This window comes from Cryptomeria japonica, chromosome 7, assembly GCF_030272615.1.
Source record: "Cryptomeria japonica chromosome 7, Sugi_1.0, whole genome shotgun sequence".
NCBI classification, from domain to species: domain Eukaryota; kingdom Viridiplantae; phylum Streptophyta; class Pinopsida; order Cupressales; family Cupressaceae; genus Cryptomeria; species Cryptomeria japonica.
The window spans coordinates 280692516-280980873 of record NC_081411.1 but is presented as its reverse complement, the minus strand read 5'-3'; the positions used below and the strand labels follow the sequence as shown (position 1 = coordinate 280980873).

Here is a 288358-nt window from a genome sequence, read left to right as displayed (position 1 = left end):
GGCCAAAAGAGATCAATAGGAACACTGGGGCTTCTTTTGGATGGACGAAATAAGCTATGGTTCATGGTTATGATTTCCCCATTGTGAGGAAATTTAAGACACTTGTGTATTTGAGAAGCAATAGCCTTCATGGAAGATAGCCAAGGATAGCCCAACTTCACACATAATTGCTCAGAAGAAGGTATGATAACAAAGTCAACATCCATGGATTTAGCATGAACCTCAACAGGAAGAGTGATAGAATCAATGGTAGGACAAGAGGAGCCATCAAGTAACTTCACAACCACATTAGAAGTATCATATATTGGTTTAAACTATCATAAAAAGAAAAGACACTCTTCAATTATGACATTAACCATGCAAGAGGGATCAATCAAGGTACCACGACAAGGGATATCCTTAACCTTTGCAACTATGTATAAAAGGCCATCGAGTGCTCTAATGGTCTCGCTAGGGTCAAATATAATACAAGGATCCTTAGGCGTATCTTGTGTTTCTACCATATTAACCAAGTTTGGAGCCATAGAGGTGAATTCCTTAAAAGTGAGAGAATTAGGCACAATCTCAATAACATTAGAGGTATGAGATGGCAAGGGATCAGTGAAAATCTTAAGATTTTGATTAGGAGGAGCAACTAATTTATTCCCTTCATTCACACCTACCACAGATATAGCATTATTATCAATAAAGTCTTGAACCTTATTTTTCAATGCAAAACATTTCTCAGTATCATGACCAGGTTGACGATGAAATTGGCAAAAGGAATTGTTATCAAAATAAGGAGAGGCAAGTTTGGAAGGATCAATTTGTTTTATAGGAGGAAGTTTGATAACATTTTTGTGCAACAACTAAGACATAATACTATGTAAAGATTCATTCAAAGGAGTAAATTGCCTTTCTCTTTGGAAAAATTTAGAAATAGAAGGCACACCTATTGTAGCATTCACATGGTTGTTGTTGATTGGATCATTGAATTTGATGAATCTTTTTGTTGGTTTGAACTTTGCAAACGGTTGTTTAACACTCTCCCCCTAATCACTCGGAGCCATAGGAGTGGATTGCTCCATTTGACTCATAGCCAGTTGATAATTGTGGAGTGTTGCGCACAACTGCGGAAAGGAAGTAAACTTAGACAAAAGAAACTTTTCCCTGATATCTTTTTGCAAATTAGATTTTTTTTTTTTTAAATATCATTATCAGGCACATGAAAAGAAATTGGATGGTTGAGATTGTGTAATCTCAACAAGGGTCAGGATTGATTGGTTTATGATCCATGTGAGGGCTTTCAACCCAATCCCAGGATGACAAATGTCAACATGAGATGGCTTGAGAGGAGAGGGAAGAAGCATTAAATGCTTGAGATGACTTGAAGGTTACCTTAGGAGGTAAGGTTAGGCTTGAGTTAGATGAATAAAGCCTTTATCGAATGAATAATGCCTTTATTCAATGGACAAACTCTTGTGCAAGAGTTAGTGGGGATAACCATGGTCAAAACAATGAATGCTTGAAGAAACACATGAGTTAGATGGGGGGGTTAAGTTAGAGGGAAAGTCTCTAACCATGTGGGTGAGTTGATTTTAACCATTAATGTTCATGTAAGAGCCATAAATGGTTATGTAAGAATCATTAATGGTTTGGAGGACTTTGGGGGTTAACTTGTTGAAGACATAAAAGCCTTAAATGCATTTCAAAGACTTTGGGGTTTGAGAAGTGACTCCAAGTTGCTTAGGAATGTGACAATAATTAGGGAGGGTGATTAGGCTAATTAGGAATGGTTTAGAAGAATATAGAACGGGTTAGAAGAGTCTAGAATGGGTTAGAAGAGTCTAGTGGGTTTAATGAGTGAGAGAAAATAGTATTTTAAGTAAAATAAAATTCATTATTTCAACCAAATAGGCGCAAATTGCATTTGTAGGAGAATGCAAGTGGGGGTAGTTTAGGGTTTTAAATAAATATTTGTTTATTTATTTAAATGAGGAGAGTGGGGTTAAATTAAATAAATGTGCTTTATTCATTTAATTGATTTAGAGTGTGGCTTAATGAATTAATTTAAATAAATTGAATAATTATTTGATTAATAGAGAAGAGGTTCAATATGAATTAATTAAATATTGATTCAATTAACTATTAACTTATGGTTACATAATCAAATAAATACTTAATATTCATTTAATTAAGTGGTCAGATTTATGTGACTACATTTGCCCCTCTTTGAGACGGTGCGGCTTATCGCATCGTTTCAAAGAAAGAAAGATAATTGTGAATAAATATGCACCATAAATGTTAATTTAATGGGTGGTGTGCCCCCTCGAGAGATGGGCTGAAAAATTTCAAAAAATCGGGCGATCTCTTAAAAAAAAGAAAGAAGTTGGGGATAGGTAGAATAGAAGAAATTAGTAATAACGATGAAATAATGGGAGAAAACGGAGTTGAGACAGAGAAATTAGAGGCATCTGAAGTTCATGAGGACCACGACGGTGAGCAGGGTGAATTAGGGTTAGGGCTGGGGGGGTATATATGGAGGGGAAGGGGTAAAAACAGTCTCATTTGCACCTATCTCCTTGATAGTTTGGAGCTCTGATAGTGACATTTGGCGAAGGAGTGAGCAAAAGTCATCATGGTCGTGTTGATAGCAGATCACCGGTTAAAGCGGATCCATCAATTCCAACAACCAGAGGACTACGGACCAGCGGTACGCAAATCTTGAATTTTGTGTTTTATGCATTTCTGTCATGTTTTTTCAAGTGTCAAAGTCCAAGGAAGACAATAGTGCTAAAACTATGTTTTAGTGCTTTTGTCGCTTAAAGTAGCGCTACTGTGTTGCAGTGGGGCTATTGCATAGTAGTTGTAGCACTATTGTCAGTTTAGCGTAATTGAGTCATAGTAATAGTGCTTTTGTAATTTTAGCGCTGTCGGGTAAATGTTATAGCGCGTTTGTCATGTAATAGCGCTATGGTGTAGTTTTTTTAGCGCATTTGTTGTTTTTTAGCGCTGTTGTGCATAAGTTGTAGCGCTATTGTCAACATAGTAGCATGATTGTAGTAAAAATGCCCTAGTGTTAGAGAAAATATCTCCTGACGCCTATGTTGGAATGATTGATTGGTTGTTTTGATGAATCAGAGCAGCCTCGTTGAGAGTAGGTCATTTGATAAATGTCTATTGTAGTTTAGGTTTGCCATGATCAATTACCTGTTGAGACCCGAAGATACTTGAGCAAAAAGTATTTCTTGATAGTCTAGGTTGAAACTTAAGAAAGTCTGTAGCAAAACAACTGATATGAGTGTTGATATGTGTAGGAGGATCTTCCAATTTTACAAATGCAGGAGAGGGATCCCACCACACAACAGTTGCGAGAGCAGTTGACGAAGGCAGAGATAGATTACGTCTGTGCAACTAGCTTGTATGACATGATGTACCTACCTGTGATTCAGACGAATCACGGTCTACTGATGGATTTGGTGGAGTGATGGCACAATGAGACATGCACGTTTCACTTGGCGATGGGAGAGATGACAGTGACGTTGGAGGACATATGGAGGATTCTGTACATCCTAATGAGGGGGGAGCGTGTTACATATGATCGGTACCCAGGGACAGTAGTTATGTGGAGGATATTCATCGATGATGTGTACATTAAGGATGGCTCTATAGCATGGGAGGATATAGTAGCACTGTATGAGCCTCTACCATCAGTGTTATCAGGGATCGTTGGGGGTTTGCTTTGCCTCGATCGACGTTCACATAGATTAGTTGTTGGTTGGGGCCAGGTGATAGAGTAGATGATGACTGAGGGGACCTGCTATGCATGGGGGCCATGTGTGTTGGCACACCTATACAGGGATTTACATGTGGTCGTGTACCGAGAGGCTAGATCACTAGGGGTAGGGATCACATTGCTACATATCTGGGCTTGGGAGCACCTGCCAGTCACACGACCGGTCAGCTTGAGGTTTAGGGTGATAGATCAGCCTTATGTGCTTATGTATGGAGGTTTGATGAGCTAACCCCATTTGGGGAAGTTGGAGTTTTGGCGACGGGCTTTGGATGATTTAGATATGGTCATATGTAGGCCATACCTTGAGTGCGAGCCTTGGGATGATAATGTAGAGGGGCTACCATATGTATTTGTGACACATTTTTTGATTGGGCATACAACCTACTATGTGGAGAGACAGTTGCCAGGGAGAGTGATGAGGCAGTTTGGATGGAGGCAAGGTTTGCCGAGGGGTTTGGGGGAGTATGCACAGGTAGTGCAGGAGAGATTTCAGTGGGACCAGTGTTACCTTATGATCAAGCCTTGGTAGAGTTCCAGATGTTATAGGAGAGACCATCGAAGATGAGGCCTAAGATTGTGGATGCAGGGGTGATAGAGGAGTACATGTAGTATCGTATCGTGCATCTAATTCCACAGATTTTAGATCTCGTCAAGCCCATACTATCTTTTGAGGATGATAGGAGACGGTGATGAAGGGGGAGAGGAGGCATGGATGGAGGAGGAGGAGATGGAGGAGGAGAAGATGGGGGAGAGGGAGGTGGTGGAGGAGGTTTTGGTGGAGCAGGAGGAGGGGGAGGGGGTGGGGGTGGATTTGGAGGTTGAGGTGGTGGATGAGGACGATTATAGAGGAGAGGCAGAGGTGGGCAACCTTTACGACTATCATAGGGTTCACTTATACAGGGAGTAGCTAGAGCAGAAGGTGGGGATGTCGATGGGGGAAAGGAGCCTATGGAGATGGGAAAGGGAGCCATAGGTGGAGGAGGGGATCTTATGGAGATGGGAGGGGGAGCCATAGGTGGAGGAGAGGGAGATCTGCAGGAGTTTATGATTATATGGTTGCAGACTCGGTTAGAGGACAAGGAGGTAGAGATTGCAGCGAGCGATGTCTAGCTTTTTGCATGGGAGGCTGAGTTGAGGGTAGTGGTGTGAGAGAGAGATGATCTGGTGGACAGATCGAGGGAGATGCAAGATAGAGTTCGAGTGTTGGAGGGAGCACAGGAATAGGGTCCGACTAAGGTGGTGTTGAGGGAGATGTGGCGGGCAGGTGGAGAGATTGACTATTGGTGAGGATTATATGAGCAGGCTGTGCCAGTTAGTCAGCGAGCACTGAGCTATTCCCAAATGTAGCGGGCGAAATCAAAGTGGTCTCAAAGGGTTCAGAGTAGTGGTGGTGCTATGGGTCCTCCTCGATAAGATGGTGAGGGTGGTGGGGGAGCAAGGGGTGGTGGTGGAGCAACATTTGGCCAAAGTTCTATTTGAGAGTTTCTATGCACTTGTTACTTTGTTATTTAGAATGTGACTTGGATGGCTCTCGGTAGTCGGTATATTTTGACATCATTGTACTCTGATACATTTTTTTTTTGATGCGATATACGAGGAGATCTCATGTTTTTATATGATATGCATATATATGATGACATGTATGTTTTTATGCAGGATGATGATTATGATTTATGCTTAGGTCCATGTTATGAATGATTTACATTCTAGATGTACATGTTGATGATATGATTTTTATATGCATGTTATGGATGATTTTCTAACATGTGGCTACATGTAGAGGATGGATGATGATTTTGAATGCTATTAATGTGATGCAATGACGATGTATGCTAAATGATGAGATGAGATAATGAATAATGATATTGTGATATGCAATACTGTACATGTTGAATATGATATTATGATGATGATATGAGTTAATGATGCATGTTTTTAAGATGTGTATTTTTTAGATGAATCTAAGTGAATCAAATGTTTATGCAAATGTTTATGTATGCAACTAGATGAATGCACTTAAATGAATGGTTGAATGTACTTTAAATGGATGAATAAATATTTATACAAATGTTATGTATGTATGCACTTAAATGTTGAACAAATGTTTATACAAATGTTATGTATGTATGCACATAAATGGATGAACAAATGTTTGTACAAATGTTATGTATGTATGCACTTAAATGATGAACAAATATTTATACAAATGTTATGTATGTATGCACTTAAATGGATGAACAAATGTTTATACAAATGTTATGTATGTTTCTTAGATGAATGCACTGAATGAATAAATGCACTTTAATGATGAAATGAATGCCACTAAATGATAATTGTAACTTAATGCAATTAAAGGATAATGAATGCATCTTTAATGAATCTAGATGAGACTAAATGGGTTAAAAATGCACCTATTAAATGAACTAAATGAAACTTCAATGATAATGAAATGAATGCATATTTAATGATTAAAGGAGTGCACTAAATAAGAATGAATTCCTAATAAAATGTAAGTAAATGATGATAAATGAATTAAATAACTAAATGATTGTGTATGATTGAGATGAATGCAACTTAATAATTGAAATGCAACTAGATGATAGCAAATGTACCTTAATGACAAAGTGCATGTACATTAATGACTAATAGGTAACTAAATGAAGATAGATGAATGAAATGATTTGAAAGGTATTTAAATGAAGCTAAATGCACTCAATGCAACTAAATGAAATGATAAAATGCAAGTAAATGAGAACAAATGTACTTGATGTGTTAAATGTACTAATGTGATGAACACATTAATGCACTTAAATGAATATCTAAATGAATCTAAATGGAAGTAAATGATAATGAACTGAATGCATGTAATGCAACTAAATGATCATGCCATGCCTTCATAATATATGAATGTGAGTTGGTGAGAATGTGTAGATGTAAAATGAGAATGTGAGAAGATGTATTAGAGAACTCCGTCATGATCTGTACCCAAGACAAACTTATATTAGGTGCTTTCTCATAGAAGCCTGAATTACTTGCATGCAAATAATAGATATGAACATGAATCAGCAAATGGATGGGTGAGATGCAATGGAATGCATTATAAAAAGATGAGATGAAATGACAATCCATAGAGTATTCATAGTGCTTTATTTTACTCATCGAGCATGGTAGTATCATTCTTGGCCGAGGTAGTAGGAACCAAGTTTGAGCATTTCACCTGTAAGCAAGCATCCTAGATAACGAAAAGTTACCCTCCATTTTGGTTCATGCGTAAATGGTCGAGGTATACACTGTAGTCAGTAAGCCATAGTGATCCATGACTGTATTTTTGCATATGATCACGTAGCTTAGTGAACTTCCCATGCAGACACCATTAGTACATGCCCCAAAACTTCATTGGATCAATCTGCAAATAATAAACAAAGAAAAAGATATCAGGAGCCATGCCAGCTACTCTAATCACTTGTGGATATCCTGGAGTAACATAGGAACCTGATATAAATAAATAAATAAATAAATAAATAAATAAATAAATAAAAAACCGACCAAGTACTTATTAACTAAACCGAATTTTCTTGTCAAAGAAAATGTTATTATGTCTTGTCTGTCAGGAAGGATGCATCCTTGTGAAGACAATTGTGTGTGGATGTTTTGATTGGTTGGTTGATTTGATAAGTGGTCATTGTTTGAGTAGCTCAAAAAATGTTTGTTTGGTGTTTGTTGTGATGCGTATGTACAAAGAATATTATATGCGTTGCAATGTTTTTGATTGATTTTTGATGTTTTTGACATGTTTTTTGGATTTGTGAGTGTTTATGAATATTTTTGGTATATTTTGAGTGTTTACGAATGTTTTTGGTATTATTTCTAGCCAATTGTGAATGAGGAACTTAATGAATCACAAGTAATGTAGAATCCACTTCCATCAGTAGGTAAACAGTATTTCTCCCAGTTAGATGTCGCTTATGAAAGCGGGATGCAGGACAGATGAATGACTAACCCTGATTATAGATCAATAATAAGCCATGGTTTGAATGATGGATGAATGGATGCAATGGATGCGATTGCAACAAGTCTGAAAGACAATGAAGCCATAGCCTTTATGAATGGCGCCTGTTTGCTAGGTTTTTACCACCGTACTTACCCAAGGTGCCATCGAAGTGGTTTTCACCATTTGGATGCATGATTTTTCTTTACTATTTTCTTGATTTTTTTGTATTTTCTTCAAGACATTTTTCTGAATGTTTTTGGTATTTTCTGATATATTTGGAGGAGTCGGATGCTCTGCACAACTTATGTATGAAATCGTTTGAGGTGCATGTTGTTCATCGAATTTGCTAGTGGTTCTCCTTTCGAAGTTGCCAACTGATATGCCCCAGACCCAAATACAACAGTGATAACATATGGACCCAACAAGTTGGATTCAAACTTGCCCTTATGTTCTCTATTTGGTTGGTTGCGAGGATTCTCTTTGAGGACAAGATCTCCTACCTTAAATGTATGAGGTTTAACCTGATGATTGTAGCTTCTGTTAATGCGCTGCTGATAGGATTTTAGGTGGTTGTATGCAGCTTGGCGCCTTTCATCAAGCAGTTCCAAATCCTGAAGATGTGAGACTCGATATGCTTGATCATCTATCAAATTGTGCAAAGAGACCTAGAGAGATGGCATTTCAACCTCAATAGGCAAGATGGCTTATGCTCCATAAACCAGTGAGTAGAGAGTTGCGCTTGTAGGGGTTCAAATGCTAGTTTGATACACCCATAGTGTTGGATTTAATTGAATGTGCCAATCATGACCAACATCATTGACTGTCTTTTTGAGGATCCTCAATATATTCTTGTTTGATACTTCGGATTGACCATTGCCTTGTGGGTAATAGGGGGTGAAAAAATGGTGTTGGATGTGAAACTTCTCACAAAGCTCACGGACATCCTGATTTTTGAAAGGAAGGTCATTATCTGTGATGATGGACATGGGTACACCATATTGGTAGATGATGTAATTAAGGATGAATGAGGCGATCTTCTTACTGGTGACTTGGGTAAGTGGAGCGACTTCGATCCACTTTGTGAAGTATTCGGTGATGGTAATGATAAATTTATGGCTGTTGGATGAAGATGGATGGATTTTACCCACAAGGTCAAGTTCCCATTGAAAAAATGGCCATGGTGTTTGATTGGTTGCAATTCCTATGCTGGTGCATGTATCAAGTCTTCGTGAACTTGGCACTTCTTGCATTTTCTGATAAACTAGGAGTCTTTTTCCATGGAGGGCCAATAGTATCTGATGCACATGTTTTTCTTTGCTAGCGAAGGACCGCTTGAGTGAGCTCCACAAATGCCTTCATGTACCTCTTCCAAGGCCTTTGTTATTTCATCTTGTTCCAAACATCGAAGAAGAGTACCATCAAGACTTCGCCTGTATAGGGTTTCAGCAATGATGGTGTATCGAGCGGTTTGGCAGATGAAGGTTTTTCGTTGGTTATTGGATTGGTTGGGGGGAAGTGTGTGGTCACGGAGGTAAGTGAAGAAATCATCGTACCATGGGGATTTGGAACCGACAAGGTGACATATCATTTCAATTTCGGGGATATCATACGTTGGGATACAAAGCTATTCTACCAAAAAATTGTAGCATGTCGAATTTTACGGAAGATCCAGGAGAGATGCAATTGTAGCCATTGAGTCAACACCTCAATTATGATCTCTGGGTACTTGCTCAAATGTGCTAGTCGTAAATGATTCTTTGTAACTATCCACCATCCTTTTATATGACACAAGCTTATCATCCTTGGTTTGGTATTCATTGGTGACTTGTCAGATGACTAGCTGGGAATCTCCATATACCTGTAACTCTTTTAGATGTCATTGTATAACCAATCCGAGTCCTATGATCAAGGCCTCATATTCTGCTATATTATTGGTGTATGGGAAAGTGAGCCTGTATGACTTTGGGATGCTATCACCTTGAGGTGTGATGAAAAGAATACCTACCCCCGAGCCATGTCTAGTATATTAGCCATCAAAATATAGCTTCCAAGGTTGTGTAGCTGTGATCATGAAGATCCCTTCATTTGGAAAATTGGAAACAAGAGGATGGTCACTTGCGAGTGGTGCATCAGCCAACTGATCTACAATAGCATGTCCCTTGATAGCCTTGCAGTCCACATACTCTATATCAAATTCACTCAAGATCATAATCCATTTGGCCAAGCAGCCTGTTAATGCTGCCTTGTTGAGTAGGTACTTGAGTGTATCTATTTTAGCAATGAGTTGTACCTTGTGCGTGAACATGTAGTGCCTCAATTTGGTGGTTGCCAATATAACTGCTAGGAAAGCTCACTCAATAGGTGTGTAATTGAGTTCATAGCCTACCAATATGTAAGAGATATAGTATACAACACATTCTTTTCCTTTTGTATTGTGTTGTGCCAGCAATACTTCTAATGTCGTATTTGTAGCTGAAATATATAGCAATAGAGGTCTACTTGAATTTGGTGGGATCAACAAGGGTGTATGCATTAAGTACTCTTTAAGAATTTGGAATTCTTGCTGGCACTTTGTATCCCATTGAAAGTGGATATTCTTGTGTAACAGATGCGTGAAGGGATGACATTTATCAGCCAATTGCGCAATGAGTCTCCGAATTGATTGTAGCCACCCTTATAGTGTCCTTAACTGATTGATGTTCTTTGGAGGTGGCATGTTCATGATTGCTTTGACTTTCGATGGATCTACTTCAATGCCTTTGCTTGAGACAATGTATCCTAAGAGTTTCCCGGAGGTTACTCCAAAGACACATTTCTTTGGATTGAGACAGACATGATATTGCTCTAATCTGTCGAAGATTTTACCTAGTATTGCCAGATGACCCTCTCTTGTTAATGATTTAGCTAGTAATCATCGACATAATCTTCCATTATAGTATGCATCATGTCGTGAAAGATGGTAGTCATAGCTCTTTGATATGTTGCCCCTGTATTCTTTAGACCAAATGACATCACATTCCAATAGTAGGTTTCACATGGGCATGCAAAAGCAGTTTTATGTTGATCCTCTAGAGCAATCTTAATTTGGTTATACCCTAAAAAGCCATCCATAAGAGAAAGCATTGCATAACTTGTTGTTAAATCAACAATCATGTCGATGTTTGGTAAGGTGAAGTCATCTTTAGGCCATGCCTTGTTCAAATCTCTAAAGTCTGTACAGATACAGATGCCCCCATTAGGTTTACCAACAGGTACAATGTTGGAGATCCAATATGCATAATTGATTGGTCTGATGAAACCAACATCCAAGAGCTTTTTGAGTTCTGCTTTGATAAGAACAACAATCTGTGGGTGCATCTTTCTGAGCTTTTGTTTGACCGGTTTAGCTCCTTCTGCCACAGTTAAGTGATGCATGACCAAATTAGGATATAAGCCATGCATGTCTGCATAAGACCATGCGTAGTTGATTTGACACTTCTAGAAGAATTCCACAAATTTTGGTTGTTCCTTTGGAGTTAATAGAGATGCCAAATGTATTTGGTGAGGAGTCTAAGGGGTCCCCACATTGAATTCTTTTGTTTCTTCGATTAGGATTGTCGATCTCTCTTGATTTGTACTAGAGGGGAGAATGTCAAACCTTTCATCCACAAGCGCCTCGGAGAGGTTTTCACCTTTGGATACACTCTTTATTTTTACTCTTTTGGGATCAACGAGTGCCACAGTGTGGTTTTCACTGGAAGATCCATGTTTTATTGTTATGTTTTTGTAGCTGAAAGGTTTGGCATCTACCCCAAAGTATGTTGCGTTGTTAAGTTCTATGGAAAAACCAACTTTATGATCCCCGCTTGGTATGTTATCCCATATTTCTAAAAAGTCAATGAGCGCCTCGTCATTTTGGAAATGGTCAAGACATAGGGGATTTGGCTAGTTCCAATCGATGAGTTTGGGGTGGATGATAGGCTTTACCTCATCTATTAAGTTAAGTTCAAAGGAGGTGTCAGTGAGGGTTAAGATAGATGAGTGAAGTTCATCGATGGTACTCTCCTTGTCAGATTCTAGTGTAGGATGTGATGTAGGGCCTATGGGAGTTGCTTCTTGCTCACAAACCCAAAAGGTTTTAATTCATGCCTCTCCATAGACTGGGATATCTTAACAAGGTGGGGGAGGCGATGTGTCTTCCTCGTCTGAAGTATTTAGATTCACTGAATCCCATTCCCACTCATGCGAGTCAGTCTTTGAATCACTATCTAACATCCAATTACTGTACCAGTCTGGGATGTCTTTTGAATTGAATAATGCATTTGGCTCATGCACTTTTGGAGGTGGGATTGCTAGGGTCGTAGGTATAATTGGGGTTACGGATGTTACCGATGGGGTTATCCATTCTATTGATGCTACTGGTGGTACTGATACTGTGGATGGGGTTATTGATGTTGCTGATGCTGCTGTTGGTGCTACTGATGCTGCTGTTGGTGCTACTAATGCTACTGATGGGATTATCAATTTTATTGGTGCAGTTGGTGTTACTGATGCTACTGATGGGATTATCAGTTTTGTTGGTGTTACTAATGTTGCTGATGGGGTTATTGATGTTGTTGATGTTGTTGTTGGTGTTACTGATGCAGCTGATGGGATTATCAGTTTTGTTGGTGTAGTTGGTGCCGCAGATATAATCAAGGATGGCCTCCTTTGAGTAACTGGCTGGTACACAGGTTTGCTGGGTTTTCCTTTGAATCTAAGCTTAGGAAGAGATTCCTTTTGAAAACCTACTGCAATGTTATCTTTGGGTTTCAACTCAGGTTGTAAGGGCTCGTGTCATCCTTGTTTGCAATGTCCCAAAGCACTCTGGCCATCATAGCCCATTATTTGCATGATAGTGAGGTCTTTGCATTATTTATCAGTGGGAAGCTTAACCTTTGGGCTCTCTGTGTTGATAGGGTCTTTGTAGATCCATTCTGCCATATCTTCATCCATGGTTTCCTCTTCCTAACTTTTACCAGGGATGAACTGTGCCAAAGTGCATGCTTGCTTGGTCAGTGGTGTTTGAAGCAACTTTTGAGGTTTGCCATGAGTTCTAAGGGATGTGAGTAATTTCCCAACACAAAAGAGTTGGCTAAGATTATATTCCCTGGGACCTTCCTCAGCCATTTTCATTTTCAGCTTCTCCTGCTTTGGTATAGGGGTGATTGAGTTGGAAAGAGAGGTTGGATTAACATATGATGTGGAAGGGGTAGCTTCTCTGTTGTTAGGTACGGTGATCTCTAGCTGATGGTTAATATTATTACAATACAGAAATGGATTTGTGTCACCAAGGATTGTGATTTATACATCGTTATGGGGAAACTTGATACATTGATGATAGGTGGATGGAACGAATTGCATGACATGTATCCAAGGTCTTCCTAACAAGAGATTATATGGCAAAGGAAGGTCTAGAACTTGGCAAATGATGTGCTTCACCACTGGCCCAACTCTGATAGGTAATACAACAGCTCCTCTAGAAGAACGCTCTACATCGTCATAGGCTTTAATGGTTATCTTTTTGCTGGGATCCACTAATTCTATGACATAACCTAGTGCTGTGACCAACTGCAAGGTGCATATATTCAAGTTGACTCCATTGTCAATCAAGACTCTCTTGATTCTATGTTGGTTTATAAATCCTTCAATATGGAGGGATGCGTTATTTGGTTGTTGGAAGGAAGCGTTGTCACTTTCAGAAAAAAGTGAGACATGGTGATGACCTTAGACTACCAACCATGGCTTGGAATTGATCTCTGTTGAGGTTGGTGGGTATTGACGCTTCTTGGAGAGCTTGATCCAATAATGTTTTATGTGAAGGGGATAAGTGCAGAAGCTCTCATATGGATATGAGTGCGGGTGTTTGATCCAATTTCTCCACAAGGTTATATTGCTTGGGGAGCGGTGTCGTTCCTTGTGGTGCTACTTGAATGGTAATTTTGCTATGACGCGTAACAAAGTTGCATGCAGGGTTTGGACCTTTGATGGCGAGAGTTGAAACTTGTTCATCAATGTCATATAGGTGACTCACAGTATAATCATATGCAGCTTGTGTATAGTTTGTAGTATCTGTGTTTCGCTCTGAGGTGGAAGGACCCCTTTGATCATGTGATGGAAGTGGATCCTTGAAAATTAGATGATCATCATTGGAGGTTTTAGGGTCATGTCCTTCTATTTAAATTTTGCTTCTATCAATAAGATCTTGAACAAGATCTTTTAGTCGATGGCAATTGCTCATTTTATGCGCTTTTCCCTGGTGAAATTCACAATGTTCATTATCGCACCACCATGGAGGTTTGACCTGAGGTTCATAGTTAGATGTTTTCGGTAAGGTCACAAGGTTGGAGGTGCAATATTGTTTCGATGGGTTCCCCTAAGGGTGTGTATGTGCGTTTTGGTTTGTAGTTTTGTTGCCTTTGTTTTGGTTCCTCTTATGGCGCATTGCAACCTTGATTTTGTGGATGAGTGAGGGTGTTGTTTTTAGGAGGGGGATTTTGTCCTGCAAATCTGACCATAGGTTATGCAATTTTTATTGTTCATGCATCCACAATCCCATCATTTACAATGTTCTTCTTCTTGTTCCAAAAATTTGGTTTATCACTATTATAATGTGGACGGGGGCCATCTTTGGGTTCATTGTAGATTTTGATAAGTCCCTTTTTTATAAGGGCTCTTTCACAATTTAGTCCTTGAGTGTCATCTCTTCAAAAGATTTTGTGTCCTTCATGTCTAAATGGAATTCTATCTCATCATTCAAGTTGGAAATGAATATTTCCACTAGTTATTGCTCAGGTAAATGAAGAGAACGTCTGATAGACAGTTGCCTCCACCATTGCAGAAAAGCTGAGAACAACTCCCCTGGTTTTTGTTTGGTGTTGCATAAATCTGCCATGGTGACATCATGTTCTATATTATGTGCATAATGAGTGATGAACTTTTGGACTAGTTCCTCAAATGTTCTAATGCCACTGGGTAATCGGGAAAACCATTGCACGGTTGTGCCTCCCAAACTCTGAGGAAAGAGGCACATCAGATAAGTGTCCTCATAGGCCACCTCTAAACAAGCTGAGTGAAATTCTCGTACATGATCTCTATGGATCCTTTTCTCCTGTACTTTTCAAACTTGGGTGTTTCGAATCCTTGCAGAAAAGGTGGCATATGCATGTTCCTATCAAAAGGATAGGGACAAATATCATTAAGTGAAAACTGAGTAGTCTTGACACCACTATTGAGTTGTTGAGCGAGATTTTCTACTTGTTGTCTCAACATGTCTATTTCTATAGGAGGAGGAGGTAGAGGATTCCCTTGATGATTAAGGTCATAGCGGAAATAATCTCTACCTCTTCCACCATCATTACGGCTATGTTTCTCAGATGTTTGCCATATTTGTGCGGTATCAAAATTAGAGGGTAGTTTAGCACCCTCTTGAGCAAGTCCCTGAAAACGAGCATTTGCATTATTTCTAAGGATTTGGTCAAAGAGTCTATTGAACTTGGGATTATGTTGTGCTATTTCTATATCTTCAGAAGTTGGAGTGCTAGGATCTTCATCATTAGTGCCTCCTCCAATGGCCTCTTGAAAATCGTTGAGGTTTCCTTCCTCTTTGTCTTTGATCTCTGGTTGTCGGTTTCTCATTGATCTTGTTTGAGCCACGTTGTTGAAAGTTTGAGGTTTTGGTAAAAGTGTTTATGAGGCGGTGATGAAATTTTTGATGGAAGACAAGTTTTTGTGAAATGTTTGTTGGAAGATGGATCTCTAACACTGAAGGTTGGATGTCTTATGGAGATTCGAGATTATGAAAATGACTAATTATGCAAATGCAACAAGCTAAATATGAGAAAGCCTAATTAATTTATGTTAATTTTAACCAAAGTGACAAAGAAAAGTGCTCCTAAAATGCTCTCTCAAATTTGGTATAAGTTTGATGCATACAAGATTTCTGGATCTGGATTAAGAAGGAATGGGCTCTATTTATAGGAAAAATAGAGAAATGGATGGTTGAGATTGAGTAATCTCAACAAGGGTCAGGATTGATGGGTTTATGATCTATGAGAGGGCTTTCAACCCAATCCCAGGATGACAAATGAGGACATGAGATGGCTTGAGAGGAGAGGGAAGAAGCATTAAATTTTTGAGATGACTTGAAGATTACCTTAGGAGGTAAGGTTAGGCTTGAGTTAGATGAATAAAGCCTTTATCCAATGAATAATGCCTTTATTCAATGGACAAACTCTTGTACAAGAGTTAGTGGGGTTAACCATGGTCAAAAAAATGAATGCTTGAAGAGACACATGAGTTAGATGGGGGGTTAAGTTAGAGGGAAAGTCTCTAACTATGTGGGTGAGTTGATTTTAACCATTAATGGTCATGTAAGAGCCATAAATGGTTATGTAAGAACCACTAATGGTTTGGAGGACTTTAGGGGTTAACTTGTTGAAGACATAAAAGCCTTAAATGCATTTCAAAGACTTTGAGGCTTTGAGAAGTGACTCCAAGTTGCTTAGGAATGTGACAATAATCAGGGATGGTGATTAGGCAAATTAAGAATGGGTTAGTAGAGTCTAGAATGGGTTAGAAGAGTCTAGTGGGTGAGAGAAAATAAGATTTTAATTAAAATAAAATTCATTATTTCAACCAAATAGGTGCAACTTGCATTTGTAGGAGAATGCAAGTGGGGTGTAGTTTAGGGTTTTAAATAAATATTTATTTATTTATTTAAATGAGGAAAGGGGGGGTTGAATTAAATAAATGTGCTTTATTCATTTAATTGATTTAGAGTGTGGCTTAATGAATTAATTTAAATAAATTGAAAAATTTGTTTAATTAATAGGAGAAGAGGTTCAATATGAATTAATTAAATATTGATTTAATTAACTATTGACTCATGGTTACATAATCAAATAAATACTTAATATTCATTTAATTAAGTGGACAGATTTATGTGACTACAAGCGCATGATTAGGATGAGAAGAATTGACATGATCCTCATTAAAGAAGTCACCCAAATTAGGCTCCATCTCCTCGGTAATTAAACCTTGGGAAGCCTTAATTCTAATGCTTCATTTAGCGGGGATAGGATAGGTAGGATTAATAGTGGTAAAACTCATGCACTAGAGGGAAAATTTGAATTTTGAATTGTAGAACAAGACTTACAAAATTGAGTAATGCAAAATTCAAGAAAATAATGATTACACAATTTTAACTTTGTTGGGTGAAGAGAATGATACAATTTCCAAAAATGAAAGGAAATTAGAATTTTAAAATTAGGGCCAAGGAATACCACTTAATTTTAAAATTAGAATTTTTAAAATCAGGGCCAACAATAATTAACCTATTAATTTTAAAAATTTTCTTGAAAGTTGAAATGTTGAATTTTGAAGGTATTTCCGATTCCAGAGGGATCAAAAATCGATAAAATCATCCAATCTTTTGGATTTAAGCTAGTAAATACAGTCATAACAGTCTCTTGAAATTTCGGGAAAAAATTCGAGGACCATGGTGGGAATGCACATGGTCCGATCAACTTTTTTTGAAATCTTCAGGGATGGATATTACGATGATTTTAAAGCTAACCCCCCAAAATTGGCGAATTTAACAATCTCTAGACGGGCGAAATCAAGGCACAACTGTGAAAATAGGACCCTATTAGGGTTTTGAAGAAAAAGAGGAATTGAATTGCAATTTTGAAAAGGGTCAAACCTAATGGATAGGGGCACCTTGAAAAATATTTATAAATCTGAATGTAACTAAAATTGATTTGAAATTCACACAAAATCCAATTAATTTTAAAAATTAGGGTTTGATGACCTAACCACTTCATTTTGAAATTTTAATTTTGGGAAAAAGGGGGGAAATTGAAAATTTGAATTCCAGAACTGAAGACAAATTTGAGAACAATCAGAAATATGAAAATTAAATGGAAATCCACAAGTTCAAGATGATTTATGAAAATTAGGGTTTTAACAAGTAACCTCTTAATTTTGTAAATTTTAATTGCAAATTGAACAAGACAAGGAGGAAATTCAATTTGACATTCAAAACAATTTTCAGATCTAAGATAACCACAAGCAATTTTTTACAAATCACAAGCTCAATTATAAATTTAAAGACTAGGGTTTTGAATGATTTAACCACTAAGATTGCAGAAATTTGGAACTTGTAAATGAAAAATATGCAATTTTGTTCAAAGGGAAGCATGCAAGATGTCGGGTTCACCAAAATGTAATGGTTGGAAAATGGTGAATGATGGATCAAGAGGAAAACTACCCTTTCCCTCAAAGAGAGATGAGATTTTCACTATTGATTACTGATGCTCTGTGAAATGGACAAGTGTTAGATTAAAGCCTGTGGTCGTATAACACACAAAAACACAAGAAACCATTAGTGTTAATCAACCAAAAACTAATCTAAGCAAGCATATCAAAAGAGACACTAAAAACATGATAAAGGATTTAACTATGGAAGTAAATACAACAAGGCATCTCCAAATGCCTTTTAACATGCTCTTAGCTCCTCCTTTGTTCCTCTCCTCTCCAAGTTCCCAATTAGTGTAGCTCTCAGAAGCTTTTTGCACTCTGGATGCTTATGGAGGTTCAAGATTGACAATGCTTATAACTTATGCTATGCAAGTGTGAATAAAAGCTGAAATAAGAGATCTATCTAATTAACTAATTGATTTTAAACCAAAAGAGTGAATATGATGCTAAATGCTTTCTAGAAATGCTTATAGATTAAATGCATACAAGTTTTCAGGATCTGGACTATGAAGAAATGGGCTCTATTTATAGGAAAAATGGAGCAATGGATGGCTGAGATTGACTAATCTCAACAAGGGTCAGGATTGAATGATATTCAATCCATGTGAGGACTTTCAACCCAATCCCAAGATGACAAGTGTCAATATGAGATAGGTTGAGAGGAGAGGGAATAAGCATTAAATGCTTGACATGACCTGAAGGTTAACTTGGGAGTTAAGGTCAAGGTTGAGTTGAGTGAATAAATTCTTTATTCAAAGAATAAAGTTTTTATCCAATGGATAAAGTCTTGTGCAAAGGTAAAAGGGATAACCATGGTCAAAGCAATAAATGCTTGAAGAGACACAAGAGTCACATGAGGGTTGAGTTAGGGGTTAACCATAAATGGTCATGTAAGAGCCATAAGTGGTTTAGAAGAATTTTAGAGTTCTAATTGTTGAGCACACAAAGCATTACATGCTTTTCAAAGACTTTGAAGTCTTTGAGAAGTGACTCCAAGTTGTTTAGGAATGTGACAATAATTAGGGGATGGATAGTCATTCCATTTCATCTGTTTATATTGAATGTGACAATAATTAGGGGATGGGATTAGGTCCTATGGTGAAACATATCATCTGTCAAGTTCTGGACCTTCCTCTACCATACAATTTATTATTAGGAAGACCTTGGATACATGCCATGCAAGCCATTCCATCCACTTACCATCAATGTATCAAGTTCCTGCATATTTGTGTAGAAATTACAATCCTAGGAGATGCAAATCCCTTTGCATATTGTCATAATATAAGTCATCAACTAGAGATTACCGTTCCCAACAACAGAGAAGCGATATCCTCCACATCATATGTAAGTCCAACCTCTCTTTCCAGTTCAAACACCACTATACCCAAGCAAGAGAAGCTCAAGATGAAAATAACATAGGAAGGTCCTGGGGAATACAATTTGAGCCAACTCTTTTGTGTGGGACAAATGCCTACTTCTCCTAGAACTCACGGTAAACCTCAACGGTTATTTCAACAACCACTGATCAAGCCAATATGTACTTTGACGCCTTTCATCCTTGGAAAGAGTCAAGAAGAAGAAACCAAAGATGAGGACTTAGCAGAATGGATCTATAAAGATCCCATTACCACCGATATTCCGCAAGCTAAGCTTCCTATAGATCAGTATGGCAAAGGCCTTCTCATTATGCAAAGAAAGGGTTATGATGGTCAGAGTGCTCTAGGACCTTGCAAGAAAGGACAACATGAACTACTGTAGCCAGAATAAAACCCCAAAGATAACACCGGCCTAGGCTTTCAAAAGGCAATTCTCCCTAAGCTCAGATTCAAAGGGAAACCCAGTAAACCACTATATCAACCTATTACAAATAGGTCACCATTGGTTATAAAAGCAACGTCAAACACCATATCAACTACCCCATTGAGGATAAAAATCCGACCAAAAAAATCTACAACACCCATCATCCCACCAATCAAACCAGTAACCCCATCAGCAGCAGCAATAACATCCATAGCACCATTAGCAGCGATAACTATATCAGAATTCCCAACAAAATCGACAACACTGGCAATTCCAGTAGAAGCAACAGAGTCAACACTACCAATACTCCCCGTATCAGATTCGTTGATCCCCATAATCCTTCTTGCAGCACCGATCATTTCATCTACAAAGGTACATCAACCGATCACACCTGCAGTATTTAACTCAAAGGATATCCCAGTATGGTACAGTAACTGGCTACTGGAAAGTGACTCAAAAATTGACTCACATGAGTGGGAATTCAATTCTGTACAACTTAATACTTCAGATGAGGAAGATACATCACCACCACCACCCCGCAAAGACATCCCTATTTACGGAGAAGAATCGATAAAGACCTCTTGGGTTCCTGAGCTAGAAACTTCTTCCACAGACCCTACGCTAGATCCTACACTTGATTCTGACAGGGAGAGTACCATCAACGACCTTCACCATAACGTCTTAACCCTCACTGATACATCTAATGAACATAACCTAATCGATGAAGTAATGCCCATTATCCATCCTGAACTCATCGAATGGAACCAACCTAATCCCCCATGCCTTGACCACTTCCAAAATGATGAGGCGATCATTGACTTTTTGGAACTATGGGATAACATACCAAGCAGGGATCACAAAATTGGATTCGCCATAGAACTTAACAATGCAACATACTTCGGGGCGGATGCCAAACCTTTCAGCTGCAAAAATATAACAATAAAACATGGATCTTCCAGTGAAAACCACACAGTGGCACTGTTTGATCCCACAAAAGTAAAAAGAAAGAGCATATCCAATGGTGAAAACCTCTCTGAGGTGCATGAGGATGAAAGGTTTGACATCCTCCCTTCTAGTGCACAGTAGGAATGATCGACAATTCTCATTGAGGAAACAAAAGAATACAATGTGGGGACTCTTGAAACTCCTCACCATATACATCTGGCATCTCTTTTAACTCTAGAGGAACAACATAAGTTTATAGAGTTCTTCCAGAAGTGCTAGATCAACTTCGCATGGTCATATGCAGACATGCCTAGTCTTGATCCTGATTTAGTCATGCATCATCTCGCCATAGCGGAAGGAGCTAAGACTGTCAAGCAGAAGCTTCATAAGATGCATCCCCAAATTATAGTACTCGTCAAAGAAAAACTTAAGAAACTCCTGGATGTTGGTTTCATTTGACCAATTGATTATGCAGATTGGATATCCAATATTGTGACTATCGGCAAACCAAATGGGGGCATCCGTATCTGTACTGACTTCAGAGATCTAAACAAAGCATGTCCTAAAGATGACTTCCCCCTACCAAACATGGACATAATATTGGACCTAACAGCAGGACATGCCATGCTTTCACTCATGTATGGCTTTTCAGGGTACAATCAGATAAAGATCGCACCAAAGGATCAACATAAGACGACCTTCACATGTCCAAGGGGAACATACTGTTGGAATGTAATGCCTTTTGGTCTAAAGAATGCAGGAGCGACCTATCAAAGAGCAATGACCACCATCTTCCATGACATTATGCATACTATAATGGAAGATTATGTTGATGACTTACTGGCAAAATCACTAACAAGAGAAGGTCATCTAGACATATTAGAGAAAATCTTTAACAGACTAGAACAATATCATGTTTGACTCAACCCAAAGAAATGTGTCTTTGGAGTCACCTCAGGGAAGCTTCTAAGATACATTGTCTCAATTAAAGGCATTGAGGTTGATCATGCCAAAGTCACAACAATCATGGACATGCCACCACCAAAAAATATCAGTTAGCTCAGGACATTACAAGGGCGGCTACAATCCATTTGAAGATTCATTGCACAACTGGCAGATAAGTGTCACCCATTTACGCACCTGTTACACAAAAACATTTGCTTTCAATGGGATACCAGATGCCAGCAAGCATTCCAGATGCTTAAAGACTATCTCATGAATACACCATATCTGATCCCACTAGATCCAAGTAGATCTCTATTGCTCTATATTTCAGCAACAAGTACAACATTGGGTGTATTACTGGCACAACATAATGCAGAAGGGAAAGAGTGTGATGTTTACTACATCTCTCGCACATTGGTTGGCTATGAACTCAATTACACACCTATTAAATGAGCTTACCTAGTAGTAATCTTGGCAGCCACTAAACTGAGGCACTATTTGTTGACACATAAAGTACAACTCATCGCAAAGATTGATCCACTCAAGTACTTACTTAGCAAAGCAACATTGATAGGCCACTTGGCCAAATGGGTGATGATTCTAAGTGAATTTGACATCGAGTATGTGGACTGTAAGGCTATCAAAGGACAAGTTATTGCAGATCAGTTGGCTGATGCACCACTCATAGGTGATCATCCTCTCATTTCCAATTTTCTAGATGAAGAGATATTCATGATCACAGCAGCACAACCATGGAAATTATACTTTGATGGTTCATACACTAGACATGGCTCGGGGGCAGGCATTCTATTTATCACACCTCAAGGTGACATCATCCCGAAGTCTTACAGGCTCACATTTCCATGCACAAACAACATAGCTGAATATGAGGCCTTGATCACAGGACTCAGACTAGCCATATAATGGAATTTACAAGAACTACAAGTATATGGCAACTCCCAACTAGTCATTCGCCAAGCAACAGATGAATATCAGACCAAGGATGACAAACTCATGTCGTACAAACAAATGGTGGACAAATTAAAAACATCATTCACTACTATCACCTTTGAGAAGATACCTAGAGATCAGAATCGAGTTGCTAACGCTATGGTTACCATTGCATCTCTCCTAGATCTTCCACAGAATTCAACACGCTACGAGTTCTTGGTAGAACAACTTTGGATTCCCGCTTATGCTATCCTCGAATCTGAGATGATATGTTGCCTTATCGGTTCCGAATCCCCATGGTACGGTGAGTTCTACACCTACCTATGGGATCACACACTTCCTCTTAACCAATCGAATAACTGATGTAAAACTTTCATTCGACAAACTGCTCAATATACCATTATTCCTAAAACCCTATATCGACATAGTCTTGATGGTACTCTCCTTCGATGTCTAGAACAAGATGAGATAACAAAGTCCTTGATCCATTATATCATGTTGCTTGTATTAACTTGCTATATCACAATCTATGAAAGGAATGCTCAGGTCATCTTGAATCATTATGTCAAGTTGCTTGCATTTTCTTACAACATTTTCAAAGCTCAATGATGAAAATAAAGCACTATGATCAGACACTGGCAGAGTTCCGCACACTACAAGCGAGACCATGGCATATGAGGTTGGGGATGGTGGATGTTGGGGTGTCAGAGGTGTATACACAGTATATTGAAGCACATCCAATTTCGTGGATATCAAATCCAACAGAGCCAATTCTAGATTTTGAGGAGGAGAGGGGACGAAGACGGAGGAGGAGAGGAGGTCATAGAGTAGTAGGTGGATGGGGGAGAGGGGATGGTGGTGATGGAGATGGTGGTGGTGGGGATGGAGGAGGAGGAGGGGGTGGTGGGTTTGGAGGAGGTGGCAGATTCAGAGGTGGGGGTGGGGGTGAGGGTGGTGGTCGATTACAGCGGAGAGGGAGAGGTGGGCAACCATTGCGGCTATCTCAGGGACCTTTGATGCAGGGCATGAGATTAGGTGGCAGGGATGCAGGTGAGGGACAAGTACCTATGGAGACAGGGGAGGGAGTCACGGGAGAGGGAGCCACTGGGGAGGCACCTATGGATATGGGGGAGGGAGCTACAGGTGTAGATCTGTAGGAGCATATGATAGGATATTTGCAGACTCGTGTAGAGGATTTGCAGGCAGAGGTGGCAGCTAGAGATGTTCAGCTATTTGCGCGAGAGTTAGAGCTGATGGTAGTGCTACAGGAGAGAGATCAGGCCATGGACAGGGTGATCCAGTTGCAGGAGAGAGTGAGGGTTTTGGAGGGAGTATAGGGACAGGGGCCATCTATGGAGGCATTGGTGAGGGAGGTACGAAGAGTAGGTGGAGAGGTCGATTACTGGCGGGGCCTATATGAGCAGGAGGTGCCATCTAGTCAGCGGGCACTGAGTTATTCACAGATGCGTCGGGAGAGATCAGAGCAGTCGCAGAGGATACAGAGCAGTGGTGGTGTGATGGGTCCTCCCTAGAGAGATAGATCAGGTGGTGTAGGGGCTAGTGGGGGAGCAGGTGGAGATGGTGGTGCAACATCTGGTCAGAGTGGCATTTGAGAGAGCATTTTGTATGCATGTATTTTATCATTTGGACTGTACCTTGGATGGCTCTTGGTAGCCAATTTTTTGGACTGCATTGTACTCTGATACATGTATATTTTTGGCAATATGATATGATATATGAGGAGATCCCATATTTTGTGATGATATGCATTTTGATGATATGTATGGATGTTTATGCATGATGATGATTTTATGATTTTATGCTTAGATGGATACTTTGGATTTGCTATATGTATGTGTTTTTACGAGATGATTCCTATATGCATGTTTTTATGATGATTTATTCTTACATGATGTCTAAATGCATATTGTATGACGTGATGCTAACATGTATATGCAGGTTTATATATGTGTGCATGATGTGTTGGTGATTTAATGCCTTATGTAGGTAATGCCATGATGATTATGATGGTACTTTGGATTTTGATAAGACAATGGTGATAATGATATGCAATGATGTTTATGATATAATGCATTTAAATGAATGATTTATATATGTAAATGTATCTAGATGTTTGTTAGATGAATGTAACAAATGTAAAGTACAAATGTTTTAAATGATGATTTCTAAATGAACGTATATGGATAATATATGAACCTATGTGGAAACAAATGGTTTTGTTTATGAGTCTAAATGGTGAAAAATATGATGATGTGATAATGATAATGCAACTCATGGGTAACTGCACCTTAATGCAATTAAAAAGTAGAATGAATGCATTTTTGTAATGAATCCTAAATGAAATGAAATGAATGAGTATAAGTATATACTAAATGAATATAATGAATGCACTTAACTAATGGATAGATAAATAAATGTATGCAATGATAAATGATGATTGGTAACTGGCACTAAATGAATGCATAATAATGGATAATATAATCAAGGACCTTTGTATCATATGAATGAATCTAAATGTCATGATTATGTGATGATGAAATGATATAATAAGACTAATGTCAACAAATGATAATGAACTATATGTAATTTTATGCAACTAAATGATAAGAAATGCACTCAATGCAAATACAACAAAATGTAATGATGATGATATGATCATGATAGATGAATGCAAGGTTGTTTAGACTTTGCATGATGCACCAATGATGTATCAGAGTAATCCATCATGATTGTATCCAAGATCAACTCAATTCTTTACAGAACTGCTCATATTAACTTCATTCACACTTGCACACAAAACCATGCATATGAATAGTGAATGAGTAAATGGATGGGCGATATGGAACATAATGCAATATAAACAGATGAAATGGAATGACGATCCATAGTGCTTTATTTTCATCATTGAGCTTTTAAAATGTTGTAAGAAAATGCAAGCAACTTGACATAATGATTTAAGATGACCCGAGTATTCTTTTCATGGATTTTGATATAGCAAGTTAATACAAGCAACTTGATATAATGGATCAAGTTGACCTGAGCATTGCTTGCGGAACATACAAGGATTATCTCCTTTCATGCATGACTTGGAACGTCCTCCTTGATCTTTTGTCGATCATATCCTGAGACAAGTTCATACCTTAATCGGAGATAAACCATTATTGAGTTTGGATGAGGCAGTAGGAACCAAGGATGGAGCATTGTACCTGCAAGCAACATCATATATAAAGAATAAAGAATATGGATCCTCGATACTGGTTCATGTTTATATGGTCGAGGTATACATTGCAGTCATCAAGCTGTAGTGATCTATGACTGTATTTTGCATAAGATCACGTAGCTTAGTGAACTTCCCACGTAGACACCATTAGGATATGCCCTAGAACTTCATCGGAATAATTCGCAGAAGATACACAAACAATGTTGTAGGAACCTGATATATATATAAATGAATGAATAACTGACAAATCAACCAAGTACTTGATAGCTTTAAACAAAACTTTCTTGTCAAAGAAAATGTCATTTTGTCTTTGTTTTTTTTTTGGTAAGGAAGGATGCATCCTTGTTTAGACAGTTTGCGTGTTTGATGTTGATTGTTTGGTTGATTGGATAAGTGGTCATCGTTTGATTATTTCACAATGTTTATTTGGTCTCTGCTTTGAAAAATGTATGTACAGGGCGTTGCCATGTTTTTGATTGATTTTTGATGTTTTTTGATGTTTTTGGATTTTGTGAGATGGTTTTTCAATGTTTTTGGAGTTTTTGATGATTGTTTTGACTGTTTTTGGTATTTTGTGAGAGAGTTTTTAATGTTTTTGGATTTTGTGAGATAGTTTTCAATATTTTTGGAGTTTCTAATGATTGTTTTCAATGTAGAACTTAGTGAATCACAAAACAATGTAGTATCCACTTCCATCAACTAGATTAAGGGCATTGCCCCCAGTTTAGACATGACTATGAAAGAGCGGGATGCTAGATGCATGAAGTACTATCCTTGATTGTAGATCAATAACGAGCCATGACTTTAGATAGATGGATGAGTGGATGAAATTAATGTGATCTCAACAAGTCCACCCAAGTGGCACTTGTTTGCTAGGTTTTTACCATCACACTTACCCAAGGTGCCACCAGAGTGGTTGTTCACTGTTTGGATGCATGATTTTTCTTTACTATTTTGATGTTTTTGTATTTTCTTTAGGGCATTTATCTGAATGCTTTTGGTGTTTTGCCGGTATGTATGGGAGCCCGATGCTCTATGTTGCTTATGTATACAACTATTTGAGGTGCATGTTGTTGATCGGATCTGCTAGCGGTTCTCCTTCTGAAGTAGCCAATTGATATGCCCTAGACCCAAATACAGCAGTAATAACATATGGACCCAGCCAATTTGATTCAAACTTTCCCTGATGTTCTCGGTTTGGTTGGTTATGGATATTCTCTCAGAGAACAAGATCACCTACCTCGAATGTACGAGGTCTAACTCGATGATTATAGCTTCTGCTCATACATTGCTGATAGGCCTTGAGGTGATCGTATGCAGCTTGTTGTTTCTCATCAAGTAGCTCTAAGTCTTGGAGATGGGATACTCTGTATGCTTCATCATCTATGATATTATGCAAGGAAACTCGTAGAGATGGTATCTAGACCTCAATAAAAAGGATAGCTTCTGCACCATAGACCAGTGAGTAGGGAGTTGCGCCTGCAGGGGTTTGAATGCTAGTTTGATATGCCCATAGTGTTGGATTCAATTGAACGTGCCAATCATGACTGACATCATTGACTGTCTTTTTGAGGATTCTTAATATGTTCTTGTCCGATGCTTCGGCCTAACCATTTCTTTGTGGGTAATAGGGAGTGAAAAAGCGGTGTTGGATGTGAAATTTCTCACAGAGCTCACGAACATCCTAATTTTTGAAAGGAAGACCGTTATCTATGATGATGGACATGAGTACACCATACCGACAGATGATGTAATTAAGGATGAATGAGGCGATCTTCTTTCGAGTGACTTGGGTAAGTGGAACAACTTTGATCCTCTTTGTGAAGTATTCGGTGGTGGTAATAATGAATTTATGGCCGTTAGATGAAGATGGATGGATTTTACCCACAAGGTCAAGGCCCCATTGACAAAAAGGCCATGGTGTTGTGATCGATTGCAATTCCTGTGCTGGTGCATGTATCAAGTCTCCATGAACTTGGCATTTCTTGCATTTTCTGACAAAATAATAGGAGTCTTTTTCCATAGATGGCCAATAGTATCCAGTGCGCATGAGTTTCTTGGCTAGTGACGGACCGCTTGCATGAGTTCCACAAATTCCTTCATGTACCTCTTCCAAGGCCTTTGTTATCTCATCCTGTTCCAGACATCGAAGGAGAGTACTATCAAGATTGCGTCGATATAGGGTTTCAACAATAATGGTATACTGAGCGGTTTGGGGAATGAAAGTTTTACGTCGGTTATTCGATTGGTTAAGAGGAAGTGTGTGATCGCGTAGGTAGGTGTAGAACTCACCATACCATGGGGATTCAGAATCGATAAGGCAACATATCATCTGAGATTCAGGGATATCATAAGTGGGAATCCAAAGCTATTCTACCAAGAACTCGTAGCGTGTTGAATTCTGTGGAAGACCTAGGAGAGATGCAATGGTAGCCATAGCATCAACAACTCGATTCTGATCTCTGGGTATCTTCTCAAAGGTGATAGTAGTGAATCATGTTTTAAATTTGTCCACCATTTGTTTGTACGACATGAGTTTGTCATCCTTGGTCTGATATTCATCTGTTGGTTGGTGAATGACTAGTAGGGAGTCGCCATATACTTGTAGTTCTTGTAACTTCCATTGTGTGGCTAGTCTGAGTCCTGTGATCAAGGCCTCATATTCAACTATGTTGTTTGTGCATGGAAATGTGAGCCTGTAAGACTTCGGGATGCTGTCACCTTGAGGTGTGATAAACAAAATGCCTGCCCCTGAGCCATGTCTAGTGTATGAACCATCAAAGTATAATTTCCATGGTTGTGCTGCTGTGATCATGAATATCTCTTCATCTGGAAAATTGGAAATGAGAGAATGATCGCCTATGAGTGGTGCATCGGCCAACTGATCTGCAATAACTTGTCCTTTGATAGCCTTACGGTCCACATACTTGATGTCAAATTCACTTAGAATCATCACCCATTTGGCCAAGTGGCCTGTCAAGGCTGCTTTGCTAAGTAAGTACTTGAGTGGATCAATCTTTGTGATGAGCTGTACTTTATGTGTCAATAGATAGTGCCTCAGTTTAGTGGTTGCCAAGATTACTGCTATGCAAGCTCGTTCAATAGGTGTGTAATTGAGTTCATAGCCAACCAATGTGCGAGAGATGTAGTAAACATCACACTCTTTCCCTTCTGCATTATGTTGTGCCAGTAATACACCCAATGCTGTACTTAATGCTGAAATATAGAGCAATAGAGGTCTACTTGGATCTGGTGGGATCAGATATGGTGTATTCATGAGATAGTCTTTAAGCATCTGGAATGGTTGCTGGCATTTGGTATCCCATTGAAAGCGGATGTTTTTGTGTAACAGGTGTGTAAATGGGTGACACTTATCTGCCAGTTGTGCAATGAATCTTCCGATGGATTGTAGCCGCCTTTGTAATGTCCTGAGTTGACTGATATTTTTGGGTGGTGGCATGTCCATGATTGCTGTGACTTTGGCAGGATCAACCTCAATGCCTTTACTTGAGACAATGTATCCTAGAAGCTTCCCTGAGGTGACTCCAAAGACACATTTCTTTGGGTTGAGTTAAACATGATATTGTTGTAGTCTGTCAAAGCTTTTCTCTAGTATGCATCATGTCATGGAAGATGGTGGTCATTGCTCGTTGATAGGTTGCTCCTACATTCTTTAGACCAAAAGGCATTACATTCCAGCAATATGTTCCCCATGGACATGTGAAGGCCATCTTATGTTGATCCTCTGGTGCGATCTTTATCTAATTGTACCTTGAAAAGCCATCCATGAGTGAAAGCATGACATGTCCTGCTGTTAGGTCCACTATTATGTTGATGTTTGGTAGGGGGAAGTCATCTTTAGGAAATGCTTTGTTTAGATCTCTGAAGTTAGTATAGATACGAATGCACCCATTTGGTTTGTCGACAGGCACAATATTGGACATCCAATCTGCATAATCAATTGGTCGAATGAAACCAACATCTAGGAGTTTCTTAAGTTCTGATTTGATGAGTACGACAATTTGGGGATGCATCTTACGAAGCTTCTACTTGACAGGCTTAGCTCCTTCCGCTATGGCGAGATGATGCATGACTAAATCAGGATCAAGACCAGGCATGTCTGCATATGACCATGCAAAGTTGATCTGGCGCTTCTAGAAGAACTCTACAAACTTAGGTTGTTCCTTTGGAGTTAAAAGAGATGCTAAATGTATATGGTGAGGAGTTTCAAGAGTCCCCACATTGTATTCTTTTGTTTCCTCAATGAGAATTGTCGACTGTTCCTGCTGTGCACTAGAAGGGAGGATGTCAAACCTTTCATCCTCAAGTGCCTCAGAGAGGTTTTCACCATTGGATACGCTCTTTCTTTTTACTATTGTGGGATCAAATAGTGCCACAGTGTGGTTTTCATTGGAAGATTCATGTTTTATTGTTATATTTTTGCAGCTGAAAGGTTTGGCATCCACCCCGAAGTATGCTGCGCTGTTAAGTTCTATGGTGAATCCAGCTTTGTGATCCCCACTTGGTATGTTATCCCATAGTTCCAAAAAGTCAATGATCGCCTCATCATTTTGGAAGTGGTTAAGGCATGGGGGATTAGGTTGGTTCCATTCGATGAGTTTAGGATGGATAATGGGCATTACTTCATCGATTAGGTTAAGTTCATTAGATGTATCAGTGAGGGTTAAGACGTTATGGTGAAGGTCGTTGATGTTACTCTCCCTGTCAGAATCAGGCATAGGATGTGATGTAGGGTCTATGGAAGAATATTCCAGCTCAGGAACCCAAGAGGTCTTTATCGGTGCTTCTCCGTAAATAGGGATGTCTTTGCGGGGTGAAGGTGGTGATGTGTCTTCCTCATTTGAAGTATTAAGCTGTATGGAATCGAATTTCCACTCATGTGAGTCAGTTTCTGAGTCACTTTTCAGTAGACGGTTACTGTACCATACTCGAATATCCTTTGAGTTAAATACTGCAGGTGCGATTGGTTGATGTACCTTTGTAGATGAAATGATCGATGTTGCAGGAAGGATTATGGGGATCAACAAATCTAATACGAGGAGTATTGGTAGTGTTGACTCTGCTGCTTCTGCTAGAATTGCCTGTGTTGTCGCACCTGCTAGGAATTCTGATATAGTTGCCGCTGCTAATGGTGCTATGGATGTTATTTCTGCTGCTGATGGGGTTACTGGTTTGATTGGTGAGATGATGGGTGTTGTAGATGGTTTTGCTGGGATTTTTAGCCTCAATGGAATAGTTGCTATGGTGTTTGACGCTGCTTTTATAACCAATGGTGACGTCTTTGTAATAGGCTGATATAGTGGTTTGCTGGGTTTCCCTTTGAATCCGAGCTTAGGGAGAATCACCTTTTGAAAGCCTAGGTGAGTGTTATCTTTGGGCTTTAATTCTGGCTGCAGCGGTTCATGTTGTCCTTGCTCGCAAGGTCCTAGAGCACTCTGACCATCATAACCCATTCTTTGCATAATGAGAAAGCCTTTTCCATATTGATCTGTGGGAAGCTTAGCTTGCGAAATATTGGTGGTAATGGGATCTTTATAGATCCATTCTACTAAGTCCTCATCTCTGGTTTCTTCTTCTTGACTCTTTCCAAGGATGAAAGGCATCAAAGTACATGCTGGCTTGATCAGTGGTTGTTGAAGTAACCGTGAGTTCTAGGAGAAGTAGGCATTTGTCCCACACAAAAGAGTTGGCTCAAATTGTATTCCCCACGACCTTCCTCTACTATTTTCATCTTGAGCTTCTCTTGCTTGGGTATAGTGGTGTTTGAATTGGAAAGAGTGGCTAGACTTACGTATGATGTGGAGGAGATGGCTTCTCTATTGTTGGGAACGATAATCTCGGGTTGATGACTTATATTATGACAATATGCAAAGGGATTTGCATCTCCCAAGATTGTGATTTCTACACCATTATGCGGGAACTTGATACATTGATGGTAAGTGGATGGAACGACTTGCATGGCGTGTATCCAAGGTCTTCCTAATAATAAATTGTATGGCAGAGGAAGGTCCAGAACTTGATAGATGATGTGTTTCACCAGAGGACCTACTCAAATTGGTAGCACCATAGCTCCTTTGGATGAACGCTTTGCATCATCATAGGCTTTGATTGTTATCTTCTTGCGGGGATCCACTGATTCAATTGCATATCCCAAAGCTGTGACTAATTGTAGTGTACAAATATTTAGGCCTGCTCCATTATTTATCAAGACTCGCTTGATCTTGTGTTGGTTAATAAACCCTTCAATATGGAGTGAGGCATTATGAGGTTGTTGGAAGGATAAGTTGTCACTTTCAGAAAAAGTGAGACAAGGTGATGACCTTAGATTTCCAACCATGGCTTGGAACTGACCTGTATTTAGGTTTGTAGGGACTGACGCTTCTTAGAGAGCTTGATCCATGATTGTTTTATGGGATGGAGATAGGCGTAATAGCTCTAAGATAGATATCAATGTGGGCATTTTGTCCAACTGTTCCACAAGGTTATATTGCTTTGGGATAGATGGGGTGCCTTGTGGAGCTGCTTTTATGGTAATCTTGCTGTGATGTGTAACAACATTGCAAGTGGAGCTAGGATTTTTAATGGTAATAGTTGCAATTTGTTCATCGGCATCGTATAGGTGATTCACAGTGTAATTATACGCGGCTTGTTTATAATCGATAGTATCTGTGTTTCTCCCTGAAGTGGAAGGACCCCTTTGATCATGTGATGGAAGTGGATTTTTCAACATGAGATGATCATTGTTTGTTGTCTTTGGGTCATGTCCTTCGATTTTGATTTCACCTCGGTCAATAAGATCCCGAATAAGATCTTTCAATCCGTGACAATTGCTTGTCTTATGTCCTTTCCCTTGATGGAAATCACAATGTTCAGTATCCCTCCACCATGAAGGTTTGACTTGAGGTTCATAATTTGATGTTTTGGGTAAGGTAACCAAATTTTGAGAAACCAACTGATGTAACATTGTTTCGATGGGTTCCCCTAAGGGAGTGTATATTCGTTTTGGTTTAAAATTTTGTTGACATTGTCTAGGTTCATCTTGAGATGTGTTGTGGCCTTGATTTGGAGGAGAAACTATGTTATTCTTGGGTGGGGGGTTCTGTCCTGTAAATCGAACCACAGGTTGTGCACTTTTGATAGTTCTTGCATCCACAACCCCGTCGTTGACGACGTTTTTGTTTTTGTTCCAGAAGTTAGGCTTGTCACTATTGAAGCGTGGGCAAGGGCCATCCTTTGGCTCATTATATATCTTGATAAACCCTTTTTTGATGAGATCCCTCTCACATTTTAATCCTTTAGTGATCATGTCATTGAAAGAGTCTGTGTCTTTGACGTCTAGGTGAAATTACATTTCGTCATTTAAGTTGGAAATAAATATTTTCACTAGTTCTTGTTCACGTAACTGAAGAGAACGTCTGCTAGACATTTGGCGCCATCGTTGCAGAAAGACTGAAAATAGCTCACTTGGTTTTTGTTTAGTGTTACATAGATCAACCATTGTGATATCACGTTCAATATTGTATGAGTAACGTGCCAGGAACTTCTGGACTAGCTCTTCGAAGGTCCTAATGCCACCTGGTAATCGAGAAAACCATGATGTGGTTGTTCCTTCCAAGCTTTGGGGAAAAATTCGCATTAGGTATGTGTCCTCATATGTCACTTCGAGGCAAGCTGAATGGAATTCTCTAACATGATCACGAGGATCTCCTTTTCCTCTATACTTTTCAAACTTGGGTGTTTCAAACCCTCGTGGAAAAGGTGGCATATGAAGATTCCTATCAAAGGGATAGGGACAAATGTCATTAAGTGAAAATTGATTGGTTTTTACACCACTATGAAGTTGTTGGGCGAGATTCTTAACTTGTTGTCGCAACATTTCTATGTCATTTGGAGGAGGAGGAGGTGGGGGATTACCTTGATGAAGGTTGTATCTGATGCATTCTCTACCTCTTTCATCCTCATTACGACTTTGGCATTCTGATGCTTGTCTTAGTTGCACAACATCAAAGTCAGAGGGTAGTTTAGCCCCTTCTTGAGCAAGTCTTAAAAAGTGAGCGTCAGCATTGCCCCTGAGTATTTCATCAAAAAGTCTATTAAAGAGAGGGTTGTGTTGTGCCCTTTCTATTGCCACCAGAGTAGGAGTGCCTAGATTTTCATCATTTATATTTCCTCCAAGGGCTTCTTGGAACTCATTGATATTTTCTTCCTCTTCCTCTACAATTTCTTCTTGTCTAGATCTCAATCTGGTATGAGCCATTTTGTTTATAAGTTTTTGTTGAAGTTTGATGAAAATGATGATGAGTTGTTGATGGAATGAAAGATTGATGTTTGGTGAAGTGCTTTGCATGCAGATCCCTAGCACTAAAGGTAGATGCTACCAAAGTTATTTCTTGAATTGCTTGTTTTGATTGACAAAGTTTGATGTGATAAGGTTTAGAGAGATCTGAGATGTTTTATAGACTCAACTACCTAGTAATGAGATGATGCACTCATATACTAGTTTTAACCTGCATAGAAATGCCTCTTAGGATGAGTTTATCCTAGATGTAGAGACACTCTAAAAAGTGATGTGTTTGTGTTTGATTCAAGCAATATTGAAAATAGAACTTAGGACAAAAACCTCTTGATGCTTTGAGAGCTGGAATAGATTGATGATATTTGAATATGATAATGGATGAAAAGTGAACTTCAATAAAAGCTTTGTGTTACATAAGGAACAAACTCTTCTTCTTCCCTCTCGGGGGTTGGTGGTTCTTCTCGAGCTACGTTATATGTGATGCAAATGTCGGGAAAGAAATCAAGATTGATTTTGTCTCCTTTGTTCTTGTGATAACTCAAAGCTCGATATTGCATAAAAGCTCTACGGTTCAATGACTCTTGATCAAATTCATTTGATTTCCCTTGAAGATAAAGATGCATGTGATGTAAGAAGGCTCTATGAGAGACAAGATTTGTCTATTAAGATAGAAGAATTTCCTCCTTTTGATTAAAGCCTTTGAGCTCAATGGTCTTTTCTTCAAGTTGATGTGTTGATGAAGATTCTTCTTTCTCAAGATGTGAAGAATGGTCATATAGTTTGATGCTTTTGTTGTTGCTCTTTGTTTTTGATCTTTTGTTTTTGACAATGTTTGTGTTGGATGAATACTTTGTTTTGATTTTTTGGATTTTATGATGTTTCTTTGAGAAGAAAACAAATCAAGCACACAAATACAAGAATGTTGCCTCAAAAGGCACAAGTAAGTGTTGGTCTAGATTAACCCAATCTTTTGAACTTTTTATGACCCTTTCCTTCAAATGTGTTTTAGGTGTTTTTCCAAAGCCTGAAGTCGGCTCAATTTGCACTGGTCTTGACTAAAAAATGAAAACACTTCAAACACCTTTTATCCCTAAGGTCAAATGGCCAGTTGCAAAAATTTCAGCCCACATCTTGATATTTCTTCGACTTTGGTACTATATACCTTATGAATCCCGTCGTGGCAGGTAAAGATGTGATATACTAAGTCTTGCATGAGCATAACAAATAGATGATCCCTATGATGGGGGAGTCACCACTTTTATCGAGCTACAAGTAACCTTTCAAAAAGCTATGTTTCTACTCAAGGAAATATGTATGGTGAGTTTCTTGGGAGCAAAACCATCTATGCTCTTGCATTGAACTTCTCACAAATATCCTCAATCAATAGAATGAGTGGGCTACTATTTAAAAGTGTTTAGTAATTTTTGATATTTTTGGACATAAGTTCATTCTGCAGTGATTCACTTAAGAGCCTTGTAACTTGTGGTGGGGCCCATTTGTCCTTTCAGCAAGTTACACTGTAGGAACAACTATACCCAAGGCTACAACTTTCTCTCTCACCTGATTTCTATAAAGGCTCGAAGGATTTACTGTGCGAGATCGTTCCCAAGAGTGATGTGTCTCTTGGCAGACCTCTCTTAAAAAGATAAAACTTGAGTGTTACTAACACTTTTCTCTTGCACCTAGGACCACAAAAGCCAAGGGAGAGGATAGTGTGTGTTAGAAGAAGGACCACTCGACCAACTCTTTTGCACAAGTGTGCCAAACATAAAATACACTTGTTCTTTTTAACTTTTCATTGCAATGATGTTCTATCTAATTGGAGATGTTGCTCCAACAACCATGATGTTATTTTTAACTTCAAAGGCAATATGTTTGAGTAACTAGGAATTGAAAAATCCTGGTCAACTGAAATTGAAACACGTATGCATGAAGTAAATCCTTTTGAGAACAACTTTGACAAATTTGGGATTCTTTTTAACTTGCACAAAAATGAAGTGTCAATTGTGAATTTTAGTTTGATGCAAGAAATAAAATTTGTCTTGTCTTGTTTTAAGCACCAAAATAGAGTGTATCCCTAACTTGCAATGAAAGCAAATTTGTTTTGTGATTTTTAGAGCACCAAATGAAAATTTGAATCCTAACTTGCAAGTAAACAAAATTTGTTTTTTGTTGATTTTAAAAGCACCAAAAGAAGTGTTTTTGATTTTTAGTAACAAAAAGGGGTTAGTTTAAGACTTGCACACGAAACAAACAGTTAGAAAAATTTGAAAACATGGTGGGCTTCCACGAGCCTAAAAAATAATATTATTGGTTACAAGGCCTTTCTTTTACAACGTTCTGTTACAATAACGCTACTCTGTGTAAAAATAGAAGCGCTACTTAACACAAACGCGCTAAAGTATATACAAAGGCGCTAAACAACAATATGTAAACAACAATACAAGAGCGCTAAAAGTATGAACAAAAGTGCTAGTTAATAAGAAAAAATGCTATATTATGGGAAATAGTGCCAAATTTGAGACAATAGCGCTTAAGTGCGGGCAAAAACGCCAAAACGTGACCTGTGTGTCAAGCTAAACAATCAAAAAATTAGTTTTGTAAAAATTAAAAATGTTGTTGTTTGTTCGATTCACGTCGGGTTCACCAAATGATGCTCTGCGAAATGGACAAGTGTTAGATTAAAGCCTGTGGTCGTATAACACACAAAAACACAAGAAACTGTTAGTGTTAATCAACCAAAAACTAATCTAAGCAGACATATCAAAAGAGACACTAAAAATATGATAAAGGATTTAACTATGGAAGTAAATACAACAAGGCATCTCCAAATGCCTTTTAACATGCTCTTAGATCCTTCTTATTTGTTCCTCTCCTCTCCAAGTTCCAAATTAGTGTAGCTCTCAACAGCTTTTTGCACTATGGATGCTTATGGAGGTTCAAGATTGACAATGCTTATAACTTATGCTATGCAAGTGTGAATAAAAGTTGAAATAAGAGATTTATCTAATTAACTAATTGATTTTAAACCAAAAGAGTGAATATGATGCTAAATGCTCTCTAGAAATGCCTATAGATTAAATGCATACAAGTTTTTAGGATATGGATTATGAAGAAATGGGCTCTATTTATAGGAAAAATGGAGCAATGGATGGTTGAGATTGAGTAATCTCAACAACGATCAGGATTGAATGATATTCAATCCATGTGAGGACTTTCAACCCAATCCCAGGATGACAAGTGTCAATATGAGATGGGTTGAGAGGAGAGGGAATAAACATTAAATGCTTGACATGACCTGAAGGTTAACTTGGGAGTTAAGGTCAAGGTTGGGTTGAGTGAATAAATTCTTTATTCAAAGAATAAAATTTTTATCCAATGGATAAAGTCTTGTGCAAAGGTAAAAGAGATAACCATGGTCAAAGCAATAAATGCTTGAAGAGACACATGAGTCACATGAGGGTTGAGTTAGGGGTTAACCATAAATGGCCATGTAAGAGCCATAAGTGGTTTAGAAGACTTTTAGAGGTTAGATTGTTGAACACACAAAACATTAAATGCTTTTCAAAGACTTTGAAGTCTTTGAGAAGTGACTCCAAGTTGCTTAGGCATGTGACAATAATTAGGGGATGGATTAGGCTAATTAGAAAGAGGTTAGAAGAATCTAGAAGGGGGTTAGGATTGCGAGTGGATTTGGTGGGTGAGGGAAAATAGGATTTTAATTAAAATAAAATAAATTTATTTCAACTTGTGGTTGCAACTTGCATTTGTAGGAAAATGCAAGTGGGGGGGGGGGGAATAATGATTTAAATAAATGTTTTATTTAATTTATTTAAAAGAGGAAAGATGATTAAATTGAATAAATATAATTTATTCATTTAATTGTAAATTTGGTTTAATGAATTAATTAAAATAAATTGAATAGTTTATTTAATTAATAGGAGAATGTTTGAAGATGAATTAATTAAATATTAATTTAATTAACTGATGGTTAGTGGATTTTTAATCAAATAAATAGGAAATATTCATTTAATTAAAATGGACAGATTTATGTGACTACAATTACCATTCAAGCACTTTTCACCATTACAATAGGAAGGAGGAGAAGATAATTCACTGGATCCAATCTCTCCTCACAAAGATGGTAGATTGAATTCTGAATGAATTGAGGATGGTAAGTTGATCCCCTCTTCTTTGTTTGATTTAGAAAAGAAATTGATTGAATTATGTAGTGCAAAAGTGACAAAGAATCGATTATAACTTGAGATCGGAATATGGGATGAAGCTGTGCACCTGGATCTGGCAATAAAATGTTGAGACGAAGTCGCCCTGCGAATTTGAGGAAAAGTTGTCTGGACCATGGTGGGAATGTACACAGTCCTCCAAAAAATCCATAAAACGAAAAGGGTTTTTCTGCCTCTGCAAATGAAGCTTGAATCTGAAATTACAACTATGCATCTGCAACCTACACGCAGAAAAGAGAGGAAAATGGGTTGGGATTGGGGGTTTGCCTTTAGGTCAAACCCCAGTTTTGGAATTAACCAAGTAATGAAAGAAAGTACTTGCAAGTAGATATAAATGAAAGACTGAATTGTAAATCGCCTCAAGGGAGGTTGTAATAGCAATGTTGATAGAAATGCTTGCTAATAGAAATGCTTGTGTGGAATTGAATGTTGAAATCAATCTCCTCTTCAATGGTTGAATCCTTGACTTTACTGCAACACCTAGCCTTGAAGGGAGACTTGAGAATTCTTAATGCTGGAAAAGAATGCTTGAATGCTTGATCACTTGTGAAACTTGTATTTCTCCAAATTCGACCTCTCCCACTTATCGAATTTCCACTCATCCAAATGAGAAAGCGAATGCCCCCTTAAATACATGTTTGAAGGATTTGAATTTCATCACGGGCCGACATCGGGAGAGTTTTCTCGCTCACTGCACAACCCACAATGCATGCTCTAGGAAGGTCCTGCTCCAAAATAGGGCAGGGACATGGGTGCCATGCCCTATTCCTACCCCTTTCTCTAGGGAAGAATGCAGTCAGGGTGATGCAGAGGCCAAGGAAGAAGCTTCTTTCGCAAGCTGAGAAATCTCTGGTCTTCGATTAGGCTAGAGGATTCGAACTCATGTGCGTGAGGACTCTAATGTAGTCGAAAATTGCTAGGGTCACAATTTTATGACACTAGAGGTTGAAACTAGAGCCCAAAGACTTAGAAGAGAAGTCCATGAAGCTCTAAGGTCTCAAGACATGGATACTCACACTTTTGATGAAGAATAATTTTACAATACCATGACTTTTGAAAATCGTAGTAGTGTGCAAGATTCAGATGATGAGTCCCAAACCTCAGTAGAACTTCAAGATTATTTGTCCAACTCAAAATTCAACAAGTTGCTTGAGACAATTTTATGTAAGAATCCACAACGTTATTTCTTAATGCTTTCTCAAGATGGTGTCAAGTTACCTCTCGAATTTTATGTGTCTCAACTTGGAAGATAGCCAAGATGGTGTAGGTGTTAGTAGAGGTAGACATAGAGATATCCTCATGTTTGAGTCACCTTCATCCATTTTTCAAAAACCAAATATTCTACATACCCGACAAACCCGTGAGCAATCTCATACCAATGACTTTCATGGTTGAAGAACTACCAATACACATACTAATGACCAACACCAATATCAACTTCAAGATACCAATCAAGGTTATAATTGTGGTTGTGCTTTATCTAGACAACCTTGTGTGGCATTTGATGAGCACCACCAAGATTATACTCAAGGCCAATGTCAAGATACCAACCAAGGCCATAATCGTGGTCATGGTTATATTAGACAACCCTGTGTTTCATTTGATGACCACAATCAAGGTGATTTCAATACCAACCATACTCATGGTCATGATGCTCATGTTGTGAAAATGGTGTCTCAACCTTGCATTTACATGCGGTTAATATTTATAGAAAGTTTTTGTTTGAGCACGAAATGGTGCAAAATTCTCCCCAAAGTTTTGGATTGGCTAGATAAGCATGTCGGTAAATTTTCATCGCAAGATCACAACTAGTTTTGAAGATTAAAGTTTTCATTTTTGAAGGGTGTGATGACATATTTAAATTTAATTTTGAGCACTTTAGACCCTCTGAAATGCCCTAAAAAGTGGGTGTAATTGTGTAGTGGGTTATGAGGTGATAGAACACTTCGCTATCTTTTCGACGCATCAAACAGTTCATCAATTAGACACCTGATTCACAAGTTATGGCCTCTGAAAGTTTGGACTCATGTAATAGGAAATATAAAATTGTATCAGACACATAAATGAGTTATAAAAGGGAGGAACACATGGTGATGTGTATTTTGACATGTCATAGGGCATCTAGAATGGAGACAAGGTCGACTCTACTTTATTGGGTGGTTTTAGCCCATGGTTAAATGTAATACCATTTGACGGTTTCTTGTATTGTATCTCCTATATATGAGGTGCGGGAGATAGAGGTTGTGTGTGAGAGTCTTATGGCTATTGAGTTACCTCTGAGTCTCTAATTATTGGTAATCCTATGAAGAGCTTGTTCTGCAAGTATATTGTAATCTGTTATTGATTGTTGAATAATATATCGAGATGCTTTTGGAGTGTGGGGTTTTTCTCCCAAAAGAGTTTTCCCTACGTAAAATCACTATGTTGTTGTGTTGTGGTATGCATAATATTAATTGTTGTAATGATATGTAAAAAATTTGCATTACCCTCCTCTCAAGGTCAGTGTAGGAAGTTGTTCCGCTACTTAACTTTCTTACAAGTGGTATCAAAGCCTAATCACCTTGGTTTCAATTGTAGGTTGTTGGGTTTTTTGAACCAATCCAGATTTGAGTGGGAGCTTGTGCAAAAGACACTTTTTGATCTTGTCATAGTAATTTTTAGATGACAAGTTTGTCAGGGAGAATAGAGATGGAGAAATTTAATGGAAGTAATTTTGAGATGTGGAAGCTGAAGATGGAAGATTTGCTAATAGATCGAGATATGTGGGATGTTGTTGATGCGAATGTCTCAAGACCTGCAAATCCTACCGCGGCTACTCAGTATGATGTTATGGACCAAAAAGATAAGGGTCTAATTAGATTGTGCTTGGCAGACTTTTTTCTGATCAATGTCCATGAAAGGAACTCTGCACAAAAGCTATGGACTAAGCTTGGTGAAATGTTCAAGCGAAATCCTTATTGAATCAGATTTTCTTGAGGAAGAAATTGTATTCCTTGAGAATGGAAGAGGATGGATGAGTTACAGACCACCTGGAAGAATTTAATATGTTGGTGGCTCAATTGACATCTGTTGGTGTTAAGATGGATGAGGAGGATAAATGCTAGATCTTACTTGGTTCTTTGCCTGATTTGTGGGATTGTCTTGTTATGGCTATAGGTAGTACTTTTGTTGTTTTGAAGTCTGAAGATGTGGTGGGTGCCTTTCTTAGTGAAGAGATGTGGAGGAAGGTATCCATCAGTTCGAAGGGAGCCCTAATTATCTGTGGAAGACCTAAAGAAAAAGGTAAGAAGATTGAGAAGCATAATAAATCCATGTCCAGAGGGAGATCAAAATCTCTTGGAAAGTCCAAAGTCACATGTTGGAATTGCGGTAACTAGGATACATCCATAAGGACTGCAAAGAAGAAAAGAAGAAGAAAAAGAAGAAGTACAATTCTGATTCTGAGTTCAAGAAGGAAGATGGTGATGCATTCCTTGGAGCTTTGGCTACTCATGCAGGTAATGATACATGGTTAATTGACTCAGGTGCATATTTTCATATGACTTCCAATAAAGATTTGTTTTTTGAATATGAGGAATTTAATGGAGGTAAGGTGCACTTGGGGTGATGATTCATATTTAGATATTGTTGGTTGGGGTAAAGTTAGGATTAGGTTTCTTGATAGTAGAATAAAAATGATTGTCGATGTGTTGCATATCCTTGGATTAAAACAAAATTTATTATCTATGAGCAAACTGATATACGTGGGTGTGCAGGTAGCCTTTTTTGAAGAAGGATGTAAAATGATTTAAGGGTTCTATGGTGATTGCCAGAGGCGTCAGATTCGACACTTTGTTTAAGCTAGTATCATACACTGTTGAGTGTAATAGCACTTCTGTAAAAAGTAAATATGTGGATACTTCATCAGAAAATTTGAGGGTTTCACCTTCAGTGGATGGACATGGCTTTAGGTACCTAAGGGCGCTATTTCTTCTGAAGCAAAGTTAAATCCGGAGAAGACTATGTTATGGCACCAAAGACTTGGCAACATTGGAGGAAAAAGGTCTAAGAACCTTAAAAAATAAAAACCTTATTGAAGGTTTGAATTATTGTAATATTGAATTTAATTTTTGTGAGAATTGCATTTATGGAAAACAAAACCGCGTTCAGTTTTACTCGAGTTCTCATAAATCTTATGGTTTTTTGGATTTTATTCATTCTGATGTGTTTGGTCCTGTAGATGTTCCTTCCATTGGAAAATGTGCATATTATGTTTCATTTATTGATGATTAGTAGAAGGACATGGGTACACTTTCTAAAGAGCAAATCTAAAGTTTTCATTCGTTTTGAAGAATTTAAAGCAATGGTTGAATTGTAGAATAGAAAAAAAATTAAATATTTGAGGACTGATAATGGCAGTGAATTTTTATCTAATGATTTTGATAGATTTTGTAGATTGTGGCATTAACAGATAGAAAAACTCCGTATTCTCCACAGTAGAATGGAGTTCCAGAAATAATGAACAAGACACTGATGGAGAAGGTTAGGAGTATGCTGAGTGGTGCTAGTCTAGAACAAAAGTTTTGGGTTGAAGCTATTGCCACTGTTTGCTACCTAATTAATATGTCTCCTACATCAACTCTTGTTGACAAAATGCCTACGAAAGCATGGTCAGGTCAGAAGCCTTTATTGCTCTACATCTTAGAGTTTTTGGTTGCGAGGCATATGCACATGTACCAAAGGAGAAGCAAACAAAGTTGGAGAATAAGGTTGTGAGAAGTATCTTTTGAACCAAGGGAAAACTAATGTGAAGACCTATGGTTAGTTTCAATCCAAATAAGCATAAAAAATTCAAATAAACATAAAAGAAACCATTATAACTTCACATGTATTCTCTTTCTCCTCGGATTGAGCCTTTGATGAAGTGGAATTGCACCCCAACTCCACTTGATTGGATTGACTTTTGATTTAGGGTGTGGATTGCTCTCCATTACACAACACCAAGATGGATTAAGGTATTGATGGAATGATAGATGATAATGGCCAAGTATGGAGGGATTTGACTATAATATAAATGCTAAGGGAGGATTTCTTATAAGCACAAAAGAGTAGCACAAGATTGCACAAATATGAGATATGAAAATGAGGGGAGGAGATTCCAATTTATAGATTTGAGAGGGCCAAAATGGAGGGTCAAGATTGATTTGAAATGGAGGGCTAGGATTGAAGGAAAGTGATGGGAAGGATTAAGAGGACAAGGTGTGGAGACCAAGAGATTTTCCATAAAGGCCTTTGTTGTCTCCACATTCCTCAAGGTGCAAGTGGAAAAGATCCCTAGGCACATTGGATGAATAAAAATGAATTAAATTTCCTTGGGAAGGGACAAGGGAATTAAAAATTCCCAAATAAAAGATTGCATAGAATTATTAAATGTGAAAAGGAATTAAAAATTTCTTGGGAAGAGAGGGCATGGGGTTGTGCAAAAGATTTGAATCTTTTGACATGATCAAAGTAGGTCAATTTGAGGTTTTGGAGGATGGAGGGGATAAACCATTTATGGCAAATGGTTGACTTGTTCCAAATCTTTAGGATTATGTTTGTGCAAATGATTAAGAGAGGTGATTAGATGGGCTAATGAAAGATTAGAATGGAAGTGGGAAAGTTAGGAGGATGTGACATGAGGAGAGAGAATGAGTGGAGAAATATAAAATTGGGGAATATTGTTAATTATGGTTCTAGAAGAATTAATTAGGCTAAGTGAGGATTAGAAGAAGTCATTAGAATTAATTAACAAAGAAGAGTTTTTGAAGAATTAATAATTTGGATGACTTTAGGAGAATGAAAAAATAATTAATTATTGGAATATAGTGACAAAATTAATTAAATTTGATTTAAATTTTTTTTGAGAGGAATAAGGATAAACATAATTAAATAAATTAATTATGTAGAAAGGTTAAATTAATTAAATATTTGATTTAATTAATTTTACTTGTCTACATTTTGCCCCTCTTTTACATAGTAGCAAAATTGGCGATGGATAAAAGATAGAAAAGATGCCCCAGCGTGGGAACGTGGGTAGTACATGCCCCCTCGAGAATTTAATCAAAAAACATCAAATTTAATGACAAATTCTCAAAAAGAAGAAAATGATGTCAAGGAGGAGAGAAACGGGAGGAAAAAATGTGGAAAAGGGAAAGAATTCGGAAGAAAAGGGGAAGTGATGGAGAAGAGGCAAGAAAAAGGGCGAAGGGAGTCCCTATATAAGCCACATGGGGCCTAAGGAGGGGTCATTATCACATACACAATTCATGAAGTGTAGAGAGAACAAAGCAAGTAGGAGCTATGGTTTGCATTCCACACCACGAGCATCGTGTCAAGAGTCTGAAGATACCAGCGACCGGTCGAGTATGGCCCACCGATAGGTACCCTATCCCTAACCTTGTGTTTTAGTAGGTTAGCATTTATTAGGGTAATAAATAGGGGGAAAACCTAGTAGGACATAGACACCAATCATCGTTTCAATGTTTGCATAGGGGATCAACACTTGCATAGGCAAATTTCCCTAACAAACAACTTTGGGGAGGTCAAATTGCCCTTATGGGATCCCAAAAACCCTACCGCACAACTCAACTAGATAGGGGTACCCACAAGAGTCTGGGGCATCCTATTAGGGTATGTTCTAGAAGGACACTACTGTAACACAACCTAGTCCTCTAGGCACTGGTGTCCCTGGTTGCTAGTTTTCTGCATTGTAGTCCTCTAGACACACATCTGCTTGACCAATTAGCGAACCCAAACTAGGGTACACGATCACCTAGACATTATGGATGTGTTGGAGTTGAATAAACATATTAGTGACACCCGAGGAACATGCAAATGCCAAAAAAGACACTGGGACATAGTAGAGAAACTAGTCCCCCAGACACTAGGCACCTAGGACATGTACAAGTAGAGGATGCGGAGAGAATCACTCACCTCCAAATCACCATAAACTCATACCCTAAGCCAAAAATTAATGATAACCACTTGACTTACACCACTTGAATTCTTTACAACACCTCACAAGACACTTCCAAAGTACCTCAAACAAGCCTAGATTGACTCAAATCCACTTGGATTCACTCAAATTTTTATGTGATTGCATGAAAACGATGAGAGGCGACTAAAACACCCTCAAAAATATCTCAAGACACTACTAGGTTCATTTTAATCTCTAGACGAAGTGCTCCTAAACACCTTGCCAACTTACAACATTGAGCACAAGGAATACAAACATAACCAATTGTGTTTGATACCAACACTGACACATGTAACTACTCTATTAATTTGCAATATCATAAGATTACATCAATCTCCATAAAGAGTGTCCAATATAAAAATGTCAATAATACAATACCTTGACATTAATATATATAGTTTACAATTGGTTGAAAATAAGTGTATGAAAGCATGAGAAAGAGGAATAGTGTGTATTTGAAGCCAAGAAACTCTGATCACCAATGGTGGTTTGCAACACCACCCATCCATGTGGAATGCTTAGCTCCACCCCACCATGCTCATGGAGATAGACACATGACCCAAACACTCAAACAATGAAGACACACGGGGATCAATAGGCTTAAACACATGCCAAACACAAAGTAGACACATCATACATGATCATAGAGAAACATCAATATAGAAAGGTACCCAACAACAATGTCATCACCAAAAGAGAGAGAATATCATCGAGGAGCAACACTAAATGTGAAGAAGGCACTAGATCAAGGAGAAACACTAATTGCAAAGAAGCACAAATTTGCCAAGATGCAATAACCAAAATGAGAAAGAAAGCAACCTATCTCAGGTACTACTCAACTACTAGGACTTAGATGCTAGATTTCCAAGTATAGGGAGTATCATCATGTTTGATTGAAGGGATGACACCACATAGATTTGGGCATCCTCTCATACAAACGAGAATGTGCGGTCATGCAAGTCCCAACGCTAAATGAGCGAGCATGTCTCTTCAAGAAAGTCCCAATGCTCCATGAGTGGGCATGCCTTCCTAAGAAATCCTTAGCCTCACACTAATGCTCAAGGAATTCTTGGGGAACCAATTATTGTATTAATACTTTACCCCAAGTTTTATTATGTTATCACTTGATTACGAGACTCCCTAAATATTGATTGCCAATGTACCACTACCTAGACCCACTCTAGTACCTAATGCTAAGGCTCATCCTATTCTTCAAGAATGAGGAAATAAATCAAAATCAACAATGAAATATCACAAGAGATTCTAATCCAAAACAAAAAGGCACAATTGCCCTTTGCAACTTCACTATTCACATTTTATGTACAAGTGATCCAAAAATCATAACATCATGTAAATGGATCCTATTTGACCCAAATTTGAAATATCATATATGTTTTTCATTATTCCACATTAGAATATCACATTTAAAACATCAAATTCCACTTTTACAACATATTATAAAAATCCCAATAACTAGGGAATAGTGCAAGTTCACCATTAAAAGACTTTTAAGAACACTCAAAATTCAAAATGCAAATCTTAAAAATCCAAGGATACCCTTTTGGATCCCATGCACCCATAAACACATTTCCCCAATCCAAATCACATTTGGGTCATTAAATAAAAAATTAGACAACACAACATTTCTTGAGACAAGGTTTTCAAATTTTGTTCAAATCTAATTGTTGAATCAAGAAAAATGTTTGGTTTCAACTAAAGAAATGTACTAGATCATCATATAAATCAAATGCAACCATTTTAAAACAATATGAATTAAAATCAATGGGGAATTAAAGCTCCTACTTGAAAATCTCATAAAAACTTCAAATTTGAACCTTTTTGCACACATCAATTTGATGAACGATTCCTTTGAGCTGCAAGTAAAATCCCCCAAGACAAATCCAATGAGTTCCTACCCACAAAACTCTTCCTTCTATATCTTACCAAATCAACAAATTAAAAATCCATTGTAAGAGGGTTTTGGAGCAAGAAATTGGGAAAATATTCTAGGTGTTTAAAATGACTTTATTTTCACAATATAAAACCCATTTACTATTCACTTTCAATGATTTATTAAATCATAATATTAATTTGCCAAAATAACCCCATTATGCTAATTATGCAATTGCAAACATGATGAATACATATAAGACACTCTTCTAATTCATTTAACTATTAACTATTAAATTGCAACTAAATTAAAATTAAAACTCATTTTCATAGCCAAAATTGACGATAAATTGTAAATAAGCAAATATGCACAAACAATCTTTACTAGTTGATCACAAGGTGCAATAGGGCTATTTCAGACATTACAACTATGGCAGCTAGGACGTAAACTCTTAAACACAAAAAATTCGTCCTCTATGAGGTACAATGGGTAAGGCTAGCTAACGTAATGGCCTATGCGCTATCTCCTATTAATCACCATCATGGAAGGGTGCATTTAAACCTATGGAGCCAGGTGATGTTGATGCCTCACTCAATAGATGCCACAAGTACATGTACATATACATCATAGTTGAAGCACATATTCCCCAATCAGGGCCAACATCATAAATATAGTCAATACATAATAACATTATCATATCATCATGAGCATAATAAATCATTGAACCTAACATGTATAATCAACTGCAACAATCGACATATAATATTGTAAATGAAATAAAACATCATAAAATATAACTTGTTATATTTCAATAACTAATTAACATTACATTTCAATGTTAGAATTAATATCTCAAAATACAATAATTCAAAATAACAATATTAATCTATCTCAACAAGTCTTCTAATGTCGGAATCACCATCAATCCACATTTAGCCAATATACCAACATTATAGATTTAATGTCAAAATCAGGCAAAATAGCACATTAGATTAAATTAACATTTAAATCCATATTAGACATCTCAACATCTTTGACAAAAATCAAATGAACATCACATGGATCAACATACACGAGAGTACAATAAGCTACCTCAAGGAATCAGACGTGTCTATTCTGGCTCCAAAACAACAGTACGGATTGACTAACACATGTGTTAGTCGCGCGTTTTACAACGTCGATTTTGCAATTAATAGCTGCGATTGACTAACCTGTCGCTAACACGCTGTACAAAAGATCTGTTTTGGAGCCAGAATAGCTTCAGCCCAAAGAATCAGACACAAAAGAATACATGCATGATCTTAATGAACACATAAAAAATGATCGACATACAACAGTCCAACAAATTATGAGTCATAAAGACACCCAAAACACGCTAAAATAGAGCATAGAATATGTACTTGAGAGCAAAGCACACATGAACAACTCAACATCTCCATAAACATGGTCGCATCAAAACAAAATATCCACATCTCCAAACGACAAATGGGAGAGGCATTACATGTAACAATGAACTAAAAATAGAAAAGACTAAGAGATAATTACTCTTATAACAGTAAAAAAAAAATTGTCACTTACCGTTACGTTTTCATAGAGTCCCTTATACAACAATGCATATAGTTGCAACTTGTCTATGATCTGAATCTCGAGCTCATAACTGAACAAAATGTGGAAAAAAAATTGGCTTTCGATTGTATTTATATTAATCCATATTTGATGAATTATGTGGCATTTTAAAATGGGATGATTAAAATTTGGCAGATTTAGGGAGGACTTTTGCATGGTAGAGTAAAAATTTGGTGATTTCCCTGTGCTAATAAAATGATAGGTTTCAATTTCCAAAGCGATTATGGCCCTACAATTATCGTTCACTAATAATTTGATTGGTGAAATCGGTCCTACATGATTGTGTCATTGGCAAAATGAGTCCTCTGTATGAAACATTTAATGTTTTTGCTGAAATGGGTCCTCAAAATAATGAACCGTTTCTCAGGTATTGGTGAATACGTGGATGTATTAATTCATTGGAACGCATAACTGCTATTGGCAAAAAAATATTGATTACCTAAGACTGATAAAAAAAATTGATAGTGAATTCACATTCATTCGGCCAATAATTTGTAGGGCCCACCCACGGTGTTGTAGTATTTGCCAACTTCGAAATCTCAATTCAAACTATTTGCCACTAAAAAAATGTTGATAATGAATTAATTAGCCAATAGGCTATATAGCATGAGTTTTCACTCCAAAACCTGTCGTACGTCGCAAAACTAGACTTTGCATCGTTAAACTTCCCAAAAATATAGGCCGGTAAATTTTTCAACATACAAGTTGGAAATTGAATGCATTTTCAGATCAAAAAAGTGATTTACTAATTACTAATCAATGTGAAATCTTTCAAAAAAATCTTGCCGCTGTAAAACATATCAATTCCAACAAAACTTATAGCTGTAAAACAATATCAATGACCATAAATGCATTAGTGAATAACTTCCTCTTTTCGCTTACTGTTTCATTTAATTTAGTGAACAAGTTGTGGTCGTAAATGGAGAAATAAATGCATATCAGGTAAAAAATTTGATTTGCAATATCTTATTGAATTAAAATTTGATCTTGTTTGATCTCTTCTGAGATACTGTATTACATAGCCGCCTCAGAATGTGTTGTCCTGCAGACTCTATAAATACATCAGTTTGTATATACAATGTATTTCAAGACAAATATTCATCCACCGCTTGCAGCACACTGGTTTGATAGATTAAAGACCACACAAATATCAACAGTGAAAAATATCAATAGTGAGTACTCTTCGAACAATATATGAAATTAAACTAACAAGAAATTGACTTTCAGAATTGCTTTGTATTCAAATATTTTAATTTCATTGGTAAACAATAAAATAATAACTGTTTTATACTTTGCCTTCACTCAGCCGTTCATGTCTCCCCTCCCCGTTGTAATAATTTTAGGAGACATTGTGTTAAATCCATATTTGGTACTTATGATGCAACAACCTCCTACAATTTTGGGTTTTCCTCTACGATTATAAAAAACCGTTCAACATGCCAATGCACCTACCCACCAAAATAGTAAAAAATAAACAAGTGGTTCAAAATTCTTATTTTGAGGTAGCCCAATTATTTAGGCTCATGCAGCTGATCATCTCAAAGCCAAATCATACGCTCCCCATTTTAATTCTACTATACCTCTGTTCCATTTGGAATCTATTCTTTTCACTTATGTATAGTGACAATTCAAATCCAAATAAACTATTACTGCACAAAACATTAATACAACAACTTAACTCTAAGCCACCCCAATCTTTTATTTTTTAATCTTTTATTTTAAATCTGCAAACTAATTTCACTTCTTCTTGTGTACTCATACACATGCCCTGCAATCTTTTCTTTGTTCTTGTGCTAACTTTTATGTGTTGGTTTAGCTTCTAATCGTGTCTTTTTTCTGACTTATGGACAAAGCTATTTGCCCCTAAATCCTTTTCTTTCTCTTTCATTAGTTGCACCCATAATCTCTATTTCTTCTTGGTGTCTTACTCACCACTCTGCTATTGGTGCGGTACTTTCCCTATATGCTTGCCTTTCAATTTTTAAATATCTTCTTTCATATATGCTTGGTGTCTTACCACTCTGCTATTGGTGCGGTACTTTCCTTGCGTGTCCCTTAGATTTTTCATTGTTTCTAAATTCTTCTTGCCTAGTGCCCTTCCATATTCACTCACGTTGCCTCAATAATTACAATATGCAAATAGAGCTCTTTTGTCTTATGTGGTTATGTGTCTTTTCTGATGCTCGTTTTGGAATTTGATTTCCTGCTCACTGAGCACATTATTTTAAGGAATTTTTCAATTCCTAAATAGTGAACAAAACCTAATGGGTTAGATGAGAGTTTAAAGTGGAGAATTTTTTGTAGCAACAATTTATTAGCAATGACATAATGACCTGGAGCTTGTGAATAACTGAAAGTATAAAATGAATATTTGAAATGTTTGAAAAACATACCTTTGACCTCAATGTAGTCCATGTCTCTCTTTTGTCAATACAAAATGTCAACTCACAAGCCCATAATTCACAACTTTTAAAAGTGCAAGAAATATTTAGCCCGTTGAAACCAAGAAAATTTTAGAATTGAGATGTGGTGGTTAATGAACATTGTTTGTTCCCGTTCTCATTGTAGAAAATTGAATGATTATAATTTTTTATGTTGTATGATGATGTTTAAAGTTTATTAAATATGGTATTATATATGAAAAACGTATGAGTCTTTTCATCTTGAAACCATAAAACACTATTTTCTCTATTCTATCAGTTTCCATTTACTTTCCGGTTTACTGCTAATACAGTTGACATTCTCATACAATCATCGATGGTATTTTCAAGCATGATATAGTTAAAGAAACATAAGTGTTTTGGGTGAGATGGATGAGTAGGGAGTTATAGCAACTGTCCATTCACGTGGCTAAAGAAGGTGTTGGCCATGCAGGCCGCGAAACTGCGAAGGTGCATAACACACAATGTTAGTCGCATTTGATGTATCACGTGGCTACAGAAGGTGTTGGCCACGCAGGCCACGAAACTGCGAAGGCACATAACATGCAATGTTAGTCACATTCGTCGTATCGCGTGGCTAAAGGTGGTGTTGGCACACAGGCCGCGAAACAACGAAGACATGTAACATCGTGTGTTAGTCGAAATCACCGATTTGCGTGGCTAAAGAAGGTGTTGGCCACGTAGGTCATGAAACTGCGAAGGCACATAATACATAATGTTAGTCACATTCATTGTATCGCGTGGCTAAAGAAGGTGTTGGCCACATAGGCCGCGAAACTGCAAAGGTGCATAACACACAATGTTAGTCGCATTCGGATGTGTCTATTCTGGCTCCAACCAAATTCTAAATTCTCTTACAACTAGAAGTACTATAAGGTTCAAATAGAATTTCGAAGGTTAGCTTTTGAAGAATTTGGATATTTTAACAATGATTTTTTTCTCTAATCTTACAGATAAGATATTCGAAATTTGTACGCAAATAATGTTTCATTAGTAATTGAAAATTGTAACTTGTGTGATATAAATAAATACTCCATTTTCTGTTACTTAGTGTTTTGGTGGATCTCCCTTGAATAACTAGTGGTGAATAAAAGAGCCTCCTCTTAGCTTATTTGTAATTTTACAACTTTGATATAATAAGTCTCTCACCTCAACTCTGGGTGTCATCTTATCAATGCATGTTGAGAGGCCCTTTATCACCTTTCTATTAACATTTGTGAAGCTACCAAAGAACGAAAACTTGGGGTTGACGTAATACCCCCCTACATAAATGCATTGGTGGAGTTAATTGTTCCACATTTGATCAATGAGTTATTAAATGAAATAAAATCTACCTCCATCCTTTTTATAATAGTTTTGGATGGCACCTTTAACCTAATGCATGACCTCATAAATATATCCCATTTAGTTTTACTTCCCACCCACCAAACACAAAAACTCTCACTAAAGGCTCCAACACTTATAGAGTGCAAACAAATTAAAGTTCAAACTTACAAATTTGACAATTAAAATACATATTTTAAAAAACTAAAAATTAAATTGAAGTTTGATGTTATCTTAATGATCTTTGTAGCTCTCTTTGCAAAGGCATCATAAAAAAATATTTTTGTGGGTCCCATCTTTATTCTTCTTCTTTGAATATGTTGAATTTAGTCAAAGATTAATTGACGAACATCTACAAGTATATCAATGGACGAAAAATATTTAATGACAATAGAAAACTAGTTGCATATATTTTAACTCTCAATTGCACAATTTTTTTCCCTTGATGTGATTTCTCATTAAGCTAAGAGCTCTAAGGTGATAATAAATATATTTTGTGATGCTCTTTGTATCTTCTATAACTAGTTTCACCTAATCAATTATTTTTGTCCTTTGAAATAATGTCAAAATAAGGGCTATACAAAAGGGTCCAAAAGAGTTGCAAACATCTCTTGACGTATTCTTCTAACTACCATGTCATTGCATTGTTAGTAACAACTTACACCACGTTAACAAAACATCTAAGAGTGATTAAATTTTTTGAAATGTCTCTCCCGCTCCTCCTGCTTCCCAGCAACGACTCTCCCGCTTCGATCGTGATCAATGCTTCTGCTATTGGTGCTGGGTTTGGTGTGTGGGCTACTTCGTCTGTCTCTGCCCACATGCCCTCGTCGGTAGACTTTCCCCCCTCCCTGGCATGTGCTCTGTGTCGATTGATGTTGTCTATCTCGTTGATGCTTTGGCTAGCTTGAACCTTCCCCCTCCTCCCATGGGCTCTGGCATGGGGGGTCTTCCCTTTACTAAGGGCACTGCTACTTCTTCGGCTGCTGCTTTTGCTGGCAAAAGTGTGGATGCTCCTAGATCTCCTCCTCTTCCTGGTGGAAGAAGTTACGCTCGTGTGGCTAGGGGCTTCTACTATTAAGGGGGTTTGTCCCCTTCCTTGTGCCCAATCTTCCCTTGTGGTGGTTTGTGGCCATGATGTTGTGGACAATATTGACTTCTATCTGAGTAATGCTTTGGTGTGTAGATTTTCTAGGCTCTGACCCTCTCTTCCAGACCTCCATCGTTGGGTGAGTAACTCTTGGAAACCCCTGATTGCCCATAGCATTCAACTCTTTCCTTGTGGGAAGGGTTTTTTTATTGTATCCTTTACTTCTACCTTGGATAGAAACTTGGTTTTGGACAAAGTGTGGGCTTGAGGAGATCACTCTCTTTCTGTCAAGCCTTGGACAACCTCTTTTAATCCCATTACTAAATCATTGTCTCTGCGTCCAATATGGGTCTGCCTTCCTAATCTCCCTCTCCATTTTTGGGAACTCTCCTGCTATGACGCCATTAGCAACTCCATTGGTCGTTTCTTGAAGGTGGATGAAGTCACGTCTTCTATGGGGCACTCTACCTTTTCTCACTTGTTAGTTGACATCGACATCTCGCCTCTCCCCAAGGATGTTGTTCTTATAGTTGGGGATAGGCCTTGGTCTCAGCCGTTGGATTATGAGGGCATGCCCTTCCGTTGTCGAAAATGTTTCTCAACGGGGCATCTTGCTTCAGACTGTTCTCTTTCTCGCCATAAGGGTGCTGCTACTTGGTGGAAAGATGCCACCACTGAACATTTGATTGTCAATGCGTTGGATACCACTTGTTCCTCTCATGAGGATGATGTTTCCTCTTGTGATGAAGAGCCTCTCACTGCTGATGAACCTTCTACTGATCCTCTCACTGCTATTCAACAACCTTGTTCTACTACTGTTGAGCCTATTTCTAGTGCTGCTATGCTTCGACAACCTACCCTGCAACAATCTACCATTGTTTCTCAGCTTCCTGCTGCGGTTCTACAACAACACTTTACAACTACTTCTAATCACAACTCTGTTGAATCACTTCCACCTAATCTCTCTCTTGGTCCTAATGATTGTATCACTTGGACTGTGGTTCGTTGAAGGTGGAAGGAGAGGTCTTCCCCCTTGTCCTAACCTCTCCCTCTCAAGGTTTGGGTGTCTCTTCCCCTCCTTGAGTTGGATCTAGTTTTTTTTTGATTTGTTTATTGTAAAGGGGTTCGCTCCCTTGGTTTGTTTTATCTTTTTTATAGTCTCTGACTATGTTAAGGGTCGACACCCTAGCTAACGCTGCTTTTTTAATCAAAAACAACTTACACCATGTTTTATATGCCTACCTCAAAGACAATTTTCTCCAAAATAAAGCTCAAATTTTTTATATTATTTATTTTGCTAGAAACATCAAGTAATTTTAAGAATGTTAACTAGTCATTTGAAATCATTAAAAATTTGACAAGGGCACAATCCCTTCCATTTGAAAAAATTGCGCATCCAAACTTTCAATATCACCTTTTTTTCAGCCTCCATAATCATCTTTGCATCTACAATAACATTCTAGAGCAACCTCTCACTTAAGTATTTTGGAAAGAGTGTCTTGTATTCTTTCCTTGCAACTACCAATGTTCTCATCAAATATTCTTAGTAATGGGAAGGTAATTGCCACATTGAAGTGAAGATTATTGTAATGCTAAAAGGTTAATACACTTATCTATTCCCTATGCACCTCCTTGTTCCACCTTCTACCTTCCAATAAAGGTTATGTTATAGGTATGTTTCTGGGCATGAAACCCTTGCTATTGGGTTCTACTCAAGTCATAGATGAAGTGGATGTACCACCTATATGTAGGCTAGGATTGAAGCCCACAATAATTGTGATTCCTGCATTGGTTTGTGTTGTTGAACCAAGTTTAATGATTCTTGTAATTGGTTGTGTCTTTGCCCTCTCTATTTTTGTTTGAAACAATAATGTAAGGAGTGCTTGCATCTCACATTTTGTCTCTTTAGGGCATTAGCACACATCAAGACATCATATTTAAGGTTGTCTAAAAATTTTGATGTCTAAAAATTTATGTTGAACTTTTTTGTGCATTGGAGATTCTATTACAATATATTTTCAAGTGAGTGCACAAGTTTACTTCTTGTGAGATTTTGCCAAGATCAAGGGCACAATGAAAAGTATTAAAATAGAGACAAAAGAATGACAAGAACAAATTGTATCCTCATCAATATGAAAATGATCAATTGGATTCACCAATACAATGAATATAGGCCTTCTTAAATAGGCAAGGCCATATGGATGTACGGGCACACAATCATGACATGTGGCTCAATGAGAAACAAGGGTAGGTAAGAAATACTAGGGGTAGGTAGGAGAAATAATATAATATTCCACAAGAGGTGGATGACCCACCGAATGTGGAGTGTAACAACAAAACAAGACCACAAAAGGTGGAATTTCTCCTACAAGCTCTATCCCTATGTGCACACTTCCCTAAGTGTCTCAAATCAAACTACGAAGAGATGCATTATCCTAAGTTAACTTAAGTAAAGTGTAATAATATCCATAATGAATATTTATTTACACCAACACCCCCCCTTAAGTGCAACTTAGGGGAATGAAGACTTAAGTCAACAATGCAAGATGGGTCTCGGCTACTAGGCCATGGTAGGTACCCATGTACAATATGCAAATGCAAGAAAAACTATGCAATGCAATCTCTCACAAACGGAGAAAGGGAGAAAACCCAGTGGGAAAAAACTCCCCCCCAAAAGAGAGATGAATGTACAAAAGACTCTCAAAGAAGATGGACAAAACCTCAAAGAGGAAAAAGTCCCCCCCATAAGAGAGGAAGGAGAAGTCAGCTGACCCCCCCTAATGACACATCCTGCACCCCCAAAAGAGCTCATAACTGCTGGAACTTACTCTCAATGAAAGGTTTGGTGAATATGTCAGCAACTTACTCTGCTATAGGACAATATTGCAAATCAATGACCTGCTCCTGAATGAGCTCTCAGATATAGTGCATATGAATCTCGATGTGTTTGGTCCGCTGGTGCTGGACCAGGTTCTTCGAGATTGCAATAGCACTCTGATTGTCACAATGTAGAACTGTCAGCCGTGGAGTGGTGAATCCAAACTCTGTGAGAATATGCTGGAGCCAAATGGTCTCAGTCATTGCGTTAACAACGCCTCGATACTCAGCCTTAGTTGAAGAGAGAGCAATAGCATGTTGCTTCTTGCTTTGCCAACAAATGGGGCCGGAACCAAGGTGAAAACTGTAACCAGAAGTAGACATACGATCATCAAGATTGCCAGCCCAATCGGAGTCTGTGTAACCAACTAGGCGAAGTCCTGTGCCTGCTGCATAGTGAATCCCATAGTGATGTATACCCTGGATGTAATGGAGGATGCGTTTGGCAGCTTTCCAATGAAGCTCATGTGGTTCTTGCATGAAGCGAGAAACCATGCCAACTGCAAATGAAATATCAGGGCGTGTATGGGTCAAGTAGATGAGACTACCCACAAGCTGACGATACAAAGTGGCATCAACTGGTGGAGAAGAACACTGAGCCTCAAGATTGACTCCTTAAAGAAAGGGAGTCAGGGCAGGCTTACAATCAGCCATATGAAAGCGTGCAAGTAGATCAAGAGCATACTTGGACTGCGATAGTGTAATCCTAGAAGGTGATTGTGAAATCTCTATCTCGAGAAAGTAGTGCAAAAGACCCAAGTCAGTCATAGAAAATCAGTCATGCAAAGCAGATTTGACCCTGCTAATGATGGATGCGGTACTCCCTGTAATGATCAACTCATCAACATAGAGCTTAAGTATCAAGTGAGAGTTATCCTGTCGCAAAATGTAGACATTTGGATCAGAATGACACCTGGTGAACTCTGTTGAGAGAAGAAAGGAATCCATCTTGGCATACCAAGCCCTGGGGGCCTGCTTAAGGCCATAGGGAGATTTCCTTAGTCTGCAAACCAAAGAAGTATCCTGGATGAAACCCTGTGGCTGCTCCATATAAATCTCCTCATCAAGATCACCATGAAGAAACACACGCTTCACATCCATCTGATGTACAGCCCAACCATGAGCTGCAGCAATAGCAAGTGTCAAGCGAATGGAGTTCATCTTGGCTACGGGCGCAAAGGTCTCAGTATAGTCAACACCTGCAACCTGAGAGAAACCTTTCGCAACAAGCCGAGCCTTATACTTATCCACACTTCCATCCGCTGCAAACTTGGTCCGATAGATCCACTTACATCGAACCATCTTTCTCCCCTTAGGGAGATGGACTAAATCCCATGTGTTGTTCCTCATCAAGGAACTATACTCTTCCTCCATAGCTTGGTCCCACTCAGGAACCCCTGATGCTTCCTGAAATGTCTGTGGATCAGAATCGGTAGCAATGAATGCATGTGGTAGATCCTAATGTTGTGATCGAGTTCTCCATGTATCTGAAGGATCCCCAACAAGAGAACTCGCAGACTCAAGTGTCTGTCGAGCCCAACGAGGTCTAGGTGGAGGTGGAGAACGAGGCTCCTCAACTGCAAGTGGACCTTGTGGAGGTGTAACCTTGCGAGTCAGAGTTGAAGGAGTCTCATCATCTGAATCACTAGCATCACTATCCACAATGGAGGAAGGTGGAGGAGGTAGAGAAGCTAAGCTAGGAGAGATTTCCTCAAAGTGAACACTCCTCTCAATGAACACCTCATGTATCTCAGGATCCATCAATCTATATGCCTTAACACCTTCAGGATATCCAACAAATATGTAAGGCTGACTCTGATGTTCCAATGCCTTGCGTTTCTATGGAGGTATGCGAGCCCATGCTAGACACCCAAAGACTTTGAAATGTCTCACAATCGGTTTCCTACCAGCCCAAGCTTCAAAAGGAGTAATACCTTTTAAAGCTTTGTGAGGAACCCGATTCTGGATGTGTGTGGCACAACTGATAGCCTCGGCCCAAAAGGCGGGATCAAGAGAACGTGCATGAATTATACAACTAGCCATTTCTTTGAGAGTTCTATTCTTGCATTCTGCAACTCCGTTCTGCTGTGGATTGTATGCAACAGAATGCTGAAGATCAATCCCCTCAAATGTACAAAAATCCTCGTCTTTTGTTCACATATTCCCTTCCATTATCTGTACGAAGAATCTTCACCACTTTCCTGGATTGCTTCTCCACACGAATCTTGAAGTCCTGAAATATGTCAAATACTTCACTCTTATGAATAAGAAAGTAGACCCAAGTGAAGCGGGAGTAGTCAACAATAAAGGTGAGGACATAGTGGGCCTTACTAAATAAAGGTGCTAGAAATGGACCTGCTACATTGTTGTGAACAAGTTGAAGAACTTCCAAAGCTCTCCAAGCTTTCCCTTTATCAAACTTCTCCTCGGGATGCTTGCCCATGGAACAACTTGAACATACACCCTCTGAAAAACTGATTCGAGGTAGACCTGTGACCATGTCTTTAGTGCTGAGCTGCTGAAGATAGCGGTAGTTGAGGTGACCAAACCGCTCATGCCATAGCTTACTTTCAGAATTTGAATGAGTAAGCAAGGCCCTAGAAGGTGAACTTGGCACAAAGTGGGAGAATGAATAAAGCCTTGAGTTGTCATTGACTTGTCCCACTGCTACCAAGGCATCATCATCAAGTTCCTTTACCACAACTGAATCTGGTGTAAACTCAACCTTTTTCCCATTCCCATAGTGAGTGATTTGGTAGATAGAGAGAAGGTTGGTAGACAAGTTAGGAACATAGAGAACATTCTCAAATGTTCCATCATCCATGTCAACTAAACCTTTCCCTTCAACCTCTACTTGTGTATCATCACCTATGTAAATGTGAGGTACCTTAGATGGCTCCAATGAAGAAAACTGCTCCTTTGTAGAACCCATGTGATATGAGGCACCTGAGTCAAGTATCCACTGTTGTGAAGAACTTGTTGTAGCCACAAATGCTTGCCCTTTTCCCTTAGACTGTGAGGAAGAGGAAGGAGATGAATCCTTCTTTGTGTAGCCGGATGGCAAGTTGATGTTGTTTTTCTTAAGAAGATTAGTTAACTCATCAACTTGCTTTGTGTGGCATCGATGCTCATCATGACCATACTTCTTGCAATATGCACAAGTTGGCTTATCCTTCTTAGGTGGTGTCCCCTTCTTGGAAGAGGATGAAAAATCGCCTTGTGATGGAGAGGATGATTGTCCTTTTTCCTGTTGTGGCTGTGACTTAGATTGCTTCTTCTTCTTGTTGGAATCTTTACCTTGACTTCCTTGATTCCCTTGATTAGCCACCAAAGCCTTGGACTTTGAAGACTTGAGAAACGCCATGTTCAACAACTCAGATTGTTCCAATATCAACATTTCTGTGAAAGCATCAAATGAAGGCATAACATAGGAACTCCACACTGTCAAACGATGAGTTTGGAAGCTAGACACAAATGCTACATATTCTGGTGCAAGCTTGTCCAACAAGTTGAATATCAACTGAGCATCCTTTTTGTCAATTCCACAATCCTTAAGCTTTGCTCTTAGCTCATTTTTTTTGGTGACATAATCTTGGATTGTATCAAAACTCTTGGGATCCAAGTTGGTGAGCTCATTGTCAATCTTATAACCTTTGATTTTATCAACTTGACCATACAATTTCTGAAACATATCCCAAACATCTTTGATTGTAGTACACTTTTCAATATGAAAGATGAGGTCATCTGATACATACTTGCGCAAAGTTCCAAGAGCCATGCAATTCTTAGTGAGCCATTCTAACTGAGCATTAGGATCAACCTTAGGATCAGGTGGTGCTGCTATTGTTCCATCTATGTAATGCGTGAGACCTTTTTCCATTAATTTGCTCCATACTTTAATTTTCCATGATGCATAATTATGTGGAGTTAAAGGTGGAAATTTATGAGGACTCATTGCAACAAAAATGAAAGAGCACAAGGAAAGAGAGACACAATCACACAAGACAGCCCCCCAAATTCACTCAATCAAAGAACCCCCTCAAAAGTGATGATTTGACACTTTATACTTAGTGCGTATACAATGGGCCACTTGCAAAAAATGGCAAAGTGGGCTTCTGATTTCAATTTTACAACTGCCTCAATAAGGCCAAAAGAGACTCAAACTAATAATGCAAGAGATCTAAACTAAGGTCCAAACAATTTACAAGTACCAAATAGGCCAAATAAGACCAATATCTGAAAGTACAATTTCTACTTAAAATCTCTGAAATCTGATCATAGATTATGAAAGTAGATGAAAAAACATGCACTTCAAAAAAATAAAACACCTGAAAAGGAGGTCGTATGAGCTCAAACGAGGCCTTTGAAGTTGCAGAATTGAGGATTGGACAGTAACAGCTGAGAGAATCCAAAAATTTTGAAACACTTGTGCACCAAAACCAAAAAATAACCACACCACTGCGAAGAGCACAAAAAATTAGCCCAAATAAAAAAAAATTGCACCCAAATAGGAGCAAAATTGAGCAAGTTATGGGCCTCGAAAGTTGACCCAAAAATCCAAACTGCTCAACGGAGAGTGGTCTAAAAATTTCCAAAGAAAACGCTGACTGGGCGTTGACTGGGTAGAAGGTACGGATCCCAAAAAATAATTTTCAAATTTTTTTTTTCAAACTGGAAAATAATTTTTAGAATTTTTTTTTTTTTTTTGAAAAAAATCTGAAAATTCCGTACCGTACCGCTCGAATCGGGCAAAAAATTTCCTCCACACCCAAAAATCGATTTTCGCCAAAATAGGTCGAATTTATACTCGATTTTTATGGAAATGGCCTCCCGGATGCAATGGTGAGGTCAAAAACGCTCCAAGATGCCTCCAAAAAGTGCAGTTCCTCAGATCCGAAAATAGAAGCCTTTCGCGATGTCTCCAAAAACCAATCAATGAAGCCCCAATGGCTCTGATACCATGTGAGATTTTGCCAAGATCAAGGGCACAATGAAAAGTATTAAAATAGAAACAAAAGAATGACAAGAACAAACTGTATTCTCATCAATATGAAAATGATCAACTGGATTCACCAATACAATGAATATAGGCCTTCTTATATAGGCAAGGCCATATGGATGTACGAGCACACAATCATGACATGTGGCTCAATGAGAAACAAGGGTAGGTAAGAAATACTAGGGGTAGGTAGGAGAAATAATATAATATTCCACAAGAGGTGGATGACCCATCGAATGTGGAGTGTAACAACAAAACAAGACCACAAAAGGTGGAATTTCTTCTACAAGCTCTATCCCTATGTGCACACTTCCCTAAGTGTCTCAAATCCAAACTATGAAGAGATGCATTATCCTAAGTTAACTTAAGTAAAGTGTAATAATATCCATAATGAATATTTATTTACACCAACACTTCTAATAGGGTAACTTATACTTGTTGCTAAGTCCAAACTTGATGCAAAGTCGAATGCCTTTGCATACTCACTTGTAACATTGATACAAATAGAATAACTTGAACACAACTTAAAAAAAATAAAATGTAAATGCATATGAAATATGATAGGCAATTGAATGGTAATAGCATTAATTAATTAAAAAAAAATATATGTTTGAAAAGTAAAACATAAACCCTTGGCCTTTGCACTCAATTCTAACCTTCTTCAAAATGAAGGTATGATGCACGATGTTCTTGTTATCAGACTGTTCAACAAGAAAGTTGTCAAGCATGATAACCCCATTGATAGGTGGAATGAATGTGTTAAGTGTTGGAGGAATCTCTTTCAAACTGTGGGTAGGAAGAAGGCTAAGGATGGTAGGAATAAAGAAATAGAGGCCCATTTGATCCTACTGCTCCAGATGCTCTATGTCAGGCCAAGGATACTCTGAGAAGGATCTAGAATGTCAGAAGTCAAGGGGCCAAAACCAAAGCCAGATTGAACTGGTTGGTTGATGGTGATAGAGGCTCTAAATACTTTTTTCAATACCTCAAATGTAAGGAGGCTAGAGCTACCATTGACAGTATTCGGGTGGATGGGGAGATTGTCATTGATCAATCAGATATTTTGAATGCTTTATCTCATTTCTTCAAAGAATTGTTCACTTCTGAGTATAATAACTAGGAGAAACTCAGAGCTAGAGAGAAAATCCGTAACATGATCCCCAAAAAGATTTCTAGGGAAGACTCTATGGCTCTTAACAAAGAAATCATGGTGGTAGAAATTAAGGAGGCTATTTAGGCACTCAACAATAATAAAGCGCTTGGTCCAGATGGTCTTACTATGGAATTCTACAAGCAATGTATAGAATGGATTGGGGAAGACTTGGGATAGGTGCATGAAGAAGCTATTAGAAAAAGGCTCCTTAGGGGATGATATTAACAAAGGCCTCATAAAATTAATTCCCAAAGATGATGATCAATCCTTGATAAAAAATTGGAGACCCATCATGTTGTTAAATGTCTCTTATAAAATTTTGGCTAAAGTTCTAGCCAGGAGGATGGAAAATATACTTCCTAAAGTTATCAATCCCACTCAAACTGGGTTTGTGAAAGGTAGATACATTCTTGAAAATCTACTCACTTGCTGGGAAGCCATGGAATGGGGGAAGGCATCTAATCAATCGGTGTCTATGCTTTTGCTGGACTTTGGAAAGGCATACGATAGAATCGAATGGAGCTTTGTGCATATGATGCTTGAAGGCGAGGGCTTCCAGAGACACTTTTGTCAGATGGTCAAGACCCTAATGAGTGATGCTAAGGTCTATGTAGATGTAAATGACAATAAATTTGAGCCTTTTGAGTTGTCTAGATCAATCAGACAAGGTTGTCCACTAGCACCTGCCATCTTTGTTGTTGCAGCAGATGCCCTATTTTACTTCTTAAGAGATCAGAGCATATATCCAAAAGTTAATGGGGTTAGACTCCCTAATGGTGATGAATTATCTAATATCCAATTTGTGGATGACACAACCATTTTAGCTGAAATAAAAGAATATAACATTGAAACACTTATGCTTAAGCTACATGTATTCTATGATGCCTTTGGGAGTAAAGTCTCCCTACCTAAATCTATTATGCTGAGTTGGGAGGAGAACCCGCCCGAGTGGTTTAGCAAATACACTATTCAATGGGGGGCCCCAATTCTCAGGTGAGATACCTTGGTATCCCTTTTGTTGTTAGACCAAATCTAAAGGAGATGTGGGATTGGGTGAAAGCTAAAGTGGATGTGAAGCTAAGGAAATGGAACAAGAGGTATTTATCCTTGGCAGGAAGAGCTTAGGTCTGTCAAAAAATTATGTCATCCTACACTATCTATTACTCTTCTACCTGGCTCTTTAACAATTATCAAATCAGCCACATTCAAAAACAATTTAGACTTTCTTTGGTCAGATGGTAAGGGGAGAAAGAAGAGACACACGATGAATTGGACTTAGTGTTGTTTGAGTAAATCTAAGGGAGGGCTTGACCTAAAAGATATTAAGTGGCAGTGTATTTCTTTGGCAACTAAGTGGATCTTCGGGGCATTACAAGGAAATGAGCCATGGAAAATCCTAGTTAGACATAATGTTTCCCAGTCTACTCTGAGGAGAAGCCCTAAGTGGGTAGGATTATCTATCTGTGACATCATTGTTGGACAATTTGAGGTCAGACTGACATGATTTGTTGTATTTAAGTCAATTTGAAGGGCCTGGGATGTGGTGAGATCTTACATCTTAGGTAATGGGATTGTGTGGGAAGACAAGGAAATTTGTGGGGAGAGGTCAGTATGGTGGAGTCTGAAACACACAGATAAACCCTTGGCCTTGATGCAAGGTTGTTCTGCTAAATCTTGGGCGTGTAAAGGATTGGAGAACTTCTCTGATATTATTAAAGATGAGCATTTACTCAGCTGGAATGATATTGTCCAATCCTATGTGGTACCCTTGACATAGTGGAAGACTTACACTATCCTCTGTAATGCTTGTTCCCTTCTTGACCCACCTAAACCATGTGTTGCCTCCTCTAGATATGTGGGGTTTTCTTGGCCTGATGGATCCTTGCTTCCTAATCTCAAAGCCAAATCTATATATAAGCTCTTGGCTGATAATGAGTTTGTTTTTTATCATGTTAACTCTTGTTGGTCCTTGAGCCGTACCCCTTCCCAATGGTAGAAGACTTTTGATTCCTTATGGTCTAGAGAGGTGGAGCCTAAGAAGAGATGCTTTATTTGGAGACTTATACTTCACAGGCTTCCAATCAAACTTCCCAATGGTGATCCCTCTATTTGCTCCTCTTGTCGGGTGCCTGGAACTATTAGACACATATTTTTTTATTGTTTATTTGCTAAGGAGGTCTGGAATTCTTTTGGGCTCCTCAGTGGGGGGAACATTTGTGTCTTTGATATCATTTTTGGATATATACCGAGCCTTAGAAAGATGCTAACCTTTTTCGGTCTACATTTTGTATTGAAACACTATGGTTTATTTGGAAGTTTAGGAATGATAATATTTTCAGTGGTAGAAGTAGATTGCTCACTAAGTCTCTGAGGAGATTCATTATTCATGAAGTTGGCATGCGAGTTACTATAGCAATGAAACTAGCCAGATGAAAGTTTGAGGCGCTGCCGCAAGATGGTTGGGTTAGGGTGTTTACCAGTGAGATATCCCATGGATTCACCTGGAGTAGTCGAACACAGGAGAGATCTCCCTTTGAGGATGAACTGGAAAACTTTGTTAGGGAGCTCAATCGCCAGGAAGGATAGCCTAGCAACAGAACCAACCAATTCCTTTGGCAATTCTTGTTCACCACCCTTATGTAGACCCTATTTTGTTGGGTAAGGAGTTGTGGTGGTGTGAAGGCCCCTGGGTTGGACGACTTGGATCGACATCTTGGGTGACTCCACACTCCCTGATGGGGATATATGCTATGACACAACGACATGAATTTTGAGCAATATTTCTTTTTGATTATATGGCCTTTTGATATAGTCTGCAACAACTTTGTAATATTTAGCTTGGCATCAATAGCCGACATATGTTATTTGGTAATCTCTGATTTTTTTAATTTATTCGACTAGTTGAGACCCAATCGAACACAAGATGGATAATGGCTGATTATTGTACTTTGTCTACTTTATAATTAATAGAAAATGGAAAACATAAACATAAACCCTTTGTTTTAAGAAAAGACAAATTATGTAAATCAATAATAAAACTTACATATATTAAATTTTATCCATTTAATTTTTTTTTTTGGTCGATAATAATGATTGATTTTATAAAGAGATGGGTTTTTGAATTGGCTCGAACCAAGTGGGGCTACATCGAGGGAGCCTCCTCCCCCATATAAAAACACACTAAGGTGTCTGACCACAAAGTAAGTCAATGGTTACATTACTAACGTAACTCTACCCTTCTCATGAGAGAAAAGAGTCATACTGAACCCTTCTACCTTAGCTCTCTTTTCCTTCTTCCTTTTAACCTCTGCACTTCGAAAACAGAGTTCAACCCCATTATTCTCCATTGGGCTACAACTCTCCTTCTTCAAAGAAGAAAGAGCCCTCAATTTCTAAGGGCAATCATTGCCTACCATATCAACACAACCAATAGTATAACCATTATTCGTCACCATAGCCCCATAACCTCCTGAATTCACTTTAATAATCACCAAGCACTTCGATGGGCCAAAGCTCTCCAAGTTTTCCATCTCTTCTTCACTAGTTCCAATCTCTTGACTCAAGACAGGAGAGGTTCTATGCTTTTCATCCACTTTCTCCATCGTATAATTAAGAGGGGTTACTTCCACCAAAAAGCTAATTTATCCTCTCCACTCCTATAGCAGTATGACCTATTTTGAAGCATCACCTACATCTAAACGAAACTCCTTCAAAGTCCAAGAGCTGCACCCAACTTTCCTTTGAAGTTTTTAGAAATTTCTGGTGGAAGACCTTTGGAAACATCCATTTCCACTATGATCCGAGCATAAGTAGTATGCAATAAATTTAAAGAGGCTTCATCAATCAACAAAAATCTATCCAACGAGTTCCCAACAACTTCAAAACAAGAGTCAAACCAAAACCACATTGGGAGGTTTGGAAACCTAAACCACAAAGGAATTCGATCAAAAGATTCAAAAATAGGGTTAAAAGTCAGATGCCATGGTTTCAGTGAATTGTCTTCCCAACACCATTGACCGTCGCAAAGGATCTTACTTTTGTCCTCATTTTAAAAAACAACCAAAAAACCTCGAGCATTAGGGTAAATTTGAACACAACCTTTCAAAATACGTTCCCAATGAGCCGAGATCCATTTGTGGAGGTCACTTAAACTCAACCAAAGCCCTCTAAACTGCCCAATAAGCCCCAAGCCAAAGAAAACCCTTTCATTATGATCCTCTTTTCTCCACCTCCTTAGATAGACACACAATGACAAGTTTGGCTAAAGAAGGCTCAATATTCGTTGGATCATTACCCTTCAACTAGAACCTCACCAAAAGACCAGACCTTATCCCCTGCTTAGAACCCTTCCTATTTGTTTATTCAAGTAGCATCGATCAGATAAAACTGTATACCTATCTATTTACATCAAATGAAGAAAGACGGTAATGCAAATATATAATTCATATGAATGATTTATATATCGAACCTCTTCATTATCGAATTGAAATCGATACATGTTCATCCTCCATACCCGCAGCAAAGAAAGATCTTCAATATTATTACTATTCTTGTTACAATATTGAAGACAACAATATTATTGTCATAGTCATAATACCAAAATCTTAAATACACCATCTTGCATATAACTTGTTCATTAAATTGGAAATTGCAATAACATTTACATGGTATCAGAGCCAAGTTATCGAACCTGAGGCTATTCAATTTTGTGGAAAATTTAAGAACTAGTTTATATCAAGCATCCTATTTCTCTAATGGCCAATGCTATGAGATTCGAAGATAGACTTGGTGTGGGTGATGATTTCTCCGCATGGAAGTTCAGAATCAAGATGATTCTAAGGGAGAGCAAAGTCAAAACTTTTATCAAGACTGAATCTACGAAACCAGAGACCGAACCTGACAAAGCATCATGGATAGAAGGAAATGAAAAAGCAATCAAGATTATTGTTGATGGGGTGAGAAATAACATAATGCCCATTATAAAGAAACATGAAACGACTTTTGAAATGTTCAAAGCACTTGTGAACACATTTGAGATATCAAATGCAAGTCGAACTCTGGCCTTGAAGCGAGAAATCAATCATATAACCATGAACAAAGGAGAGACAGTAAACGCCTACTTCATGAGGATCTCAACTCTAAGAGATGAACTAGCAACCCTAGGATATGAGATCTAGAGCAAAGAGTTAACACTCATTGCTCTAGATGGGTTACCTAGTGCATGGGAAACATTTGTCCAGGGCATCAGTGCAAGGGACAAATATCCTGAGTTTGAAAGACTAAGAGATGACTATCTCCAAGAGGAATCTAGACTGAATAAGAAAGGAATGAAACATAAGAATATAGATGAAGACCTAGAAGTCCTAAACACTAACTCCACCAAGCAAAACAAGAAAAGGCAGTTTAGGAAGAGAAAAAGGTCGTCAAGGCAAGAACACTTCAAATAAGGACTTATCTCACATCCAATGTTACATATGTGATTAGTTCGGACACTATGTTGTAAAGTGCCTGGAAAGAACCAAGCAACATGCTACATTTGCCAAAGCAGGAAAGACTAAAAGGGAAGATGACTCCGAAAAATATGTACTCTACTCAACACTCACAAGCCAAGCTTCTAACAAGATCAACTCATGGGTGATTGACAATGGTTCATCCAGGCACATAACAGGGTTTAGAGAAGTACTTGACTCCATGACAGAGGAGAGTGATGAGGAAGTAACCATCAGAGATGACTCCACACATCTAGTCAGAGGAATGGGAACCTGCACCATCAAATTGAAGATAGGCATATCCTTGCGGCTCGAAGGAGTACTATATGTCCCCGGCATCAAAAGGAATCTAGTCTCTATATCGGCACTGGAAGATAACAGATGCAGAGTGACATTCATGGACAACAGAGTATTGGCTTGGCCAAAAAACTCTTCCATTAAGAAGGCAAAGACCATTGGACAGAGACAGGGCTATTTGTATGAGCTGTGCACAGAACCCAACTTAGCCCTAATCCATGAAGCCACTAATGCAAATGAAGTTTGGCATAGAAGATTAGGCCATCTGAATTTTAGGGCTTTATCTTCAATGAGAAACCTTGTCATAGGTCTACCCAAGTTAAAACAAGATCATTCAGGGGCATGCAAAGGATGTGCCCTAGGTAAAAATGCCAAGGGTACATTCCAAAATAGTACTAGGAAAACTAGTAAAGTTCTAGAGTTAGTTCATTCTGATGTATGCAGACCTATGTCCATACCCTCTCTAGGGGGATTCTTGTATTATGTAATATTTGTTGATGACTACTCTAGGAAGACTTGGATCTACTTTTGAAATGTAAAGAATCAGAAGAGATCCTCTCTAGGTTTAAAGAATTTAAATCACTAACTGAAAACTACTCAGGAAACAAAGTTAAAACCCTAAGAACTGACAATGGGAGAGAATACACATCAGATTCGTTTAAAGAATTTTGTAGAGATAATGGGATTAAGAGGGAGCTTACTATACCTTATAACCCCCAACAAACTGGGTAGCTGAAAGGAAAAATAGGACTATAGTCGAAGCTGCCAAGGCCATGATTCTAGATCAAAACCTTAACACAAATCTCTGGGCAGAAGCATCCAGCACCGCTGTATATATACAGAACAAATGCCCACACTCCCATCTTGAAGATAAAACTCCCGAGAAAGTATTCACTAAAATTAAGCCAGATATCAACCACCTTAGGATATTTGGGTGTCTTGTCTATATCCATGTACCTAAAGAAAAAAGATTAAAACTAGAGCCTTCTGGAAAAAGAGGAATGCTTGTAGGATATAGTGAAACCTCCAAAGCCTACATAATCTATATACCTGGTCAAATAAATATTGAACTAAGTAGGGATGTAATCTTTGAGGAGGACTTAGCCTTCAAAAGAGCTTAGAGCTCCATAGAACCTGAAATCTATGTCCCTACTTCTAACTTAGATGAAGATCTTGCTCTTGAGTTTCAGAGGGAGAATCTAGATGAAACTGAAAATGAAAATGAACACTCACCTAGAAATCTCAAGAAAAGACCACTATGGGCCACCAAAACAGTAGAAGAAGCTCAGAGGTTTGCTGCTCCTTCAGAAACCTTTAGAGAAAGCAAAAAGCCTAATAAATTTACTAGCTATGTTGCTCTTATGAATGATCTATCTAAAAATGAACCTGACAATGTAACTGATGCCCTTAAACATCAAGAATGGAAGGATGCTATGTCTGAAGAGTATCAATCCATAATAAAAAATGATGTATGGGAGATTGTTCCTAGGCCAACTAAGAAATCTGTTGTTTCTTCTAAATGGCTTTTTAAGATCAAACATGCAGCAGATGGCAGTATTGAAAAACATAAGGCAAGATTTGTAGCGAGAGGGTTCTCTCAAAAGGGAATAGATTATGAAGAAACATTTGCTCCCGTAGCCAGATATACCTTAGTAAGGACTGTGCTAGCCATTGCAACATCAAAGGGATGGAAGGTACATCAAATGGATGTAAAGACAACTTTTCTTAATGGAGAGATCTCTGAAGAAATATACCTAGAGCAACCTGAAGGGTTTGAGATTCATCATGCAGAGTTTCATGTGTGTAGACTCAAGAAAGCTCTATATGGGCTTAAATAGGCTCCCAGGGCCTGGTATGAAAGAATTGACACATATCTATCAAAACTAGGCTTCTCTAAAAATGATGCAGATCCTAATCTCTATTACAAACAGAACAAAGGTGATATGCTAATATTGATTTTATATGTTGATGACTTATTAATTACAGGAGAAGATCACCTTATAGATCAATGCAAGAAAGATCTATCCAAAGAATTTGATATGAAGGACTTGGGATTCCTTCATTATTTCCTAGGGTTGGACGTATGGCAGAATTCTGATAACATTGTTCTAAACCAAGGCAAGTATACCTTGGACATCCTGAGGAGATTTGGAATGCTAAACTGCAGACCCATGACCGCTCCAATGGAAACCAATCTTCATAAACTTAAAGAAGCAGCAACAGAATCACCTTCTACTGACCCCACTTTATATAGGTAGATGATTGGGTCTCTTATGTACCTGGTAAATACAAGGCCATATATCTGCTATGCAGTGAATGCTTTGAGTCAGTTTATGTGTGAGCCAAAGGAGATACACCTAGTTGCAGTAAAACACACTATGAGATATTTACAAGGCACCTTAAATCTTGGTCTCAAGTATGAGAAAGTTGATCTTAATCTACATGGATTCATAGATTCAGATTGGGCTGGAAGTGTGACTGACAAGAAAAGCACCTCTGGGTGCTGCTTCAGTTTGGGATCAACCATGATATCTTGGATCAGCAGAAAGCAATCTTCTGTAGCGCAAAGCTCCACAAAGGCCGAATACATTGCGGCCTCCATGGCTGCCCGAGAAGCAGTGTGGCTTAGAAAGTTACTTGTGGGATTGTTTGGTGATCCTATGAAACCTACTATTATCCATTGCGACAATCAAAGCTGCATAAAACTTTCAATGAATCTAGTGTTCCATGATAGATCCAAGCATATTGAGATTCATTACCATTACGTGCAAGATATGGTAGACAAAAATGTGATCCAATTGGAGTATGTGAATACAGGAGACCAGACTGCAAATATTCTGACCAAACCCAATTCCAGAGTGAAGGTTGATCACTTCAGAAAAGGTTTGGGTATGATAGAAAGGTAATCTGTTTGGCAAACTATACTTGCATATCAATAAGATGTTTAATGTGTAAACTTCCTTGTCATGTTAGGACTTCTATGGGTGTAACCCCCTGTCATGGATGTGCCATGATTGTGTTGTGATATTACATTTGAAATAGAATGCTAGTGCACTTATCACAACTTGGATATGTTGAAAATTTAATTATTTTCATATGATTAACCTTAAGTATTGCTTGTGTAGGCAATACTAATATCACGTGCTTAGGTGATATCATGTCATTACAATATAACTAACCCCTTGTATCACGTGTTTAGATGATACTTCATATTTGAATGGTATAATCCTATGTAGAGTAAGATTATGAAACCTCATAAGGAATCCTAACCATCATAAGAAATGAGATGATAGATATGGTAACTTTATCTTCCCTAGCTAAGAGGGAGTGTTGATTCAAGTAGCATCGATCAGATAAAACCGTATACCTATCTATTTACATCAAATGAAGAAAGACGGTAATCCAGATATATAATTCATATGAATGATTTATATATCGAACCTCTTCATTCTCGAATTGAAATCGATACGTTCATCCTCCATACTTGCAGTAAAGAAAGATCTTCAATATTATTACTATTCTTGTTACAATATTGAAGACAACAATATCATTGTCATAGTCATAACACCAAAATCTTAAATACACCATCTTGCATATAACTTGTTCATTAAATTGGAAATTGCAATAACATTTACACTATTGAGCACTCTTCACTCGCCCTAAACCCACTCGAGGGCCAAAACCCCTGCCCTTTCTGCCCTGTATCTCTACCCCTGACCGCATCATTGAGGATGCCACAGTCCTTTCATCCTCGCTTGGGAGCAACACCATGCTCCCACCTATTGCCTCGCTGCACCATAGATGCCTACAAACCGCACCCACCACAAGGAAGACGATTAGTAGAATACCCCCAACCATGTTGAGCCCTAGCCATCTAAGTATCTCGCCATGACGAAGCACACCCAACACACAAAAACCACCTACAAAAAAACATCGCCCTTGCAGAGCCCTAGCTCTAGAAACATCCCGCAACGGTCCCATTGTAGAAAAAATTTCAATCCATTTAAAATTGTAAACCCTATGATTAGGAAAATGAAAAAAATCTCGATAGTTTTGTTTTTTACACATCATAATAAAAAGTTTACATAAATTGCATTTAATCAATTTAAAATTTAAATAGTACATTTTAAAATATTTTATATGCTTTGAAAAGTGAATATATATAAAACCTAGATATCCAAAATTACTCCAATTTGCTCAAGAATGCTTAAATATTATTGTAATTTTTTCCCTTTAAAATATGTAGGGCTTATAAATCCAAAAAATTGTGTAATTCAACATTCTTTTCTGTTTTTTAATTTTTTTTTTTTTTACATTTCTTTATTTTATAATGCAGGGCAAGTTTTGCACTCAGACTTGCTGAGTGTTCATGCAAGTTCAAGAGCAAAACTTGACTGCACTACTTGACGAGCAAACTCTGCAAAAACTTGCACATATTTTGTGACTTGGTGGGCACTCTGAGTAGTTAAATTATGAACAATGCATTCTACGTACATAACAAAACAACCAATTGCGAAAAGCTCAACAAGTAGATAAATTGTGCAATGAACAATATATTCTACCTACATAACAAATCGACCATAATATTCTACACATTTAAGAGAATGTTATAAAATAAATATAGGAAAAACATTCATTGGGGCATATCTTGCAAGTTAAATTTCAGGTATAAAGTACAGTTGCAAGGTAGAAAATAGTAATAAAATGCAGAGTATTAAAACAATGATATGAAAATTAGATAGCATGTACAAGCTTCATAATCAGCTCACAATTCCAAATGGTTTATTTTGTACATTTTTTCAATGTTGTGGATACAAGTGCTCCTCAATCTTCTTGAATTGTTACACTTTTCAGGCATATTAGAATACTTATTAATGCTTCCTAAGCATAGTGGATTACCTATAAGCTTACTTTACAATCATATCAGAGCTTATTCAAAGAATGAAGAGCATATAATGATAGATACGTATTAACAAGGTGGATAAACATGTCTAACATTATCATCCCTGCAGTTTTTAGGCTGCCTAAGATCAATATTCCTCCTGTATGCCATAACTCTCCCCAAAATACTTATCTACCAATCCATTTGCCATGTTCCGGATCTCTTCATTCTCATGAAACTGGAATAATTCCATTGCAGCAATTCCATCCTCGTTTTCCACGAGCTTTGGACCTTGACCGTTTGGCAATGACCGCATAACCTACAAAAAGGGTTTCAAGCAAGTCAAGTTTAGCCACTCTATCCTTGAACTATAGTTGTACAATGTTTTTGATAGTTCTTGAAGTGTGGGAGATGCATAGGAAGCAATGAGGCTACAAAACTAAGGAAAGCACTAGATCCAATTTTTTATTCGGCAGCTGTATGGGATAAATGCCAACATGAGCATATAATTAAAACTTAAAAATAATAGAAGAAGAACTGTAGCCCTCGCATGTATTCAAATTCTGATCTGGAAACCAAAACTAAAATATCTATTTGATACGTTGGAATTAAATAGTTTCTACAACAACTTATAGATGCAATGAAAATATACATTGAATCAACTAAATCTGGAAGTCAAAAGAAAACAATCTCTCCATGTCACAATGCTTGTACAAGCACAACTGTTGACTCACGTGCAAGGTCTGAAATACTTACTTTGTCAATTGGTAAAAATTCATAGGCTGACAAGGCATACTACTGAATAGTGAATACTTTTTTTAAAATGTACAAAATTCTAGAAACAGGTCAAGGCTTTATAGTTGCGAGAATCCTCTGCAGCATTGAAGCTGACAAATATACTCTGCTAAGCATTGCTAATCTTGGTTTATCAAAAGTATGATAGAAAAGCAAAATAATGAAGGGGTAGCCTGGTGAAGTACATGTTCTGTAATCTCTAGGTAGCATAATAGTAAATTTCCATACACACAAGGCGTAGTTACCTGGATACCTGTGGGTATGGATAACAGTACATAGATGAGAATAGCATTAAAATTAGGATACATAAATAAATGAAAAGTCAACTTCATGAAAAGAGAAAAGAAGAAACAGATGCCTAACGAGGCCATTAGGAACCTTCAATAGATCAAAAAAGAGAATAGAGGTAACACTAAACTATCAAAATGATACAAACAGTAGATGCTAAAAGCCAAAGAGTTAAGTCCATGATACATGATTATAAGCCAGTAACATAGAAAACATAGTTTAAGCGGTAGCAACTGACCCATATGTACAGGAATTTATCAAATTAGAAAAGGAGCTCACTCTCAAACATTGGCACTGATAAAGCCAATAATGAGTGGTCTTACCAACTTTAGTTTGTTGGTCATTGAAGCTACAAATGGCTAGTTGAGCTGAAGAGCACACTGATATACTAAGAGTAGAGGGGGTTTTTGTCAGGACGTGAATCAGTATATGCCAATTTCAACTTGATTAAACGTCAATTATCATTAATAACTTCTCCCAGCATAAACCACACATCATCAAAGTGGCATTTATTAATTTTTTCTCAATGATAAAGCGACTTATCACAGCACACACATCCACACAAATGAACACGAAATTTACGTGGAAACCCAAACAGGAAAAACTATAGCGAGAATAGCTTCTTGGATTATTGCCCAAATCCAACCTCACAAAATAATAGATCATTTACAACATGAAGTAGGCACCAACCTACAAGAGACACCAATCCCCTAATCCAAGATCTGAGCATTATTGTGATGTTTTCACAGATCGTGTCATGTCCCCTCTTTAGCTCTGTCTAGCAGAGACATGTGAGTTAGCCTATTATGGAGTCTTGTAGGCTGGCAATGGTGGATAGAGACTCAGTCAGGATATTCAGTGTTTGGATTTGGTGTTTCTGGCACAAGTAGACCAGTTTGGAGCAATTCCTACATTTTAGGAGGCTGTTCCTACTTTTTGGAGGTTATGACAGCATCCAGGGTTGGGGTTCCATGAGACCATTCCTTGGTTTTAGTTTCAGGAGATTTGGGTGTGTTTCCTAGTTTCTAGGAGCATCCCTAGATTTTAGGGATGAGACTGCCAGTTGATCCATGATTTCCGACATCAGTCATAGACAGGTGACAAGTTCAGGTTCAGGCTTTTGGTGTGTTTCGAGCTTTCTATAGCTATTTGGGTTATATTTTTAATATATTTAAATATTTCCTAAGTTAGCGTTTAATATTTTAAATAAGGCTATGTCTATAGCCATTTCGGAGTAATAAGGGGTTTTTGGCTTCATCTGGATTCGTATGCCCATGTGTTATAGCTTGTTGGAAAGGTCTTGAACTTTTCTAAATGATTTTCACTTGCCAGGGTCCTTTTGGTGCTTGGAGTTATTTTACATTGAAAAAGTGGTGTTTTTTCTATACTTGGACACCCAATATTGGGAAATATGACTTTATATTAAAGCGCACTTTTCATATATCTTTAGGGTTCAATTTGGAAGGAAAGAGATATAAGGAGAAGGAAGTCTAATTTCTCATTATCTTTTACATATTGAAAACTTGTTTGGTGCGATATTGCTCTGGTAGAGCAATTCTTCAATCTGGGACGGAAACCCCATGATTGGTACTGGCTGGGACATAGCCCTCAGCTATTGATTGGTAGTGGATTCTTTTGGCATAAGCATTATTGGTCAAAGGGTATGCGCTATTCCTTGTGGAGATTCAGATTGTTTGGTGAGGGTTTCAGCAGGGTGGTTGAATTTTCTAGCTGGGGCGTGATTGTTTCAGCTTGATGCCCCATTACAACAGGTACACTTTACGCTAGAAGTGGTGAAGACTTTCATTCAGCCATAGCTGGTGTTCTTGGTTTGTGTTCATCATCTACCCTTCAGTTGGCACCATTATTGGATGTAAGCACATCCCCAGTGCGTAGGGAATAATCTAGATATTATAAATCAGAAATCTACCTAGTACGATTTGTATCAATTCTGATTTAATTTGCTGTTCTTACTTGTTTCAGCTTCCTTCCTTATTTGCTGTTCTTTATTCATTACTTGCTTATATATTAAAAAAAATACAAAAAGAAACCAAACATTCTGCATCTTCTTTCTATTCTGTAAGACCATCAACAAAATCACAGGAAAATATAGTTTATTATTTTAAAAATTACAGCAGATCAGCAAGGGGATCCATCAAGGATATTTCAATGGCATCAGAGCTATTTGCCTGCTAGCCTGTGGGGTTAAGTTTTCTTTTTTCTATGCATCCGGGAAGAAGTGACATATACAGATATTATACCTGCAGAAGAGCTCACTACGAGCGTGAGAGTGGAAGAGAACAAGAACCTATTATGGCAAATGAACAGGTGGGCACCGGAGTCAATTAGGCTGAGGAAGACAGACAAGAGAGAGAGCTGATGAGGACCCTCATCACTACCCAGCCCAGGATTGTTCAGACCTTAAACTTGTTTGGAACCTGATCTCTGACTCCGAACATCCGACGCTGCATCTGGTCGAAGTCCAGGAAATGCATGTTTGTATCAACGATCTCCTTCCATCTGGATGAAATTTTAAACTCTGGATAAAATCCAGTCTCTAGCGTCTTCAGCAGTTCTTTCCTTTCCTTGTATCCTGACTTTGACATCGCACCTGTACAAAGCTCGAAGTTAGACTTAGGAAAATATCCGTAATAAAATTCCTGACTTTCTAAAGATTTAGTTAATTTAGAGGATGGAGTCAGGAAAATAATCCATACACTTGGTAAATTTTAGCAATTAAGTTCAAAGTGTGACAACACTAAGGCATGGAAACCTTCCATAAAATTCATTTAATACCTCCTTACGCTTAGAAAATATGCAAGCTAAAGTGCAAAGGAGTATACCGGATTGATGATGACTAAGGAAAAGGTGTGGAAGATTGTGTTTTCACACAATGAATGTTTCAAGACACCTTCCGCAGTCAACAGTGGAGGTCAAAATTCTGAAGACAACCTGAAAATCAGACTTTTAAAACATGTTGCAATCTTCAAAATGTGCATAAAATCAATAAAAATCAGTTTTATTGATGAAAACAATCATTTTCTGGAATGTAAGTATGGCTGGTAAAATTTAGTTTTCTGAGGACAAGTCTGAAAATTGGATACTTCAGACTTACCAGCACCTTGCAAAGTGGTTTAAATCCCTGAAAATGATGAAAAATGGCTAAGGAAAAAGCCCCAAGCAAATTCGCCAAAATTGGTTAAGTGGTTGGAAATGAAAATTTCTAAGGACAACTGCCTAACAATGGAGTTTCAGACCTGCAACAGCGATAAAATGGTCTAAAAAAATGCACAGAAAACTTTATAAAACACCTCCAAATGCTAAATGTTTAAGTTGGAATTGGCTGGGCAATAAAAACTTAAGTCTGAAAATTAATGGCAGCCATTAATGGAGGTCAGAATCTGAAGCAAACCTCAGATCTAAAGCGAATCAGCAAGCTGGAAATGATGGCAGCCAACAAGCATGCATGAAAATCACCAAAATATGGCACCAAAACACCTCCCAAGCAAAACTGAAATTTTCCCAAGTCTAGTGCCAAAATGGAATTTTGAAAATTGATGTCAATGGTAGCTTAGATCTGCAGTAATGAAGGTCTGAACAACAAGCATAAATGGTGGAGGAAAAATCGCCCAGTCTTCAAACATGAAATTGCCAACTTTCACCAAAAAATGCTAAATTTGCAAAAAATCGCCAAACTTAGCAAAATCGAAAATCTGAAACTGGTTTTTAATGGCAGCCAAGAGGAATAGATCAACAAGCTGGAAAAAATGGAGGAAAATAAATCCTCAATCCCACACTTCACAAAAACGCCTTGCTAAAAAATTCGCCCAACTTGGAGAAAAATCACTTTCATGGAGACACCTGCCAGAAATAATAATAAAATAATGCTGAAGTTCCTCTCATATACTTGCTTTCATCTTTCACTTTCACCACACAAGCAATGTGGGATAAAACACTTGTATAAATACTTGCTTGGTGAAACCCAAACTTGCTTCTAGAAGGTTCAAACATTTAATAATTTTGCAAGTTATTAAATTTTGCTTTTAAATTTTAAATAATCATTAACAATTATTTTAAAGCAATTAAATGGGGCTTTATTTATTAAAATATTGCAATTTAAATCCAAAATAAAGCCTCCAAGGGAAAATCACTATCAGTTGGGATTGAAAAATCACTTAAGTGCCAAAATTTACCCCATAAGGGAAATTCGACCCATGCTTGGACAAAAATCCATGCTCAATTTCATCAAAATGCACACAAAAAACCTCCTAGGGGAAATTTGATGTGAGTTTGGACAAAAATCCAGACAAAAATGCACTCAATTTGCAAAAAAATCATCCCCCAGGGGAAATTCGATGTGTCTGGACAAAAATCCACACTCAAAACTCACTTAACTTGGAAAAATACCTCCTTGGTGGAAATTCGACCTCAGTCTGGATGAAAATCCGGACTCAAAACTCTTCATAATGTTCCCAGTGGAAAATCGATCCCTGTCTGGATGGAAATCCGGACAAAAATCCTTACAAATGCTCTCAAGGGAAATTCGATCCCTGTCTAGATAAAAATCCGAACAAAAATCCTCACTTAGTTGTCACAAAAATCCTGGTGGAAAATCGACCCAGGCATGGAATTATCCTTGCATTCCAGTCCGCACTCCAGTTCGCAATCCTGGTGGAAAATCGATAGCAGTCTGGATAAATCTTGACACTTAGCCAAATTTCAACACTTCCAGGGGAAATTCGACTTGGGTATGGATAAACAGTGGGGGAAATTAGCGGCCAGTATGGATTTCCGGAGAAACCCATGTGTAGTATGGATTTTGAGTGAGGGAATGGGTTGGGTAGTCTGGAATGTGAGGGGAAAAACACCTCCAACATGAATTTTGACCCTTTAACCCTTGGAATATGAATTTCCCTTAGGATTTTATCATTTTAACCATTCAAAATCACTCATCTACTTTAAATTTGACTGGACTTATACTAATTTTCCAAAAATATGAGCAAAACGCTAGGAAAATATTGGAATAAAGTGCGAAACCAACTTAAATAATACCTTAGGAGCGAGAAAACAACTCCAAAAGGTCTGTGAATATCTTGGCACTTTAAAATCACTGATGCGCCTGTTTAAAAACACATTGACGCTCAAATGGTCAAACACTTAGCAAAACTTAGGATCATTAAAAATATCATCTTTTGCAACTTGATCCTAACACTTCAAAAACCCTAGACGACACTAGGCATGATCAAAACTCCGAGACTCGGGCACGGGAAACGCAAAATTACCCACTAAGCAGCCAAAACCCTAACCTAACAACGCAGGAAGCTGGCAAAGAGGGGGTCCTCGTTAGCAATGGGGCGATGTGTGAAAAGGTCACAACAGACCGTAAGGACACAAAGCTCTATTATAGGGAGTTGGCACATCTGAGACAGACTAGGCATGCAGAAGCTTATGTCAATGAGTTCCAGCGTATTGCAGTTATGGTGCCTGACATGCCCCAGAGGCGAAGTGTTATGTTATTCATTGAGGGACTGCAGGACAGGCTTAAGGGAATGGTACGCGCCTTCAATCCAGCCACCCTTAAGGACGCCATAGATGTGAAATTGAGGTTTTATACCACTCCTACTTCTTATCAGGCAGATAAGAAACCTTTCAGCTACTCACGACCTCCATAGAAGGCCAACACCTCACAGTTTAGAGATGGACAGTCAGCTAGACCTCCTAGGATGGACCAGGAGACACGAAATGAATTGAGGAGGAAGAAACTATGTTTTTCCTGCAAAGAGCCTTGGGAACCCAAACATCGTTGCATGGGTAAGGGCAAGGTTCACTTGATTGAGGTAACATCCGAGTTTGGGGATGAGGAGATACGAAACACTGATATTGAGGACAGCCCAGAGGAGACTATGCAGGAACAACCACAGTTGGAGATAGACATTCCTGAACCCTTGGCGGCAGCGAAAGTGACTATGGCTACCCTTTCCAGTTATCCCAGATTTCATGCCTTTCGATTGAAAGGTACATTACAGGGGCAGCGAGTCATGAGCTTGGTAGATACAGGGGCCACTCACAACTTCATTGATCAGAAGTTGGTTGAGTGGCGTGGGTTACAGTCTGAGGTATTTGATGGTTTTGGAGTGAAGGTTGCGGATGGTGCAGTTTTGGGCTATACTAGGAGGATTCCACAACTTAGCATTCAGATGGGGGATTATACCTTGACAGATGACTTTTATATTCTACTTTTGGAGGACTATGATGTGGTTTTGGGCATGTAGTCGTTACAAGGTATTGGGAGGTATATTATTGATCACCACCGCATGCAGTTAGAGTTCCTGTCTGGCGGGAAGAAGATAATTTTGAGGGCAGCTTCAGATGGTGGACCTAAAGAGGCGTCCTCTCGTAGGATGGAGACTATTATTAGACATGATGATGTGATTTGGGCTACATGTTGTTTGGTGAAGTCCAAAACACCTACACCTCAGGATGGCAGGGCATTTCATGTTGATATTCAGTCAATGATGGACTGGCATGGCAGAGTCTTTGGTGACATACCTCCTGGTGTACCTCTAGATAGAGGGTTTGAGCATGGGATAGAGATGGAGGATGGAGCTAAGCCAGTGATTACCACTCTGTATCGTCATCCTAGAGCATACAAGGATGAGATTGAGAAGACTATTCATGAGTTGTTGGACATGGGCTTCATTCGCCCTAGCTCTAGCCCCTTTGCTTCTTCTGTGGTGCTTGTTAAGAAGAAGGATGGGACTCTGCGGATGTGTATTGATTACTGGGCATTGAACAAGAAGACAATCAAGAACACATATCCTATTCCACGCATTGATGAGTTGTTGGATGAGCTTCATGGATCTATCTAGTTCTCTAAGATTGATCTTCGTTCAGGCTATCATCAGATTCGTGTACGAGCAAAGGATGTACACAAGACTGCTTTCCGTTGTCACTATGGGCACTATGAGTTTCTGGTGATGCCTTTTGGCCTTACCAATGCACCAGCCACTTTCCAGTCCTGTATGAACCATATCTTCAACAAGCAGTTGAGGAAGTCGGTTCTAGTGTTCTTTGATGATATCCTGATTTACAGTCGTACATGGGGAGGAGGTACTTAGCATCATGGAGAGTCAGTTTCTATTTGCTAAGTTGTCCAAATGTGAGTTTGGACTTAGAGAGGTCTTATATCTGGGTCATGTGATCAGTGCTAATGGGGTATTATCATGAGACTTAGATCTCTTATCATGAGACTTCCTTGTAAAGCGAGGAAGATTTAGATCTCTTATCATGAGACTTCCTTGTAAAACAAGGAACATTAAAATTTCCTTATCATGTGTGACTGTATTAAACAAACTTCCTCACAAAACAAGGAAAATTTTAAACCTCGGGCGATCAACCTTCCTCGCAAAACAAGGAAATTTAAAAATTACGTTATATGACCAACCAATGATGAGGTCAATAATCAGCATCATCGTGACCTCAAAGGATGCAACTTAGAGGGAGAACTTCACAAGAACTCAAAGGAGAGGGCAACATCAAGACAATGATCGCATCACCAAGAAGGAATTTCAAAGGAATGAAGAAGCATCACATGATTGATATGTCTTATGTTCATGTTCCAGTTGTAGTTCATAAACGTAATTCCCCTTGGATTACCAACAATCACATCTATACACTTAGTCTATCCACATATCAAGTCAAGACCTAACTATAGGAAACTTGGAGTCACCTCATTTGATTACAAGTTTTAGCATTTGAGGAGATTTTGTTCAAGAGAGGATAAGATACTCAATATTTTATTCTGCGTTGTAAGGTGTCATAAAAAGCACATCAACAAGCACCAACTCAGCATGTGAGACACCAATCCCATAGAAATACAACAGATATGAATTGCAGACCGCCAAGGCTGAATACTCAGCTTCCTTGTAATTTAGAATCCTCTCACACAATACATATGATCTACAAATGGAACCACACAAAATTTTTGGGATGCTATTCACACAACATCACCCACACACTCGCACATCAAATACCTTCCGGATATACACATTAAAGAAACAGATTAGGAATGCACCTAGATGAACTATATATATGAATAAGACATAATAATTACATTCACATGTCAGCCTAGAATAAGATTGATGCATATGCAAGTCGGCCACAAGAATAAACCCTACACCAAACATGTAATAGGCTCGGTCCAAAAGCCCACATGTTAATAAGGGACATGCTATGTGTTACACAACACACGTTCCATTGCCCCTAATGTACATTAACACGCCACTTTCAGCAGGCACACGTTACAGTCTTCTAGCACATCAAACTAGAACATCAACCTAGTCGGCCAACAAGCAAAGTGAACACTCTATCACTTCAAACTTTCTATCTATTGAAGCTTAGCACTAAAACTTTGGAATATGATACATCATGTGTATGCTTAGCTTCCAAACCGCAAGGCATAACCCTCAACTGTGGCAGGATGCAGAACCCAACACTTTGATAGCGCAATTGAATGCACATTTTGTTCTTGAGAAACAAACCTTAGATATATACCGCAAATGCTTCCAAACAACATCACACAAGATATGCAATCAGAAACAACCCAAACTGGAGCATATTAATAACATTAAGAGAGCTATCTAGCATAGCTTGCCGTTCCAGAACTCAAATGCTTACACAAAGTCATGTCAAAAGCAATTACATTTAATTGTCACTGATCTGCTAACACCTTAGACATCATACCTTTGTTCACACCTTTGACATCAATGACAACATATGTTCAACAATCTCATCCTTTGTCATTGATGTCAAACAACAAAAAGCTGCTAGCAAATCAACACAAACCAAATTATTTAGAGACTGCTCCTATGATGTATACCTGATCTGCAAGAAGCGTCTGAGCATTTGAATGCATTACTCTTCTTGAAAGATGTAGCATTTTGGGCCACTTTCTCCTAGTTGCATGCTCCCTCTTTCATCTTGGGTCACATTCTTCATCAGCTCACCCACTATTTCTTTCTCCTTAAACTATAAAACTGAAACAATCTACAAGACCACCAAATCTGCTTGTGATAGGAAGTGAATACTCCCCCTCAACCTGTACTTTCTCTTGAGTCATGAGGGAGCAACCACTCTGTTTGCTCCCAAATGGAATAGTTTTCACTTATAGAAAATAAACTAAACACAAAAACATAATAAAATAATAGCAAATAAATATTTAACACAACATATGGCAGAATGATGTTTCTTTATTACCAGGTGTAATTTTGTATATCATCAACATGAACTGTTCCCAATACAACAACAATATAAATAGTACCAAACGGTTGGTTAAGACTGCCAACTGTTGGCAACCAACTCAACTCTCGAGAACTAATTACACTGCCCTTATTAGCAAAACATAACAAAGTAGTATTTATTTATGAGCAACATATTTGCCATCTACATCAGCCCCCTCAAAAAAGAAGTCTTCCAAATGACGAAAACCAAATGGGAGCTAATCTAACATATGTGAACATTGAGAGGGATGAGGGGATGTCCTTGGCAAAAAAGAGGACTAAGGGTTGTCTGGCTGTTGCTGTAGGCACTGGAGATGCTTATTCGCTGCCAACTCTCGCTCCCGCACGACTTTGATCATGAGGGGTGTCTAGTTGCTGCTGTAGGCACTGGAGATGCTTATTCGCCGCCAACTCTAACTCCTGCATGGCTTTGACCATGTATGCAGCCTCCATGAGCTGTTTTCACACCTTCTCCAACTCCTGATCCTTTTCCTTCAACTGCTCATCCCTACTTGCCACCTCTGCCTCCAAGTGGGCGACCTCTTTCAGAGCTACCCTCAGCTTCTCTTTCTCGTCCAACTCCTAGACATGTTTGGCCACGGTGCTCTCCAAGGATGTGAATCGGGAATGTTCTTGAGCCAATTGCTCCCGAGCCTTTTGGATGTGATCTGCCAGGGTCTTTCGTGCGGCCTCTACCTCTTGAATGACCTGGTCCCACTGAGCAGTCATAGTCTCTATGCATGCCACTACCAACTTCCTGTATTGCAGAACCAAGTGTTTGAAGGCAATCTCCATACTTCAGAGTGATCGAAGGAGACCAAGCTGGTCTTCTACTACCAACTTTGTGGAAGTCCATGCATCTACCATTTCTTGTGTCTTCATCTTCAACCACCCCTTCGCCGTAAAACATTTGAAAAATTCTACCTTGTACTTGTCTTCCGTAAATGCTAGCAGAATGTTGCACAGGTGATTTGAGGATCTTGGCCAATATCAATGCCCTTGGGAATGTGTTCCACTCTGTTAAAAAAATTCGCCACCCCTTCCAACTAGGTGACGCAATGCTGCATAGTGCCAAGGGGATCCCCAGGGTTGGGTTTACTCAATTGGAGCACAACCTCTTCTGCTTTGCCAGACGAGGATTCCTCTGCTCCAGTCACCACTGGGGTGGGTTCGCCAACTGCTAGTGACTCCTATCGTACTTATCATCCCATGTTTTCGCTAGCTACCCCCTTAGGCAACTTCATTCCGCCAAATATCAGTTGTGGTGGTGACTCGTCAGGTGGATTCTCCAAGGGAATTCCCAACGTCTGCAACCACGAGTTGATGGTTTGCTCCTATCCTATTGTCTATAGGGGTGGGGTGTGCAAGTGGCCTATTGACATTATCACCCTAATGGTTGGTGGTGCAATTTTGGCTAGTGGAGGTAAAGCCTCTACATCCGCTATTACTCACGTGATTCCTGCCTTTGTCAAAGTCTCCTGAGTTACCATTGGTGTAAAGGTTCCTCTGTTTCTGCAAATGGCATCTAAATTGTTTAAGTGTCATGACTTGCAGTTGTTTTTATCGATGGTGTCAGGGCTACCAATTGGGTGCCCACAACTTCCCCTACCACCTCTGCGGATGGTGTGGGAACTGTCACCTACGTGCCTACAACTTCCCCTACCACCTCAACCTTGTCCTCTGCAACAACGGTTGCCACCTTGAAGATGTCCTCCGTACTCTCCCCTTCAGATGACAATGCCTCTAGCGTGTCTTCTTCACTCGCTTCACTCTCGACACTTTGGAGTGTTGTACATCCTACTGCCGCTTCTTCCTAAGAGGTTGGTCCCTGCCAGTGTCTTGAGATGCATCTAGTAGAAGATTAGCGGGTTGGAGGGTTCCACTCTAGGAAGCGGTTGAAGATGGCCTCTCTTTTCTTTCGGAACCTTTGGGCGTACTACTCCAGGAAAAGACTGATTGCATGATGAGACATGAAGAATCCCTTGTGCTAAAGACTTAGGAACTCCCAGATTTTGTTGGAGAGGAAAGACGCCCAATTGTACACAGTGCCATTCCTCAACCCATTCATCAAATACAACATCCACATGGCGATATCAGAATCCCCACTGGCACCTATGATTTAGCTTTTGATGACGTCCATAATGCATTTCCACTCAACATTTGCGAAGAAGATTTTCTTCACCCCTCGACTACTGTCATACTTCCATATACTGTCCAGTTCTTCCTGCGATAAAGTTACTTCGGTGTATTAGATCAAGGAATTTCTTCTTCTGTTCCATCAGTAGTTCCTGCTTTGCTATGCTGCTTCCCTTTGAGATATTCTGAAGACCCTAGCAAATTCCATGGCAGAAAAGGATATGGTGATGATGCAACCTTGAAATCTTATTGTAGACTTGTGTGAATGCTTATCATACCCTACCACCATAACTTTCAATATGGGCTCAAATATCGGATGTTGAACACCGACATTTGGATGATCTTGTCTACTCTGGCCCTTTTGAGACTCATCTTTACTAGGTTGTTGTCATGGGTTTCCTGCCACCACATGCGGCAGTCGTTACCACTCAACCCTTCCCATGTCAGGGTATGCATTGTGACTTGATCATCCTTCTACACATGCGACCAAGTCTCCCTATCTTTGCTACAACTTGCTGTCCCCATGGCTCCCAACTGCGAAGATTGTCCCTTGTTCTTGTCTCGAGGGTTTCCAAAGCTAACCTTTAGCAAATTGTAGTTAAATTTTATGTGGCAGAGTGTGTTTTTGTTTGGCCGCATTTCCATACAACTCCTCGATTGCCACGTGTGTGCTATTATGTCCCATGGAGAAACCATTTTTCCAACTGTTTTCCTGTTCTCCGTTGTACGGCCAGCCTTGATTTGCTTGGTACATATTTTATAGTAGGGCTCCTTCCCTGGCACCCCCCTACAACTTTGCTATAACCCTCTATACGAAATTCCCTTCTATTAAGTTTTGACTACGCTAGTTTTGTACGAGTACAAATTTCTTTGTTTCTCTTTTGGTACGCGTTCTTGTCATATGGATTTCTCTTGATGAATGCACCTGTATGGATTGTCTGGTATGGATTCCTTCTGGTGCAACAGTTTTCACATAAGGTTTTTGGCTGGTTGCGTACCGATTCCAACCCGTACGAGCTTTGCAAAAATCCATACGTGTTGCTTACACACGATGTACAGGTAATGCTCTTCACAGTATGGATTCAACACGTCTTGCTCGTACGGATTCTACTTGTATGGGTACGGATTGTTTTCGCCATATGAACTCTCTTTCCTTGGTGCGAATTGGTCTCCGTAAGATTCGCTTATTTACGGTTTCTTTCGGCAACAAGTATCTCTGTACGACTACCTTGTCTCTTTCCAACACCGTTGTACAACACACAAGCCAAAACCTCTGTTGCTTGGTGTTCGTACTATTTTGAGGTATTCACACATCACCCCATTGCAAATGGGGACCCCACTTTTTGCTTTCTCGGTTGTGTTAGTCTCTTTGCTATTAGTCTTTGCATTGAAGGGATAGAGTTTCCCAAGTATCTAGAGGGTCGTCATGTCAGGTTGGTCTCCTGAGTGGAGTGAAGTAAAATATCAAGTGTTGCAAAAATGATTCGTAGATGGACTTAAGATTGAACAAACCAAGTAGAGTCAGGTGAAAGAGCTAAGTGAAGAGTCATTCATGAAGTTACGTACCTTGTCCTAACTTGAGAGCAAAATTTCCATCAAGACCATGTACCTTGTTCCCTCATTGGAGCAAATTTGCCTAAATGCCTTGACCCCGTACCTTGCTTAGGTCCTAGAGCAAATTTTTTTGATGTCCTTGCTAAGGTCCTAGAGAGAAAATTTTACCAAGGGCATGTACCTTCCAAAGGTCACAGAGCGAATTTCCTCCATAGGTGTTCTTAAGGGTTGAATTGATGACGCTTTCATGTGGAGAGATTGGAAAACTTAAGGCTCAAATCGATGAGGTAGAGGAAAGAGGAAGAAACTCAAAGCCATGTCCTTGCTAAGGGTCTAGAGCGGATTTCTCCAAGTGAAGATCAAGAGCAAATTTTGTCCAAATCAAGTCATGTACCTTGGAGAGGTTCCAGAGCGAATTTTTGCATTTAGCTCCCGTACCTTGCCAAGGGTTAAAAGCGAATTTCACCTTCAAGGTCCAAGAGCGATTTTTATCTTCAAGGTCATGTCCTTCCAAAGGACATAGAGCAAAATTCTTTGGAAAGGTCCTAAGGCGAATGTTGAATTGATGTCCTTGGAAAGGACATAGAGCGAACTCTTTGACCTTGAGCTTGTCCTTCCAAAGGACATAGAGCAAACTTTTCATCTTGACCTTGTCCTTCCAAAGGACATAGAGCGAACTTTTCACATTGACCTTGTCCTTCCAAAGGACATAGAGCAAACTTTTCACCTTGACCTTGTTCTTCCAAAGGACATGGAGCAAATTTCTTACTTGGACCTTGTCCTTGGAGAGGACATGGAGCGGAATTTTGAAATCATGTACCTTGCCCCCTATTTTGAGCGAATTCCTCAAATTCAAGCATTTAGGTCGGCCTTATGGGAAGAAACACCTCTTTTACCCTAAAGCGCCTATAAAGGAAGGGTCAAAACATTCATTTTAGCCATCAATTCAAACATTTTCTTCTCTCCAAGTGTGAATTTGAGAGCAGAATTAGCGAATTTTCTCCATACATGAGCGAATTTCATTAAAACATAAGTGAATTGCTCCAGCACAAAGGCGAAATTGGACATTGAAGGTGCAGACCTGATGATCAAGGAAGATAAATTCGAGCATTAAAGATACAGATCTGATGTTTTAGGAAGGCAAATTCATTATATAGCAAGAGGAACCGAATGTACGCAGCTGGGAGACATATCAACTAGTGGACTTCATCATTAGACAACCCAGATTTACCCTAGGACATTAAGTTTACCTTCTAGACAGTGAATTCAGTTATCAAAAGGAGCAATCTCCCCTATAGAAACACATATCAAACCTGCAGCATATAGAATAAGAGATTAAGTCAAAATGGGAGTGTGTAAAGGTTATATATCATGTGAGATTGATGCCTGTTTGTTTGCTTTGCAAGAGGCAAGGAAAGAAATCAAAAGGATCAGGTTGGATGAAGATTGGAGTAAGGATTTTGAGGAGAAAATTTCAACACCAAGGACAAGATACAAGGAGGACCTCTTCAAGAAGCTTCATCAACATCAAGAACACCTCAAGTGCATGAAGAAGACTCAAAGTGCTACTAGGTTGAAAAACTTCAAATATTCAACAGCTGCAAGCAGTAGAGTAGGATATACAAGCAAGGATAGAAGGAATGACTTGACCATGACAAATACTTCCTATCACCACTATGCAAGTTCAAGAAGAGAATTCATCAAACACAAGGTTATTTAGAAAGGAAGACAAGACCCCATCACATCCTCGTGACATGAGGAGATAAAAGGAATGCAAGGAAGAATGCACTCAACTACCTCAAGGCACTAGAGCATGAAGAAAAGATAACCCACATGATGGAAGGATGTTTTGCAATCTTGAATTCCCTTCAAGAATCCAAGAATCAATTTCAGTACATTGAAGAGCTACATTCAACCAAGTGCATCGTCCACTCGAAGTACACCATGAGCAAGAGAAAGTCAACCAAAGTCATCACAAGACCTACATCGAACATGACTGAAGAAGCAGGTAGTTTCAGAAGAGTTAACCAAAGTCTGCTTCTCATCATCATCATCACTGCTGAAACAGGATAATGTTGAGTATCAAGAGATATCTCTCAACATCCCTTCATGGTGATGAATCAAATCAAGTCTACAAAGTGCAAGATTGAGGTGGCATCCCAGTCGCTACTCCACCAATTAGAGAGGACCACATCAATGCGTCTAAGTTCAATGAACCAAGCTCACCCATGGATGCACAAACTCCGATGTGCCTACCCTTGATATCTTTTGGTCCACATTCTCTGAATGTAATTTTCTCATTGGCTAAAGAGAGTTTGTTATAACAAACCCTAATTAAGGTTTCATTGTAAAATCTTGGCCATTGATGGAGAATCAATACGGGTTGTTCATTGTAAATGAGATCTCTATATAAAGCTCAAACTCTTCATTTGTAAAGGTTAATAGTTGATAGTTAGCTAATAGCGAATAGTTAGTAAAATAGTGAATAGAATAGCAATTAGAATAGAAATTAGATTAGGAGTAGGCAAAGATTGTTGCCAAACCTTGTTGTAAAGAACAATTGATTTCATTGAAGTTATGGAGAATTTGATTCATTATTTCAACAACTTGCATGGTCTTTGCTTCTCGATTTAATTTCATGTTTATTAGATTGAGTGGAGGAATATGTTGAATTTATTTGTGTGGAATCCGCTTAGGCCATGCCACTAGACTCTTGTTGATTGTAAGGGCACCTTGTGTGGTCAACTGGAATGATATGAGCTTAATTTCGAATTGTTCTACACTCATTGCTTATGCATTAAATTGAATGGTGATCAATGTTTGATGGTATTGATTCGAACATCTTTGAAACATCCTTAGAAGATTGCACTGAGCTTGTGTCAAATTGTTCAGTTTGATGGTGAGACCTCACTCGATAGGATTCCATCTAATCATTCATCCATCGTCTCACATTCTAGGCTTTAGAGTAGACTTTCTCAACCCTTTACCTTTTGCCATTTTTTCAATGTCAAGCTAGTTTAGGACAAAGAGTATCACCATCTAGAAAGATCAAATGATCGAGATCCAACAAATCAAGCATTCAGGCATTCAAATGTAAGTCCCCTTGTGATTCCAGCATAATCACATCAAACTAATGAGCTTATCCACACGTAGTGACCCTACATTCATGAACCTTGGAGTCTTCTCAAGTGATCCTTAAGTTAATCTTCAGCATTTGAGAGATTTTGTTCAAGAGAGGATAAGATACTTTAGGTATTTTATTCTGTGTTCGCAGGTGCGTAAAAAACACATCAACACGTACCACATACGGATTTAACAATTGTGTGACGCTCCAATGTCTGTACAGAACTGGGAATCCCTTCAACTTCTTCACTTTGTACAACTTCCTCAATACAACTTTTAAAAGTTTGACTTTTTAACTTAGGCTTATTCCCGTGCCTCCTTGTTTTCTAGTATGCTTCCCTTTAAATCCTCTCACCTTCACAATTCGGCAACCATTCCTCTTTTTTGTAACCTTGTCACCTTTATACTGCTTTTGGGCTTTTTTTGGGGGGGGGGGCTCTCCATCTTCCTTGTCAACCTTCCTTTTAGTTCCTCTAGGTTCAACATTTTGTCGAACCTTGATTTTTGATGCATACTGTCACCAACAGGTCCTTGTAACATTCATTTTCACAACAGGTTCCCACATACTCTAGGTCAAATAATTTGTAATGTCCCCTTTTCTAGGCGACATGAGATGAGCAGGGGTTGACCTACCATTCGAGTTCCCGTAGGTCAACGACATGGTTAGGAGACTCATTCTGAGGGTCATGGAGCTTTGCAGGGGCTCTATGAGCCGTTTTGGACCTTTAGACGACAATTCCTACTTTTTAGGTGGATCTCCTATTTTTTAGGGAGAAGTGGCAGTTGACTGAATGACCACCTAGGGGACCAAGGAGCAAAGCAGGATCCTTTTGAGCAGTTACAGATGTTTGGAGAGAGGTTCCTATTTTTTAGGGCGAGTCCCTACTTTTAAGGAGGAACTATCAGTTGGCCTGCAGGACTCAGATGACATCAGTGATCATAGTGCTTCAGACAGATTTCAAATTTGAGTCGCGGATTTCATTTTATGAATAAATTAGGAAATATTAAAATATTTCCTAAGATGGATTAAATAAATAATAATAAAGTGAAATAATACAATCACTTTATATTAATAAAGTGGCCCCTTGGCACATTTTCCTAGAAGTTATAACTTAAATATATGGCCACTTTTAATGAGAAATTAGACCCTCAATGGGTCAAACCAGTTAGGGGGAGTTTTTTTTTAATAAAAATAAACATTTTAACATGTTTAATAATGCCAAAAGTCCAACCCTAACCCCAAATTCGAATTAGGGTTTGAGGAATGTTAAAAGAGCATTTGAAAGCTCATTTTTGCATTGTGTGATTGAGAATTTTTGAAAAGAAAACTATTTTGCAGGTCTGCAACATATTTTGCAGGTGTGTGGATTGGAATTGGGGACGTAGACCTCCATTTTTGAGAGAAAGGATGAAAACCCTTTCATATTTTGTCAATTTGGAATGTTGGGAATGCTTATATCTATCCAACAAGGGGCTTAATCAGAAGAATGTTGACACTTACAGCAGCAATTGGTCATGCGAATCAGATCTAAGCAATTAGAGGGCAGATTTTGGTGAATTATTGCAGTTTGTGACCAGCCATACCTCTCCCAACCTAGCCATACACTTCTAGCTTGCCCGGGGATTCGCAAAAAATAAATTGGAGGGGTTTACATCTGGTTTTTTGTGCAAATTTCATTGTCAGCATTAGGAATAAAGAATAGAATCATTCTTTCAAGTTTATGATATCATTGGAGAGAGATATGAGCAAATCAATGGGAAAAATTGACCAAATTCAGTGAAGTCTCTTGGGGGTCTGAAGGAAACAACAACAATTCTATCTATTTGTGCAAGATTTGTTTTTGATAATTATTATTTAGGAGAATAAAACCTCAAGGAGCAATTAGAACACCTTGGAAGCTCCTTTAGCAGCAACTAGATTCATTTTAGTCAATTAAAAAAGCCCTCCAGGCAAGGCGTTAGACTCCTGGTAGGCCAATTTTGGCATATCATTGTTGAATTCCATTATTTATTGGCATTTGTTAATTGCTGTTATAAAATCAGTCAATCTGAAATTTATTTCCAGTCATTAGTTTATGTTTTATCATTGTTATTCAATTTCATTGTCAAGTTTCCAAGGCATATGTATTGCAAAAACACAAAAAATGCATTAAACCACAAAAACAAACATATGAAACCAAATTCTCCTACCGCTGGCCAAAGAAATCAAAATCAGAAAATTAAATCAGATTGCTACATTCAGTAGTCGGCATATTGGCAGGATATGTTGAGAAAGGTAAATGAGGCTCCACAAGGGTACACAGGGCCAGGTTATGAGAAGGTGCGTAGCACCTTACTAGCAAAGGAGGTGAAAAGCATAGACAATGCATTGGCTCCCATTAGAAATTCGTAGAAACAAACAGGGGTGTCCATCATTTCTGATGGATGGAAGGATACCAAAAATCGGCCATTAATTAATGTAATTGTAGTGTGCCCTAAAGGGGCAATGTTTTTGAAAGTTGTGGATTGTGAGGGACAGGTGAAGGATGCACAATTTATTGCTAACATCCTTATACAATGCATTCAGGATGTGGGACCTCAAAACGTTGTCCAAGTAATAACAGACAATGCAAAGAATTGTAGAGCTGCAGTTATGTTGATTGAGACATGGTTTGAACATTTATATTGGCCATTTAAAACCTCCACCACCTTGAAATTTTTCAACGATCATGACATATTTCCATAAAGGAAACCTAGGGTTTGGTTTGATCCACTTATCATTTTTGGATGATGATGATGATTCTGCCATGATTACTAAACTACAAAAAAAAATTAATAAAATTATTAAATATAAATAATTATTAAGTATACATTGACATTTCTTTAACTTTATAAAAGACAAATTATAGATTTTTTTTGATAGGTAAATAGCTGCAGGGGGGCAGCACCCATTTATATTAATATAATAAAGGTTTTACATAGTCATATTGTCTGCAAACTACTGACTATACTGAGCTCTGCCCCCATCACTTGACAACTAACCAGCCCAATGAAATACAAAATGGGCCACAAACATATATGATTTAACCGGTAGCATCAATAAAATCTGCCAATAACTACCCAGCTACATCGACAACTACACACCCCTACCTCTGCAAAAAACTGAAAAATCAGACTCATTACTAAAGCCATAACACGACCAAGATACAAAGGGCCTGTCCTGCTAAACACAAAATGTTTAAACACCTAAACAAATTCAGTCCACACCTACATCAGCATCCACTGGTTCAAGGGCTTCTGGGTTGCCGACCTCATCCTCCTCAGAGTCCTCTAGCTCCTTCATTTTCTAGGTCGTAACAGCTCTTAGCACCATCGGGCACTCCATACTACAGTCAATATGCGCCTCAAAATCCGCCACTTCATCTAGAAGGGGGTAGTCCTTTGGGTTCCACTCCTCTCCGCGACCGAGACCCCACTCATTCTCAGGGGTTACTTCCCCATTCTCCAAAATTGCTATGTCATGCCGCCCACTCAAACCCTCCGCTACAACATACTGTTTCTTCTAGGCTTTGTCAAAGCGAGGTAGAATTCCAGTGACATGCAACATAAAAGAAATGTTGCGGCCTTTTACCACCCACTCTGCAACCAAAATCTACTGCTCAAGGGTTTGAACCACCACAAACTTCTTCACCTTAGCACTAGCGCCAACAAACATGTAGTAGTTTTGAGGAAGGGGGGTGCGCAAGTTGTCATCGACATTGTCCAAAACAACATCAATTTCCCCCAAGAAGTAGTGCTTGAAAACCATTTGGGTAATCTTCTTAACTCTAGGCTTAGTGACCCCCATATAGATCAACATGGCTGCAAACATAGCCAGGATGTCTGAATTAACTCGATAGCAGTGGTAGGCTCTGAGGAATTCCCCACCCAACACCCTTTTAACTGCATGCCGGATGAGAGGGTGCTTAGAATCCATCACCGCTATCAAACTCTTCTTTGTAATCTCCCCCAGCAATGCCATCTGGCGTTTTGTTGCCTCCAACATAACTGTCGTGTCCGTCCCTGCATGCACACAATCTCACTGCCTCTCTACTTCAAGCTTCCACTCAAAGACCAAATGTATTGTGAAAATGAAGTATTAAATAGCCTTTAAATAAACTCATTCCTTAAAGAATCATGATTGCCGATATTAAGCAGTCGTCCAATCTCCCTCAAGAATTAATTGTTTCCCTTGTGCCGCACGATTTTCATGCTTTTCAAGACTTAGAAAAGATTGCAATGAGAAATAACCTTGTATGTCTAGACCTATATAATCAAAACAAATCTCACCTCGCGAAGGTTTATTTGATAACAATTGCAATTGTCCAATTGGCATATCACAACTACGGGGGGGAGGGGGAAATAATATCATAAAGAATCATGATTAAATCTTGAGTGGCCTAATGATATGATTGTCAGTACAATAGAGTTATGCATTTCTTAACAGCGCTGCTGTTTTTGCCAGCCTATCCGCCAACTCATTGCCTTCTCTGTATATGTGGCTTATTTGATAATCCTCTAGACTATCCAACATGATTTTGATTGGGCGAAGCATTTGGTTGAGGGCGCAACGTGGGGTCTCATTCTTTCTAATCACATTTAATGAGTAGTATCCCTCCAAATGGATTCTCCGGGCCCCACATTCAATTCCAACCTGGAGCCCACGCAATGCAGCACAAAATTCCGCCACATTGTTTGGAGCATGTCCAATATGCTCTGCCACTTCTGCCAAAGAATCACCGTACTCATCTCTAATAACACAACCAATACAACTGGAGCCAGGATTTCCTAACGATGCTCCGTCAAAATTAACCTTAACCCATCTAGGCTCAAGAGCACACCACTGGACCAAGGATCTAGGATTCACCAAATGTTTATTGCAATCACTACCGAACAGGGTTGGAATTGAGAGGCTTGCAAAGGTCAGTTTAATTTTGTTATCCCAACTAGTATATGTATTCTCCTTTAGAGTTTTCGATTTGGTTGCTTCGTCGACAAGATCAATAAATTGGGCTTCCATTTTATGACAGAGCCTTTTAGCATCCATATTTTTGTCATGAAAAATTCTCCGATTACGTTCCTTCCATAACTCCTAGATTAGCAATGAAGGATATGACATAAATCCCCAAAAACTGCCCTCGAAGGATTCTGTGGCCATATTTTGAACCAATCATCAATCCCAAAAGGGAAAGGGCAGGTAAAATTCAGTTTGCTCATAAAATGCCACCAACACTTACTACCTATTGTGACGCATTCACACATCGCCCCATTGCAAATAGGGACCCCTACTTTCTGCTTTCTAGGGTTTTCTTTTTAGGTCTTTTAGGTTCTTGTCTATTGACCTTTTGCATTTGAAGGGTCGCCAGGGGGCTCATTAGGGTAGCAGGCTCTGCTTGAGTCAGGTGGAACTCCTCAAGAGGTCAGGTCAATTCAGTGATTAGGGGTAATTTAGATCATTCCTCGGGTGTTTTTTGTGTACTATTTGGTCGCACTTCAAGTTGCTAAATCAAACCTTGGTTGAATGTGATGCAAGTATTGTCATTGATGTCAAATTAATTGAAAGCGGGAAGCATCTAAAATGACATCACAGAAAGAATGAAAGTATCTAAAATATATCCTAGAGTCGGGTGTTGGTTTGGAAGTTTCCTGGCAAATCAGCACGATGAAGCAGAAGATTACAATGAGCATGGTTCGTATCTATATCATTATCTGAAGGCAAAAATAGAAATCAAATGAAAACTATTAATGAAAAGACTTTATAAATAATCCGATATATTTATTACCCGATATATAATATGGAAAGACTATATAATTATCGTCAGATATATTAATATAGCGGCAAGTTTATTAAAGCGAAAAAATGTTTTCATGGCGGATGTATTAACAAAGTATTTTTTACGGCACCTCATGAGCGTTCATATATTGAACAATATTATCGGTGGCACACTTTAAATTAATTAAAGCAAAGATAGATATGGAGTGGCAAAATTAAAAGTGAAAAATAAATCTCGACAGCAAAAATTATTAAACTTTGTGTTTTGCGGAACTTACTTAATACCGGCTGGAAGAAAATAATATCGTAAATAAATTACATACCTTATTTTTACAATACATATTATCGAGCTTCATTAAGTTCGGTTGGTTGTTTATTATGAAAAGTATTGTCTAAGGTATAGTGGCATAAGAGTTTATTAATATAAACAAAAGCGTTTGGCAAACAAATACTCCCGTAAAAAGTTTATTAATAGAATTTAACAAAAAGAAGTTATTGAAATATTGAAGGATATGACTTTTCAAACTAAAAGTCATGTTGGTTTGCAACCGGTGGAACTAGCACATATATATATGAATTTTTAAAAATGCTTTGAGAAGGATGTTGATATGCTGGATATATATACTTTGTATAAAACTGTGGATTTTTGAAAGTATACCGCACGCAGGTGAAGTAAGAGGTGTGCAAAGAGAAACATGAACAATCAGTCCTAAAAGAGCATATGTTTAGAATATAATAGCAGATATATAAACTTAGCACATGCAGATTTGAAATGAAGAGTAAGGCAGATTTATGATCAGCTTACAGCAGATTTAAAAAAGAAATTGTGACATATTTGTATGAAGATGTGTATGCAGATTTAAAGAGTGTTACCATTGTCCATCGTCCATTGTTACAGCAACATGCTCAAGATGGAAAATTAGATTTGTGAAGAGTGAGTTGGTGCTCACAATTTCAGCAGAGAGAGTTGGTGCTTCCAGTGGGTTGGTGCTCACAAAACAGAGTTCGGGGGTTGGTGCTTCCAGTGTGGTGCTCACAAAATTGTAAAAGAACATAAATATATAGAATTCATTTTCAGTGGTTTTCTCTTGCATTGGGTTTCCACTTAAATCTTTGTGTTATTGTGTTCATATGCAAAATTATTTTTAGTAATTGATTCTATCATATAAAATATTGAAATGGAAAGTTTCATTATATTGATTCACCCCCCCTCTCAGTATAACTGTGTGCTCTTCAGAATGCATAATGTCCTCCTAGGTCCCATCCCTTACATCAAGGGCAGAGCGAATTCGCCTTGAGAAGTCTGGAATGTCATCCTGATCCTCAACTGTTATGAAATTTGGCTAAGTCTGAAATGTCATCCTGATCTTGAAATTTGACTAAGTTTGGAAAATTGAAGAATCCTCCAAAAACTAGATTTTGCATTATAACTCCTGGAGGTCCGAAACCACTCTCAAACATCCTGACAGTATATATGGAATACAACTTAAAGTATTCTTATACTTAAATGTAATATTCCATATATGAATCCTGATGGAGAGGCTAAAATGTCAAATTTCGCTCCTAACCCTTCCAAAGGGTCCAGAGCGAAATTTCACAAAGGACCTAAATTCTTCACCTAAATCATTGAATGGTTGAGCAAATTTGCAAGGATATGGAAGGAAATGGATCTAGGATCAAGTCTAAGACAAAGTCAAGTTAGTTTGAAGGTGAATTGCACCTAGAATAGGAATTTCGCTCTTGACCCTTTCAAAGGGTCCAGAGTGAATTCCTCTGTAAGACACTCTACATTTCCCAAAGCCATGAACTAGCTCATTCCCAGGCATGAGTGAAGGCAAAACACTTATTTGGAGTGAAGAAATGTGAAAATGAAGTCAGGATTTGAGCCCAAGGAGGAATTTCGCTCTCGACCCTTCTAAAGGGTCCAGAGCGAAATTCTTGAAGAACACCTATTTTTCCTTGGAGAAGGTCAAATCCTTAGTTTTTAGGGCGTGGATAGGAGTGGAGTGATGTGTCCTTGACTTTTGAAGTGGATTGGAGTTAGAAAAAATGAAGAAATGAGCTCAAAACAAGAATTTCGCTCCTGACCCTTCCAAAGGGTCCAGAGCGAAATTCCCAAAATCTTCTTCGCAAATGTTGAGTGGAAATGCATTATGGATGTCATCAAAAGATAAATCATAGGTGCCAGTGGGGATTCTGATATCGCCATGTGGATGTTGTATTTGATGAATGGGTTGAGGAATGGCACTATGTACAATTGGGTGTCTTTCCTCTCCAACAAAATCTGGGAGTTCCTGAGTCTTTAGCACAAGGGATTCTTCATGTCTCATCATGCAATCAGTCTTTTCCTGGAGTAGTACGCCCAAAGGTTCCGAAAGAAAAGAGAGGCCATCTTCAACCGCTTCCTAGAGTGAAACCCTCCAACTCGCCAATCTTCTACTGCATGCATCTCAAGACACTGGCAGGGACCAACCTCTTAGGAAGAAGCGGCAATAGGATGTACAACACTCCAAAGTGTCGAGAGTGAAGCGAGTGAAGAAGACACGCTAGAGGCATTGTCATCTGAAGGGGAGAGTACGGAGGACATCTTCAAGGTGGCAACCGTTGTTGTAGAGGACGAGGTTGCGGTGGTAGGGGAAGTTGTAGGCATGTAGGTGACAGTTCCCACACCATCCGCAGAGGTGGTAGGGGAAGTTGTGGGCACCCAATTGGTAGCCCTGACACCATCGACAAAAACAACTGCGAGGCATGACACTTAAACAATTTAGATGCCATTTGCAGAAACAGAGGAACCTTTACACCAATGGTAACTCAGGAGACTTTGACAAAGGCAGGAATTGCGTGAGTAATAGCGGATGTAGAGGCTTTACCTCCACTAGCCAAAATTGCACCACCAACCATCAGGGTGATAATGTCAATAGGCCACTTGCACACCCCACCCCTATAGACGATAGGACAGGAGCAAACCATCGACTCGTGGTTGCAGACGTTGGGAATTCCCTTGGAGAATCCACCTGACGAGTCACCACCACAACTGATATTTGGCGGAATGAAGTTGCCTGAGGGGGTAGCTAGCGAAAACATGGGATGATAAGTACGATAGGAGTCACTAGCAGTTGGCGAACCCACCCTAGTGGTGACTGGAGCAGAGGAATCCTCGTCTGGCAAAGCAGAAGAGGTTGTGCTCCAATTGAGTAAACCCAACCCTGGGGATCCCCTTGGCACTATGCAGCATTGCGTCACCTAGTTGGAAGGGGTGGCAAATTTTTTTAACAGAGTGGAACACATTCCCAAGGGCATTGATATTGGCCAAGATCCTCAAATCACCTGTGCAACATTCTCCTAGCATTTACGAAAGACAAGTACGAGGTAGAATTTTTCAAATGTTTTACGGCGAAGGGGTGGTTGAAGATGAAGACACAGGAAATGGTAGATGCATGGACTTCCACAAAGTTGGTAGTAGAAGACCAGCTTGGTCTCCTTCGATCACTCTGACGTATGGAGATTGCCTTCAAAGACTTGGTTCTGCAATACAGGAAGTTGGTAGTGGCATGCATAGAGACTATGACTGCTCAAAGGGACCAAGTCATTCAAGAGGTAGAGGCCGCACGAAAGACCCTGGCAGATCACATCCAAAAGGCTCGGGAGCAGTTGGCTCAAGAACATTCCCGATTCACATGCTTGGAGAGCACCGTGGCCAAACATGTCTAGGAGTTGGACGAGAAAGAGAAGCTGAGGGTAGCTCTGAAAGAGGTCGCCCACTTGGAGGCAGAGGTGGCAAGTAGGGATGAGCAGTTGAAGGAAAAGGATCAGGAGTTGGAGAAGGTGTGAAAACAGCTCATGGAGGCTGCTCATGGAGGCTGCATACATGGTCAAAGCCATGCAGGAGTTGGAGTTGGCGGCGAATAAGCATCTCCAGTGCCTACAGCAGCAACTAGACACCCGTCATGATCAAAGTCGTGCGGAAGCGAGAGTTGGCAGCGAATAAGCATCTCCAGTGCCTACAGCAACAGCCAGACAACCCTTAGTCCTCTTTTTTGCCAAGGACATCCCCTCATCCCTCTCAATGTTCACATATGTTAGATTAGCTCCCATTTGGTTTTCGTCATTTGGAAGACTTCTTTTTTGAGGGGGTTGATGTAGATGGCAAATATGTTGCTCATAAATAAATACTACTTTGTTATGTTTTGCTAATAAGGGCAGTGTAATTAGTTCTCGAGAGTTGAGTTGGTTGCCAACAGTTGGCAGTCTTAACCAACCGTTTGGTACTATTTATATTGTTGTTGTATTGGGAACAGTTCATGTTGATGATATACAAAATTACACCTGGTAATAAAGAAACATCATTCTGCCATATGTTGTGTTAAATATTTATTTGCTATTATTTTATTATGTTTTTGTGTTTAGTTTATTTTCTATAAGTGAAAACTATTCCATTTGGGAGCAAACAGAGTGGTTGCTCCCTCATGACTCGAGAAAGTACAGGTTGAGGGGGAGTATTCACTTCCTATCACAAGCAGATTTGGTGGTCTTGTAGATTGTTTCAGTTTTATAGTTTAAGGAGAAAGAAATAGTGGGTGAGCTGATGAAGAATGTGACCCAAGATGAAAGAGGGAGCATGCAACTAGGAGAAAGTGGCCCAAAATGCTACATCTTTCAAGAAGAGTAATGCATTCAAATGCTCAGACGCTTCTTGCAGATCAGGTATACATCATAGGAGCAGTCTCTAAATAATTTGGTTTGTGTTGATTTGCTAGCAGCATTTTGTTGTTTGACATCAATGACAAAGGATGAGATTGTTGAACATATGTTGTCATTGATGTCAAAGGTGTGAACAAAGGTATGATGTCTAAGGTGTTAGCAGATCAGTGACAATTAAATGTAATTGCTTTTGACATGACTTTGTCTAAGCATTTGAGTTCTGGAATGGCAAGCTATGCTAGATAGCTCTCTTAATGTTATTAATATGCTCCAGTTTGGGTTGTTTCTGATTGCATATCTTGTGTGATGTTGTCTGGAAGCATTTGTGGTATATACCTAAGGTTTGTTTCTCAAGAACAAAATGTGCATTCAATTGCGCTATCAAAGTGTTGGGTTCTGCATCCTGCCACAGTTGAGGGTTATGCCTTGCAGTTTGGAAGCTAAGCATACACATGATGTATCATATTCCAAAGTTGTAGTGCTAAGCTTCAATAGATAGAAAGTTTGAAGTGACAGAGTGTTCACTTTGCTTGTTGGCCGACTAGGTTGATGTTCTAGTTTGATGTGCTAGAAGACTGTAACGTGTGCCTGCTGAAAGTGGCATGTTAATGTACATTAGGGGCAATGGAACGTGTGTTGTGTAACACATAGCATGTCCCTTATTAACATGTGGGCTTTTGGACCGAGCCTATTACATGTTTGGTGTAGGGTTTATTCTTGTGGCCGACTTGCATATGCATCAATCTTATTCTAGGCTGACATGTGAATGTAATTATGATATCTTATTCATATATAAAGTTCATCTAGGTGCATTCCTAATCTGTTTCTTTAATGTGTATATCCGGAAGGTATTTGATGTGCGAGTGTGTGGGTGATGTTGTGTGAATAGCATCCCAAAAATTTTGTGTGGTTCCATTTGTAGATCATATGTATTGTGTGAGAGGATTCTAAATTACAAGGAAGCTGAGTATTCAGCCTTGGCGGTCTGCAATTCATATCTGTTGTATTTCTATGGGATTGGTGTCTCACATGCTGAGTTGGTGCTTGTTGATGTGCTTTTTATGACACCTTACAACGCAGAATAAAATACTGAGTATCTTATCCTCTCTTGAACAAAATCTTCTCAAATGCTAAAACTTGTAATCAAATGAGGTGACTCCAAGTTTCCTATAGTTAGGTCTTGACTTGATATGTGGATAGACTAAGTGTATAGATGTGATTGTTGGTAATCCAAGGGGAATTACGTTTATGAACTACAACTGGAACATGAACATAAGACATATCAATCATGTGATGCTTCTTCATTCCTTTGAAATTCCTTCTTGGTGATGCGATCATTGTCTTGATGTTGCCCTCTCCTTTGAGTTCTTGTGAAGTTCTCCCTCTAAGTTGCATCCTTTGAGGTCATGATGATGCTGATTATTGACCTCATCATTGGTATGTGTGGACATGTATTTGCCTTAGAGTATAGTTTCAGATTTTGGCAAAGATTTAATTCATTAAGTTTTAAAAGATACAAGATCTGATATAAATTATTTCCAAGGGATATTACACAACAACACAAAATCGTAAGTAAGCATTCAACAATGCTTTCAGCAACAAGTAGGCACAAAATCACTGAAAATGGTCCAAGTGCAAGATGCACTTATTTATTAGTTTTAAAACACTTTTTACATAAAATTTATTCAAGATAAATAATAAGCATGCTGTGTTATCGGAAAAAATGTATAGTTTAGTAATGTTAATTATTGATAGTTAGTTAGCCGACGGGTAGGTAGTTGGAGTCACGACGGTTGTGTCGCACCCCTTCGGCTGTCATATATTGTACCACCTCCGGGTGTTGGGGGACATGTAATGTTGACGACAGATTATAATATGAACATCTTTTGACATTAATGGCAAGCTTATTCTGGTACTTCTTTTGTATTTGCATTGTGCATTGCTGTTCGATTTCTGTATTCTTCCTGTTTACCCAGTGAGGTAAACATTTGGCGCCGTTGCCGAAATTATTTCGAGAGGGACGGGAATATACTACATGGCACAGGGATAATGGGACAACGATTGCCCGAGGGGACGAGCAGTAACCCTGACGAAGATCACCAAGAACTGTTCGAAGGAGAACGAGCACTCACAAAAGATTTCTCTTGCATCCTTCAGGCGGCCATCGAAACACACGTACGGAGGGAAGCCACCATTGAGGCTGTTCCAGAGGATGCTGTGTGGAGCACGCTTGGTGTAAGCCCGGCGGTGAATCGGTTGATGAGCAATTTGCCTAACCTTTTGGCTCAAGCATTTTTGGCTCTTCAAAACCGCAGAGAAGACACCTACCGTGAGAACCGACGACAGCACATCTTACGAGAATTTCATGAGCGCCAGGATGACGGACGTAGAGAGGACCGACGAAGGACAAATAATCCTTAAATTGTGAAGGGAGAGAAATAAAGAACACTGTTGGAAGCGAAGAATTATGTTGATTGTATACAAAAGAATGAATTAATAAAGACTGTTGTGTTTTGGTTTATGTGTTGTGAAACATGAAATTGTACCACAATTAATGCCCAATTTATTGAATAAATACAGAAATAAGAAATTAGAAACCGACGAGTGGGAGGCTGCGCAGAAGGCTTTGATTCTGGAACAACGTGTAGAACGTAGACGGAGGCTGAGGCAACTTGCCGAAGGACGACCTGCCGAAGGGTTGCCCGAAGGGAACCAAGGAGGTGTCACGGAAGGTGCAGAAGCCGAGGGGAATTTCTACGCGCCGCCGGACTACTGTAGAGCAAGAAGCCTCGAAGAGTTTCTGGAGGAAACTAGGTTACGGAGAGAACTAGTTGAAGAGACTCGAGATCAGTTCAAAAACTTATCTCTCATGCCACAAAGGGAGGATCACCGAAGGGAGCCGGGCATAGGTGACGGCGAAGGGGGAGCTAACCGCACGGTAGTCGCTCTCACGCCACAATGGGAGGATCACCGAAGGGAGCCGGGCACCGGCGAAGGGGAAGCTAACCGCACGGTAGTCGCTCTCACGCCACAAAGGGAGGATCACCGAAGGGAGCCGGGCACGGGTGACGGCGAAGGGGAAGCTAACCGCACGGTAGGTACAAGGCAGAACACCGTACCTTTGGTCACCACCACAAGAGACATCAGCGGCATCGGAGGGAGTAGCGCTGGAGGGCAGACACGGCCACAACCACCTCCAAGTGGACGACTTCCATCAATGGCGACCAAACAGAAGTTGCCCAAATTCAACGGGGATAGCAAAGATGATCCCGCATGGCATTGCCGTACCTGCGAAACCATCTGGACAGCCAACGGGGTGACTGACCAAGATGAATGGATGAAGCAGTTCCCCGCCACACTGAGAGGAGTGGCTATTGACTGGTATTCAGACTTGGATAAAACCGGGGTAACTACGTGGGATGAACTAAAGAAAGCATTCGAGAAGGAATTTCGGCTTCTCCGAGATGATAATGAGATAGTCTCGGAAATCTATGGAACAAAGCAAGGAAAGAAGGAGACCGTACGGGCATATGGCCGCCGGCTAAAGGAATTAGTCGGAAAGATGGAAAGCCAACCGGCTGATGGCTTAAAGAAGCGGTGGTTTGTCGAGGGTCTGAACCCTAAGCTCCGACGAAAGATGAAAATTGTGCCTCCGACTTCCTACGATGATGCATACAACCGGGCCATGGATTTGGAAAGTGAAAATAAGACGGCCAAAAAGAAGAAGAATAGATCTTCGTCATCCTCTGAAGATGATACGTCGGAAGAAGAGAGTAGCAGTGATGAGAAGCCGAAGAAGAAAGTCACGGCTCTTCAGAAGGATATGGAACGGATGTTAAAAGAGTTTAAGACAATGAAGGGGACCACAGGCAAGGATGATGAACTGTGGTGCACGGATTGTAAGGAGAGCGGCCACACAAAGGGTGCCTGTCCCAAGAAGGCACTCTGTGACATCTGCCAGATCATGGGACATTCTACGAAGGATTGCCCATACAATCTGAAGGCACGTAACCAACAAGTGCTCTTTGCACATGAGCAGCCCTCCACATCGGATTCAAACAATAATGCATCTTCCGGAGGCTACCGGGGAAACCGACGAGGCGGACGGGGGAATAATAATAATACCACCAGAAACAGGGTCCAATACGATGCGAAGGGACGCCCGATGATTCAATGTAGGGCTTGCAATCAATGGGGTCATTACGCACGAGAGTGTAATAACAATGACACCGCTCAAAAGCTATGTTGGTGGTGTGGCCCCGGTGACCATGAAGATGCCGAATGTCCGAAGTCTGGCGTAGGGGCCAATCTGATTGATATCGAAGGCAACACACAGGGTAAAGAAGCCATCCTTGCTCTTACCCGAGGGCAGGCAAAGGAAGCCCGATACCCCCATCCCTGCACGGAGAAGCAAAGAATGACGGAGGCAAGGGAGGAAATAGAAAGGGCCATGAAAGCCCAACGGGGAGAGACACACGAGTCATCGGGACCCTACTGCACAGACGCGGAGAGGAACACTGTACGACAGATGCTCCAAATGGAGGTACCTGTGAAATTGGAAGACCTCCTACACACCATACCGCAATTGGGGACAATGTTGTTGGGCACAAAGGTTGATAAACCCAAACCGGGAGACATGGATGCTCCCATACTAGGAAACTCGGCAACAAATCCAGTTGTACTTACCGTCAACAATGGCCGACACCCAGCCGTGGTGGAGATGGGCATCCTGGGCACCATCCTGATAGATACTATAGTAGACGGCGGTTCCGGAGTAAATGTCCTTCCGGAGGACACATGGAAAAAGCTAGGAAAGCCCACTCTGTGGCCACCTACGTTTAATCTGCTAGGTGCAGACCAGCACGGGATTAAGCCCCTCGGCATGTTGATGGCACAGCAAGTCACCGTGGGTGCACAACCTTTCGTGCTTGACTTCGTGGTCATCCCATTGAAACAGAAGGGGTATGACGCCATACTTGGAAGAGGATGGTTGGTGGCAGCGAAAGCAAACCACAACTGGAAACGAAATACACTCTCGATGGAGAGCGGAGGCAAGAAATTCACTATTGATCTCCGGACGCAGTTGGTGAGCGAGGAACTTGCCTCTTCCTCGGGATCTGAATCCGAGAGGGAAAATGACCCACGAGATGAAGGGAGAGAGGGGATGGACCCAGATGCCGAAGGCATATTAAAAATCGGAGGTTGCTGTTCAGAGGATGACACAAATTCACTAAATGGATTGTTCCATTGGCAGCAGGAGGACTATGAGATGTTCTCACCCTCCTGCAACGTATTAAGCGTCGAAGGAGAGGAGCCAGATCAATATCCTCCAGAATACGGGGAGTATAAGGAAGGAGAAGCCACAATGGACACCGTACCCGCACATCAATTTAGAAACAAGGAGGCCATGAAGTATGAAGAACCGACGCTGAAACCTTTGAATCTAGGTACGGAGACGGATAAGAAAATCATCCTGGTAGGAGATGATTGGAACCCAGTACTGAAAACAGCCGCATTTAAGATTTTCACCGAGTACAAAGATGTATTCGCATGGACTTATAAGGATTTGAAGGGAGTCCCACCGGAGTTATGTGTTCATCGTATTCTGTTGGTACCAGGCGCAGTACCAGTACGACAGCGACCGTACAGGATGAATAAAAACTATGCTGCAAAAGTACAAAAAGAGATTGAACGAATGCTGGAGGCCAAGATTATTTTTAGGGTGCAGAATAGCGAATGGGTATCCCCCATCGTAATATCTCTCAAAAAGGATGGTAACGAGATCCGGATTTGTGTTGACTTCCGGCGACTCAATGCAGTTACCATCAAAGATCCATTTCCCATACCGTTCACAGACTCCATTCTTGAAGAGGTGGCCGGCCATGAAATCTATTCATTTATGGATGGATTTTCCGGCTATAATCAGATATCAATAGCGGAGGAAGATACGCTGAAGACGACATTTGTGGTGGAGGACGGAGTATATGCTTACAACCGGATGCCCTTCGATCTCTGCAATGCTCCGGCAACGTTCCAACGAATAATTCTCCACATTTTTGATAAGATGTCCGTGGGTAACTTCAAGGCGTTCCTAGATGATTGGTCCATCTACAGCGGGGAGGAGACGCATCTGAAGGCACTGGGAGAATGTATGGACAGGTGCCGGAGGGCACGACTCGCACTGAACCCTAAGAAATGCAGATTCATGGTACCTCAGGGTAGACTACTCGGGCACATAGTGTGTAAAGCGGGACTTAAAACAGACCCGGATAAAGTTCTGGTGATTGTGGAGATGGAACCCCCACAGGATGTCTCAGGGGTAAAATCTTTTTTGGGACACATCGGATATTACCGAAGGTTTATAAAAAATTTCTCCCAGATATCTTACCCCCTGGATAACCTCACAAGAAAAGGGGAACCGTACGTATGGGGAACGACGCAGTCGGAATCCTTCGAAGAATTAAAATCACGACTGTTGGCGGCACCAATATTGGCCTACCCAAACTGGGACAGAGAATTTCATGTGCACGTCGACGCCTCCAACTATGCAATAGGTGCAACATTAGCACAAGTTGGGGATCATGGGTTGGATCACCCGGTCTACTTCGCCAGTAGACTACTCTCGAAAGCTGAGAAGAATTATAGTACAACTGAACGGGAAGCGCTCGGCATGGTTTACGCAGTACAGAAGTTCCGGCATTATTTGTTGGCGACACCCTTCACCTTCTATGTAGACCACCAAGCTTTGATGTACTTGGTGAATAAACCTATTATTCAAGGACGGGTGAGTCGGTGGCTGTTATTACTGCAAGAATTCACATTCAACATTATAGTACGGCCAGGGAAGAGCCATGTGATCGTTGACCAACTGTCACGAATCAAGTCGGGAGAACGAGCGGAGGGGGTGAATGATGATTTCCCGGATGCGCACTTATTCCGGATTGCGGTTTTACCATCCTGGTACACTCATATTGGCGAGTACCTATCGACGTCCCAGTTCCCTCGGGACATGCCACCAGGGGAACGACGCAAATTGGTCCTAAGGAGCCGAACGTTCCAACTGATCAATGGACTCCTTTACAAAATGGGGACAAATCAAGTACTCCGCTGATGCGTGATGGAGGAAGAGATACCAGGGATTTTGAAGGAAGCACACGAAGGACGCGCAAGAGGTCATATGGGGCCGGACACGACGGCCAGGAAAGTACTGTTAGCCGGACTATGGTGGCCGACGCTACACAGCGACACCAGAGAATGGGTCGGAAGCTGTGATACATGCCAGAGGGCCGAAAAACCACTAAAACGAGACTTCATGCCATTAAACCCTTCAGCGGCACAAGAGTTATTCGAACGTTGGGGGCTTGATTTTGTGGGGCCTTTAAAAGTCAGCAGACCGCGGCGATGTACATACATCGTGGTAGCTACGGAATACTTGACAAAATGGGTCGAAGCACGGGCCCTACCTAATAACACCGCTGTGAGTACAGCCAGATTTATTTATGAACAAATTATCACGAGATATGGAATTCCGCTCCAGGTAACCAGTGACAGAGGAGGCCATTTTGTGAACCATGTGGTGAGACTCCTCACGACGGAGTTCAAAATTTTTCACTCCTTGTCCAGTCCGTATTATCCGAGGGCCAATGGTCAGGCGGAGGCAACCAACAAGATTCTGGTTTCAGTCATCTATAAGTCGTGCGGGGTAGAAAAGGAAGATTGGGAGGAGCGACTACCGTCGGTGTTATGGGCATACCGCACCACCTACAAAGTAACGACGGGCCAGACACCATTTCAATTAATGTACGGACAGGAAGCGGTAGTACCGATAGAGTTCATGGTGCCAAGTCTCCGAATTGCTATTGAGAATAAACTTGGCGATATGGAGAGCCTGAGGGAGCGCCTGTATGCCCTAAACAAACTCGATGAATGAAGGCTGATGGCACAATGGGTGACAGACGTGGCCTAGCAACGAAGGAAACATTGGCACGACCAACACATTCGGCGGGCGAGGTTCACCCGGGGGCAGTTAGTCTTGAAATATAATGGACGAAACGAAATTAAACCAGGGAAATTCAAAGTCCGATGGTTAGGGCCCTTTAGGATACGTGAGGTCAACACGAACGGGGCGATAAAGTTATGGACACTGGATGGGAAGGAGATATCAGACGCGGTCAACGGGTCGAAACTGAAAATCTATCACGAACGGAGGGAACCGGGAACCCCCAGTCAGTCAGCCGCTCCAAAAAATTAGAAAATTTGGGAAAAAAATATATATATATACGAAAATTTGAAAAATATATATATATATATATATACGAAAATTTGAAAAAAAAAAAAAAAAAGTATATATAAAAGAAAATTCAAAAAAAAAAAAAAAAAAAAAGAAGAGGGAAAAAGGGCCACCGTACGGTGGACACGCGGTGGAACCACCGACGGTGGAAGCCACCGTGCGGTGGAAGTCACCGAAGGCCCGCGTGAATATAAAGGCCGCCCAACGTAGGAAATAAAACACACGCCACCACGCGGTAAGGAATGTCGCCGAAGGGGAAGGGGAACGTCCAAAACGCCGAAGGAGACACTACCGCAGGGAAAGCAGAATGGTGGAGCAGTGGTTGCTAAGACGGCTCCCGTGTTTTCTGCCATGCTCGGTACCTCTTTGATGTTATCAAATCATGAAGAGCTTGTAATGCTGCCTGCTTCTGGCCAACATTCATCAACTCTTCGGCCCTCTTGAGAGCATTCTCTGGCTTTGCAAAAGTCGCCATGTTGATAAACCCGGGTAAAATTCAGAAAACCCTAAATCTGCAGACGATGTAAAACCGCAGAAGGAGATTAGTTGCACCCTAAATCTTTGCACCCTAAGCGTAAGGCAGAGCAGGAGCTCCCTCTTATCCGTCATGCCCATTTGAAGTTCGGCGCAGCCGAGGTTATGGTCTGTGATGAGACAGAAGAAACCGGTGCAGAGGTGAAGTCGCCGCTTAATCTGAAAGGAACGTCTGCAATATTGCACTTGGAAACACCACACGACGCAGGGAAGGAACACCACCGAAGGCCGAAAAAAATAAAATAAAATAAAATAAAACGAGTCTTCGTTGCATCGTGTGGACCAGGCATTTCACCGTGCGGTCAAAGCAAGCTCACCACACTGCGTACACAACCCAAGGACAGCCGAAGTGGTGGATACCGGCTGAACAAATTTGTGGGCGTGAGCAATTGTAGTGGCTGCATGGTTGTATACCATTGGCCGGGAGTGTATTGGTTCGAAGCTTGAGTCGTGAAGGAGTTCAAGTCTTGCCACCGCACGGTCCCAGCTGCCAGGAGGTCGTTAAGCCAGTACCGAAGGGGTTTTTCGCATCAGCGAAACCAAGAAGTAAGTATCAGGAAGAAGCTAATGGAGTCAGCAGGTACAAGAAATTGGAAAAAACAGTTACAGGATAGCAGCCATAGGAATAAGGATACGCGAGTTCTTCCTTCGGGTGTTCGCATAGCCGGTAACACAATGAACGCCAGGCAGAAGAGAAAGGCACCACATCAGCATGCCGCACGAGGGAAGAATGCATTGACGCCACAACATATCACCTTTGAGGGATTGAATGGGTCCGAATGCAGGAAGTGGTGGCAGGATACACCAGATGATGATTTGGTGAAGAAGAGCCTTCGGAAAGCAGGAGTGGAGTGGGCCGTCCGAATGCCTGTGTTTGCTATCCATGAGTATGAGGGAGCATTACGATTCATGGTTGATACCTTTGATAGCCATTCACGGACGAGTACTTTTGAGTACCTGGGGAAAGATATCACGGTATCCTTCAAACCTGCAGATTTTACGAGAGTGTTTGGCATTCCAGGAGTACATGGCAAGAAAGTGGAATTGAAAGCTAAGAAGATGACGCGGGAGGAAAAAGAATATTGGATTAAACGAGTATCCCGAGACTTGACCACAGCAGAATTAGAGAGCATTGTTGATGCCACGAAGAGCCGTGGGATGCGTAGGTCTTTTGTTGCAGAGGGCCATTGGCGGTGCATAATGGACGTCATCAAGAGCAGGTTGACGGGGTCTGGTAGGGCATCGGACATCGCTCTCCCGTAGATCATATTGATGAATGGACTTCTGAATGGCGTTGTGTATGATTGGGCTACATTGTTATCAGAGCGGATGTGCGAGTTCTTGATGATGGAGCATCGCACGTTTTACATGCCCCACTATGCCATCGGATTGTTTCTGGAGGCCACGCGAGAAGTAGTACCGGAGGCAGAATTGGAGATACAGCCGCAGAGACCATTGGCTGTAGGTGAGCCTCCTATCATGCATTGGCGACACCTTGACATTGGCCATTCTTCCGCGAAACGGAAAAGGATAGTAGAGACCCCCTTGGCAGAACCTGATAGTGGAAGAGAGACTTCCAGCAGCGAAGAAGCTTCGGAGGAAGAGGATTCGGCGGAGGACAGTAGCAGTAGGGCGACAGAAGAGGAGAGGATGGAGCCCGCGGGGGAGCGAGTCTTGTTTGCGCCACCCTCACTACCACTTGGCACACTTGTGAGGTCATCCGCGGGAGTGGGAGGCACGTCGATTCCATCTTTTGGGGAGGGCCGCACGCCCGTTGCGCTTGGGCCCATGCAGCAGGTGGCATCACCTTCCATCGTACCACCTCCGCAGGCTAGTGTGCCACCCGCGGGACTGCCTCCGGCCATAGAGGCACGTGCAGAAGGCATGGTGGAGTCGTGTGGATCACCGCAGCAGGTAGTGGCAGAGGAGGAGCACAGGGAGGGGGTCGACGCAGAGCCTCAGGTGCAGTTGGACGTTGTGGGATCCGAGGCAGTAGTGACTGTGTCGGCCTCTTTGTTGGAGGAGCCTCTGGAGAGACACACTGTAGAAGTGGAGAGAGGCCCGGAGGTGTTCAGTACGGATCCATCGGTGGAGGCTATGGGGAGTTGGCTGACCCGACGATTTCAGATGACGGTGATGCCACCAGTAGGAGCTGCTGTATTTTCACCCCGGCAAGAGCCTCTGACGGAGGTGGTAGACTTGGAGGACTCATCGGGCGAGACACCAGTAGGGCATGAGATAGGAGAAGTCATCCCTGCTATCCAGGAGCAGGTGAGGGTAGAGGAGACACCTTTGTGCCAGCAGGATACAGCAGTTCTGGTTCCACTCGAGCCTCCTGCACCTATATCGGGGTCCCAGCCTTCGGGGCAGGATGGGGAGGACATTGAGGCTTACTTAGCAGACATGGTGACGAGGGGTCGGCGAGTGGTGGCAACGGCTCAGACGCGAGCTTTGCAGCAGGTTGTGGAGGAATTAGAGCAGGTCCTCCAGTTTATGCGGGTCGGCTGTTCGACAGCTTTTGTTACATGCTTTGAGTCACAAGGGTGGCCAGCTTTTCAAACAGATGCAATGCTCGAGGCTTGGAGAGTGCCTCAGCCTGTCGTGACTACTCTCCACGACAGATTGAGCAGGTTTACAGGGATGCCTACTATGCACTGCGGCAGACGCAGCATGAGTCCGCGGTCCGCGAGGCTGCTCGTGTAGAGATAGAGAGAGATCTCGCCAGACAGCAGGCTTCGTGGGCAGCCGAGAGGACGCAGTTGTTAGCACAGCTTGAGACAGCCCGTGCAGAGAAGGTTGCGGTTGACATCCGCCTGTCGGAGGAGCAGAGGGCGCGGAGCCTTGTGCAGCAGAAGTTGGAGGCTGTTACTGCAGAGCGAGGTTTGTTACAGACGCAGTTGGTCGGTATGACAGAGTCCGCGGATATCAAGGAGAAGGAGTTGCTGGAAGCTGCGCATATGGTGAAGACGGCTTTAGAGAAGGTATTGGTGGCGGAGCGGGATGTGGCAGCACGCACTCAGTAGGTTTATGACCTCCGTGCCCGCCTGGCGGCCCAGACACCAGCATCCCAGCCTTCGACTTCAGGGATGCTTCCTCAGCCCCCTCCTTGACTTTGTTTTGGGTGTATATATGCATTGTCTCCATTTTGTTGTTAGTCGTCGGAGACAACTTCTTTTTTTGGGGGGGATGATGTTATCGGAAAAAATGTATAGTTTAGTAATGTTAATTATTGATAGTTAGTTAGCCGACGGGTAGGTAGTTGGAGTCGCGACGGTTGTGTCGCACCCCTTCGGCTGTCATATATTGTACCACCTCCGGGTGTTGGGGGACATGTAATGTTGACGACAGATTATAATATGAACATCTTTTGACATTAATGGCAAGCTTATTCTGGTACTTCTTTTGTATTTGCATTGTGCATTGCTGTTCGATTTCTGTATTCTTCCTGTTTACCCAGTGAGGTAAACATTCAACAATGCTTTCAGCAACAAGTAGGCACAAAATCACTGAAAATGGTCCAAGTGCAAGATGCACTTATTTATTAGTTTTAAAAAACTTTTTACATAAAATTTATTCAAGATAAATAATAAGCATGCTGAAGTTCCTACACGACCTTTCAGGTTTTCACACTTTTGGGTAAAACTCATTATGACATGTACAAGGACATGTTTTGCCCACTTCTTGAAATTTTGGGTCAAAATTATCCAAATGCAAACTTCAAGAACTCTTGTCCAATTTTCACTTAATGCTCTTTCTTACACAAACCATAGTTGAAATACTTGGACTCGGCAATGACTCAGCTTGCGCAAAATTTTAAAAAACTCAGGACTCGCCAAAAAACTCGGAAATAACTCGGGAAATTTATTGAACATTTGAAAATATACTAGTTTACCGGGTTCGCCTCTGGGCCCCCCTGGTACGGGTCCGGTTTCGACTAGGTCCGTGGTACGGGTCCAGTTCGACCTGGGTTCGAAAAACCTAGAGTGGGTTCGACCCTGGTCAAACCCAGTCGAACCCGGGGTCGAACCTAGTCGAACCCGGGCAGCTGGGCGGCCCGTAAAGTCAAAAAACAATGCAAATTTAATTTTTTTTTCAATTCCACCTTGTAAAAAGTGAAAGTTATAACCTAAAAAAGTAGAAAATTAGACGTCTTAAAAAAGCAGAAAATTGATGCATGCCGGGACCCCGCAAGGGGCTCTGCCCCTTGACCCCACAAGGGGCGCTGCCCCTTGACCCCGTTGGGGGCGTTGCCCCAAACCCCCATTAGAGAATCCATTTAATGATCAAACTTTAAATTGTTGAAAGTTGAAACAATGATACTTGAATATTTTATCATTTTGATATTAAACTTGATGTATATGATGTTGTTAAACTTGATGTATATGATGTTGTTATGGTATGATCATGATGCTATGATTACAAGTTTATGTTGGTTTTGTTGTTTATATGATGCTATGTGACATGCTAATCTTAATTCATGCTTATAGGTTGCATATATATATAATTTACATGTTTTTGTACTAACGAACCCAAACAAACCCAAACCCCTTTTCAAAATTTTGCCATACCGGCGTACTAGGTTCTTCGAACCCGAACCGGTGCCCTAACCCGAACCGGTAACTTAGAAAATATATAATTTCTTAAAATATTGTTAAAAAATACACAAATAAACTGATTTTATAGAGCATATATATTTATTTAAATTTTAAGACGACCAAATCATGGATACCTCAACTAAATACTAGTTATTCTTTAAATATAGCTTGTTTTAGTCTCTGATTTTGTGGCCTGCTAAAGGATTTGAATGGGACTATACTAAGGGCTCTCGCATTGGTGAGAGTATATGTGCTCTCCAAAGAGAACTGTGGTTACAATTTACATGTATTTCTGATTTAGGTTGTTTTTTTCATTTGCAGTCTTATTTTACAAGCATAAGTTAATAACCTAATGCAATAAAAGTATATTCTCAATTTCATATAGATTGAAATCATTATATTAAACATGTTTCCAACTGTGTTGAATAATTTCTTTTAATATATACCTCACGCAGACTGTAAGTGCGAACGCAGTTAAATCAGGGATACCTCATGGGCTCATACCAGTGAGCTTGAAAGAAAAGAAGAAATTGATGCCAGCTTCAAACCCTTGCGATTTTACTGAGTTCAGTTTGTGTCCAAAAAGGTACCATCGCACATTGGAAATGAAGGCAAGAAACAAAATAAGAACTTTAAGTTTCGACTTCTGGCAATATTTTTGCCAAGTCAAGGCATTCTTTTGTGATTGTTACCCTAAAAATTGTGGCGATTTAAACTGAAAAATTGTCTGTGAATTTTATCACGAGTGACTCATGCCCTGTAAAGTCCTCTTTCTAGGAGACAGGCAGATGACAAGTGGTTGACCTCTTAGTCGAGTTTCCGCAGGTCAACAGTTTGGATAGAGGACTCAATTGGAGGATAATGGGGCATTGCAGGGGCTTTGTGAGCAGTTTGTGATAGTTTCATAGATTTGAGGGGTCCCTATTTTTTAGGGGTTGACTGGGAATTGACCAGGACGCATCAGAGGACCTCCAGGATCATTCTGGGAGCTTTGGTGGTAGTTCCTACTTTTTAGGGGGAACTATCAGTTGGCCTGCAGGACTCAAGCATCTTCCATGATCAGGTGGCTTCAGTCAGATTTCAGTTTTGAGTCCAGATGAGCATTTATGAATTATTTGGCAAATATTTAATGTAATATCCCTTGCTGTAATATAGCTGGATATATCTAAATTTGACTTCAAGGAATATTGTCAAACAGTTGTCCTTCACCTTAAAAGCTGCTGTTATTAAAATCTGATTGCTTTCTTGATGTTTTTGGCCAAGGTATTATATCAAACAATTCACATACAAACATTAGACTTGCTGTTCTGCGTTTCAGACTGATAACCTTGCATGTTATTGACACTGGGAATACTTTGCATAACTCTGCATGTTATTGATGCTGATGTAGGTTTTCGTTTTGCTTGTTTGAACCAATAAATGAAATGCAATGAACTGAGAATAAATTTACTAATGAAGATAATATAGAATGCATACAATCACCATATTCAGCTAGTTGACATTTTGTCAAACATAGCATGCACCCTCAGATTTGAAACAAAACTTATGACAGCATATGTAGAGCTCACAATTGTTTTCTTTATTTATTGCAATCCTTATTACAACCATCAAGCTCTAAGCTTGCAAAATACAAGCATACTCCTATACTTGGAAATTATAAATACCAACTAAGGCAGCCATACCAACAACTCAATTTGACAATGCAAACTATGACTAAAATGACAGCAAGAACCTGGTAGGAAGTTCGCTTAATGCTGGAGTTTGAAGAAACGAGCCATATCCAATGTAAAGAAACCTCTCCAAGCCAAATCATGGCTCACTAACTGCCGCCCCTGTTCTGGTATGTATCAGATCAGAATAAATAATTTGCTGCCTTTAAGTTCCCTTTCTTGCTTCAAAAACTATTGATGCCACCTTAGGAGTGGAGCGCTCCAATTAGGGGGTGAAATCGATGCCAATGTGGGTTTATATGAGCAAAATCGAGGGTTTCCCTCAGCCATGGCAAGTCTGAAAATGACTGAAACAAAATCTCACAAATAAGACGATGCAATCAGCTCCTTGTGATAAATCGATGAAGTCCTCTAACATTCAGAAATGTCTCCATTTGACTCCTCCAAATTCAAACCTTAGCAAGTTGGCCTTTAGCCACGAATTAAGCATAAATGAGATGACTGAAGTATCACCTCCACAAATGCAACCCTTCAAGAGATCTTTCACTCCCTCGGTTATGCTATCAATGGGAGTTTCCGTTCCCAATGACAAATAGATCAGCTGCAGAAACATTCAGCTCCACAAGCTTAGTCACACAAAAGAGATGTCAAGTAATTGATGCCAAACCATGAGACTCATCCCCTATTTGTTCTTTTTCACACATGAATCGGCCCCCCTTCTAGAAGATTCCCTTTTTAATAATATAATATTTAATTGCTCCCTTTAAATAATATTTAATTGCACTTCAGAAAATATTAAAATATCTTTATAATATAAAGTGCAATTAGCAACATACGTGACATCATACGTGAAAACACATTATCTCACCCAAAATCATATAAAATAGTATGTAAAGCCACAAACGACCCTCTCATCAATTCTTTGGCCTATGAGGGTCAAATAATATGCCAAACTCCACGAATGTCTGCACACTAATGAGAAGGGGACATTACATTTAATATTTCCTAAGTTGGAATTAAATAAATAATAATAAAGTGAATTATTATAATCACTTTATACCTTATAATAAAACATAATAAAGTGGGCCCTTGGCACACTTCCCTAGGTGCCAAAGTGTTAAGTTATTTTTATAATAAATGGCCCCTTTGTTAATGAATAATAAAGGCATTGGAATTTGAGAGGCATAAAAAAAGTACGACAACTTTTGGGTATTCTTTTCATCATTTTTATTGAATCTTTTGGAGGTTTGGAGCTCTACAAATCAGAATAGCAGCAGATCTACATTGGGGAACGAAATCTCCTCAATACCAGGTGAGCTTGGACGAAACACTTAACATTGCAATTTCATCTTCATATGAATATACACAATGAACTAATCATGCTCACAATGAAGTAAACCAATGGGAACACACATATTAGGGGTCAAACCACCAAGAAATAAGAGATACCACACCGTACACAGCTGGAGTAATCCTCACTGAGAAGAAATTAGAAAACTCAAGGAGGAACGCATTTGCATGTCTCATGTCACTATATCAGAAGCAATTTTCAAGTGTTACAACTTCCTTGCAAGGACCATTGGAACTTACAAAAGGCGTTTTTGATATGGATAACAAAACTACGGAAACAAACTTTTTTGAAGCTAGTGAAAGTGATGATTAATCAGTTTTTTTAAGGTTGATTTGTTTGTTATATGCATGTTGTGTGGATATTTTAAAATCCAATTTTTAGGTTAAAATATGTATTATTTATGATTTTTAAAGTTTTTTGTACAGATGTATCTAATACCTTCTCTCACCCCACCCACCACAATTTAAAAAAAAAAAAAAACTGTATCAGGGTACCAAAACGCCCAAACTGGTAACATAGGTTATCTAATACATTGGGAAATATCATGTATGAATTATGAGCTTTCATTTGTTTACCCAAAGCTAATTTATATTTTGCCCAGATATTTTTCCGATTGTCTCTCTTAGTATCACAGTAGCAAAGATGAGGGTGTCATCTGCAAATTGAAAGCTGGACAATCCCTTTCCTTGCTCAGTTTCCTGCACTCTTTTTCCTCCTTGTTTGGGCTCCTTCAATCAACCAGGTGTAGATTTCTCCCATATAATGATAGCAAGGCCACCTCAATGTATGGTGTTTTTGGGTTCCAAATAATCCCCTACAACTCCATTTGTCAACAATTTGAAGCTCAGGGTGGGGTAATACAGTTCACGATCCACTGCCATTTTGATTCTCAAAACCAAGAGATTTTAGCACCACCCTGGTCAAATTTTAGATGCACCTTTCAAACCCCTTTGAAATGTAAAAATCTTATCAAATGATAATAAAATGAAATCACCTACTTAAATTTTACACTAGAAAGGTTCATCCAGCCTAAGAACTGTGAAATACTGCAATAAGGAGCCACTGCACCTTAAAAATCAGAAGCAATTTTATCATGCCAGATAATAGTGATATTTCCATGTTGCTATATATGCATAAACACAGAACAATCAATTAATGTATGCAACGCAGGCACTAGCTGGCCATATTTCAAATGATAGCCACATCAATGTATATCTGTGTACTTCTCATAATAACACTTCATCTGTCCAGTTCCTATATGTTAGCAAGGAAATAGGAATTACCAGTTCCAAAAACTGGAGCCCCAGTTTTGCTGCCTCTATATCAGGCGACTTTATCAGATTAATGAAACCTGGAAGGCATCTTCTGTTGACAAGCACATTCAAGTGTTCCAAAATAGCCATTGATTCACCTGTTTCTTCCACTGTAGCAACACAAAGATTACCCAAGACATATGCCACTTCTTTTCGTATATCAAATGTTGCAGTCATCAACAAATGCAGTAGTGATGAAACTGCACCGCTAGAAAAAATTAACTGTTTGTGAGCCAATGTCCCAGCTGCAATGTTGGAAAGGGCCCAAGCTGCCTCCTGCAACCAGACACATGATTTGGTTAGTAAGAAGCAGGAACTATAACAGAGAAGAAGCCACAAATACTTCAGACTCAAAGAATTCAGAATGATGAAATATATTTTTTTTTAAATTGTTAAAGATTTTCCTGAATTTACCTTTTTCAAAGTACGGTGCTGACTTTCCAAACATTTGATAATTGCCCCTATCACAGACCCTTAAAATAGATATCCAGTCAACCCCAAAATGAAGAATATCAGAACATAAAACAAGAATGACCCATTCATTCATACAAAAAGAATAACAAAACAATAAAGCTTAAATTATTTACAAATTGCCAGAGTTTCTTTCTAGAAAATCATAAAGTCAGAAATAAATATAGTTGGAATAAGAGACCCACCAGGAATATCTTTCCCCGCAGCAAGAACTGCATCTGTTTTCTGATTATCTCCAGCAACAAGGTTCCCTATGCTCCGTAGCACCTGCAAAAGTTTGAAGCAAATTGTGCAGCCCAGTGAATTCCATCATTAGTATTTTATCTCCAGAATTTATCAAATAAACATCTGTTGGGAATTAGTGTTCACATAGGTGGCAATATCGCATCATAGGATGCATAAATAATTAAGCATAAAATGTTTAAGGGGGTGTTGATACATGTGTTGTAAATAAGTGTCATATTAATATTAAGTTGTTGAGAAACAACTTAATATTATTATTAGACACATGGTTTGTTTAATAAGTTATTTTATTAGTGGTACACATGTTGAGTTGTTAAAACAACTCAACATAATAAGGAAACTAGTTTAGGAGGTTTTCTATAAAATAGGATTAGTAAATCCTATATATGCAATATGTATTGAATGAAAATAGGAGAAGAAATATATTATTATTAGTGTGAATTTTTTTTTGCCTCTGCCCATATTTTCTAATATGGTATCAGAGCGTTGTCATTCTGTGTGCCTGTGATAGGATAAATGCATTTGGAGATATGGTGCATGAGTGGATAGGATGAATATGTTTGGAGTTAGAGAAAGAGTCAGTGCAGATCTCCTGTTCACAATAGTAGTGCGATATATGTACAGATTTGAGAGACTCCTTACAGTAGGCAGAAATACATTTGCACAAAGATTGATCTCTTTGCAATAATATTGGTGGCGAATTCTGCTAAAGGAAACACGTAGAAACCAGCAAATCTGAGATCCAATCGCTATCACCCACTTCCATTCGTTGTAGCTTGCAATCTCGTTCTACAAATAGGTCCTTGATTGGTGGGCGCTCTCAATACTCATAGGCATGATAGAGGAATTGGCCCAAGTCAGATCTTATATTGTCATTTCTGCCATCCAATGTGATCGATCTACTATTTGAGGATAATTTCTTGTGATCGCAGTAGATCTGTGAAGGTTGACAAGTGTGGAGGCACGAGCAAAGGTCGATCTACATTGAGTATGGTTGTTTGAAATAGAAAGGACAGCAGCCAGGGTGCCATAAATCATAGGCGACCTGTGTGTATCATCATAAACTCTAATACGACCAATCAGATTGTGAACAACATTACATGCAGAAGGTCCACCTGTGTATCCACGCAAAGAGGTTCATGATTCTAGATCTATTTTATCTAGTTTTTTATTTATTTTGCATTAGATAACATTGAAGAGTGTCTAATCATAGTTTTATCATAGTAGTTCATTTTTGTCTAATGTTTCAAAATGTCGTATTGGTTTGTGTTATAGTCGACATAAAAAATAGTGTGTTGTCAAAATCAAGGTATAATATTTTGTTTAGAATAGGGTTCATTTCTTGAGTCTTTAATTGTTGTATCAAAAATTATAAAGATATTATTTTAATTGTAATTGGATGCATTCTCGATTGTACGCGGCATCCATTTTGTGGGGGGATTCTTAAATTGAGCTTCAAGATCAAATATTTTCAATATGGAGAAAAATAGTATACTAATCGAAAAGTTTCAAGGTTCAGAGTTCCACACATGGCAAATCAAGTTACAATTGATCCTTATAAAAAAGGATCTGTGGGATGTGGTAAGTGAAGTAACAACAATGGCGACTGATGCTGATGAAATCGCAAAGTGGACTACAAAGGATAGAAGGGCAATAACTCTGATTGTTCTTGGACTTTTAGATGCGTACCTCCACCATATTGACTTATCAAAGACCTTGAAGGAAGTGTGGGATAATTTGAATGCCTTGTTTGGATCAAAAGCATCAAGTGCAAAGATGGGTCTAAAGCAGAAATTGTTCGGGCTGAAAATGATGGAAGGGGACAACATTGTTCAATATATCAGTACGTTTCGCTCCCTATTGAATCAACTAGCTGGGATAAAGGATAAAGTAGAAGATGATGATTCAAAAGCTATTTTGTTAAATAGCATGCCTCCTAGTTATGGAAACATTGTTTTCACATTAAACAAAGTAGATGCTACCTTAGAGGAAATAATATCTACATTGATTGATGGAGTCAAGAAAACTAACTCGAGTATAGAGGAAACTGCAATGTATGGTAAAAATAAGTCGAACCATTCCTCCAAATTTAGTTCTTCTACATCAAAGGGAAATCATTCCTTCAAGAATAGAATTTTGTGCTATTATTGCAAGGAGGAGAGACACATTGTTATGAATATAAGCCCTAGAAGATATATTGTTATTATCATATTTCCATTTATTTTGGAATAAAGATGTGTTCCTCAATGCCTATTCTGTAAACTTCACATGTGATTCAAAATCATTCATATAAAGGAACCAAAACAAAGGATATTGCAAAATGGTAGACACCAAACGATGCATCTCACTAGCAGCGAAAAATACATTGAGGGAAAAATGTGCACTATCTTGGGTAGAAAGAGTAAACAAATACCTTCAATGAGGGGATATTCTGGAGGACAATAAAGGTATCATCTACGAGAAGCCCATTATCCTGTAATGTCCCTTTTTTGTTTTTTTGAAATATACAAATATTTGTGTATTCAGATTAATGCAATACTGAAATAACATGGAATATTTATAACAACAAACAAGCCCAAATCCACATGACTGAAAATAGAACTCTTCATAAAATCTTTCTGGAATGCACGCTATCTGAAACCGACCAATACAAATACAAAGTACAGCAGGAACTACTTTATATATATATATATATATACTGAAATCCAAATCCAAAATATTATTTATATTAAATGCCGGATTGAACTGGCAAACTGTAATAAATACCATTATGACAAATCAGAGATGGTACAGCTGTAAACTGGAAGACTGAATGTGGAGCAATCTGGAATATTACTGAAATGCCTGCTGAGAGGTAAAATCACAGCTCTTAGAACAAGGACAACATACTGTAGAAGATACAGCAATCCTATTGGATATATATGGCCCTGCTGAGAGTGTACAGCTACCAAAGAAACTGCATAGCCAGATCTTGGAGTTGTATGATGCCCTCAGTCCTTCAAAAGTGACTAGATTTTCTGTATAACAGCTAGGAAGAATAATAAACTGGAAGTCTTCACTCTTTGATTTTTTACTACAATCCTTCCCAACCTGCCCAACTTGAGAGGGACTGGCTTCCTTGAGCCATTCTGTCCACTTGAGGGGAACTAGCTTCCTTGAGCCAATTAACCCAATCTTGGGAGAGACCGACTTCCTTGAGCCATCTCTGTCCAACTTGGGAGGGACTAGCTTCCTTTGAGTCATTCGCCCCCCATTGGCTTCCTTGAGCCCTTATACTTAGAGAGGATTGGCCTTCCTTGTGTCATCCTACTCATCTAGGGTGCTGGCTTCCTTGAGCCATGCCGCCCCATATTGGCTTCCTTGAACCCTTATACTTAAGAGAGGATTGACCTTCTTTGTGTCATCCTACTCATCTAGGTAGGGTGCTGCTTCTGATTTATCTTTTTACCCTGCAGGATGGCAGGATCATGCTCTGATACCACTGTAATGTCCCCTTTTTGGATAACTAGCGATATTGGGACAATTACTTCAATTTCTTAAATTCTCTCTTTCTGATTTTACAATTAAACCATGTATTAGATGACACACTCACAGAGTACTCGGCGAGTTTCAAAAACTTGCCGAGTTTTTGAGCTCTGCGAGTTTTTCTGACTTTAACTCGCAGCAAGTAATCGCCGAGTTTTTGCGAGTTTCTTTTAAAAATTCGGGTAGACTAAAAAAAGGGCCCAAACATGTGAAAAAATTTGGTCTCTCCGTCAGGATTCATATATGGAATATAACATTTAAGTATAAGTTACTTATACTTTAAGTTATATTCCATATATACTGTCAGGATGTTTGAGAGTGGTTTCGGACCTCCAGGAGTTATAATGCAAAATCTAGTTTTTGGAGGATTCTTCAATTTTCCAGACTTAGTCAAATTTTAGGATCCTTCAGCGATGCCCCTTGACCCCAACTTGGGGGCGCTGCCCCCAAACCCCCGTCGAAAAATATAGGGGGAAACTGCGCTGATGGAAGTAGGGAAAATTTAACCTCCGAGTCTGATTAGGCTCCATATAACAACATAATTAGCATTGAAGAAATCCTGGTATTATACATTTTTGAGTTGAAAGTTTGAAACTATGAGTATGAATGATGAAATTTCAAATATGATGAAAGTTTGAAACTAGTTTTAGCTAGAGCTGGGAAGAGGAAGTTGTATTTACTTTTGGTTTTACAAAAACTATTTACTAATTTGCTTCCAGCCATCAGCATTTCTCATGAGGATGCGATTTTGTAGACACTTTGCATTTAAATATATCTAGAATCAGCTTGCTTCTTTTGTGTTATCATTTATTGACTCATTGGATGCATCTTCTCATTAAATTTTTCAAAAAATGCACTTTTTATTAAAATTAAGCGTGTTTTTACGTTGCCGAGTTTTTCTGAGTTTTTCCCGAGTTTTCGCCGAGTTTTTTTCTCAGGGGCTTGGTGAGTCGAGCCGAGTCGCGAGTAGTTCAACTATGGGGTAGTATGAAGGTGAATATGTACAAAATTATAATGAACAATGGCACTTGCTGTCTCTGATATATGAAATCAGATGTATGCTAAAGTGAATTGAAATATGCTGGCACTTAGTGCAATAATTGCTTGCAGATTAGATATGAATTAATATGCAAGAATCTCAGTAATTAATAAAGATGAAGTTCTGCAATACTTGAATAGTGTTGTGTCTGATTTGATACTTAGAATATATGCAAGTATAGGTCTGTTGTTAATTATGATTGCAGATGATGAAGGATCTTGCTCTTCCTGGTTTGCTGATGTTGATTGTGTAATGTTCTTCCTTGAGAATGCTGCAATGCCTGATCTACTATATATATATATATATATATATTCATGTACAAATTAAGATGATTGTATCTGACGATTTGTTGTCGCTCCTGATATAGACTTGTATTCTTGCAAGGATATGTGAGGATGTTGTTTCTGATATGCCTATGAAAACATGCAGCTTTGGTGACTTCTCTTTGTTCTTTATACAACCGATATTGTGCCTTCTGCAATTTCTCTTAAAGAGCAATCCAATCTGGATTAAACAATAAGATACAAACTCCACTATGATGATCTTTGAATTAATGTTTCAAAGTCCTTTTATACCTTCATCCTTCTTAGAGATACCTATCTTCAAATAGACACACCCGTTCATCAGACATGCCTCTTTTTCTTAATCACATCCCGTTGGAGAGTAATCATTCGCCATAACAAATCGCAGTAAATAATATATATTGCACCTTTCCATTATATGCTGATCATTGCCAATAGTCGTTGTTTAACTAATCTTAATGATTGGCTATCAGTGTTTATGAGTAATCACTCCCTTACTAACAATCTATGATTATTAACTTTGTTGGGTCATCAACCTTATTATCGCAGTTAACAGGTCCACTGCACATTGCACCATATTGGATTTCTTCGTATATGACTACTTGTCCTTATGTTGACTTACCATTGCTGGCTGTTATTCTATGACGAGGATTACATGATTGTAGATCAAGTTCTCTCATATGACAGTGATGATATTTAACTTGATGATTGATCTACCGCTGATTGTATATTGATAGTATGTCTTTCATTAGACCTGAGATGCAATGATAGTTGTCTTCAAAGTAATCGGATGCATGTGATTGAAGGTGAATCATCTACATATCTTGCTAGAATTATCTTTATGGAATCATCAATCATCTTCTGTCTTCCGTAGTCATCGATATGGTTCCGTCGATGTTGATTCTAGGCTGGGCGAGATATAATGATCACTTAATGATCGATCTTCTCTAATCTCCTAATTGTGATGTCGGAGTCAAATGACACACGATGTTTCTGAATATCGAGGCTAGTTACACCTTGTCTTTGCATCGAATGATTTACTATTCCATATTTTCAAAAGGCTCGATAAACTCCCATTTACTTCAGTCAACTTGAATTCTGATAGATATCGCTAAATTAATATCCTTATAATCATCATCGACGACTAATCATTAGAGTAGTTATCTTCTCTCCTTATAAACTAGACTATTTTTTCAAGTCATTATTCTTTATCATTAATCGATGCTTCATAGACCTCATCAACATCATTACTTCGTCCCTCATAGGATGGATCTTCCATATGTCTTCATACACCGTGTGAATGATCATCGCATGAGTACTTACTATTCTTTCTTTGTCATTATCGTTCCTTCCTTTTATCAACTCTGCTGATATGGTCAACAAGGTATATAATATCCTTTATTTGATTATCAATTTTGTCTCTTTTAGAGACTTCACAAAATTGTGGTGCTGGTTGCCATGGTATAAAGAGTGGGGACATTACACATGCTCCTTGAGTTTTGATTAAACTTTCATTTTATATTTTGTATTTATATTATATTATATATTTTATTTTTTGATTTTTTATTATTTTCAAAATTTATTATATTTAAATCTCATGAAAAAAAGGGGGCATTGCAAAGAAAGATGCTAGCTTTGAAAAATAAAGTATTGTTCAAACTTCAAAGCAATCCTTGGGTTTCTTCCACACCCATAATATCCTAACAAAGTTGGGTTTTAATTATCCAAGTTGTAGTCATGCAGGAGACCTGAGACCCAGGCCACTTGAGTGGTAGAGATTCAATTTGTATAAAACAAATATTTTATTTATTTCATTTTTCTCTCTTTGTACGATTTCATGTTTTCCTTATTACTTTCTTCTGCAATTATATTTGCATTGGAGGCAGCTTCCATTTACAGGTGAGACACCTGTGTGTGATAAGTGGGCAACAGTTAGAGTTGTATATCCAGAGAATGGTTAGCTTTAGCAACAGCTGTAAATCTGAATCATGTAGTAAATAAAAGTCAGTTTGATACTATTGCACCTATGTTTCATGTCTCATATTCTTCCTGTTATTTCATTTCAGTTTTATGTGAATTTACAAGTTTTTCTGGAAGTCTCTGTTATGTTTAACATTGTAGATGCACGTGGAACCTATTTCAAATTACTGAGCAGAGAACAGAAGTCATATAGGTACTACTGTGCCATTCTGTGGCAACCACCCAATTTGTTGAGCTTCTTTGTTACAATAATATACAGCATTCATGATAACTGTATATTCAGAGAATAATTAGGTTTAGCAATACCTGTGAATCCAAATCATATAGTAAATAAAAGTCAGTTTGATACTATTGCACCTCCGTTTCATGTTTCAGATTCTGCCTGATATTTCATTTCAGTTTTAGGTGAATTTACCTCTGTTCAATACTCCCACTCATGGCTCAAATATTATGGAATGGAGTCTACAAATGATCAGATCAGTCCATATATACCAACAATTCTTCAGCTTGTCTTTGTGAGAATAACCACAATCTAATGCAAGAAAAACTATAGCACATATTTCCAAGGAATAAGATGGATTGATTTCAAGTACAAAAAGTTAAAATATAGAAATATATGTAGACATGCAAGGAACCAACACCATAAAAACAGGGCATTAAAATACAGCAAAAAATTAAAGGCAAGGTCCTGACAATGGACTTCATGTCAATTTGTATTGCTTAAGAAAGAACAACGCAAAAAGAAAACAAATTCTTACAGAGAAACACAAATCACAGTAGTGCGAATGTATAAGTTAATGATGTTTCTTACTGGAGTGAGCAATGAAAGTCGATCTGAAGAAGCAAGCTTTCCAATAAGTGGTGGCAGTAGCCCAGCTTCTATCAACAATCCTGAATGCACCTCTGACAGAGCTGTAATGTAAACTACTACCCAAGCCACTTCTGTAGCCAATTCTTCATCTCTGCATTAAAAAGAAACACACAAATCTCAAATCACAATCCTCAAAACCAATATTAAAATGGAATACGAAGGTTTTATCCCCTCCTACAAACAACATTAGAAAGGAACAGTTCAATAAAAGACCACCAGAAAACAGAAAAGAAATTGAAAGGACGGCATGTACAAATTTGAAAACTTGATCCATTAAACAGATTTGAGAAACATGACTAGGGGGCATTAGCAACATTATCCATCAGGACTTGTCTCAAGACTTCACATTGTCCAGGAGATCATAATTTTATGGTTTTGAAGCCAGTATGTTATCCTGGGTTGGAGGACTCCATGGGGTAGATCAGGTGTATCACAAGGGAGTCAGAAGACAAGAGTTCAGACAATGTAATCAACTGAAATTCGATGGGCAGTTGAAAGCACTGGTTTGCAACAGAAGCCGTTTTTGTTTTAGCCCCCTGTGATTCAAAACCACCAAGTATCAATAGATATCATTCTTTCTTTTGACTGTAAGGTTTTGTAACCACAGTGATGGTTACATAATCACTCTGTGATGACTTGCAGTAGTTTCCTTATGTTTAGACAAGACAGGAAGCTTAACAATTCTTGACATTTCAGTTCACATTCCCAACATTTGGAATCCCTTTAGCCACCATTAAAGACATGGGGGAGCTGTAAGAATGCACGAAACACCTTGTCGAAAGGCTGGCTATCTTTGGTACCTCATATTATGTTCATCATGAAAGAAAATTGACTGTAGAAATGAGGTTGTGAAGTTGCATACATAGTTATAGGTGTTTAGGCTCAATTTCTTACATAATGAGATATGTTACCAAATTGGCAAAAAAGCCCTATCTACCCAATTCTAAATTGTTTCAGAATCGGATTCAATTTATTCTAAGTTTCCTTTTCTCACAATCCTCTCAAGAATTCAAGCTATCCTACTGGGAGAAACATTGTTCAGCATTCATGAATCACCATTAGCATTCACAATCAAGCATTTACCCTTAACACAATCGAGAACTTATTGAGAGGAGGCTTCATGGTCTCTTTATTTGGCGGGGCTTCTCTCTCGTTTCTTGGAGAAGGGGCTTCCTTCTCGGGGCAGTTTTCCCTCACATGAGATTTTATCCTTCCTAGTTTCTTAAGGGACACATTTTGTACATGGATACCTAGCATGACTACACGTTATCAGGACCCATTCTATCCATTTTGTTTAATAACATTATTGCATATTATGCACCTAGGATAGGGTAAGCTTACTTAAGTAGGAATCTACTTAAGTTGTACTTGCATCACGTGACATGTACTTTCCTAGTTTGGTGGAGATATTGTGCACACATGTGACTACATCTCCTTCATCCCACATTGGTTGTACATTCACATCTCTTGGTGGTGTACCTTATATATTCCCACTTGCAACTCACATGTATGAGCAATCCAATCAAAACTAGAATTATTTTATATTTGCATCCTTTGACAGGATACAATTATTCTATCATTTTGGGTCTCTTTTTTCTTTCATTGAAGCTCTTTGGTCTTGGGTGGCTATCTCCATAGCCAAGTCTTACAAATACTATGAAATTTCTTCACACCTTAATTTTGTGAATCTTTACCTACCAAAACTTTGTTTTCTGGGCCTCACATTGTATCTTCAAACACAAGCTAGGATTGCTAACTATTACTTAGCCCTTTCAACATTGTTATAAACTTATCTTTACAAAGTTCTTATCTACATACGCGATATTTATAGCTTCATCTCTTGTTTCTGTGCAGGCCTACATTCTTTTATCTGAATGAACCTACATAGAATAATTTTAAAAAGAAAGGCATAAAACACTTAAACTAGCTTCCTAATAGCAATCGTCCATTTTCTCGACAGTTTGATATATGTCTTCAGCCTCTTGTGTTGCATGCTCTTTAAATACTTCCTTCCATGAAAGCATGAAGCATCCTCCTGTGTGTTTGTTGCATTGAATGACATTTAAATTATTCATCTTTTATGCTCATGTAATGTCCCCACTTTGAAATATAATTTAATCACAAATAATAATAATAAAATTAAAATACAAAAGAATAAAAATAAAAATTAAATTAAAATATAAAAGAATATAATTAAGTATAATTAAAATTTGATTAAAGTTAATGAATGGTCAAAAGGCATGAAATAATAAGTTGTGACTCCCCCAAATATGAGGTATAAAAGGGAGAGGTGAACTCAATTGAAGGGGAGATAATTTGGGAATCAGAAGTGAAGATCTGATTGTGAAAGGTTGTGTCCCTTTCAAAGGGCAGAAATAATGAAGAGTTGCACTCTTTCAAAGGGTGCTAATGGTGAAAGGGTATGTCTCTTGCCAAAGGGCATACATGATGAAGAGGTGTGACCTCTCCCTCACATTGAGAGATATAAAGTAAAGGAATTAAAAGCATCCAATGACATCACCATGGATCGGATCAGATCAGAACTGTTATTAAGTTACAGGCAGTAACATCCTTGTTCTTGGTGGTATGCATGGGGATGTGCTTAATATCTATGCTTAATATATGAAGCCTGATAATGTTCTTATGCAGAATTTAATAGTAATATTAATATAGACTGCAATATGTATGACAGTCCTACTAAATTTTATATACATTCATAATAATGGAAAGACAAATATATTCACAATCTAAGTACTTAATCAATTTGAATTCTATTCCCCAAGGGAGACGGGTGCTGTTAGGGAGAGGCAGAGTAAATCCACTCCAAGATAAACGGCCCCCAAGGATGAAAAACTGATGCTCCTAACGTCTGGGCTGAGTTAGGGAGGTGGTGTCATAGCGCCCTAGACAAGCCAACGCCCTCTTCTGGGATTAAGAATGAGAAAGGATTAGGAATTAGGACTGGACTAAGGACAATATTAAGTTGAATTATAGACAACTTTAATTATCTACTCCAAATTAATGTAATATACTAGGTAGTAATGTATGTTTCTCTTTGAAAATTGACAGCCTATAAATAGGGGACATTACAGCTCATGGTATCCAGTGTCCTGATGATGTATGTTTTATGCACATGCAAGCATCAAAATAAAATACCAAAGTACTTTACCCTCTCTTGAACAAAGTCACCTCAGATGCTAAGGGTAAGATCAACTAAAATGATTCCAAGGTTTCTAAAGTTAGGTCTTGACGAGTGGGTAACTCAATGGTCGATGTGAATTGCTGATTTCACTTGGGGACTTACACAATTGTTCGAATCGACTTTGCTTATCATGAATATGGAATGGGTGTGTTGACAACTTAGGATTTAACAATGAAGTTCTAGACTTAATTCTAACAAGACTTTCTAAAAAAAAATGGCAAAAGGGAATAGGGTTCAGGAATTCTATTCTAAAACCTAGAATGCAAGAAGTGATGACCAAACTCAGTGGAATCAAACTAGGCTGGGTCTCACCATCAAGTCGAATAGATCTTGACACAAGCTTAGTGCAATCATCTAAGGTATATCTCAAAGATATTCAAATTACTATCATCAAACATTGATACCATCCAAGTTGATGCATAACAATGGACACATAATAATCGAAGTTAGGCTTGCATAAATTTCCAGTTGACCACGCACGACGCACTTACAATCAGCAAGATGCTAGTGGTATGGATTAATGGAATCCACACAAATACATTCAACAAATTCTTCATTCAATCTAACAAACATGAAAGCAGATTCTAATCTAACTTGGAGGAATTGAGAACCTTGAATGCAAGACAACACTTCAACAAAAATCACCATCAAGTCGAACAATGATTTATATTCAAATATGCAGCATCTACCAACAATTCTCAAAAGTCTCTCTTACAAATGAGAGGCAATGGGGTATATATAGTTTCATACAAAATGGATGGCCAAGATTAAATCAAAATCAAGGGCCAAGATCATGCCAACAAAGCCCTAGAGTTGCCCTAATTAGGGTTTACATAAAAAATGGAGCCACCAACATATCGCCCAACAGAAAGACACCTAGTCATCAAATAGGGAATCTTCTAGAAGAATTCGCCTTGCATCTCTTTCTCTCATAGCATAATCCAAGAATCTAGCCAATGCAGAATCTAACTCCTCCATGGAAATGCTAGGTAAAGTATCCTGTTGTAAATCAATCACATCCAATGCATCCGAGCAAGAATCCAAGGTGTTCTCCCAATCTGGCATAAGCTTCTACAAATTGTGAACATGAATCAACAAAGACACTAAGTCATCCATCTGACTCTTCTTCAAAGAGTCCAACTGATTGAAGTATATGAACTTCATCTTGTCTCTCAATTCTACTAAGTGTAAACCACTGGCTTCACTGAAATCAACTCCCAATAATTCCTCAATTGAGGCAAGGATCTTCGACCGAATATCATGAATTGATCCTTCCATCTCTGCACAATCCTTTTGTGCGTGCTCATAAGTTGATTTCTTCATGGCTAATGAACAATACCAGCCATGGAAATCGTTTCTCTCTCCATCGTTCACAATATTCTCCTTGATCAATGTGGACATAGAAATTTTCTTCAAAGCTCTGAGGCATGGAATAGTCTTCTCTTGAATAGGTCGGAATTCCTCCCAAACTCCCTCCAAATACTATATCCTAAATATGAGCCCTGTTGTCCTATCAAAAGCCTAGACAAAGTGAGTAAGAAAATCATTCGTCTGTCTCTTCGTATCTTCAATCCATTTCTCCACTTCCGAGAGTGTATCTCTCGCTGCCTCATAATGTGTATGTAGTCCATGATCAACTACAATAGGGGAAATATGGGTGGGATTCTCATGCCTTATCCCTGCAATGTACTCTCTAAGTTTGATATTTTCTTCTTCATACTTCTATTTCTTTTCTATCTCCCTATCGAATCTCGCACCGATTGCCTTGAGAGTATCACCAACTTCTTGGAATTCTTGCTCTTTTGTAGTACGACCAAGGGCAACTGAAGTAATATGGAAATCCATGGGAGTAGCAACATCCTTCGTCACATCTCCAATAGGAACAGCCACCTGCGCAATCCACATTCCTGCCTCATCTCTAGCTATATGTGACAAAATCTCAACCTTCTTAGGTTCTTTCTCCTTGTTGCTTGTAGCTAAGTAGTCATCAATGTCATCAAATCGTTGCACCTCTACCATCTTACTTTTCTCCATACTCTTCATCAGCCAATCAAGAATAGTGGCCATCTCCATACCATCATCGAGACACATCTCTCGATCAAGCTCTTTCAATGCCGAGATAACATCGTCATCATCATCAGGATTATCCTTGGTCAAATCATATACATTCTTTCCCAAACTAACCTCCAAAAGGACAGTAGGGGATCCCGATAGATCATCATCTTCATTAGGTGGAGCAGATGTAGCGGTGGCATGTAAATCTTGAACATTCTTTGGTAATATCACTGTGTTGGAACATTGTTCAACCTCATTGTTTTGTTTCAACACTTCAACTTCCTTGATTGATGAGACACTGAGGGAAGGTGAAGGAATGATAATCTTTTGCTTCTTCTTAACCTCCTCAATCTTCTTCCCTCTAGCCTTGACTTCTCCTAGTGTGTTTTTCCTTCATTTGGGAGCCCAACTCACCTCATCCGCATGAATCCTTATGTCACTAATAGTTCTTTGATCATCCTCGGAAGCAGATTCTTCCTATTTCATCTTTTCATAAGTGAAGATAACACCCATGTCAACTAACTTGTTCATCTAGCTAACTACCCATCCTCGGGAGAAACTCACGACCTCTCTCATCAATACATTCAAATCTATCACTTCTTGTTCTGACCAATTAGGCAATAGAATAGCCTTATTCATTACATTCTCATATTGTGGATGCGTATGATCCTTGTCATCTAATATCTGGTCAGGAATGAGGAAAAGTCCACACTTTCTCATGAAATTCACGAACATTCTAGACCACATTCTTCTTTTCACTGCTTGTTTGTCCATCAGGTTGGCCCAATTATTTTCTATGTCTATCTTGTGAATGAACTTATCTCCCCTGATCCTTCCAACTTTCTTATTCGGATCAAATCTTTCTCTTCTCTTGTATGTTGCAAATCAATAGAATGCAAGTTCTTCAATTGTTGTGCTAGCTGCTGCGATGGATTGGCAAACCTCCAATGTCTTCCCTCGTGAAATAGGAAATGTCATCCACATTCTATGTTTGTCCTTCTGGATAGAATCAAACTCCAGAAGTTGTCTCGCCACCTCAAGTAATATCATTCTGTTTGTAGGATACCTAGGAAGCCTGTAAGGTTTGGATTGAAATCCATGAATCCTTATGTATGTGAAAGTGGGAAACTCTATGTACCACGATCCATATTTCTCTATCAGCTCTGTTGCTTCCTTGGACAACCTCTTGTGGATTCCACCTTGCAACATTCGCGTTATGTACATAGTGAATGCATCATTCACTCTCTTATAATCTTCAATTTGATACATGTTCAGTGGTAGATAGCATTCATAACTTCTAAACTGCCCTTGTCCATTCCCGACTTCACCTTTGCATATCAATCCTTTGTAGGTAACAAATTGTGCAAGCAGGTACACCAAGTAGGAAGTCATGGCGAATGACCTGGACCTCTCCATATTCCTCAACTGAAAATCCAGATTGTCACTTATGATTTTTGACCAATTGATCAATGTTCCTTTCAGACAATCCTGGATGAAATAGAACATCCATCCATCATATATTGCACCCTACGGCATCCCCATCACTCGATTAAGTAGGAATACTAAATCACTATATTCATCTTTGAAGTCTGTGCACATGAGTGTCTTGGGAGCTTTGGAATGATGAGACCTAGGTTCGATCATCCACTCCTTGTTCACTATGTGTTGACATGTTTTTTATGACTACGTCGAACACAAAATAAAGTTACCAATGGTCACTTCACTCTCTCTTGTTTAAAATCAGGCCGTATGCTAAGATTGCAAAGAAAGATCAAACGGCTAATCTCAAGGTTTCTTTAGTGCGTGGACGTGACTCAGTCAGTTGATGGGTTTGCTGTTAACCCAAGGGGCCTTACGCATTCACTTGAAGAGGATAACAAATTTATGCAGGTTCAAGGACTTCTATGCAAATGATTTGCAATGAAAGCTCTATTTTTGTTTTTGGATTTTTAGATTTGAAAATATGCAAAAAAGTAAATGAGGGGGAGGGTTTAGAGAACTAGGCTAAGACTAATCTAATCCTACGAACACAGAGACGGGATTACTTATGCAAAATCCAACCACACTTCGCTTCGCCAACAATGCACAACTACACAAAGGCGGTGCAATCTTCAGAGGGTGTGTTAAGGATTTCAAATCACCAATAGAAACCATCAAATCGAACAATCTCCACTAATAATCGAAGTTAAACATACACATAAAACAGAGGCTCAGGCTAACTTTGCACAATATGCAACAATCAGCTGCACACCAAAAGTATGAGCACAGGCTTCACAACAAATAATCCTATCAAATCTAGTTCATCTAACAACATAAAAGCACATCTAATTTATGAAGAAAGTGAGACCATGTGAGCTCCAAAACAACACAAGAACACACCATCAATAGAACAATGTATTAAGTGTTTGCTTCAAAAACTCTTAGCAATAATCTCAGACCATAATCTCTCCTACCTTACAAATGAGGGGGGTCACCCCTTTATATAGGCTTCTGGCCTTGACCACATGTAAACCCTAATTAGGGTTTATCCCTAAAAGATTCTCCACACAAGATGCAGCAAGGTGGGAATCAGCTATTAATGCCCACTAAAGCCCATATACAATTAATTCAAAAAAACCCAAAAATGGCATCCAATTTGTGCATTAAATGCGCCCCATTACATCTAATTTGCCCAAAATACAACAAACATTCCCATGCAAGAAATAAATGCCCATCATTCCCCATGCGATGGCTACATGCATAGGGAATCTGACATAAAACCATTAATAAGACGGTTGCATGCAAGAAGATTCCTCATGCATTCAACATGCATTGACCAAGCCGTCACTAAGTCAAAAATATTCCAGTAGTAAATGCGCCACCACTATTAAGCCAAAAGATTCCCGTCCAAGAATGGACAACCATTATCCCATTCTAGAATTGCATATGCAATGAATTTACTGATGATGGCTTCCAACTCTCCGATGTAGATACTTGGCACATTTTCAAAATCAAACTCCATCAAAGTAATTTCCTCCTTGCTCTTGGAAAAGAAGCTTTCCCATTCCATCATGATTTCCTGTGTCCTCTTCATTGTATTGGAAAATGAAGAAACATTTGCAAAATGTTCCTTAGTGAATGAACCTACGAAGAAGAACTCGTGCAACTGAGATTTCAGGGAGTTCACTGTTACTCCATTCTCATTGAGCTTCTTTGCAAATAGTGCTTCAATTGCATTGATGACCTCTTCCTGCACCCTTCTGATTGAGTCTTTCAAGGTTAAAGACTCCATGCTAAATTTGTCAAAAGTATTCTTTCCTGAGCAAACAGCACAGAACCATTGGGGAAAGTCATAAACCTCGTTCTCGTGAATTACTTTCCCACCAATTAGTGTTTGCCTGGGAATCTTTGTTAGAGCCCTGAGCCGCGGAATGGTTAAGTCTTGATATATGTGAACATCCTCCCACAATCCTTCCGCTACCTCCAATTTGTTCAAAAGGCTACGAACCTTGAATGAAGTTGAGCCAAATCCTCGATGAATTTTCTTGTTTCAATGTAAACCAAAGAAACGGGACTCGGACTCGGCAAGGCCGACTCGAACTTGGCGTCAGACTCAGCTCCAGACTTGGCTGGACTCGAGAAAGTGAAAAACTCAAGAAATTTAGAGATTTTTAAAGATTTAAAACTTGTTTCAGGCACCCTTTATTGAATACACCTTAAAGACACAATAACATCATCAAACTCGGCTCATTTGATTACATACACAAGTATACATCAATCACATAAGCATAAACGCAAATTGTAGCTGAAGGAAATAACATAGATATATAAATATTGTCAAATGTATACAATATTACAAAACTCATGGAATAAAAAATCCATGTCATCATATGATGATCATCAAATGTTTCATACAAATACCAAAGGTAAATACAACTACAAGCCTATGGCTCAGAGGAGCCTGCACTCTCCGGCCCCGACCCCTTGCGAAGGCGTCTAAGGTAGGTCTTGGATGATTCGACAGCCATAGCTGCTCCTCGTGACACCATGCCATGCTCACCAACAACAGGAACATCAGTGTCACTATCTGCCTCTAAATCTCCAGTCTGTGCTCGTGCTCTCCACTCCTCCTCTGCCATGGCTACAGTCTCAGGCTCTTAGCCTCTATATCTACCTGGTCGATCCAATCAGTGTCAGACTCGGTGCTTAAATTTTCCCTACTTCTATCGACGTAGTTTCCCCCCATATTTTTCGACGGGGGTTTGGGGGCAGCGCCCCCAAGGTGGGGTGAAGGGGCATCGCAAAGACGATACCATTCATTTAAAAAAAACTTTTTAAAATGTATTTTTTTTGTCATTTTACTAACCCAGCCAGTAGTCGAGTTTGAGGCTTGGGACTTGCCGAGTTTGGCGAGTTTGAGCGAAACTCGCCAACTCGGCGAGTCTGGTGAGTTTGCTCGCCAGACTCGGACGAGTCCGAGTCCGAGCACCAGAGACTCGGCGAGCATGACTCGGACTCGGACTCGCCGAGTCCGAGCGAGTCCCATTTCTCTGGTGTAAACATCCTTTGTCCACTCCCTGGGATTTTGTGACATTGCTCTAATTACCTCCGCATCATCAACAACTTTCTTAGGAAGGGAAGAAGGAGGAATGAATGAAGGACTTGCTTCCCTGAGGGGCCTTTTAAAACTTCTAATGTACTCGCATAAAGCTCTATTTTCTTCCCTCAACCTTTTACATTTTGCCTTCGTTTTCAGCATCTTTTCCTTCATGGCTAAGGAAGATCCTTCGAAGTCTCCAATTACTTGTCCCGTGGAAGTGGGACCAAGATCAACCTGTTTGATAACATAATCTTTTTGCCTAATTTCATTCCTGCCCTTATCCACTGTAGGCTCAGCAATGTGCAAGATTCGGGATCCGAATTCATTCCTCATGACTTTTGAAAATTTTCGGGGAGCCTTCCTTTCTACGGGTTGATTCATCCTCTTCAACAACTCTTCTAATTCCCGAGCTGGATCAATTTCTTTTTCTAGTTCCCTCCTCAGTCTCTCTATCAGCCAATCAGGAGCAGGAATGGAGTGACTATGGATTTTTCGTGTACTCTTGCTCCTGTGATTCTTCCTTCATTTCGCCTAGGATGGCTTCCACAAAACTATCCTAATGAGCCGCTTCTTGGTGTAGAGGACTTTCTTGTCATTGACCTCTTGGTTGATTGGGTCTATTTGAAGCACTAATGCTGAGTATATCTGGTGCTGGAGTATTACCTGGAGGTGGATCCGCTGGATTTTCCTATGGGAACATCTCTACCTCATGTACACTGGAAGAACTTGTCGGTGATTGCACCTTTTCTATGCTTGCTCTCTTTTGCGGAGGTTCTTTTTGTTGCACCTCTTGTTGAACTTCCTGACGGATTTCATGCTAGGATTCATGATGAACGTCTTGTTGGATATCTTTCTTCCTTTCCGTCCTTGGTCTCTTCGGAGCACTTTTCCCTTTATCAATTTGAACTTCTCTTTCTACCTGGGCCTGTGAAGATATGTCAAATGAACATTTCCTTCCGTCAACTTCCTTATCTGCCAATCAACCTAGTGCTTAGTGAATTTTAGCACCGATCTAGCCAAGACATTCAAATCATCAATTTCGGGCTCTGACCAGTGTGGCAACTGAATGGGCTGACTTTCTCAAATTCAGGTTGCGTTAGGTCCAAATCCTCTTTCACCTGATCCGACACTTGGTAAATTTCACTTATCCTGATGGTGTCAAAGGGCAGTCTGGAATAGATTTTCCTCCGGACTTCAAGGTCATCCTCCACACTTGCCCAATAATCTTCTAAGTGAAATTTGTGTATGAATTTCATACTAGCAACCTTTCTAATTTGGCGGTGAGGATCAAACTGAGCTCTGGATGTATAAAATGGTAGGCGATAGAATGTTAACTCCTCCGCTGCACTCTCAGCTGCTTCCAAACCTAAGCACATTTCCATGAAATCACCTAGGACAACTGGGAATTCAATAGACCGCTTCTTCTTCTATAATTGATCATAGGCTGTTAACTGCCTCATGAGTTCCAGCAGTATGAATTTGTCGGATGGATACCTTGGCAACTTATATGACTGGAATGAGAATCCCTGCGTCCTGATGTAGGTGAATTTTGGAAACTGTAAGAACGTGGCTCCATACTTCTGAACCAAGGCCCTTGCTTGTGGCGACACCCTTATGTGCAACTGTTTCTGCATTAGCAGCGTCAAGTACATAGTGAAGGTGTCGTTCGCCAGCCTATAAGAACTAACATTGTGAAGATGCAGCTGAGGATAACGCTCATGCACTTTCAGCTATGCTGGTCCGCAACCCATGATTCCACTTGCTGGCAGACCATCAAATCCTCGCCTTCGTGCAAGCATATAGATTATGTAAGAGCTCATGAAGAAGGATTGAGACTTTCTTTCTTTCAAGTTCCTCAGTTGTTCGTGCAAGTAATGACTAATCAATTTGGCCCAATCAACTAGCCCATTTGCATTCAAGATCTCGCCAATGTAGAAAAACATCCATGTTTCAAAATTCACAGTATGTGAACATCCCATTACCCTGCTCAACATCTTTATCAGGTCCACATATTCTTGTTTAAACTCAAAGATAGTGAGAATCTTTGGCATTTTGGAAATATGCGGCCTAGGCTTTAGCAACCACTGTTTGTTGATCATGTCAGCACACCTGGCAGGACCTACGTCATACACTGCTTGAGCTCTGCTGATAGTCCTATACATCATGGAATGGTGTGAAGGAATTCAGAAAGCTTCGCCAATTGCTTTCGGAGTCAATGTTGCCAACAACCTGCCATCTGACGTTGAAATTGTCTTCCGCTCCGGATTATAATACTTTGCACACTCCAAAATCAGATCCATTGAATAGCAGGAGGAAAACCAGTTGCCGCAACAATTCTGCTCTTGACGAATTTGACAGCTGTTGGTGATGGATTATGCCATGCTGTTCCGAACATTATGATCTTGAAGGGGGCCAGGTTGAATGTGCCCAAATTTGTATCGCTGATTTCCTTCCATCTAGAATTCATCTGGGAAATAGGAAGGAAGCCTTTCATCTCTGCTTTGATCAATGCTTGCCTGGTGATGGTAGTTGTCTTGCTTGATTCCACCATCCTAAAAAAGCAACTTGAGAATGATGAAAAACTGACTAAGTATGACCTTTCTTCACTTCTCCAATTCTTCTTTCTTAAATCCTGCACATGAGAAATGAAATGCTTCTCCACACTTATACAGAATTCTTCATATCGTACTGCTAAGTTGGGAGGCATTAATTTAGCAACTGAATTTAATATGCGTCGTACTTTCCCAATCACTACGCCATGCAAATGGAACTTCTCTTGTAATTGAGTTTGAATTTGGAAGTTTCACTTAATGCACTGTCATTCGTCATACTTAGAATATTCCTTCTACCAACTCATTAACTTGCCATTCTTTCAAATTTTGGAGGGAAATTGGAATATTCTTCAAGATTCGCCCGATTCATCGTCTTAGCTTGACTTTTCTTGCTCCGGGAGGAATTTTCCATGCTTCTCCAACATCTCCTATTTTTTAGATATCCTCCTAAAATTTAGGAGTCGGGTCCATTAGAGAGAGAAATCTCTCATGATTCTAAATCTATAAAAAGTTTCAAATTCTGATAAGATTTGATGTCTAAAAATGGAAATTTCAAAAAATTTCATGAGGGGATTTTTCCTTTTCATTCCTCCTTGACCCTTGGATTTTCATGCCTTAGACAAATTTTCGATTTTTCAAGCTTAAGCATGGAATTTAGTATGTCTTGGAATTTCATCATTTCCTTGATTCTCGACTTAGCCATTTCAACATTCCTCTCTTAGCCAAGCCACAATTCTCCTTTTGTGAAGGAATTGTTTCATTTTGCAATTTCCCTGACCCCTTACTTTTGGCGCCTTCCTACCCCTTAGGGCGCTATTTCTCAAGGAAGGAGGAATTCATGATTTCTTTAGGAAGGAGGAATTCATGATTTCTTCAATTCTCCTTGCACACTTCATTTTGACGCCTTACCTGAGTGATGGGCGGAATTTTCCTTAGGTCAAGGAATTCATCATTTTTTCGATCCTTCCATGCATACTACATTTTGGCATCCGCCCTTGTCTTAGGGCGGAAATTCTTCATGGAGGAAGAATTCATGATTTTGTTTGTCCTTCCTTTATCCTTCCAATTTGGCACCCTCCTGAGTGTTGGGCGAAATTTTCCTATGGCCAGGAATTCACACCTTTTCCACGCTTTCCATGTTGACCTAATCCTAGCGGCCTTTGACCTTCTTGGGCGAATCTTTGCCTTAGTCTTGGAATTCACACTTTTTTTCCATTCTTCCCTGACTACTCCATTTTGGCGCCTTCCATCATTCCGAGGCAGCATTTTGCACTTGGTGGGGAATTTCAACATCTCCATGGATTCCTTGCACCCCCCAATTTGGCGCCCTCCACAGTGCTAGGGTGCAATTTTGACTAAGGGAAGGAAATCATTATTTTTTCCTACTTCCATGACACTTGAGTTTTAGTGCCCTTCATCGCCCTAGGGTGGCATTTTGCATGTGTCATGGAATATTATGGTTTTTTGAATCCTCCATGACTCCTCCAGTTTAGCACCCTGTTTGGCAGTTGAGTGTGAATTCCTCCGGGTGAGAGAATTTCACTCTTGCTTCTTCCGGACTTGGGTGAATTTCTTGAGCTTTCCTTTTCAGGAATGGATTTCAAACACTTAGCCATTTTTTTTGAGTGATTCTATCTGCTTTCTGACTTTCCAGAATTAGAAGTAGTCGTGGATGCTTGATCTTCATCACCTTGCCTGAATGGTCCTGCCAAAAATAAACTTCCAAAGATAGAAACTTTTCAGAACGTCTGTGCTAAAACAGGACACATAATGACTTACTATAAATAGAAACTTACTAAAAATAGTAAGTTTGATTTTTGGCAAAATGATGACATTCTGGGACTTAGTAAAATCCCTAAAAAATAGGAACTTTCTAATAATAGAAAGTTGCTCCATTTTGGCTCAATTTTATTGGGAGGTTCCTTGAAGGGTCCTGATTCCAGTTATATGTTCAATTTTTCCAAAACCCTAACAAAAACCCCTAAAATCTAGGACTAAAGGCAGAAACCCTAAAACTGACAAAACAGGCCCTAGACTTCATCAAATTCACTCAAACGAAAAGAAGACTTAATCAATTTAACCCCTGAACACTCACAAAGCTAAGAGACTGATGAGATTGCCACCAAAAAACCACGAAAAACAAAACCAAACGACCAAATGATCGAGAGGGCCTAAAAAGTAGGGGGTCCCCATCTGGAATGGGGTGATGTGTGATTAGGTTACAACACTACGTTCTTGCATGCATCCATCTTATTCTTATATCTTTCTTCATATTCATCCTTGATCCTATCTTTCATGTCTGCTTCACATGGAATTCCAAACACCTCAGCAATTGCATCCTCAGCAAGGTAGGCAATGATGGCACCCTTAGAAGTCTTGATCATTCGGGAGCGAGCATCATAACATTGTGCACACTCCAAGATTAGCTTGTTGCACTATATGGACTGCGGAAATCCAACGGCCTGATAAATGCCACTCTTCATAATGTTTGCATAAGTTGGGGAAGGGATCTGGCTTCCAATTCTGAACATCCGCTGCCGCATCTGGTCCATGTTCAGGAAATGCATGTTTGTGTTTGTAATCTCCTTCCATCTAGATGACATCTTGGATTCTGGATAGAATTCAGTATCAACAATCCTCTGTTGTTCCTTCCGGATGCTAATTCCCGACTTCAACATTGCATCTATATGAAGCTAGAAGTAAGCAACTTCGAAAAATATTCCTGATAACAAGTTCTGATTTCCTAATGATTTAGACAATTTTAGGAATGGAAATCAAAAAATTTATCAACATTCTCAATGAATAGAAAGTAAATATGATAAGATTAGGGTATAAAACCCTCAGGAAATTCACTAAAATCATCAATTTTCAGACTTAGCAAAGTCTGAAGACACTTTCTTATATTTAGAAATTTCATCCAAATTAGAGTGCAAAGGAGTATATCGGATCGGGAATTGAACTAGGAAAGGTGTGAAAAGTAGTGTTTTCACACAGAAGTTGTCTAAGGACACCTTCCCAAGTCAACAATGGCTGCCAACAAGTTTGAAGACACCCAGCACCTCTAGGAATGATAGCAAACTCAGAAAATCGCCAAGAAATGGTGCAAAAATGCACTCCAAGTGAAATCACCTAAATAGGTAAGTGGCTGGAAAATGGAAATGAATGTTTTCTGAGGACAGCCCCTTGACACTGAAGTTTCAGACCTGCAACAGCATTAAGGTCTGAAAATGCTCTAAAACGCCTCTAAAAACACCTCCAAACAAAATCGCCTAGGTTGGAACAAGCTGGTTGGTGAAAAATAATTCTGAAAATGTGTTACCAGCCAACAATGGAGGTCACACAAGCTGCAATAATGGCGTCAAACTCAGATTTGGAAGTTATCACAGAAAGGAATGACAATGGCCACCACCAAGAATGAAGGAAATTCACCCAAAATGGTGTCAAATAATTTCCAAAATAAAATCGCCCCCTTTCAAGTATGGCGCCACCTCCCAAAACATACAAGTCTGAAAAAAATCTGCAAATAACTTCCTCCAATGCCAGCCAAACAAATCGCCCAAGGCTGGAAATGAAGAAAAATAAGGAATGAAAACAATCTTCAGCCTCAAATGTGTCAATTTGACACTTCACCAAATTCAACAGCTGGAGAAAAATCGCCTAAATCAGCAACACACTTGGCAAATATAATAATATTATAATGCTGGCCTCCCTCTTTTAAACTTGCTTTTGCCTTGAGTTTTCATCACACAAGCAATGTGGGATAAAACCTTGATACTTATACTTGCTTGGGCAAAATCTGAAAATCATTTAGTATTTATTGCAAATCATTTATTAATTGTTTTTATTTTTTAAATAGTCGTCATCATGTGTAAAAACAACTAAATTTGGGTCAATTTATTTAAAAGACTTTAAAATTTAGATCAAAATTGACCTCTAGGGGAAAATCGCCCCATGTTGGGGTAAAATCCCAATGAAAAATTTATTAAAGATCATTAAAATGCCACTTAGGGGAAATTCGACCCCTATTAGGATAAAAATCCTAACAAAATTTCATCAAACCTTACACAAAAGCCTCTAGGGGAAAATCGATCTCTATCAGGAGTGAAAATTCCAATTCAAACTTGCCACTTAGCACAAAAAATCACCTTGGGGGAAAATTGATCCCTGTCTGGATTGTTATCTGGACCTAAAATCATCAAAATCATGACTTGTGGAAATTTGCTTAAGGCCTGGAATCACAATCCGCACAAAAATCCTTAAAATCTTGTCATAAAAGTCTTGGTGGAAAATCGATAGGCATCAGGAATCATCATTTTAGTCCTCATTAAAGTCATCCGCAATCCTGGCAGAAAATCGATAGACATCAAGAATCATCATTTTAGCCCTCATTAAAGTCATCCGCATATCTAGTGGAAAATCGTGGGTTGTCAAGAGGTATTCCCACACTTAGTCAAATTTTCATCATCCCAATGGAAAATCACCCCATGTCTGGATAATAAGCGGGGGAAAAATTAGGTCTGTCAGGAATCCAGTGGAAATTCACCACCAGTCATGATTTTGAGTGGGGAAAATCAAGCGTCGTCGGAAATGTGGGGGGAAAAGCACCTCCCATCAATAATTTTGACATTCTAACCCTTAGAATATGGATTTTCATTAGGAATTTAACAATTCAACCACTCTCAATCATCTGGACACTTAGAATTTTCAATAAAGCACATTGGGACTTAGGCAGATTTACCAAAATTTGAGTGAAAAAAAAGGAAACCTATGGGGATAAAGTGCAAAATCAACTTGAATAACTTCCTAGGTGCAAGAAAACAACTCCTAAAGGTCCTAAAACACCTTAGCACTTAAAATTACCGACGAGGACGTTAAAAAACACATTAACACTCAAAAAGTTTACTCTTAGACAAAATTAGGATCATTTAAAATCTCAACTTTTATGCACTTGATCCTATAACTTCAAAACCCTAAACGACAAATAGGCATGATAAAAAAATCCAAGACTCGGGCACGGGAACTCAAAATTGCCCACTATGCTACCAAAACCCTAAACTAACCAAAGTGAAAGCAAGAGAGGGGGGATCCCCATTTGCAATGGGGAAATGTGTGAAAAGGTCACAACATGTCCATTGGTGAGCAACGATGCGAGAATATTAGGCAGTAGTTTGCTAGCAAAATATTGCAACAATATTCCCAAAACCTGCAATCTAACTACCAGCCACAACTAACCCAAAATCTTAAGCAAAAAATGACTAGCCTGCTAACTAAAACAATCACCCACCAAACTGTAACCTGAAGAAAATGGTTATGAGAAATGAATCATGAAAAATTTTCTATATGTAAAATACTGGTTGATGAAGGCCTTTTGAAGAATTAGAAGAGTATAGGGCAATACTCTCAAACTGTATATTGATTGTTCACTAGTAGATGACAATGACCAAGAACATAGAGTACAATATATAGAACGATTAGTAAGATGAACCGTTTATGTGGATGTATAAAGTGATATCACAACAATTGCTAAAAACTAGTAGTAAAGCAGTCATAAATAAAGAATAAAATAATGAATCCGACCAGCTATATAATAAAACATGCAATGTAATTATCAAAGTGTTGCTTTCAAAGGGTAGAACATTACAAATGTAACAAATCATTTTTAGCTTGGTAAAAATGCACTAAGAGTAAACAAGCTGTTTTATTTTACCCCTTTTGCATGTGTCGAATGATAGCTTCAGGTATGCCACTCATCTTTATCAACTCTGTAGCAGCCTTTGGTTTTGGTCCCTAAAGAACAAGGCATATGCTTGACTATGAGAAAATCAGCATTTACATAACTCACAAAAATAACAAATTTACAAACAAAAAAATGTCTTAAATATGTGGACTACAGCTTGTGAGTTTTATAAAATCACATTGATGTTTGATACATAAAGGCCAATGGCCTAACCTTAAATAAATATTAGAAATGAAAAATGAATGGGCATTCTTGAGAAGCAAGAAAATTTAATAAATTTGATAATTCAAAAAAATCATATTACACTCCACAATTCACACTCCTAGACTAGAATATCTACAGGGATTTCATCATAAACAAACTGTCGCATACATTTGGATGAATTATTATTAATAGAAAAGGACCCCATTTACAAAGATAGGCAGAGAGTTACTCATGCCTATGCCCCGTCCAATGCCATCAAAATATTGCCCTCAACTACGGATTCTGGAGGTTTGGGCACATAGCAGATTCCTTATTCCAGCTCTGCTGGAATTACCTTTGTACATAGAAGAACTTCTCCACATATTTCTATTGGTCTGAACATACTCCAAGTAACATCCCAAGGAAGTATTTGATAGTGTTTGATACAGATGCTATTTTTGATGTTAAGGGTGACTAAATAAGGGTTTCCTTATTTCATTCTTTCCTTTGACTACTTATACATCTATACTTTATCATAAATTCTCAGATATTCTCTCATAGCATTCATCTATATTACCTATGATGTTTAACATTTAAGTGAAGGGACATGTTGCTTTTAGAATCAATTTTATCATTTATGTGATTGCAACTTGTCTATGTCAAGGACCCCAATAAAATGTAGAGAATATTACTATTTTGATTTGTAACCCAATAAAAAGGATTCTACTTTTGGGCAAAAGCCTTTTTAACATGAAAAGAATAAAATAGTAAAGAAACAACCAGTCTAGACTCTAGAGCAAACCTTCCTCATATTACCTTGGCAAGAAGAACAAGCATGTCTGAGTTGGCTCCCACGTTAGTGAAACAAACATAGAAGACAGTATTTTTTTTATAAATTCATCTTAAAGCTCAGAGAAACTGCTCCATAAAGACAGGAATCATCTAAAGTGAAAATCACTATTAGAGTTGTAACTCTTGGCACTAGAAAAGCCCACAATTTACGAGTTAAACATGAGTACTGCAGCAAGCATGAGGATCAATCAGCAATTTGAAATGGGTGATTCATGGTTTGATGTTATGAGAGATTCCAGTGTGAAAAGTGAGTCCTTTAACAGTACATGTGGAATCACAAAAAGTGCCGGTGACAAGTCCTGCTGTTTGATTTACAAAAGCAGGCACAGCTTTAAAATAGTTGAAGAATCATGAATGATTTTAGGTTTACAGTCATGCCACAGTTATGAAAAATTAAAACAATCCATAGCCATTTCTGGATGTCACATTTAGTGAAAGCTATACTTCGTAGTTTTATCTTGATTGAGAAATCTTCCATAGTTCTTCCAGTTTTGAAGATGCTGTTAAAACTGCAGCTGATTCAGAGGCTCTGCCAAATTTCTTCCACCAATAGAGGATCCTACAAAATTTAGAGGTCTGGAGACTTTAACAAAGGCTCCAAACATACGTTTCTTGTCTGGGAGCTTGCTACTTTTTTCTAATGACTTTGTCATGGAATCTGTCACAATTGACATTTGAAAATTCGTTTTTAACTTTATTTCTACTTGTATGCATACGAAGATGGAATCTTATTCGATATACTGCCAAACTTATCTGGGCAGATGATAAGATGTTTCTTTGCAGACTACGACTTTCAGCTGTGGTCAGTAATAGAAGATTGTTAAGCAACTTTATCTCAGATTAAAACTCAAAAGCAGATGACACAAATTATTGTGTCAGTAAATATAGTAAATATTATAATTATCAAGCCAGTATTCATTGAACAGAAAACAAGAATTGTTCAAAGATAAAAAAATATATTTCTTTTGTATTCTCTTATACCTTTTGCCATTTTGGTTTATATTTGATAAAGATCAGATTTCTTTGTCCATCATATTATATTTCGGTTGGCAAAAATTTCAGACAGTAGTCATGAGAATGTTTCAATAAGAAAAATAAAGAAACTGGTCTTTATTAATAGTGGAAAGCATGTCAAAGTTTGGTCATGAACATTTAAAACCAGTAGATAGTTCACAACCTAAGTCTATTGCAGAAATAGAAGGAACATAGGAAATGATAACAACCTTCAGTAGCAGACAGAATTCTATAGTCACATGACACTATAAAGCAGGCGTGAGAGAGAAGAGTCTAGCAGACATGACAAAAAAGATACATGTTCAATAATAAACATAAGCATGATTGATAAAAAAGAGACACTACTTCAAAAACAAAATGAGCATTTTGAAAGTTGAAATTGTCAAAATGAGTTGCAAGATGAAAATGCTAGGCTCAAGAAAGAACGTGAACAGAAGAAAGCTCAAAACATGTGTTTCTTTCTTTGATGCGAAGCATCATGGATGAGGAAATCAACTGGTGAAATGGAAGAGTATATAAAACATCCTGATCAGGTAAAACAATCTTCTTCTTTGAAGACCTCTTCAGTTCATGAACTTTCTCATACAGGCATAGCTTATTCCTATAGTGATGGTGAGTTTCCTGATATCATTTGCCCTTTTCATTTTCTGACATTGATTTGAAGTTTGCTTCCAATTCAAAAAATTTGTTGTGGTTATCTTGTAAAATTAATTCTACATTTAATTTCTTTGAAAATCCAACCAAATTTGGATATTCATATTGTCATTTGCCTACAGCACTCATGCCATTTTTAGATTTAGGATTTTCTTACAAGTATTTAAATTCTAACAATTCAAACATTTAAGCAACTCAAGATATCACTCTTATGGCAGCAGGAAGCAGTGGGCATACAACTGCTAGACTGCCAATGTATGAGTGTATGCCAATAGCAATTAGAAACTTATGCTAGGAAATAATAACAGAGATACAACAAATGCAAAATGATGTATGTGTGATTACCCCATTTATGGCCCAAGTTTTCGGAAAAGTAGTTTAATTAATTGTATTAAGTTGTCTAAATTAATGTTTTCAGGCAGCTTGTATCTAATTAATTGTGTTTTTTAATCAAATATTTATTTTTATAAAGTGATTTTACCTGGATCCAAAGAGTAAATTATTAGAAAGTCACTATAAAGGGTTAAAAGGATTAATATTTTAAAAGTTATTTTATAATTTAAATTCAAGAAAGTTTGCAATATCCCCTCTAGATTCCTTGACTAAAATTATGTTTTCCCTTGTACATTCTATCAAATAGTTGGTACAGGACTGAAAATGATCTGAGTTTATATTTGCAGACCTTTGTGTTCAAGCTTACAATATTTTTATGCCAAGTTGGTAGTTCAAAATACTCACATATGAATTGATATGCAAACAGGAAGCAGGTGTGGATAGCAAAATACTTCATCCAAATTCCAAACATAGAAACTGTAACATACTACAATATTCAAATATGATAGTAATAGAAATTTATATTGACCGATGTAAATGCTAACATACATAGAATTTGTCTTGTAAGTTCACCTCCTTATTTCTGTAGCAGCAACACCTCCTCTCCATGAATATCCATTCCTGGGACAGAGAAATCTTCTGAAGTCCAGTTACCCAGTCCTCCCACAATACAGCGACCCAGTCCTCCCTGATGCTCACATTGCCAAGTTTGAGGGCCAACGCTAGGGAAAGGCAATCTTTCCAATACAAATCTGTGGGATAGCAACCACCACCCACATGAGATTCATGCCATGTCACTAAATAAGCCCACACCAAGGTGGTAATTATTCACATCAAAGGGGTCCACACACAGTGATAGGAATATAACCTTGCAGACTTATTGAGGTTGACCAACAACACTCCACAATGTAAAGAAGACTCCAGCCGAGCCAATAGTCGAGTATCATGATGAAGCTTGTGCCCCGCCGAAGTGAACACGTCCAGAAAAGATCATGAATCGGATATAATCCTCACACTGATAACACAGGTCAATAGAGATGCCACACTTCAAACAGATCGACAAACTTCAGAATGTCATACTAAGGAAAGGAAACTCCCACACTTGTATTTTATTCAGTCCCGATGATGACAATCATCAACACGTTTGAATCAACCAATTTCCTTTATAAAATAATTACTCAAGTCAGTGGTGCATAAACAGGAGATAGATGTTCAGAACTCCCAATGCCTTCATTACGCCAAAGTTTCTCACGTAGCTTTTATAGTTCATTATTTTCCATGCTATTATTGCATTCAATACAAATTAATCCCTTCATATGCTAAAGCTGTCGTGGATAGGCTTCCTTGCAACCACAGATAATAAACTCACAGCTTTAATCACCCATCCTTAGATTATATCTAACCAATGATGCCCACAGTTGAATTACAGCCAGCAAACATTTAAAAGATTTGGCTTTATTCACAAAATAATATTTCTTTCATCAATGAGTCCAACTTCTGACAATATCATTATTAATGACGGCTGCAGGCTTCATCGGTGGATAGATTCTAGATAAGGCAATCCAGAATTATGACCTCCATGAGGGTAGAGCATGGAAAGGTGGCATGTTTCCAAGTAGATACCTCAAAAAGGAACCAGTGTTTGCAAAGATTTAAGATGTAATTAAAATCAGTTAGGATTCTAACAATTGTAGAGTCCTTGGAAATGAATTGGCTCTGTTTGCGGACATTTTGACTCCTCCAGTAGCAACCCACTACTCAGAGGTTTTATATGCCCTTCATTGCCTACTTATTCACAAACCACACACCAAAAAGATGGTTGTGTTCCATCGGGAGGAGGACTCAGCATCAGATATTCCAAGATTAGTTCCGGTTTCACCAGCTCATGTTCCTGTCAAGGAAGTGGAAAAACCAACCAATGAAGAGATTGGGGAGAATGTTCCCAATATTTGATATGTTCTGCAGTGTTTTGGTGTTGTTTTTTGCAGTGATTTGGATACATAATGTGAACCTGTTCTTTCATGGATAACTTGTTCAAAGTTTTTGCAGACCGAGCATGCATATGGCACTAATGGGAATTTACAATAGTTTTTAGTTAACTACTTAGCCAATTTTGTTATGTGTTCCAATTTTACAGAGGGTCTCTTCTCTGGTCTAGTTTATTTCAGGTCTCTGTAGCCCGGTCCCATGTTTCAAAGGCTGATAATCAAAGCCAATCATGTGGCTTCTTTTGCAATTTTGTAACTCTCTATGTACATATTTATCTATTATCAATATAAATATTCAGTCTTATAGCCTTTTATCAAAAAAAAATAAAAAATCTTCAACTTAATTTACCCAAGCTTCTATGTCTTCTTTTCACACATTTATTTTCTGAACAACAATCTTTGATCTCTGGTAATTAAATAGACACCTCTAGAATCTCTTTACTATGATATTGAATTAAATACCTCTGAGATAAACCCCTTTTCTGAAGCACTGAACAATATTCCTGAAAATTGTCTTCTTGGAAGACATCCCAAATTTCACCATTAAGCCCACATGCGAATCCTGCAATGAATCCACCCACGAGTTGATTGGACTTTCATCTAAACAACCCAAATCCCAAGGTTTTCCATCCTCAGGTGTTGAACCTGTAACCAAGCTCTCTTTTTTGATAAAAAATTAAATTTTCCAGTGATTAATCTTCCTTTCTGCCACCTTTTTATAATAATTTATTTGGCACCCATCCCACTCATAACTATAGTGACTTTATTGATATTAATTTTTTAATATTAAAAAGTCACTTAATATAAATAATTAATTAAATATTAATTGCCTTAATATAACTTAAAGAGAAATTAATAATTTAATTAATTAATCATTTATTTATTTTAAGCTGGCAAAACGAGACATTACAAAGTTCCACAGGGGTTTTTAAAAAGGAGCTTGTGGAGACTAATTTCATTCATTATTTGGTTCTTCATTTTGGTGAAACCCTCTTTGAGAGTCTAAGTTATTGTTCAGCTATTCAGCATAAGATGAAAACCCCAAGGTGAATATTGGTTTCGTGAACAAAAACTTAACCAACCAATCCTTAATGAATTCATCTAGAGTTCACAATTGAATTTAAACCCAACAAGTTTTAAATCCTTGAAGATCTCTATATTTTTTGTTTTTTTCAATTTACCTAGTATTCGTCGAGTTTGGGCACTAAGTCTTAAGTCTGAGTCCAAGTCCGAGTCAAAAATCAGCTTGTTGAGTCCAAGTCCGAGTCAAAAATTAGCTTGTTGAGTCCAAGTCTTCTAACTATGGTTTAAAGAGTTATTTTATTTTTCTTTAGAAATATTTTATTTAGTACATAGACACAAAATTTTATTTCTATTTAAGAATTATTTCGTTTTGTCTAAATTGCTTACTTGATTTTTATTTATGAAATACTTTTTGGTAGTACACTTGTTTTATTTTCTGTATGTAACTTGTCGTTTTACTTTTGGTAAAGCCACCATTTATTATATTAGCGACTCTTTTGTTTTGTTTTTACTCTAGTAGTGTGGTAAATATTATATTCTTTTATGTTACTTTTTTAGGCATTAATATATTTTTTTTAAATTGTCTTTATATTTTTATTTAAATGTTAGCTCTAAATAGTTTTTCTTTCAGTTTCTTTTATGGCCATGACATCATATGTCCCCCCCGCTGCTATCACTGTAATTTATGCTTCTCAGCATAATTATCCTGATGTATCTATTTGGAATTCAAACTGTAGGTCTCAACATCTTTCTTTAGATTCCCGACTATGCTTTGAAGTTAGCAATTGTTCATTGATTTCCTTTTTCTTTTTGTTGAGAATTTCTATAATAATTTCAAGGTCGTTACTATGATAGAAACTCCTGCACCATTCAGGCTATTGAAAATTCTAGAATAATTCCCATGATATTACGCTATAGTTTTTTGTAGCTTTACACTAGGGTATCATTATTTCAGATAGCCTTACATAATATTGTGTGCGTACATTTCCTTCCATAAATTTTAGTAAAATTTTGAGAGAATCATTAATTGTTATTATTGCATTCACATTTTCTACAACCTCAATGTTTCTTCATTCTATAATGTATAAGACAAAGATGTAGTGTGAAGAAAACCCATAAACAAATTATAAAACCTTTTTTGGTTTCTGGCTGTGGATATCTAGATATAACATGTTTTTTTCTGTTTTTTGGGTAACCATCCCTGTGACCCAAATCTTACAAAGGCAACACAAGCAGTTTCCTTATGAAAAACCTTCAAATGAAGCAATAAATGCACTTTACCGAATGTACACTTCCAAGAGGGTGATTTGCATTCCCAAACAGGGTCAACCATCTTGGTTCTCTTACAGAGTTTTATGAAATTTACATTAGTACTCAAAATTCATAGGTTACTCCACTACCAAAAAGTTGAACAGACCACATTGGTATGCATGCAACTCTATATCTAAAAGGTCAAAGTCACATGATATGAACTATTCCACTAGAAATATTATTACAAAACACTGCCAAAAAATTAACATCTAAATCTTCAGATGTTATTGGTCATAAGGTTTATTCAAACAAATGTATTTTACAATTATCTGGCTAAAGTACCAATTGCATTCAATGATACAGTAACAAATATAACACAATGGAAACTTTTTTCAAATAGAGTCGGGGAAGACCATGCCAAGATCAGACGCTTTCCCTGTCTATAATAATTCAATAAAAAGGGGGATGGAGAAATGTCACAGAACAAAGCCATTGAGAACTACTACAATGAAACATAAAAATATTACAAATTCATTTTGTGCTGATTAAAAAATGCAGGACACCTTGTAGGATACGCTAGAATCAAAAATCACACAGGCAACTGCATGTGAACTAGTGTCAAAAAATTTGTTCTTTGATACAGAAAGCTGGCAAAGCTGGCAAAAACAAATAGGAAACAAAAGATCTCTTCTTTGATACAAAAAGTTACTAAACGAAAACCTTAATGAGATTCGACAAAGCCCAAGCTGCAGTTCTTGATGTTGAACCCTTGTTTGATAACAATAACCGTGCAAGAGGTGGCAAAGCCCCTTGTGCTAATAAAATGTCCCGAAATTCCTCACCTTCACCAGCAACATTTCCCAGAGCCCATGCACACTGCTCAGCCACAGGTATCGAGCTCTTTTCTGTTCAAAGTAATATGAAACATATTAAAAAGAAAGTGGACATTATCTGAAATCTCAAATATATTGTTCATTACCTAAGCATTAATTCAAATCTCAAAAAAGATCTTAATTACCATAAACAGATAGCATTGTCTTTAAGCATGATCTGTTTAGCTGTATAAATTTAAAAGCACACAAACCATTAACATGAGAAACAAATATAGTGGGTGCACAAGAATGGCACCACCAAATATTCATATACTTGTCTCATACATATCAAGTACATTCAAAGAAACCCATAACTAGAATAAAATGGTAGTTGTTAAGTCTAACCAGGTAATCCAATGTAATAATGACATGATTAATACATGTATGGTATGCAATAATCACATCATCCAACATGTGCTTAAGAATAGAGCATAAGATTAGGAGCTTGATTTGTTCCTCTAACAAGATCCACATCTAAACAATACAAAGGTAAAATGTCGTGATCAAATAAATAAGTAAAGGTAAACATAGAGACAAAGCATAGACATAGTAGAGGGAATCACGCATACTAGTAAGTCTGATTGAAACTATTGAAGCAGAGATATGGAAAAAAAAACATGATTTATCGCAATTTCCAAAAAATCAGACATCTCAACGATTTTTCCCCCTATTTTCACCACCATTTTCACACATAAGTATCTTTTTGGATTTTTGACTTGAAACTTTGAGGATAGGGTTTACAGATGAGATAAGGCTTAATTATAGCAGGAAATCACTCTAGTGCTTAGGAAATGGCTTATGAAGTCACAAATGGACCCTAGAAAACACCAAAGAGAGTGACAACCAAAATGAGCACAAAAAAATTAGATGATGATTGCAAACCAACATATCATACCTCTCTCTTTGCTCCTCTTGTCACAAGTTATACATATGTATCCTCTTCTCCATTCCTACCACATTAGTGGATTTCATGTTGGGGCGGTCTTTGTTATCGTGATCACTAGAGCCACAATTTGTGCATAGCTTTCTACCTGATTTTGATTTTTTGGTACTTTCCTTTGGAAAATAATCCAATTTATTACACTTCCCATATTGTATGCTAGGTCATCTTCTCTTGCCACCATGTAGGTGAACTAGTCCTTTGCTAACATTGTTGCTTTAGCTATTCAATAATCAAATTCTATGGTATCTCAATCCACCACTTGAGGGTGTTTGTTTTGGAATCCAACACTAATTATCCTCCTAGGGTTTATTTAAGTTAAACAAACATTATGCTATGTTGTAAATTTCAAATAGTCCTATAAAGCATGTATATACCACATGTCGAGTTTTTTTGTTTTGTTTCTATGTTATCAAGTATACCCTTAAGGTGTCCCACACCCATACTAGGTGCGTCTGGGCATAGGTTGCCCAAGGGTACACCTAGGTATGCCCAAGGTACATACTAGGCATACCTAGGCGTACTTGGGCATTCCCAAAAGCACTGGGTGCCAAAAAGTAACAAAAAATTAGACATTTTTTTACCCTATTTTTGCATCCAAAAATTCTAAAATGCCCCTAAAAGCATCATTTCACCCACTACAATGATCATCTTGCTCTCTTCACTCTCTTTTCTCATTTTCTACAAAAAAAAATTAAAAAACTCCCTCAACCCCTTCAAAATCTTGTTCATTATGGTGTCATTGATGTCAAAGGTTGATGATCAACGTCATATAAATTTCGAAGGATTACTCAAAGTCTAAGTTGTCGGAATGGGTTCGGGCACCAATTCGGGTTCGAAGACCCAGTTCAACAAAATTTTAAAAGGGAGTTTGGGTTCGTTAGTACAAAACAATGAATATATATATATATATATATATATATATATATATATATATATATATATATATATTATGAAGAGCACACGGTTATACTAAGAGGGGGGGCAAATCAATATAACAACAATCTTTTACCAATTTAAACTTTTCAACTTTAATCATAAGTATATAACTTATCTCATAAACATATTCATTGCATACCAACATTCATATGTGATTTAACTAATATGAACACAAGTAGAACACAAGATATATACGTGGAAACCCTTACAGGAGAAAACCATGACAAATCAATGCTTTTATAAATTTCTTTTACACTGTTTGTAGGCACCAACCCCTAACACTGTTTGTAAGCACCAACCCACTAGAAGCACCAACTCCCAAATCTGATTTTGTGAGCACCAACCCACTGGAAGCACCAACTCTCACTTCTGAATTTTGTGAGCACCAACCCACTGGAAGCACCAACTCCCCAATCTAGAATTAGTGATCACCAACCCACTTCATATAAATCTGAATTTCCATCTTGACAATGTTGTTATAACAACGGATGATGGACATTACAATCTTTTCAAATCTGCACATATATTTTCCTTCCTCACAAGCATATACTCTTCTTCATAAAACTGCTATATTATCTTCCACAAATCTATCATGATCTCTTCCTAAATCTGTCATAATTCTTCTTCTAAATCTGCATTAAAATCTTTCTTATATCTGCTGTAAAAAATTCTTTAAATCTGCTATCAAAATGATCTTCAATGTTGTCCCATACACAACATACACTCTATCTTTTGCACAAATTTCGACCATGAAAGTATTTAAAAATCTGCTGTAAACTTCATTAAGAACCAATCTTTTCTTCAAGTCTGATATAATATCCTCATAGATCGCCCTCTCTACTTCTGAAACATGATCATATAAACTTTATACAAGTTTCTTTTTATCTCTGCAGCATATTCTTCTTCATCAAAACTATCTGGAATATTACTTCAGAAAATATCACTCACTGTTCAGAATTTATTTATACAGTCTGAAAATTATTTCAGAAATATATTCTCTTTCAAATCTGCATCTGGAATGATATTCATGTACCTGCTGTAATAGGCATGCTCTCCTCTTCTTTATAACTGAATGATATTCTAATAAAGATCTCTTTATTCACTCTACACGTACACCACTCTCACACAAAGATCTTCTTTTATTATACACACACTCACTCACTCAGAAAACTGATATCAAATAAATGTACATATATACTCTTCCATTCATTATTTCATGAAAGAGTCGTATCCTTCCTTAATAACCATTCATAACCACAGGTTATGATTATGACCAAAAACAATATTATGATTACCAATAAAAATAGTTTATAGTATAACCATCAGCTTCAATTATCATTAATTGCTAATAATATTATCCACGTCTATAGTCAATAATATATTACTCATGCTTAAACGCTGTCTTTGTTCATAATAGTTGACCGGTACATAGTCGCTGTTCTACGTAAGTGTCACTGCTGCTCATATCGAATAACACTAATGATTGTCATTGTTGTGCATTCTTTATATGGATGATTATTTGAAATCAGTCGCTGCAATGAATCGACCATTACGCTGTCTTCTTCCTCACAAGCTTCTTAGCAAAGATGCCTTGTTAACATATATGTGATCACTGTTCATATTCTTTCAACTTGGATGCTTTTATCTTTAATTATATATGTCTTGGAACATACCCAAAAGGATGTTAGCTTCTATATGTCCACCTGTCATAGCTCTCGATAGTTTTGTTAACAGCTGTATAACATTCTTTAATCAAGGAATTTATTTAAGGTCACCGCTTTACTAAATAGCTTGCCGCCGATACTATATCCATGTGATGTCTGAAGACGATATTCTTTACCTATTTTTTTATTTTCGATTCATGGTTTGAATAATAATATCAAATCGAAACCTTTTGTCTTATTAATCGACTTATATGATTAATACGTGGTCTTCTGAAGATTGTCAGCCACCATATAAATTACGTGGTCTTCAACTCCATGAAGCAAGGTTTCATAGATCCAGCGGCTGCCACCATACAATCTGCTGCCGCCTTCAGTATCGTGAGAAACAGTAATGGTTTTAGTCGCTTCTCTTAATATTCCTTTGACTGCAATTTCATGCCATTGACTACATATATGTATTTTGACTTGCTTCTTAGTAATAATCAATTCGTATTTGAACATACAATTAATGTCTTATTGATTGTGTGTCGCTGTATATGGTCGGCACCACTGTTTCGTGTATTGCTGTCTATGATCTGTATGTTCTTATTTATGTATTAATTATGTACCATCGAATAGTAGCTTTCTGCATAATATACCCTCTGTCTATTTGTGTATATGTATGCACCTGTATGCTGTAGATGAATTTCAGATAGTCATCTATATGCTGTATGTGTATTCACTTTAGTCATATATCTATTGTTGGCGGCATTATTGTACACGGGAATAACATTAGTTAATTATGTGTAATTGTTTTGGTTAGTTGGCAACCGAGGGGTGGAAGTTGCGGTGCGACGGTTGGCGCTCGCACCCCCTCGGTACCCTTTTATACTTCGGAATGTAACTTGTAACATACACTTATTGATGAATAGAAGATCCGATATACTTTGTCTGCTATTTACGGCATTATTCTACGTTATGTCCTTTATGTCTTAAGTTATTCACCCGAGAGGGCAAACATTTGGCGCCGTTGCCTAGACGAACTCGGGAACGGAAGACACGGATGGCGCACAGACATAATGGGCCTACCCGTTGGTGAAGTAAACCCGGAGGCCGACGACACCCGAACAAAACTGTACACAGGAGAAGACACGGCAATGCGAGAATTTTCGATTTTGCTCCAGGTAGCCATTCAGACATATGTTCGACGAGAAGCGGCGGAGGCAGAAATCCCACCAAGTGCCGTGTGGACAGCGCTGGAGGTTAGCCCGGCAGTAAACCGGTTAATGAACCACCTCCCCCGGTTGCTTGCACAGGCATCGCTGGCACAGCAGGCCCACCTGGAGGAGATTGCCCAGGAAGAGCGACGACAACAAATCCTGCAACGCTACGAAGAGAACAGCCGACGGGAAACGGAAAGAGATGGCACCAGGCCGGGAGGGAATTGAACCGTGAACTTCTTATTTTCAAATAAAAGTGTCATTGACACGAGTTGTACTTGAGCAGATGAATTAATAAAGACATGTTTTGATTTAAGAATTGAGAGTTATGGAGATGTGTGACAATTAATGCCAAACCTATTGAATAAAGATAGGAATAGAAAACCAGAAATGAACGAGTGGGAGGCCGCGCAGAGGGCTTTGATTCTGGAGCAGCAAGTAGTACGTAGACGGAGGCTGAGGCAACTTGCCGAAGGACGACCTGCCGAAGGGGGGCCCGAGGGGAACCAAGGAGGTGTCACGGAAGGTGCAGAGGCCGACGGAAATTTCTACGTGTCGCCGGATCATCGAAGGACACGGAGCCACGAAGAATTTTTAGAAGAAACAAGGTTACGGCGAAATCTAGTCGAGGAGACTCGGGATCAGTTTAGGAACTTATCCCTCACGCCACGGAGTGAAGATCACCAACGGGAAGTAGGAGTAGGAGCGTGTCAGAACGAAGGGGAGGGCAACAGTACGGGTGTAGGTGCCACACGCGACAGGCAAAACACCGTACCTCCAGGACACACCACCAACACTACCGGAGGTAGTAGCGCAGGGCCACAGACACAGACACAACCGCCTCCAAGAAGACGACCAGGGATGGCGAGCAAACAAAAGTTACCAAAGTTCACAGGGGACGGCAAGGAAGACCCCTTACAGCACTGCCGTACATGTGAGACCATTTGGTCCGCCAACGGAGTAACAGACCACGATGACTGGGTACAGCAGTTCCCAGCCACGTTACGTGTAGTCGCCATAGATTGGTACTCTGATGTAGATAAGCAAAAAGTGGCCACATGGGCTACCCTACAGAAGGAATTCACGGAGGAGTTTCAGTTGCTTCGTGATGACAACAAAATTGTGACAGAGATATACAGTACTGTTGTGACCATTTCACACATCGCCCCATTGAAATGGGGACCCCCTCTTTTTGCTTTTGTTTTGCCTGTTTTTCTCTCTGCCTTTAGGATTTTGAGTGAGTGAGTGAGTCGTCTGGACTAGGGTTAAACCTTAGGAGTTTCATGTTGATATTTTCAAGCCGAAGTCCAATCCAATTTTGAAAGATTATTGAGCGTCCTCGCGTAGATTGCAATTTTGAAATAAGATGAGCCTGCCAGGAAGTCAAGATTGTCTCAGGATGGGTCCAGTTAAGATTTTGAGGGTACCTTCAAGTTAGGTCTAAAGTGTTGGCATTTCAATGATTGAATTATGCAATTTTGTCCGGGTGAATTTTGACCAAGTTTTTGTAAGTTTACTAACTTGCCTCTGGCCTTGGAGATGACCTAATTTTGCCTTGTCAAGTGATTGAAGACCAAGAATATGGATATTTTGGCCTATAGAGGTGAAATCGCTCCTGTCCCTCACCCAGGGACCAGGGCGAAAATGGATATTTGATGCATATTGGTTATTGACTTGTTTAATTTGTTTTATGCAGGGTCGCCAGGAGATGCAATCGAACATGGATTGAAGGTTTTGAAAATTTTTTTGAGACTCAAAAAGACAAGTTTTTTAAGGTTTAAGGCCAAATCGCTCCTGTCCCTCTCCCAGGGACCAAGGCGAAATGGCTTACTTAGATCATTTTCGGCCTCATTTTGATCGAACTAAAGCATCAGGGACGCAATAAGAGATGAAATCAACATGATGGAGCACCCAGACTTAGTCGTTTGCAATAGAAGGTTGAACATTTGACCTTAAGGACAAAAATCGCTTCTGTCCCTCACTGAAGGACCGGAGCTTGAACACCAAGTTTGCCTTATTCTTGCAAGATTAAATGATTTCGCGATTTGGAAGAGTTCAAGGAAAGTATGTTTTGCTCATTGAATATAACTTGAATGGACCACGAAAGAGAAAATCTACCCAAGACACAAGTTCGCTCTTGTCCCTCTCCCAGGGACCAAGGCGATTTTTCAAATGAAGCTCCTGTCCCTCTCCCAGGGACCAATGCGATTTTCTCAAAAGACAAGTTTTTGGCGAAGGTGAAGTAAGTTTTAAGTTTGAGACAAATGAAGGAAGGCTTGATCACCCCATTGAAGATAATTTTGAAAGTTGGCGAAACGCAAGTCGGCTTATAAATACAAAATCGCTCCTGTCCCTCATCCAGGGACCAGGGCGAAATTTAGGTTATCCAGCCTCCCTCTCCGAATTTGAATGGGTCCAAGTCAAGACACGAAGTCAAAATGATGTTTGGAATGCTTTAAGGGAGAACAAAGTTGCAAAGACCACGAGAACTTGATGGAATTGCCTAAGGCGCTCCTGTCCCTCACCAAGGGACCAGAGCGAAATAGTCAAGTATGCCTAATTTTTAAATGCCTCTTTCGTTTCAAACGTTCAAGATGGAGTAAGAAACAATGTTTTACGCCTTGAAGAAAATTCGATGTTAATATGATTAAGGATTTGTGCCATAAATGCAAAATCGCTCCTGTCCTTCACTGGAGGACCAGGGCGATTTCTACAGAATCAACCATTCCCTTCAAAAGTTACGTCAAGGCAAGGTCATGCAAGGTCCAAAATGTCTTTCGAAAGACGAAGAACAAGGAGTTAACGTCAAAAGTCGACAAATCTTGAGCTCAAATGCAAAAATCGCTCCTGTCCTTCAGTCAAGGACCAGGGCGAATATCCTTAGAAGAACTCATTTGGTATTGAAGAAACGAGTTTGGCGTGCATAAAGTAAACAAGGAAGATCATCAATTGCCCTCACAACTCGATTTGGCAATTTGGAAAATGAAGACCAAAGGCAAGAAGTAAAGTTCGCTCCTGTCCCTCACCAAGGGACCAGGGCGAAAATCTCCAGAATATCAAGTTTGCTTTGCAAAGGACGAGTTAAACATGCGTAGAACAAACAAGGATGATCATTGCCTACCTCGCAAGTTGATTTGACGGTTTAAAAAACAAGGACCAAGGAGTAAAAGCAAAAATCGCTCCTGTCCCTCACCAAGGGACCAGGGCGAAAATGGTTTAAAAGGTATTCATTCCAAAGATGGAATAGGTTAAACTCAAAATACCAAGCGAGAACCCCATTTTGGACGTAGAGGATGAAGTTCCAAACGTGAAAAATGAAAGATGGAGGACCAAAATGCATGGGCGCTCCTGTCCCTCTCCCAGGGACCAGAGCGATATTGATTAAAGTCCCAAATTCCTCCCATGCCTAGACGCCAATAATTTTTTGAAGTACATTAAATGCTAAATTCGATAAAAACTTTGAAATATTTAATTAAATTGGCATTTAAAAATAGCGCATAAGGCATTTAATAATTAATTTAGCCTTTTAAAAAATCGAAATTATTAATTACAAAGGCATTTAAATTAATTAATTATTAAATTAAATAAAAAGGGAGAGCGCTTGGGGATACTATTTTAATGTTTTTTACAAAAGTCAGCCTCCTTTTTATTTAAATTTTGTTTATTATTTGCCTTATTTTCTAAGTCGGCCTATGGGCAATTAAAGAGATGAGCGCCTATATAAGAAGGGTATTTTGAAACATTTTAATCCATCATTCAATCATTGTTCATATGCGATTTGGAGAGGAGCACTAGAAAGTGCGAATTTTGATCCAAGGAGAAGAGCGAAATTTCAATCCAAGGAAGGGTGCGAACTTTATTGGAGGTTAGAGGTGGAGCGAGTTTCCCTCAAGGCGTTGAAGACCCAAGGTGGTGAAGTTGATAAAGGAGGCGCATTTGCTAGAAGAAGCTCACGTTGAAGACTTCAATCTTCATTTTGCCTAGGCGAATTTCCTAAATTTTGCATTTTTTTTTAGAGTTTGTTCTCAAGAGAGGTATGGCAAGATCTCCCTTGTCCGAATTTTGAATTTTGAATCGTCCTAGCCTCAATTTTGAATTTGAATTTTGAATCTTGAATTCCAAATTACATCGTTATATTTAGGAAATGATAATTCAAGGATTTATCATGAAGTTTCCTAAATTCAATCTTTAATCTAGTCTATATTTCTATATTGCAAAATCCATTACTCATTATGAAATGTTGTGTAGGTGTCACGATGGCGACCCCGAAGGCAGGAGCATCCACCAGTCGTCCAGCCCTCATGAAGGAAGATCAAAAGAATGAAGAAATGGAGACCAAGATCGTGTCGAAGTGGAGCAACATTGGAGATACCAACTTGGGAAACTTCAATGTGAAGAAGTTTCGAGAGGTTCCTTACATTGGCAAGCCATCACCTGTCGCAAGAAGAATAATTGAAAGTGGCATTATCAAGGCGGTCGGCTTCCCTCCAGCAATCCAGTGCCATGAGTTGATGATCGAGTGTGCTCGCCATTATGATCTACAATCAAGATCGATCGTGTCCAAGGAAGGAAACACTTTGGCTTACCTTTCAGAGGAGGCTATAAGTGAGGCTTTCCATCTTCTGGAGCACAGAGATATGATCTATAAAAGCTTAGAAGGAGCCAGGTCCATGTACGAAGATGATCCAGACACTTGCTTGAGCATCATCAACAAGAATTGGTTACTCAAGAGTCGTCCTCGCCTGAGCAAGATTCCAAACACACCACATAGGATCGACTTCCAGGAGGAGTATAGAGATTTGATAACATTACTCAACCGAGTCACAGGAGCTCCTCAAGCCTTCTATTTTGAGAAGTGGATGTTCTACTTCATCCAAGTGATAGTTCAAGGAAAAGGAACAATTCATTGGGCTAGAATGATTAGCCATTGCTTGGACGTGCAGTTAAGAAGACTGAAGGCTACCAAGTCCTTCCACATGAGTTCATACATCATATATGCCTTGATAAGGAGTTTTGAATATGCAGGATTACCTCACAGAGGAGTGATCGGAAGAGGGCCCGGGGAAGTCAGAGTTTGTGATTCCTATGTTCATTTGCATCATCCGCCAAGAAGTGACTACAAGTTAGTCAATGATACCTTCACGATGAACATCACCGGGACATTGCAAGGCGGGATTCACAATCGGCTATCTCAAGATGCACAAGAGCTTTTAAAGAGGTATGGCGCTTGGTTCATCCAATTTCAGAAGTTTACATATATTAGAGTTCATGGATGTCCTTCACCTCCCTACATGTTGCCGAGATATCCGACAGACAGAATAGTGTTACTTGAGGTAACTAGACAGTTGGCAGCTTATGCGAAGGCATTCAGACACAAGCATGGAAATGGAGTTCCTGTGCCTATCATACTAGGAAATTCAATTGAGGTATGTCCTAATGCTCTAGCCATGGATGATGCAGAAAAGGAGTTAGCTTTATATTCATTTTCATTCTTTGCCTTGAGAGAGAGTTTTGATCCTTATGGGTATATAGAGGAGACAATCGGAAGGAAATACAAACATGAACCTCAGGTGGAAGACTTTGTGATGAATCTCTCAGATGATTTAGAAGTGAAAAGAAAGATGCATTCCAGATTGCCTTTGGATTTCATCAGGAAATGCAAAGTTTACAGAGTGGCCGATCAAGCTCAAGACAGTGGCAGGCACCTCCAGTCATCATATGATAGAGAGGACAAGGCAGTGAGGATAGATTGGAATGAACCTAAGATTGTGGACTTAAAAGCTTTGATGGCTCCAGTCTTGTCCTGTACTCGCAAATGGGTTGATGTGCAACATCAAAAGTTGAGAGAGCGGGGCATATCTATGACTTTTACTTTGGAGGAAAGGCCAGGAGAAGGAGGAGCAAGTGTAAGTGAAGGTAATCCTAATCCCAGAAGCACAAGCGAGGGCAACCTTCGAAGCGTAAGTGAGGGTAATCCTCATCCGAGAGGCTCGAAGAGGAAAGAGAGACCTGAGAAAAGAGAATCCTCCAAGAAGAAGCCAGAGGCCAACCGAGATCGTTCATCCGGCACATCTTCTCGACAAGAGAAGAGGACACTTGAAATGGAGGAATCTATGGAATCAATGGTACAGAACGATAAACAGGAAGAAGGACAGGCACCTCAACGTTCATCAAGTCGATCTCTCCAAGTCAATGAGCTACATGAAGACAAGAACGATGACGAAGTGACATCTCCTCTCAGAGAAGAAGAAACATTGCCTAAGGAGATACAAGTTAGAGAAACAAGGTCTGCCATTCCAGATTGGTTAAAAGAGAGACTAACAAGGGTGATTGTGATCGAGGACGAAGATAATGTGATTGATTTAGAAAGCCTTGTTGGAAATTCTCAGGAAGTGACAGAAAAGAGGAAGGCCACTAAGATGTCCAAGATGATCAGAGATGAGACAGGATCTAGGAAATTACAGATAGCTACACCAGCAGTGGACAAGTATGAAGGTGAGATCCTCGCAGAGGAATATGATGTAGAGACATTTGAGCTTGGTCCACTCACAGCCGAGCAAACGTTGGATGAGGCAACCGATTCGTTTGAAGCACTTAAGGACAAGCTTAAGGAAGAAATGGAAAAGAATAGAAAGCTTGAGAGAGAGAGAGGTGCTTGGAGAGGCTACTTTAGCCATCTCAATCAGCCTTTGAGGCGTCAGGATCCAGCAGTATCTCCTGTACAAGCACTTCCCCTTGAATCAATTGGTGAGGCAGAGAGAGTCAGGAGTTTGGTCCAGCTTATGAGCTCTTGGATTGACAAATCTCATACAGTTGCTATTGAATTTGTAACAAGAATGATGCAGACCATTCACAGAGCTATCCAGGTTCTTGAGATCATCCACAACCTAATGATAACTGTAGCTGCTTTTGCTCATACTAAAGATGTTATCATTCCTGTCCTGCAAGTAATCAGACAAACATCTAGGAAGATCCTAGCGCAAGAAAAGATAATGGATGGAGGATCTCATAGTTTACTCCAATGGTCAACTTTACTCCAGATGAAGGAAGTTCTTTTTGAGGACATCAGTAACAAATGCAATCAAGTTGAAGAGATTATCCATCTGATCCAGGACAAGGTGTTTGAAGTATTATGTATTATTCTCGGCAGGAGGATCAAAGTTGAGACAGATGTGGATCTTCAAGAATTAGAAGAAAGGGTCAAGGTCATCTTTTGCAAAGATGAGAATGTTATTACAAATGAGCAACGGGATCAGATGTTTGCCACCATGCTCCTGATTGAGAAGAACAAAGAACTTGAGCCTGGATGGGATGCAGCTCTTCTCAAGGCTTTCGATCAAGTCATCCACTTGGAGGAACGAATGAGGAATCTTCCCGAGATTCCAATTGCTGAGATCAAAGGAATCGTGTCTAGATTCATTGTATATGCTAAGAAAGAGCATTGGAAAGGGAATAAGATTCTAGAAGAAAGGTTGTTATAGATGATGTGGCACCTTAATTGTCATTGGTCTATGTCTCCTAGATTTTTGTGCCAAATTAAATATTTGGCTATGCATTTAATATTGTTCAATAAAAAGGGGGCTATTTGTAATAAACCCTAATTAGGGTTTAGGTGTCATAATCTTGGCCATTGATCTTCTTTTGATCTGAGCCGTTCATTGTAATTGAGTATGCTATATATACCCTCATTCCTTTTCATTTTGTCATTAGATAGGAGAATTAGAAAGAGAGAGCAATAGGAAATAGTTAGAAGTTTTAGAGCTATTTTGAGAGAAGAAAGTATTTGTAGCAAGATTGAGCTTTGAAGAAAGAATTCAAGCAATTGTTGTCTATTTTGGCTTTGAGATCAATAAAATATTGAAGTTATGGTGTTTTATTGCAATTCTTGTGGCTATCTTCATGGTTGTTTGTTTTCTTGAATCATTTTCAATCGAAGTAGCATTTAAGTTTGAAGGACTAAGTGTTGGGCTTGATCTTTGGTGAGATTCACATTCCAAACCACTAGCTTCTTACTGATTGTAAGGACGCCTTGTGTGGTCGACTGGAAATATTTGGATTATATAAACCTTCATTCATTATTGAGTCATTGATATGTACCTTCATGGTAGTGCCTATGATTCTTGATGATTTGAAAATCATTATTCACCTTAGAAGATCGCATCAGTTTCAGTAAAGTTGTAATTCCTTGGCAATACTGAAGTTGGTAGAATCTTGCCAAGTCTAGCCTACATTGAGTTGTTCTTAGGATTAGATTAAAATTCATCTCTTGCAAACCTTACCCTTTTGATCTTTTTGGGAATTCATTAGTATTTAGGAAATCTTGTTCTTGCAATTCGGATACGTAAGGCCCCTTGATGAAACAGCAATCACAACGACCACTGGTGCTTATCCACACGTAGAGACCCTACATAAAAGAACATTGGAGTCACCCTGATTGATCCTTTTTTTGCGACATCTTCAGCAATCAGAGGCTTTATTCAAGAGAGGATAAGGTACCCTTGGGTATTTTATTCTTTGTTAGGCAATGTACAAAATACACGTCAACAAGTACCAAGCAAGGTACTAAGGAGACAGTACGGGCATACAGTCGGACGCTGAAAGAACTCTTGGGTAAAATGGAGAGCCAGCCGGCTGAGGGCTTAAAAAAACGATGGTTTGTGGAAGGATTGAAATCCTCCCTACGAAAAAAAATGAAGATTGTACCCCCGACGTCATATGACGACGCCTATAACAGGGCAATGGATCTAGAAAGCGAGTACAAAACATCAAGAAAGAAGAAAAGTAATAGATATTCATCTGACGATGATGAAGATTCTGACGGAGAGAGCAGTAGCAGTAGCGAATCAGGTAAAAAGGTACACGCGCTCCAGAAGGACATGGAGCGAATGCTGAGAGAATTCAAGGCCATGAAAGGGAGTACAAGTAAGACGGAAGAAAATGAAGTGTGGTGTACAGACTGTAGGAGTGACGGACACACAAAGGGTACTTGCCCGAAGAAGGCATTCTGTGAGATTTGCCAAATGATGGGACACTCCACCAAGGAGTGCCCATACAATATGAAAACCCAAAGCACGAACCAGGTGTTGTTCACAGAGCAGGCCACAACATCCGCACCAGCGGGTACGGGCCAGCAAACTAACACAACGGCATCATCTGGAGGATAGCGGGATAATAGACGCGGCGGCGGCGGAAGAAATAATAACAATAACAACAACAACAAAAACCGGATCCAGTACGATGCCAAGGGTCGGCCGATGATTCAATGTAGGGCCTGCAATCAGTGGGGACACTTCGCCCGTGATTGCACGAAGGAAGCCAACCCTCAGCACCTTTGCCGATGGTGCGGGCTAGGCGACCATGAGGACGCAAATTGCTCGAAGCCTGGTGTACACCTTCTAAACATAGAACCTACGAAGGCAGAAGTATTGGCAATCACAAGGGCACAAGCTAAACAGATTGCTTACCCAAATCCCCACACGGAGACCGAGAGAGTGCGGGAGGCCAGAGAAGAGATCACAAGGGAAATGGCCGCACAAGGACAGAACAGTCACCAGACAGCAAGTCCACCACGGACGAAGGGAGAAGAGGAAATCTTATGGCAAATATTGCAGGTAGAGGTACCCGTGAGAATTCAAGACCTCCTGGAGACTATGCCGCAGCTAAAAATGGCTATTTTAAACTGTGTACCCCCACAAGTAAAAACGAGGGAGGTCGTGAGCCCCACAACCAACCCCGTGTTTAGGGAGGTCGTGAGCCCCACGGTCGACCCCATGTTGTTGGTAGTCAACAATGGACGCCACCCGGCGGTGGTAGAAATGGGTATACTAGGGACCACCTTAACAGACACTATTGTGGACGGAGGATCAGGAGTAAATGTACTCCCATAAGCGACATGGAAAAAATTGGCAAAGCCTACATTGTGGCCCCCTACGTTCAACCTGCTAGGGGCAGACCAACATGGGATTAAACCCATTGGTACCCTCATGGGCCAGCAGGTGATGGTCGGCACGCAGCCATTCGTGCTGGATTTTGTGGTAATCCCCTTAAAGCAGAAAGGATATGATGCCATCCTGGGGCAGGGGTGGCTCATTGCAGCAAAAGCGAACCATAACTGGAAGCAGAATACCCTTTCTTTGGAAAACGTCGGGAGGAAGTACGTAATCGATCTCCGTACGCAGATGGTGAGCGAGGAGTTAGCCTCTTCCTCCGACTCGGAATCGGAGGGACACCAGTTAGCGGAGGGTGGAAATAGATGTCGCATGGAGCCTAGTGATGAAGGGGTGTTAGAACTGGAGGCATGCTCAGGGGACGATGGGGACTCCTTGAATGGCCTCTTCCATTGGCAAATGGGAGATTATGAACTATTTACACTCTCGTGCAACGTATTGAGCATCGAAGAAGAACCAGATATATTTCCCCCAGAATATGGCGAGTATAAGGAAGGGGAGGCAGCAGTGAATGAGACGCCGGCACACCAATTTCCAAAGGGGGAGCCTATTAAGTATCAGGAAGCCAAGTTAAAAGAAATGAATCTTGGGGGGACAAGTGACCCCAAGATCATCCTTGTCGAAGATGACTGGAATCCAGTGTTGAAGGCCGCAGCCTTCAAAATTTTCCTAGAATACAAGGATGTCTTTGCATGGACATACAAGGACTTGAAGGGCGTGCCCCCAGAACTATGTGTGCACCGAATAACGTTGGTACCAGGAGCCCAGCCAGTGAGGAAGCGGCCGTACCGAATGAACAAAAATTATGCTGTACGGGTGAACGACGAAATTGAGCGGATGTTGGAAGCGGGCATAATCTTCAGAGTACAGACAAGCGAATGGGTGTCCCCCATTGTGATTTCCCTCAAGAAAGAGGCCAATCAGATCCGGATCTGTGTAGACTTCCGGTGCCTAAACGCTGTCACTGTTAAAGACCCGTTTCCCATACCCTTCACAGACAACATCTTGGAGGAAGTAGCTGGACATGAAATCTATTCCTTCATGGATGGATTCTCTGGTTACAACTAGATATCCATCGCGGAGGAAGATAAGCTGAAAACAACCTTCGCGGTGGAGGACAGTGTGTACGCATACAACCGAATGCCCTTCGGTCTATGCAATGCGCTTGCCACCTTCCAGCGCATTATCTTGCACATCTTCGACAAGATGTCGGTGGGGAACTTCAAAGCATTCCTGGATGATTGGTCTATTTACAGCGAACAGGACATCCACTTAAAAACTCTCGGAGAATGCCTGGAGAGGTGTCGGAGGGCACGGTTGGCCCTCAACCCGAAGAAATGTAGATTCATGGTACCACAGGGAAGATTGCTGGGACACATTGTGTGTAAAGAAGGATTGAAAACGGACCCGGACAAGATTCGAGTAATAGTAGAAATGGAACCTCCGACGGATGTCACAAGGGTAAAGTCCTTCCTTGGTCATGTGGGGTACTACAGGAGGTTCATCAAGAACTTCGCTGAGGTGTCCCACCCGTTGGATAAGTTGACAAGGAAAGGGGAACCATACATTTGGGCAGAGCCACAGAGCAAGGCCTTCGAAGAGCTGAAGACAAGGTTGATGGCAGCGCCCATACTGGCGTACCCGAACTAGGATAAGGAATTCCACGTTCACGTAGATGCCTCAAACTATGCCATCGGGGCTACATTAGCCCAAGTAGGAGGACACGGGCTGGACCACCCCGTTTATTTTGCCAGCAGATTGCTCTCGAAGGCGGAGAAAAACTATGGTACCACAGAACGGGAAGCACTCGGTATGGTCTATGCCGTACAGAAATTCCGTCATTACCTCCTGGCCACACCATTCACATTTTACGTAGACCACCAAGCACTCATGTATTTAGTAAACAAGCCTATTATCCAGGGGAGGATAAGTCGTTGGCTATTGCTACTACAGGAGTTCACATTTTTAATTGTGGTGAGACTAGGGCGAAGCCATGTCATAGCCGATCAGCTATCCCGGATTAAGTCGGGAGAACCTCCAGAGGGAGTAAATGACGATTTTCTGGATGCACACTTGTTCCAAATAGCCGTACTCCCTTCGTGGTACAGGAAGATTGGAGAGTACCTATCAACGTCCGGATTTCCGGAGGGTATGCCTCTAGGGGAACGAAGAAAGCTCGCATTAAGGAGCAGGACTTTTTCGCTCATCAACAGATTACTCTACAAGATGGGGCCAGACCAGATATTAAGGCGTTGTGTCATGGAGGAAGAAGTCTCGAGTGTATTAAGGGAGGCACATGAAGGGCCCACAGGTGGACACATGGGTCCAGACACCATAGCCCGAAAGGTGCTTCTCGCAGGACTTTGGTGGCCAACGGTATATCACGACGCCAGGGAGTGGGTCGTGGGGTGCGACACTTGCCAACGGGCGGGCAAACCTCTGAAGCGGGACTTCATGCCCCTCAACCCGTCGCATGCACAAGAACTCTTTGAGCGATGGGGACTCGACTTTGTGGGTCCTCTTAAGGCCAGCCACACACGACGATGCCGGTACATTATAGTTGCGACAGAATACTTGACCAAGTGGGTGGAGGCAAGGGCTCTCCAGGATAATTCGGCAGTAAGCACAGCGAAGTTTATTTATGAACAAATCATTACGTGATATGGTATACCTATTCAGTTGACCAGTGACCGGGGAGGCCACTTCGTGAACCATGTCATACACCGGTTGACATTAGACTTCAAGATTTTTCACTCATTCTCAAGTCCGTACTACCCACGTGCCAATGGCCAGGCGGAGGCAACAAATAAAATAATAATGTCGGTGATATATAAGTCTTGCGGAGTAGAGAGGGATGACTGGGAGGAGCGCCTACCGTCAGTACTTTGGGCATACCGAACGACTTACAAGGTAACTACTGGACAGACTCCCTTCCAGCTAATGTATGGACAAGAAGCCGTGGTGCCAGTTGAATTCATGGTGCCGAGTCTACGGATTGCCATCGATAATCGCCTTGGCGACATGGAAAGCCTGAGGGAGAGGTTGTACGCGTTGAACAAATTGGACGAACGAAGGATGATGGCTCAGTGGGCGACAGAAACAGCCTAGCAAAGACGGAAGATGTGGCACGACAAGCATCTCCGGCGAATGAATTTTACTCCCGGACAGCTGGTGCTAAAATTCAATGGGAAGAACGAAATTAAGTCGGGGAAATTCAAAGTCCGATGGTTAGGGCCCTTCCGGATACGTGAGGTCAATACGAACGGGGCGATAAAGTTGTGGACGCTGGACGGGAAGGAGGTACTAGAGGCAGTCAACGGGTCGAAACTAAAGATCTATCACGAACGGAGGGAACCAAGACCCCCCAGTCAGTCAGCCGCTAAAAATTAGAAAATTTGAAAGAAAAAAAAAAAGAAGAAAATTTGAAAAAAAATATATAAAAGAAAATTTGAAAAAAAAAGAAAAAAAGAAAAAAGGAGAGAGAGAAAGTGGCCACCGTACGGTGGGACCACCGAAGGTGGCATCACCGTACAATGGAACCACCGTGCAATGGAACCACTGACGGTGGAACCACCAACGATGGAACCATCGTACGATGGAACCACCGTGCGGTGATCACACTGACGATGGAACCATCGTGCAGTGGTCACACCGTGCGGTGGGAGCCACCGAAGGCGGTCACCAAGCAGCCGCGGAAGACTATAAAACGCCGCAAAACATCAAACACCACCGCACAACATCAAACACCGCCAAAGGAAGAACATAGCGAGGGGTAAAGGAAGAACATCGCGAACACCGCACAGCCAAACCACCACGACCACCACGCACAGCAAGGGTTTATGCACAGCAACGCGCAGCAGCCGCACCACCAAGCACCGCACGGGCCGACCACCAAGCAGCGCACGGCCAGACCAAGTCCGCACAATCCCACGCAACTACACCACAGGTAGACCAAACAGCAAGGGTTACGCGCAGCAACCGCAAAGGGAAGAATAGAGCCACAGGTAGACCAAGCAGCCGCACGAAAAAGAAGGCCATTACGAAGGGTAGAATTTTTATAAACCAATCGGCTACAGGGAGATTAATGGATTCAGCAGGGAAGAGGAGTTGGAAGAAACAGCTGCACGCTTCTTCCAGTAGCAGCCAGAAGGATAGGGGTAGCAATATCAGGATTTTAGCTTTAGGAGTACGTGTTGCAGGCGGCACCATGGATGCCAGCGCCCGGCAAAAACAAAAACAGAAAGCACCATAGGCTGCCGCAAGTGCGAAAAACACAGTGATGCCACAGAACGTTACTTTCGAGGGCCTGAACGGATTCGAATGCCGAAAATGGTGGCAAGACACTCCCGATAATGACCTGGTAAAGCAAAACCTCCGGAAAGCACAAGTAGAGTGGGCTATTCGGATGCCCGTGTTCCCTATCCAAGAGTACGAGGGTGCCCTACGCTTCATGGTGGACACCTTCGACAGGCATACATGCACCAGCACGTTTGAATACCTCCGGAGGGATGTCACTATATCCTTCAAAGCAAGGGATTTCACGAGGGTATTCGGCATTCCGGGTAGCCAGGGCAAGAAAATAGACTTGAAGGCCAAGAAGATGACACAGGAGGAGAAGGAGCGATGGATTAAATTAGTCTCCCGGAATATGACCACAACGGAGTTGGACAGCGTGGCTAGAGCCACGAAGAGTCGCGGAATCCGTAAGACTTTTGTTGCGGAGGGCCACTGGAGATGCATTATGGATGTCATCAAGAGCAGATTGACAGGGTCGGGTAGGGCGTCGGACATTGCCCTCCCTCAGATTATGCTGATGAATGGACTGATGAATGGCATCGTATATGACTGGGCAGCGTTACTGGCAGAGCGTATGTATGAGTTTTTGACGCTCCAGCATCGCACATTCTATATGCCTCATTACACTATAGGGTTATTCCTGGAGGCCACGCGGGAAGTAGTGCCGGAGGACGAGTTGGAGGTACGACCACAGGGACCATTGACAGCGGGAGAGCCTCCAATAATGTACTGGAGGCACTTGGACATTGGGCACTCTTCCGCGAAGCGGAAACGGGCGGTGGATAGGGCCTCGGCCTTAGGGGAGCCTGACAGCGGGAGGGAGTCCAGCAGCATGGAGGACTCGGAGGAGGAAGATGAGGAGGAAGATGAGGAGGACGATAGCAGTCAGGCAACGGAGGAGCCTATACGAGTCCGGTTTGCCCCACCTCTGTTACCGATGGGCACGACTGTGCCAGCATCTGGAGTAGGCGGCACCTGTATTCCGGCCTTCGGGCAGAGCCATGCGCTTGTTACACTTGGTCCACTCCAGCACGAGCACCAGGGAGCACCGTCGGGCCCAACCACAGCGGCACTTACCGAGGACATGGCAGAGTCAGGGACGGAGGAGTCACCGCATCGGGTAGTGGGCGTCGAGGAACAGGGGCCGACGGAGGTGGAGGATACCGAGCCTCACGTGCGGTTGGACGTTGTGGGTAGTGACGCTGTGGTGACTATTTCTGCTTCGTTGTTGGAGGAGCCGACGACAGCGAACCATCCCCCGGTCACGGAGATGCGGGCTGACCTCGAGGCTATGCAGAGCTGGCTCACACAGCGGTTTCAGATGACACTGGCACAGCCGGAGGGAGCTGTTGTATTCTCACCGTGTCGAGAGACTAGAGCGGAGGTAGTCGACTTGGATGACTCATCAGGGGAGGCACATGGACTCACAGTTGGGCACGAGGCAGGGGAGGTCGCCTCTGCTGGGCAGGCACCAGGAGATGGTGCACCTTCGGTGGCGGAGGCGGTACCTTCACAGCAGGATACAGTAGTGACCGTTGCACCAGGGATTTCCCAGTCTTCGGCACAGACGGGGGAGGATGTTGAGACCTATCTCGCTGACATGGCTGATATGGTAGCGAGGGGTAGGCGGGTGGTGGCCGCCGCCCAGACACAAGCATTGCAGCAGGTGGTGGTGGAGCTAGAGCAGGTCCTACAGTTTATGCGGGTGGGCTGCCCGACAGCCTTTGCTACCTGCTTTGAGTCTCAGGGGTGGCCGACTACGGAGACAGAGGAGATGCTCCAGGCTTGGAGGCTGTGTCAGCCCGTTGTGGAGAGTCGGGTGACGGCAGTGGTCCGCGAGATCGAGCAAGTCTACCGGGATGCCTATTATACATTGAGGCGTACACAGTAGGAGTCTGCAGTCAGGGAGGCTGCCCGAGTAGCGTTGGAGAGAGAGGTGGCCAGTCAGCAGGCCTCATGGGCAGCCGAGAGGGCGCAGTTGTTGGCACAGCTAGAGGTGGCCCGCGCAGAGACGGCTGAGATCCGGACAGCGAAGGCGGAGGTAGAGACTCGTCTGGCAGCCGAGCAGACTCGGTTGGTCTGCGCGACGGAGGCCGTGGATACAAAAGAGGAGGAGTTACTGGAGGCAGCACACATGGTGAAGACAGCTTTAGAGAAGGTCCTCGTAGCAGAACGGGATGTGGCTGCACGCACTCAGCAGGTGTATGAGCTTCGTGCCTGCTTGGCGACCCAGACACCGCCATCTCACACTTCTACTTCAGGGACGCTTTCTCAGCCCCCTCCCTAGTCTTTCAGATATATTGTATAGGTTGCATTATCTCCATTTTTGTAAGTCGCCTGGAGACGACTTTTCTTTTTGGGGGGGATGATGTTGGCGGCATTATTGTACACAGGAATAACATTAGTTAATTATGTGTAATTGTTTTGGTTAGTTGGCAACCGAGGGGTGGAAGTTGCGGTGCGACGGTTGGCACTCGCACCCCCTCGGTACCCTTTTATACTTCGGAATGTAACTTGTAACATACACTTATTGATGAATAGAAGATCCGATATACTTTGTCTGCTATTTACGGCATTATTCTGCGTTATGTCCTTTATGTCTTAAGTTATTCACCCGAGAGGGCAAACATCTATATGCTGCTGTATATAAACATATATGTATTCTGTAGCCATTTGTTGCTGTAGTCGTGTCTTGCCGTGTATGTACAGTATTATATATCAGAATATACAGTATATACATATATATTAGAATATACAGTATATATTCTCAGTCACTGTACTCTGTAGCTGAGACAATATATATATATATATATATATATATATATATATCAGATTGTTGCTTAGTGGTTCATTGTCTTTGTAAACAGATCGCTGCATTGATCACTGTATAACCTCATCTTGTATATGGAGTTCATCTTCAATACTAATCACTAATCTGATCATGGAGATGCCTTCAATTCTGATCATTAATGGTTTCATGTAGATGTCTTCTTCATATAAATCACAGCTATCCAATTCCTTAACCATCACCTTTGACATTGATGATAGTCTTCTTGCATCTTTGACATCAATGACAATATTTCCATCATACTATATAATAATATATCTATTATATAATATAATATATATATTTAAATTTTATATTATATTATAATACATATATAATATTTATCATTGAATTTATTAAAAAACTTTAAACCTAAATTTTAATAAACCCATCGAAATAGAAAATCATCACAGAGTTCAAATCTATGATTCGAAAATCCAGCAATCTTTCCAAGGAAAAAACTAAAACCCTAAATTGTAATATTTTTTTGAGACTTTAGCATATGATAAAGTCAGCTCCCATAACAAAAATATCAACCAATGACATGAAGTTGTGGCTGGAAATCTATAGAGATGAGCGAGAGCCACTAAAAATCACTCCACTAATCACCGCTTTGTTAATAAAGTCAGAGCTGCAATGAACCAAGCGACGAACCGGATCTGAATCTGGACCCAGCATGAACCCGGAACAGCATTTGGAGTTAAAGTGCCGAACCCAGTAACCTAGCACAAAGTAATAGAGAATTGGAATGAGCTGCCTGTTAGTCTACTTGAGCTACTTGGTTGCATGGTTGAGCTATTTGGTTACTTGCTTGAGCTACTTGGTTGCTAAGTTGAGCTACTTAGTTGCTTGGTTGAGCTACTTGGTTGTCTCATTGAGCTACCTGGCTATCTAGTTAAGCTGCTTAACTGTCTGGTTGAGCTACTTGGTTGTCAATTTCAGCTGGCTGCTTGTCCAAATGAGCTGCTTGCTTGTCTATGCTTGTGCCAAGTCAGATTGACACATCACCAGTGGAATATTTAATAATGCGCTGGTCTGAATTTAATATTCTTTTCATGGTTTCAGATTTTGGTGCATTATTAAATAATGGTGTGATACTAATGTTGATGCAATATTAATATTGGAATCAAAAGCCTTTTTTTATGTGGTCAAGTGCAATAAATGATGGAATCAAGCCATGTAAGGAGCATGCAAGCAAAATTATTAAATAAGGTTGAATGCCTTCAGACAATGGGAGCACTATGTAGTCGGAGATTATCATTATCGTATCCTAGCATTTGTGCCACAAGCAAACATGATGAAATGAGCTCTATCTAAATCGATCAATCGTTTTTAAAGGATGCATGTCGGAAGTGTGTCATGTGCTATTCATAGGAGAATCGAATATTAACTTTGAAATAACCACGTGAGGAGAATATAGAGTATATAAAAAATGTGCAACATATAACTAAAGGGTGTGTGTTGGAAATATGCCTCGAATTCTCCTGACCAGTGTTCGGGTTGATCGGTGTAACTTACCCCGATGGAACAGCTTGTGGGAAGGTATCGGGTTGTGGACTTTTCCTATCGGTGTAGCTCTGGCCAATGAACATGTTGCAGACAAGTATCGAGTTAGGTCTACCCGATGTATCCTCCTTGTTTGGTTATCAGGGAAACAGTTCAGGGTATGTGCCGATGACCTGATGAAGCTACTTTAGGTGATCGGGGTAACTTTGCAATATTGTTGCCAATGGCCAATAGGGCCGATCTGTCTGCAACCTCTTTGATGAAGTCGTCTACTAGTTTATCAGGGATCGAGATTGCTTGTTTGTAATTATGTCGATGGCCGATGGAACCTTCTTCCTGTGATCGGTTAACAGGTGAGCAAGTCCGGGACGATCGAACGATTGTCGCTATACCACTATGGCGAGATGCACGAAGGTTATCCATCGCGGCTTGGCGACCAAATGGTGGGACCCGGCAAGAGAGAAGCTCGGGCAAGTTAACGAGTGAGCAAGTCCGAGATGATCGAACGATTATTGCTATACCACTATGGCGAGATGCACGAAGTTTATTCCCCGCGACTTGGCGACCATGGTGGGACCCAACGACAAAGAAGAGCTTCATTCCAAGCGATTAGTGAGGCCGTGCTAAGGTGGCAGGGCAAGGACCCCAGAGCCAATCAAGGGGTGCCACGTGGCGGAGCGCAAAAAGAGATCAAGGAAGATCGGACGATCAGGATAGCTATTTGGTTGTCTTCCCGATGACCCTATGGAATTGCCTTTGGTGATCGGGGTATCATCGGAGATCGGGAGAACTGGTTGTTTGCTACACCGATACCCAATGAGGTCGCCTTCGGCGATCGGGTTGACTAGATGAAAGTTACGCCGAAGACCGATGAAGTCGTTTACTGCTGATCGGATATCGAGGTAACTTTTCAGTGCTGGTTCCGATGGCCGATGGGGAAGTCTCGTATCCGACTGTGGATGGTCACTTGGACCAAAGTCTAAAAGACTAGTAGGCAGACACTTGGAATGTTTCTATCGGTGTATTTGAATACGAACCGACCCGACTTCCGCATGAATGTGGGATAATATGTTTTCCACGAGTTCATGAATGGACAGGCTATTACTCGACGGTTACATTCCAAGGCCGTTATACAAACTGACAAAGGAATGTTTGGTTGGACAGATGGCAGTTGCTAGAGATGTAACCGATGAGCAGAGCGAAGAAGGGTCTGCATGAAAGCTGTGTGGAGGTGATGGTTTTATAAGTAGCCAAGTCGATGTGTCTGCATGTGGTGAGAATAGAGTTTTGAGATCACAGTCCGAATAAGAGGATCTGATAACTTTATTGTAATCGTGTTGTTTACTGAATAAAGTGATCTCTCTTTGGTGGTGGGTTTTTTACCCATAAGGGTTTTCCCACGTATATCTGGTGTCTTGCTCTGGTGCTATTATGTCTAGTTCATCTTAATCTTTTGTCTGTGCTTATTTTAATGTACTGCAAACTGAAATTGAAATACTTGCTTGCTTGCTAATCCCTTTAGAATTGACGATAGGAGAGCGTTTTCTGCATTGTGCTTTCCTTACAAGTGGTATCAGAGCCATTTAGTTGTGTTATCCTTGTCGAGTAGGGCTGTTTTGTGTCAATTCTTTTTTCAGTGGGAGTCTGGCAAAGTATCTAGTTTGCAGATTGAGATGGCACACACTTCTGGATGAGTGGAGATTGAGAAGTTCAATGGTTCAAACTTTGAGTTGTGGAAACTCAAGATGGAAGATTTGCTAGTTGATCGAGATCTGTGGGTTGCCATGTCTAGACAAAAACCTTCAAGCATGAAGCAAGAAGACTGGGATCTTGCAGATAGAAAAGCTAGAGGATTGATCAGACTCTATTTGGCAGACTCTGTTCTGTTAAACGTTCATGAGGAAAAGACTGCACATCTTCTGTGGAAGAAACTTGGAGATATTTATCAGGGGAAGTCTCTGGTAAACAAGTTGTTCCTAAGGAAGAAGTTGTATTCCTTGAAGATGGACGAGGGTACATCTGTTGCAGACCATCTGAATGTTTTCAACATGATGGTTGCTCAGCTAACTTCCGTGGGAGTCAAGATTGATAATGAGGATCGATGTAAGCTTTTGTTGTGTTCTCTGCCTAACACATGGGATCATCTGGTAATGGCCATTGGGAGTACAACAACCACGTTCACAATGGAAGGTATGGTTGTGTTGATGTGTATTTTGTACACTATCAAACACAGAATAAAATACCTAAAGGTACCTTATCCTCTCTTGAGTAAAGCCTCCGAATGCTGAAGATGTCGCGAAAAGGATCAATCGGGATGACTTCAAGGTTCTTGTATGTAGGATCTCTACGTGTGGATAAGCTCTCTGTGGTATGATGTGATTTGCTGGAAGCACAAGGGGACTTACACTTGATGCCTGAACTTCTGATTTGCTTTGAATATTGCTGGAACACAGGCTCTTACTAGCTTTGACTTGAAAAAAGGGAAAAAGATGAAGGTGAGGAAAGAATCTAATTCTAATACTAAGAATGTAGGAGCAATGAATGATCTTTGATGAAATTCTAACTAAGTCTTGTTTTGACATCCCAGGACCATCTCCACAAGGTTAGTGCGATCTTCGAAGGAAAGCTTTATGATGTTCAAATCATCACTGCAGGCATAGGCACCATCAGGTTGATGCATATCAATGAAGAAGCGACAATTGAAGTTAAGCTTAAGCTGAATGATTCCAGTTGACTACACAAGGCAAGTCTGCAATCAACAAACTGCTAGTAGTATGGATATACGAATTTCACCATCAATCAAGCACATTTCTTCCACTCATCTAATAACATGAAATCAAATATGAGAAGTATAAAGACCATGCAAATTGTCGAATCAACCCATAAATTTCACCATTTCTTCAATGAAGTTACAAGTCTTTTACAACATCTTAGCAACAATCTTTGCCTTCTCTCTCTACTCTACTTTAATTGCTATTCTATCAACTAGCTAATCACCTTCTAACTACTCTCTATCTGTCTTCTAACTGTTTCCAACTATTTTCTAACTCTCTAATGCCTTTACAAATGAAATGCCAGGGCTTATATAGTGCCCTCAATACAATTCGATGGCTTAGATCAATTCGAGATCAATGGCCAAGATTCAACAATGAAAACCCTAATTAGGGTTTGTTGCAACCATTACATAACATTTAATGCTTGACCAATGATAAAATTGTATTGCTTGGACACATGTCCTCTCTAGAAAATTCCACCAATGGATAGCCGGGGTAGGTACATTGAAGTTTGTGCCACCTTCCATGAGTTAGGTACATTGAATCTGGACATGCTGAGGTGGACCAATCCGACTGGAGAAGTGATGACTAGGATGCCACCTTGTCTGACACTTGTAACTTGGTAAATATTCAACTTGATGTTGTTGAGAAGCTAGCTTTAATTAATTCATCTGGAACTATCTGCTTCTTCAACGAACCCTTGTTCTAACTTCTTGTGTCCTTGATGTGCAGGATGATTGATGTACCTCGCCTTGGAATACTGGATTGGAGAAGTCGCCCTTGATGGCGTTAGTCCAAAGAAGGTCGTCCTTGTCGATGCTAGGCTGGAGGAGGTTGCCCTTGTCCTTGCTTGATCATCCTTGATGAGAACTTGCCGACTTGTATATCCTCCGGGCTTTGGAGTCGCCATCTTGATACCTACACAACATTTCAAAATTAGTAATATATCTTGAAATCTAAAAATTAAACTTTAAAAGGAAGACTCAAGATTTTAATTAGGAAACTTTATGATAAATCTTTGAATTATCATTTCCTAATTAACTACGCAATACTTAGATTTTCCAAAACAAATGCCTAAAAAATCAAACCTTGAACAAGGGTGTCAAGATGATTTCGCCATACCTCCTCTTGGGAATTAATTCTAAAAAATGATGTAAAAATAGATGAATTTTGCTAGGCAAAATGTAGATCAAGACTCCCTTTAGCAAAATGCGCCTCCTTTAGCTTGGAAAAGAACTCCACCTTCCACTAGCTTCTTCAAGATCTGGAAATTCGCCTTCAAATGTCTTCAAAAATCTGGAAATTATCCTCCAATCTAGCAAGAAATTCTCCTCTCCAATAGCCTTCAAGATGAATTTCGCCCTCCTCAAATTGCTCTTCAAGTTCGCATGAGAGATAATGCAAGAATGATTTGAATTGTGAAAAAACACCTCCAATATATAGAGCGCTCACCATTTCACCTCCCCATAGGTCGACTTGATGAAAATAGGCCAAAAAATAAATAAAACTAAAAAGGAAGAGGCCGACTTAATTAAGCAATAAAAAAAAATGATACCTCAAGCGCTCTTCTTTTAAATTTTAAATTAATAATAATTAATTTCGAAATGCCTCAATTAATAAAAAAAACGATTTTCCAAGGCTCAAAATTAATTATTAAATGCTATGCGATTTTCATTAAATGCCAATTTAATTAGAATTTTTTAAAAATATTTAAAAGTTTTTTGGCGAACTTGGCATCTAGTGCGATTTGCTAAAATGAGGCAAAAAATAATGAATTTTGATAACTTCGCTCCGGTCCCTTGGAGAGGGACAGGAGCGCCTATTGCCATTTGGGTTGATTCTCTTCTTTGTAGCCTACTCAAGTTATATTCAACGGGCAAAACATACTTCCCTTGACCTCTTTAAATCGCGAAATCACTGAAATCTTGCAAGGATAATGCAAATTTGGAATTCAAGCTCCGGTCCTTCAGTGAGGGATAGGAGCGATTTTGCAAATCCGAGCTTATCCGTCCTTTGTTAGGCTTCCAAACTATCTTTAACGGGCTAAAAATGTCTTCTTTCATTCGTTTCAATCACAAAACTTGCTTCGTCCTTGCAAGAAAATTGCACTTTTTAGAAAATCGCCTTGGACCTTCAGCAAGGGACAGGAGCGCCTTTTGTTATCTTGGTATATTTCCTTGCTTGTGGACCACTCAAATTATATTCAATGGACAAAACATGCCCTCCTTGATCTCTTCCAATCATAAAATTGTCCTGATCCTGCAAGGACAGTGCAAATTTGAAAATCAAGCTTCGGTCCTTCAGTGAGGGACAGGAGCGAATTTTGCAAATCCAAGCCAAATCTTTTCACTTTTCATCTCGAAATTCCTTAGCTAGGGAAGATTTCACCCCACTTCATGCTATGAATAAAAGTTAATGTCCAAAAAAGGTCTAAAAATTGTGCATATAAAGAAAAGCGCTCTGGTCCTTCAGTGAGGGACAGGAGCGAATTTGACCTTCTAGGCAAAAACTTCATCATTTCATTGTTTTTAATCAAATATGGATGCCCTATCACGTTCATTTCGTCCTCCACCATGCCTTTGATGTTCCAATTTGACCAAACAAGGTCAAGAATGACTCAAATAAGCCTTTTCGCCCTGGACCCTTGGTGAGGGACAGGAGCGCTTTGCCATGGTCCCTTGGAGAGGGACAAGAGCGAAATTCGCTCTGGATCCTCAGTGAAGGACAGGAGCGAAATTTAACTTTTTGAACTCTCTATCAGGATAATTTTTATGGAATATAACATTTAAGTATAAGTTTTTTGAGGTTTTTCAGTTTCCAGACTCAGTCAAATTTCAGGATCAGGACATTCTAGACTTAGCCAAATTTCAGGATCAGGGCCTCACTCCAGCAGGACCTGCTATCCTATTGATCTCCCCGACAGCACTCAAAATGCAAAGGCCAACTAACAAAACCCTAAAAGACCAAAAAACAAACCCTAAAAAGCAAAAAAGCAAGGGTCCCCATTTGCAATGGGGCGATGTGTGAAAACGTCACAACAGGTTGCTTCGTTGCTGTCAGAAGAAACACGAAGGAAATCTTCTCAGATGGTCAAGGAGGCCCTTGCTGTTCGTGGCAAGACAGAGGACAAGAAGTCTAAATCCAAGTCAGAGGAAAGTTCTGCTCCTAGAAAGAAGTCCAAAGCGAAGTGCTGGAACTGTGGGCAGGTTGGTCACATTCGGAAGGATTGCAAAGTGAAGAAGAAGAAAGAAAATAAGAGTTCTTCAGATTCTGGGTCCTCACAGAATGAGGATGGAGATGCCTTCTGAGCTGCTTTGGCAAGTCAGACATCTATTGATGTCTGGTTCAATCTTCATGAAGAAGATGTTTGTCACGATGCCATGTAAGACTTGGTACCATGTTTGGCAGTGATGTATATTCATCATTTGATGGTGGATGATCTTCATGTGACTGAAGATGCTAACATCTTGAGAATTCGTAAGTCCTTGGTAGAGATGTTGTTTATGTCATATTTTGACATGTTTTCCTTAATTAGGATGTGTTATATTATGTCTGGGTACACTCTTGAGATGCATTTAGAGTTTTGAAATAATATGGTTATGTTCATACAGAGCATGTAATCTCTTTGGAAGAGACGTTTTAGATCATGTTTGTCATGTTTATATTCTTGACTCTGCAGTTGGAAGTTTGACAATGATCTAGTTTTTTTTTTTTTGTTTTTGTATTTTGAGTACATTGATCATATTGTTTGATACTTCATGATAATGTGGTTATGCATTTGGAGGTTGGCATGTGTTGATCAATTACAGGTACTCATGCATACATGGAAACATAGATGGTGCTATCTTTCTCTTATGGCTAGAGATGTATATGTTGGAATGATTAATAGGTCCAACTGAGATGCATTCATCTGTAATAGAACAGTTGACATTTAAGAGGTGGGTGTAGAAGGGCATGATACAGGGTGTTGTGAAGACTTGCTTGCGGGTTCTTTGTTTCCAAACAGTATTGGGAAAGCTCTTGGTACAAAGATTTATTCACTTCTATGTGATCTTGTAAACGGTTATTTTAAACTTTGACATTACCTGTGCAGTGGGAGCTCCTTGGTGTGTATTGCATGTGAAGCTTGAGACTGTGAGTAACAGGTTGTACATGTTAATGTTCTAAAAATCATTTTGGTATATCTTAAGGGTATGTGTAGTTGGATGTGCTAGCACTTGTTGTGGGTGCTATTCTAGCTATGTCTGTAACAAATGTTTGTACATTCGATTAGTTTTTGGATCATGAGTTTTGTGTGCTCGGGGGACAGAGTTGTAGTTTTCTCAGTGGATAGCTTCTATGTATGTCCAGTGGCAATGACATGGTAGAAGGTGGAAGTGTTCATGAATGAGATGAGACTGCTCTGCATAGGTGCACATGTTAATTTCTTTTCTTGATGTTTTCTGATAGAGTGGTATATCAACATTGATGGGCTTTAGAGTCCATGGTTCTCAGTGAAATCTGTAAGTGTTCGACATGGTAGACAGGTCCAGTAAATTCCTCGGCAAGTGGGAGATTGTTGGAAATATGCCTCGAATTCTCCTGACCAGTGTTCGGGTTGATCGGTGTAACTTACCCCGATGGAACAGCTTGTGGAAAGGTATCGGGTTGTGGACTTTTCCTATCGGTGTAACTTTGGCCGATGAATACATTGCGAACAAGTATCGGGTTAGGTCTACCCGATGTATCCTCCTTGTTTGGTTATCGGGGAAACAATTCAGGGTATGTGTCGATGACCCGATGAAGCTGCTTTAGTTGAACGGGGTAACTTTGCAGTACTGTTGCCGATGGCCGATAGGGCCGATTTGTCTGGAACCGTTTTGATGAAGTCGTCTACTGGTTTATCAGGGATCAGGATTGCTTGTTCGTAGTTATGCCGATGGCCGATGGAACCTTCTTCTTGTGATCGGTTAACAGGTGAGCAAGTCCGGGACGATCGAACGATTGTCGCTATACCACTATGGCGAGATACACGAAGGTTATCCATCACGGCTTGGCGACCAAATGGTGGGACCCGGCAAGAGAGAAGCTCAGGCGAGTTAACAAGTGAGCAAGTCCAGGATGATCGGACGATTGTCGCTATACCGCTATGGCGAGATGCACGAAGTTTATTCCCCGCGACTTGGCGACCATGGTGGGACCCAGCGACAAAGAAGAGCTTAATTCCGGGCGATTAGTGAGGTCGTGCTAAGGTGGCAGGGCAGGGACCCCGGAGCCAATCAGGGGGTGCCACGTGGAAGAGCGCAGAAAAAGATCAAGGAACATCGAACGATCGGGATAGCTGTTTGGTTGTCTTCTCGATGACCCGATGGAATTGCCTTCGATGATCGGGGTATCATCGGAGATCGGGAGAACTGGTTGTTTGCTACACCGATACCCAATGAGGTCGCCTTCGGCGATCGGGTTGACTAGATGAAAGTTACGCCGAAGACCGATGAAGTCGTTTACTGCTGATCGGATATCGGGGTAACTTTTCAGTGCTGGTTCCAATGGCCGATGGGGAAGTATCCGACTGTGGATGGTCACCTGGACCAAAGTCCAAAAGACTAGTAGGCAGACACTTGGAATGTTTCTATCGGTGTATTTGAATACGAACCGACCCAACTTCCGCATGAATGTGGGATAATATGTTTTCCACGAGTTCATGAATGGACAGGCTATTACTCGACGGTTACATTCCAAGGCCGTTATACAAACTGACAGAGGAATGTTTGGTTGGACAGATGGCAGTTGCTAGAGATGTAACCGATGAGCAGAGCGAAGAAGGGTCTGCATGAAAGCTGTGTGGAGGTGATGGTTTTATAAGTAGCCAAGTCGATGTGTCTGCATGTGGTGAGAATAGAGTTTTGAGATCAAAGTCCGAATAAGAGGATCTGATAACTTTATTGTAATCGTGTTGTTTACTGAATAAAGTGATCTCTCTTTGGTGGTGGGGTTTTACCCGTAAGGGTTTTCCCACGTATATCTGGTGTCTTTCTCTGGTGCTATTCTGTCTACTTCATCTTAATCTTCCGCCTGTGCTTATTTTAATGTACTACAAACTGAAATTGAAATACTTCCTTGCTTGCTAATCCCCTTAGAATTGACGATAGGAGAGCATTTTCTGCACTGTGCTTTCCTTACAGTGTGTGCATAGTATTAAATATTGTAGAGGAAATCAGTCGCACTTAATTGAAGCCAAGCGTTTTTAATATATCTTTGAGTGCTATACAATTGGGTGATATATTATATAGGTGGAGTTGTTAAAAAGAAAAAAGTGAAGCAATGGTATCATGTATGAGGAATGGAGGTATCGAGCATTAGCTGCAAAAAATTCAATTATGTTTTATGGCATTGTGGTATGTATTCAACTGTGTAAATAATGAAGTCAATCTATGGTGCTTTTGAGTAAGTGGAAAACTGAAGTTGGTGCTTCAGCTGAATGAAGTTTGTGCTTAAGGAGGGTTGGTGCTCACTTATGTAATCTAGGTTGGTGCCCATTTGGCTAATGAAAGCTATTTATTTGCCATGGTATTTTACCCAAAAGGGTTTTCCACGTGAGACTTTGTGTTCTTGTGTTTATGTCAACTCTATGTAATTAATTCTATATGGTTTCATGCTTTAAAAGTTTAAAATACTGATTCACCCCAACCCATACGGACGTACCCAAACCCACATATCCAAGGGCAAAATTAAATTGCCCATACCCACGTGCCTAGTTCTTGTATCCCTACCCATACCGGCAACTTAGTTTTGTTTTATTCTCATTTTTCTTGCTGAGGAGCATGGTGATGCCTTGCAATTGAGACACGTTCTCATCTGGAATTTGCTTTTGTAAATATTATTGTTGTACAATTATTCAACATCATGTTATAGTTGTCATAACAATTTGTTGATGTTGTTTTTATTGTAACTTAGATTCGAAAATAAAGCATATTTGTGTTGGGTTCTAATTGCCAATAGGCAACATTAGAACCCAACTAAAGAGGCCAGGCCCATGTTGCCTTTACTTAGCATGTAGCACCAAATTAAATGGGACCTATGCATTGTAACGTGTGTGGTGGTTATTTAAAATATGGCGCCAATACTCCTCTCAGCCGACTCAACCTTGGAGTCTATCCTCATATATATTGAGCACCATTTGATGCATTCAAAATACAATTACATTACATGCAATAATCATTCTGCAAGTGCGAAAATCAGAAAGAAAGAATTCTAAATGCAAAGTGAAGGAAGTGTGCATTGAGGCAATTGTTAATACAAAGGTGAACTTCAATAGAAGATGCGAATTGCAAGACATATGTGAAGCCAAAGACAATTTCCAGATCTGTTCATCTGAAGGTCATCTTACTGTTACATGCAAAACAGATTCAAGAGGTGTATTGTTGTGTGAAAGGCTTAGACAAATTGGTGTGCCACATCAAAGCTACCAGCTAAGTAATGTACTGTTACAATTGGATATAATTCATAGTCAGATCTGAGGATCTTTTGGCTGGGTTTTTCCTCCTAGGAGGTTTTCCCAGGGTATTTGTGTGTCGTGTTCATTTTGCTCAATTTATGTTTATGTCTAAGTCTGAAAGTAACTAAACTAAACAGCAAATATATTGATTTAGTAATTAACTTCAGTTTTTCTGAGTATAGTTTAAATCTGAAAGTCTAAAATCAACAGTTGCTGGTATGATTATAATCTATATAAGTAATATTGATGCTTTAAATCTTCCGCTATTAACTTGTCTAACAAACGTGCCAAATTTAGCAATCTTTGATTTTAATCTCATATCAAATCCTCATTTGTCATGCTGAAGGCCAGTCAGGTTGTTCAATATTTGGGCATCCGTATGCCTCTTTTTAAATTAATGATCAAACATTATTTTGACTTATCCCCATGTTTTATTTTCATTATCTTTAAGCTGACAATAGTATATAATAGCATAAATCTATAAACTGTCTTGAAAATGCTCCATTCAAGTTTTGTCATCAGTGGAGCTGTTTTTTCAAGCAATACTCAAACTAAAGCGGTAATTTGTTGGGTTTTCATTCCTCTCCTCTACAAACCTTCCTTGTTTGGAAAAATGGAGCACTTTGGGTCCATTTTTCTCTTTATAAGGGGATTCTGACTGATTTATGCAGTCCTCTTCTTTGTGGAAGACCTACTTGATCAAATGTGTCCTTTCTCCATTGGGTATAAACACTTTATCTTTTTATCCTTCACAGCAATCGAAGCTGCATCCGACCCTATAAACAGTCCTTTGCTAGACAATTCCGGTTGTCCTAGTTGAGTAGATAGTGTAACTACCTCACCTTCAGAGATTGGTTTTTTATTTATGATGACATCAGCAACTTGGTTCTTCCTCCACCACCATGCTGCTCTCCAAACTTTTAGACAATGCTGTTGAGTCACTTGCCAGGGACTTAAAATCACTGTTACATATTCTGAATTTTCATCCCTTCTCTTCATGATATTCTTGCCTACTTATAATAACATATCACTTCATTATACAGAATACCTACCAGTCTTTTATCATCAAAACTAATCAGCATGCAACAAGGCAAAGGGTCAACATCAATGCCTACATACACTGATTGGATAAAAGTCATTAAGGCAAAAGAATAATATAATAATAATAATATAAGATTGCTCTGAAAATATGAGATACGGATATAGCAATGGGAACTCTTCTAACTCACCTCCAAGGTGTGCAATCAGCAGTGGTAATGCAGGTAAAAGTGCTCTTGTCTGTTCCACATCCCCTGTGGCTATATTTGTGAGGCACCAAGCTGCTTCCAGTAACTGTTGCACACCAAATTATTAATATAGAATGTTAAAACTTATGTTATAATCATTTTAAGAATTAACCCTTGAATGCGATTGCTTGTTACTCAGGTGAAAGGGGAAAATATGAATATTCAGGTCCATCATCATAAAATACTGACCTGCTCATTGGCAGATCCAAACGAAAGGCACTGAACAAGAACAGGTACAACCCCAGCTTGAACAGTTATTTCTACAGGAGGCATTGAAGTCTGTGAAAGTAGTCGTCTCAATCTGCGGAGAACCTCCATCTTTTTCTGAAAGGATCCTTTACCTCTGCATTGAAAGGCAGACAAATGAGACACAGAAAGATTACAAGTTATAAGGAAGAGCAAGAGAACTAGAACATAAAGATTGTGAAAAAGACATCAAATGTACTACTTTTAACTATAACATCAACTATTAAATGTTAATCTATTATATTGAATAACATCTTCAAAACATAGTCAAATGGGATGAGCTCAAATGGCAGGACTTTCATAATGGAGGCCTGTGTTCAAATCCACAGGAGACATGTTACCGGTGTAAAAATGTAAAAATGTTGAATCTTCAATCAGGTAAAACTACCACATTCAATTTTGAGTGTGGCGTACCCTAATGGATAAGACCAAGAGCAAGTCATCAATGAATTTGAAGGAAGAGATACCCCTTGTTTGTGGCATCTAAGCCAAAAATCACCTCACAAGGAAATATACTAACACAGGTTTGAGTATAGGTACGTGGGTATGGTATGCTGGTACAGTATAAATTTTTACTATTGACGGGTGTTTTATGACCACACCAACACAGAATAAAGTTTCCAACGGTCACTCTATCCTCTCTTGAGCAAAGACCCCTCAGATGCTAAGATTGAGAAGATCATAGAGGCGACTCCAAGGTTCCTACTGCGAAATTGCAACTTTACGTTGGATATCAGCTCATTTGGCTTGATATTTTGTTGGTAATCCAAGGGGAACTTACATGCAATGAAGAAGACTTGAACAAATTTGTATTTCAAGGACATTTTGCAAATGATTTGGCAATGATAAGTGTTTTTTGGAGCTTTTCTCTAAATAGGAAAGGGCTTTGAAAGGTTCTATTCTAAACCTAAGGATAATGATTTCAATGGATAGCGCTTTGATGGACAAACTCTAAATAAACTAAGTTCTGCTTTGCCAAGTTCAACTACAACTATGCTAGCACCGGTGCAATCTTTCAAGGCTTATGCAAGAGATTTTCATATCGCAATGAACACCATTATAATGAACAATGAACATTAATGATTGAAGTTAAGCATCCATAAAGTGGGGAGCTCAGACCAACTTTACACTGCAAATAGAAATCATCTAAGTGCAAAAAGTATGACCTATAGAGATTCATTAGACACCATCACATTCTCCATTAAAATCAAAGTGCTTCATCTAACAACTTGAAACAAATCTAATCTAAGTGAGCAAGAGAAACCATGCGACTTCAAATAACTCAAGTAATCACGAAATTCAATGAATCGCTCTTATTATCTTGATAGCTTATAGCAACAATTTCTTACAAATTCTCCCTCTCTTTACAGATAAAGGGGTCAACCCCTTTTATAGGCCTCAAAATGAAAATAGACAGCCTAGATTACAATGAGATCAACAACTAAGATCCACCCATGCAAAACCCTAATTAGGGTTTGACCAAGAAGGACCAAATGTGGCACCAAGTAGTGGACATGATAATAAATAAGGAATCATGCCCATTTGCATTTAATAACCCATTACTCCTAAATAAGGTGTCCAACTTGCATTAAATGACCCACTAATCCATCAAAGCGCCCACTATGCATTAAATGACCCGTCACTCCATGCATTTAATAGATTCTTGCCCAAAACAAGATGACCATTATCTCTCTCCTTGATGGCAAATGCAAAGAATCTAGTCATGACGGCCTTGAGCTCTCCTATGGAGACACTTGGCAGAGTCTCCAACTTATATTCCAACATAGCAATATCCTTTTCACACTTAGAGAAAAACTTCTCCTATCTTGGTACAATCTCCTGGGTCTTTGCGCACTATGCTTGAGAACAAGGAAACATTCTCCAAACGTTCCTTCAAGAAGGATTCCATGAAGAAGAATTCATGCAACTTGTCCTTCAGGCTGTCCACTGTCAACTCTTCGTCGGTTAGTCTTTTTGCAAACAATGCTTCGATGGTATTGAGGATTTCCTCCTGAATTTTCTTGACCATTGTCCTCAATAGAGATGACTCCATATTAGATCTTTCAAAGAATTCCTTCGCAGTACTTACTGCATAGAACCACCGAGGGAAGTCATATGCTTCATTTTCTTTGATGACTTCTCCATCTATCAACACTTACCTGGTAATCTCCATTAGTACCTCAAGACGTGGAATAGTCAAATCTTGATAGATGTGCGTATCCTCCCATGAATTGTCCATGCTTTCCAATCTACCAAGGATAGCCAGGATCCTACAATAGAACTAAGCCAAATCTTCAATGAATTTGCAAGTTGTAATGAAGATGTTCTCTACTCATTCCTTAGAACATGGAGCGATTTTCCTTATTTCTTCAAGTCCATCCACTAACTCCTTTGGAAGAGAAGAGGGAGGGACAAAAGTCTAATGTTCCTCTCTAAACAGATGCATTAAACCTCGTACATACTCACATAAGGGTTCGGCTGGCCCCACCAAGACACCAAATAAATATTAAAATATAACAAACCCTAATGTAATGAATAAAACAAACAAAAGAAAGAAAAAGACAATCATTTTGACATTTGCAAAATAGGAAAAGAGCAGCAAGAAGAGAAGAAGCATCTGGTTAAGGAGTGAACAGCAGATGAACGAGGAGCTTAGGCCATCAAATCTACTCCACTAGAGGTATGTTTTTCATTTTGCATGTTTTTGCAATTTGTTTTAGATTTTTTCAAGTTTTTTCCAAGTGTTTTTCAATTTTTTGAACAAAAATGGAGGGCATTGTGGGTTTATTTTGTTTATTCTTTAACTTGCAGCTCTATTTGACATTCTCATACTAACAAAATCATGAGCAGCTATGGAAGTGGTAGTGAGAGTAGTGATAGTGAGAATGAAGAAGTTGAAATTGAAGAAATTCAAAGAACTAGACATAGAACTAGAAGTGGGGCAGCCATTAGGGAGACTTCAAGAACTATGAATGTAGCAGGGGCAAGTTCAGCCACAGCCCCAAACCCATTTGAATGTCCTTCCCAAATCCTCAAAGAGTTTGCAAAAGGACCATTCAACCCCAAAAAACCTCTATTACAATTTGCTACAAGAGTTGACAAAGATAAGAAAAAAAATTCAGGGGGTAGTAGAGTATGGGAGTGTCATTTGTGCCACAAACAATATAGGGGCAGCTATACTAGGGTCCATTCCCATGTTTTGTGGTTAGGTGGTCAAGGGGTGAGAGGTTGCAAAAAAATAACTCAAGCTCAAAACATTGAGGCAACTAGATTGCATATGGAGGGGGAAGCATTAAGTAGAGGGACTTAATAGAGAGTATCAGTTTGCAGGTTACTGTGTCAAATTCAATGGATGATGCTTGTCATGGGGGAGAGGGTACCACTTCTAGTAGAGGAAAGGCAAAGAAGACTAAGAGAGAAACTAATGTTGCTGATTTGTTTAACATACAAGCACGAGATAAGGCTAAAGCCTCTATTGCCAAGTTTTTTTTTCTCATGGCATACAATTCCATGTCTCAAGTTCATCATATTACAAACAAATGTTCAAAGATGTCATATGTGCTGGCCCCTCATTTGTTCCAACTGGAGAAACTAAGCTACGCACCACCCTTCTTGATAAAGAGTACTCCAAGGTGACTATTTTGATGGAGGATATGAGACAAACATGGATGAGGGATGGATGCTCCATAATTATGGATGGATGGACTGATATCAAACATTGGCCACTCATCAATCTTATTGTCACTAGCTCTGCAGGCTCTTATTTTCTTATAGCTGTATATTGTTCAGGTAAAAGGAAGGATGCAGCCTTCCAATTTCAGATTTTGAGAGAAGCCATAGAAGAGATTGGAGCTTCTAATGTTCTACAGGTGGTGACTGATTCAGCCCGTGTGTAAGCTAGCTGAATTGATGGTGGAGAGTTCTTATAAGCACATTTTTTGGACCCCATGTTATGTGAATGCATTGAACAATACCTTGAAGGACATTGGGAAAATTGATTGGGTGAAGGCAATGGTGCTAGAGGCTAGAGATGTGCAAATGTTCATTTGCAACAATCACACTTCACTTGCATTGTTTAGGGCATTTTCGAGGAAGGAATTCCTCAAGCCCATGGAGACTAAATATGCCAGCTACTTTATTTTGTTAGAGAGGATGCTTGAGGTCCAAGAGGCTCTACAATCCATGGTGGTCAATGCAGAGTGGGTTACACCAAAGGGCAGAAGTGTGAAACAAAAAATCGTTGATGACAACTGGTGGTCCACAATGAGGTAAGAAAATTGGCATTGCTGATTTTATTACTTAATTTTTAAAATGTTCATTTTTATTAAATAATTTAATGATTCATTGAATATTGATTAATATAATTTTCTAACTTGTAACTTGTTTGCACTTGCAGATACATTTACTCCTTCATTGAGGCTATTGTTCATGTGATTAGATATGTCAATACCGACTCTCCTAACCTTGGAGAGATTTATGAGACCTTTGATAGCATGCTTGGACAGATCAAGCAAGCTATTTATAGCACGGACCCCACTTTGGGATATTATGACAAGCCTCTTAGGCCCATTGTGATGCGACGGTGGAACATTATGAACAACCCACTTCACATGGCAGCCTATGCTCTCAATCCCAAATAGTACGCACTGAGACTTGGGAGAGTGCCTCCATCTAGTGATGAAGAGTTGAAAGATGGATTTTTAAGGCAATTTCAAAAATGTATAATGAAGATGAATCTACCAAACTCCGCACACAGTGGCTTAATTTTGTCAATCTTCGTGGTCCAACGTTTGGCAGACTTGAGGCGAGGTCGGATAGAGCTACATTAGCTCAAACTGATCCTACTGGATGGTGGACATGGCATGGTAGAGATGCACCAGATCTGAGAGTACTTGGCATTCGTCTTCTTTCATAGGTTGTCAGTTCCTCTGCTACAGAGAGGAATTGGTCCACATATAGCTTCATCCAATCAGTCAAGAGGAACCACCTTACCTCTAGACGATCGGAGAAGTTAGTGGTTGTTCATAGTGCATTGCGGCTACAAGATCACCAGACTCCTGAGTATCGTTAGACTCCAACCTTATGTTGGTATGTCAATCTTGAAGATGCTATGCACGTTGAGGAGGACAAGACACCTCCAGGATTGCTTGGGGTTCCATTAGTTGAGGAGGCAGCCCCTCATATTGATAGTGACTCAGACAAAGACTCTAGCTCTGATCTTGATTTGGACTCTTAGTCTTAGACCTACCATGTGCTAATTATGGACAGCCATATATTTTCTTAGTTTATCTGGACATTATGATAGATAGCTGATTATGGACTTCAATGTTTTAACTTTTCTATTTACAGTTTATGTCATCTCATAGTTATGGATGTTTAATATTTAATATTTATCATTTTATGTCTATTATGGATGTTTATGACATATGTTTGTTGGCAATGATAGATAAAAGCATTTGAATTTTGGTAGAATGTTTGTCAATTCTCTTGTGAAATCTCAATTCAAGTCTAATGCAATGTATTAATGTCTATGATGAATGCTTTACCATTTTTATGATATGCATATTTGAAATTTCTCTATATTTGTTAAAAAAACCCTATTTTTTTAAAAGTCGTCCCCTGTCGTCCCCCCGTAAAATGACCCAAAAGTACCCATGTACCGGAAACACGTCCCGACGTCCCCTACCGTCCCTGTTCCCAAAACTCCGTGGAATATAGCTAAAAATAGACACTACTAAAAATAGTAAGTTTGTTTAAACCCAAAATTAGGCCAATCCGAGCCATAGTGAAATTTACTAAAAATAGTAAGTTCTCATAATTCGCTCAAATGTCACTGGTAGCTTCCTTGAAGGGTTCTCTTTTCAATGCTTCGCTAAAGTTTCACAATGCCCTAGTTTACTAACCTCATTTCTAAGTTTGAAGGATAAAAACCCTAAAATAGACAATACATGCTTCCAGACAGCCAAATTTCATCAAAACACTTCCAGACTTAGCCAAAATTTACCTAAACACTCGAGGACTTGAGGAGATTGAAGAAATTGCTGCCGGGCTACCCAAAAGACCACAACCAAAAGACCAAGTGGATAAAAATGTAGGGGGTCCTTGTTGTGACGTTTTCACACTTCGCGCCATTGCAAATGGGGACCCCACTTTTTCACTTTCTAGGTTAGTTGTCTTAGCTTAGCCATTGGTAGTTGTCAAGTCTTTGCTATTAGCCTTTTATTTGTAGTTGCTCAGGAGCTGATCAAGTCTCTTTCTTTAGGATGAAGTGAGGTACAACACTTACTTTGCCATCCAAAGCTTCCGATCTACCTTTTCCAACACTACCAATGGATGCCCAAGCCTGGTCACTTCTCATCCATCTAACTTCTCCCTTCTCCCTTCCTTCCATCTTTCCATCTCACTCCATCATTCATTCCTTCTACTTCCTACCATTCACCTTCTCCCATCTCATTCCATTTCCTAACCTCCCTTCCCTAAACCTCATATCTTCTATTCACCCTACCTTCCTCTAACCTTCATCCCCACTTCCTACCTTTCTTCTACCTGTCATACCCTCCATTCCCTACACTTTTTAACCTATATCTCATACCCTTTACTCCCTTTAGCCTACCATCCACACTTCATACCCTTTATCCCTTTATTCCCCTAAGCTTACCTATCCTAATCCACCTTCCTTTCCTTAGCCTAACCCCCATCTCATCCTGGCCTACCCTTCCACTACCCCTTATACATCCCTATTCACTTTCAACCCACAACATCCTAACATTCATCTTCCTCTCCTTGCCACGCATTGCTTGGGCCCACCAAAAGTTTGGAAAGAAGGTAAAAAATTTAAGGCACTTTTAAAAGAAAACATCCACCTCACCATTTCCTTGCAACGTGTGGAACTAAAGATAAGGAAGTTGGCCTTCGAAATAAAAAAACATGTCACTTAAACAAAAATTGAGGATTAAATTCAAAATCAGATCATGAAAGGTGCAATTCGTGAGGACAAACAAGTTGTTCATAGTCCCACCACCACCACCACTAATACCACCATCAGTTGTAGTTCCACTACTACCACCATCAGTCGTAGTTCCACCACTACTTGTAGTATCACCACTGGCCGCACTAGCACCTTCGGCAGAAAGCACTATGGTGACTAAAGAACCCACCAAGATTGATGATTGGCTTGGCATGTTGGGGGTACCAATGGATGTCCATCCACCAGATTCGCCAAGGTTTGTAACCAAGGGTCTAGAGCCACATGAGACGGAGGTCATCGCCCTGGCAATTCACACTAAATCGAGCCCTTCAAAGCCTCATAGCTAGTCCAACCAACTATAGAGGTTGTCATGGATATAGAACCGAAGACAATCCTACAAGCACTTTTGAAGGCCAACCCCTCAAAAGAGGAGGGTTCGAGTGAGACTGAGTCGGAGGGGATTTCTATTGAGATTCACCGACCAGATGCATATGACATCCTTGGCATAGTCTAAGGTTACCTCACAGAGCTTCAATCTATGGCCACGATGATGCACAAGGTCGAGGAGATTTCTCAACAACTCGAAATCAGCCACAATATGTTGGTAGCGAGCGAAGCCAATGGGATCATCACATTCATGCAAATTGAGTTCAAAGGGGAGTTCTTCAAGTTCTTTGTCTCACATGGATGGACGGGAGTGGAGACAGTCGAGATGTTGGTCGTTTGGCATCTAGGTAGACCGCTAGTTAGAGGGAGACATTGTAGGGTACTCTCAGCACTTTGTGGCATAGAGACCAGTTATAGGGACATTTTTATCTAGTTGCACCAATAGATTGCTTCAACTGAAGAGGCCACATAATTGAGAGATAGAGCCCTTTGGCAGGCTGAGACTGCTCGAGAAGAGTTGGCCAATCACATACGGATGTCTCAAGAGCAGTTAACTCAGCTTACGGTAGTAGATCATTCACAGGTGACAACCCTGGAGATGACTATGGCTGAGCGAGATACACAATCAGCCAAGCGAGATAGGCAGCTAGTTGAGTAGGCCAAACAAATAGTAGAACAAGAAATTACATTACATGATAGAGAGCAAGAGTTAGAGAAGACAAAAAGCCAATTGACGGAGGCTGCTCACATGGTGAAGGCAGCCCAAGAGTGTGAGCTAGTGGCCAATCAGCATTTTCACCAGCCTCTACTACATCAACATCTACATCCTCAGTGCATCTAGGGATGTCTTCTCATCCTCCCTCCTCTCAATAGAAACTTCTTTAGTTTTGTAATTTACAGCTCCCAACTTATCTTGCCTAAAGAAAGCTTTTAAACACAATAGGGTTGTCTCTTCAAAGTTACATCCCTTGGATGAAGGGAAATTCATCTTGATTCCTGAAGAAGTAATTGATTTTAGGAAGTGCATGTTGAGGAAGACCAATATCAAAGAGTATCTAGTCAAGTGAAAAAACCTTCCCATTGGGAATACTACTTGGGACAGTGATAAATTTTTGAAACATCTAGACTTGCAATTGCTTGAGGACAAGCAATTTTAGGGAGGGAGGGTTGTAATGTCCCTTTCTCAAGCATAAACAATTTGAGAGCAATTAGCCTATGGTGGGCAATTTTGGAGAGCACAGGATTGATCAAGCAATAGTTTTGTTTATGGCAATGAGTTTAGGTGATCTTGGTAAGCCTCATGATACTTTCATAATGTGATTCCATCTTTGGGAGCTCTCCGAACTTTTTGGAGAAACAAACTATTTTTAGAATGACACCAAGTTGCTTCAGTTCAACATCCTAACTCCTCAGAAGCATTATGATATGGTTATAAATTCACATACATCTCATTTTGATACTTTACACAACTTAAGTGAATAATTAAATTATTTAATACTTATAACTTAAGTTGTCCTAAGGAGGACAATCAAAAAAGCAACTAAGGTATTATTATTTAATAACAAGTGATTTAAGTTGTTGCTTCAAGGAGACACTTAGGCACAAGGTAGACTTTACTCAAATAAATGATTATTATTTATTTTAAAAAAGAACTTTATAGGGAAAGGAAAAAAGTAATATTTTATTTCCTCTGGTGTGTTATAGGTAGAGATTGTGAGCTCATTGTTGAGGTTAGACATGTTATGATATTTGCTTCTGCATCCAAGAGAACCTTTGTTCATCTAAAATTTTCTTAAGGATGAAAACCCTCTTGAAAATATATATATATATATATATATATATATAGTAATATTTTATTTCCTCTAGTGTGTTATAGGTAGAGATTGTGAGCTCATTGTTGAGGTTAGACATATTATGATATTTGCTTCTGCATCCAAGAGAACCTTTGTTCATCTCAAATTTTCTTAAGGATGAAAACCCTCTTGAATATATATATATATATATATATCATGGAATGGAAACTCCCCTAACTGGTCTTGGTGATTTCATACGAGAGCCACAAAAGTGCCTGAAAGTGAAATTCGGGTAATCACAATAAGCTTCATGATGCTTTTTAGAATGTGATCCCATCCTTTTGGAAGCTTTCCAAACTTATTGGAGAAGCAGGCTATTTTTAGAATGACACCAAGTTGCTTCAGTTCAACGTCCTAACTCCTCAAAAGCATTATGCTACAATTAGAAATTCATAATCATCTCATTTTCATGCTGTCCACAACTCGGGTGAATAATTAAATTATTAAATAGTTATATCTTAAGTTGTCTTAAGGAGGATAAATCAAAAAGGCAACTAAGGTATAATTATTTAATAACAGGTGTTTTAAGTTGTGCCTTCAGAGAGATGCATAGGGACAAGGGGGGCTTTACTCACATAAAAGATAATTATTTATTTTGAAAATAGAATTTTTGTAAGGAAAAGAGGAAAGTAATATTTTATTTCCTCCAATGTTATACAAAGAGGTTGTGAGCTCATTGTTGAGGTTAGACATGTTATGATAGTTGCTTCTGCATCTGACACAACCTGTGTTCATCTCTAATTATTTTAAGGATGAAAACCCTCCTAGTTGATCTTGGTGGTTTCCTACATGAGCCACAGTTGTGCCTGCAAGTGAAGTTTAAGTTTGTTGCTGTAAGAATCGAGGTATTCAATGTTTTTTGACAATTTATTTTTTGATTTGTTAATACTGTTTATATGAGCATTCAGTTTGGAAGACTAAAGAGTGGTAAAAGGAGGTCATACCAGCTCCTTAATGCAGGTCGTACCCTTCAGTGTTCTGGCAAGGCATTGGTGCTAGATCATAATGACTCTTTGTGCCTGATTTACAACCATTTGAGATGCTGTTCTACTGTTCAATGCTTACTGTACTATTGAAAGTGCAAAAAAACATCATTCTAAGGACGTTGTACCATGTTGCACTGAGAACTAGAGGATGAAACACCTCTCTTTGGGTGCTCATTTTTCTCCGTTTGGGAGGACCTAAGGTTTGTCATATCATGCCAAGTGTTTACCAAGTACACTTTGCTGGTTATTGATGAGTTTCTTGGCATTTGCATCTGCTGTTCCTGTTTCATCAACAACTCAGTAAGCTATTACAGAGCTCTAAATGTCTGGTTTTCATTATCAGTTTGATAAATTATCTTTTCCTATGTATTCGGATGTGTAGATGAATTTTGGAGTGTGTTTTCATAAGTTTGCAATTGGGTGGTTTTGGTAAGCTTCTAAGCAGTGTTTCAATGTATGGGCATGTGTGCTTCAAACCTATTTAAGCAGTGTTATTGATATCAGCAGTACAAAGTGATATCAGTACTGCAATCAGCTTCTTACATCATCTTTTCAGGTATTATCAAGTGGACTAACGGATTATTTGTTGTGAAAATAATATCCTATTTATTGAGCATATTCCATGTATTTACAACAGTGCTTATTAAAGTAATTATGTAATGTTTCTATAAGGGTCATTCAGTTAGTTAGTTTAGGATCTTTTCCTTTTCATGTTTAGTTTCTTTTTAGAATGTCTGCTTTCGTGTTTCTATTCTCAATCGTTTCCATAATGGAAAGATCCTCTTGTAATTTTCTATATAAGGAGTATTCCTCTCCTTAATTAATAACGACATCAAATTATCATTTCATGGTATTAGAGCTTAGGTTCTTTTTTGGCGAATTTTTCTAGTAAAAAAATTCATGGGTTTTCTAATTGTTTTTCATAAAAAATATGTAAGGATTTTGGTTGATTTTTTCCGACAAAAAACCATGGAAGGGTTTTGCTTGATTTTTTCCACAAAAATCATGGAACAGTCTAAGGGGGTTTGTACAATTTTCTCCTCAAAAATCATTGATGGGTTTTCTGATTTTTTTCCACAAAAAATCATGGAGGGTTTTGAGGGCCGCGACTACTATGTGTTAGGTCTCTTTCCACATGATGACAAGGTGGTCCGCTATGTGAGGATTTTTTGGCAGAGACTAGGAAGGTTTTTAATCTACAGTATTTTTGGGTTTTCTGATTTTTTCCATAAAAAAATCATGTTGGTGAGTTTTCTGATTTTTTCCAAAAAAAATCATGGTGGAGGGTTTGATAATTTTTCCACAAAATCATGGTTTCAATTTTTTGCTGATCTTTTTTGTAAACAAAAATCGAAGTTTTTTGAGAAGCTGATAAATTAGTGTCTCTGGATAAAGGCAGGGATGACTTTGTTACCCAACATCAAATTGGAAGGATTGTGGTAGAAGGATTATGGTAAACTTGATCATATCTGATGCAGAGGAAGGACAAAACTAGATCATCAATCTCATGTTTGACAATGTTCCCAACTCCACCATTGGTGTGACTCATGGCACTCTCCTAGACTTCAATCCAAAGAAACGGGACTCGGACTCGGCTGGACTCGGGAAAGTCAAAAACTCAAGAAATTTAGAGATTTTTAAAGATTTTGGACCCCAGTCTATGTCTAGCTGAGTATGGCTAAGTCTGGTGAGTCTGACCAAGTCCAAGCGAGTTTGGACCCCAAACTCGGCCGATTCCGAGTCCGAGTTTGTTGGACTCGTGGGGGGTGAGTCAGACTCAGACTCATCGAGTTTGGGCGATTTCTGGCAATTTTCATTTCTCTGGAGGTGAGTCGGACTCGTGGGGGGTGAGTCGGACTCGGACTCGCCGAGTTTGGGCTTTTTCTGGCAATTTTCATTTCTCTGCTTCTATCACATGACCATTCCTAACACCCTTGAACATAACCAAATGGAAACTCCCAAACCTCATGATTAGACCTTAATGTGTGACACAATGACCATCACTCTTCCTTGTGGGGTCTTCTTACAAATTCAAGTCCTAGGTTCTTCAATTTCAGATTCTCATGATTAAACCAAAATGACATCTCTCATGAACTAGGCCAACAACCATGATTAAACCACTGACTTTGAGATCATATCAATTCCTATTCAATTGGTTTGCTTGAGTGTTCAATGACTAAACACAACAATGCACTCCTATTGTTCTTAACACTATCTATGTGCTCACTGTGGCATTCAGTCCTTAAGAACAGTCAATACATAATGGACTCCAACTTCTCCAAAATGATTCAACAAGCACTCATATAGGTCAATGGGACCACTACACATCCTTCCTTGCACTTATCCAATGGTCAAAGGTCTTAACTACACTTCATTCCTCTCTTATCCACTGATCTCTCCTTTCACAGTCTGATATACTCAGAAAATCAAACTTACTGGTGAAAAGAAACACGTGCAAACCTTGACATCAGGACCAGAGGCTTTGGAATCTTGTAGAGCATGTTATTACAGACCTCTCAACAAACGTGTACCATTTTTCACTGTAGGAAGATGGAGATATTACATTTTGTTTGTTTGTTGTTTGCCCTGGATAGGGTTTTGACCAACTTGCAAAGAAAATGCTCTAACTTTCAAAATACTCAATGAAATTTGATGAGACCAAAAGCAAATGAAAGTAGATTCACAGCCCTAAATTCTCCAATTGGATTCAGACCAATAGCAGTCCGTACAAATCCATACTATTCATTTTTGTAGAATGTCTTTCAAGTCCAATAGGTCTCGGGTCATTAAATTCACTGTACAATCCGTACCAAATGAAATAGCAGAAATATTGCAAGAAAACACAAGGAAAATTGCTCCAAATTGACTCCAATCTTCATTCCCAAGTTCATCAACCCCTGGGGTTGTGTTTACAAGACATATTTATGCCATACCAATTAGTTTCTCACCCCCAACATTTAACAACTTTTTGAAAAGTTGTTACAAAATGAACAGTTGTCATACAACACTGACAACAAATGAGTAATTTTTACATCTTTTACCCTATTGGCCTAAAACTTCACAAAATGATCCAATATGATCTCTAATGGTCCAAAATGACCTTATTTACACAAAACAAGACAAAAACTCAAATTTTGACTCTTGGAGGCATGTTAGGACCTATGGGTGCTCCTGCACCATACTCCCAAGGAAAAGAAAACTCAAGTTGCACCTGAGTATAGGTCTGCAACTAAGTAGCCATGATTGACAACATCTTCTTCAGACATCCATGAAGTATCTTCCATGGAAAGACCTCGCCACATGACCAAGTATTGCAAATAAGGCCGGTTCCTTATATTCTTGAGTTCCTTTGTTGCAAGAATGCACTCCAACTTCACATGCTTGCTTGGTGGAAGATCCTTCACCCATTCCTCATCTAAGAGCACTGTTGAACCTGCATCATCACCTGCAACAACTTCCCTTCCATCCTGGCAATGAACTTCCTTCATCTTCACACCAACTTTGTACTTGGAATTGTCAATGTTCCTTTTTAGGTTATCCTTGACCCTTTCACCCATTCCTATCATCTCATCCATCTCCTGTTGTACCTCTTGAGGTGCTTCTTGATCAGGAATACTAAACTTGGGCATGAAAGCAATTGAATGGCCAATGTCCACTTTTGAAGGCAAAGAGTTGACAATCTCTCCTACCATCATATCCATATACTCCTTAAGCAAATCCTGAATCCTCAAAGTCCAATCAGCAACCTTCGCTACTGTCATAACCTTACTAGGCTCTGGAATGGCTGTAAGGTCCATGTCTTCAGCTTCTCTTGGCTTTATGAACTCCTTCCTACCCACCATCATCACATTAGATTGCATTGGCTGTCCTTTGGCTTCATCCTTCAATGGTGTCAAGGTATAGGAGACCCCATCTTTCTCTATCTCATAAACATTCCTCCTTCCATCATACTTGGCATATCTATCAAATTGCTATGGTCTACCAAAGAGTACATAGCAAACATCCATAGGGATGATGTCACACAAGATTCTATCCTTATATCCCCCTATATGGAAATCTACCCAACTTTGTGCATTCACGAAAACTTGTTGACCCTTATTTAACCAAGAGACATTGTATGGGGTGGGATGAGGCAATCTCTTCAAATTTAACTTCTATACCATTTCAACAAAAACCACATTGTCAGTACTACCAGAATCAATGATAACCTTGCAACATTTACCTTGGCATTTGCATGTAATCCTGAAGAGTGACTTTCTCTGTGGTAGTTCCTCCTCCATAGTCACTTTGATCAAGGTTCTTCTCATCAACAAGGATTCTCCACTTTCTGGATCAGCATTGTGTGATGGAGAGTTAACGCTCTCATTATCCTCACCTTGTACAATCTGATTTCTTCTTTCACCTCCAAATGAAGTAGTGGACTAATTTTCAAGGCATTGCCATGCTTGATGGCTTGCAAATTTATTACACTTATAACACTTCCCAATGAACCCACTTGATCCTCCTCTATTCCCAAATCTGATCTTCTTCCTCTAAAACTGCCCCTTGAATCTGAGGTTTGTTCCTGTGCATTACTTGTCTCTCCTTCAAACTTTTGGGACTGTCCTCTACCAGCAAGAGTTGTCCTTCCCCTACCTCTACTATGCTTCTCTTGCTTCCTTCACAACTTTGCTTCAGCCTTCAAGGCTAATTGATAACATTCTTCTACCGTTTTGGGACTAGTGAGACTGAGTTCATCTTGAAGGTTGAATCTTAACCCATTTAGAATCCTTGCCACTTTGTCCACATCCTCTTCCATATGGCCTAATCTGATAGTTAATTTGTAGAATTCTTCGGTGTAGGTTTTCACATCCATCTCTTTTTGTTTCAAATTTTGCAGCCTTCTATATAACTGAATGACATAATCACTAGGTAGGAACTTACCCTTCAACTTTGCCACCATCCTGTCCCATGATGTAAACTTTTCCTTGCCTTTCCTCTTCCTCTTTTCCTGTACATAATCCCACCATAAAGATGCATGTCCCTTCAACTTCGTTCTTGCCAACTTCACTTGTTGCCCCTCAAGTATCTCCTCAAAATCAAAGTATTCATCCATTTCTCCTACCCAATCTAGGAGTTCTTCTCCATTCAAACTCCCTAAATACACTGGTAGGTCCATCTTGACCTTTGGACCATCATTCTTCACAGCCTTAAGAAATCTTTCCATCATCAACTCTTCAACAATTCTTTCTTCTTCTTGTTCTCCTTGTGGTGTGCTTTCTTCACCCACTTCTTCTTCTTCTTCTTGGTCACTCACATCTCCTGTGACCACTCCTCTTCTCTGATTTGTCTCAATTGCATCAAGCCTGGCTTGAAGAATTTCTTTCAACTCCCTCATCTCCCTCATCTCTCTTGCATGCTTCTCCTTCAACTCACTCACCTCTCTAGCAACTAGATTCCCTTTTGAAGGCATCCTTGCTTCCCTTCACTTCAATTTTCTCTCTTCTTCACCAACCTTTGCTCTAATACCAATTTGATGCAAAGGAAGGACAAAACTAGATCATCAATCTCATGTTTGACAAAGTATTCCCAACTCCACCATTGGTGTGACTCATGACACTCTCCTAGACTTCTATCACATGACCATTCCTAACACCCTTCAACATAACCAAATGGAAACTCCCAAACCTCATGATCGGACCTCAATGTGTGACATGACCATCACTCTTCCTTGTGGGGTCTACTTACAAATTTAAGTCTTAGGTTCTTCAATTTCAGATTCTCGTGTTTAAACCAAAATGACATCTCTCATGAACTAGGCCAACAACAAATTACCAGTCCCCCGAAGCCCTATTGTTCTTAACACAACAATGCACTCCTATTGTTCTGAACATTATCTATGTGCTCACTGTGGCATTCAGTCCTTAAGAACAGTCAATACATAATGGACTCCAACTTCTCCAAAATGATTCAACAAGCATTCATACAGGTCATTAGGACCTCTACACATCCTTCCTTGCACTTATCCAATGGTCAAAGGGCTTAACTACACTTTGTTCCTCTCTTATCCACTCATCTCTCCCTTCACAGTTTGATATACTCAGAAAATCAGACTTACTGGTGAAAAGAAACACGTGCAAACCTTGACATCAGGACCAGAGGCTTTGGAATCTTGTAGAGCATGATATTTCAGACTTCTCCACAAATTTGTAGCATTTTTCAACATAGGAAGATGGAGATATTACATTTTGTTTGTTTGATGGTTGCCCTAGATAGGGTTTTGACCAACTTGCAAAGAAAATGCTCTAACTTTCAAAATACTCAATGAAATTTGATGAGACCAGAAGCAAATGAAAGTAGATTCACAACCCTAAATTCTCCACTTGGATTCAGACCAATATCAGTCCATACAAATCTGTACCATTCAATTTTGTAGAATGGCTATCAAGTCCAATAGGTCTTGGGTCATTAAGTTCACTGTACAATCTGTACCAAATGAAATAGCAGCAATATTGCAGGAAAACACAAGGAAAATTGCTCCAAATTGACTCCAATCTTCATTCCCAAGTTCATCAACCCCTAGGATCGTGTTTATAAGACATATTTATGCCATACCAATTAGTTTCTCACCCCCAACCAACCTACAACTAAGATTTAACAACTTTTTGAAAAATTGTTATTACAAAATGAAAAGTTGTCATATAACATTGACAACAAATGAGCAATTTTTACATCTTTTACCCTATTGGCCTAAAATTTCACAGAATGATCCCATATGATCTCTAATGGTCCAAAATGACCTTATTTACATAAAACAACACAAAAACTCAAATTTTGACTCTTGGAGGCATGATAGGACTTGTGGGTGCTCCTGCACCAATATCCATAAGTTCTGTAGAACCAAGGAAGGTCTCAACAGCAGGCCCATGTCGTGGAGCGTCCTGAGGAGAAGGGGACAGCCTTCTATGTATTTGTAGCCAAATGACCTCCAGATTATGTCACATCTTCTATAGGGTAGTTAGTAGAATGACAAATAAGGGAGGGTATTAAAGTAATCATGTAATGTTTCTATAATATTCAATTCAATTAGTTAGTTTAGGATCTTTTCCTTTTCGTGTTTAGTTTCTTTTTAGAATGTCTCCTTTCATGTTTATATTCTCGATCGTTTCCGTTATGGAAAGATCCTCTTCTGATTTTCTATATAAGGAGTATTCCTCTCCTTAATTAACAACAACATCGAATTATCATTTCAGTGCTCAAGTCTGACCAGGTCAATGAATTACGTTAGTTTGTAATGCATTTGATACCTTGTAATATCTTGGATGGCAATTCAGCCAGTGGTTTCATATTTGCATTTTAATGTAATTGCACACTCCATTGACTAATAAGCATAAATAAGGATGGCTTGCTGCCTTGTGTGCCTGTTTTACTACTTGTAATTGCACACTCCATTGAATAAGTGTAGAAGAGCTTCCTTTCAATCTCTTGGTTTTAACTTTTATCCTAGAGAAAGGCTTGGTGAGAATGTCTCCAACCCGCTCATCAATACTAATATATCTCAACTGAATAGCATTCCTTTCCACCATGTCTCCAAAATAGTGATACTTGATCTCCACATGCTTTGACCTATTATGAAATACGAGGTTGGAGTCTCCATCACTCTTGGTGTATTCCAAGCTCACCAAGTATCCATCTATTCAGAAATATCCTGACCTAGGTGTCAGCATAAAGACCTTTCAGCCTACACACATGGAACTCTACCCCATGAATCATAGCCCTCTTACTGCAACAATTTCCCGATCACTAGAGAAACCAACTCGACATGGTCTACTCCCTCTGAACCAATATGACCAAGATCCTTGGAAATCAACTGGAACAGATCCTCTAGTGGCTCCCTCTGAAGCTGAAATGTTAGGCTCCCTCTGAACGTTGATTCTTCCACTTCGAAGAAACGTCTCCAGCCACCAACTCAATCACATGGCAGCAAGCATCAAGTTGCAATCTCTTATGCTTCTTGGTCCGTCCTGAAAGCATCACAAAGAGATTACTAATAGTTTATAGATCTAAACTATCTCGAAGAGAAATACCAATGTTAAAAGTGTGCGTGAATCACTATTCCAATATAATTGCATGAATTAATAGCCACACAGAAAATTCATGAACATTAATCAAACATGGAATACTTATCTCTTGTTTGATGGATCTCAAAACATTAGTCCACTTTCACTATGACGGGGACACGATAGGAGCGATCAGGGCGAGCTTTCAGCTATGGCCGACAAGCGCATCACTATCAAAGTTAGAGTCATCCACAATCCATCCCCTGGTTTGACACCTTACAATATCCAAGCTCTCTGTTTACTTCAATTCCTCCAGGAATAATATTGACCACCCAGATTATGCATAGATACAAATCACCATTGTAATAAATCAAACACAGTCAGAATCAAATCTCCGTCTCTGTTAACAAACTGAAATCCATAGTTCAAATCTTTGACCCTTTGAAGTAATCCGTAGACGCAGATGTAACGTCGGCTGCAAACTTAGCAAAGCTAATTTCTTTTGTCGTTGTCGGTGTCAACCTCCGTTATCATCACCATTAGTCCCTAAGTGAGCGCGTGGCCAAGCTTGGCCATGGAGTAAGCCAACTCTTGGTCACCGTTTTAAAATGATCTTCAATGTGCAATCTCGCTATCCAAGACTTGGTCACTGCCTTTGAATGATACTTGCCGTGTATGTACAGAAAACACAGTGCCAGTTTGACAGTCCACTTATCTGATTACAGCATGTTTTCTTCGAATTTACAACACAATAGCTTTCTTGTTGAATAAGCAATATTTGAAGGGATACCACTCTCATCGATCTTCTAAATTTTTAAATAGAACTTTGTGATAATTCATACAGTTGCAACCGAAGTTCAACTACATTCAACCAATCAACTAACTTCTCGACTTCAAACACTTCATAACCGACTTGTATGTTTTAAATACAAATGTCTAAACAATTGTATGTTTTCCAAAGATGTGCGCTCAGAATCAAGAATCAACTCAACCAAATAAATGCACCAGAATCCGAACTGAAACTTGTGAATTCTGAAACGATTACTAAAGACAAGCCTTTACAATAATGGATGGGTCCGCCCTAGACATTCCTCTGGGCACTTTCAATCTGAAGGCGGACAGCAGAGGAGGTATGATCATCAACTCTGGAACCACCGTTACCATTCTTGATGACGCCGCATACTCTCCTGTATCCTCTGTCGTCTATCTATTGTCTCCCTCTTTGCTCTGTCGTTAGACAAAAGTAAAGAGATATCGCTCCCTTCACCCCTGTCTATTCTTTGATAGCACCAACACCCACATGTATGTCGGAAATGAGGTGCCTCTTCAATTTGTACGTTGTTGCCGGGAATAATCATTATGTTATGTTGTCATATTATGTTTATGTTGTCGTCGATAATAATGAGTTACGACAGTCAGTTAGTTAGTCGTCCCGAAGGGCAGTTGGACGCAACAATTGGTCGCACCCCTTCAGGTATTATATATTGCATACTGTTCCTTCGTAGTGGCATCATGATAGTCGTGTCTAATGTAATGTAATAAGCACTTGATGTACATGGACTGTTGAATTAATACAGAAACTGGTTCTTTAATATATTTCAATTATGTTATGTGCATTTACTTTTTGCGTTTAATCGTTTACCCGTATGTGGCAAACATTTAGCGCCAATTCCTAGACATACTTGGGAAAGGAAGGAGCGGATGGCGTACGGACACGATGGGCCTACTCGTCGGTGAGATTAACCCAAAGGCCGACGCCGCGCAAACGGAACAATCGTCGTGGGACGCAGAGCATGATGGCAAGAGGCGAAGGGAAATTGAACCCTGTAATAATCCCGACACAATGTTGAGATAAATTGTGGCCGAAAGGGAAAATAATTATTAAAAAAAAAAAAAATTTGTGTACATGGTGTGTGCTTGCTATGTACGGAAGTGATTTATGCCAAATATACTAAACAAGGACAAAAATAAAAAGATACAAAGTGACGAATGGGAAGTGGCACAAAGAGCGTTGAATCTTAGACAGCAAATAGAACGAAGGCGTAGGCTAAGGCAGCTTGCCGAGGGACGACCGGCCGAGGGGTTGCTCAAAGGGAACCCAGGAGGTGTCATGGAGGTTGCGGAGGCAGAGATAGATAGAGAGAATTACACTCTCTACGCTGTCGTAGGGTTGCCCAAAGGGAACCTAGGAGTCACGGAGGGTGCCGAAGGAGAACACTACAGTTCGCCAGAATACCACCGTATGGTAAGAAGTTGTGAAGAGTTGGTGGAACAAACAAAGCAAAGTCTAAACCTGATCGATGCTACCAGAGACCTACTAAAGAACTTGTCCATTTCGGAAGACAACTGGAGGGAGACGACTGAAGGTGACGGTATGGCTAACGGTGCCGAGGGAGCACAAAGGTACCATACGGAAGGCAATTTGTTCGGTTCGGGGTCAACAACCTTCTCCGAAGGACCCACGAGTGGAGGGTCAGGTGCAGGAGGTGGAGGCGGAGGATCACCACGTACAAGCACACAAGGCACCAGAGGAGCAAGACCCAGCGGTGGGATGGCAAGTAAGCAGAAGTTGTCGAAGTTCAATGGTGACGGGAAGGAAGATCCCGTCCGCCATTGTTGCACTTGCGAAACCATATGGTCAGCGAACGATGTTACCGACCAAGACGAGTGGGTAACACAATTTCCAACAACCTTAAGGGGAGTGGCCATCGACTGGTACTCCGATACGGATAAGGCCAAAGTCGGCACATGGCCCAACCTGAAGAAGGAGTTCGGGATAGAGTTTCGTCTCCTCAGAGACGACAATGAAATAGTAGTCGAAATCTATGGCACAAAGCAGAACAAGAATGAGACTATCCGAGCCTATAGTCAGCGGCTCAAGGAACTGTTGGGGAAAATGGAGAGTCAACCAACGGATGGGTTGAAAAAGAGATGGTTCGTGGAGGGACTGAAACACTCCATCCGGAAGAAGATGAAAATTGTTCCACCAACCTCGTACGAAGATGCATATAATAGAGCGATTGATCTCGAGAGCAAGACCAAGACATCCAAGAAGAAAAAGAAGGATAGCTCGTCCGAGGATGATGACTCTTCCGAGGGAAGCAGCAGCGATGGCGAGTCCGGCAAAAAGGTGCAAGCCCTGTAGAAGGACATGTTGAGGATGATGAAAGAGCTGAAGGTTATGAAGGGAGGTCCGAGCAAGACTGACGAAGGGGAGCTTTGGTGCACGGAATGTAAGACGGACGGCCACACGAAAGGCTCCTGCCAAAAGAAGGCCTATTGTGATATATGCCAGTTGATGGCATCCCCTACAACATGAAAACACGAAACCAACAAGTATTGCTTATGCAGGAACAACCAACTACATCGGGCAGTACTGGTAGCTCCCAGGCGAACAACAATGCAACATCGGGAGGCTACCAAGATAACCGGTGGGGAGGATGAAACAACAATAACAATACAAGGAGCCGGATCCAATATGACTCCAAAGGCCGACCGATGGTACAATGCAGAGCGTGCAACCAGTGGGGGCACTTCACCCGAGACTGCCCGAAGGGAGTGGCCACACAATATTTGTGCAAATGGTGCGGATCGGGAGACCACGAAGATGCCACCTGCCCGAAGTCTAGCGTCAACTTGCTCAATATCGAGGAAACCAAAGAAGAGGAAGTGTTGGCCGTAACCCGCACCCAAGCCAGACAAGCAATGTGCCCAGACCCAGAGACGGAGAAGCGAAAGGTACGGGAAGCACGGGAAGAAATTGAGAAAGAGATACGAGAAAGGGTGAAAGCGAAGGGTACGGCGAGTACTTCAAGCCGACCAGAGGCGGAGGAGGCTATACTAAATCAAATTTTAAAATTGAAGGTGCCTGTGAAGGTACACGACCTCCTCCAGACGATGCCTCAAGTATGAACGGCGTTGCTGAATAATCTCTCCCAACCACACACCAATACCAACCACCGCACAGATGATCTTAGGGGTCTGCAATAGACCCCATGCTGCTGGCAGTTAACACTAGAAGGAACCCAGGCATTGTGGAGATGGGTATCCTTGGCACCATTCTAACCGATACCATCGTCGATGGTGGATCAGGAGTGAATGTTCTTCCAGAAGAAACCTGGCGGAAGCTGGGGAAGCCGATGTTGTGGCCATCTACATTCAATCTGCTGGGAGCAGATCAGCATGGAATCAAACCCATCGGGACACTGATGGGCCAGCAAGTTACCATCGGAACGCAACCCTTCATACTAGACTTCGTGGTAATCCCACTAAAGAAAAAAGGGTATGATGCGATCTTAGGGAGAGGGTGGCTGGTGGCAGCCAAGGCCACCCACAACTGGAAGAAGAACACCCTGTCTATGGAGAATGGAGGAAGGAAGTTTATCATAGACCTTGGGACGCAGTTGGTTAGTGAGGAACTGGCATCATCTTCAGAATCAGAGAGTGAAGGAGAAGGCTCCAACGACAAAGGGATTCTCAAACTAGGAGAGTGCTCCGAGGATGAGACGGGGTCATTGAACGGGCTCTTCCACTGGCAGATGGAGGATTACGAAATGTTCCAGAGCTACAGGCTCGAAGTAGAGGAACCAGAGCAAGCAACAGAGGAGGTGTACCTGCCGGAATACAGAGAATATTGGAAGGGAGACGCCCCAACCCTCGATGACGTAGATAATCCAAAGATCATTCGTGTCGGCAACGATTGGAACCCTGTGTGGAAAGCCGCAACCTTCAAAATCTTTATTATTCTTCTTCTTCTTCTTATGTACGGGAAGGAGACCGTGGTCCCTGCAGAATTTGTGGTTCCAGGTCTTCGGATGGCCATTGAAAATAGACTTGCCACCAACGGGTCCAAATTGAAACCCTACCACGAGAAACGCGCAGGGGACCCGAGAGGTTGGAAGGACACTCGAGAGTTCGAAGGGGAACCCGATAGGATGGAAGGGGACCTGAGAGGCCAGGCAGGCAACTCGAGAGGCATGGGACTAAAGCGAGAGACTCTCGGGCGAGGCAAACCAATAAAGGGAGATCCCAGAGGCACGAAACCCAAGCCGAATCTGGAAAATTAAAAATAAAAAATAAAAAAAAAATAAAAAGAAAATCATCATTGACAGTGGTGGTGGGACCACCGTGCGGTGGAACTACCATACAATGGACCACCGACGACGGAGGGGGCGATGGAATACCACCGTACGGTTGATTGTCACTTGCGTTGGGCATGCAGAAGGAGGCCCATACGGTGTGTATGGTGGACGGCTGGTCGTGTATGAGGTCGTACAGTGTGTATGGTGGACGGTTGGTCGTGTATGAGGCTCGTATGGTGTGTATGGTAGACGGTTGGTCGTGTATTCGGCTCGTATGGTGTGTATGGTAGAGGGGTGTTGACCGCACGAGAAGGTGGTCGTACAATTGGAGGTGTCAATGTTGTTGTTGGCCGTACGGGGAAGTTGTATGGTCGGGGTGCCATCAGGGACATTACAGTGAAAAAAAAAACGACCAAATTGAAAAATCATTCGATGACGTCTGGAGCCAAGACGCTGAAAATATTAAAGTGGAGAAGAAGGGTTTTGGCATCTTAAAATATCACAGAAATGATGTGCGCCATGGAATTTCGTATGGTTCTGAGGGTTGTAAATTGGTGTTGGCGGCGGGGGCGCTGCCCCTCGACCCCGCAAGGGCGCTGCTCTAGACCCCCAATTTATTTTTGAGCTACAATACACTTTTTGAGTTGGGCGAAGGGCATTCGAGAAGGCAAGGTAAGTGTTGGGTTGTCCCGTACTGTGAGAAAGAAGCCCGAAGCTCAGCGTTGGCGGGAAGCCATAAGCCGTAGAGGGAGACGGATTTGGAGGTTGCGAACAAACAGAGTCTGAGGGAAGGCATTGTAGGCACGCGAAGTCATACGGCACCAGAGAGTTATTTAGTTCAGTTATCAACCTTTAGGGAGTGTGATGGAGGATTTGAGGCATCTCCTAGCCTTTGTGCTCGAAGGTTGTGGCCCCTTTCCAGCATGAATGGTACGCTTTGAGGAACTCGGAGTATGTCTCGGCTGGACGAGAGGTTGCCTTAGTGGATGCATAGAGGGCTTGGGAGGAGCTGACCACCAGGTTGGAGGTAGGAGTAGAGTGAGACTTAGCTCAACGTACCCAGGAGTTGGATGCCAAGAGGGCAGCACGGGTGGCTATCGAGGACAAATTGGCTAGGGAGACAGTATCATTTGAGTAGCAATTGGTGGAGGCTGAGACTGAAAAGTGTGTTTTGCAAACAAGTTTGGTTTAGGCACAGGAGGACTGTGATGTCAAAGGAAGCACTAATGGTGAAATCCGCACTTGAGCATCGGATGGTAGCAGAAAAGGGTTTTCAAGCGAGGATGCAGCAGGTGTATGAGTTCCATGCTCGACTAGCGTTCGCAGTTCCTGCAATTCTCTACCTTGCTTTTGTTTAATGTCATCTCTATTTTGTATAAGTCGTCCGAAGAAGACTTCTTTCTTTGGGGGGATGATGTTGCCGAGAATAATCATTATGTTATGTTGTCATATTATGTTTATGTTGTCGTTAGTAATAATGAGTTACGGCAGTCGGTTAGTTAGTCGTCCCGAAGGGCAATTGGACGCGACGGTTGGTCGTACCCCTTCGGGTATTACATATTGCATACCGTTCCTTCGTAGTGGCATCATGATAGTCGTATCTGATGTAATGTAATAAGCACTTGATGTACATGGGCTGTTGAATTAATACAGAAACTGGTTTTTTAATATATTTCAATTATGTTTTGTGCATTTACTTTCTGCGTTTAATCGTTTACCCGTATGTGGCAAACATATGCCCAGGCAGGAAAGGCAGCCATAAGACTCTTCTCATTCGCATATAGATCCCAAGGAACATTTACGGCAAAAGTATTTCAATATCTGTAAATACCACTGGCTCTGCATTTGTCGTGATAGTGAATAAAGAATTTCCGGAGAGAGGTCTCTGGCTGCTCGATAATATTCCTGACTTTGGCAATTCACAGAATTAAAATTTAGCTCAAACTTGCAAATAATATATCTGCTCCCAAACAAATATTAATTCAAGCTCCTGCCAAGATTTACTGTCGGACACAGCCCTTCACATAAATATTAAAATGAACCTTGAACTCCACGATTATAAGATGCCACAATAATATTACTTTAACTGCAATACTCCTCCAGACATGACTTCACATTATTGAAGTGTCAATATAGTGGAATGTGTTGTTTCCCTGTTTCAGTTTTTTCATCTTGTCTTTGCCTGTTGAACACATGTCCGTATAAAAATCTAGGGCCTCCACTCCCTAGAACGCCTCTACTGCTTGTCCTTACAATAAAGTTGAATACTCTTTCTCAGCCTTTCCCAGTTTTCGCACCTGCTCTGATACCATGTTGATTTTACCATAGGTATTGATTTTTTCTTTTATTGCTGCATATGGGTGCCCATCTACATATTGTCCATTAATCGATTGTATGTGTTCATCACTTCAATTATATATATCGGTGGTGTCCCTTCACTAAGGGTCACCACTCTTGGCCCAATAATTATATTATGTTATTATATAATATAATTATATTATAATGATATAATATAATTATATTATCATAATATAATATAATATCAATAATAATATAAGATAATTATATTATCTTATATTATATTATTGATATAATAATAATAATATTAATATAATTATTATATCATAATAATTATATTATCACAAATATTATCCCAATAAAATATAATAATTATATTACCAATGCCTATCAATAAAATTATTATATCACAATAATTATCACATCCTTTATGTTATCTATGTCGGCCTGTAGGAATCTGATCAACACTCCATCTTAGCCAATTAGGCCAATTAGGCCACTTACACATTTGTCTTCCTCAAGCTAGAAGTGATAACTGATGCTGCCAATCTTCAACAGATAAAATTATATTTATAAATGTATTACAATTCTCACCTTAAGTTGGAATTGTCACCTCAGGTCTAAATTATGGTAAATCTCAAAAGGGAACATTACAGACAGAACTGCTAAGTATTGATATCTTATATGAAATGTCAGGTCGGAATCCTTCGATGTCTTCTCTTGGACATTAGAATGGTTTCTTATACATCTTCTTCCATGCTGGAGGATCATGTCATTTCCCTACAATCATGTTATTTGAGAAGAGACAACTTTTTATAATTAACTGGTGCCCTTTCATAATCCACGTTTAATCATTATTGAACCGATTCACTTAATCCTTGTGAATTAATTAATAGTTTGTGAACAAGATCGTTGTGTTGGTTGTCTTGCCATTGATGTCATCCTCAACTTCTGCCTTGTATGGTAGTATCTATCCTGTCAACAGGCTCAGATTTACAGTCCGATTAGTGTCTATCACTTGCATTGATTGTATTGATTTATTGCCAAAAAACAAAGAGTATTGAATTGCAGCAATTAATACAGATTTATGTTACTTTGGTACAATATTGAAAAGACCTGTATTTGATAGTCATTTCAGAATCCACGTGTTTCAGATTGGACTCTACTATTTCAGTTCCAACTCTGCCATATTCTGTTTTGGTGTCATGAGTTTCAAATCGGATTCTGGTTGAGTTGATCTTCAGCGCACGACTTTGGAAAACATACATGTGGTTAGACATTTGTAATTAAAATACACAAGTCGGTTATGATGTGGTTGAAGTCAGTTAAGAATAAACTCATTCTTATTTTATTAAAGAGTATTCTATGTTGAACTACTTTTCTAAATCAAGTCTAACCAAAGGTAGTCGCAATCGGTTGGTTCCTTAATTATAATTTGTAATACATTTGTTTTTATAAGTTAGTTGATCGGTTGAAAGTAGTTGGACTTCGGTTGCAACTACATGAACTATCACAAAGTTCTATTTTAAATTTTAGAAGATCGATGAGAGTTGTGAAAAAAGAAAAATGACAGTATGAAATGACTTAAATTGAAAATTATGTCTCTACACTCTTCAAATAGTGCTCATTCAAAGAGAAAGTTACTGTGTTATATGAGTTCGAAGAACATATGTTGTGATCCGATTCATACTATGCTGAAAGATCAAAGAAGACATGTAGTAATCAGATTGTCATCAGATTGGTGAACTATTAAATTGGCACTGTGTTTTCTGTACATACACAGTGAGTATCATTCAAAGGTGTTGATCGAGTCAGGGATAGTTAGTTTGCACATTGAAGATCATAAAAATTGTGACTAAGGTATCTTTTCTCACGTAATAAAGGTGTTGTTCAGATATTCATATTTCTATATCTTTGATCAGTTTTTGTCTAGGGGATAATATACAGAGTTGAATTCAGAAGTTTATATTTCTTCTATGGAAGTGCAGATAATGTTTTCTGTTCACACATGAAATACAATTTGTTTAACATCTACTCTGAGTTGAATCACAGGAAGAAGAAGTTATGTGCTGTTTGAATGACAAACAGATCTGTATAGATATGCTGACTACAAAATGCCAATTATGTTGGATGCTTTCTAAATATACAGAAATTCAAAAGCTAGGAAACTAATAAATCTTTCATATAACATATTGTTGAAAGTCTCAAGGATTGTTATTTGTAATTCTGCAATTGTTCTGAAGTTGAACTTCTGCAATGTATCGTGCGGTTGATGCCACAAAAACTTCAGTTTGTGCTCAAAGGTTTTGGGTTGAAAGTGTTGGTGCACTTATAGACAGGGGTTTGGTGACTCCTTAGGGTTGGTGCCCTTAAAACATTGTAATTGGAGCATAGATTGGGAGGCCGGATCAGGACAGTAGATCCTAGCGCCATGTCTCACCGTGGTTTTCACACATTGGGTTTCCACATCAAATCTTGTGCTTTGTGTTCTTGCTGTTGCATCTTTCTCAGTTTCAGTTGTTGCATCTTTTATGCGTTTCAGTTTTCAGATTAAAGCTTGGTAAAAGCTTGAAGTTGTTAAGAAAGATTAAAGTTTTGTGTATTACTGATTCACACCCCCCCCCCCCTCTCAGCAGTACTTCTGTGTTCTACACATCGCACCCTTTAATATTAAGCAAACCCGATATGAGTTAGGTGATTGCAAGCCTGATATGAGCGATTGAACCATAAGGTTTGATTCCATGAAATTGCGATGTCTTACTTTGTAAGACAATTTCATTGACTGGACTGGTTTGCTGACTAAGATTATTAATTCGGGGGCATGACAGAGTATCAACAAACTTCAGCCTTATGGTGGTATGTTGATCCTAAAGATGTCACCCAAGTTGATGAGGAGGCAACAAAGGGATTGGGTAGGATTCTGTTGGATGAGGCGAACCCTCGCAATGGCAGTGACTCAAAGAAGGATTCTGATTTTGATGTAGTATTGAGAGATGCAAATTTTCTTTTTTTGTATTTTCATATTGTAATTGAAAGAGAAACTTGTAGCCTTTAGCATTTTGTTGTAACTTGTAAACTATTTTTTAATATCATATGCATATTGACAACACATTATGAAAGCAATTTGAATTAAGTTTTAACATTGTCACATTTGCTGATTTGTTTGACTTTGACTCTCATGTGAACTCTCAATTTAACACAAATGTTATGTATTAAGGTTCTATAATGTATATATTAATAAGCCTTATCAATGTTATTGTTATCATATGAATATTTCAAATGTTCCTATATATTTTAATTTTTCCCTATTTTTTATATAGCCGTCCCCTTTGCTGTCCCCTGCCATCACCAGAAAAGACCCGAATAATCAGGGAAACCCTGTCCCTAGAAAACTTGGGGTAACATAGCTTACCACCTTACCATAGTGAAGAGTGGCATTTCTTAAGCTGTTCATAGACACTCCTTGGAGTGTTTTTCAAGCATCTATCAAGAAGGATATAGCCTGAGGCCCCTCTAGTTGAAATGGTCTGGGTTTGGTTTGGGGCTTCGGATATTATGATAGTTGTGTGCTCTCTCTCTACCTTCCAATACAGTTGGCTTGTTTTTGTAACCCCTAGGCTTTTTCAACTCTTCCCAGCTTACAAATATGTTGTCATAAGTGAGCATCATAATAGCACACAAACATACACTGACTGCAGAACATGAATTCAAAACATACCCAAGCAGTTTCCAACATGGTTCTTCACGTTTTTATTCCAATAGTAAACAAGCTACTATTTTCCATAAGGTAAAACATATATTATACAAGCCAATCTATAATAATAAGATATAAAGCAAAAGAATGCCGTCAATCCCAAATGATGGCCTGAACTCAACCAAAAGCTTGTGAACTGGAACTCTTACTTCCTAACTTCTTCTAGAAAAGAAACATAAGCAAAATATGAAAGAGCTACTTTAGGTTGCAAAGAAGCCAAGGCGTCCATAATTCATTCAAAACTGCTCATCACAGGTCAAAGGTTTCTAAAGAATTCATTTCAAGAGTGGAAAAAAAATGTAATGAATGACAAATAATGGAATCATGACAGATGCTGGATACTTTATTCTTGAGACCTAAGAAAAATCACAATGATAGAGATGCAAGAGCAAGCCATACGTGAATGAAGCTGCTGATTTCAATTCCTCCACAATACAAACAATTTGGTCCTCTGATGCTATGTCATCATCCATAGTAACATCAGTATCAACTATGTTCCCATCTTCATCATTATAATCAACCCTGCAAAGTCGTTTTGCCCGAACCAGTGCATCTCTTCTTTCCTTGCGAATAGAAACTGCCTGTTGCCGCCTCCTCTGCCCGGCCATGTTCCCAACTGTGAACCATAATGCTGTCATTTTTCCATATAAATAGATGACCACTAGAGTAAATAATGTTGAGTATATGCTTGGATGCCCAAAAAAAACTTGTGTGCACCACAAATTACTAAAATGATCTTTTAACCCCCAAATGTTCCTTTATATGAGTTTTAATTATTATAATTTTATGGATATACGTTGGTTGGCCTGCTTTATGGTCCAAACACAATATCTAGCACAGACAATAACACTAGCTTTATAAATCACAGTTATGGATTTATAGAGACAAGAAAATACAAATTGATACAATCAACTGAAGAAACCAACCAAACAGTATTAAGTTGATATATACATCAAAATGGTGTAGCTTGTTGACAATTCCTTTCTCACATTATTGCTCATTACATACTACATAGAAATATCTAATTGGTAATTTAACAACTTCCAAACGTTGCAAGATAATTCCAGTGATTGTTTATCATTTATCACTTATCAGTGAAGAATAAAGTCGTTTCCATCTCCATAGACAATCAATAGTCAACCTTAAATCACACTAAAATATTCTAGCGCCTCTTCTGAAATGTAACTTTTGTCTATTGTGAATCTCATGGGACCCCTTTCCTTCCAAATTTCACCTCAAATCTGTTTGAAAAGGCAACTTCCTGCTGAAGTGAAATTATTTTTTTATTATTATGTAACACTACCCTTGTTTTAAGTGTTGCACGAGTTTATTGGGAATAAAATGATTTAGAGAAAACACTAAGGGATCAACTTTGGGCTAGTCTCTCGTATTAGTTAGTCACAAGAAGAGAGATGTTGCAGGTACAGGAGCTGAGGACTAGGACCAAGAAACTTCTTTTTCTTAAAAAGGGTACATGGGGGAGATGGAAAAATATTATCATGCATGTTTTAAAAAAACTATATATATATGCCAAATTACACATTGAGTTATATATATAGCCTAGTGTAATAAAAAAGATACTGCCATGGAGCATCCCTCTTTTCCATTTCAATCAGTTCATAAAGATTTTCTACACCTAAACATCTCGAACCATAGTGTGTTCTCTTCTTATGTACAAGTTTAGGCTTGCTAAGAAAATTTTTGGTTACTTGAAAGATCTTATGTTTTCATGAAAATATTAGAAAAGTACATTCCCATCAATTCTTTAATTCTTGATAACTCCCTTCTGTTGATGTTTAGCGTCAGTCGGACTTCTCAGGACCGATTGTATTCTCAAATGCGTGAAGGGCCGAATCGGCCTTACACATTTTAGATGCCCGATATATTATGATTTCCACTAGTTATATTAAAAGGTCTTATTAATAAATACTCCGATCACCCTTGGCATAAGACATGATTGTGAAGAGTCATAATAACCGATGTCTAATGAATAAAGACGTGTTGGTTAAGGCCGACTTTTTGGTAAAAGTCATGTTGAGGATGGATATATAGATCAATCCATTACATCTCCTTTGGCAATTCGTGGTAATCATCAAGCAGATCATATTATTCATTACAGCAGTTTGCGGTATTTATTGACAGCAGTTCGTAATATTTATCTACAGCAGTTTGACATTCATCTCCAGCAGTCTAATAAACATCTATAGCAATTGTATGCTTACAGCTGATTGTATACATTGAACAAGAAGCGTTCAATAAATTGTTAGATGCTAGGTGTGATACAAGTTCATTGTAAAGACATATTGTAATTGATAAATGATATAAGAAATATCGTTGCTGGGTTTTTTCACCTTTGAGAGGAAAGTTTTCCCAGGATAAACTTTGTGTAGTTGTATTTGATTTACTGTCTATCTAATCTGATCATAAAACTTAACACCTTCAACAGCTATTATCACTTGAGCAGAAATCAATATAATTTATGTATTACTTAAGCAATTTCTAAAGGGAGTTTCCCAATTTTCACAGAAGTTTTTGGGAGATGCATAGAGGCACTACGAAACATCATCTGAATTCTCAAGATTGGGAGCGTTTCCAATATAGAAGATAAATGCAAGGGGTCAGCATAGAAGTTTGTTGTTCCCAATCCAAAAGTTATTAATTGTGCTGCATGAGACTTGTTCGTTGCCAAAAATCAATCATTTGTGTCAAGTAAAAGTTAGACAGTAATTTCCAATCAGATAGCACATTGTCATGTCAAATCCAATCCTTGAAATTAACAAATGCTTGCAAATTGTCCATGGTGCTAAATTCTTGACAAATGGTGATTGGGATGTGGGATGTGGATGCTAGAGAAGAAATCATCCAAAAAAAAATGAGGCATCTTTTTAATTTTCAAAAGGAGATGAAACAAAGGTTTGTTGTCAACATCTAAAAAGGTCAAGTGGCACAAAGGGAATCGCACCATGGAGAATAATATACACATTGGGCAACATAGGTAGAAAGGAAAAAAGTGCACCTTTTTGACATTGGATGGTTCACCACAAAACATTTGAAAAATATAAAGCACACTTTTTATAAGTGTTTATCATCTTTCTAAAAAGAAGTGTGCCCAAGGTTCAAAATGTGTCTCTACATTAAAACAAACTATATATAAAGCAATGCATTTTTTCTAAGTGTCTGTCATTATTCTACATAAAGTGCACCTTTTGTAAGTGTTTATCATCCTTTAAAAACTGAGGCCAAGGTTCAAAATGCACTTGAGTTAAAAAAAAAAATAGTGCACTTTTTGGCAATAACCGTAATAAAAAGTTGAGGTGCAATTTTTGGCAACAACCATAGTAATGAATTCCTTCAAAATAGTAAAGAGGTCAGCTTTTGAGCATGAAGTTGTCATGGCAGAAAACTCAAGGTCGAATGTTTGACATATCATCATAACTAAAAATTTCAAAGTGATTTCAAAATATTTTCCATGATTAGAATAGGGTAAAAGCTTCATTGGAATCATCCAAAGCCGTCTACTGGAAGTCTCATTTAACATTATTTCTAGCGATCATCCTTTTAAAGAAAATAAAACATATTGGAATTTGCTATTTTTAGCTAGAGCTATTTCTCTAGCCCAAGCTATCTTTAGCAGTCTTTATTTTTAGTGTGAGGAGCTTTTTGAGAAGTTAGCTGTTTTTATATTGACTATTTTTAGAAGTATATCTTTAGATTTCTTACCATGGAAAGATGTGACTTCTAAAAAATAAATTGTGTTAATTTGTATTGTCGATTGAATTGGGAATCACGTCTTAGAATTACAATTAGTGGATAGGATTAATTTGTAATAAAGCAACCATTCATGCAATCAAAGCTATTCAAGGTAAAAGGAGCAATTCCATTTCCTTCATTTATTTTCACACAATATTCTATAAGAAACTAAGTGATATTTTGCACTTAATTCCTAGTAGTAATTCTCAAGCCTACATATTGTTGAAGTTGTTATACACCAAGTATTCAATGTTATTGGTAAATCCATAATCCATCATTGAATAGAATTTAGTATGCCTTATTAAAGTATCTATGTAATGTTTCTATAATGGTCATTCAATTAGCTTAATAGATCAAGTGTCTAGTCTTGAGATTTATTTTTAGTCAAAAAAAAGAAAATCTTTTGCTTTGTGTTGAAAGAGTATCTCAACCTTTTACACTACACAAACCCAAAAAGATACACATTTAAAGTTTATTCAACCTGAATGTGAAATCCTCAAAAAAATATCGTACTTATTGTAAAGTAAAAGTACATATAGTTCGTAGTAGGTTAATTTTTATTTTATAGAGGGTTTCCCCTACTAATTCAACAAACAGTTGAATTGTACATTTGCATTGCACTGAAAGGTGCAAATTAATATACCATCAAAGTTTTAGGATAACTATGATTACTAAGTACTTGCATGGCAGTATCATGCAAATTTGGTTTTTTTTTGTTTTGTTTTGTTTTTTAATTCATTTGTTTAACATTCCCGAATATTTATATTACTGGATTTCAAACTCATGTAATATTCTCAAAATAACAAGAAATATAGAATCCTTGAATAGAAAATTTATGTGTGGTAGAATTAAATGATGCACAGATAATCTGAGGAAAGAAAGAACTTAGAAACCCATAATATTTGGAGAAAATGATGACTAACTACATAGCACATGTCATGACATTTATGTAGTGCAAACAGCTCTGAATACTGCCACAGTCCATATTTCTTTATTTGTGTTCTAATGGTAAATCTGTATGAAGATAAACAAGTATATTTCCATAGAAAACTCACCTATGGTGTAATCCTCCTACAATTTATTGTGATTCCCTGGGTCACCAGGACAGGTTGCAAGTGACTAGTACATATCCACCTGCTGGATATCATCTAGAACTGTGGCGACCCAATGTGACTCTCAGAAGGCAGTCATCGAACTTGTACATTTTAATATACATGGGCATAAATTTGAGCCCTACACCTTGTCAGTTCAAAATCAAAAATCATGGTGTTTGGTAATTATATATGGCCCAATTGGACATTGTATGTCAATTATGTACAGATAGATCACTTGGAATTTAAAGAGCATCGAACTCTAAATGGAAAAAGGTTGAGTTACCACAAATAGTATCTGTGTAGACTAGTCAGATGCCTGTCAAAGAAGCTTAACTAAGGGAGAACATGAAAGCCTGTAGTAGCCTGCTCAAGCAATGAACATAACAAATTTGATGATTTGGAAAAAATTATATCTTAATTGTTTCATGTTCAATGTCTGGAGATTGGACATCGCACATAATAATTAAACTGTGCCTATTCAGTGCCAGTAAAGTGAGATCAGGGCCTATACAAGTTACTACAAATGGAATCATCAAAGATGTCTATGTGTTTGATTTGTTGAATTCTTCTCAAAACCTTGATGTCACAATATGGGTGAAGACCAGTACCTATGTAACTACCCGCTCTAACTTAAGAAGTCTTGAGGGATGTCAAATGACCAACAACTTTTTGGTAACCATACAAAACTCAACTTTTATATTACCTTTTGTCTATTTTGTTGTCATTTTATCTTCAACCTTTTGTCAATCCAATCAGTTGTGATCTCTCTTGATCAGTTTGCAAGGTCACCCTGTCAAGATCTATATACTTCAACTGACAACTCTTGCAGGATGTTTGAGGCTGCACTATTCCAAACAAAAATTGGCGAGATTTCTGATTAATGGTGACTGGAAATGAAGGGCGAAGGCTATGAAGGCAAAGTGGAAACAGTTATGGCAAGTTCTTTGAACATGATCAAACATGGTTCAAGGTTTAAGTGGATTCCAGCAGACAAGTCAAGGTGCAGATTCTGGATGGCCAAACCATGAGTTTTTTCTGCCAAAATCAGAAAGTGGCAAATATATAAAGATTAATGCTGCACACACCTTCTTAGCTTTGTCAATGGTTTTCTCTGCCAAATTCATACAATTGGGGTAAAGGGGCCCAACCATGCACGTAAGATGGCTGCCACACCAAACCTCTGCTCAAGGACATTAACAAGCCAAATTGAGTAGTTTCTTTCTGCCAGCACATAGGGGAGATGATAAATAGATTTAGGCACACTTGTTCCTTGGCTATGCCACATCAAATCCATGCCAAATGTCATGAAAATTGACAAACTTAATACTGATCGGCATTCAGCACTTAAAGGTAAAGTGAAGTAAATTGCGCACTTTTTGGTTTGGTTTAGCTCAGCAAAAGTTACATCTAAAACTTGACAAAGTGGCCATAGTGTTAGTGATCTGTGCCTAGAACATGAAAAGGGCAGTTCTTTTAGACTTTGGTTCACCTTTTTATGGCTTTTTCCATATCAAATATTTCCCCAGAATAACATAAGAAAAGTGGCAATGAGGCTAGCGATTTCTGACTGGGAATAATGTCAGACGACAGAAACGTATTTCTGATGGTTAAACAATCCTAAAACTCCACCAAATACACTTCTTGCAGGGAAAAACAATAAGCGAAACATGCCAACCATGAAGAACAGTTCCTTTAGAGTTAGCCATGCTATTTCAACAGAAATGCCACTAGTTTGTTACACCTGAGACACAAAAAGTTGACTGAATTCATGAGGCGCACTTTAGAGGTGGCATTGCCACAGCTCAGCATAAGGAAAAGTTGGCACAAACTTGTTAAGTCAATGCTTATGCTTATAACTGTCTAAACACTTAATTTGATGTGCCTGAAAGGTGACAAACAAAGTATGTGAATTCTGCACGGGTTAGTTTTGCAAGGAGAATTTTTTTTTAAAAAAGAAGGGCCTCTTCAATCCCATTCATCTAAAAATGAAAAATCAAAGTCAGGGCATGCAAGGGAAGTTTGACACCTATATAAGAAGGCTGTTCTTCATTCAAAATCCACAAAACAACTCCTCGCTTCTGTTAACAGCAGAAACAAGACTATGTTCATACTTTTGTAGGTACATGAAGTGGTTTTTAACACCATTTGGAAAGGGTTTCAAAGACAAGCAAAATTCAAGGGTTTACAGCAGAATCCCTTCAATTTCTTCTTTCCAATTTTTTGATCTGTTGCTAATAGTCCTAGATTGTATTTGTCCTTGGTTGATTGGCTGAATCACATCAGATCTAAGCCACTTTCATTTGGTGAAAGTTTTGTGAGCCACAAGGCAATTTTCAGCCATCTTTAGCAGAAGGTTTGGCAATGAAGAGATTTCAAAAGCCTAGCTTCAAATGTTTGAAGAGTTTTAAATGAAAGGTTTGGCGCTTGGATTTTGCCTATGCAATTCAACGATTCATCATTAGTTCAACTGCCTAGGGTTTCATGTATGTTGTTGTGTGATCAAGATCCAAACATTTCAGGGCAAGGTTCAAGGCTCAAGCCATTCAGAGGTGCATCATTATTTTGGTCCAGCTGTTTGAGGGTGTTGCGTTGTGTAACAAGTTGATGGAGTTACCAATGGATTCACAATGGTGGTTAAGGTTTTAGTTTTCTTCATATGATTCGGAGGATTTGCCATATTACAAAGGATATGTCACGTACTTCAGAAGATTTCAAGGGATCATTAGGCTTCAGTGCAGAAATTGCTTCAAACTCTGAGAAGAAACTCGTATGCAAATTGCTAATTTTAACAATAACCATATCTGGCAAAAGCTATTCTCAGTATTCTTTTTCCAGACATTGGATGAGTACCTATTTAGGGCCGTTTATATTTTATTGGTTGTTTAAGGATAAGTTTCCTTGAAAGTTGTTTTCTGTCCACTTTTCCTACAGCTTGTGGATAGCTTCACTTTAAAGCATTTTTTTTTGGAAATTTATTATTATTTCTTAAATCTCTAAAAGCTTTATTGTAAACTATAAATAAGTGCTTTGAGCACATAAATTCTTAATGAATGATGGCTGAAGTTGAGCTTATGATATTAAAATATCATTCCACGTGTTATCCTTGTGTCCGTGCTACTACGTTTGTATCTATGTATTAAATAAAAAATAGATCTTAGTAAATCAAGTTGAGTATTGATGGTATTCATCTATCTAGGTCGCACCTTTGGATGCAACGAAGTCTTAGTATTCTTGGAATTGTGTATTGTTCATCAACTTCAATCCATTATCCCTTTAATATCTTGTTTGCAATGGAACATTAGTCTCTGCTTTAGCTAGTAGAATGTTGGATTTGTTCCTGCTTAGATAGGTTGTTTTCCTTAAATATCTAAAAATCTCATTGCATGGCTTTACTATTAACAGTCTGACACATGTATCTAGAGCCGGAAAAAAAGGCAGTTAATCATTTCCATTTATACAAAGGTCCCCATTGATAATCTTGTATAGTGTGCATACTTGTAATTTGTCTATAGTTTTAGTATAGTGCTAGTTTTAGGTTTAGTGTAATTTGAAGAATGGTTCTTGTCTACCCACTTCATTTTGTGTTGTCTCGCACGAAAAAAATAAAAAAAAACTAATGCCGACTTATGTAAACATCATAGAGTTGGCAACGCTATGCTGAATCCAAGAATTTTCACTCATTTGAGCATTAGATAACTTGTCTTTAAACATATTAGTTCCAAGAGGCCTTAAAACACACAAGATTAGGTTGGTCCATTTCCTATCCATTAACCAGCCAATTGTGGTACACATTTCAAACAAAAGTGGAATAGCCAGCATAGGTATGATTTGATATAAAACAGCTTAGTAAATAGCATCTACTATATAATTTTTAGAAATCAAAATGTTCATGGATCAATTCATTTAAGTTCAACAAATAATGGATCTAACTGCCAGTAATTGGACCACATTCAAATTAATATCTTAATTGCAGGTTCAATACATTCATTATCAATATTGTACCATGTTTCTCTAGCATCTATCAAGGAATTCAAAGTTGCACAAAACAATATACTTAATATTATTGAGCATCAGTACCATTGAGGCACCCAGATGCATAGTTATCTGAAAAAAATACTATACAAAATTCTTGATTTAGTTCAAAGCAAATTAAAGGATTTTCAAGATCCTCTCTCTTTGGGTGTAGTTTATAATAGAAAAAAATGAACTTTCCCCACACTGAAGTAATTCTGAAAGCCTATGAGTCGATTCCAGAGCCAAAACTTGTTTTGCAATTCAAACAAATGCTTTAAAATAGCATATAAATATTATTTGTATATATCTTTTTAATTATTTTTTACTTTGAAGATGGAAAATCACCATCTTAAGACATAAGTTTAAGTCATAATCTTGCAGGCACTATTGTCCAAACTAGAACGCAGTTTTTGGTACTTGAAAACAAATAATTTAAATTTTAACCAGACAAATTTTGTATTAAGTTGTTTTGAAAAGTTGGTGTACCTCATATATGGTCAAGTGAAGTTGAGTTTGTTCTTGTTCACATAACCAGTTTGCACTAACCCCTACTAAATCCACAAATAACACACAAAACACTCCCCCAACAATTATACGTTTTATATTTTTTATTAACTTTCCACTAACAACATAAATTCAAAGGGAAGTCTACCAATCTAATACAACTTATTGAGAACTCCTAGCTTCCAAAGTCTGTACTAACTTATATGTACTCCTTAGGGTTTCTGGCCCCAAGATGATACGTTCATGCCTGAAGGATTTTGTCTCTAATGTGCCCAGCTGCTGTAGCAATGCCACTGACACTGAAATGAGAGTTGTGTGTTTGTTAATTTTCCAAAAAGTGACTTCTCTTTTTGTGTTATGCTTTGTTTTATAGACCCATCTCCCAGCAATCCTGAGGGAAGTCAGTCCATAAATAGTAGCAAGTTAGCAACTAACTGACAATTAATTTCCTCAAATGTAGGCAGCTAATTGAAGTTTTGAACAACACTCCCTCAAAATTGTCAATCCACAATCATAGGCAGTTTACTTCTAAATTGGTAGTAGTAAACTGATCATTCCACCCCTCAATCGATGGGGTTACTGATAGGCATCAAAGACTCAATCACCTTATTCTTCAAATGCAATATATATTTCTATCTAAAAACTGAAAGCAACTACCAACTAATCTGATTGTTAATCCTACAGTGGCAGTCCATTCACTAAACAGTTGTGGATCACAGAAGGGAGCATGGCACAGTTGGAATTAGATTGTACTGCCAGAAATGTCAACATGGTGTTGAAAATTTTCTTAAGGATTTATTTCAACCACAAGATCTTTTACGTTTGAACTGTCAATTTCAATCCTACCATAGACAGAAACGTTGCAATAAAATTCCCAACACATTGAACTGACAAGACCGGCTATAAATTGTTACTTTCTTCTAATAAAACTCAAGAAGAAAGAGCAATGAAAAAAGATTATTTTACTTTTATTCATTACTCCCCTAAAAGAATGACAAACTTAATAATTTGACAGATAGACAGGGTTAATTAAAAGAACTATAAAAGTTTAGTTGTGTGAATGTTGTTGGTTTGACCCATTATGAGTTAGATCCGGTAAGTTTATCACTAATTGTCACATACATTAAGTATTTAGGCACACAAATGAATAGCATGGCTGAGCCCCTTGCTCTTGAATATGGAATGAGGATTATAATGCATTTGCAGCTATTGCAAGAAATTCTACAAAAATTAACAAGCTGGCTCGAAAATTCAATGACACCAAGATCCACCACCAAAGGAGATCCATTAACCAAGCAGCAAACAGGCAGTCCAACTGCTAGGAATCACAGAAAAAACAATCATGATGTGCTACAGCACCAATCTCCCACATTCAGTTTTAAGGCTCTTCAAAAAGGAGGAAATAATTCAAACCAATACTCATATTGTCACAATGGGATGAACCCATCTTAACTCAGGGCAACGACACTACAGTTAGAGGAACAAATTGGATAAAGACCTTTCAAAAAAGCTCTATTAAAGCTTCTAGTTCCACACAGCTCTATCTTACAACCTCCCACCAACCACCACGTCTCCCTCTTCAATTGTGCACACTAATAAAAAATCACTTAGCAAGGAGAAGATTTCCCTTGGGCATTATAATGTCCCCATTTTTTAGCAAAAGTGATTTGTGAACAATTAGCATAGTTTCCAAGTTCTTCCAAAGGCTAATTGGTGAACAAGGAGGATCCCCGAAGTTCTTAGAGAGCACAGGTTCAGCCTTGCAGAGTTGTTGTTGGCAATGAATGCAGTTAGCCTTGGTGAGTCTAGTGATGCTTCCAAAATTAGATTCCGACCTTTAGGGAGCTCTCTAAACTTCTTGGAGCAAGTTTTTTTTTTAGTGACTCACCCAATTGCCTCTGATAATCATGCCAGGTCTTCAGTATCATGTTGGTATGATCAGAATTTGATTTCTATATCATTTCACTACTTTTCGCAACTTGGGTTAATTATTAAGTTATTAATTAATTACTCACTTAAGTTGTCTAATGTTGAAAGATAAAAAAAGGGATAATTTAGTATGATAGCTCATTGAAAAGGTGTTAAGATGTGTTTGAAGTTGGATGCCTAAGCTTGGGGGACTTTGCACATGAAAAATAATATTAATTCTCCTAAAAGGTCTTTGTGAGGGAAAAGAATTATTATATTTTAATATTGGTTATTTCCCTCTAGAAATGTTTTTGTATTTTCAATTTTCAATTCTTATTTTGCTTTTTCAAAGCCAGACTTCTGCCTAAGAAAGATCAATGTTGGAGCTTGAGGTAATTAAATTCGTATTTGTTTTCTTTGTTCCTTTCAATGCCAAGGTCTACACTTTGTATCAAATAGCATCAACAAGTGGAAGTGGGAACCAAAGCATTCATAACAATGTTACAGCTTGGAAGCATGACATTCCAAAACTGACCACAAATATCAAATGAGTGGGGGCATCAAATTGCCTCAAATACAACCTTATATGGACTATTTACCACAACATCAAATTGTTTCTGAACATTAAGTCAGAGTTTGCACGCAAGATGAATGTGGCCGCCCTCTCTTTAGAAAAGCAAAAAAAATTAACAATGATGTCCACAGCCATTACACCAATAATGAATTCCAACATGGTGCTGGAATAGAGGTGGAAACAAGGACATAGATTGTGAGTTCCTCTCATGGTCAATGAATTTGTGGCAAATCCACTTCCAAGGATTTTCATTCCATGAAACACACTAATCTTCCAAGCTTCACTTGAAGGTATAGGTTGGAATAGAAAGAAGCATGACAGAGCAAGGATGAGGTGTGCAAATTTTCAGTACTACAATAACCTTTCGTTCGATCTGGCAAGAATCCCATATTGGAAGAATTTGGTCACAACCCTGACTGTTGCAAGGAAAGGGCTCAAGGTGCCTAGTCCACATGATTTAGATGGATCACAGTTTCAAAAGGCAATGGCAACTGCAAGGGAAATTGTGGAAGAACAAAAGAATGTTGCTGTTGCCGGGAATAATCGTTATGTTATGTTGTTATATTATGTTTATGTTGTCGTCGGTAATAATGAGTTACAGCGGTCAGTTAGTTAGCCGACGGGTAGGTAGTTGGAGTCGCAACGGTTGTGTCGTACCCCTTCGGGTATTATATATTGTGTACCTTTTCTTCGAAAGGATCATGATAGTCGTGTCAAATGTAATGTTATAAGCACTTGATGTACATGGACTGTTGAATAATATAGAGACTGGTTATGTAATATATTTCCATTATGTTCTGTGCATTTACTTTCTACATTTAACCGTTTACCCGAGAGGGCAAACATTTGGCGCCGCTGCCTAGACGAACTCGGGAACGGAAGACACGGATGGCGCACAGACACAATGGGCCTACCCGTTGGTGACGTAAACCCGGAGGCCAACGACGCGCGGACAAAACTTTCAATTTTGCTCCAAGTAGCCATTCAGACATACGTTCGACGAGAAGCGGCGGAAGCAGAAATCCCACCAAGTGCCGTGTGGACAGCGCTGGAGGTTAGCCCGGCAGTAAACCGGTTAATGAACCACCTCCCCCGGTTGCTTGCACAGGCATCGCTGGCACAACAAGCCCGCCTGGAGGAGATTGCCCAGGAAGAGCGACGACAACAAATCCTGCAACGCTACGAAGAGAACAGCCGACAGGTAACAGAACGAGATGGTGCTAGACCAGGAGGAAATTGAACCTTGTAATAATCTCGACACACTGCTGATATAAATTGTGGCCGAAAGGCAAAATAAAAATCAAAATAATAAAAGTTTTTTTGTGTACATGGCGTGTGGTTGCTGTGTATGGAAGTGACTTATGCCCAATAGACTAAATAAGGACAAAAATAAAAAGATACAGAGTGACGAATAGGAAGTGGCACAAACCGCGTTGAATCTCAGACAACAGATAGAACGAAGGCGTAGGCTAAGGCAGCTTGCCGAGGGACGATCGGCCGAGGGGTTGCCTGAAGGGAACCCAGGAGGTGTCACGAAGGTTGCGGAGGCAGAGATAGACGGAGAGAACTACACTGTCTACACTATTGTAGGGCTGCCAGAAGGAGTCACGGAGGGTGCCGAAGGAGAACTCTACAGTTCGCCAGAATACCACCGTAGGGTAAGAAGCCGCGAAGAGTTGGTGGAACAAACAAGGCGAAGTCTAAACCTGATCGACGCTACTAGAGACTTGCTAAAGAATTTGTCCATTTCAGAGGACAACCGGAGGGAGACACCGGAAGGTGACGGTACGACCGAAGGTGCCGAGGGAGCACAAGGGTACCGTACGGGAGGCAATTTGTTTGGTTCGGTGTCAGCAACTTTTTCCGGAGGACCCACGAGTGGAGGTTCAGTTGCAGGAGGCGGAGGATCGCCAGGTACAAGCACACAAGGAACTAGAGGAGTGAGACCTAGCGGTGGGATGGCGAGTAAACAAAAATTGCCAAAGTTCACAGGGGAGGGCAAGGAAGACCCCTTACGGCACTGCTGTACATGTGAAACCATTTGGTCCGCCAACGGAGTAACAGACCAGGATGACTGGGTACAGCAATTCCCAGCCACGTTACGAGGAGTTGCCATAGATTGGTACTCCGATGTGGACAAGCAAAAAGTGGCCACGTGGGCCAATCTACTGAAGGAATTCACGGGGGAGTTTCGGTTGCTCCGTGATGACAATGAAATTGTAACGGAGATATACAGTACCAAATAAGGTACCAGGGAGAGTACGGGCATACAGTCGGAGGCTGAAAGAACTCTTGGGTAAAATGGAAAGCCAACCCGCAGATGGATTGAAGAAACGATGATTCGTTGAAGGGTTGAAATCCTCCCTACGGAGGAAGATGAAAATTGTACCCCCGACGTCATATGACGATGCTTATAATAGGGCGATGGACCTGGAGAGCGAACACAAAACATCAAAGAAGAAGAAAAGTAATAAATCCTCATCCGAGGACAATGACTCTTCACAGGAAAGCAGCAGCGACGACGAGGCTGGCAAACGGGTGCAAGCGCTCCAGAAAGACATGGAGCGAATGAGAAAGGAATTCAAAATAATGAGAAGCACTGGTCAGAATGAAGGGGACATATGGTGCACTGAGTGCAAAGAGGAAGGGCACACAAAGGGTACTTGCCAAAAGAAGGCATTCTGTGAGATTTGCCAAGTGATGGGACACTCCACCAAGGAGTGCCCATACAACATGAAAACCCGAGGTACGCGAATGAACTAGGTGTTGTTCACGGAGCAGGCCACAACATCTGCACCAGCGGGTACCGGCCAACATACTAACACACCGGCATCATCTGGAGGATACCGGGACAACAGACGCGGCGGCGGAAGGAATAGCAACAATACCAATAACGGAAGCCGTATCCAATATGACGCCAAGGGCCGGCCAATTATCCAATGTAGGGCCTGTAATCAGTGGGGGAACTTCGCCCGTGATTGCACGAAGGAAGCCACCCCTCAGCACCTTTGTCGTTGGTGTGGGCCAGGCGACCATGAGGACGCAAATTGCCCGCAGGCAGGGGTTAATCTCCTCAACATTGAGAAGGCTGAGAAGACTGGTGAGAAAGAAGTACTGGCGATCACCCGCGCCCAGACAAAAAAAGCCACTTATCCCGACCCCCGTACGGAGAAGGAGAGATTATGGGAGACAAAGGCCAATATTGAACGTGAGATGACGACCGAACGACGGGACAACAAGGTGGCGAGTACATCATTCCGTACGGAAGCAGAAAATAACATCATTGGGCAAATATTGCAGATGGAGGTGCCAATAAAGGTAAAAGACCTTCTAGACTCTATGCCACAATTGAGGACTGCCATCCTCACCAATGTGCAAAGCACCGCATCGTCGAGTGCACCACAGGTAGGGGTTCCCGCCACCGCATCGTCGAGTGCACCACAGGTAGGGGTTCCCGCCACCGCTTCGAAGAGTGCACCACAGGTGGAGGTTTCCATCAGCCCTTCGACTGACCCTATGTTACTAGCCGTGAGCAGTGGTAGACACCCAACTGTGGTAGAAATGGATATCCGTGGGACCATTTTGAAGGACACCATTGTGGACGGTGGATCTGGGGTGAATGTACTACCAAAAGAAACATGGAAGCGGCTGGGGAAGCCCACCCTGTGGCCACCCACATTCAACAAGGTGGGAGCGGACCAACACGGCATTAAGCCACTCGGCCTGTTGATGGCCCAGCAAGTGACAATTGGTACGCAACCATTCTTGTTAGATTTCGTGGTTATTCCCTCGAAGAAGAAAGGCTATGACGCCATCCTGGGGAGAGCGTGGTTGATCAACGCAAGGGTAAACCACAACTGAAAGAAAAATACACTTTCCATGGAGAAGAGAGGGCAGAAATCTACCATTGACCTACACACCCAAGATGTTGGCAAAGAGCTCGCCTCTTCCGACTCAGACTCAGAGGACTCTAATAAAGGGGAAGGGGGGTCCCGATGAAAGCAAGGGCAAGAACGCGATGGAGCCGAACAGTGAAGGGGTGCTCGAATTGGAGGGATGTTCTGAAGATGAGGTATGCTCACTTAACGGGCTCTTCCACTCGCAAATAGAGGATTACGAAATGTTCCAAAGCTACAGGCTCGAAGTAGAGGAACCAGAGCAACCAACAAAGGTGTACCTATCAGAATACAGAGAATATTGGAAGGGAGACACCCCAAACCCTAGTGACGTAAATAATCCGAAGAGTGTTGGCAACGATTGGAACCCTGTATGGAAGACCGCAGTCTTCAAAATCTTTATTCTTCTTCTTCTTCTTCTTATGTATGGGAAGGAGACTGTGGTCCCTATAGAATTTGTGGTTCCAAGGCTTCGGATGGTCATTGAAAATAGATTGGCCACCAACGGGTACAAATTGAAACCCTACCATGCGAAGCGCGCAGGGGACCCGAGAGGCCGGACGGACACCCGAGAGCCCAAAGGGGGACCTAAGCAGATGGAAGGGGACCTGAGAGGCGAGGCAGGCGACTCAAGAGGCACAGGACCACAACAGGAGACCCTTGGGCAAGGAAAACTGAGAAGGATGAAGGGCGATCTCAGAGACAGGGGACCCCAGCAGAAGACTCTCTAGAAGAAAAAAATGAAAAAATGAAAAAAAAAGAAAAAAAAAATCGTATGGCCGTACGGGTCAGCTGACCGTACGGAAAAAATGAGAAGAAAGCCACGGTGGAACCACCATATGGTAGCACCACCGTGCGGTGGTAACACCGGCGGTGGAACCACCGTGCGATGGCAACACCGACGGTGGGGCCACCGTGCAGTGGCAACACCGACGGTGGAACCACCGTGCGGTGGCAACACCGGCGGTGGGACCACCGTGAGATGGAACCATCGTACGGTGGCAACACCAGCGGTGGAACCATCGTACGGTGGCAACACCGGCGGTGGAACCATCGTACGGTAGCACGTCCACCACCGTGCGGTGGAAACCACTGCTGTTGCGGAGCACGAAGACATAAACGCAGCCCCCGCACAAACAAACATAGTCGTACAGTGGAGGGTGTTGACCGCACGATCGGAGGTGCCAATGCTGTTGTTGACCGTACAGGGAGGTTGTATGGCCGGGGTGCCATCGGGGACATTACAGTGCTAAAAAAAAAAAAAAAACGACAACGAACAGATTTAAAATGATTCGCTGGAGTTTGAAGCCAGGACACTGGAAATTCAGAGTGGAAAAGAAGGGTTTTTGGCATCTTAAAATATCACAAAAATGATGCTGCCCCTTGACCCCGCGAGGGGCGCTGCCCCTCGACCATGTACATCAAGTGCTTATAACATTACATTTGACACGACTATCATGATACTTCAAAGATAAGGTACACAATATATAATACCCGAAGGGGTGCGACACAACCGTCGCGACTCCAACTACCTACCCGTCAGCTAACTAACTGACCACCGTAACTCATTATTACCGACGACAACATAAACATAATATAACAACATAACATAATGATTATTCCCGGCAACATCACCCCCCCCAAGAAAAGAAGTCGACTCCGATGACTTAATACAAAATAGAGATGAACGGCAGGAACTACTGATGCCAGTCGGGCCCGGATCTTATACACTTGCTGCGTCCTCGCCTGAAAACCCTTTTCTGTTACCATCCGATGCTCAAGTGCAGATTTCACCAATATTGCTTCCTTTGCCATCACAGTCCTCCTGGGCCTAACCCAAACTTGTCTGCAAAACACGTTTTTCAGTCTCAGCTTCCACCAACAGCTACTCAAATGATACTGTCCCCCTAGCCAATTTGTCCTCGATAGCCACTCGTGCTGCTCTCCCGGCATCCAACGCCTGGGTACGCTGAACTAAGTCTCACGCGACTATTGCCTCCAACTTGGTGGTCAGCTCCTCCCGAGCCCTCTGTGCATCCACCAAGGCAACCTCACGTCCAGCCGAGACATACTCCGAATTCCTCAAAGCGTACCAATCATGTCTGGAGGTGGCCACAATCCGCTGGCACAAATGCTAGGAGACACCTCAAATCCTCCATCACACTCCCCAAAGGCTAAAAACTGAACTGAATAACTCCCTGGTGTCATACAACTGCGCGGACCTGCAATGCCTTCCCTCAAACTTTGTTCGTTCCCAACCTCCAAATCCGTCTCCCTCTACGGCTTATGGCTTCCCCGCCAATGCTTAGCTGCAGGCTTCTTTCTCACAGTACAGACAACCACAACACTTCCCGTGGTATTCTGTAGCTCAAAAATAAACTGGGGGCAACACCCCCAGCAGGGTCGAGGGGCAGCGCCTCTCGCGGGGTCTAGGGCAGCGCCCCAACGGGGTCGAGGGGCAGCGCCCCAGGCCAACACCAATTTACAACCCTCAGAACCATACAAAAGTCCATGGCGCACAACATTTCTGTGATATTTTAAGATGCCAAAAACCCTTCTTTTCCACTCTGAATTTCCAGTGTCCTGGCTTCAAACTCCAGCGAATCATTTTAAATCTGGTCGTCATCGCTTTTTTTGGTTTTTTTTTTTTTTTTTGGGCACTGTAATGTCCTCGATGGCACCCCGACCATACAACCTCCCTGTACGGTCAACAACAGCATTGGCACCTCCTCCGATCATGCGGCCACCTTCCCATGCGGCCTACACCCCTCCACCGTACGGTAGACCATGACGACGGAGCGGCTGTGTGCGGCTTTGTGTGTGGCTGTGCGGGGATTTATGCTGGGTGTGTGGTTGACCACCGCACGATGGCATCCACCGTCGGTGTCCACCATATGGTGTTACCACCGCCGGTGGCCCACCGCACGGTGGTCGCCATCGGTGTTACCACCACCGGTGGCCCACCGCACGGTGGTCACCGCCGTACGGTGGTCCGTTCCTTTTTTTTTTAATATTTTTTTTTTTTTAATTTTTTTTACCGTACAATTTTTTCCATTTTTATAAATTTTTGACCGTACGGTCGCATGTCATACGACCGTACGTTTTTTGTTTTTTTTTTTCATCTCCTAATTTAGTTGTCTTAGAGAGTCGTCTGCTCGAGTCCCCTGTCTCTAGGATTGCCCTTCATCCTTCTCGGTTTTCCTCGCTCGAGAGTCGCCTGCTGTGGTCCTGTGCCTCTTGAGTCGCCTGCCTGGCCTCTCGAGTCCCCTTCCATCCTCTTGGGTGTCCGTCCGGCCTCTCAGGTTCCCTGTGCTCTTCGCGTGGTAGGGTTTCAATTTGGGCCCATTTGTGGCCAATCAATTTTCAATAGCCATTCAAAGACCTGGAACCACAATTTCTACAGGGACCACGGTCTCCTTCCCATACATAAGAAGAAGGATAATAAAGATTTTGAAGGCTGCGGCCTTCCACACAGGGTTCCAATCGTTGCCGACACTCTTCGGATTATTTACGTCGCTAGGGTTTGGGGCGTCTCCCTTCCAATATTCTCTGTATTCCGACAGGTACACCTCTGTTGGTTGCTCTGGTTCCTCTATTTCGAGCCTGTAGCTTTGGAACATTTCGTAATCCTCCATTTGCCAGTGGAAGAGCCCGTTAAGTGAGCATACCTCATCTTCAGAACATCCCTCCAATTCGAGCACCCCTTCACTATTCGGCTCCATCGCGTTCTTACCCTTGCTTTCATCGAGACCCCCTTCCCCTTTATTAGAGTCCTCTGAGTCCGAGTCGGAAGAGGCGAGCTCTTCGCCAACATCTTGGGTGTGTAGATCAATGGTATATTTCCGCCCTCCCTTCTCCATGGAAAGTGTATTTTTCTTCCAGTTGTGGTTTACCCTCGCGTTGATCAACCACGCTCTCCCCAGGATGGCGTCATAGCCTTTCTTCTTCGAGGGAATAACCACGAAATCTAACAAGAATGGTTGCGTACCAATTGTCACTTGCTGGGCCATCAACAGGCCGAGTGGCTTAATGTCGTGTTGGTCCGCTCCCACCAGGTTGAATGTGGGTGGCCACAGGGTGGGCTTCCCCAACCGCTTCCATGTTTCTTCTGGTAGTACATTCACCCCAGATCCCCCGTCCACAATGGTGTCCTTCAGAATGGTCCCACGGATACCCATTTCTACCACAGCTGGGTGTCTACCACTGCTCAAGGCTAGTAACATCGGGTCAATCGAAGGGCTGACGGAAACCTCCACCTATGGTGTACTCTTCGAAGCAGTGGCAGGAACCCGTACCTGTGGTGCACTCGACGATGCGGTGGCGGGAACCCCTACCTGTGGTGCACTCAACGATGCGGTGGTGGGAACCCCTACCTGTGGTGCACTCGACACTGCGGTGCTTTGCACATTGGTGAGGATGGTAGTCCTCAATTGTGGCATAGAGTCTAGAAGGTCTTTTACCTTTATCGGCACCTCTATCTGCAAGATTTGCCCAATGATGTTATTTTCCGCTTCCGTACGGGATGATGTACTCGCCACCTCGTTGTCCCGTCGTTCGGTCGTCATCTCACATTCAATATTGGCCTTTGCCTCCCATAATCTCTCCTTCTCCGTACGAGGGTCAGGATAAGTGGCTTTTTTCGTCTGGGCGCGGGTGATCGCCAGTACTTCTATCACACGAGTCTTCTCAGCCTTCTCAATGTTGAGGAGATTAACCCCTGCCCTTGGCGTCATACTGGATACGGCTTCCGTTATTGTTATTGTTGCTATTCCTTCCGCTGCCGCATCTGTTGTCCCGGTATCCTCCAGATGATGCCGTTGTGTTAGTATGTTGGCCGGTACCCGCTGGTGCGGATGTTGTGGCCTGCTCCGTGAACAGCACCTTGTTCATTTCCGTACTTCGGGTTTTCATGTTGTATGGGCACTCCTTGGTGGAGTGTCCCATCACTTGGCAAATCTCACAGAATGCCTTCTTTTGGCAAGTACCCTTTGTGTGCCCTTCCTCTTTGCACTCAGTGCACCATATGTCCCCTTCGTTCCGACCAGTGCTTCTCATTATTTTGAATTCTTTTCTCATTCGCTCCATGTCTTTCTGGAGCGCTTGCACCCGTTTGCCAGCCTCGTTGTCGCTGCTGCTTTCCTGTGAAGAGTCATCATCCTCGGATGAGGATTTATTACTTTTCTTCTTCTTTGATGTTTTGTGTTCGCTCTCCAGGTCCATCGCCCTATTATAAGCATCGTCATATGACGTCGGGGGTACAATTTTCATCTTCCTCCGTAGGGAGGATTTCAACCCTTCAACGAACCATCTTTTCTTCAATCCATCTGCGGGTTGGCTTTCCATTTTACCCAAGAGTTCTTTCAACCTCCGACTGTATGCCCGTACTGTCTCCCTGGTACCTTGTTTGGTACTGTATATCTCCGTTACAATTTCATTGTCATCACGGAGCAACCGAAACTCCCTCGTGAATTCCTTTTGTAGATTGGCCCACGTGGCCACTTTTTGCTTGTCCAAATGGTTTCACATGTACGGCAGTGCCGTAAGGGGTCTTCCTTGCCCTCCCCTGTGAACTTTGGCAATTTTTGTTTACTCGCCATCCCATCGCTGGGTCTCGCTCCTCTAATTCCTTGTGTGCTTGTACCTGGTGATCCTCCGCCTCCTGCAACTGAACCTCCACTCGTGGGTCCTCCGGAAAAAGTTGTTGACACCGAACCAAACAAATTGCCTCCCGTACGATACCCTTGTGCTCCCTCGGCACCTTCAGTCGTACCGTCACCTTCCGTTGTCTCCCTCCGGTTGTCCTCTGAAATGGACAAATTCTTTAGCAAGTCTCTGGTAGCGTCGATCAGGTTTAGACTTCACCTTGTTTGTTCCACCAACTCTTCGTGGCTTCTTACCCTACGGTGGTATTCTGGCAAACTGTAGAGTTCTCCTTCGGCACCCTCCGTGACTCCTTTTGGCAGCCCTACAACAGTGTAGACAGTGTAGTTCTCTCCGTCTATCTCTGCCTCCGCAACCTCCGTGACACCTCCTGGGTTCCCTTCGGGCAACCCCTCGACCGGTTGTCCCTCGGCAAGCTGCCTTAGCCTACGCCTTCGTTCTATCTGCTGTTTGAGATTCAACGCGGTTTGTGCCACTTCCCATTCATCACTCTGTATCTTTTTATTTTTGTCCTTATTTAGTCTATTGGGCATAAGTCACTTCCATACACAGCAACCACAGGCCATGTACACAAAAAAACTTTTATTATTTTTATTTTTTATTTTGCCTTTCGGCCACAATTTATATCAGCAGTGTGTCGGGATTATTACAAGGTTCAATTTCCCCTTCGCCTCTTGCCATCACACTCTGCGTCCCACGACGATTGTTCCCTTTGCGCGTCGTCGGCCTCTCGGTCAATCTCACCGACGGGTAGGCCCGTTGTGTCCGTGCGCCATCCGTGTCTTCCGTTCCCGAGTTCGTCTAGGCAATGGCGCCAAATGTTTGCCCTCTCGGGTAAACGGTTAAATGCAGAAAGTAAATGCACAGAACATAATGGAAATACATTAAATAACCAGTCTCTATATTAATTCAACAGTCCATGTACATCAAGTGCTTATAACATTACATTTGACACGACTATCATGATCATACTTCGAAGATAAGGTACACAATATATAATACCCGAAGGGGTGCGACACAACCGTCGCGACTCCAACTACCTACCCGTCGACTAACTAACTGACCACCGTAACTCATTATTACCGACGACAACATAAACATAATATAACAACATAACATAATGATCATTCCCGGCAACAGTGGGTTCTTATTTAGAGAAGAGAAATGGAGTCAGAAAGACAATTTTTTATGATATCTTTGCATAGAGGGCCTAAAGAGATCTATCAAGGTAACTAAACTTCTATTTAAATTTTAAATTGTATACTTGAAGTTCACTTTTTCTATATTCTAATTACTAGATACTGTTCAAACTTTTAAGTTTTATTTTTTATTATAAGTTTAATAATTAAAACTCTACTCGGGATTTTGCGCTTGCTGGATGGAACTAGGACCCAATACGTTCAAACTTCAAACTTTTAAGTTATATTTTAATTATAACTTGAATAGTTGAAACATTAGTCGGGCTTTTCCACTTGGTGGATGGAACTAAAACCTAATGGGGGGCCAACATGAAGCCATAAACAAGGCCAAGGAGGCCATCCAAAACTATTCATAGAAAAAAATATAAATTCATTTGGAACATTATTAATTAGAGGTGAAACAATCAACCCCATCAAACCACTCATGTAGTGGCATAGTAACTCAACCCCAATTTTTGTTTTGCAATGGCTTCAAAGATGTTGATGGGGAATTTATGGAGGGCCTGTCAAGATGCATTAAAAGGATGTCACCTAAAGTTGAGGTCAAGAACATGATTATGAACAAGTTGCATAGACACAAGCATGTTGAGTGTAAGATTTGGCACATACTTGCTCTAATACCATGTAAGATTTGAATTGCCTAAGCAATCTACCTGTTGGTGGACATTTTATCATATACCAAACATTAGAATAAAATACCACAAGGATACTCTATCCTCTCCTGAACAAAATCACTACTTGTGCCAAGATTGCGAGAAAGACCACAAGGTGACTACAAGGTCTCTATGAGCGAACAAGCGACTTTAGTGGGATAGCTTCTTGGGTAGTGTATGCTGAAAATCTGAGTTACCGAGTTCGGCCCCCCTGACCCCTGGCACTGGTCTGGTACGGTCTGGGTTCGGGGTTCGAGTCTGGTTCGCCTGTGGTTCGGATAGGGTTTGTGGTTCACAGGCCTAGTTCGAACCAGGGCGAACCCAAGAGGACCCAGGGTCGAACCCAAGAGGACCCAAGTCGAACCTAGGGGTCTGACAGCCCAAAAATGGATTTTTTTTTTGCAAAATTTAATTTTTTTTGAATTCCACCACATAAAAAATTAAAATGACCCTAAAAGTGAGTTTTAAAACATTAACTTGGCTCATTTCACACAAGCAACATGACTACAAGCAAGGGGAAACGAAGATGTGGGATATGGAGCCAAAACTTACTGATTTGGATAAATTCACTTCTTAGCTTGTTGCATTTGATGACTCAGATAGCGAGCAAACTTAAAGTACAAGTGCAAGTGTCATTGGCATTGGCATTGATTCATCTAATGTCAATGTCAATGATGAGGAGCAGGAGAATGAGGATGACGAATTAGAGAATCCATTTGATGATCAAACTTTAAATTGTTGAAAGTTGAAACAATGATACTTGAATATTTTATTATTTTGATAGTAAACTTGATGTATATGATGTTGTTATGGTATGATCATGATGCTATGATTACAAGTTTATGTTGGTTTTGTTGTTTATATGATGCTATGTGACATGCTAATCTTAATTCATGCTTATACGCTGCATATATATATAATTTACATGTTTTTGTACTAACGAACCCAAACGAATCCAGACCCCTTTTCAAAATTTTGCCGTACCGGCATACCGGTTCTTTGAACACGAACCGGTGCCCGAACCCGAACCAGCAACCTAGCTGAAAATCTCAAGGGGGACTTACACTTGACAACTACTATTATTCACAAGCCAAACTTAGGCAAATGGGGACTTACACTTGACAACTAGTATTATTCACAAGCCAAACTTAGGCAAATTTACCGATGACTACTCTTTGTTTTTTTGTTTTTTTTTGGATAATCTGATTTAAGACTTCAAAAAGATAAAAAGAAGAAGGTTTAGGAATTCTAACTACTTCTAAGCTATTCCTATGAACTCAAGAGGTGGTAAAGACTAGGTGAAACCGGTAACGACGCTTTGTTTCGCCACACTCGGACAACTACACAAAGTGCATGCAATCTTCTAAGGTTATGCTTAAGATTTTCACGCTTAGGAAGAATACCAACAATTGAACAATATCATTCCAAATAGAAGTTAAACATCCATATTAAAATCTCAAGCTAACTTTACACATTGAAAGGAAATCATCCATCCAACAAAAGTATGAGCAAGATTTCACCAATCAATAATATCAAATCTATCATTCATCTAACAACTTGAAAACAAATTGCTTAAGCAAATCTAATCTAAGTGTTGAAGGGAATATGCAACCATGCAACCATTTAGCAATAAAAAGATTTCAAAACAATACTAATAATGAATTTTTTATTACTCAAATAGCTTTGTGCAACAATTTCATAAATCTCTCCACAACAGTGAAATGAGAGAATGAGTTTATATAGAGTTTTTGAAAGCAAAATAAACAGCCGAGATCAATCTAAGATCAACCGCTGAGATCTAGACAACCTAACCCTAGATAAAGTTTCCAAAATAAAATCCAAGATCAACTTCAAACGAGACAAGTGGCCGAAGATGCTATTTTTTAGGATTGTATCCCTTTCTTCTGACATTCAATGAATTTGGACACAATTTGGTCCACTTCCTCCATGATGACATGTGGCAACATGTTGATCCTGAACCCTAATCCTTCCAAGTCATCTGCACACAAAGCAAAGGATCTCCCAGTCCAATTCCCGTTTGTGAAAGGCATCTTTAATGGACATGAGGCTTGACACCTTAGCCAAATTATTCTTTAAGAATGGTCCTGTGATGGCAAAGAAGATGTCCTGAACTCTGACCTTCAAATTCTCCAACTGCATATCACTCTATCAGATGGTATCCTTCCCAATCATTTCTGTAACTACAAGGAAGATCTTGTCTTGAATCGCTTTTATTTGTCCTTCTAGTCTATCAGCATCATCTTTCACCTTCTCCAAAACTTCATTTTGTGCAACCAGTGTCTAGTGCCAACTGTTGAAATCATAGGCAGCCCCTACTTCAATTATCTTCTGATTAACCAACTCTTGAGTGAGAATCCTTTCATCTCTCTAAGGGATAGAATGATTCTATCGTGGACATCCTAGAAGTCAGCCCATATTTCTGCCATATTCTCAATCCTGGAAACCAAAGAAGAAGTTTAATCATATGGTGATGAAATTCCTTCTATGAACTTGACTGCTTCTTCTCTTATACTTTCTATCCAATCTCTAATTTCTTTGGCTGTTATGGTATCTTCCTCAGAACTTTTGACTTCCTACTGTGAATCCAAAAGTGGGAGCACCTCTAGATTGGCTTGATCAAGTGGCTTAGTAGTCAACTGCCGCATATATTCTTTCAAGCGCTCAACTTCTCTCTTATGTTCATTTTTCTTTTTTGTCTCTTCATCCAATTTTCCCTTCATGGATGCAACTGAATTGTCTAAGTCCTCCTTTACTTGGGTCTTTGTGCTTGGTCCTAAGTCAAAAGTGGTGATCTCATACTCATGAGGAGCAATGTCTCCCTTTGCTTTGTTCACCTTAGGCATAGCTATCTGCACTGCGCGATTGCCTGTCTCATCTCTCTGGATGGTAGAAAATCTCTTGGTTGGCTTCTTCACAGCAATTTGCTCTAATTTGGCCAAGAAATCTGCCATGTCATCTTCTTCTTGTTCTTCTACTACTGGTGTGTTCATCTTCAATCTCTCCCTCAACCATTCAGGAATAGTGGGTTGCTCAATGCCTTCTACCTCTTGGTCATCCTTTGTTTCTCTGTCACGTGCAATACCCCGGAGAGCAGAAATCATCCCTTCTTGAAACTCTCCCTCTTCAGACTCCGTGTCATGCTCTGATTCTAGGATTTTTGTGCCAGTAGGAGATGGTGGTTGTTCAGCTTCTTGATGGACTGATTTTGCTTTTTCCTCATGAACTGAAGAAAGAATTTGTATTTCAGCCAATGATTCATCAACAGTTAATATGTATTTCTCATTACTTGATGTGACGGAACGAGATGGTTCTATCTTTTGCTTCTTCTGAGCAGGTTCTTCATTCTCAACTGCCTTCCCCTTCTTTTTAGCACTCTCGCTTGGTCTGGCATTTTGTGTTGTTTCTTCATTTGAAGAATATCCTTCTGCTACTCCCATCAAATTATAAGTCAAATTTATATTCTTCTGCTTCAGCCAATGACACTGTTGATTAACCCACCACATTGTATATGTCATGATTGGCTGCATCAAGGTGGTCAAGTGACCATTTGATAGGAGAAAGGGGTGCATGCTCATCAAAGCCACGTTGAGTATGCTCTCTGCTATCTTCTAACTGATCTAGTACGAGAAAAGGTTGAGTCTCTCTGATGAAATTTATTGATAGCCTAGAATATAACCTTTTCTTGATTTCATACTCATCAGCAACATTTGCCCAGATATCTTCTTTATGTTTGAATCTTTCCTCCTTCGCTGATCTGATGTTATTGTGAGGTTCATAATTAGTTTTAGATTGGTAGAATGTGAAAGGATACCACTGCATCTCTAGCTTGGCACTTTTAGTTGCCTGCGCAGTTGAACAAAATTCTTCCATGTTTCCAATGAAGAATAAGAAAGATATGATTGCCTTCTGCCTTACTCTTTCGAAGCTTTGATATGTTTCCAACTGTCTGAGAACTTCCAATAGGACCATCCTATTGGTTGGGTAGATTGGCAATCGGTAAGGACGGCCAGTGAAACCTTGGATTCTGATATAAGTGAGCTTTGGAAACTAGATAAACCAGGATCCGTACCTGCTAATTAGACTTTTCGATTCATGAGAAAGTTTGTTATGAGTACCTCCTTGTAGTGTTCTTGTGATGTACATCAGGAATACGTCATGGGCTCAGAAACTTTTGTCCTTAAGCTGCAACTGAGGATAACAATCGTATGATTAGAATTCATTCTCACCATCTCCTACTATGCCTTTGCAAATCAGTCCCAAATATCTGTAAGTTGGAGCCAGCAAATAAATTATGTAAGAACTCATGTGGAATGTCTTTGTCCTTTCCAAGTTCATCGACTATTCATGAAGGTTATCGCTGATTATGCAGGACCACTTGAATAACTTGGTTCCTGAGGTGATTTCATCCATGAAATAAAGCATCCATGTCTCGAATAGCTGACCCTTGGGCCTGCCCATTACTCTATTCAGCAATAGGATGATATCACCATAGTCTTCTTTGAAATATGGATGCAACAAATACTTCAGTATTTTCCCTTGAGGTCTTTTCTTCTCTAGCCAAAACTTGTTCACATTTGCGGCACAGAGTTCAGATTGACTATCATAGACGCTTTGGGCCTATCCTTTAGTCTTGTAGGTGGCTTTATTGTGGTTTGGTATGCCAAATGTCTCCTGGATGGACAATTCTGAAAGATTTGCTAGAACTCTTCCATCTGGTGCAATGATTTCTCTCGATTGTGCTTTACAGTAGCTCAACACACTCTTTGGCTGGTGGGAATCCAGCTCCCTGGACAATTCCATTGTGCATCATTTTGTGGGCAATAGGTGTAGGAATGTGTCCATCATGTCCATATATTATTTTCTTGAATTCTTCCATATCAACATGTATGAGGTCTGTGTCAGTGATATTCTTCCATTTGAATTTGACTTTGGACTTCAGTTGTACTCCTTTGCTAGCGAACTTTATTGCTACTTGTAAAAACACATGAAAACTCCATGTTATTTTCAGAATTTAATTCTGATTTTAAATTATTTTTCTGAAAATTTCACTTTCAGCATGTTAAAAGGTTAAGTTTCTGTGAAAAAGTGAATTGAAAGTGAAGGGGTCTGGTCAAGAAATTGATGAAAATTGAGAAAATAAGACAGAAAGGTGAGAAGATTCAATCAAATTGAATTTTTGAATCCTCTTTATGACTGAAATTTTCCTCTGATTCTGAAAATCTGTCTTAAAATCAAAGAAAAGTGCTTAATTTCTAGACCTTTAACTCTTAGAAGAAACTTCTTCTGGAAAATTCTTCTTCAAAAATCCTAAATTCATAAAATTTGAGAGAAAACTTCTCTTCAATGCTCTCAAAAATTCTCAACCTAAATAATGAATTGTGAAAGTGAATTGGTTGAAAATATATAAAGTCCAGGGTTCTTAAATTTAGAAGTTTTTGTTTTTCTTTTATTGTTTTTTTTTTATTTTTAAATAATTTTTATTTTTATTTTTTTTGTGTGTTTTTCGTTTTGATCTTTCCAAAATGGAAAGTTTTATTTTTTCTCTCAAAAATTCGATCTTATCAAGGAATCTTCTAGAACTTTCTAGAAATTTTGAATTTTGAAAATTCTCTGTTGAAAATTATTTTTAATTTTAATTTTGAAAAATAATTAAAATTTATTGTGACAAATTTATTTTCCAACATGCTGGTCTGATTCATGTGAAATTTTTTATCAAATTTATCTTTGTTCCTAGCATGTCAACTTAATTGTCTTCAAATTTTAGGTCTCTAGCTAAGTATGTTCACATATTCCATTTATGTCCAGATGAATCAATTTGTGTCTGTGTTTGATCAACTTGCAAGGCTTTGGACAATTTTTTTCATCAATGCGGACTTAGACAATCCTTTGCCATCTTCCTCCCTTCTTAGGCAGACTTTAGAGTCTTTAGTCATGGGTGAATCACATCATCCTTGTTCCAATATTTTCCTCTCATCTTATGGGCGGAGTCTAGACCTTGTTTGCCCATCTTCTTATGTGCCTAGGCAGACCTTGTCAAGTCTAAGACAAGGTGAACTTTGAAAGAGTTTGAACAGTCATACGTCTTCTTGCCTTGAGCAAATTTAGGAATATGATCAGACCATCTGATCTTATTTGAACAGAATTTGAACCATCTTTCTCTTGTACTTAGCAAATTAGAAGGGTTTGGAAGTTGTTTATGACATTGTGCTTGCTGTTCATGGTGAATTCCAAGGTTGATCAGACAATTTGTATTGTATTTCTATCATGCCCTTTGTCAAGGCTTATTTCATCTTCATGTGATGCTTTATTTGTCCAACCCTAGGTGGACTTGGATCATGTCATGCCACATTTTGTAAGTCAAATTTCAACTTTGAGTGTTCTCTTTCTTGGCAGAATTTATAAGCTTTGGACAGGTTACTTGGAAGATCATCACATGTGTATCAAATTTGGACAATCTTTCTCTATGATATTGCTATCAGGGTTCAACTGTGTAGTTTTTCAGTCAAACTCATTGACCCATGTTTCTCTTCCAAGGCAAGTTTGGAGATGATTAAGAACTTAGGATATTTAGCAAACCCTTAGTCTGTTATCTTCAACCTTACTGATAATGATTGCAGCAGTTGGACAATTTTGTTTGGCTTCCAAATCCTTGGATACGTGAATTTAGATTACTTTCTTCTTGGCTGGGCAGGGTTTGCACAAGTTCGCTTTATACTTGGAAGATCATCAAGAAGTCTGTCAAAGTATTTCTTAGAATATGATAAGATGTGATTGCTTTATCTTCAGCAAACCTTCAATTTGCTGTCTATGAGGATCTTGGATGAGTCTTGGATATGTATCTTCCTCCAAATTTGTCTTGCCTTCCTATCAAGGGCAGATTTCATAGTCTTCTGGACAAGGTGAAGTGCAGATTAGAAAGATTTCTGAGACTCTGCAAATTTGATTAATCTTTCTCTCCCAAGGCGGATTCAAGGATGATTAATGATGAATTCGGAATATGATCAGATATGAAGAACTTTATTGTCTTATCATCAAACCTTCAATCTGCTGTTAATGGTGAGCTTGGAGAATATGCTACACTTCTTGATTGCTTCCTTCAAACCTTTGGACTCGCTTTATCCCTTATCTCTATGGTGAATCCTTCTGAAAGTTTGATAATCTGATCAGACTTTGGAACTGCTTCTTTGGCAAATTTTAGGAAGAATTCAAACTTTGTTTGGAAGAAAGAAGTATCAATGAGATGAAACCTTCTTTTATAGCTTCTTAGATGGCTTCTAGAAGCTTCATTGTATCTTCTAGAAGTTTGAATTTCTTGCTTGGCACACAGAAAGTTTTATTGCTTTATTCCTCCTTTAGGAAGTTCGAACTTCATTGCTTTCTTCTAGAAGGGAGTTTGGAAGACTTTCTTTCATATTTGCAAAATTAGAAAGTTTTCTTGTTTTATTCTTCCTTCAAGAATTTGAACTTCATCCTTCGAAGCTTCCATTATGTTTTAGAAAGTTTTAATTGCTTTATTCTAGAAGTTTATTTTCTTTCTAGAATATGATCTTGAGGAAGGTTCTTGATACGTCCCCTGTTTTATTGACTTAATTGCTTTCAAATGCCAAGTCATCATACTAGCTATCTTTCTCTCTTTGAAGTGCCATGTCGCCATTTTATTGCCAACTTGGCAATTCATATCATCTTTATTCTATGTCATCTTCAATTTCGCCTAAGTGGGCCCTACATCACCTTGGTCATTCTTTGTTGGCAGACTTTTCAACCTTGGGACTAAGCGAACTTTAGAGTGCATAATGCCAACTTGATGAAGGCGGACTTTAAATTCTTTGGCATGTCTTCTAGGCAAACTTTATATTCCTTGTGCCATGTTTTATCAAGGCGGACTTGGATCAACCTTAGGACATATGCACACTTTCTTAGGCAGACTTGACAGAGTGTTAGGCATGTCATTCTAGCTTGAGCTTGACCACATGTAAGAGTTTGCTTGACTTTCGCCATGAGTTAGTTGACCCTTGGTAGGAGTTTGCCATCTGGCGGACAATTTAGCTTGGCCATGAGGTGCACTTAGAAGATTGTCAGACATTCTTGTGTATGAATAAGCTTAACCCTAGGCAAGAGTTTGAGTAACTCTTGCCATGAGTTAGTTAACCCTCGGTAGGAGTTTAACATTTGTTGGACAATTTTACTTGGACAACTCTCTTATGCCTTGGCAGACATTGATCCTGCTTAAACATCTTCTATGCTTGACATCCTTGGACGATTTTGACTGATCATCTACCATTCCATTGCCTAACCTCGAGCCTTGTCAAACTTGTCTAAGCATCTACCATTTTTACTTTTCCAACTTAGGTGAAATTTTCAATGTGCCATATCTGAATTCTTCCTCTGTACTTGATCAACAGTGTTCATGCCATGTTGATACCTTGTTGGTTCATCTGGAACAGAAACCCTAATTTGGATTTCCAAATTGCTTTTTGCACTTGGAGACCTTATTTTCGAAATCTGAGAACATGGGTGCTGATAAAATGGTTGATCTTTTGGAACAAAACCCTAATTAGGGTTTGCATTTTGATTTTTACCCTTAAAGACATAATTTTCAAAATCTGAGAACATGGGAGTAATAATTTGGCAAGGGGATCAAAACCCTAATCTCAAAAAAAAAGCAAAAATTTCAAACCCTTGTTTTTTACACTTAGAAGCAAAAAAATTCAAATCTAAAGACATGGGCAAGATCAATATGACTTAAAGAACAAAACCCTAATCTCAGAAAAAAGCAAAATTTTTGAAGCCCTACTTTTTATACCTAGAGGCAAGAGTTTCAAATTCTGACAAAATGGGTAGTAATGAGATGACTTGAGGAACAAAACCCATATGCCACTTTCAAAAAAGTGGAAAAAGCAAAAATTTCTAATAATAGCAAGTTGTCAGAAATGACCCAAAGCAATTGCGATCCTCGTCCTTCGAACCTTCTAAACACTTTGACAACATTCAAATGCAATTCTAATCAAGATTTTTCTATTTGACTCGGGATGACCTCAAAAACTTAATTCTTAAACTCTCTCAAAACGAAGATTTGTGAAAATGCAGAGCTAAGACAAGACCCTTAAAAGAAAAAACAGGGGGTCCCCATCTACGATGGGGCGATGTGTGAATTAGGTCACAACACTACATAAGACCAAAATGCCAAGAGCTAATTCAAATAACTAGTTAATCAAATACGACTAGGCAACACAATGGCTATTCCATTCATCAAGCGTATGCATGTAATATAAACTATGCTCATCAAGTATGTGCATCTAATGTGCAAATAAGAGCAAAAGGTTTGCATTTATATGAAATGCAACTAAGGGAGGAGGTCAATTAAAAAACTCACTGCTCAAAAAGGGAATGTAACATCAATCACCAACAATAAAATAATACATCAAAGCATTAAAAAAAAACACAACCTCGAATCTACCTAAATAAGTTAAACCTAAGGTGTAGTAAATGCATGAAAAATTCATACTAAGTGCATAAATGCATAAATACATCAATACCCCCCTTAAGTGCAACTTAGGTGAGTAAAGGTGAGTCTCAACAAGATGTAGCCATGTTAAGTACACATGGACAAAAGAATCCACCCAAAGAAAGAGAGAAGGGGCAAGGTAGTCCCCCCTCCTCTCCCTCAACCCAAGGAATAGTCTCTTGAACTCTATACAATAAGAACAGGAGATAGTTGATAACAATAAGATATCATTGTCAAACTTACTCAGATAATATCATTTGAAAGGAATGTTATTAGCTTAGAGGACCCATAACTCTCACTGCTAGAGGTTTGGTTCAATAGAGCATCTAATCCCTCAAAGCATAACAAAACTTATCAACCCCAAAACTATATACAAACAGTCAAGCATAAAGAGGAAGGCAACTCCCAAACACAGTTTGGCGAGATAGATTCCCACAAAGGAATTGCTAATTATCATTTAAGACAATGACCTTCTCAACTCAATTAACTTGATATACTAGGTTACAGAATATGGAGAACCAAAAAGAGATTTTTTTTCATCCTTCGAAATTAAGACCTTAGATTGTGTCATGCTTCTAATCCTCATCTTAATGTATGTTAAGTTCTTCAGTGATGAAAAAGGGAAGGTAAGAGAAAACTTATCTTAAAATTACAAACATTACAAATTTTCAACACCTTGGTTAAGTTGACAATTTATGACGACCAAGGAGTTAATTTAGGTCCAATGAACACTAAGTTTGCTTGAGGACAAGCAAATTTTGGGGAGGGTGGATTGTAATGCCCCTGCCATGAAAAAAATAAAAATAAGATTGTACATGCACAACATTGTCTTAAGACATAATAATAATCTAACATTCAAACCGGCAACCTTCAAAAGGACTAATAACTCATTCCCTTGGTCGGCAAACTCTAAGTTTTAACAAAATTAGTAAACAAAACCATTTCTAAAGCCACAATAGATAGGCACTAATCCCTCATGATTCACATAGCAAGAGTATCACCGATTATTGCAAAAGAATCAAGTGAATGGCAATGATAGAAAGTCAAAAGGTATTGGTTATTATCGTAAACACAAATCAATAAATCATAAGCAATAGAGATTTATTAATGGAAAGGCAACAAATGATTTACACGAGACGCCTCTTTTTGGGAAGGGGTATCCTTAGCAAAGGTCATGACTATCCATCCCTTCTTGAGGGTATATATATGGCAGACCACCAATTGCATCAAGGGGGGGAATAGGAATAAGTATTATATCTGATGTAAGCCAGTCAAGACAAATATAAGTGTTTAATCATCATCGAAAGATAAGAGAAAGTGAAAGGCTGAGATCGGTGAATGTCAGCGAATTGTATCTTGTTGCCAACGGTATGCTGAGCAATAATTGTTATACTATTAATGTTATGTATATACAATATCATTCTTGTTACTATTATCAGTATTTAAGATGGGATCGAGTGCTTCCAAAGAGGGGCAGTCTAAATCCAATCAATATGATGATTCCCAAGATAGGGTAAGGGAGACATTTCCACTTTTGTTCCCTATTGAGACTATTCTACTTTCGCGCAGCACTGCGATGAGCAATGTGGCCAGCGATATGAAGAAATAGAGTGCTATCGCTATTTCGCAGCGATCAAGAACTGGGTCCCACCTTTGGCTATGATACTGCAATGGGTTATTTGGCTAGTGGGACCAGTTCATTTTTATGGCGCAATCATGATCATCCACCTGCGCACAAAGAGGAAGATCGGGTGGTCCGATTTCAAACCTGAGATGATCGTTGGAATTCAAACAACTACCTCGTAGTGGTTGTCGACTTGATGGGTCAAAAATCAGTTTCTGACCCTATCAACTAACCAAATCAAATCCAATCTATCTCAACCACTTTCAGAGGATCGAGGGACAATCGCCATTACTCCACCATGACTCTGCAGATGCTTCTCTCAGGTCGCCCATGCTCATTTATTACAGATCGAAGACTTTTTGGGCCTCGCAGAGGACAATTCGACACTATTCTTGCAGAGATTCTCCCTTTTTTCAAGGATTGTTGTTCTTTCTCAGTTCTAGGTGATTTTTTCAAACACGCAACCATCAAATCAATCCATCTAATCTGATCCTTTCTTTTTTGTAACCTAACCCTAGTCGGTTAGGGTTTCCAAACCAGTGTTCTATCTGAGTTATGCCTGATCTATAAAGGCAAATTTGTAACATATTATACAGGTCCTCTCCCTATTTCTCTTATAGAAACTCATACTTTCTACAACTGTAAACTTTGTCTTGCCTTTATATCAATAAAATTGTCTATCTCGCCTCTTTTTAGTTCAAATATTTTGTGTAATGCATTTTACCTCTTTATCTGAATGCATTCTTTTATGATTCTTAGTTTATGTGATTGTGTTAACACCCCTATAGACGTTGTCTGTGAATTGATTTTAGTTCCTCTCTTCATCTTACAAGATTCTAACCTTTGCATGTTCTTAGGGAGCTGATTAGGATAGGAAATTGTGCATATCTTTGGGTACTTTTCATTGATGTCTTGTGCAATTATGGGCAGGGAGGCAACTTTCAATTCTAGGTGCATCACCTCTTTTCCCTTTTAGCATTCCTTCTCCCCTTTTCCCCTCGGATCATTAGAATAGGTTTTATAAGTGTTGGGTTGGTCCAACACCGCACCCTGATTGATAAGGAAATTGGCCTTCTTTGAAGACTCAACCTCACATGCACAAGGTCCCACACTTGGAGGTTGTTTCCATGTTTCACAAGGTTGTTGAGCACTAGTGTTCAACAAGGGTGCAAACTTTTGTGACAACAAGAACCTATTGTATTTTGGTCTCTAAGCGGTTTGGAAACATAGACATCCTCTTCTTCCTTAGAATTGAAGTAGTAACAAAGGTTGACATTTGCATTAAGAATTATGGATGATAAAATTAATTGTCTAGTATGATAGAATTAAGTATCTAGTATGGTAGATGAACAATTTACTTATTAATAATTGATATTTTAATTGAACTATGGAATATCACAGATTTGATTCATGATAAGATAGATTTGTCTCCTAATCAATTAAGTTTAAGTCATGAGTATATTGAAATAGATTAATTATGGTTAAAACAGGCCTAAATCTAGTAAGGGACATTATAGAACTTCAACCATCTCCTCAAGCTTCAACTTTGAGACAATACTACTTCCCACAATCACAAGATTGTCCCTTGAATCTAGCAACAAACATAACAAGGTAATGCACTAGTCCTATTTGTCCATCTTCATGTCAATTGATGCTAACTAGCTCATGACAATATTGAAGGCATTCAAATGCTTTGTCACAAAATCAATGTCACCCATTCTCAACCAATATAATTACTTCCAAAGAAAGAATCTATTAAAAATTCCCAACTTCATCTAGAGCTTCTTAACGATGTCTTCCCCTAACATATTTAGAAGCAATGAATCAGCAGGGCAAAGTCAAGCCAGGCTTCTTGATGGAAATTAATGTCATTGATGTCAAAGGGCAGAGTTAGATCCTGCACTATCATCAAGATATTGTTGAACAAAGGAGGCAATTTTAATTATATATAATTGCATTATTACAAGGTTATTTAAAGACAAGTTCCAACGTTGACCAGTTTCCTTATGAGTTGCAAAAGTCTTGTGGGAGATAGAAATAAACACACAGCATCATGACCAGCCTGTTTTGGAGATTTAAATGTCAAAATAAATAAATGTAATATGCTTCACAAGAGGTCCGACCTTCTTTGGTTTGGGCGCTCAATTATGGGGAAGAATTTTAAATTAAATAAAAAAGCTTTATTCCTGCCTTAGCCGACCTAGAAAGAAGAGGTGCATGGGTTGGTGAAGAAGTGCTTTTGTGGGTATAAATAAGAGATCATTTGAGGCCATTCAATTAAGCATTTTCATTGAATATCATTCCCATTCATAGCAGATCTTAAGCAGACACGGGAGCAGATCTTAAGCAGAGATAAGAGCAGACCTGAAGAGGACTTAAGTGCAATGCTTAAGGAGATTTTGTGAAGCAAAAATAGCAGATCCAAAGACGATTTGTAGCAGAATTATTTCAGACCTAAGAGCAGACTTTGAAAGACAATTATTGCACACCTAAGACCAGATTTTGAAGGTAAAGTATAGCAGACCTATGAACAGACTTTGGAGCACTTTTTGAAGAAGAAATATTGCAAGATCTTGAGCAGATTTTTAAGAGAGTTAAGGCAGATCTTGAAGATATTTAAAGCAGTCATTTAAGGCAGATTTGTAGCAGATGTAAGAAGACCTAATTCTTGTCTTTATAGGTTGGTAATTTATAGATTTGTAGCAGATGTAAGAAGAACTAAGAGCAGACTTTGAAAGGCAATTATTGCAGACCTAAGAGCAGATTTTAAAGGTAAAGTATTGTAGACCTATGAGCAGACTTTGAAGGTGAATTAATGTAGACATAAGAGCAATTTTTGAAGAAGAAATATTGCAAGACCTAGAGCAGAAATATTGCAGATTTGTTGACATATTTTGAGCAGATTTTTGAGAGAGTTAAGGCAGATTTTTAGCAGATGTATGAAGATCTAATTCTTATCTTTATAGGTTGGTGCCTCTCATTTAAAGAGATTGGTGTCTCTTGCTGAGTTAGTGCTCAGTTGTGGGGATTGGTGTCTCGAGTGGGTTGGTGCCTGCAAATCATCTAAAGAGGATTGGTTTCTCCTTGTCATACCCCTACCATGGAGACTTAGACAAACCAAATGCATCCTTACTAAATAAAATTTAAGCAACGAAACAAATATGATAGGGCCGACTCAGCCATTAGTAAGTAATAATGCTGGGCATCTAAAGCGATAGGGCCAACTCAAAATAAATGAATTTGCATTTAATTCTAAGTGGTCCAACCCCTTGATGTTGGCTGACCTCGAAGGAATAAAATAAAACAAAATTAAATTAAATCTATTAATAAGCAAGGCCAACCTCTTGTGAAAGATCGCCTCCCTTCAAGGAGAGGTGTGATGAGATATAAAAGGAAGATAAGACAAGGAAGTGGGGGGGAATGAAGAAAATAAATATTATACAGATTTATAGCAGACTTAAGGAGCAGACCTTAAGAACAGAAAATAGCAGAACTTATGAGTTCTTTGTACATAGCATGATGGACATTATCTGCTCATTAATGATTAATAATATGTTGTTGCTTATGACTGTTTAATACGTGACAAAATATAGGATGTTCTATATCATAAAGTGTGAAGTGTTGTCTTGTCGGAAGTTCCTTTCCCAAGCCTTCTCTTCCTCTCTCTTTCCCGGAACTCCGGAATCCCCAGGTTTCCAAGTTCCTAGTTCTTCTACCCCGGAACTCCGGAACCCCCAAGTTCCCAAGTTCCTTATTCCTCAAACCCAAAACTCTGGAACCCCAAGGTTTCCAAGTTCCTAGTTCTTCTACCCGGAACTCCGGAACCCCCAAGTTCCCAAGTTCCTAAGTCTTCAACCCCAGAACTCCGAAACATAGTTTTAAAACTCGCGGACTCATGAGTCCTTGGGAGCCGCGAGTCGACACGCCCAGGGCTCGCGAGGCGAGTCCCTGCGAAAGACTCTCGCGAGTCTTTTGCTTGGACTCACGAGTCTTTCACAGGGACTCGCGGGCCCAAAAAAATACGCCCGTAAAGGGTAAAAACCGAGTTTTTTTTTTATTTCTCACTTCATTTTGGTTTTTCTTTGGTTATAGCAGGTTAGAAGGGTTTGGAGGAGTAGAGGGAAGAAGAAAAAATCAGCAAGAGAGATCTAGGTAAGGATTTTCTCTCTCTCGTTTTTTTCATTTGAATCATTTCAATGTTTTGAAACTCAAAAAAATCTTGAAAAACAAGGGGATATGCTGCCAAATTTTTTCTATTTTCTTTCCTAAGTTATTTCCTCTTTTTTTTTCTTGTTTTTGAATGCTATTTTTCCCAAATGATTTATTGTCATTTTTTTTGTTGATTTTCTATAAAACCCTGCTGATTTTTTTTTTTCATGTTAAATCAGCAATGGCAAGTTCAACTCCAAGGGCAACCCCAAGGTCAAGAAGACAAAGCGATAAAGCATGGAAATATGGGATTGCAGGAAGCAAAAAGGGGGAGGTCACTTGCACCAAATGTACAAAATGGATGACTGGTGGAATCAATAGATTAAAATACCACCTTGCACAAATACCTAGATATGGTGTGGAGGCATGCCCCAAATCAACTCCTGAAATTATTAGAGAGATGAAGGCTATTCTTGCTGAGAATGATATGCATAAGGAAGAAAGGCAAAAAACAAGAGAAGTCATGGCAGCTGCAATGAATCCCACATTGTCCACTTCGGGTCCCATTAGTCACACTCGGGGTTGTCAGTCACTTTCATCTTTTGGTGACAATGAGAGTGAGGCTAGTGGCACTCCTGTTAGATCAGACCCTAATTTTTTTGTACCACGCAATGTTCCAGGTGCACAACCTTCACTTGAAGGTACAGGATGGAATAAAGAGAAGCATGAAAAAGCACGGATAGCAACTTCAAACTTTTGGTTTTACAATAATCTATCTTTCAATGCAGCAAACAATGTGTATTGGGAAGGTTTTGTTAATGCAGTAACAGTTGCGGGTAAGGGGTTTAAGGCCCCAACAGGTCATGACTTCAGTGGGCCATTGCTAGAGAAAGTTGTGCAAAATACACAAGGTGTGGTTGATGATCAGAAAAGGTATTGGAAGAGAAAAGGATGCAGCATTTTATCTGATGGATGGACAGATGGACGGAATAGGACTCTTCTCAACTTCTTGGTGGCTTCAAATGGTGCAATGGTATTCATAAAGTCTGTTGATGCCTCAAATGAAATAAAAAATGCAGAGACTTTGTGTAATCTGTTGGATGGTGTGGTTCAGGAAGTTGGAGTTGAGAATGTTGTCCAAATTATCACGGACAACGCAGCTGCATATTTATCTGCAGGTAGAATGCTTATGGAGAGGCATCCTTCGATTACATGGAGTCCTTGTGTTGCACATTGCTTGGACTTGGTGCTAGAGGACATTGGGAAGATTGGATGGGTGAAGAAGGTGGTTGAAGATGCAAGAAGTGTCACCAAATTCATCTACAGCCATACTTGGGTGCTTGCTTTGATGAGAAAACACACAAATGGCAAGGACCTTGTGCGACCTGGAGTGACATGATTTGCTAGCCACTTCATCACTTTGCAAAGCATTCTTAGTGCCATTCCTCATCTTAAGCAGATGTTTGTGTCAAATGCTTAGTTGGGGTCTGCATACTCCAAAAGACCTGAAGCAGAGAAGATTGTGAGCATTGTTTTTGATGAAGGGTTCAATAAAAGTGGAGAGGAGTTGACTGCGGTAAGTAACAAACACAAAAGTAAAGTTTATACAATCTTGTCTATTTGCTGATTTTATTTTTTAGGGGTTGATTTTGTACTAATTTAAAATTTGTTTTCATTTTTTTAGGTGACAAAACCTTTAGTAAGGGTTCTTCATATGGTGGATGGAGAGGGCATGCCAATGGGTTTCATTTATGAGGCCATGGATAGGGCCAAAGAGGCCATTTCACATTACTATTGTGGAAATACAAGAAAATGTGAAATCCTTTGGCGCATCATTGATCGTAGGTGGACAAACCAACTCCACCAACCGATACATGCCTTCGCCTACTTTTTGAACCCGAAATTCTACTTCTCTGATTCATTTAGGGCTGATGAGGAGGTCATGGCAGGTGTTATTACATGCATTGATAAGATGACACCTGATCCTGAGTTGATAGACAAGGATCTTGATGAGTTGGAGGTGAGATTTGACATTTGCAATTGCTCTATCTTTATTTATGAATTCGGAAATGTTCATTATTGAATTTGAGTTTGACACTTTGACTATCTATTTCTGAATTTGGAAATGTTCATTGTTCAAGATCTACAAAAGTGCAGAGGGGAGACTCTTCTCATCACAACTAGCAATTGATAGGAGAGGAAAACAACAACCAGGTAAAAAATTTAGTAACTTAGTTCAATAGTGCAAGAAAAAACCTACAAACTTGATTGTTACATTTTTTTCTCAATTCTAATATTTCTAAATGTTTTTTGTAGATTTATGGTGGGAGAATTATGGTGTTGGCACGCCTAATCTTCAAAAGATAGCTATCCGTGTTTTGTCTCAGCCATGCAGTGCTTCTGGGTGTGAACGAAATTGGAGTGTATTTGAGAGCATTCACATAAAGAAGAGAAATAGATTGTCACAAAAGCGGCTCAATGATCTAGTACTTGTTCGGTACAACCTTCGCCTTCGAGTTAGACAAGTGGAGGGTGTTTCACATGAGGCCATTGACTTGGATGAAATTGATCCATATGGTGATTGGACCATGAATGAACAAAATGATGGTGACGATGTCCTCCTTACCAAAGAAGAAATTGCAAAAATAGAGAGAGGAGCAGCACAAGATGCAGAAGGAGCAAAATTGGATGAAATGGAGGATGAAGATGAGGACGAAGATGAGGACGATGATGAGGACTTTGACTTTGAAGAAGAATCATCTCACCATTTACATACCACAACACCCACTGCTACTACTTCTAGCTCAAGGCCTGAAAAATTGAGCTATATTAGGAAAAATACAAAGAGAAAGATGTAGTCTTCTCTTTGGTTTGTTCATTCACATTGTTGTTTTTCACATTTGGAGTTGGACTTGGACATATCATTATATGTAATTTTGTGAACATTTATATACTTATGCTGCCATTATAGTATTATACATTTTAGAGTTAAAAGTTGAAACTTGAATATGCGGCCATGAATGATGAAATTTCAAATATTGCGTGTTTGTAGATCATATGACATGTGTAATGTTTCAATTATGGCACCTATGTTCTCTAAATGCATTAATTTCTTTATGTTTTTTTTGTAAAACTACGGTTTTGTTTTTTGCCGAATCTTTGCTGAGTCTTTCGTGAGTCTTTCACGAGTCTGAGTCCGAGTCCAAATTTTTGGTTTGCCGAGTCCGAGGCGAGTCCGAGATTTTCAACTATGCTCCAGAACCCCCAGGTTCCCAAGTTCCTAGTTCTCCAACCCCGGAACTCCGAAACCCCTAGGTTCCCAAGTTCCTAAGTTCTTTTACCCCGGAACTCCGGAACCCCCAGGTTCCTAAGTTCCTAGTTCTTCTACCCCGGAACTCCAGAACCCCAGGTTCCCAAGTTCCTAAGTCTTCACCCTCGAAACTCTGGAACCCTCAAGTTCCCAAGTTCCTAAGTCTTCCCAACTTCGGTGACCCAGGTCTCTGAAGTCTTCCAAACTCCTTCTGGCTGGCGACACTTCCGGATGGCGTGATCAACACTCAAGGCTTTAAATGCTCCGACAGTTTTGGTGACTGATGCACTTTCATTTGTGGAGCCACAGGGGTGCATTTAATGTTTTTGGCAAGATTTCCATCAAGGAAGGTACGGGGCCATGCTTGTTGTGGTGACTTATGTCATGTCTGCATACTCTGACTTTGTAAGGTCAGTCAATCCACCCTTCTCAGGGTTGCCTTTTGTGGGTATGGCTAGGTTGCTTGCATGTACAGAAGTCAAGTGCATGCACTTCCAGACTGACATACAGGGGTCATGATCACTCTTGTAACCATTTTTTCTATATTAAGGTTGTTAAGCCTCATTGTAAAGGGTTCTCTCCCTATTGCCTTGAGCTTTCCTATGCTCTTTCTCTTCTCTTGAAGATTTGTAATTATTTTTGCATTTCTGCAACTGTAAGTTTGGCCTTTGGCCTTTGAATGAATTGAAATTACATTCTTGCCTTCCTTCAACTTATGCATATTGTGTATGTTTCCTTACCTTCATCATAAGTGTATGTTTTGTGGATCTTCTATACATATATGTTGTGTTAACTTGTTTTTTCTGAGTGTGACTTGTGGGAATCCTTCTCCCCTCTTGACTCTTAGCAAATTCTAACCTCCATACATGCGTTTGGGTCACTCATACAACTGAAGTTTGTGCATCTCTTGGGTATTTCAGTTGATTCCTCATGCCATTTCGGGTGGGGAGAGGAACAATCTCTTATTTTGGTGCATCACCTCCTTTCATTTTTAGCATTTCTCTCTTCCCTTTTCCTCTGTAAGTTGTTAGGGTAGTTTAGAAGTAAGAGTTGAGGTGTTGAGTTGGTTCAATACCTACACGTGGATTGAGAAGGAAGCCGGCCTTCTCCGGAGATTCAACCCCTTGCGCAAGGTCCCACACTTCGGGATTGTTTCCATGTTTCACAAGGTTGTTGAGTTGATAGCTCAGCAAGGGTGTGAGGTTTTGTGATAACAGGTATTCGTAAAGGACACCTCATATGGATGGCACAAGCCACATGAGGCCAAGAGGAATGGTATATCCACTCTTGGGCCTAGGGTAGAGGATCTCTGGGATATCTATTAAGTCACCTTCTCTTAGCTCTCCTATGGTTGAGCTTCCTCAAACATATTTAAGATATCTTATGATAAATTGATATTTCTGGTATATGTTGTAATAATGCCTAATTAAGATCTATTTTATGAATTATTGTTGTAAATGGTGTCTAACCTGTTTTCTAGGGTCTCGATCAAGTGAAAGATATCTCTAACCTTGCTCTTGCTCATTTGGAAAATGTGATTTAGGACTAAATTAGAGCATTCACAAATAGGGGACATTACAAATGGTATTGGATCATGATCCTACCAGCATGCAGGATAGAGATGAATCAATGAATGCACCCACCTATACGTGTATTTGCGTGTATACTTCGTGTCTACTTATATCTATGGGTATGCTCCACGTCTTTATGTGTATGCTTCGTGTTTGGATCATACCTGATGTGTTTCCAGCATGTGTTCTATTGTCGATTGATCTAGAATATGAGAATAATGAGGGTGAACCAAAAGATGTGAATTTGTTTAAAAAAGAACATTGCATTTAAGGTCATAGATGTGCTCATCTTAATAAATAAGTTCTTGCTTTAATGATAAAAGATATCTATCATATTATGCAAACATTGGGACAACCTAATCAAAGCTAATTGTATCACAAGAAGGATCTGAAAATTACATATCTTCAAGGGTTAGTTAGGGATCCTTGCGTTAAAAAGATTTGGTTAAAATTGTTATTGCTTGAGGACAAGCAAATTTAGGAAGGGAGGACTGTCAAGCCCCTACTATAGAGACTTAGACAAACCAACTGCATCTTTAATAAATAGAATTTAAGCAATAAAACAAATATGATAGGGCCAACTTAGGCATTAGTAAGTAATAATGTTGGGTGTCTAAAGTGATAGGGCTGACTCAAAATAATTGAATTTGCATTTAATTCTAAGTGGACCGACCCCTTGATGCTGGCCGACCTGGAAGGAATAAAATAAAACAAAATTAAATTAAATCTATTAATAAGCAAGGCCGATCTCTTGTGAAAGATCGCCTCCCTTCAAGAAGAGGTACAATGAGATATAAAAGGAAGATAAGACAAGGAAGTGGGAAGGAATGAAGAAAATAAATACCATGCAGATTTAGAGTAGACCTTAAGAACAGATAATAGCAGAACTTATGAGTTCTTTGTACATAGCATGATGGATATTATCTGTTCATCAATGATCAATAATATGCTATTGCTTATGAATGTTTAATACGTGACAAAATATAAGATGTTCTATATATATTATGCTTTCCAACCATGGTAGGGGAAATGAGGGATTACAAGGAGGGGAACGGCAATGGAGTACTCTTCCAAGTACGCCACCTCATGGTGGTGACCGAACGGTCCCATGAGGCCAAGGGGGTACAAGGGGTATTGCCTTTGGGCCTAGAAGAGATGACCTTCCCGGGCACCCTATTGTGAATACGCCTCATCCCTCTATCATGGTGAATTAATACACCAAGAAGTCCAAAAATAGGAAGTGGGGGATGGATGGCAAGATGAAGGGGGAATGGGTATAGGACACCTCACTAGGTACACCACCTCATTTAGATAAATTGATATTTCTGCCATATGCTGTAATGATGCCTAATTAAGAAGATTTGTTTTATGAATTATTGTTGTAAATGGTGTCTAACCTGTTTTCCATGGTCTCAATCAGGTGAAAGATATCTCTAACCCTGCTCTTGCTCATTTGGCAATTGTGATTTAGGGCTAAATTAGGGCATTCACAAATAGGGGGCATTACACTCCTGTGGGTTGGTGCCTACAAAGATTGTAAGAAGTTTTTAGTATAAGCAATACTTTGTCGTGGTTTTCTCCCTCATGGGTTTCCACATAAATTGTGTGTTCTTATGTTCTTGACTGTGTGATCTTGCATTTATGCTACTTCTGTACATGATTAAGTTTTGAAGTATTGCATTTGTGACTAATCAAGTTTTGAAAAGTAAAAGGTCGTTATACTGATTCACCGCCCCAGCCCCCCCCCCCCCACAGTATAATTGAGTGCTCTTCCCCGTATTCTTATCAATTATTGAACAATCTAAAAACATGTCAAAGAGTTTCTATCATACAACCACATCCCACAGATCTCTATCCACCAATAGGTACTCCATCTTGACCTTGCAAAGATCAAAGGTTGGGCCATTGAATTTTTCAATCTCCAATTAACGTGCCTGCCATTTCTCCTCTGCAAAGTTCTCCCTCAAACAAAGATTTTCAAAAGGCCAAGATGCCTCTTCACGACAAATCTAAAACAAGCTTGTCTTTATTGTCTAATGTAGGAATATTAGATTTTTGATAATCTGCCAAGGAGAGCATCATTGAATAGAAACATATCCACAATGCAAGAAAAACACAAATGAAGCAACAATTAACACTACAAACTTTAGATTTACATTGGTAAACCCTTTAACAAAAATACCAGCAAGAATAGCACCGCTTTGATATATTATCAATAGAAAGAAGACGCTTACAGTATAAAAAGAAGATTTAGATGTGTTAAAACAAGAGTCTTCACCCACTAATAAACCCAACAACATAACCTTGAAAGAACCTCTTTTCAATGCACCTGTGAGTTGCTCTTCAACTTCTGATCAATCTAGCAGCATAACCTTGCTCTAGAAACTTGTCACAAAATCATATTGAACTCTAACCCAACCATCCAACTATAACCCAAGCATCTAATATATAGGAAATGGCAATACAAGAGACCATGAGTGGTTTAGGGACCCAAATTGAGCACCAACTCCAACAGCCTCGTTGAATGACTTGCAACTGCCAAGTCAAAGATTGCATCCACCAAATTTGTATAATTTGAAGCATATATTTCACTTACAAGATGCTCTTCCACCTAGCTATTATTTGTTTATCAAAGATTCATTTTCCAAGTCCATTTGTAACTTACATTATCAATGCTCTTACAATGAACTCTTGCCTCATAAAATGCTCTTATACACATCATAACATACAATCCAAGTGGCATAAGAGAATCTCATATATTCCTCATAGGTAGCATCCTATTCAAGAGGGTCCAATATATACGATAATATTAAAATATTATTATTCCTAGCTAATTTTCCAGTGTTACAATAATGTTCAAACATTATACATGGATTTGTAAGGTGCACAACAGACCTTGCCAAATAGGAAAAGCATGTTTTGTGAATAACAGATTCACTGGTAAAAATATCTTAGTTCATATTAACTGGTAAAAATTACAATTTATAGAAATACAAAACACTATAGAAATTAATGATATTACCTACCTTTATCTACCTAATACTGTAGATGCATTAATGAAATCTAACAACCTAAGTTGACCATTAACAATATAAGAAATTATTATTCTAACACCCTCCTTTAATGGTCAATCTATCAAAAACACCAAGTTGCCCCCTGAATTTTACAAATTTATCCGAACTCAGAGACTTGGTGAGAATATCCGCAGTTTGATCTGTTGTCGGAACATACTGCAACTAAACTGATCCGTCTTCTACCAGCTTGCGGATGTAGTGACAATGAAGTTCGACATGCTTGGTACGTTCATGGAAGACTGGATTTTTGGCCAGTTTGAGCACCCCTTGATTATCGGTATACAAGGGAGAAGGACCTGTCTGTGGCATCTGCATGTCAGAGAGCATCCTTCGGAGCCAAACTGCCTCACATGCGGCCTTGACTATTCCCCGGTATTCGGCTTCGGTCGAGGAAAGAGCCACGGCCTATTGCTTCTTGCTGCTCCAAGTGACAGCACCAGTACCCAAACTGAATACGTACCCAGAAGTGAATTTTCTGTCATCCACCAATCCTACCCAATCTGAATCAGTATAACCAATCAGCTTTGGATCGTTGCACCTGGTATACAGAATGCCATAGTCTGAAGTGCCTTTCACATATCATAACACTCGCTTCGCTGCAATCCAATGATCAGCTTTTGGAGTTGTCATGAAGCAAGAGATGTAGCTGACCGCGAAACTGATGTCAAGTCTAGTGGCAGTGAGATAGATGAGGTTGCATACTAGCTATCTGAATTTTGCTTCATCTACTACAAGTGAATCAGACATGGCTGATAACTTCAGCCCTTTCTCCATAGGTGTGGAAGCAGGTTTACAATCCTGCATTCGAAACTTATCCAGCAAACTGCGAGCATACTTGGACTATGAAATAAAGATACTGTCATCAGTCTGCCACACTTCAACACCTAAGCAATAATGGAGGAGCCCCAAATCTATCATGTCAAAAGCTTGGAACAAGTCCTGTTTGATTGCAGCAATCAAATGTGCTGAATTTCCAGTAATGATCAAGTCATCCACGTAGACAACAAGAAAAAGGATCTCATCACCGGAAAGTTTGACATACAGATTAGTGTCAGAGGGACTGCGCTGAAAACCATGTTCAACCAAATACTGATCAATCTTGAAGTACCAAGCCCGAGGAGCTTGCTTCAAGCCATAGAGGGCTTTTACCAATCTGCAAACCTGATGTTCCTTACCACGAACCTTGAAGCTAGGAGGTTGAGTCATATAAACTTCTTCATGCAACTCACCATTGAGGAATGCACTCTTAACGTCCATCTGGTGAAGTTTCCATCCAAACTAAGCTGCAATGGCAAGAAGAAGACGAATGGTACTCATCTTGGCAGTAGGAGCAAAGTCTCCTCGTAGTCAATGCCCTCCCGCTATGTAAAGCCCCGAGCAACCGATCTGACCTTGTACTTATCTAAAGTACCATTTGCATGATACTTGACTTTGTAAACCCATTTACAACTGATAGGTTTCTTCCCAGGAGGCAAATCAGAAAGAACCCAAGTGTTATTCTTCAAAAGACTATGGTATTCTGTCTCCATAGCCTTTTCCCACCTAGGAATGCCTTTAGCCTCGGAATACATTTGGGGCTCATGGATGTTGTGAATGTTGGCCATAAGTGCAAAGTTGACTGTATTTTGTTGCTTTCTCTTTCTGCGAGCGGATCTGCCCTCAATAAGCTTATCATCATGAACATCTTTGATAGTCTTGGCCCACCATTTAGGTCGGAGAGTAGAAGTACCAACATATGGCATTGGAGGAATAACATCCCCTGGAGTTTCCGGAACAAAGTCATCTGGATGCAAATCCTGTGAAAAATTAGGTGGTGCTAGATCGGTAGATTCCTCATCTTCAGACTCAGAATGCTCTCAAGCCCTCCCATCATGGGAACCAAGCGGAAGACAAACACCAACATCAGGAGTCTACATAGACAGAGTCGCAGGACTAGGAATAGAAGGAGGCACGAATGGACCGTTAGTCTCATCAACAACAACATCACGACTGAAAATGAGATGTTCTGTCTCCACATCAATCAACATGTAGGCCTTGTGGTTGTCGTTGTAACCAATAAACATAAGTGTTTGGCTCTTTGAATCCAGTTTAGCACGTTTGGCATCTGGAATCCATACATGAGCGGTAGAACCGAAGACTTTCAAATGGCCCACTTTAGGCTTGCGTCCTGAACAGGCTTCTTCAAGAGTCATCTTCTTGACGGCATGTGTAGGTGACCGATTCAGAAGGTAGACTGCAGTGTAAACTGCTTCAGCCCAGTATTTTTTAGGAACATTGCGATGCTCTATCATAGAACGAGTCATTTCAGTGATGGTGCAATTCCTACATTCAACGACACTATTCTGCTAAGGGGTGTAAGGTGTGGTGAGTTGGCGTTTAATGCCATGTGTAGCACAAAATGTAGAGAAGTCATTGGAACAAAACTCCCCCCCATTATCTGACCTTAGGGTGACAATCTGAGAACTGGATTCTTTCTCAACTAAGGCCTTAAACTGCTGAAATGTACTGAACACATCTGATTTATTTTTCAAAAAATACACCCACATTTTACGACTGAAATTGTCAACAAATAACAAGAAGTACCTACAACCAGTAACAGGTGGAGTGTTCATTGGCCCACATACATCAGCGTGAACCAATTGAAGGACCTTGGAGGCTCACCAAGAATCACCATCCAAGAATGGTGTCCGATGCTACTTCCCAACCTGACAGGCTGCACAAACTCCATGATTTTGAGGTTGGATCTCAAGTAGACCAGCAACCAAACCCTCCCAATATAACTGAGAGAGATAGTGCACGTTTAAGTGCACTAACGTTGATGCCAAAGTGTTTTGATGGATGTACTCCTAGCAAACAGAGCATGCTCTTGAGAATCACCGGAATCAGCAAGTCTATACAAACCATGATCTTCAAGTCCCATAGCGATGGTAGTACGGGCCTCCCTATCAACAATGTTGCAAATGGAAGAACTGAAGACAACATCTAATTGAGGAGAATGCCTCATTATCTGCCTGACAGAGAGGAGATTATGTTCCATGCCTGGAACATAGTAGACATCAAGGAAAATTAAAATTCTACCTACTAAGTGAATCTGGACAATGCCCTTACCAGCAACTGTGTACTCTTCTCCTCCTCCAAAGATTATTAAATCTAAGAATGGTTCAAATTTCGGGAACCAATCCCGACGATGAGTAAAATGCCGCGAAGCCCCTGAATCAATATACCAAGCAGAAGAGTGGACTGGATCTGCTGTACTCTTGGCCATAAAAGCATAAAATGTAGATTCTTTCTACTCGGAGTGCTTTGCAACATTTGCCTTCTGTTGAGACCCTCCCTACTTTTGTTCAGAAGCCAAACGAATTCGACACTCGGCCTTCATGTGACCAAACTTATATTGTACTGAACGTTCTTCTTCTTCTTGCTGTCTTGAGAAGAACCAGAGCCTTTCGGCTGAGAAGATTGAGCCTTCCCTTTGTTCTTAGCAGAAGATTTGGCAGAGAACGCTTGCTCGGTGGAGGGAGAACTGGTACTGCTGGCACCATCAATCTTGTTGTAAAAGCTTGTTACAAAGATCGAAAAACTTCAAATCAACATCAGTGGAAGTGATATTGAGTGTTTCGATGAAATGCTCATATGAACATGGGAGACTCTTCAGAGTAATGACCACCATATCTTCTTCCTCCATTTTTCGACCAATAGCTTCCAGCTAGTCGCGAATATCCTTGATCTTTGTCAGATGCTCCGGAAGAGATGTTTTCTCATCCATCATGATCGTGAAGAGCATATTCTTAAGAAAGAACACTCTGCTCTTGTCAGAGGTTTCATGAAGACTCTTCAAATGATCCCATATCTCCTTAGTTGTTTTGTCGGACAGTACTTGAGGTAACTGCTCATCGGTGACAGAGAGTTTAATGAGCATGACAGCTTCGCGGTTGCGCTCATTCCATTTGTCCTGATCTTTTCCGATAGTGTCTGGACGTTGAGACATGCCTAGAACAACGGCATCAAGACATAGGTACTCAAAACTTGTCAGCATGCGTTGCTTCCAAGTGTTGTAGTTGTGGTCGTTGAAATTCTAGCTGCTTTCGAGGATTATATTCGTCAAAGATTACCATCACATACCCTAAGGTCGAACTGGTGAAGGCACGAATGCACGAAAACCAAAAGATGGAAACAAAAGGTTTTTAGAAATTCTACAAGTCGAATTTTTAGACAAGAACTGAAACCCTAGCATGGTTTTCGAGGCAAAAATTTCTGAAAGACCCAAAAAAATTTGAAAGCAACCCAATTGAGATTTCAAAAAACCCACCAAGAATCTGCAATCAGAATAAAATTTCGCCTTGAAACAGAGGGTCAAAACCTTAGGCGAATGTGCAGAAACCCTAAAAAAGTCTGCAGACCCAGAAAATTCTGACAACCCAGAAGAGATCGCAAAAAACCCACCAAGAATTTGTGGTTTGAATTTGGAACCAACCCAAAAAACAACAGATTTTGAAAAAAAACTTAGTCGGTTGTCCAAATCGCGGGTTTGATGCAATAAAAAAAAAACGCACCAAAAAACGTCGCCATAAAAAACGGAATCGCGTGGGAAAAATCACACGATTATTGCAGAAGACAAAGCCAAAAATTCGTGGGCCAAGGAAAAAAACATAGGTCACGCAAAAAAATATCGCGCAATATTTGCAGGTCGTCATAGAGGACAAAAAACATGAAATAAAAAGTTCGCTGTCTACAGACACCCAAAACATAGAAATATTCTACCGCACGATTTTACAATTAAAATCGCGTCGTAAAAATGTGTCGCCACAGGAAAAATACCAGAAGTCACGCACTAAAAAATCACAGAAAACGCAAGCAAAGAAACCCCTTTCACAGGCCCGCGATTTTTCTTGAACAAAAAACCCTCGTTTTTTTTTTAAAAACAAGTCCGCGATTTTTAGGGTTAGACAGACGCAAAAACCCTAGGCCACGAATTTTGCAGACACAGAAAACAAACGCAGGTAGGGAAAAAATCCAAAACAGACACACGAAAAGACAAACAAAGCCTAGAAACCCTAGACGGCTCTAATACCATGTGAATAACAGATTCACTGGTAAGAATATCTTAGTTCATATTAACTGGTAAAGATTACAATTTATAGAAATACAAAACACTGTAGAAATTAATGATATTACCTACCTCTATCTCCCTAATACTGTAGATACATTAATGAAATATAACAATCAAAGTTGACCATTAACAATATAAGAAATTATTATTCTAACATGTTTGGTTTTATAAAATAAACAAACCAGGGTAATCCTCACCCTATGAGTAGATTTGCAATTTGTGGAAGTTGTGATTTGCAAACCTTCTCCTTTCACAGTCCCTTATAATAGCCCTTCTTTGTCCAACAATCATCGATGTTCTTATTTTAACAAATGAGTGAATGTTTAACTCGATATTCAAAGAACAAGTAACATGTTAAACCCTGCATCCTTTGTTGGTAAGATGGGCAAGGGATATTTTACCAAGCTGGTATTAAAAGAAAGCTTTTCATAATAGACTCTGGAGTTATACTTTAGGATTTCAAGATGGAATGCAGTTGTTTATGCCCCAATGTTTATCTTCAACAACAGGTAATGGTGTCTAGAAACAGGTTTTTGAGATAAACTCTAAAATTTCAAGCTGTTGTAGTTTACCATGCACTATGTGGGCTAATCTTGTGTTAGACATTAAACATTGCAGAGTTTATAGATTTATCAATAATAAAAAAAACACACGTGGTTCTAAATAGATACACATAACACAATGATAAATGGATAAAGAATTTGCATACACTATTAGTATTGCCATCAAAGGAATCACTACATCATGGACATTCTTAAGATGGGGCACCAAAGTACGCTAATTCTACATCAAACAACCCATTTGTGAAAATATAACTTACACATTCAAACAGTTGTCGATGTAATCAAGCTACAAAGTAACTGGTAATTCTAATACAACAATTTCTTTTTATTTATGCTTGTAAGGTTTGGGGCTTAAATGCTGATCCAAGCTTATTATGACACCTGAATTCAAATTTCACCCAGTTACAGGAAGAATCACCTCAGCCCTGAAAATAGTTAAACTAAATAATCTCATTCTTGTGTCCCTGGCAAGTTTGTTTTTCCTAGCTGTTGTGTATAAGAATGAAAATCATTCCACCTTATTGCATATCTAACATTAGGAGAGACATTTTAAAAGTATGTTGCAATATGGCCGTCACCTTTGTCCATTAAAACTCAAAGACTGCCTCTCAAAACATCTGAAACCATCAATTAAGGAACTAATATAGGAAAGAGTGTCTAGAAACAAGAAATCGAAACCAACTAAAGAGTTCTGAGCTGCTATAGCTTTAAAATGTTGAACTTTGAACTGCAAACAAAGTTAATGATAGAAGTAAATGAAAGTCATAAGTCAACTCAGAGACACTGACAACACTGTTTTCTCTATTTTGACACGAATGTGTGCAATTGTCTAACCCTTATATGAAGCACTTATTGCAAAGATGGGCTAGGTTCAAAATCTAGCAGGCATGTCCTTATATTATGTGATCTCCACGTTGATGTAGCTAGGTGGGCGTAAAAGAAGAGTTGGCTTTTAATGAATCCTTGATTGGGTGGCAGTATGATGAGTTGGCAGGCTTCTCAACTTATGTGAAAAAAATTGATATAAGTGTATACTAAAATTAGTATACTAGTTCTAGAAGGAAATTTTTTGTTACAATAGATATTTCCTTAAAAACAAGAAAACCCGCTTTAATCAAGGAAAGCAGCTTTGTTGAAGAAAGAGGATAATGATGAAACTGCAGAGCAGACCACAAAAAGATAATGTTTCTATGGTGAATGTATTGAGAGTAACTAATAAGTTCTGCCATATAAGAAAGAGATTGAGATTGTAATTCAAAGTATGGATAGAAGTTGGGGTGTCACATCAATATTGCATCTAGAGATATTTGCGTATGTGTGTTTATTTTGTTTGGTTTACTTTATTATGCATGATCAGTTTTGAAGTCCTGGGAATTCTTTGCCTCATATGCCGTAGCATGAAGAGCGCTGCAATATGAAATGAGAAGGCAGACTGCTCTAAAATGAGTACGGGTCAATTTACCTAGGTGAAAAACACAAACCTACCCAATTAATAAATGTGGATGTTTGATCATACACTATCCAAGAATTGAATTGGCTAAAATATTTTGCGTACCATGAAAAATAAGAAAAATTACATGCCTGCTGTTTTGATTGAGTCCCGTCTCTGTCCAGGCGATCCAGACTCTTCTGCCATATGTGACATGATTTCCTCTCGATGCCTCTTTCACAAAATACCTAGCAAAAAACTCTTTCGCGATATACCCACTTAAAGAATGCACTTCCCCCGGAAAGGACCTCGCTGAAATTCCTTCGCAGCGCTTAGAGTAAAAGAGAACAGCAAAATACCTTCATTTTTAAAAATCGCTCGTTTGATTAACTCGTTCCATTAACGGAGTAGGATTTCAGGCTTGATGTTCCTTTGATTTGTTCGCTTGTTTTTTATCCCTAAAACTGAAAGAACCCGATTTTTTAAATCATCTCTTAATGAGCGAGTTTGGGTAGACATCGCTGTAACTCTGAAATGGTTGCTTAATAAGCTTAATTTTCGAAGTGTATCATTTAAATTATTATTAATAATAAATAAAATCATAATTATCACAAATTAGTATATATATGTACAAAGATGTAATCCATAAATGTTTATTAGTATTTGTCGTTAGGCTAAGTAGTAAATTTTGTTAGATTTGTGATGGATTTGTTATAAAAGTTAGATAGGTGTTTTGAAATTGATATTCATTTTGATTTTTTGATAAATGTATTTAAGATATGTGCTAGTTTATTAAAAAAATTATCATCAACAGTCACAACAATAACAAGAAGCAAAAGTCAAGAAATCATGGATCTTGAATGGTAAAAGGTAAGCCCCATTTTCTTGGTTACCTATTGTTTATTCTTAAGAAAATTATTTATCTTTCTGGTAATGGCAAACAAATCTCTTGTAGTCATGGAAGATGGAGTTAAAAGTATCAATACATGTTAACAAACTATCTAGGGTAGGTAAAAGTTGCCTCGACAAGCAAAAGTGAGACTTGGGTTCAGGTCAACATGAAACCATATTAAGGGATCTTGAAATGTAGAGCAAAGCATATAAATCCCAGAGAGAGAGAAAAATGTTACCTACAAGTAAAGGCTAAAAGTGTAGGTAAACAAGAAGACATCTCAAGGCTTTGGTCTAAAATTAGCCAAAGGCTATAGTGGAGGAGGAGAAGTAGAATTATATAGCTTCACATCTACTCCTCTTGTCTAGTTGTCAATTTTTTGTGTGCAAGAGTTATTGAGTGTAAAAACTCAATTACAGGGTATGGATATTAGGGAGTAGGAAGGAATAGCAACCTCTGCAAGGTTATTGAGGCAAATTGATCTTTAGTGGAAGACCTAAAAAATTTTAGGGAGCATGTGACAATATTGCAAGTTGCATTAAAAGCATGGAATCTTGAGTGGCATGATATGAAGTTAGCCTAACAAAACATGAAAGATTTAGAAAAAACAACTCAAAATAAGGTACAAACATTCTAGCAAGCAAGCATTCAAGGGTAAAGAATAAATGAAAGTAACAAAAAAGACATTTCAAACAAGATCAAAACATGAACACCAAAGATTAGAAGCTCAATAAGAATAGAAGAACAGGCAAGAAAAATCTCCTCTTAAGAACAAGAAAGAGAGGCTCCAATGAAAGGGAAGAAATGATAAAAAAAAATGTTATCATCAAATGAGTAAGAGATTATAAAAAAAATGAAAGCACTTTCAATCTCACAAGTGATTTCTTGAGAGATAAGTTGCATTGATAAGGGAAAATATGTCAAGCAAGGAGGCTCGGTGAAGTTTATAGAGAAATTACTCATCCTATTAAAGTGGTCATGGCAAGAAGGAAGACGAGTGTTAAATTTTAATAAAAATGGGATTCTGAAAGGTTCTCACTTCTTTCTAAATGATGATTTAACAATAAAATGGAATGAGGGGAGAAGGGAAGAAATGACTAAACTAAAGGGTAGCAAGATATATTGGCAAAAGGGCATGGATGTGCAATGGAAAAAAATTTATTGGTAATCAAGGGTCTCAATGTGAGTCAATGCAACAAGAGGGCAGAAAAGATAGAGTGGATGATTCTACTATAGTAAGGTATGTAGAACAACAATTGGGGATAAAAGGGCATATGAACTCATCTTCGAGCCCCTTGCGCCAAAATAAATAGAAATCAAGGAGCCCTAGGTATATCTAAATTTAATTTGTTGGAATTATATAGGCTACTCCTAGAGGAGGGGGGCTAGGTTAGGGCTTATTGCAAAATGAAAAGACATAAAGGAGCTCATTGGAATTCATGGAAAAGAAGGGTGCAAAACCCCTTTCTTTGAAGGATACTTAATATTTGTGGTTTAGAACAAACTAATGGGCAATGGAAAAGGTTGTGGTGGAATAATGGTCTTATTGAAAGAGGTAGAAGGACACATAATTAACTTGGAAAGAGAAGACACAAATAATCAAGACAATCATTAGTTTACCCAATTGAACTAGGAGCATAGCCAATTGAAGCACCTAGTAAATAGATGTCTCATCATAGTTTTTGCATGTTATTTTGCTCCTTGATGCTCATAGCCAATCTACTTTTGCTACTCTAAAAAAAGATATTGTATTTTTTCTCAACAAGAAGAAGTTCTTCTAAGTGATTTTAATGCAAGTTCAAAAAATGTTCAAGCTTGTGTGTTATGTACTAAGGACGATAGTAATCCTATTTGGCTTATTGAAGTGGAGAATTATCAATGATCGATATGTTTAGAAGATAATGGAGACATTAACAATTGTTGGGAAGAGTTATTTACTCTTTGTGACACCTTCAATTTAATCATTTATAATGGTTTGAGTAGATGGAAGAAATCTAGAAAAATTATGTGCAAAACTTATAGCAGGGTGTGGATTGTATAATTTGTTCAAAAAGATTGATTAAAAAGATAAAAGAATTCATGAGTAGTGTCCATGTGTGGAATTTAAAATATGATCATAGCCCAATTCATGAAAAAAACTACATGGTTGGAAAAAAGGGTACTGAACTTTAATAGCTTAATATCATTAACAATTGCAGAAACCATGGGCGCCTTCCAAACTTTGCAAATTGCTAAGCAACTTCGGTGTAGGAAGGTGTGGATTGAGGGAGACTCGAATAATATTATTCAATGTCTTAGGGGAAAAGTTCACCTTCATGGACGATTGAAAATATTATTAATGCCTCCAAGAATATAATCAATACTTTCGAGGAGTTTTATATTTCTCATAACTATAGAGAAGGTAATTGTGTAGTGGACTATTTCGCTAACACGGAGGTTAGAATTAACACTAGGAAGGTGTGGTTTAATGAAGACACCTTAGATTTTGAGGTTCGGTCACTCTGTATGCACAATCAAACACATGACAGATATGAGGAGATCCCACTATTTTTTATGATGAAAGTTATTAATTTGGTCATTATTTATGGCAAGCATTTGGGTTGGCTTCCTTAAGTTGTTATTATTACTGCCAGACTTCACATACTTTATGGGCATTAATTGATTTTAAAGTCGTTGTTATTTTTTTGTTGCAAACCCTGTTCTTCTGAATTTGGTTGTCTCTGAGATGAGTTTTAATACTATGGGGGGTCAGGGGCATCGGGTGGAACCTCCTAACTGTGCTAATTGGAAGAAGAATCCTACCATTTGGCATAGATTACAGAAGGGGGGTATGGTGACTTTTTTGGAGAAGTTGCATAGGCATAACCAAAGTGTTATGAGATAATTTGTGAAGGGATGGAAGGATGGTAAGGTGCATCTGTTTCGTATGGTGACCAATATTAATGAAGAACGTATATTTGAAGTGATGGGAATGTCTACGGAGGGGATTAAGTTTTACAGAGAGAGAAAAATCTTTGATGATGTTGTGAAGAGATTCCTCAAGAAGGAGAAGGAACGTGATCACCTGGTGAAAGCCAATAAGACCTATTTTGAGCCGAAGCAGATTAAAGCCATATGGCGAGGGCTTTTGAAGGTGGTTATGGAGTTCTTCACTCTAGACAACAGATTCACTAAATTTTACGAGTATCACTTTGTGTTCCTTAACCATTTCTATCATAATGAGAAAATGTCGTTCCCATTTTATTTGTTGTCTTCTTTGAATGCAAGTATTGTCGATTTCAAGGAAAACCCCCATGTTAATCTTGTTTTACACCAAGGTTTAATTGCTCTGTTTTTTTAGCATTTGAAAGCTAGGGCTTCTAAACACCCCAGTCAGCCTTCCCCTGTTTCTGTTGAAAATATTGATGTTAGTGAGGAATCAAAGTCGAAAGGATGGGAAATTGATAGTGATGATGGGGATTATGCTCCTCGTTCTAGCAAAAATGCCACAACTAGGGCAAAGATGGTTGTTGTGGGTGTGAGTAAGGGGTCCCTTGGTGTTGGTGGGGAAGGCTTGAGTAAACGCCCTAAGGGTAAATCTCAAAAAGCCACTTTGAAGGTTTATGATAGCTCTGATGACCAGGATTCCATGGACCAAACTCAAAATGTTGAGGTGTCATCTTCCTCTCATGGCTCGGAGCAAAATTTTCTGGATTCGACGGATTTTTCCCCTCGGGATTCGGTGAATTTTTCCCCTCAGGATTTTCATCCAGAGTAGGAGATACCATTTGATGTGCTTAATGTCGCCAAAAATAGCTCATTGGAGGTTTTTTGTCTTTTCAGATGGGTATTCTATGAAATAAAAAACATCAATCTTAAGCAGCAGTCTTTATCTTCTAAGATGGAAGTAATGCAGGCTAATGATAATGCATAGTACTATGAGAGCTCACCCTATCGATGCTAGTAAAGAGATGGTTGAGGCTAATGCTAAATATTTGTCACATGGTACTATGGAAGCTACTCAACGTGTTAAGGAAAAATCTAACAATTATTTTGTGGATATGGAGGCCAGAATTGCAAAGTGTGAGACTGCCCTCGGGAGAATTATGAAAACTAGTTAGAACATTGTGAAGGCTTCTACGGACACTATGTCTACCATGGTCAACAATCTGGAGAAAGCTCACATGGACAGGGTTGTTGTGGACGTGGATGAGGAGATGGTTGTTGGTGCTGATGATTCAGGTCCTCCAAGAAAGCGCACTTGTGCCAGTATGAAGAAGAAATCCATTGATCTACCTCAGGATATTCCGGACTTGAAGAATGTTGCCAAGAAGATGCACTGGCTTAGTGTTGATGTTGAGGAGAACCTTAAAAATTTGGGTTAATCCTTTTTTGTTGTTGGTTTTGTGCTATAATTTTGTTGGCCTTTTGTTGTTTTTGTGGGTTGAGAGGTCTTTTGTTTGTCTTTTGTTATCTCTCAGTCCTGTTTGGTTATTTTTGCTATAATTTTGTTATGATTGGTCTCTATTTGATCTATCTTTTGCCTTCTGAAGTAAAGGGTTTTGGGGTCCCTTCAAAACCTATTTTTCCCATAATAAAAAACAATTGCTTGTAAAATAAAGAAATATTTTGACTTATTAAAAAATTAATATCTCTAGGGAACCTTTGGCATAATTAGCCAAGTAGTAGATAACTAATTTGTGAGGCCTCAATAGTCATGCTCTAGCTAGTTTAACTCATGGTGCACTTAATGTTAGGGTTTAGGCAGATTTGGAGCAAATACAAATTAACAATTATATGCAGATATGAATACACAGAGATGAAGAAAAACACAACACAAAATAACATAGAGATTTAACATGGTTCACCCAAGATGGGCTACATCCATAGAACATAGTTGTCCAATCTTTTCTTATTATCCAGTAAATCAGTACAACACCAAATGTTACAATGCCTTATGCAATCCATTCGCTTATAACATGCAATTTTAGGGCAACATACAAAGTTAGCTAACAAACAATAACCCTAACCCTAAAGGAATATTCTCGTAATCTTTTCCTCATACTCGTATTCTCATATTCTCATACACGTATGAGAATTAGTGATGTACCTCCACTCAAGAAAGACTATTTTTGGTCGTGTCTCCTCAAATCATATAATTATTTGATGATGAACCAATAGTAGATATCACTAACAATGTCTAACCTAAATAGACCCAATCGCATGTTGAAATTTCAAACAAGGAATCCTCTTTTTAGAGAGGTTGGCTACCCAAAAATACCATCCTTAGCCTAAATTTTACCTTATAGAGCAATTGAATAATGTTTGTGTAAAGATCAATCCCATTCAAGCTATTAAATATGAACCAATTTATACCACTTGGACATTAGGTAACTATGTCCTAAATATCCAAGGAGAAAGAAGAAATATCCTCAGAGTATCCATGTCATAGGGTAGCTGGTTAATATCATGTTGGGAACCCTAGTAGTCTCTAAGTACTCCAACCTTAGCAGCCATGTTGTAGATGTGTATATACACATGTGGCATCCTTATCAATAATTATTTAATTGATCTTAGTGCATCCATTAATGTCATGGTCTAGGAGACAATGAATACCATATAACTACTAAACATAAGGCCAACACCAATCGTCCTTCACTTAGCAAATAGATCCACTATAAAACTAGGGGAAGTAATTGTAGACTTAGTGATTACTCTAGATTCATGGGAATACCCTACTGACTTCGTGTTTTTTTAGCCTAAAGACAATTTAGGAGGTTATCCATTAATCCTTGGGCAACCATGGTTGGCTACTAAATATGCTTTTGTTGGCTAGAAGTCTAACAAAATGATCATCTCTAATGGAAATGTGACCAAGAAATTGGTCATTTATCTTTGGATAAACCTTATGTTGATACAAAAAAAACTATATGGTCTAATCTAGAGGATGAGGTTAAATATTCCCTCTTAACACTCACGATAATAGAGAGGAGCCCAATGATAAGCATTCAGGATGAAGATGAAATTATCACTCATATTGCATGCAAAACTCTTATGTTTTGGACCCATAGTAAGAGGAATTCTTATCTTTCCTAACATACCCACTTCATAGTCTCTTGTATAGTGAGGATGCATCTACATCAAGTATGTTTTATGGTATCTTTCCACATGACTATAATCTCAACATATTCATCATATATATTGCCTTAGTCATGACAACAACAACGGAAATAGAAGTGTCTTCGAGTAAGATACTCAACATCAACAATGAACTGACTACATCTCAATGCTTTAACTTGTTGCAAATACTACAAGGTCACACTTCTAAATTTGCATGGGATCATCATGACATGAAGGAATCGATCCTATCTTGTGCATGCATAAATTACACATCAATGAGGGTTGTAGGCCAGTAAGACAACCAGAAAGGAGGATGAATCCAACACTCAAGGACATAGTCAAGGCCGCACTATAGAATTTTTTAGATGCATGGTATATATACCCTATTTTAGATAGTGAATGGGTATCCCCTCTAGTAATTGTGCCCAAAAACAAAGACAAAGGGTGAGTGTGTATATACTATAGGTAATTGAATTCAACAACCAAGAAAGATCATTTCCCCTTGTCTTTTATTGGTCAGGTTTTGGATTCACTAGCTAGCAAAAGGTACTTCTCCTTCCTAGATGAGTTTAGTGGCTATAATAAGATCAAGATAACCCCTAAAGATCAAGACAAAAGTACCTTCACATGCTCATAGGGTACTTAGGCCTACTCAATACTACCTTTTGGATTATGCAATGCACCAACTAATTTATAGAGAGTTGTCTTAAGCATCTTTTTAGATTTTTTCCATGATGTAGTGGGGATTTACATGGATAAATTTAAAAATTCAACTCCTATGAGTAGGAATTAACAAATTTGGAAAAGGTACTCCAAAGGTGTCAAGACTTAATCTTTCCCTTGTCATGAAAAATACTTTATGATGATGAAAGAGGGTGTTGTCCTTGGTAACTTTATCTCAACTAATAGAATTCAAGTTTATCCTACCAAGATTGAGATCATTTCAAGACTTCCAATACCACAAAACTAAAGAGATGTCAGAAGCTTTATTGGTCATGCTGGCTACCACAGGTGCTTCATAAATAATATAGTAAGATTGTTGCACCTCTCTTTATATTTCTAACTAAGCAAGTGGAATTTGAATGGACTGCAAGTTTTCAACAATCCTTTTAAGAATTAAAGGTAACCCTCACACAAGCATCAGTACTTAGAGAACCTAAATGGACTCTTCCTTTCTATATACACATAGATGCTTTTGACTTTTTTGTTGGAGTAGTGTTGGGGTAAAGGGAAGGTAATTTGGAATATGTAATTTACTATATTAGTAAAAACTTGTAAGGGGTGAGCTTAATTATACAGTCACAAAGAAGGAAATGCTAGTTGTCATTTATGAAATAAATAAATATAGGAATTATATCACTGGTTACCCTAGATCTTTGTTCACACTGACCATGTCGTAATATAATATTTCATGAAAAAAATAGTGGTAAGTGATCAAATTTGTTGGTTATTCCAATTCATTTCCCAACAAATCAGATGATTTAGCCATGTTCAATTATCATACTCTTGTATTAGTGTTGAATTGATAAGACTCAATCATAAGATTAATGTCTTCTACACTTTGGGATTTGCAAAACCAAGGGGGGTTTCCCCTTAACAATATCTAATGATCTTCAAAATACTCTCAGATATTGTGAATAAAGAAGATGGGTTCTCATTAAAAATATACCAATTAAATGCCATCTCATTCCAAAATTGGCTCCATTCTTGGATATTAGGCATTAATCAATAATTAAGAACAAAATTTCTAACCTAAATCTAATTCTAATGAACATGAAAAAGTAAAAATGTTTGATATTCTTGAATGTTTATGAACCATAAATGAACCTTTAGCTTGATCAATGCTTATCCTAGGGCTACAAAGTCAAAACGCAAAGTAATAGTGTATTCCTAACAATATAACTCAAATTAGTGGACATAACACATTAATGAATCCCATATATGAAACTTACAAATTATTCTTTATATCCACAACATACACATAAATTTACTATGAAATGTTTAACGCATTTAGTTATTTCCTTGAAAGAAAGCAACAAACAAAACACACATCACATAGACACCGCAAAAATGAACCCAAAAATATCTTTGATATTTGGATTCATATTAATTTGTGTGTACATTCATGGAGACAACTATGAAGGAAATTCATTTTCTCTATTTAGAATTCGACTTGACATTGCTATACAAGTTATAAAATTATGCTTTGCAAAAATCTTCTATGACACTAGATTAGACATTATTCTATACTACCTACCCAAAAATGAATTTAGAACCTTTCAAAATGGCCTTGAAATCCCTTTTATAGATCAAGGGAGCAACAAGTATCGATCTGTGTACATGTGTCACTTTTTCATTTCACAAACATTTAAAACAAAAGAAAATGTTAAAAAGAATCTTTAAGCACATGGGACAAAACAAATATGAACTACCTAAGGTAATGTTGGAGTAGCAAAAGGGGCACAAATGTTGATAATGATGCTCCATGCTCTGAACTAATTATATTTAAAACAAAATAGGTGTGAATGCATATAAAGGTAGCACATGACTATAAAATATGGATATAGTAAAAGAGATCCAAAACTGATGATAAATTAAAATGAAAATTAAATGCATTTCATTCTGATTTCATTCTATTTCAACTGCAGGGAATTGTGATCTAATGATCTAGCAAGGATCCATACAAGACAAGCTAAAAATGCAGGTCAAATTGCATTCATCATCTTTATTGCTTAATTGTTTTGAAGTAAAAACTGATTTATGCTTTCTATATGTTTTGCATATTTTTTGTTAGCATGTGTGTTAATAGAAGCATTGATTGTCATCATTCCAAATTGTAGCATTGAAAAATTATCCAAATGGAAACTCAAGTTATCAATAGTTCCTCCTGTTCATCTTCATTAATGACACTAATTATTGAATTGGCAACTTGTGAGAACTCATCATTTCATTCTGCATGAACCTTGTCTGTTCAATCTTCTTTATAGAATGAAGGGCATATGAGATCCCTTCAATCTAGCAAAAGAATATTAAAAAGTTTTGTTTTGAGAGATATATTCTTCTCCACACACTTGAGTCTCACTTCAATTCTCCTTTGTTCGACAAATGCATTTTTTGTTGTTCCATGCTTCTCCCAAATATTGTCAGCATGTGCCATTATCTTTTGAATTTATTTATTTTATCAAGCCCACCATTTCAAACTTAACTTATTTCACATTTTTACAAGTTCCTCCTCCTTTTTTCTTCTTTTAATTACTTGTGCATTTTTATTTCATCAACAATAAGCAATGGAAGTATCACTAGAGGCATAAAACCTATAGCAACATTCAACCTTTCATTTAATGACAACACCCCTCTGTTTAATCTGTCATTATCTACCATGAGCTTCCTCACAGTTGTCTCAATAAATCTTGTTGATTTTGTAGTTAAATTGATAGCTTCAATTCGATTAACATCCTCTAGTCTATGAACCAAAATATTTCCCATTATCTTCCTAGGGTCCTCAATCACATATGGCCTCTTATTTGGAGGGCAGAGTGACCAAATAGCTAGAGCATTGGAATCTAGATCATAAGTTCATCCAAAGTACAACTTGTTTGTTCAGGTCCTTCATCTAATTCAAATCAATACCCTCATTTATTTTGACATTATCAAAGATAATGGCTAAGGATATGTTCCAACTAGGTAAAAGCATATAGCCAACATCTATGACTAATCATCTTCTCCTCTGGGCAATCATTCTTAGGTAAGTGCACAAAGATGGTGTGCAGAAAAGTGAACACACACCTAAAAAAACTTGAAAAAATAGGCAACGCACTCGCAGTACTTAAAATTCAAATCACCCCGTACGTGCTAAGGTTTTTTGTCCTCGAGCCTAAAGGGACAAAAGCACGTATGGGGTCCCTTTAGAAAAATGACTGCGTATGCAATTCTTTAGGACTTAAAATCTTGTACGCAGTTTTAAGTCCTAAAGCACCACGTACGTTGTACCTATCAATAAATGTTTTTTTTTGGCCGACTATGTCTTATTTTTCACGCAGCCATGAGTTGAGAATTTGGGTTTTTTTTTCACTAAACTATGCACGGGCTCCCTCTTTTCTCACCCAAATGCCATGGATCAAGGTTGGTTTTGCTTGATTTTTGTTTTTCTTTCGCATTGGTTTGAATATTTTTTATGTTTTGAATTTCAATTTGTTTATTTTGATTAGGTTTTTTAATTTTTTGTTACACAAACCAGATTTTGAAAATCCATAACAACAACAAAGATGCACCTCCTAAAAACCCCGAACAAAACACATAGAATACACCTCCAACTCCTCCTTTTGACTGTATATTTGATACATAGGAGCAATTGCTTAATCAGTTAGGGAAAAACACAACTAAAATAAATAGTCTGATTAATAAATTGAAAACATCTGAGCTTGAACATCATAAATCCCTTGCCACTAGCCTAGAAACATTAGCTAGTGGTGCCACTATAGTTTCCACTCAAATTACAAAATGGGGAAACTATAGGGATAGGTGTCATCAATATTATGCTAGTGGGTTATCATATGAGGGAGTGAAAAACAAAAAACATTAGTAAACAACAAATATATGCCCTTTTTGTTGATCCTAGAACTGGTGAGTCACTACCTCTTAATGCAAAGAGGTTTCCCATGCATTGGTGTACCAATTTGCAGATGAAGAATATTTTTTGGCAGAGGTGGTGGATGGTCTTTGACGAACCACCTTTTAATAATTTTGAGGTGCCATTATATTTTTTGAGGAAAGTATACTGTGATTTTGTCCTCAATGAGCTGCCTAATTATTTTGACATGAGAGAGTTCTATGATAGAGGTGGAAGCTCTGCCCAAGATAGACCTGGAGCCCGTAGGCGAGTAGCCCAGTAGAGTCGTCGCCCCCTAGCACCCAAACCCAAGGTACATTTGACTGTCCCAATAGACCTAAAAGAGTCAATGGAGCAATAGACTCTTTAGGTAGCCACAATATTGACTTATGCGATCATCCAACATGGGACACAGTTAGCACACCCTCTTGTACCAGATGATGAGACATTAGTTGCTGCAGGTGGCGCTAGTGAGCCCATTCAACATGTGTGTGCCACTTGCTTAGGGATATGCACAGAGACAGATGACGAGACCGTTGCAAATGGATCCACATCCCATTTGTACATGATTTGTGGGAGTAGATGTTAGACCCACACGATTGAGGATGTGGCGCTGACAAATGAGTTGATGGACATGTTATTTGGCAGTCAATCGCAGACACAAGTGTATTGATTTGAATACATTGCATTTTATTTATCAGTCACTTAAAATTTATAATTATAAATGAATTTTTATTTAAAGATCAATTTAAATTGATACAAATAATATGCATTTTAGGATGCAGTAGTGGTATCTGATATTCCTCCTGTAGTTACTACAACGACAACTTCAACGCCTGAGGTAAAAATTTTGTAACATGTTAAAATAGAATAGTACACTTTGAATTCAAAAAAATTACAAGATATACTAACTCTCTTTAATGCAAGTGACAATTTTTTCTTTGTAGGCGTTGTCAGGGGACCAAATGTCCCAGATTGATGATGTCACGCTCTCAGCAATCGATTTTGTCCTACAAGGCTATACGGTATCATATTTTGTACACCTTGTTTTATGTATTCTTTTGATGAAATATGAAAGTCATTTCATTTTAGATTTGTTAAATTATGTTTAATATTATCTATACTAATACCTCATGTTAATTTTGTTTTTTTAGGGTACCCCCTTCATGTCTAGGCCTCGTCCTCAGCAAAAGAAATCCTCGAGGATGCCAAAACGTGGGAAGAAGGTAATTGAACACATTTTTAGTTGTATAATTGTTTGAAAAGGTTGAAATTGTCTTAGTTGGTATTTGTAGATTGATAAGTGTTTTTTGTCTGTTTTATATGTACAATGTCCATTGAGCTATGTAGATATGTTGAATGCACCTGATACGCCCGAGGATTGAGAGAGGGTAGAGGTATGTATCTCTACTTTATTTTCTTGATTTGATGATTATATGCACATGTACATGTGAACTTGCGATAAACTATAATCTTATCATTTTTTCATACATGAAATATCCATAACTGCTTCATCAATGGCGAGCCCTCCTACATGTACTAGAGAAGCATCTCAAGCTCCGATACACTTTTGTTTGATATATTGCATTAATTGTTTTTAACCTACAATACTTATCATTATATTAATTGTATTTAATCTTTGATCATTTTTTCCTATAGGTAATAGCCATAGATGCTCCATCAATGGTGAGCCCTCCTCAGTCTATTGGAGAAGCATCTCAGGATCCGGTACACTTTTGTTCTCTATATTATAGATTTTTAGTGTTTTTGATGTATATATGTTAGTACATTATATTAATTGTATATTTAATCTACAATAGCCCCCTTTGCGGTTCGGCCATAACTTGGAGCCTTTGAAGTTTGTGTTCAAGAAAACTCCAAAGACTGACAAGGAGAAGAGAGCGAAGACATTAGATCCGAGATTAGGTGATGAGGTAATTTGCATTTCAATTGCAAAGAAATTATAGTTAAATGCATAGTTATGTTGATAATTGTGAACTATTTTCTACAACAAGATTCTAACTTGGATTTTGAATTGTGGTTTTGCGGCCATCTACGGAGCCGCGCACTGCATCAAAGAGGCTCGACTTTGATGATCCATCACAAGTATAGGATCATATAGTGTTAGTTGTGGTCATTGAATGACCAATACATGTAGACATGTTCTACATTTTTATTGTATATTGATTTGGACATGACATATGCCACATTTTGTAATACTTGTATTGACTTGGCATACATGCCTTTTTTTATATATATAAATGTTGATATTTGATCCAATAAATGTGTATTAAGTTCATTATTGTGTATTCGTTGTATTTGGTGGCTGCCCTTTTATAAAGTTAAATGATTATTTGCCTATGTAATCAACAATATGAATATAAATAACAAAAATCTATGATATAAATATTGCAATCATGGAATATGATTTGATAAACTTTCTAAAAGGTTGAATTAACCCTACAAAACTCCTTGTATTGAGTTCATTATTGTGTATTCGTTGTATTTGGTGGCTGCCCTTTTATAAAGTTAAATGAGTATTTGACTATGTAATCAACAATATGAATATAAACAACAAAAATATATGATATAAAACATTGCAATTGTGGAATATGATTTGATAAACTTTCTAAATGTTGAATTAACCCTACAAAACTCTTTGTTTCAATGAAAATAAAATTAAATGGTAATGGTCAGATTTGATCCATGGTAATGATCAGTGGATGCTTTTGATTCCTTTCATTTATATTTGTCAATGTGTGTGGTGCAAGAGCACCCTCATGCTCGCAATGGTCAAATTTTGGTTATCGTCTTGTTTTACCATTGTTTTATCTAAATAAGTTAATTTAGGACCATTAATGATCATTTGAAGCCATTTGTGAAAGTTTGGGGTCATTTGGATAAAATATGTAAAAGTTCCTCAATTGTTGTCAAAGTTATCAAAGTTGTCAAATTTTGGGTTCATTTGGATAAAAGATGTAAAATTTGCTCAGTTGTTGTCAAAGTTGCTTAGTTGTTGTCAAAATTGTCAAAGTTGTTAGAGTTGTCAAAGTTGCAAGATAGGCTAGAATTGATTTCATTCATCGTGTGCACAAACCAATGTCATGAGCGTGTCTGGGTGGGCAAGTTTATGGTAGGAACTCTCCTGCCATGCCTCCCAAAGTGCTAGAACGTCGAGAGCCATACACTACCGACGCGATCTCTCAAGTGCCCCAAGTCCAAAAAATGGTCAAACTTTGACAAACTATTTCTCCCAATATAGGACACATATGTTTGATTCGTTTGAACCTGTAGGGTCATGTGAGGCTTGTCTACAATGGCCTATCTCTATTTCTGACAACTCATAGCCATTTTTAATTGGTAGCATTTTTTCGCTTGCTGCAAAAATCGTTAATTGCATGCAATGCAAAGTTGCAAGATAGGCTAGAATTGATTTCATTCATCGTGTGCACATACCAACATCACGAGCGCATCCAGGTGGGCAACTTTATGCTAGACATACTCCAGTCATGCCTCCCAAAGCGTCAAAATGTCAAGAGCCATACCCTACCAACATGATCTCTCAAGTGCCTTGAGTCTAAAAAATTGGCAAACTTTGACGAACTGTTTCTCCCAATCCAGGATACATATGATCGATATGTTTGAACCTGTAGTGTCATGTGAGGCTCATCTACAATGGCCTATCTTAGTTTCTAGCGACTAGGAGCCATTTTCAATTGGTAGAATTTTTTCGCCTGTTATAAAAATCGTCAGTTGCATGCAATGCAAAGTTGCAAGATAGGCTAGAATTTATTTTGTTCGTCATGTGCACAAACCAATGTCACAAGTGTGTCTGATTGGGCAGGTTTATGCTAGGCATGCTTCTGTCGTGTTTCCAAAAGTACCAAAACGTCGAGAGCCATACCTTACCGATGCGATGTAGAAGTTGCTTGATAACTTTTTTGACAATAATGACAATTTTTGCTTAGATTGTATCTAGACTCAATCTATGACTCCCATGACCCAATAATGACTCAAATAATTCTCCATGATTATACAAGAATCAAGAATGCTCATGATTGACCTTATCAAGAATGGTCATGATTGACCTTATCACATCACATAAACTCAAAACATAGTCACAAAAAATAATCACAAAACATTGCCACATATTATTCAAAAATTTGCCTCTAAATATGGACAAATCAGATCTTGGCTATTTAAATATACAAAAAAATGTGTTACAAATCATCTCATGGGCTTTTATACAAAATTTGGCATTTAAATATGCGCGATTCTGCTCATCGCCATTTTAATATACAAAATTTGGCATATAAATATGTACAAATTAGCTCATGGCCATTTAAATATATAAAATTATGCCCCTAAACATGTACAAATCAGCTCATGGGCATTTATATATACAAAAAATGAATATAGAACAATTCGCCGATGATATATACAAAATTCTCAAAATCATTCTACTCTGAACCGTGGAATCAATCAAGTGAGCCTTCAGGATCGACTCTAGCTCGTATTGTGTCAAGTATTGCCTCGTGGTCATATTCGCGAACTTTTCATAAAATCTTGTTATGAGGTCTACCACGATACTTCATCAAATGAATATTTGTTGCAACAATAAAGTTAGAGAAATGAAGAATATGTTTGTGTGTTTCAAAGTCCTTGAACAAATAAACATCATAATTCTTGATAGGGTATCTCCTAAGCCATGTTCTTGTCATGACAACAAACCCTATTGGGTACTCAATACCCTCTCCATCAATGATTATTGTTGTCAATTTTCTTTTAGGCTCAACACAGTAACACAAAAAGTAATTTGTTCCTTCTTCATTGTTCTCTTCTGCAACAACTGCATACACGTGACTTGAATTTTATAAAGTGATAATTAATACCAAAAATAATGTGTGATGTACAACAAAATGAACCAAAAAGAATACTTGCGAAAAAATTAACTCAAAAAATCACCTAAATCCACTAGGTCAGATA

The 288358-nt window shown here is 39.3% G+C and overlaps 1 protein-coding gene across 2 annotated transcripts; it reads right to left on the bottom strand.

Annotated features, from left to right (window-relative positions):
* Window positions 1–73384: 73384 nt before the first annotated feature.
* On the bottom strand, window positions 73385–272293 carry LOC131064377 (importin subunit alpha-9). 2 transcript variants are annotated; one of them, XM_057998493.2, is made up of 11 exons: window positions 271925–272292; window positions 218563–218779; window positions 188742–188895; window positions 188496–188598; window positions 153546–153730; window positions 145498–145577; window positions 127343–127493; window positions 119628–119709; window positions 119386–119444; window positions 118942–119247; window positions 73385–73871 (listed from the first exon to the last, which is right to left on the bottom strand). In XM_057998493.2, exons 1-11 carry the CDS (start codon window positions 271986–271988, stop codon window positions 73701–73703), a joined length of 1572 nt encoding a protein of 523 aa, XP_057854476.1. In that variant the 5' UTR covers window positions 271989–272292; the 3' UTR covers window positions 73385–73700. The 2 variants fall into 2 exon arrangements, with proteins under 2 accessions (XP_057854476.1, XP_057854477.1); XM_057998494.2 differs by lacking the exon at window positions 73385–73871 and adding an exon at window positions 76918–77246 and having other exon boundaries at window positions 271925–272293.
* Window positions 272294–288358: the final 16065 nt, after the last annotated feature.

Coding starts and splice junctions, on each gene's coding strand:
- LOC131064377 (XM_057998493.2), bottom strand. CDS start 271,988: ATGTCACATATGGCAGAAGAGTCTGGATCGCCTGGACAGAGACGGGAC. Junction 127,494..145,497: donor ATTCGACACATGCAAAAGGG/GTAAAATAAAAC, acceptor TTTTTAATGCAG/AGATGAAGAATTGGCTACAG. Junction 119,248..119,385: donor AGCACCGTACTTTGAAAAAG/GTAAATTCAGGA, acceptor GTCTGGTTGCAG/GAGGCAGCTTGGGCCCTTTC.